Consider the following 288,358-nt stretch of genomic DNA (forward strand, 5'->3'; position numbering starts at 1 on the left):
GAAACCTCTCTCTCTCCACAATCGTCCAAAGCTGTGAGCAACACCAAACGCGTATTGACTGTCGGTAAACACATTCACACGTTTCCCTTTCGCTAACACACACGCTCTAGTAAGAGCAATCAACTCCGCAGCTTGGGCAGAATTCTGATTCAACCTTGCAGTCTCAACAACAGTATTCAATGTTACAACAGCATAAGCAGTAGTCACATCGCCATTCGGCAACTTAAAACATGACCCATCCACATACAAAGTACCATCCGGATCTTCCAATGGGGTGTTTTTAAGGTCCACTCGACCTTTCGTTTCCTCTTCAGTCCTCAAGTAGCAGTCATGTTCTGCTACGTCATCTGACTCTGTGCTAATTGGTAACAAAGTTGCCGGGTTCAGAACATTACAACGTCTTATCTGAATGTGGCTTGCCAAGAGCGTCAACTCGTATCCCGACAACCTCGCACTCGTCAAGTGCTGAGTTTTCGTTCGATTCAAAAGAGTATCGACTGCATGCGGAACCATCACCGTAAGCATATTATCCATGACCAATCCTGCTGATTGTCGGATGGAGACCGCAGCTGCCGCTGTTGCTCGTAAACAACTCGGCAATGCTCTAGCTACTGGGTCCAAGGTCGAGGAAAAATATGCACATGGACGTTGCTTACCACCAAAAGGTTGCGTTAAGACACTCAAAGCACAACCTTCCCTCTCGTGAACATATAATGTAAACGGCTTGCTATAGTCAGGAGTACCTAACACAGGAGCCGAACACAATGAATCACGCAATTCAGAAAAACTTTTCTGGCATTCATCCGTCCATGGTAAAGGAGTCGAAACATCCTTGCACGTAAGAGCCACCAATGGTTTCGCTAGCAATGAAAAATTAGGAATCCATTGCCTGCAGTACGACGTGATACCTAGAAAGGCACGCACATCTCTTTGGGTTCTTGGCACAGTCATTCGCGCAATCGCTGCAATTCTCTCTGGGGTCAATCTCCTTCCCTCCTTTGACAATAAGTGACCTAGATAGGTTACTTCTTGACAACAATATTGGAGTTTAGAAGGTGACACCTTATGATTTAATTCACAGAGATGGTGCAGCAACGACACCGTAGCAATTTTGCAAATGTCCTGAGTATCAGCAGCCACCAATAAGTCATCGACGTATTGGATTAAGGCCGCACCAGCCGGCAACCTAAACGCATCCAGTTGACCCTTCAAGGCTTGACTGTAAATCGATGGACTTTCACAGTAGCCCTGAGGAGCGCGTTTGAAGCGGAAGCTACGTCCACCAAGAGAGAAACCGAAAAGGTCCCTGCTCTCCTCGGCAATCGGGATGCTGAAAAACGCATTTTTCAAGTCAATCACCGAAAACCATGATGCAGAAGCTGGAATCAGAGTCAGTAGCGCCGTGATGTCAGGCACAACAGGAAATTGAGGAACCACAATTTTATTTACCTCCCGTAAATCGATAACAAAACGATAAACAGGCGGTTTTGAAGGATCAGTACGTTTAAGAATGGGCAGCACAGGGCTGTTGCACACGTTTCCCCGAGTCTCTTCAATAACGTCTTTCTCAATCAGATCATAAATGATCGATAACAGTGCTCGTTCACCATCAAGGGAGATACGATATTGGGGAATGCGTGGCAATCGCACATTGGATTTCAACTGAACAACGTAAGGGGAGATATCAAGCAGGCCCACGTCATTTGGACCTGTTGCCCACAAAGACGCAGGAAGAGAACTCAATTCCGGTGGGAGCTTATTGAGGGACAAATACATGGGAGAGACAACCCTCTCTCCTAACGTAAGCTTTACACCCGCAGGAGAACAATACAAAGTTGCGTACAAACGTTTAAGCAAATCCAGGCCCAAAAGATTTTCACCACAACCTGTAGTTAAAATCAACGGAGCTTCTAGTTCACGTGGCCCAATTTTAAGGGGCAAAGGGCGCGAAACCGGATTGCTAACAGGGGCGCCAGAGAATCCAACGGAAACATTTGTTAAGCCAGACAAAGGTGCGCCAGGGAGTTTCGAATACATGATAGAACTTTTCGCTGCACCAGTGTCCAACAGAAAAGGCTCAACGACGCCCGATGTAGCAACTGCGACGTAAGGCCCTCTCTGATCAACCGGAACTGATACCACTCCCTCTCCTTGTCTTCGGCTGTCCTAGTAATTACTGTCGTCAGTTCCCTGATCGACGTAATAATCATCTACATTGTACTGCGCAGATCGTCCTTGCGATGATCCACGTTGATCGAAACAATTATTGGAATTAGATGAGTTGTCTGAGCGATCGTTCTGAGCACCACGGCCTCTACCACGTGATGTCTGCTGCGAACCACCACGACCTCCTCTAGATGAATTACCACTATTACGTTCATTTAGAACAGGACAATTGAATTTAATATGACCTTCTTGTCTACAATAAGCACATTGATTGTACCCTAATGAGGATCTTTGGGAGGAGGAGTCATTACGGGTTTGGGATCTATTCGATTGTGGCTGTGACCTATTCTGTTGCGAATTATTCTGATTTGACCGCAGAGGATACGCTTGTTGCAACAACACTTTAGTTTTGAGCTCTTTCGTCTTTTTATCAGCACGGTCATTTTCTTCTTTCTCTCTATTCTCATAGTATTGTGCCGTAGCCAATATCTGAGCCGAAGTAGAAACGGCCCATGCACTTTCCGAATTTCTCAATTTATTGCTCAAGTCGGGCAATAGATTCGAAACAAATTTATCCACGAACAATCTCTGACCACCCTCGGTGCCCATATCCTGACCACTATGGTCAATGAATGCCTCCTCAAACCTCGTGAAGAAGTCGGAAACACTCTCGTCCTTCTTTTGCTTACAAGCTGTCAATTTATCCCAGTTCACCTTCATAGCTGGCATAAGAGTTTTCATTAGCGTTATAATTCTTTGAGGAAGGTCAAGAATCAACTGGTCGGGTTTGGTAGCAGCCACTTGTCCAGCATCTGCCGCTACAATGGCAGCCCAAGCACCACCTAATTCATTTGGATGGTTCCCGTGGCGAATTTTTGCCCATACCGGTTGCGGTACGACATTGCCGAACAACATATCGATATCAGCAAGATTCATTACCGTAGCATCGACGAGCTGCGATAATTCCTTGTAATACCCTGTAGGATTTTTACGTGGATCAGGCAAAGATTGCTTCACCTGTAACACTTCTGAGCGTTTCCATGGGAGATGTATCCATACTTTCTGAAAATGGGCCAACACCGGAGGATTAGCATTAGCATCAGCTGGTATCCAAACCGGTGGAACTTCTCGCATAGGAAACTGACCAGACTCATCTGGCTGTCTTTCGACATCCTCAACAAACAAGGCTTGGGGTATAGGAGTGGGACGGAAAGATAGCAATCGCTCAACCGCACGTCGAACATTGGAATCCACTATCAGTCCAGCCGAAAACTGAAGCTGTAAAGCAGATAACGCGGTCAGCACCTCGTCAGGTGCGTCGGCCGATATCTGATCACGAAGAACCTTGCACATTTCTTCAAACACAAATCTCTGGGTTGGTATATTGAACTGACAGAATGTGTCGAGTACAATACGGGGTGGATTTCTAAGGGGGTGCGTCATCCAACCCATCGCCATATTGTATAGCGAAGCACGCTCCCTATTACCTGGAAGCTGACTACGTCTCTGAGGACCATCTGAACCAGCGGACCCAAGAACAGGTCCGAGCGAATGAAAGAAACTAGCCGCAAGAGGAGAATTGCGACTACGAGTAGAGGGAGAAGTATACGATACAGGACTAACAAGAGAAGGAGTAGAAACAGTAGCAACAGCAGGGGTTAACAAAACAGGAGCAGAAGCAGAAACAGTAGCGGGAGCAGGAGTATGTGGAAGCGGAGGAGCAGTAGGAATAGAAACAGACAAAGGAGCAGGAATAGTCGGAAGAACGGGTGCAGGTTGAGGAATAGGAATAGGCGGAAGAATAGGTACGGCAGGGACCACAGGAGCTGCGGTACCCTGTACGTACGGAGGTGGCGACTTCATAAGATAAGACATTAAGGGATCCTCAACTGGCTCTTCCTTCTTTTCCGACTCCGTAGGCAGAACGGGATAACATTTATCTACAGTCATATGCTGTAATCGATCAAACACTTCCTTATCCTTAACCTCCTTATCTCGCTGGTATTGCTCTGCTTTCTTCACTATGGTAGCAACATTATCTCGCTGAGTACGTTTAGTCTGTCTGATTTCTTTCTGTCGGGCTTCTTTGCGCCACAACCGAAAGGCATCAAACATGGCCGGCCTGGACTTTCTTTCGAACAATTTAATCTCTAGATTATCTAAGATCGGCGCCTCGAAGCTACCATGAGGTGGCCAACGAAGGTCGCCGTCCTTCTTTGTGTATTTAATCCAATAATCGTTAAAAGTAACTGGGCCTAGCCCATGCTTACTATAGAGCTCATACGTAGGAGTTCCAACCGGAGGTATCGGACACGAGTCCTCCAGTCGGGAATCCATACCACAAGGTCTGAAACAACTAAACAAAGTACTGCGACCAGGCATCTTGCACACTAGCCGAGTTTCACAAACTTCAAGGATTACAGGATTTACCAAGTCCCAGCAAAAACAAAACCCTCGGTTTTTGGCGGCTGCAGTCGTCAAACAACACAACAAAGTACGCTAGCAAAGTGTCACCGACAAAAACACTCACACAGCGTTAACAACAAAAACACTCGCTAAAGTGTCAACAACCAAGAACTATGGGAGCGACCCACAAATACTTAACTCAAAGATCGATGGCGTCACCAGGAAGGCCCGTCAATCGTCTCGCTATACCAAGGTCTACGCCAGGCGCCAAAACAGGTCTACAGTCAGGGCAGCAGTCCGTCGCAGCCGTCAGGAGGCGGGAATCTTCGCGGGAAAAGTCTTCGGGCCACTTATTTCGACAACAGGATCGATGAAGCGGAGTGCACCTTCCCTCGGAGATTTCACACGAAGTTCCTCACGATCGTCGGGCTTGGACCGGTACCACTGATGCAGCCCCACGTTGGGCGCCAACTGAAGGACTGGGTTCTTTAGGACCCAGCGGTGCCAGGGCACAACACCTGAAACCTTCGTGGGTAACCTGCTCCGGCGTACGAATCACAGAGACACGGGACACTTCCTCAGACGTCAAAGATTCAAGGTTTATTTGCTGCAGGGAACACAGATGTCACGACAAGTACACAACGTGCAACTTGGGGAGACTGCTTCAAATTGGTTCTGTGGACCGCTCCTTTTATACAGTTTTTACCCATAGAGTTACATTGAACACAAAAGTTTACAACCCGGTTCCCACCATTATCCCCCAGAGGGGTCGCTTTGGTCACTTGGAAACACATAAGGTCCGGAACATAAGTGCGGAAACATTTGGCGGTTCCCAACTGTAAAAACCATCTTCCCACCATTAGCAAATTCCAATCAGCAGTAAAAGAGATCGAAATAGGAACAAGGACAGGTGTAGAGGAAGACGGAGACAGTGGGGAGATCGGAAAGGGTGTAAAAGGGGAGGTATCAAGAAACACGAGATACAGGAATCAAAGGGACGTGCCTAATGAGATGCACGGCTGAGACAATAAGTCCGTGCGGCAAGATGGGCCTCGAGCGGCGCCATCTGCCTTACAGTAGCAACCCCCTCATCATAAAGACACTCACAAAGAACATGTGTCTTCCGCAAATATCTTGGGAGTCCCAGGGTCGCGAAGCGGACAACGTCCGTTTGCTGGCTACTTGAGGGCAAGAGACAAAATGGATGCCGTATCTAAGATGGAACCCGTGGGTACAGATGAAAAACCCACATAACAAACGAACGGTTTAAGTTAGCACAGCGAAACTGCTCATACTTGCTAAACTCGTCATTTGCGGTTCATAGATACCAGACTCGAATATATTCGTGCGAGTCGAAAACACCACTTACAATTTGTCACGGAACCTCAATCCTGGCCACGGCCCCTGTCCTCAACCCTTCCACGATCACTTCCGCCACCTCTCGCTCCCGTATAACCTCCTCTCGACCTACCACCTCCTCGACCACGTTGGCTACGCTGCTCACGAAGTACCGGACAATCATCAGCCCAATGCCCAAACTCCTTACAGTAGGCACATTGATCCTCCGCTATATCCGTACGACAATACGACGTATTCCCTCCACCTCGTCTACCTCTATCATTCCCTCTACCCTGTGTTCCCCGAACCTGCGCCAACATCACCTTCGTTTTCAATTCTTTCGCCTTTTTATCAACACTTTCTTTAGCCTCCAATTCCTGCCGCTCATAATACTGAGCCATAGTTAACAAAGACGCAGGGGTCGCCGTGGCCCAGGAACTTTCACTCGATTTCAATCGCTTTGCAACCTCCGGTAGGAGATTAGCCACATACTTATCCACGAACAAATGCCGACCCGTATCGTCTGTTAAAGATTGACCACTGTAATCATGGAATGCCTCCTCGAAGCGCGTAAAGAAATCTGAAACCGTTTCATCAGGCTTTTGTTTGCACGAGGCTAACATAGTCCAATCGATCTTTTTAGAAGGAACAAGCGTTTTTAATTTAATCAAAATAGCCGCCGGAAGGTCTAAAATCAACTGACAAGGCTTACATGCCGGTTCCCTATCTAAATCGGCAGCATTTATTTCTTTCCATGTCCCCCCCAGTATTGTTTCATCATTATTTTTACGAATCTGTCTCCACATATCAGGTGGAAGAATTAACCCAAAGAACAGATCTATATCGACAAGAGTCATCACACAAGACGAAATAGCCCCTTCCACCCCTTCATAAAATGCCGCCGGATTTTTCCGAAGATCAGGTAAAGAATTTTTCAATGCCATAACATCTGCTCTATTCCAAGGCGTATATACCCAGTTATATATAAAATATCCTTTCGCATCCTTTGACGATTTATCATCATCTGTACCTTCCCCTTTAGGTGGAACATACAAGGGCGCGGCTTCACGCATAGGCATAACATGCAATGCAGAACTCTTATCTGCACCCCGGAGAGAACACTCCTTAATCTGCTCGTTATTCTCCGGCTCGGACTCCTTTTGCTTCCTTTTCCGCTCCTCCCGCAATCTTGTTGTTTCGTCTCGCAGCTGGATCAGTTGCTTGAAAAGGTCGTCAACATCTGCAAGATCAAATAAACCTTTATCCAAATTCTCACGATGTACTGACAAAGCTTTAGGTTCTAACGTGTCTGAAAGGTCACGATACGCGGCAACAACTTCATCCGCCAAACTAGACAAAAAATACATTAATTCAAGATCCGACCACCTACTCCTCTCCGCAATCACCTCATCCTGAGAAACACATTTCCTATTCACTTTACGAGCCCAACTACGTAAATGTGCGGACCGCTCCGCAGGAAACCTGAGAGCGGATATACCCTTCTTTTCCGACTTATCCTGCCCATCATCTCCCGAATCTTCAGCTGGAGCCGTTGGCAAAACGTATGGAGGCGGTGACCGATCTAGCAATGAAAAATCATCAATTTCATTATTAAGGACAGGATAAAGCGGTCGGCGAATAGGAAATTGACCAGTCGTATGCAATTTACGTTCCCGTTCCTCCCTCTCTCTTTTCTCCTGAGCCTCTTTTTCCTCAAGCTGTAAAGCCTTATCCCGAGCAGCCTTGCACTGCTCTTTGTCCGCCACGGCAACTTCACGTTTCATTCGCTCGCGCACCGCTTTCTCCCACATTCGCACACAATCAAACATGTTTTGTCTAGACCTGCGTTGAAACAAACATTGTTCCACAAACTGTACTTTACGTAAATCGAACGATCCATGTAGAGGCCATTGCAATTCAGGATCGGACTTCGTATATTTATTCCATAATTTGCTGTACATAATAGGGGGAAGGCCAAATTTAATGTACATCTCACGGTTTGGTGTTCCTTCTGGGGGAGCCGGCTGTGCTTCTGCTAACCTAATTGTGGTACCATTTCCAAGACAGCACATCCCTCGGAGTGTGCTGAAAACAGGCATGTTCAAAAAGTATCACGAGAGCGTGACACCGTAAAAAATGGCACTTACAGTACTTCACACAAATGTGCCGCTCAGGAGAAAAAAACAAAGTTAGAGAAACATCTCTACATGCCTGCCTATGTGAAGTGCACTACACATATAAATTCAAAGTTCACAAATTCACAAACGTTAGCTAACTCAAATCAAATCATAGATCGTAGGACTTCGGCAAGCGTCCGAGGACTACCTTACAGATCACAAATCATAGAACTTCAGTAAGCGTCCGAAGACTACCTTACCGAACACAAATCATAGAACTTCAGTAAGCGTCCGAAGACTACCTTACCAAACACAAGTCTTACCCAAATTCTCAAATGTCCAGATTCCAACTGCCAAGGTTCTGTGATCAAATCAGCCAAACGGCACTTTCCCAGCAACGCAGACGATCGAAAACTCAGTCGGAGACCGGCGCCACCTGGAAGGTCAGATCAGAAGGAAAGGAAGAAACACCGTGGGTGCCAAGACTCAGGTCACTCAGTGGCAGCGCGCGTCCATGGCGAGTTTCCAAGCCTTCGTCACGACCTCTCCTTCGGGCATCCGAGTCGCCGATGAGTCCCTTCGTGGTCGCCAATTTGAAGTAATCAGGGTTCCCAAGGCCTACATGCTCCTAAGATAACCCACTTACACTCAAGAACTGTTGGCACGGAAACTGTAAAAGTCAAAGAACAAGTTTATTAAGACCCCATGGGGTGGTGGTACACTCATACAGCACCCTTCGGTAATGCAAGAGGTATCACACCGAACACCGGTGTGACCCCGTCTTTTATACAGTTTGAGGTAATAAAAGATAGGCGGCACAAGTTAGAACACATTCATGTACATATATGGTCATGTTTTGGAACACAGCCAGCTCATTGGAGGGGGCACAACTCCGCTAGTCAGTTTGGTGCACATTCCTAAGGGGTAACTGGTCAGTTGGGACTGCGCATGTGCAAGCTTGACCAGTACTAAAAATAGCCTGTTGCTGGGCAGACTGAAGTGGTCAGTGGTACGGACCACGGACTAAAGGGCACGCCGGCCACGAGGCCGCTTATGGTCTAAGATGGCCGCCACAACATTCAAAATGGCGTTTTCATGTATGGCCAAGTTAAGGAGGAAAACGTGTAGTTTCAGCTAATCGCTAACGCGGCCATGCCAATTACGACACCTGTGGTTCCTCCTGCTCCTGTCCCTGTTCCTGTTCCCCAACCTGTTCCTGCTCCCTTACCTGCTCCCGTCCCCACTGCTCCCCCGCTTGTACTTCCTCATACTCCTGTTCCCGCTACTTCTACTGTTTTGGTTACTCCTGCTGTCCCTTCTGTCACTGACACTTCTCTTGTTACCCCGTTGAGTTACTCTTCTACCCCATCTGCTCGACGTCGCGTCCCTTCTGTTGCTGCTAACTTTTTCACTTCTCTTGGACCGATTCTTGAGTCCGCTGGTTCTGATGCTCCCCAAAGACGAAGTCAGCTTCCTGGTGGTAGGGAACGTGACTCGCTATATAATATGGCGATGAGTTGGATTAGATACCCCCTTAGGAATCCTCCACGTGTGGTGCTTGATACGTTTTCTCAATTCAATGAACCGACACAGAGGTTTGTGTTTGAGGAAATGTGCAAGCTTTTACGTGATCAGATATCAGCTGATGCGACTGACGATGTCCTGGCTGCTCTAACTAATCTTCAGCTTCAGTTTGCGAGCGGAATAATGGTGGGTAGCAATGTTCGACGTGCTGTCGAGCAGTTGCTATCTTTTCGTCCTTCTATAATGCCTCGGGCATTGTTTTTAGAAGACATTGAGGAACCGCCAGTAGCGCCTGGTCAGTATCCCATGCGCGAGGTCCCACCAGTATGGATGCCAGGTAACCCTGGTGGTAATCCTGCAGTCTTGCCGCATTTACAGAGAGTATGGATACATCTTCCGTGGAAACGGTCAGAAGTTTTGCAGGTGAAGCAATCTTTGCCTGACCCTCGCAAAAATCCTGCAGGGTACTATAAAGAATTGTCGCAGTTAGTGGATGCTACGATAATGAATCTTGCTGATATCGATATGTTATTTGGCAATGTCGTACCGCAACCGGTATGGGCAAAGATTCGTCAGGAAGACCATGCGGCGGAATTAGGCGGTGACTGGGCTGCACTTCTTGCTGCGGATGCCTTGCAAGTTGGCGGGGCTAAGCCCGAGCAGCTGATTGCTAATCTCCCTCAGAGAATAATAACTCTTATGAAAACGCTTATGCCAGCTATGAAGGTGAATTGGGACAAGTTGTCCGCTTGCAAACAAAAGAAGGATGAGAGTGTCTCTGATTTCTTTACAAGATTTGAGGAGGCATTCATTGATCATAGTGGTCAAGATATGGGTACCGAGGGAGGTCAGAGATTGTTTGTGGACAAGTTTGTGTCGAATTTGTTGCCGGACCTAAGCAACAAATTAAAGAATTCAGAGAGTGCGTGGGCTGTTTCCACTTCTGCTCAGATATTGGCTACGGCCCAATATTATGAGAATAGAGAGAAAGAAGAAAATGATTGTGCTGATAAAAAGACGAAAGAGCTCAAAACAAAAGTATTGTTGCAACAAGCGTATCCTCCACGTTCGAATCAGAATGACTCGCAACAGCGGAATCGATCGCAGTCTCAGTTGAATAGGCCGCAATCACAAAATGACTCCTCTTCGCAGAGATCTACGTTGGGGTACAATCAGTGTGCCTATTGTAGGGGAGAGGGTCATTTGAAATTCGATTGTCCAGTTTTGCGTGACCGAAATAGTGGTAATTCATCTAGAGGAGGTCGTAGTGGTCCTCAACAGGCCTCGCGTGGTAGAGGTCGCGGTGCTCAAACTGATCGTTCTAATAATTCTTCTGATTCTAATAATTGTTTCGATCAGCGCGGATCGTCGCAAGGCAGATCTGCACAGTACAATGTGGACGATTATTACTTCGATCAGGGCACTGACGACGGTAATTACTTGGACAGCCATAGACAAGGAGAGGGAGTAGTATCAGTTCCGGTTGATCAGAGAGGGCCTTACGTCGCAGTTGTCACCTCGGGCGTCGTTGAGCCTTTTCTGTTGGACACTGGTGCAGCGAAAAGTTCCATCATGCATTCGAAACTCCCTGGCGCACCTTTGTCTGGCTTAAAAAATGTTTCCGTTGGATTCTCTGGCGCCCCTGTTAGCAATCCAGTTTCACGCCCTTTGCCCCTTACAATTGGGCCTTGTGAGCTGCAAGCTCCTTTGATTTTGACTACTGGTTGTGGTGAAAATCTCTTGGGTGGATTTGTTGAAACGTCTGTATGCGACTTTGTATTGTTCTCCTGCGGGAGTGAAGCTTACATTGGGTGAGAGAGTTATCTCTCCTATGTACTTGTCCATCGATAAGCTCCCACCGGAATTGAGTTCTCTTCCTGCATCTTTGTGGGCAACAGGTCCCAATGACGTGGGCCTGCTTGACATCTCCCCTTATGTTGTTCACTTGAAATCTAATGTGCGTTTGCCACGTAATCCCCAGTATCGTATCTCCCTTGATGGTGAGCGAGCGCTGTTAGCGATCATCTACGATTTGATTGAGAAAGATGTTATCGAGGAGACTCAGAGAAACGTGTGCAATAGCCCTGTGTTGCCCATTCTGAAACGCACTGATCCATCAAAGCCTCCTGTTTATCGTTTTGTCATCGATTTACGGGAGGTGAATAAAATTGTGATTCCTCAGTTCCCTGTGGTGCCCGATATAACGGCTCTACTGACTCTGATTCCAGCCTCTGCATCTTGGTTCTCAGTGATCGATCTGAAGAATGCTTTCTTTAGCATCCCGATTGCTGAGGAGAGTAGGGACCTTTTCGGTTTCTCTCTAGGTGGCCGCAGCTTTAGGTTTAAACGCGCTCCTCAGGGCTACTGTGAGAGTCCATCGATATACAGCCAAGCCTTGAAGAGCCAACTCGACGCGTTTGTGTTGCCGGTCGGTGCGGCCTTGATCCAATATGTCGATGACTTATTGGTGGCTGCGGACACTCAGGACATTTGCAAAATTGCTACGGTGTCGTTGTTGCAGCATCTCTGTGACTTACATCACAAGGTGTCACCTTCTAAACTGCAATATTGTTGCCAAGAAGTAACCTATCTAGGTCACTTATTGTCAAAGGAGGGAAGAAGGTTGACCCCAGAGAGAATTGCAGCGATCGCTCGAATGACTGTGCCAACAACTCAGAGAGATGTGCGTGCCTTTCTAGGTATCACTTCATACTGCAGGCAATGGATCCCGAATTTTTCATTGCTAGCGAAACCATTGGTGGCTCTTACGTGTAAGGATGTTCCAACTCCTTTACCATGGACGGAAGAATGTCAGAAAAGTTTTTCTGAATTGCGTGATGCGTTGTGTTCGGCTCCTGTGTTAGGTACCCCTGACTACAGTAAGCCGTTTACACTATACGTTCACGAGAGGGAAGGTTGTGCGTTGAGTGTCTTGACGCAACAATTCGGTGGTAAGCAGCGTCCACGTGCATATTTTTCCTCGACCTTGGACCCAGTAGCTAGAGCATTGCCAAGTTGTTTGAGAGCAACAGCGGCAGCTGCGGTATCCATCCGACAATCTGCAGGATTTGTCATGGATAATATGCTTACGGTGATGGTTCCGCATGCAGTTGACACTCTCTTGAATCGTACGAAAACCCAACACCTGACGAGTGCAAGGTTGTCTGGGTACGAGTTGACGCTTTTGGCAAGTCACATTCAAATAAAGCGCTGTAACGTCCTGAACCCGGCGACTTTGTTGCCAATTAATATGGAATCAGATGAGGTAGTACCCCACGACTGCTACTTACTAACTGAGGAGGAAACAAAAGGTCGTGTGGACCTGAAAAACACTCCATTGGAAGACCCCGATGGTACCTTGTATGTGGATGGTTCGTGTTTTAAGTTGCCGAATGGTGATGTGACGACTGCGTATGCTGTGGTAACGCTGAGTACGGTTGTGGAGACTGCAAGATTGAATCAGAATTCTGCACAGGCGGCAGAGCTGATTGCCTTGACTAGAGCATGTGTGTTGTCAAAAGGGAAACGGGTGAATGTGTATACGGACAGCCAGTATGCGTTTGGTGTTGCTCATAGCTTCAGACGTTTGTGGAGAGAGAGAGGTTTCATGACGTCGCATGGTACAATGATTCAGCATGGACAGCTTGTGAATGATCTTTTAGATGCACTTACATTGCCCGAGCAGGTGGCGATTATTAAATGTAGCGCACACCGTAAGGTGACGGATGATGTTGGTCGTGGCAATGCGTTCGCTGATGAGATTGCTAAGGAGACTGCCAGGAACCTTAGCACTAGAATGTATGTGACGAGTTCGGTAAGGTGGCCTGCAGAAACTGGTATGTGTGAGGATACTATCGAGAGTGTGAAAGCGATTCAGAAAGAGGCCACTGAGTCTGAAAAGACGAAGTGGAAAGAGAGTATGGGAAAGTTGGATGCGAATGGCTGTTGGATCGATTTGTCGGAAAATAAGAGGTGGATGTTGCCGGATGCGTATGTGCTAGCTGTTGTGACGATGGCACACGGCTTGGCACATATTAGTGCAAAAGGTATTTGCAAGTTGTTGTCCCCTGTATGGAAGAATGATGGTATTACTAAGTGTGCTGAGAGATTGGTTAAGAATTGTATGATATGTATGATGTACAATCCTGGTAAGGGAACTCCTACACCCCCTGGCCATTTTGCTCCTCCTTCATGTCCCTTTGAGGTGATTCAGCTAGACTTCATCCATATGGAGCGATGCAATAACTTAAAGTACGTTTTAGTTGTGGTTTGCGCATTCTCCCGATGGATCGAAGCCTACCCTCTTAAAGACAACACTGCCCTGTCCACTGCAAAAATCCTGCTGAAGGAATACTTTCCTCGGTATGGAATGCCACGGATTGTATGGTCCGATAACGGAAGTGAGTTTGTGGGGAGTGTGATGAGAAATGTGTGTAAGGGCCTTGGAATTACACAGAAATTCCACAGCTCCAATCATCCTCAGTCAGCAGGTTTGGTTGAAGGGTATAACGGCACCCTTAAATTGAAACTAGCAAAGATTCAGGCTACGACTGGTCTCTCGTGGCCTGACGCTTTGCCCTTAGCTCTTCTGTCAACCAGGGCGACTGTACACTCCCGAGTAGGGCTCAGTCCCTATGAGATTGTGTTTGGCCGCCCTGCCAATGTTTGGGGGGCCCCTAGACCCAGTGTGTTCTCTGATCTTGAATATCCAATGTTGATCGATTATCTTCATGATCTGACTGCTAAACTGAGGTTAATTCACCAACAGGTCTTTGAAGCACTGCCGACGCAGACGGAGGGTCCAGGCCACCAGCTCCAGCCCGGAGACTGGGTGGTGACGAGGAATTTTGGCCGAAAGCGCAATCTTGAGCCTTGTTTCACCGGACCCTACCAGGTGCTCCTTGCCACGAGGACTGCTGTTCGTTTGGAAGGGCGTAAGCATTGGGTGCACGCCACCCATACCAAAAAGGTACCTATACCTTTACCAGCGGACTCGTGGGTAAGGAAGGGCATTGCCTCGTCTGAAGCTGAGACCGTATCGAACTTTGTTCCATTCAGTGACGCTCAGCCTGTCGGAGATACCTCAGTGCAGCAGAACGATATTGTTGAACATTTGTCACCTCAGAATTCAAGATCTGAACAATTGGCTGGTCAACAGAACTCTGTGTCATCATCGGACCAACTGTTTGACGAACAGACTCCTGGGAGAAGCCGATATTTCCTTCGCTCCAACACCAGAGACTAATAAACAAATATTTTTGCTTTCTCCCCTGACATCCACGTTACCCCATCGCCATTATCCAGTCTGAACACACTTGCATAATTGAGATTTTGTAAATTTTGAGTCTTTTCCCACGTATGTGTTTTTGTTTCCACAGCTAGGAGATTTTGTACATATATATATTGTTGCTTAAAAATACCTTACATCCGGGTAGACCGTAGGGCGGCACCGGTACTTCCTTCTGGTTAGTAGGTCTTGACACTAGGTCAGAGACCGTCCATTCCTAGGAACTCCTGGGGATTGACTACTGCTACACAGAACGAAGTGCGTCAAGAACGTTGCGGACGGTTTTAGAGGATGGCTTTCTCGAAGCTGTCGGAATTGGAAAAAGCTCAAGCCCAAAGATTCGAACTGCGTAGAATTGCACGTACAAAATGCTTCATGTTTCAGGTGTTCCTTTTATTCTTAACTGTTTCTTCGTTATTGGTGGGTGGGGTGTTTTACATGATACAGTCATTGTTGCCTTCTGCCTCACCTACCCCTTCTTCTGAACCTAAATCTACCTCCACTGTCTCTCCTCATTCCTTTCACATCTTACCTCAACACGAGCAGGTTAGACGTGCGGAATTCATGAACAATTCCTTCGTTCAGCTCCTTCATCAGCATCAGTTGGTGATGAACACTACCAATTGTTGGGTGTGTGGGTTAATGCCACATACCACCGATAAGGGAATTCCGTACTTGGTCCTTCCTCACAGTTCCCAGGGTTCAGCTCGAGCATTCCAAACAATGTTTCGAAGCGCACTAGATTCTTACCCCAATCGAGAGCCACGTTCTCCACACTTTGGTCCCGGTCCGTACCATAAGCCTTTGGCAATAGCGATTGCTGATTTAGAATGGGATATCTATGAGCCATCGCTCATCCCAGAGGAAGAGGTGCAAGCCTATAGGGATCTGAGTGAGGTTGAGTATAGTGCGCTCGTGGGCGAAAGACAGCTCAAAAGTTCATCTCCAATATGGATCGTACCCCACCTCGGTAATTTCTGTTTAAAAGGTCGTGGCCGAAGTCCGAGAGCTCACCTTGGGGAGAGTGCTTGCTCCGAGACGTATGTTTTACCAATGCTCTCTTTCCCTGTTCTCCTGACTGCCAAGGGTACGTACTTTGTCTGTTACGACTGTGCATATACATGGTTGCCCCTTGACTTCGCGGGCACCTGTTATATTGCAAACTTGTTGCCACCGACTTTTACAGTCGCCTCTGATTATCACAAGACCAGAGTTGTTAGGGGCGTGATTAGCAAAGAGGACACTGCTGGTCAAGAGGCAGGAGACTTTTTCAAGGGTTTCTTGCCGTTTTGGGGGCCTATGATCAATAGTAGGAACCTGAGACAGTTGACTCGAGTGGTGGAATCGACAGCTAACATCACTGCCAGTGCCCTTGGCAATATCACAGCAGAGCTTCAGGCGGATAGGCTTATGACGTTACAAAATCGTATGGTTTTAGATGTTGTCTTAGCAGATCGAGGTGGAGTATGTAAGGTGATCCATTCGAGCTGTTGTATTTTCATTCCAGACAACGCTCCGACTGTCTATCAAGCCATCTCGAAGTTGCATAAGATCTCCGAGTCCATACACGTGGACGTAGGGGATTGGACGCTACTTGGGTGGTTTTGGGGCCTAATGTCGACTTGGGGTTGGAAGATTCTGATGATCATTGGGGTTGTTGAGGCATTCCTGTTCACGTGTTTCCTTTGTGTGCAGTGTGGTCCTGCCTTATGTGGCCTCTGTGCTACGACGTGTATAAGGCGGCCGCCTGTTACCAAAGGAACTTTGATGGATAGAATTATGTTGCAACAGCATCTAGATGGTCTGATGAATATCGAGATCGATTCTGATTCCTACTAGTGCTTGCCTACATGAGGGCAAAAGGAGCGTCTGAGGTTCAGTGACAATTGTAAGTGGTGTTTTCGACTCGCACGAATATAGTCGAGTCTGGTATCTATGAACCGCAAATGACGAGTTTTGGTGAGTGTACGCGTTTTCGCTGCGCTAGCCTAAACCGTTCGTTTGTTTCATGGGTTTCTTCATCTGAAATCATGGGTTCCATCTTAGATACGGCATCCATTTTGTTTCTTGCCCTCAAGTAGCCAGCGAACGGACGCTGTCCGCTTCGCGACCCTGGGATTCCCAAACTCTTGCGGAAGACACGTGTTCCTTTGAAGGTGTCTTTATGATGAGGGGGATGACACTGTAAGGCAGATGGCCCCGCTCGAGGCTCATCTTGCTGTGCTGATCTATTGTCTTAGTTGTTCATTCATTAGGCACGTTCTCTTTGATGCCTACAACTCGTGTTTTCTGATACCACCCCTTTTACACCCTCTTCGATTTGTTCACTGTTCTCATCTTCCTCTGCATCTGTTTCTGTCTCTTCCTTGATTCGTTTACTGCTGAACGGAATGTTGGGAAGATGTACTTTTACAGTTGGGAACTGCCAAATGCTACTGTAATTATGTTCCGGGCCCTGAATACATGAAAGCGACCCCCTATGACCTTTACGATGGGAACCAGGTTGTAATCCTTTGTGCTCCATGCTATCCTATGTCCAAAAACTGTATAAGAAGAGCGATCCACAGATACAATTTGAAGCAGACTCCTCGAACTTGCACATGTTGTACTTCCTGTGACTTCTGTGTTCCCTGCAGTAATAAACCTCGAATCTTTGACGTCGAAGGAAGTGTGCCGTGTCTCTGTCGTTTTGTACGCCGGAACAGGTTACCCACGAATGTTTTAGGTGTTATCCCTGGCACCGCTGGGTCTTAGGAAAACCCAGTCCTTCAGTACTGTCAACTGTGCATTACCTCCCTTCGTTGCGCTTATCCTTGTTTCTTCCTTCACTTCTTTCCTCCCTTTAATCCTTGTTGCACGCTATGGATTTTCAGCGGCTTGCACAGCTTATCCATACGTCCTGCAGTAAAAGACACTGAAAAGGTACAGACATTTGGAAAGCTTCAAACGGAGATTAATCAGGTAGGGTGGTTCTGAGTGGAGCATTCTTAGCACCCTTCTATTGAATAGGAGAAAGTCTCTAATGTAGGTTATTTCTCTTCAGACAGAATCTCCAAACTCCATACTCATAACATATAGAAGAGAGGTGAAGACTCTGCAGTGAGCTGGTAGGATAAAAGCCAAGTTTGAATATTGAATGTTTAAATGACATAGAGAGTAGTGTTCTCAAAATCCCCTCCCCTCTCTTTATGTGCATTAGACACCCCCCTTAAGATGTCAGGAGTAACAGAAGAAGATTCCAGAATCTGATCGGGGTGCCAGCAACAGAGTCTCTCTTCTTTCTCACTCCACTTCCCCTTTCCCCCTCTTGCTGGTCTAGTAGATAAATTTGCTGCGACACCAGTGAGTAGGAGTTTGGGATTAGCAGCGATTCCGCCTCTGCGAAGCATCTGGAGCCCTTGACAGATTGAAGTGCCCAAGAAGTTTGCTTCACCTGGGCAGAATGGCTGAGGGATTTGATTTAAAGGCCTTGGGAGAGATGTTGGGGGGAATCCAGCAAGAGATAAGAGCAGTCCGTGAGGAAAATAAGATTTTGAAACAGGAGTTAGGGGCTTCCAGGCAGGAGACTCAAGTTTTAGCTCAGAAGGTGGATGGGTTGGTCATGGGGAATCCAGCAGGTGGTTCAGCTTCCACACAGGTTCCTGCTCATAGTACAGACCCTAAGACAGTGGCTCAGGTTATTCATTCAGTCTCTCCTCTTATCCCTTTAGCGGCCCCAGAAACGTTTCAGGGAGATCCTCAAAAGGCTCAGTTATTTTTGACCCAATGTTCTTTACATTTTATGTGTCGCCCAAACTTATTTCCTGATGCAAAATCAAAGGTAGCTTTTGTTCTTTCATATCTGGGCGGAGATGCAGCAAATTGGGCCATGCCTTTAGTTTCCCGTGACGATCCCTTTCTCTATGATTTTGTTCAGTTTGAGAGGGAGTTTTTGAGGATTTTTGACAGGAGACGGGTTTCTCAGGCCACTGACAATGAACTATTGGAGCTGCGTCAAGGATCTAAAGATTTGTTGACCTACCTCACTCAATTTAATAGGCTAATTATTGAGACCAATTGGCCCGAAGAGAAACGAGCAGCGTTGTTCTACAGAGGATTGCGAGATGAGCTCAAAGATATTTTGTCACAGATACCTAATCGACCTAAAGAATTATCTGCCCTAGTGGATCTTGTCTTAGAATTAGATTTTCGAAATTCTGAAAGGAAAGGAGAAAAGAGGAAAGATTGGAGAATGAGTTTTCCTCGATTGGATAGAATGAAGACGGACAGTGGAAAAGGAAGTAATGAAACAGAGCCAATGCAGATTGGAGCCGTCCGTGGTCCCTTGAGTAAAGAAGAAAAAGAGCAAAGATGGCAGAAGAAATTGTGCCTTTATTGTGGAAGCCCGGGGCATTTTGTAAGAGAATGTACCAAGCGACCCAAGACTCCCATGAAGGGAAATGACTTCAGCCATCAGTAGACGGAGTTGCTCTGGTGGTCGAGGAAGTTAAGACGGCTCCTGATGTTCATTTGATCATGAATACTTTGCAGTCCATGTCCCCACACATTGTACTTCATATGACTTTAAAATTTAGAGAACATGAGTTTCCTAGTGTGGCTTTTATGTTGGATTCTGGTGCCACCGGTAATTTTTGTGACTTAAAGTACGCTCAAAGGATGGGAATCCGGGCCATTCGAAAAGAGAAAAGTGAACCAGTACGTGAGGTGGACGGTACTAATTTGTCGTCTGGCCTAATAATAAGTCACACTGAATGTCTGGACTTAATTCAAGCAGACGGGCATCGAGAAATTCTCCAATTTAACCTTATTGATGCTCCGCAATTTCAATTCATCCTAGGGCTGCCTTGGCTATCTCAGCATAATCCCACAATTGATTGGGAAAATCGGACGGTGAAGAAGGAGTCTTCCTTTTGTCAGGAACATTGTTATCAGGATTCAGAGAGGAAGGAGGTTCCTTCGCTAGCCAATCTACTATCTTTTGGAGGGCAGTCCATTGGAGTTATCAATTCTGTTGAGGTTCCAGCGGAATATCAAGAGTTTCTAGGCGTCTTCAGTGAGGAGGAAGCAGATCTCTTACCCCCTCATCGCCCGTATGACTGTACTATTGAACTGGACCCGGGAGCAGTTCTTCCTTGCAGCAGAATCTATGCGTTGACCGAAGCAGAAAATCAACATTTGAAGGAGTATTTAGATCGCTATCTGGCCAACGGATTTATTAGGCCTTCACAGTCTCCGGGGACATGCATTGACTATCGCGCTTTAAATCAGGTAACCATCAAGAATACATATCCTTTACCTTTGATTTCGGTTCTCTTAGATCAGGTAAAGGAGGCACAGATCTTTACAAAGTTGGATTTACGAGGAGCCTATCATCTGGTCTGTATGAAGGAAGGACACCAATGGAAGACAGCTTTTCGCACTAAATTTGGCTTATTTGAATATAACGTGATGCCTTTTGGACTTTGCAACGCTCCGGCTGTGTTCCAACATTTTATCAATGATGTTATGGGAGATCTTCTTGATAAAATCGCCATCATCTATCTGGATGATATATTGGTATTTTCTAAGTATCCCCAAGATCATCCCGAACACGTACGAAGAGTTTTGGAACGTTTACAACAACATCGTCTGTATGTTAGGTTGGAAAAGTGTGTCTTCAATACTACACAAGTTGAGTTCTTGGGTTTTATCTTGTCCCCCTCAGGTGTGGTTATGGATCCCAGGAAGGTGCGTGCTGTGGAAGATTGGCCTTCAGCTCATGATGTGAAAGAAATTGTTATGTTATGTTATGTTATAAAGCTCTTCTATAGCGCGGGGCTACTCCCAAGAGTGTCCCGGCGCTTTGGCAAAGAGGAAAAAAAATCAGTACATAACACAGTGCTCTACGCAGGTGGCAAAAATATTACTGGGTGAAAAGCCACGTCTTCAGCTCTTTTCGAAAGGCGAGCAAATTGGACAATGATCGCACAGCAATTGGGAGCTCATTCCAACAGCAAGGGGCCAGATAACGAAAAGAGCAGCCTCCCGTGCAGGCTCGTTTAATTATAGGGACGATAGCTTTTGCTTGTTGTGCAGACCTCAAGGTTCTCTTTGGAACATAAAAAGCCATCCGTTTCCGGAGATACTTAGGGCCGATGTGATGAAGGGCTTTAAAGGCCAGAGTCAACACTTTAAAAGTGACTCTCTTGGCAATGGGGAGCCAATGCAATTTCTCCAGCAGCTCTGACGCACGTGCCCTTCGCGGCAGTCCAAAGATAGCTCTAGCAGCCGAGTTTTGCACAACCTGCAGGCGAGCTAGGAGATACTTAGGGAGGCCTAGGTAGAGGGCATTTGCATAGTCAAGCCTCGAGCCTATCAAGGCTTGAACTATGATTTTTTTATGTTGAAGAGATATTAGAGGGAGGAATTTCCGCATCATCTTCAACATGCCAAAGCATTTTCCAGTCAATCCTATGACTTGAGGTCTAAAAGAAAGATCTATATCACATAGGATGCCCAGATGTTTGGCTTTTAACGAGGTTTCTCTAGGCGGTGCCATATCCTGTGGCCACCAGGACCTCCACTCAGGATTTGGTGGGCTTCCAAAGAAAAGCAACTCTGACTTATCAGAGTTGCATTTCAAGCTGTGTCTCTGAAACCACTCAAACACGGCTTCAGAACACTCCCCAATCTGATTGCCATCAAAGTCCTCTCCCTTGTTACATGTGAAAAGTAGCTGGGTGTCATCAGCATAGGATATGATCTGGGCACCAAAAGACTCCGCTACCTCCGCCAGAGGAGCCATGTAGATATTAAACAGGCAGGGGCTAAGAATGGACCCTTGCGGGACCCCTACCTCCAGCGGAGGCATTTCAGTGGAAAACGGAGGTGCCCAGACCACTTGTCGGCGGTTGGTAAGAAATGACTTAAACCATTCCAACACCGTCCCCCGCAATCCGATCCCCCATAATCTTGACAGGAGACCGACATGGGGGACGGTGTCGAAAGCAGCCGACAAGTCCAACATGACCAAAATCGCCTTTCCTCCACCATCCAGAGTCTCTCGAATGGCATCAGTTATCTCTAACAAGGCTGTCTCCGTGCTGTGATTCGCACGGAAACCTGATTGAGAATCGTGAAGCAAGTTGTTATTCTCTATAAAGCTGGTAATAGAGGAATGCACGTGTTTCTCAATCACCTTAGCCATGGCTGGGAGAAGGGAGATTGTTCTGTAATTCGCATGCTCAAGGGGATCCACTGTTGTTTTTTTTAGCAGCGGTAGGATTAGGGCGTGCTTCCAGGCCGCAGGTACTTCACCAGATGTAAGGGAGGCATTAAGCAGTGGGTTAAGGAGAGTGTTAATTGCCGGGGCAACTCTTCCCAGGCAGGTAGCAGGACAAGGGTCCAGCGGCGAGCCTGATTTAAGACGGGTTAGTAGTTCAAAGGAGGAGGCCAGAGACATAGCCGGGAAGTCCGAAAGCAACGGTCCTGATTCCGTTAAAAGTGAAGGTGGACAGCTCGGATGACAGGCTCCACTACTAGGACCTAAACGAAGAAAGGAATCCTGGATGAGCTTGATTTTATTAGTGAAGAATTCACTAAGCTGGCAGATCCATGCTCCCGTATGAGAGTGATTTGGAGAGCTTGCAGCAGGGTAAATGAATTCCTGAACAATTCTAAAGATTTCCTTACTCCTGTTATCTGCTCCATCAATTCTATGTTCGAGATAACTTTTTTTTTGCCTCCGAAATGTTCCAATGGTAGAGACAAATTAGTCCCCTGTATTTAGTTTTATCTTCCGAATCGTATCGACGCCTCCAAACTCGTTCCGCCCTCTTGCAATCCTGGCGCAGCTTGCCGAGGAGGGGAGTGAACCAGGGGGCCGAGATTTGTTTGCTCTCCAGTTTGCCTGTTTTACCAGGAGCTAATTCCTCAAATCTAGTTTCAAGCCATTTCTGGACAGTTTCTAAATCTAACTCCAGGTTCCCTGTTAGGGGGCAGGGATATTGATCAAGAGCGGCCGAAATTCAGAGATTCCTGGGGTTTGCTAACTTCTATCGACGTTTCATCCAAGGATTCTCTCAACTCATTGTACCAATCACCCGTCTACTCAAGAAAGGTGTGAGATTCGAATGGACAACTGAGGCTGAGCAAGCCTTTTGTCTGCTAAAGAAAAGATTTACTTCTGCACCCATTCTTCTGCACGCTGACCCTTCTGAACCCTTTTACGTGGAAGCCGATGCTTCGGATCAGGCGATTGGAGGAGTACTTTCTCAAAGACATCGAAGCACGGGGCAACTTCATCCTGTGGCCTACTGCTCACGGAAGTGAAGTCCAGCAGAGTTAAACTATACAATTGCCGAAAAAGAATTGTTGGCGGTGAAGGATTCTTTTGAGGAGTGGAGACATTATCTGTTAGGGGCCAGACACACGGTTACGGTGTATTCTGATCATAAGAATTTGCAATTCCTCAAATCGGCTAAAACTTTGACACCTCGACAGTTACGGTGGTCACTTTATTTTGCTGACTTCGACTTTGTGATCACCTACCGTCCTGGTCCAAAAAATGGAAAAGCGGATGCTTTGTCACGCATTGACACGCAAGAAAGTGAACATCTTGTGGAATCTCAGCCTATCATTCCTGCCACCAAGATAATTTGTACTATTGCCTTAGACAATTTTCAAGAGGAAGTAGGTAAGAGCTTGTCTGTTGAAGAAATTCAGGATTGGGCAGCACAGGATAGTGAACGAAGAGTATGTCAGCAACTGCCGTATTACAAAGAAGCCTTGTATCTTCCGACTACAGCTCTACAATTGAAGGCTCTTCAGAAATGTCACGATCATCCATTGGCTGGTCACAAAGGAATCGCTAAGACTTTGGATTTGGTCACAGCGGTACTTCTGGTGGCCTGGGTTATCCTCTCATGTCAAAAGTTATGTCCTATCCTGTGAGTTATGTGATCGAAGTAAACCTAGCAGACAGGCGCCATCTGGGTTGTTACAACCTTTGCCCACTCCCACTCATCCCTGGCATACTATTTCTATGTATTTTATTGTAAAACTCCCTAAAAGTAAGGGTTATGATACCATTTTGGTTGTAGTGGACACCTTCACTAAGATGAGTCACTTCATTCCTTTGAAAGGCTCTCCTTTTGCCCCAGAGTTAGCCAGAGTGTTTGGAGAGCATATTGTCAAGATGCATGGGATTCCAAGAGTGGTAGTCTCTGATAGGGGCCCTCAATTTGTGTCCCATTTTTGGAAAGCCTTTTTACAGGGGCTGGGGGTGGAGAGGAGATTGACCACTAGTTATCACCCCGAAGCAGATGGTCAGACGGAGCGCATAAATCAGGAACTGGAGCAATATTTGCGCTTGTTTCTGGTTGATGTGGGAGGTGATTGGTCAGACATGCTGTGGATGGCTGAATTTGCTAACAATAATGCGAAGAGGGCTTCTACGGGGTACTCTCCGTTTTATTTGAATTTCGGTCGTCATCCTAACCCATTTTTGCTTAATACTGATTCAGATGTTCCTGCAGTGGGGACTTTAATGAAAGACATGGAAACCTTACATAAATCAGCAGAGACCAATCTAGTCAGAGCTAAACAGTCTTATAAGAAAGGTGCAGATAAACATAGAAAACTAGCTCCACCATATCGAGCAGGAGATCGAGTTTGGTTATCTTCAAAAAATTTACATTTGAAAGGTAACAGGAAATTTCAACCGAGATTTGTAGGTCCTTATGTCATTGATGAGGTATTGGGCCCAGTCACAGTCAGATTAAAATTGCCGGCCAAATTGGGTATTCACCCGGTGTTCCATGTCTCTCTTCTGAAACCAATTGCTCCTAAGCTGCGACTGTCTAAGCCGCCCGACCCTATACTGGTGTCAGGTCATCCGGAACATGTGGTGAAGGATGTTTTGGACTCTAAGTTTCGAAGAGGGAAATTACACTATTTAGTGGACTGGAAGGGTTATGGTCTTGCAGATAGATCATGGGAGCCAGTAGAGAATATTCATGCCCCGTCCTTGATTAAAAGATTTCATGCTCAGAAACCATCCAAGCCAGGACCGATGAATCGGTCATTGAGAGGGGGTACTGTCAGGAGACATGTTGTGGCTGCTGTGGGTAGTTCTAGAAGGGTTGGGCACGCTCGATTCCTAATTAAACCTAGAACTGTCAACATATGGCAGTATCTGTAAGGTTAGTTGCCCTTCCTAAGATGGCCGCCAAAGTCGCCAGGTAGTGGGTAATAGTTGCCTGGCTAGGGGGTTTAGTTTATGTGGAGCGCGCGAGTTCTGTCAGCTGCGCACTTCAATTTGAATCGTATCCTGAGGAGAAGTCTTGTCCGTTCCTCCGCGTTTACTTCCATAGCGGGAGGAATGGAATTGGAAATTCAGAGTACAAGCTCATTCGGAGATTAGAGAAGCCTCTCTTATCTCAATCCTTGAGAAGAAGTCGTCTGAGTAAACTTCGAGTCCGTGAAGGGAAGAACGGACTTCCTGTGACAACTCGTCGAGCATTTTGGTATTGTCAGCTCGAGAGCAGCAGTGATATTTCAGTCAGTGGCAAAGCGGTTTGTTTCCCTGAAGCCTAATTTACCCTGAACTTTGACTATCGTCTGGAAGTAGTTTAAGGCAGCGCCAAGACAGACTTTGGTTCTAGCGGCAGTTCAAAGACTTCACCAGCATTTCAGCCCGAAGGTATTGAACACTTCACAGAACCACCAGAACTAGGAACTGCAGACTATACGACGTAAGGTACTGTCAACTGTGCATTACCTCCCTTCGTTGCGCTTATCCTTGTTTCTTCCTTCCCTTCTTTCCTCCCTTTAATCCTTGTTGCGCGCTACGGATTTTCAGCGGCTTGCACAGCTTATCCATACGTCCTGCAGTAAAAGACACTGAAAAGGTACCGACATTTGGAAAGCTTCAAACGGAGATTAATCAGGTAGGGTGGTTCTGAGTGGAGCATTCTTAGTACCCTTCTATATTGAATAGGAGAAAGTCTCTAATGTAGGTTATTTCTCTTCAGACAGAATCTCCAAACTCCATACTCATAACATATAGAAGAGAGGTGAAGACTCTGCAGTGAGCTGGTAGGATAAAAGCCAAGTTTGAATATTGAATGTTCAAATGACATAGAGAGTAGTGTTCTCAAAATCCCCTCCCCTCTCTTTATGTGCATTACACACCCCCCTTAAGATGTCAGAGTAACAGAAGAAGATTCCAGAATCTGACCGGGGTGCCAGCAACAGAGTCTCTCTTCTTTCTCACTCCACTTCCCCTTTCCCCCTCTTGCTGGTCTAGTAGATAAACTTGCTGCGACACCAGTGAGTGGGAGTTTGGGATTAGCAGCGATTCCGCCTCTGCGAAGCATCTGGAGCCCTTGACAGTTAGTTTCTCATCGCAAGCGGTCGCAAGCATGCGCGACCACTCGCACTGAGAAACCTGACCTCCCCGCATTGAGAATCTCGCCGGGAAGTTTATTTTCCATGCTTGCGAACAAGGAAAAAGTCTCACAAGGATGTCATTTTGCCTGCTCGTGTTTGCCAACTTGACGTTGAGGACCGCGAGTAAGCAAAAAATTACCGCTGCACTACGCTACGCATGTTCACACTGTGCTATGTGCAGTTTGTGTAGTGTGAAGTTCTATACTATACATCCACCACTACACTCACTTCTACAGAAACGTACACATACTTACTCTCTTAAACAATCACTTATATAAACAGATATTTATTTATACAGGAACTCTTCCAATCTCTCACTCTCACATATACTCACTTATGTACAGCAATACTCTCATATACTAGTTTAAAACATATGTAGTTATTCATAAAGACACTATTGAGCCAGTTATTCATTCACTAACACACCAATACAAACACTCATCCACCCATACTGATGAATACAGGCCTCAGCAAGGCCCGCGAGCGAGAAAAGGGTTCGCCCTTCTGTACACAAAGTCCTCAGACTACATGAGAAATTGGCACGGAAACTGGAAATACAAAAACATTGTTCAATAAACCTTTAAAGGTGGTACTACAGCCCACACAACACTCTACAGTATTGTACAAGGTAGCACAAAGAACTCGGACATGCGGTCCCCTTTTATACACAAAGAAGGGGCTCATAAGTGGGCGGTTTACAACTCAAAAGCATGATTTATAGCCATATATGGACATTTCGCAAACATGATCGATACATGGGTGGAGTTAACGGTTCACGAAGCCCACCGAATGCACATTCCAATCCCTTCTAAGCAGAAACAGATGTTACATGTACTGAGCATGCGCTAGGCAAGCTGGAGCTATTTATAGCCTGTTGCTGGGCAAACTCCAGGGGTGACGGTCAGTGAAGTAGGACTTGCCTTGTGGTGAGCACATGGCAGAGTGTAGCATACAAGATGGATGCCAGAAAAAGAAAATGGAGCCCGGCCATATTTTCAAGTATGAGCGGGAAAACTAGAGACACAATAGCATGTCTTCAGCGAATGCTTAACATTATCGCTGTTTTATTTACAACAGACGACCCTTTCAGCATTTGCTGAAGACGTTCGGTTTTCTTGGATAATCTAAATACTCATCGTTTATATCGATGCTCATCATATCCGCTATCTCTCTAGTTATAGTTTTCTTATGGGCAGCATCCGCAACAGCTTGTTTATTAGGCACGCAAAGTGAGACACATAAAGAACATATCATTGGACTGCATTGAATACATACACAATAGGTGAACAACATGGCAACAATTATACATATTTCAGTGAGGACCTTCCTACCCCATGTAGAAATCAAGGTCCAGAACAACCCAGAGAAAGTCCAAGATCCATTTTCTTGATGTATATCAGCTGCAATCTTGTGTAATTTGTTAATGGCTTTCTACACAGAAGGGGTGGGGTCTGGGATAAATACACAACAACTACTCCCAATAATCCTACAAACTCCACCTTTGTCTGCTAACATGACGTCGAGAACCATCCGGTTCTGCAACACATCATCCTAGTAATTTGTAGCTCTTCAGTAAGGTTCCCAAGAGCTGCAGCAGTTTGATTGGTAACAGCTTCTACTATTCTTGTTAATCGTCGTATCTTTCTACTATTTAATGCAGCTCCCACAAAGAAAAACAATCCTAAATTGAAATCTATGTATTGTTGCAAACTAGTGTCCATTTGATCAACATCGTCTATGGATAAAGTCTGTTTGAATCTGTTCACAGTTACATTATTCAACAACTTCAAGTCTTTATGATATGATGCAGGTGCCAAGAATACAGGTGGCAATAAAAACAATACATAACATACTCCCGACAATCCGGCTGGTAATCGATAATAGCCCTTATTCCCACATTCAAAATAGGTGTTATGTGAAGCAAGGAAAGTACTGTTATTCAGGCCATCAATGTTCAATACAACAATACAGTCACTAACACCTACAGGAATGTGGCCTACACTATGTACACATAAATCAGCTTGTGCTTTAGCCACTGAAATCACAAACTTCTCTTGCCCAACAGTGTCTCTAGTGTTCGTGAAGACATAAGGGGTCGATTCATTGTCCGGTCGATACTCTTCCCACTCCCATATAGTTCCGTTGGCTTGTGGATAGCCGTCTTTATCTTGATGACATTCTTTGTTCAGTTTAAAAATCAGTTATCCTACGGTAGGCTTTCTTATAGCAAAAAGCAAAGTGTATCACGCTCTACAAGAGCGATTGTGAGAAAAGGGAAGTGGAATGAACAGTGTCCCCCCTTTCTTTTGATGCGCTGGCATCATCCCACATATCCAGCAATCTGTGGCATTTGTAGCAACGTGGGTATGATGCAACATCTGAATAAAGGTGTTATTCAAATATGACTGTCGATGTTTCAACTCCTGATATGGGAGTGTATAGAAAAGGTGCTCATCAGGGACTGGAGTAGAAACAACATACAGTTCACGGGCAGGAGCCTTCTCCTCAACAAACCACATGACTGTAGCATTGACTGCTATAACGAAAATGAACCCTACAGAACCAAAAATCTTTATTTTATCCATCCCGAGTAAATGTACACAGTATCTTCCTGAAACTAAAGTGTTGTCAGAACTCTTACCCCGTAGGTAGCTGTTGTTTTCTTCACCATTTGGCCAAGACGGGTGTCACTACTCTAATGCATGGCTGATCACACCCCCTTGCCTCATTGGCTCTCCGTTTCACTAACCTAGGGACCGTTCTGACAACTTCTCATACAATTGCAGATTCTTTCCTTGGTTGTAGATTGTATCTTCTCGATGCAGGCGTTGTCTGGTCCGGGAAGAACTCCTCAGAATCGTCAGGTACCACAGCACGGCCTCTCTCCGTAGTCAGGATATCACGATGGTCAGTCAGTACAGCAGGTTCCACCAGATCAGGTTGCACTTTTCGACAGTGAATGGAATGGATCCAATTCCTGCGATTTGTCACTCATACTGCTGTTTTTGTGGCTAAGAGGACTTGTTCAGGGCCACACCATCTCGGCTCTAGACTACTCGACCTCTCAAAGGACTTCACGAGGACGAAATCATCAGGCCGGAGATTGTGACCTTCTCCTGTGGACCGATCAGGGAGTGCTTCTCGAACCTGTTGATGAATGGAAACCAAGCTATCAGTTAATTGTGCCAAATAGTCATTTATTAAAACACAAGGTACATCATACACTGAACTTGGTTTGGGCACCCCCCATATATTCATGGGGCGCCCAAAAACAATCTCGTAGGGCGTTAAGCCCGTCCAAGAGTGTGGTACCAATCTGATAGACAACAACGCCTAAGGCAGAGCATCTGGCCAAGTCAGAGAAGTGGAAGCCTGTATTTTCGCTATTTTCAATTTAATCGTGCCATTGTACTTTTCCACCAATCCTGGCTATTGTGGGTGGAATGCTGCGTGGAACTTCTGCACGATGCCTAATCCTTTCAGGACATATTTAATAACGTCCGCCACAAAATGGGGCCCGTTATCACTCCACAACAATCTGCAAACACCGAAACGAGGAAAGAATTCCTTCAAAAGTACCTTAGCAGTAGTCATTGCGGTATTGTCCTTAGTAGGGTATGCTTCAATCCATTTGCTGAATGCACAAACCACAACTAGGACATAATTTAGATTATTACAGTGTTATAGCTGGATATAATCCATTTGCAATACTTCAAAGGGTGCAGTGGGTGTTGCAAATCCTCCTGCTGGAGTTCGTGCCCCTTTTCCTGGATTATATTTGAGGCAAATCATGCAGGTCTGTACCACTCTCTTAGCCGTGCTAGCAATTTCTGGATGCTCCCAAACTTGCGTAAGCAATTTCACAATTGCCGAAGCTCCAACATGTGCTAGCCCATGTGCCATCTGAACCATAGGTTGTACGAAGGCTGTGGGTAACTTCCACCTATCCATCTGCTTATTCCTCCAACAACCCTCATCGTCCAACTCTCCATCTTTGGACCATTGGTGTCGTTCATTCTCAGTAGCAGTCTTTTGCATCTCTCATACTTTTTCCCTAGCATCGTGCCACCGTTCCGCTTGTGACTTCACGACATACATTGAAGTGGAGCCAGGCTGCATCGCAGTTTCACGCGCCACTCGATCTACAAAAGCGTTTCCTTGTCCCACTTTGTCTGTCACTCTCTTGTGTGCACTACATTTCACTATAGCTATCCTTTTAGGGAGCGTCAGTGCAGTCAAGAGATTTTGTACTAATTCTCCATACATTATCTGAGTTCCATGTGATGTCAAAAAGCCCCTCTCCTTCCAGAGCAGGCCAAAATCATGTGCTACTCCGAAAGCATAACGGCTGTCTGTGTAGACATTCACACATAATCCTGCACTAAGCTCACAAGCTCGTATCAACGCTATCAGTTCTGCTGCCTGAGCTGATTTCTGTGGTATGCGTGCTGTCTCCACTATCGTGTGCAGTGTAGTGATTGCATATGCTGGGGAAGTGGTTCCGTCTGGTAGCTTTAAACAGGACCTATCCACCCATAGCTCTCCATCCACATCTGTAAAGGGCGTATCCTGCAAATCAATACGACCTTTTGTCTGTTCCTCAGTCACAAAGACACAGTCATGTGTCTCTTGCACCTCAGGCTGAGTCGCTGGGAAGGGCAAAAACGTAGCTGCATTCAACATTGCACCTCTCTTCAAAGTTATACGAGGAGCCAACAACGTCAGCTCGTATCCGGTCAGACGAGCACTGGTCAAATGCTGCGTCTTTGTCTGATTCAAAAGGGCATCAACAGCATGGGGGACCAACACCAACAGCTTATGAGATAAGACTATCCCTTCACTCTGACGTATTGACACAGCTGTCACCGCAACTGAGCGAAAAAACCCAGGCAATGCTCTAGCAACAGGATCAAGTACTGCCAAGAAGTATGCACAAGGGCGCTGTTTATCGCCGTGCATCTGCACTAACACTGATAACGCGCATCCATCTCTCTCATGCACGTACAATGTAAAGGGCTTTGTGTAATCAGGGGTGCCTAACACTGGTGCTGAACAAAGGGCCTGACGTAATTGTTGGATAGTATTCTCACATTCATCTGTTTATGGAAGGGGAACTGGGGTATCCTTTGTCAAAAGTGCTAACAGTGGTTTAACTTTGTATGAGAACCCTAATTTCCACTGTCTACAAAAGGAGGTGAGACCCAGAAAAGCTTGAACTTCTTTCTGCGTGGAGGGTGCTGGTGTGTCTAAAATGGCTTGAATACGATCTGGTGTGAGTGCACAGCTCTCCTTAGACAAAAGGTGACCTAAGTAGGTTACCTTTGGTCTACAATATTGCAGTTTCTTTTTCGATACTTTGTGATTGTGGGATGCCAAGAAGGTAAGTAAAGACAAAGTGCATTCTTCACATTGTTCAGGGGTGTCGGCGGCCAACAAGATGTCATCGACATATTGTATAATCGCCACACCGTCGGGTAAAACAAAAGAATCCAATTGGCGTTTCAATGCCTGACTGTCAATGCTGGTTCTCTCAGTATAGCCTTGAGGAACCCTACAGAATCTGTACGATCTATTATTCAAGGTGAAACCGAAAATATATTGGCTGTCAGGATGAATAGGGATTGAAAAGAAGGCGTTCTTCAAGTCTATAACAGAGAACGTTGTCGCAGTAGGCGGGACCAAAGTAAGGAGTGTCGTAATATCAGAAACCACTGGGTATTGAGGTATCACTATCTTGTTAACCTCCCTCAAATCGATAATGAATCGATAAATCCTGATGTCAGTGTCTTTCTTCAAAATCGGTAAAATAGGACTGTTGCACACATTATATGGAACTTCTTCAACCACCCCTACTTTAATCAAGTCCTGCACTATCTGTATGAGCGCCTCCTCCCCCTCCTGTGATATCCGATACTGAGGCAGGGGTGGCAGCACAGCTCCCTCCTTTACACTGATGTGTACCGGAGGGATAATCATCTGTCCCACGTCGGTATCGGACGTGGCCCACAAAGATTCAGGCAAAGAGGCCTGTACACCCTCTCAATTGGTGGATAATTATCATTCACAATAACACGTACTCCCTCAGGGGAGCACCGTATCGTGGCCCGGAAATATTTGAGCATATCTAGGCCCACAATATTATCAGGAGTTTTCGGGGAGAGTAGGAATGGGCATGGTGCAGCAAATTGATCTACATAAAGTGCAAGAGGTTGCGATAGTGGGCTAACAGAAGGTGTTCCATCGAACCCTATTGACGTAATTGTTGAGCCAGACAGGGGAGCCCTCTGAACCAATTTTTTAGACAAAGCGCTATGAGGAGCTCCTGTATCAACCAGGAACCGATCAGTAGAGCCCAAAACATGTGCTGTAACATAAGGACCCCTCTGATCTACTGGCACTTCAACTGGTTCCTTACCCCATCCTACACAATCCTATGCATACTGTGAATCATGCTGTTCAAGAGGTGCATAATCAGACATTTGGTACTGATTTCGTCGATCAAAAACATTGGACCCATCTCGGGGTCGCACATTAGACTCAAACCTAGCTCGATCATTCGTGTTGCCTCCAGGGCCTGAAAAATTTCCTCTACCCCTCATAGACCCCTGCCCATGTTCCTGTCGCTATGCACGCAACAACGACACTCGTTCGTCCAATGGCCTCTCTGTCTACAATACGCACATTGATCCCGGGCCAAATCAGTACGGCCTGAAGGAGAGCTAAAGAAATTCCTGCCGCCCCGATAACTACCTCTACGAGGCGGTCCATATACTTGTGCTAACATAACCTTCGTTTTCAGATCTTTCGATTTCTTTTCCTCACTACCCTTCGCTTCTAGTTCCTGACGCTCGTAATAGTGAGCCATCGTCAGGAGGGATGCTGGTGTCTAGGTCATCCAAGAACTTTCACTCGCTTTTAATCGAGCTGCTATACTTGGTAATAAATTTGAAACATATTTATCAACAAAAAGGTGCCGGCCCCGGTCGTCCGTGAGCGGCTGACCACTAAAATCATGAAAATTTCCTCAAGTCGTGTAAAGAAGTCTGAAACCGATTCATCTACCTTCTGCTTACATGACGCTAGCATAGTCTAATCAAACTTTTTAGGGGGGATAAGCGTTTTCAATTTAACTACAATAGCAGCAGGAAGGTCTAAAATCGACTGCAGCGGCTTCTGTGCTCGTTTTCTCTCCCTGTCCTCATCCTCAAGATCCCTCCATCGAGCTTTGAATGCCTGAAGATCATCAACCTTTCGTATTGATCTCCACATATCTGGGGGTAATATAAGCCCGAAAAATAAATCAACATCAGACAGAGTCATAGTACAGGAATTCAAAGCCCCCTCAACTTCCTCATAAAAGGCTGCAGGATTCTTCCGTGGATCAGGTAATGCTGACTTTAATGCCATAACGTCAGCCCTATTCCAAGGAGTATAAACCCAATTATAGATAAAATACCCTTGAGCATCAGGAGACCCTCTATCCAAACTAGTACCCGCTCCTTTAGGAGGCACATAAAAAGGCGCCGCCTCCCGCATTGGTTTAGCATGCACGGCATTGGTCTTATCTGAATAAAAGATGGATGACTGTTTCCCGCCGCCAGTCGGATTCAATTGCTCCTCGCCATCTTTCCGTTTCCGAGCTTCGTCCCGTAGCAGAAACGTCTCATCCCGCTACGCAAATAGCAGTCGAATCGCAGCAGGCACCTGGGAAGAAGAAAAAAGACCTTTACGCAATTCTTTGGCATCAACTATCACATCAGCTGGTTCAAGAACATCGGAATATTTTCGAAAAGCTAACACTACTTCATTAGAAAGAAAATCAACAAAATATAGTTTCTCCCTATCTTCCCATGCCTCAAGCTCTTTCAATAGATCGGCAAGGGGCATAGTATCTTTGGTGACCCGATAAGCAATCTTACGAAGATCAGCCATGCGGTTGGCCGATAACATAGACCGTGTATCCACTTTCTGTCCGGACGGTTTCGAATCTTGATCTCCTCCTCTCGGGGCAGACGGACCAATGTACAGGGGTGGTGAGCGATCTAGTAACAAAAAATCATCATCCGATTTATTAAGGACAGGATAAAGAGGCTGTCGAACAGGGTACTGGCCAGATATTAGTAACCGACGTTCTTTCTCCATTTTTTCTTCTAATTCCTTTGCTTCACGTTTTTTCACCTCATGTGCTTTCTCACGTTCTCTCTTCCGCTGCTCCTTCTCAATCAGTGCTTGCTCACGCTTCTCACGCTCTCGCACTTCTTTCACCCACATTTGTATACATTCAAACATATCTTGCCTCACTCGCCACATACACATACACTGCTCCACATACTCAATTTTCTTCAAATCAAACGATCCATACATAGGCCATCGCAACTCAGGGTCCTTCTTTGTGTATTTCTGCCACAACGTGCTGTACATTATGGGGGAAAGACCAAATTTCACATACATGTCCCTATTTTGCGTCCCATCTGGGGGAGCCGGCTGTGATTCTTCAAGTACCAACCAGTCATTTCCAAAACAGCAACACCACTTACGGAGTGCGCTAAAAACAGGCATGTTTAAAAATAATGCAGAATATGCAATATTATAATTAAATGGCACTTAAAACGTTGTGCCGCTCAAATTCACAGATCAGGAGAAATCTCTCCACATTGCCCTCCTATATGGGTTGCAACTCATATATAAACTCACTGAACCAATAATATGACTAGTCATCCCAAACAAACAAACAAATTAGTCGGGGCAAGCGTATAAAACTGCCTTGCCAAACAAGACTATCAAAGGCTCGGAGCATGTATCGTACAACGAATTTTACCAATCAAGAGCGTCCAGATTCCAACTGCCAAGTTCCGAATTCGCCCAAACGGCCACTACGCGGCAAACCGACAGAAGAGGTCTCAGTCGATGACCGGCGCCACCCAGATGGTCAGATCAGAAGGGAAGGAAGAATACCTCGGGATGCCAGGACTAAAAACGCCGCTGGCAGTGATCACGTCCCCGGCAAGTTTCCAATCCTTCGTCACGACCAGTCCTTCGAGCATCAGAGTCGTCGATGAGCCCCACGTGACGGGTGACAATTGATGAATACAGGCCTCAGCAAGGCCCGCCAGTGCGAAAAGGGTTCGCCCTTCTGTACGCAAAGTCCTCAGACTACATGAGAAATTGGCACGGAAACTGGAAATACAAAAACATAGTTTAATAAACCTTTAAAGGTGGTACTACAGCCCACACAACACTCTACAGTATTGTAAAAGGTAGCACAAAGAACTCGGACATGCGGTCCCCTTTTATACACAAAGAAGGGGCTCATAAGTGGGCGGTTTACAACTCAAAAGCATGATTTATAGCCATATATGGACATTTCGCAAACATGATCGATACATGGGTGGAGTTAACGGTTCATGAAGCCCACCGAATGCACATTCCAATCCCCTCTAAGCAGAAACAGATGTTACATGTACTGAGCATGCGCTAGGCAAGCTGGAACTATTTATAGCCTGTTGCTGGGCAAACTCCAGGGGGTGACGGTCAGTGAAGTAAGACTTGCCTCGTGGCGAGCACATGGCGGAGTGTAGCATACAAGATGGACGCCAGAAAAAGAAAATGGAGCCCGGCCATATTTTCAAGTATGAGTGGGAAAACTAGAGACACAATAGCATGTCTTCAGCGAATGCTTAACATTATCGCTGTTTTATTTACAACAATACAGTCCTGCATACATGCTGTCTCAGAACATACAAGCAGTGAGTCACTCGTTCATGGAACTATGTACTACGTAAGACCCCCCACTGATCCATACAGACACTCAGACATTCATACAGATACTCAAAAAAAAAACAAATAACTCATATAGAAACTCATGTAGCTATTCACCAACCCATGCAGAAACTTATATACAAAGTGAGAGACTGATACTGATTATTATATATTTAAACATTACTCACTAACTCATATATTCACTAAGATACTCTTAATCAATGCGTTATACAATCAATTAAAAAAAAATCATCCATTTAGACACTTATATGCCCATTTATTCTTCCATCGACCTTTACATATACATATATAAAACATATTTAATTTAAAAAAAACACACATTCACTGGATGATGTCATAAGTGACATCATCAGTGATGTCATTTGAGATGTCATCAGTGGTGTCATGAGTGATGTCCCTGACCATGTCATGAGTGATGTAATATGTGATGTCATCAGCAGTGCATTGCGGGCTGCCGAGTTATAGTTAGGCGAACTAACTATAACGGGGGAATTTCAATGGTTTTGTATGGGAGAAATGACCAGCTAACTATAACACCCCTGAAACCTATGGTTTTTTCAGTGAATTTCTAAGGTTTTTAAAATGCTAATTCCTAACTATAACGTGCCTAAAACCTATGGTTTTTTCAGTGAATTTCTAAGGTTTTTAAAATGATAATTCCTATTTATATTGCTCAATAAGCATATCTGTTTTTTTTCTATCTTTTATAATTATCATCCCATTCTCAACGTAGTAAAAACTGCAAATATTACCACTCTTCAATTCATTCCTACCTCCAAGAAAAGCGCTACATACCAGAACCGCAACGAACGTTAATAATATACAAAGTCGGCGTTCTTGTAGAAAAAAACAAAAAAATCATCACTTCCCAAACTTTCAAAAACAAACCAAATCTACAATGCTATTAAAAAAAAGGCGATCGTTCCATTTACCACTAACAAATTAATATCAACATTTAACTAGTGTAAGGTCGTCGACTATGTACTGTGTAAATTACATCCAACTCACACCCATATCTAAAGACAAATATGTAATAGAGGTACTAATTATACACTTCCAACACCCAACAAAATAACAACACTTAGCGCCACCACCAAAAGAACCACCCCTACTGACCACTCCCTCTCTAATACCTCAGACGCAGCGCAAAACAGGACAACAGACCTTCCCAAAATAATATATCCCCTCAACAGCACACTAGCTCAATGTTCAGGGATGTGGCGATCAACTATGTGTAAGGGAAGATCTCACACATCAACAATAATGTACACACTGCTAATACTACCGATGATATGCTATACACAACACACTATAGAAACCAAAAACTGTTCCGTGTATAGATATTCTCTTGATACGTGTAGTGTACTGCACAGTGGATGCAACCATATTCTCTCAGACACTGGGGAATATTTTGGTCATGTAGCTGTGTTGTCTCCCCCTCCCCTGAAACAGAAGTGGAGCGGGCTGCTCCAACGTACGCAACGTCAGCGTAAGACTATAAATATTTAGCCTACGCCTTGGTCGTGGTTCACTTCTGCAAAGAGAACAGACTCTGCCACAGAGAAGGTCTGCACCCTGCCACGTGGCTGCTGCCATGAACCTGTACCTCCTCGATACAGGCCCATTCTGAACTCAATGCCACAGCACCGCAGACTTATGTGTGTATCAACTACTGCCTTCAATCTCCACTGCGCACAGCAGGGTTCACAATTTGAATTCAGCTTTGCATCTGTACTACGGACAGCATTGAATCCAGCCATGCTTTATCTAAGGTAGAGACAATTGTACTCTATGTCTTCCGATTTTGTAAAAGGATGTGACAAAAAGCATTTGTCTATAACTGTGCTGACTACAGCCTTCGATCTACACTGCGGATAGCAGGGTTCACAACTTTAATTCAGCTTTGCATCAACACTACGGACAACATTGAAATTAGTCTTGATTTATGTAAGACAGAGACAATTTCGTTAAATGATGCAACAAAAAACATGCCTCAATGTCTGTACTGAGTATTGCTTTCAAATGTACACTGCGATCAACAGAGTTCACTACTTGATACCAGAAGCGCAGAAGCACTACAAACCACATTTAACTCAGTCTAGATTTATTTAAGGCAGAGACAATTGTACTGTGTCCTCAGATTCTGTTAACTATGACAAAATAACATTCATCGATGTTTGTGTCGACTACTGCCTTCAATCTACACTGTGGACAGCAGGGTTCACAACTTCAATTCAGCTTTCCTTCTGCACTAGGGACAGCATTCAAATTATCCTTGATTTATGTAAGGCAAAGACTATTTTGTTAAAGGATGCCAAAAAAACATTCCTCAATGACTGTACCGAGTTCTGTTTTCAAATGTACACTGCAATCAAAAGAGTTTACCACTTGATACCAGAGGTGCATAAGCACTACAGACAACATAAAATTCAGTCTCGATTTATTTAATGCAGAAAAATAGTAAGCATGGGCGCAAAATCCGTTCCGCTTGTGGATTTTGCGGATTTTCGGCAAATTCGCGATCTGCGAATTCCCCGAAAATTCGCAAATCCGCGAGCGGAACTGATCCAGGGGGCAAAAGTTCAAGCTCAGTGTTTATAACAATTTTAGAATGGCGCCGGCAAGCTGCCAGCGCCATTCTAAAATAGGTACTAAGTTAGCTTCAACAGGAAGCACTAATAGATAAAATGAAGCAGGTGCTCGAGTTTAACTGAATTTGAGCTCCAACTCGAGCACCTGCTTTATTTTATCTATTAGTGCTTCCTGATGAAGCTAACTTAGTAACTATTTTAGAATGGCACTGGCAGCTTGCCAGCGCCATTCTAAATAAAAGGCAAGGAGTGGGGCAGAGGGCAGAAGGGCACAACAACGAGTGTGGCAGAGGGCAGAAGGGCACAACAACGAGTGCGGCAGCGGGCAGAATGGCACAAAAACGAGTGGTACAGAGGGCAGAAGGGCACAAAAAACGAGAGGGTGGCAGTGATGATTTAGAGGGCGCATCGCGGTCTCGCAAAAAAAAAACCCTACGAACACGCAAAGCGCCCCGCAAACACGCAAATCGCCCCGCGAACACGCAAAACTTAAAAAATCTGCAAATTCACGAATTTTGACGATCGCGAATTCGCAAATCCGCAAATTCGCGGATCGCAAATTCGCAAATTTCGCCTATGCTTAAAAAATAGTACTGTGCCGTCAGATTTTGTTAAAGTATGTGACAAAAAAAGCATTCCCTAATGTGTCTGTCAACTTCAGCCTTCGATGTACTCTGCGGATAGCAGGGTTCACAACTTGAAGTCACCTTTGCATGTATACTACGGACAGTAAGGAATTCAACCTTGATTAATTTAATGCAGAGACAATTGTACTGTATGTGTTCAGATTTTTTTCAGATAGAATGACGATTGTACATGACGCATTCCAGTAGACAAGAGTCATTATACCACTAAGACCCCCCAAACCACGAATCATCACAGGGTACGCACCCGCTGAGTTCTTTCGGTACCACTAACTCGCTTCACCACAAGTCATTTCCCCATAGCCTTATTAAAACAAAATTCACTAGGCAAAAAACATTGCTCCCAGTACAACCCCCCTGCATTACGCATTATCACAGGGTATGTACTAGCTCAGCGCCAAAGAAACTACTAACTCAGCGCATCATAAATCATCGGAAAGAAGAGTGAACAGTTTTATGTCAGCAATGAGGCATACTATCACTTTTGAGTGGAATTCATGCAGAATCCAATTGACAAAAAGACATTACTTCAATTACTGTGCCCCCAGACCACGGATCATCGCAGCATATGTACATGCTAAGCACCAAAGGTACTAGTAACTCAGTGCAACAAAAATGTTCATCATGTGGCCTTACTAAGGCAGCACTCACAACACCAAAAACATTACTATCAGTACGGCCTGCCCGGTCCATGCATCATTGCAGGTTCCACAGAATCTTGTTGTTTTAGATACCATTAACTCAGTGCAAACCAAACTAAGGATAACACCTATCAAACCCTACACAATATCCCTTTATTATGCTTCCTTGAAAAAATTATTTTATATCACTTATAGATTTAGTTCAATAATAAAATGTACGCTGCATATATGTTCTATTTTATACTTCAATCATGATTGCAGATAATACAGTCCACCCTAAGATCTACACTGAGGACAACAGGGATTACAACTTCAATTCAGCTTTGTATCTACACTACAAACAGTAGAGAATGTAGCCCTGATTTATTTAAGGCACACACAAAAAATACTCCTGTGGCACTGCTAGTATACACAAGCATCTTTAAACCCTACATCCTGTGAACTATGGTTACAAATAAAGTACAACACAGCGCCAAAATGTACCTCCACCACCGGTAATACCAAGTACCTCTGGGGTATCACCTTTAATATCGCAACTAGACATACGTCCCCATTTTGAGAAAGTTAGAATGCACTGCGTGAAATGCAATCGTTTAATTTCCTATGGAGAGCAATCAGTAGACATAGTTTGCAGAACAATTGATAACCATTGATGATAGTTTTTTTTAACCTCAAAATTCATGCAGACCAGTATGCAACACTCAATATTTTGAGTACAGACCGCTCGAACCACGCATCATCGCAGGCTGAGCACACACTGAGCAACACACGTACCACTAACTCGAGACACCATAAACAATCGCCATGTGGCCTTATTAAGGCAAAATTCAGTTGCCAAAAGACATTCTTACCAGTCGTTCTGCTTGAACCACGCGTCATCGCAAGCTCTACATAAACCGCCCTTACCTCAGTGTACCACAACTCATGAACACTTTACGATAGAATCTTCTGTCTATTATTTCACATATAGTGCTCCTACCTTAGTACAGCAGAAGTCATAAACGGTTTACGAATGAATATCTGTGTATGATATCATGAGTACTATTCTACTTGTTACCAACAGCAACGTAATAAAATGGAGTCAAGCGCATGTGCTCGTACTCACTTCAACTATCTATCTGTGTCTGTGTATTTATTATGTTTCTACAATGCTGTTCCTGCGCCCTACCACATTATATTGTGCTATAAATAGTGTATGCAACCATCTTACCTCTGACTATTCCTCCTTTTTTATTTTTTTTGCGTATTTATACACCGCAAAATCAACCCAAAACTATATCAGCAATTTACATGAGCACCGTATTTACAGTACATTTTCAGGCACGCGTAGATAACATCATTACTCTACAATATCAGGATGTGGACGCAATTCCAAGCCTCAAACACTATTTTCCAGCGCCAACTTCGACGGTGTACCTGAATGACCACATACGTATATATATTAGCTGCCCTTCATGTGCCAAAAACTGCAACTTAAACCTTTCAAAGCCCTGTATTACTACAGCTATAACACTCCACTGAATGTACAACAAACATTCATAATCACAGAAATGCGTCATGTTCTTTTATGTGTGCAACTATGAATGAATATAAAGTCAGTGATACCCCGTACACATTTATACCAAATGGGAGTTCCATGATGACTCATAGTGACGTGGATGTCGCAGTACAGAAAGGGAAGAAATACAACAGCGCTAATACAACAATTAGGCAATAAGGTAAAGCATATGGGAGAGCAATATAACAGACGGTACAACACAGTGATACCCCGTACCTTTCATATTGGCCATGTTGTGAAAATTTACAGACATAATGATACGTTTGCGTTTAAGACCCGGGTGATGTCAGCACTACAAAACGGACACCCGATTCACTTTATTTTTCATATAACTCACAACGGAACCACGCCCTTAGCTCCGGAATCATGGTTCAGAGCCTCGCGCAGCACTGGGATACGTCACACCAGCCCACTCCGCTTACGCTTCCAGGAAAAAAAGAAATGCAACATTGCCCAGATTTCCATTGTACTGATTTCCTAGTTCCAGGTCTAGTAGTCAAAAGGGCACACACACACTCCCTCATGGCTGGTATACACCTACAACACACCCATCAAGCACATGCGTCGCTACACACATGAACCTACCAATAAAAAATACAGAGCGCACGTGCTATACGCCATTTTAGAGTTGCTCCCATCTCAAGCGCTCTCATGGTCCATCCTGGTGGTTCCGACGCCTCATGTAGGCCCGAACCACCGAGTACAAGGGCCGACCACCACGTGCCTGGCCTCTTTGGTCACTGAGGTAGTGGTACTGCAAGGACTGAGCGAGTGAGGAACCTGTGATGATGATGGGAGCACAAGTATGTCGTTAGCCATACCAATATCAAGACTCTGCACCATATATCAGATTTCTTGGTGACAGAGCGGGACTGCATGATGTAGAAGGTGTCCTGTCCACGAAAAGGTGAGCAGTGAGGCCTCGTGTGCATCGGAGAGAGTTGATGGGGTGCAGCAGACTAGATACAAAAAAGCGACGCAGCAATTTAGGCGTAAGCAGTCCTACATACTGTATTTTATTGCATTAACATTTTTTTTTCCAATAGCAGGAATGTTTTTATAATCAGTCAAATGTCCGGTATATAAACTGACTAAATTGTTGTTTTTAAATGCAAGAGGGAAGGTGTGTGAAACGACGATGTAATTCTACTCCACATTAAGATAGTAACAAATACCAATCATAACATCTTTCTTTTACTTTCTTTTAGATGTAGAGCTTCAGGGTGCATTATGTCACTGCACGTGGTGAAAAACACACCGGTGACAGAAAGGTGAGCTGCAAATATTCTTTGCAGTCACTCTCTCACTTCCTCTCTCCTTTGATAAACAAAAGATACACAATGTTAACTTCCGTTTTAACTTACAGGTTGTGTTTCACAAAATGGCGTTATCCCTCCAAGACCTCCAAAGCTCTACGTTCATGCATTTTGCGAAGATGAGTGGCCATCGTAACAACGTCTGAAAAGGCTGCTTCGACACGTGGTGCACCCTCTTTGAATCACGCCAATAGCACAAGGTGAGCAAATAAGCTTGTTTCCAAAACAACGACAAGTCATCGGTGGACGGAGAGAGTGGGTAGTGTGCAGCAGCTTCACTGTGTAGGAATGTACAATTACCTCTGAGCTGTGAGAATAGATAGGTTACAACGGTATGAGGGGCAGATTTACAAGCCCCTTGCGCCACTTTTGTGTCACTTTTATTAGGAAACAGTGGCGCAAGGAGCTTGTAAATCTGCCTCTGACTCCCCAAGAAAAACACTCACCTCCGTACTCTGCGAGTCAATGGGGTGCAACAGTCTAGGTATGCAATATTGAGAACTAACCGTATATGCAGTGGGAGTGCATGAGATATACTACTTTGGAAGAAAAACAGCGCGCAGACACCTCCTTACAGTGGAACTTGATGAAATTCATTATCCTGACTGTACAAATAAATAAAGCAAAAATATACATGTGCAGTTGAATGTACTATGCTATCATTAACTCTATATACTATCTTTCAGATCACTAAACTGGAGGGTGCACTATGAACCAGCACGTGCTTGGACACACAATGGAGGCAAAAGGTGACCTACAAGTATTTTCTCCAGTATTAACTGTTCCATCTATAACTTTCTCTCTCTCACAGTTTTAATGTCGTTTTTTCTCTATTTCTCTCTCTCTCTCTCACTCTCTCTCACATCGTTTTTCTTTCTCTTTTATAGGTATGGATGCTGCTGTCCACTCTGCTGTGTACAACAAAAGCTGAGTTCAAGTTGTGAACTCTGTTGGTCACAGTGGTTGCACAGGGTAAGCAGAGCGGCCTAGATATAAAATGCCTTGGATTAAATGCATTATAAATAAAAGAGCTTATTTACAAGCCCCTTCCGCCACTTTTGTCTCACTTTCAACATGGGAAAAGTAACACAAAAGTGGTGCAAGAGTCTTGTAAATAAGCCCTAAAGAATATTATCCTGTATAAAGACTTGATCTCTCACCTAATTCTGTCTCATCTCTGAATCATTTTAAAGACCTGTTGGTCCATAGTGTAAATCTGATGCAGTAGGCGCTTCCATACAGACACCTCTTGAACGCGGGCCTATAAGACAGGTGAAATGTATCAGACACTGCAGACGTGCAAATAACCAAATATCGCCAAGTGTTACCTTAACTTGTAATGTTTGACCTCATTTAGTCACATCAATCTAATTTTGAACACTTATTTTCATTTTTGTTTTGCAGATTACCTATCCTACTTCTATTGGAGTCCATATCACATTTTGTTTAATTGTTTTTTTTAAGTTATGTTTCTAGTTATTTATTACATTGTTACTTTTAAGTTACGTTTCCAGTTATTTATTATTGTTTTAATAAAAGTTAATAAAAACAAAGTTTATACATCTTCTTTTTCTGACAACATTACACTATTATTTACTGTGATAATTATATAGTTAGAAAACATTTAAAAATAGAAATGATATTTATAATTTGACGTATAATACTGAGGCTAACTCTTTACCAGATCTTTACCAGAGTCTATAGCTAAGACTAACGGTTCCTATGGAAAAGTTTTAAAACTCCAGCACAGTAACTGCTTCGATTAGCATCATAGTGTGGTGAACTTCTAACCTCTGTGCTCATTTAAGTGTTCCATGAACTTTTACTATTGTAACACGCAGTAAGCCATTTGAGGGTAGGGTTTAAAGGTACTGGCTGTACATAAACCATTATATTTACCCAGGATCCTCTACATTACAGAAAGGAATATCAAAGTAAAACAGAACACTGTGTACCAGATTTACAAACCCCTTGCGCCACTTTCGCGACACTTTTCCCTTCTTAAAAGTGATGCAATAGTATTGCAATTAAATTGTAAATCTACCCCATGCACATTACGAGCACAACAAGTACACAACTCATTCAATTCTTTATAGATCATAATTAGACAGTTTTACTTCACGATTCCCAATGAACTTCAATGGATTGTCGACATTACAAAACTTAGTGGCATATTTACAAAGATTCAGCTAAAATTATTGTCACTTTAACGCCTGCAAACTACAACAAAAATGCCGAAAATGGACTTAAAAATCCTTTGTTATCTTACCGGAAGATTTTCTCAACATTGTTGTGCCCTATAAAAGACTCAAATGTCTCAAATCTCAAATGTTGTAATATCCTGATGTGCACCTGTAGTCTTGTGCTTCCCACATATCTCAGGCCACAGGTGCACGTCAGGATATTACAACATTTGAGAGCTATCCTCCACCATGATACAGCTTACCCCGTGGCACGACATTTTAACAAATGGCACAACAAGGATATAAATTGCCTGTCTTATTTTGTTATTGGGGCAGTACCAGCGAGCAAAAGAGGGGGTAATCGAGATATATATATATATATATATATATATATATATATATATATATATATATATATATATATATATATATATATATATATATATATACATATATATATATATATATATATATGTATATGGGAGCCCGCCATCAAAACCGGGGAGAAAAGAAAGCAGTTTTGGGATTATCAATCCCATGCCGGGTAGAGCACACCGTGGTTCATCCTCTGCTTAACAGACTCTCTGGTCGAGTCGGTTGCGGTGCTTTTGGGGGACCAGAGGAGGGACTGGACAATTGGCACACCAAAGAGGTACTTTCATCAAAGTGTCTGTGGGGTTCACGCTGTTTCCTACCCCCCTGCAATGACATTGTCACCATTCGTGTCCCGCTCCTGCACCGAAAGTCACAGACTCCATTACGCTGTATTCTGGGACATAAGTCCTGTGCTACACTCGGGACTGTTCACAGGTGTTTGGAGTCCACTGCAAGGGGTGGAGCTGGCTTGCATCAGCAAGCGTTCAAATAAGGGAGTGACTTGCAGCATGGGATTTTACTCACAGTTTGCTTTGGGCGCTGAAGAAGGCAGGAAACTGCCGAAATGCATTTGCCGCATCTGTGCTAAATAAACCAGTGTTTCCTACCGTTTCCTCCTGGGTCGCTGTCTCTTTTCTCGGAAGGAGGTTTGGTGCATCAATTACAGCGTCATCCAGGGACGCCTTACAGATGACCCCCACTGAACTTTGGGCAACCGGCTTCACTGGGACTTGGACTCTCGTCGTTCTTCTTAATTTACCAGCGTTGGTTGGAAAGGCTGGGAGCCGGCCATCAAAACCGGGGAGAAAAGAAAGCAGTTTTGGGATTATCAATCCCATGCCGGGTAGAGCACACCGTGGTTCATCCCCTGCTTAACAGTCTCTCTGGTCGAGTTGATTGCGGTGGTTTTGGGGGACCGGAGGAGGCACTGGACAATTGGCACACCAAAGAGGTACTTTCATCATAGTGTCTGTGGGGCTAACGCTGTTCCCTACCCCCTGCAATGACATTGTCACCATTCGTGTCCCGCTCCTGCACCGAAAGTCACAGACTCCATTACGCTGTATTCTGGGACATAAGTCCTGTGCCACACTCGGGACTGTTCACAGGTGTTTGGAGTCCACTGCAAGGGGTGGAGCTGGCTTGCATCAGCAAGCGTTCAAATAAGGGAGTGACTTGCAGCATGGGATTTTACTCACAGTTTGCTTTGGGCGCTGAAGAAGGCAGGAAACTGCCGAAATGCATTCGCCGCATCCGTGCTAAATAAACCAGTGTTTCCTACCGTTTCCTCCTGGGTCGCTGTCTCTTTTCTCGGAAGGAGGTTTGGTGCATATATATATATATATATATATATATATATATATATACTTCACAGTCCTGCTCCGCTGCATCAGAAAAAGGACCAAGATCCAATCTGCATCAACGAAACCCACAGGTACAGACCACTCCACAGCGCAAAAGTGAAATTAAAGTGGTTTATTCACACGAACTCGCCAGCATGACGCGTTTCGGTCACTACACGGTGACCTTGATCACATGGCAGACAAAACAGTATATATATATATATATGTATATCTATATATATCTATATATATATATATATATCTATATATATATATATATATATATATATATATATATATATATATATATATATATATATATATATATATATATATAGATATATATATATATAGATATACATATATATATATATATATATATATATCACACATGTACCATACCACATTCAAAGTACAGACCGGTACTCTGAGCGTTGTTGAATTCTTATTTAGGTAATACTTCGCACAGCAGTAAATACAGTGTCAAAGCCATTTCGTCTTTGACAGCCTCTCTCACTACACTTGTGCAAACAAGAATTGGCTATTTAATAGTTTATTGACATCAACACTAAAAATGATCTGCTAGCTGTGCAGAGAACATGGCTGCCATCTTTGAATGTATTCAATTAATACAATACAAACATATATATTTCCAAATGCATTGTGATGTTAACATTATGGTTTCTAAATCTACATTAATAACATAATTCAAATATAAATCAAATTTTCCTATACCTTATTATATCACATATGCATTATCTGACTACAGCTTACTCAGCAAGTGCCAAGATACCAGGCCAACTGCATACATAATTTAAATCCATCATATAATCTATGTGTTAAATTTCTTAAAATCAGTCCTGGATAGTTAAGCAAATTCAAATAAAAAAGTTTAATACATCATAACAATATACAAGGCAAGTGCCTAATATATATACATATATTGTTATTTTCACTAAAAAGCCAAAGGTTACAGGGATGTTATAGTAAGTCACAGATTTCACTCTTACAAAACCACTGAAATTCAGTAGTTATAGTTACCTGAGCTAACTTACGCCCCACAATGCACTGCTTATGATCTCAAGTATTACATCACTCATGACATGGCCAGTTACATCACTCATAAGATTACAGATGACATCTCAAATGACTTCACTTATGACATCCTCCAGTGAATGTTAGTTTTTCATAAAAGTTTTTGAGACTTAAATATATATGCTAAGTGTTGGACTTCGCCCTTTTGGCAGGTTCAACCCGAAACTTTTTGCGTTCTCCTAGCCTGTTTCTGTAAACTGGTGTTGGTGTTTTTAGGCCTCTGCGCACTTTTTCACTGTGGTCCAGTGTAAAGTGCGTATGCTCTTTGTGTATGTGTGGTGAGACTGGCCTGCCCTTCCATAGGAATGCTTGGGTATTTGTGTGTCCCTGATGTGAGAGGAGTGCAGGGGCGAGTTTGGTATGTGCGGACTCGTGAGAATAAATGCTGCGCCATGGTGTGCGCAGATTGATTGTGGCTAGTGGAGAAGTGCCACTTTTAGAAGTTGGCATGTCTGTGTGCAATGTCTGCCTGCCTGATGTATGCCTGGCCTGTGATTGACAGGGGCTGGCTGATGTGCTTGGCTCCAGGTGCCATGATGGGTTTGCCTTGTGGTAAATAGGGAGATCTGCATGTAGATGGGATGGAGGAGTTGCACCTGGGACCTAAACAGGGCTCTGCCTTCCCTCCACAATGCTGGCTCCACCCCTGTGGTGCATCTAATGTCCCTGGCCTGCCTTGTGAATAGAGGAGAGGAGCTTAGCTAAACAAAGTGCTCAAGTGCTCCTGAATCAGTTATATCTGGTTCTCTCCTAGCCCTGTGCTGTGTGACAATGGGAAAATGGTGTATAAAAGAAGGGGCTGTGACCCAATGTAAATGTTCTGCTTTGGGATCCTGATGGCTGTAGGGTGTGCTGCTGCTGGGGCCTAGGAGGACTTGCCAGGAGGGCTGCCTCCCTGGCCCAGCTATGCCCTGGAACATTTCACCTGTGTTTCCTGGTTTGCAGACTTCTGGGACCTTTGGCTTGGTGCTCTTTACTCCTGGGCTTTTGCTTTGACTAGCGCCTTGGGAGCGCTACATTTGATTTTCATGCCAGGAGGAGCGCGGTGGCGCCGCAGCACTCAGTCCATCTTTTGCCCTAGAGGGAACCCCTCACATAGGGATTCCCCCGTCATGCAGTGATGGCGGGTGCAACCCTGCTTATCTGGATGTAATTGCGCAGGTGCCCACCTCGCGACTTTGCCGGTGTTTCAATTAAGCAGGTGCCCACCCTGCGTCATGACATGTTATGATAATTGATGCGCAGGTGCCCACACTGCGACTTTGCGTAATTAAGCGGGTGCCCACCCCGCTGCACAGTTTTAGCACGGAGGGAGCATATCCCTCATTTCCCCCGAGAGCCAAGATTGCCACTGCCGTCCGCGGCCCGCCTGGTTGTGGGCGGGGCCGCCGGACGGAAGCAGAAGTGATGCCGCGGCAGGAGGGTAAGCTCAGCTGCGTCATGTGGAGGAAGGGGGGCCCCCTGCCACCTCGAGTGCCGGTAGTAAGTCCAGGGGCCTGGCCTCTTTATGCTGGGTGCCCTGCAGGGACCACGGGGGCAGTTTCAATACCCTTAATGTCTGCTCCCCACCTACAGTGGGAGCAGACCTCGATAGAGATAGGGGGCAGCAAAAAATGCTGCCACCTGTGAAGTCAGCTCCTAGTAAATTATAATTATTTTTTTAACAATTTTATATAGCGCAAACTTGACCCAAAGGTATCGGTATCAGAGTGCTTTACATAGCACCAGTTGCGTTACATAAGGACACATTAATTTTTGTTAGACACAGGGAGATTAAGTGATTTGCCCAGAATCACAGGATGTTCAGCATCGTTGCCGAGACTCAAACCCAGTTCCCCAGATTCGAGGTGGACCGCACTAGTCGTTAGGCCAACTCCTCTCCCCAATGAGAGAGGAGCGACGAGTCCCCTCTCCCATTATCCATTTGGCCATGCCCTGGGGAAGTGGTAGTCCCTGTGGCCAAATATGGCCTGGGAAGAGGACCACACATGCCCCCTCCCTTTTTTATATTTCTTCTGTATCCCAGGGAAGTGGGGGTCCCCAGAGCTATTAGGAAGTTGAAACGAGGTCCATGTAGCCTCTGTCTTTTTAAATTAATAAACCCCAGGGCAGTGGTGGTCCCAGGGGCTTTAAAGACCTGATGAGGGGGGCTATGTGCCCCTCTCCTATTTTAAAAAGAAACCCCAGGGTGTGGTGGTCCCTGGGAATACATATATGTAAACAATAACCTAGGCAATCTTAACTGCTTGTCTTAGACAGTATTTTAAGGGCAAAAGACTAATCCCGAAGATGAAATTACAGTTTTTATTGTCAACATAAAAACAATAAATATGCAAAGGAAAAAGGGGAAAACCTAACAGGGTATAAAAGAGAAATATATGTGGCACAATAACAAATAATCTATAAAAGAGAAATATATGTGGCACAATAATAAATAATCACCTCCCCTTGCGGATGGGGGGGGCTGCATGCACCCCCATCTATTTTTCACTACTTAAAGCATGCCTCTGGGACCTGGCTGAAAAAAACAAGTTGGGGATACCACACATGGGTTTTTTTCTCCACAAATGTGTGAATCCATTGGGACTTTCACCATAAACATAACATTGGGGCTCTGGTGGGGTCCCTGTGAGAAACCAGAACGAGGCCTGGGGGTGCATGGTATTCCTACCCTGCCCCCCTTCTCTTTTTTCCCAGCTTTTTGTTTGGTACTTTGCTGAGACCAAGTTCCAAAATGGCTGACAACACTTCCTGGCTGAAATGTTGGCAGCCGGATTAAAGATGGCATGTGAGTAACTGCAGTGGCCTACCATCTACCTCGATGGATCGATGCTGCGACGAGCGACTGGTCTGCTGGGCTTGAGGCCGGATGCGGGTGAGCTGGGTGCTGGACGTATTGCTGCTGGTGTTTGTGAGGCAGCTCACACGATCGTGTACCTGCCACGTAATCTGGAAAGACCGTGATTCCTGAGAATGGTGGTACCGGCGGATATGTGGAACTCAGCAGATGGCGGCGAGAGGATGCAAGACGGGGAAAACCCGAAATGCAGGCACCTCAGGGGGCGGTCCCATACCACCGGTGGGTCCCAATCTGATCGGGGCTAATGGGAACTCAGCAGAAATAAAATGACAAGCCGGCACAGGAAAAGGAAAGAGAGAGGCTGGTATAAAGAAAACAGTACTGAAGCCAGTAAGGCAGGCAGAGGGCGGTCCTATGCAGCTACGCTTAAAACAATGTTTTCTAATCTCTCTGCCTCTGACCTCAATACAAGTAAGATTAAAGCACTTCCTCCACCCAGGGCAGATGGAACCTTGCCACACAGGCAATTGCCTATTGTGATTTGTGGGGACTTCAGTATTAATCTTGCTAGTGGCTAGGATCAGGGCGAACCATATGTTGGAAAGAAACCTAAAGTTTAACAAGCTCTATGCAACATGTGCCAAGAGCATGGTGTGTGTAATGTCTGGGGTAAATTGAGACCTAAAGAACATGGGTTTACATATTACTCTGCCTATCCCCAGAAACATGTGAGGCTGTATTACTTCTTTGTCTCTCAGTCGATTAGACAGAAAAGCACAATTGAAAGTGCTCCCAGTTATCTTTCAAATCACATTCCATTGGTATTTGAGATGGCGGGGGGATCGCTCAGGAGAAACCTTATTCTTCTTGGACATTTGAAAGAGCATTGCTGGTGAATGAGGGTTATGTCGTGTAGAAATGGATTCTGAAATTTCTGGGTAGAAACCCAGAAACAGCTTCTTTGGGCACAATGTGGGACACTTTAAAAGCAGGGACATGGGGGGAAACAACTCACTACGCAATGAGGAAAAATAAAGTGGAAAAGTCAGACATTCACTCCCTGCAATCTAGCTTGGCCCAGGCTGAAGGCAAATTAATTAAGGCCCTGCAACAGAAGGAAATCATAGAGAATGCTTGCAAAGGAGTCGCAGTAAATAAAACAGCTATTGGGGATAAACTACTGAGGAAAGCCATTGACAAAGCAACTGTGCACTGCGAGGATATGTATGAGTGCAGAGAAAGGGTTGGCCATCTTCTTGCGGTCAGGGCAAAGCAAGAAATTATATGGAATGAAATCATGGAAGTAAGGGACCCTCTGGTAGGCTTGGTTTCAGATGCGAATGCTATTCAAGCTGATTTCTGAAACTTTATCAGACTCTATATACACAGGTCCGGGGGGGAGAGCCAGAGGGAAGAACGGATAACGAAATACCTTGAGCAAGCTGCTGAGGCGCCCTTATCAATAGAAGAGAGGGGCCACTTAGACCAACCATTAACCTGGAATGAGATTGCAGTAGCCCTAACTAGTTTACAGAGAGGGAAAGCGACTGGACCCGATTTGATCTCTACAGAATTTTATAAGGTTTTTCAGGAACAATTGAAAGAAATCATGACGATCATGTTCTTGCAAATTACAGAGGGTATGAATCCACTAGCCTCATGGGCTATTCCGAAGATTATTATTTTTGCCCCAAAAATAAACCTACTGAGGAACTGGGGTCCTATACGCCAAAAACCCTCATAAACGGGGACGTGAAAATCTACTCTTGTCACTAGTGATACAAAAATTGTTTCCCCGAGATAACATGGCTTTATCCCGGGTAGAGGCACCATAGAACACATCAGAAAGATTATCACGCTGTTTGATGTGAGGCAAGTGACAGGAGACCCTATGTCCGTAATCTTCTTGGACTCTGAAAAGGTTTTTGACAGGGTCTCCTGGCAGTTTCTATGGGCTTCTATGCAATGGAAAGGGATAGGGTAACAGTTCATTGGGGCAATGAAAGCCTTGTATAAGGAACCTGAGGTGAGAGCATGTGTAAATGGGGAATTGATGGAGGCATTTAAAATAACCAGAGGTACACAACAAGAGTGTCCCGGCTCACCGTTATTGTTTGCAAACTACATAAACCCTTTTTTTAAATACTTAGAGCATTAGGCAGATATCCCCCACTATTTGAATTGGAGGAAGCAGACAAGGTGTTGGCGTTTGCTGACGATGTCACATTAGTCACACCACACCCTGAGACGGGGATGAGAGCAATTAAAAAGGAGGCCCAGAGATTCGGCTTGGTGTCTGGGTATGCCCTAAATTGGGACAAAACACAAATAGTTATTAACGAGTTTGCACCAATTGTGGATAATAGAGTAGTCAAAAAAACACATATCTGGGGTGGTGATAACTGCTGAAATTGATGAGATAATTAAGGAAAATTTAGATTTGTGTGCCTTTGAGAAGTTTTGTACTTTTTAAGAGCAATCCCCTTGATATTTATGAATTCCTGGTTTAAAAAGTTCGAAAGCATATTTGCACAGTTCATATGGGCATACTCAAGACCTAGAAAATAGATTAAATATCTATCACTACCCAAAGAGCGTGATGGCTTGGCCCTACCGAACCTAACATTATACTGGTGGGCAACCTCTATAAAGCAATATATAGCACTTTTGAATGTGAGCCCTGGGATGGAAATAATTAGTGATAGTTCCCCTTATGTTGTTGTATAACATTTTCGGACCATAATGAAATTTTCACGATTCATGCCCTTGTACAGGTATAAATCACCATATCCTTATATAGGCATATAAATCATAACCATATTTAGACATAGCTCATGCAGTCCAAATACGGCAGGGCTACTTCCACTAGTTCCGAAAATCTACAATGATTTCTTGGAAAACTCGTTTTCAGCAGTGAGGGACTTCCCCTTGCTCGAAAACTGACTTGTCCAAGAACTCATGGAGTTTTCAAAGAACTGAGACTCTTTGATGACGTTATTATGTCCACCTTTACGTCAAACTCGGTACCTTCACGGTATAAATATGCCCACACATTCCATAGCAAACACACAGTGTTTTGGAGCAGTTCAACTATCTACTTGCCCGACGCGCCCTGCTACTGCAAGTGTCGAAGGAAGCCGACCCTACAGCAGACGCACTGAGAGAGACGCCGTCTTTTCTCCTGCCAAGAAATCCAGCTCCAGTGTTTCCAAGCTACCCTTGCGGGTTTCTGGAAAATCGAGTCCTGAGCCTGACCTTTTTCATTCCAAATCAAGGTACGGAGCGGATTAGACCCTAAGAGAAATCTTGGACAGATTCTTGGCAAAGAATACTAAATTTATGCCTTTGGTATTTATGTATGTATTTATCTATGGTTTAGGAACCATACAATGCTCTTACAGTATTATTTTATTCTACTCTTTTTCTTGTATGCATTATATTTTGCAACCAGTTTTACGATTGTAGCAGTTAATTTCTTATGCTTGAGAAAGAAGACTGTTCAATAAATCCTTTTATTGCAAACGCCCGTCTCTCTATTTCTCTGCACCTCTGGTGAAACGAAGCATGCACGATTGACTGAGTGAAATATCTATCTATTGTTTCCACGACTCTTTGTTTCCTTGAAACTTGCTCTGCAACTTTCATTAAACAATGTCGCTTAACAGCGACAACAACTTAACCAGTGGAGCTGCAGTAAATGCAAACCAACCGGGCTTTGACGTTACAGGGTTTAATGAAAACGATGATGATGCTATAATCATCCCGGAAAACTTAAGGAAAACCATAGCTATAAAGCTTATAGAAAATGGCCTATCATCGAGAGGTGGTAGGGTAATATTTTTCATAGAGCCACACGAATATCGGCAGACAGAGCTATTCAATTCATGGATTATCTTTCCGCAAGCAAATCCAACAACACATGTGTTCCACTTCTACAAGATAGAGGTACCTCCAGCGGAATACGTTCCTTTCGAGGACGTTGAAATTCCACTAACTTACCAAGAGCATCAGCTCTGGTTTAAAGGCGCCCTACAACATCAAAATCACATTACCAGGCTCGGTTCATTAGGTAGACCAGGAGCAACATGGCCTGTACAAGCAAGCTATACACCATATCCTGCCATTGAACAAATGAAGGATCCAGAACTATTAGCTCAGCTAAAACAATTAATAAAAATACATAGACAATTGGTACAATATGTCATGCGGACGATAACAGTCCATAAGAATTCCACAGCACACCCCTCATCAGGGAAACACAAACAAAATTACATCACAGACTATACAATCAGTTATTGGTAAATTGCCCCCAAAAAGGGAACATATTCCATTCTGGTTAGCTAAAAAAATTACTCAAATAGAGGCAGTATTTCCCGATAGTACACCTGATGAGAAACACAGGATTCTAACAATCTGTTTACGAATGGGGATAGCACCGCACGTGGAGGACTGTGACACTTGGGGAACAGTCTTTGCTTCAATCTACACAAAAACACATGGTGTTCCGTCTATGGCGGTAATACCAGACGTCCTGACACAGTTTCAAAATGAATACGGACCAGAACCTGCATTGAATCTTGGTATGAAATTACTTAAAGATTTCAAACAGGTCTCAGCTATATTATTAACTAACATTAAAGGTGAAGCAACATCCGTGGCAATCCGCCAAAAACGAAAAAGAACTTGATATAAATGAGCAACCATATGAACTTGCCAGAATAATAGAAAAATCCTATGAAGAACTAGGCAGAGATAGTTTGGGAGGGAAACCAGTAAAGCCCGAACTAACAGAAAATCCTGAAAAGGTTTTTATTAAAAACAATCTCACCACTCCTAAAAAGAAGTGGTAAAATACTAGACAGACACTTCCTGAAGATAAGTGTTCCCAATCAAGAGGTAGGTCTCCTCAAAGGGAGCCCTCTGAAAAGAGATATAACTTCAGAAATAGGGATAATTTGAGAAAACCTGATAGATATCAAGATACTGGTACATGTTCCTCTCGTACCTTTCAGACTTCCTTGCAGAAATCCGAAAGAAGAGGACGATCAGAACTCAAGGAAGAACGCGTGAAGTCCAAAGAAGATCAAAACGTTCCGAAAAACAAGAAACTCAATTCACCAAAAAGAAGGTAGCAAGTCTTAAAATCAGACATGCCGAGGATCTTGAGGACACAACTCAAGAACGGGGGGTAGGCCAGACAATGCTGGACAACGCAGCAGAGGCTACCATAGCTCCCAAGATCCTGAAGGATCATCTGTAGACAGTGGAACTGAATGAATGCATTCAGGTTGAAACTGCGGATACCAGGGTTAGTGTACCATATACGTTACATGAAGTCACACTCCGGATAGAGGGGGACATAACTAGGAAAATAAAAGCACTCTTTTGGGAAAAACTACCTAAGGGTTATGACATCCTTCTGGCTGAAAAAGACTGGCCACCTGAATTTGTCAGGGAGGGCCCAGATGGCGAAGAAATCATTATGTCAGCCTTCTCAAATCATATTCAGTTCATAAAAAAATACACCTATGCCAGAAAATGGGCTGTGGCCCAGGCTCCAGCATTATATAAAAATCATGTGGCATGGGATGAGGATTCTCCTCACCACAAAATCCAGTTAAAAAATCAACCAACTGCTCAGAAGCAGTATCCAGTTAAACAAGAATCAAAGAAACAAGTCAGGGAGATCCTAGATCAACTTGAATACCAAGAGGTGATTGAAACATGCACCTCGTCCATGAACAATCCTTTGTTTCCAGTCTCCAAACCAGACAATATATATCGTCTAGTTTTGGACTAGAGACATTTAAATTCCTGTTGTAAAACATTTGCAGTACAAAATGCACACAGGGCAGCACTGATGAATAACATTGTGCGCAAAAAATATAAAACGACATTAGATATTTCAAACGGTTTCTTCTGTCAAAACATTGCACCTGAAAGCAGGTATTTGACCGCTTTCTCAATAATGCGGATACACCAACACTTTTATCGTCTCCCCCAGGGATTCAAGAACATGGGTTATTTTCAGCCAGAGTAACAGAGTTACTACAAACGTACGATGATGAGGCATTATCTTATGTCAATGACATCTATCTTACAGATGATGACTTGGACAGGCACTTGACCAGGGTGAACACCATAATACTTGGATTTGCCTCTGAAGGGTATAAATTCAACTTTAAAAAATCAAGAATTGCCCACCTCAACGTCCTATTCTTAGGATATGAACTTTCAAGTGAAAGTAAAAGCCTGGCAGCAAACGTTTTGGAAAAATATGCGCTGCTACAACCTCCAAAAACACTGAAAAACTTGCAGTCAGATCTAGGATTCCTGAATTTTGGAAGAACTTACATTCTAAATTCCGCAGAAAGGGTTAAACCTCTCTACAAATTAATCAATCCAGATTTCAAGCCTACTAATTGGACTCAAAAACACACAGAAATTTTACATTCAGTTCAAAGAGACATGTTGGCAACAACACATTTACAGACACTCGTAAACTAACGCAACTTTATAATTTGATTCATCCCAGGGAGATGCGGATTCACATACCTAACCTTTAATGAAGGTGAAAAGGCACAATAGCTTACAAATCACACTTGTGTACACAAGCTGAAATGAAATTCACTTCAACAGAAAAAATTCTGACAGTGGTTCAAACTGCGGTAGCAAAAGAGAGAGCCCTCGCACAGGGACAAACGCATAAAAGTTGTTACTCCTTACCTGCCTTAGAGGCAGTGACTAAAGCAAGCATTCCCAATGCAAAAGCTCTACATCCAAGATGGATACAATGGGTTAATTATCTTGCTGCAACAGACGTTGAATACGTTTTTGACCCTTGCTTGAAGACACAAGAATTTCTCCAATACGAACAAGAATGTTCTCTGCGCACTGAGATTCTGCTTCTAGAACATTACGGCTGTATAATATATACAGACGGATCAGCACAACCCGCAATTGGGGGTAAATAAGCTTAAAGTGCTGTGTGCGCGATTGTTAAAGGTCGCTGGCACGATGGTAAATTCAGACCTATGGTCACAAAAACACAATCCCTAGGAGACTGTGCAGCTCAGCGAGCTGAACTACAGGCATTCAAGATGGCGCTTGAAAATACCGATCGTGAATTCCCCACACTCATAGTGTGCGATTCGTATTACTGCGTCCAGTCTTACAATGATTATCTGCAGAACTGGGTTCAAAATGGATTTAAAGACGCAAAAGGTTGGAATAATCAAGCATAAAATGCTTTGGGAACAAGTAGTTCTTTTGCAGAAAGAACTACAAAAGACTCATGTGATCCATACACTGAGTCATCAGCGTGATGGCGTTCACGCTGAAGGGAATTCATTGACTGATGAAGCCGCGAAGGCAGCTGTGCAAACGGCTTCCGTACTGCAATCACTTGTTCAAAAACAAAAATAGACCACTACCAAAAGGTTTTCCACTCAAGTACAGATATAACTGATGCAAATAATGTTCAGTTTGCTCGAATCCCTGGAGTGGGGGATAGTGTAATCCCAAACATGGAACACAGGTTAGGATTAATTTTAGCAGGACATGAAGGGCTTGCCTCTGCACACGCAGGTGTTTCTGCTACAGTATCATTATTAAAACAAAGATACTGGTGGCTACGCATGAGGAAACAAACCAGAAACTATGTTTTGGAATGTGAAATCTGCCAGAAAATGAAAGTTTCAACAGTGAAGTGTCCTGCGCAGACGCCCCTGTAAATTTCTGATAAACCATTAGCATGTGTTAATCTGGACCACTGTGGTCCCCTACAAAGGGATGGTAACTATAAATACATCATGGATGCAGTGGATTAATGCTCAAGATTCATTTGGATGTGGCTTCAGCGCTCGGCTGACGCCCGAACTGTTATAAAAGATTTGCAAATCTTTATCGGCACATACGCAATCGGCACGCTACATTCTGACCAGGGTCCTGCTTTTAGCTCTCTGGCTTATAAGGAGGTCATGGCCAGTTTGGGTGTTGCATTGTAGTTTTCATGTCCATTCCATCCTGAAGGAGATTCGGTTGTGGAGAGAAAAAAAGTGACATAAAGCAATCTATAACAGCTAGGGTATTAGGTTCGGGTGACGGGTGGGTCAAACATCTAATCAGTGTCCAACCTAGTCTTAGTAACCTGCCAAGAAATTCTCTGGGTGAAATCACTCCATATGAAATCGTTTTTGGTACTAGAATGATGGTTGATGACCTAGATCGTCATACTTCAGTGGTAGAACAAAAACCCTTTGATATCAAAGATCATTTGGCTGTTTTACAGGACTTAAATGAAACAAGAAGAAGTCTAAGCAACACCATCCAAAAGCTAACGACCACTGAAGAAAAACCACCTGTCCCAGCAAGACCTGTCTGGATTCCAAAGATTGGGTATCTGGTCAGAGAGAACATAGCGGATAAGAATGAATTTGGGCATTCTTACAGAAAACCAGTACAGGTACTAGCAGTCCACGGATCAAGAACAGTGTTACTGCCGCCCCTTGCTGGAATAAAGGAGAACCGGTCCGGATCAATTGACCTGGTAAAACCACATCTTGTGGCCGATAATAAGTAATAGGCCCAGTGGACTCCCAAGATGTAGCAGATGACCAAATCTTGCTACTATCCAAGAGGTTCAAACTGAAAGACTCATCACGTTTGAAGATTCTGCAGTGAGAAAAGAAGGACTATACAATAAAGCCATGGAACTTGTGATTCTTGAAACCCAAATAACAGTTTGTCAAGAAAATCCCGTCTACAATGATGTAGCATCTGACTATACAAACATGTCAAGGGAACAAGCAGCTCCAGCAATTTCAAATAATCCGGATGCAATACCAACTATTGACAGAACTGCCTCTGGCTATTTCATCAACTTCGATACCTTTTCTGAGGATCTCAGTGAGCCTGAAACAACGCCAACAACCAGCTTGCAAATACATATCTGGTTTCTCCATGTGTTGAATTTTGGATTGGTTTAGGTGTATTTTATCTCCTTCTATGGCTCATTCTTGTTTTATGTTTGGGAAAACTGATAGATGGAAAACTTACTAAAATGGACACAGCAAGTAAGAACATCAACTTGTTCCTGAAGCCGCACAAATCATCTCATCGTGAACAAAGAGACCTGTCATCAGTGAACATCACAGCTGTTTCTCTACCTGGTGGCATAGCTTGGGATAGAACTGATTATGACATTAATGGCCCTGTTGAGCTGCTGAAGATTCTACACCAATTTAAGGTTTCCTTGAGTGATTTTGTTTCACCAAGTACATTCTGATGATTGTGACTTTGAGACTGTTAATAACATGATGGCAGACTTAAAAATGTCAGCAAAATTTGCAAAACATGCATACTTAGAAGGTTCATCAAATTATGAAGAAATATATTGTTTTAATCATTGTGGTCATCATTATTTGCATAAATCCGCAAACCCTAGAAATGTTTTAACTTATAATCAATGGGAACATTGTCCAACACCTCTAAAAGGTAGCTTTAACACATTCTCTAGAAATTGTCCATATTTTACAGGTTTTAATGTCACAAACCCAGAAAGTTTTTACCCTAAAAAAGTTAATAAGACAGGCATGAAAAGTATGTTGACGAATAGTAAACAGATTTATTCTGTGCCCTTTTATGCTCAATTGTCCATATTAGGCTTTGACTTTTGGAAAGACAACATTGAGACAAAAACTGTTTGGGGCACAAAAGACTGGCAGGTACAAGGTTTAGAAGCAAAGGGGCATATTATCAAGGTGGTTTACCTCCGCTTTTTTGGCTTTAAAAGCCAAGAAAGCGGAGATAAAATGATCTCCCTATTACCTAGCTGTCGCTAACACCAGTTAGCGACAGCTAGTAGGAGATAGCGACCATCTTGGGCCCCACTTTGCATGTCAGTGATATTTATTACTAATGACATGCAAAGTGGGCGTGCCAAGATGTTAGCGACTGGAAACAGTCGCTAACATCGCAATCTCCTATTACCAACTTTTGGAGATATTCGCGCTAAGCGCGAATATCTCCAAAAGCTAACACCTGCCCTGAGCAGTTCTTAGCCATGTTATCCAATGGGAGGTGGATAACATGGCTAAGAGCATTAGCTCGGTAATGCAGGAATATCGCGGACTTTTCAGCGATATTCATGCATTATGGCCGATTTTTATCACATTTGCGATAAACCTTGGTAATACCAAGGTTTATCTGCGATAAAAATCGCCGCAGCTCGGCGGTAAATTTTTGTCTCTAACCAAGCAATAGCGATAATTATCGCTATTGCTTGGTAATATGCCCCAATGTTCAGAGCTTGCATCATCCCAGAACAAATACTGTTCTTAAATGAAACTGTTCAACAGACATCTTGTCTTGGCCTGGCTAAGATAAAAGATTTAAACAAACCGTCCATACCTAAGCCCACACCTGATAGTAATAGAACTACAGATGAGGAGGTAGACGTACATTATATTTTACAACAAAACAGAACTAATCCTGATTGGAAAAATGGTTAATCTGGCCAACAGACACGAATAACTGTCAAGATAGATTCCTGAACAAGACACAAGGGTTTACAGTAACTCGGCCAGATCCAAGATATGTCTAGAAACAACATCCAGGGATAATAACAACTTACAGTGTAGGAAAACTGTGCCTTGAATGGATGAAAAAAACAACACTCCCAGATAGAAAACAACACTTAACTTTACTTAAAGATGGCGTTGACATACGAGAATTCTTACTTGGACCTCGCAAACTACGTCATAAACGTTTCATATACGCCGGTATATACGCTGCTTACAATGAAGCTTGGAAAGTCACGCAAATGGAAACAGCTGAACGAATACGAGAAATTGATCGTATTAATTTAGAGAAAGCTTTCTCTTTGGTTGACAATGGGTTAACAAATCTGTCGTCCAGAATGTATTTCTTGGACAGCATCGTATCCTCTGCTATTGACATAATGGAACAGGACCTGCTAATGTTACAACATGGCCAGTCTCAATTACGCTCTATAATGCTGTTAGGCTGGATGTTACAAAACATTCGTTCTCGCTACGTGCCTTGGTGTCTAATCAACACTACGTCATTGTTTTCTGTATTTAACCTTACAGATAAACAAATCTCTTTGGCACAGAGGGGAGCAGACTATACGGTGCTGAGCATAGAAAAACTGGAGTGATTACCATTGACCATTTCTGAGAAACCATCAGTTGAATGGATAATACATGGCACCATCAGGATACCAGTGACGATTTTCCAGTTTCAACATTGCTTAAAACATATACCAGCAGGCCTGTATGAAAGGTTGGGTAAGGAATACATAAAGTCGACCTGGGATTTACCATACACGCACAAATGTTGGAGTGTGGAAAAGGAGGTATTTCTTAGTGGTAGAAACTGCAAAACCACATTAAGCTGTACACTTCTGTGTCAAGGCATTAATTTACATGGAGCCTGTGAGGGTTCTTCAAACAACTTATCATGCCACCTGCAGGGTTCCCTGGCAGCAGTGATAGATCCAATTTTTAGCAGCTTTCCAATGGAAGTTACATAATGCTGAATGATCACAGCTGTTGTGGATTGATGCCAGGGACAGCCTATCTGGTTAGTGTGTCAGCCAGGGTCACTTGCTGTATGCAAGTATTGTTTCCAAAAACTAAGACAGACGGGGAGTCGCCACTATGGCCTTCACTGAACATCTCTTCGATACGAATTGATACTTTAAGCAGAATGAAAGCCATTCTTGTACAAAAAACTGTGCAACTGACCTCGTCCAGAGAGAAGTATGATCTGCAAGTTGCAAGGTCCTCTGTGGAGATACATGCATTATTATCAACAAACTGCCCCATACATTTCACAGAAATGTTAGGTCATATCTTAAACATGTCTGATACCAGCGGTATTGTACCTGTATTTAAGACAATTTTTTCGGGACTGTTAGCACCCTTTAAAGCAGTCCTGGGTATTTGTCCTAATTTCGTGCACTCTGTTTTCGGCGGCCTGCCTCTTATCTTGGGACTCGTAGCAGGGATCCTACTTTTATTCCTCCTGCTCCATTATGGTAAGTCCTGCCATCAGCGATACCCAAATTACCATGGAGAATGCTCTTCTGGCCAAGCAGTATTGTGAACGCATAACACAGATCCTTGGCTTGGCTCATTTGAGAGATCTGAATACCACATGGTTCCTGTCATTCAGACCAATCTGGCAAGATTGCATCTTACCTGTTCTACGACGCCTGCTTTGTGGAGAGAAATGCGTGTTGAATACCTATCTAACACTTCCATCGGCAATGGCAACGGATGTTGACACTTTACTGGGTCCGGTAACGGCTCATGTATTGTGTTGCCCCCAACAGCTACCAATCCTGATGATGGAATTCATTGAGCTTTCACCGGCAATTCCAGCTGAAGGGGAGATATGCGGACCAACAGGCACACAGGTACCATCTGTGTACACTTGACCTTCTTAATGAAGTGGTTCAACTCTCATCTACTGTGGTAGACAATGTCTTTGCTAGCCTAGATGACTTAATGTTTTTCTCCCGACACCGAGAATAACTTTTGAAGTTAGCACACAGCGTTCTTTGAAATCTGAAGTTCGACCTTCACTTTTTTCAAAACATGAAAACCTCTAACTTTGGAAGTCTATTATTTATGTATTTTTTCCTCTCTACTACGATTTGATTTGACTTTTTTCCCAAAACAAAATGAACTTTCGCACAAAAGCAATCTGCTTAAAGTAGAACTATTCTTAGAGAACAAGAATTCTTTGAATACTTCCTAGGAACAATATTGACCTAATACCCATACCAAAACTGAAACAGTTTGTATATTCTACTATGGGATGGTCTCGACTTTTTCTTCTGTAACTAAGAGCCATTTCATAAATGTAATTTTCGTGATTCATTCGGTTAGCATTGCTAATATCATATCCTATGCTTACAATTAAATTATTGCTTTTAAAATGCGTACTGTACAAATGCTCATTTTATGTGTACTACCATTTTCAAATGCATTTTTTGTATTTTTGGGTGCGATTGTAAACACATGCTCTAGATTATGTGTTTTAGTGCTTGAACTTAGTTGAACTTAGTTGAACATGATAACGTGAAGTGGGTGTTGTATAACATTTTAGGACCCTATTGTAATTTTCCCGATTCATGCCCTTATATAGGTATAAATCACCATATCCTTACATAGGCATAGAAATCACAACCATATTTAGACATAGCTCATGCAGTCCAAATACGGCAGGGCTACATCCACTAGTTCCGAAAATCTTCAACGATTTCATGGATGACTCAGCTTCAGCAGTTAGGGACTCTGTGCAAGAACTCATGGAGTTTTCAAAGAACTGAGACTCTTTGCTGACGTTATTATGTCCACCTTTACGTCAAACTCGGTACCTTCAAGGTATAAATATGCCCACACTTGCCATAGCAAACACACTGTGGTTTGGAGCAGTCCGACTATCTACTTGACCGACGCGCCCTGCTACTGCAAGTGCCGAAGGAAGCCGACCCTACAGCAGACGCACTGAGAGAGACGCTGTCTTTTCTCCTGCCGAGAAATCCAGCTCCAGTGTTTCCAAGCTACCCTTGCGAGTTGTTGGGAAATAGAGTCCTGAGCCTGACCTTCTTCATTCCAAATCAAGGTACGGAGCTGATTAGACCCTAAGAGAAGTCTTGGACAGATTCTTGGCAAAGAATACTAAATTTATGCTACACCTCACTTACTTCTTCCCTCGTACTAAGCTCAGGTTAGGTACATCGGGGTAGGCGTATTTTAGAAGCACAAGTTGAGTACTTTTTAGCCTTTGTTATTTATGTATGTATTTTATCTATGGTTTAGGAACCATGCAGTGCTCTTACTGTATAATTTTATTCTACACTTTTTACTATATGCATTATATTTTGCAACCAGTTTTACGATTGTAGCAGTTCATTTCTTATGCTTGAGAAAGAAGACTGTTCAATAAATCCTTTTATTAAAAATGCCTGTCTCTCTATTTCTCTGCACCTCTGGTGAAACGAAGCATGCACAATTGACTGAGTGAAATATCTATCTATTGTTTCCACGACTCTGAAGATCAGTTTTATCTTGAGGAAACAAAGTTGTCATGTTTATGCGGTTGTCAGAAACTAAATTCCTTCTTGTGAACTCGAGAAAGTTTCTAGTGGCCTCTGAGCTAGCTGGCACTCACAATTAAGTCTAATATATTCGATAGCGACCTAGTAGACATAAGTCCTATGACACATTATTCCAATGCGCAGAGCCTATTGGGAATGTAGGAACTACACTACAATGTACATGCGAGTGGCCACGACGTAAGAGGGTGTTTATGGCGCCAACATGATTTTGGATACTACAAAAGTGTACATTTTAAGACACTGCTTATGGCTTTAAAGTATGGTCCTTTGTATGACGCTTGATAGGACTAGGGAAAGTAAATGCCTATACACCCTTCGTGCAAAAAGACCATTCTGGTGTTTTCAAGGATTGCTATTTTGAAAAGTGGATAAAGGCCGGTGTAACGCAGGTTGGATGCCTTTTCCCCTCAGGTGGTTTACTGTCATTTGAAGAACTGATAGGGAAATTTGACGTTACTAATAGAGAGTGTAAAAATATTTACAGGTTATAGATTTCTTGCTAAGAAGAGAGGAGGGAGGAGGGAAGGAGACCTTTGAGAGCTGTGATTTAGTGGATAGATTAATGTGGCCTGAGGCACATAGGATTTGGCTGCTATAAGAATTGCTGGGTTATTATATGAAAGATGATCTGGCAAAATAGAGATTCAAGTGGCAATTGATGCTGTGCATTTCAAATGTAGACTTACAAGGGGCCTTCTCAAATATCTTTTGATTTTAATGCCGGGAAACCTCCAAGCACAGTTCTGCAAAACATGCTTTGAGCTATACTACACCCCGTATCGGATTGCTAAATGGGGGAGGGGAAAGGGGTGTTTTGTCCATGGTGTGCAGTTTACAAAGCAGACCTTATGCATATGTTTGCTACTTTTACTGAGCTTGGTCTGCTTATAAGGGAAATAGAGGTGTTCTTACAAGAGAAGCTGCTGCTACAAGTGAAAGTAACCCCTCCAGCATTTCATCAATGGTAAACTCACCTGTTGAGCACGTATAACCTCGAGAAAGCTATATATAAGCGGAGGGATATAAGGCCAAAAAGAAAGGGGAAGAAATTTGGCAGTACTTTGCCAATTGGAGGGAACAATTGGATGGGTAATCTACACATGTCATAGGAATGGCCTCAAAATTTTGAGTGGCAGCACTGAGAGGTCTTTTATTATATAATATCTGAGGTCTTAGAGTTTCCTGTATGCACTTCAAAATCCTTGCACTTTTTCAAGGGGCAGCTTAAACAGATAATAAGGTATGCACACACACTTATGGATGCCAAATGATCAAGGTCTTGCAAGATAGGTTTTGAAGGTCATTAGCATTGAGTGCACTTTCACTATCTGAAGCGGCTGCTGGAAAACGAAATGTGTTTTAAAGTTTGTTATTGGATATGGGAAATGTATATTATTTATATCTCAGAATATTGTACGAATAAGAAGCGGAAATATTTTTTGATATCCAAAGTTTTAGAGACTCATTATGTGCATTTTAAAAACATTGCACTTTATTTAATTGGCTGCTAAAACAGTTAACAACGTATGCAAATGCACTCAATGGTTGGCTTAGAGAGTCTATGTATGCACTTTCAAAACTTTGCACTTTATTAAGGGGCTGCTTAAACAGTTAGCAATGTATGCACTTGCACTTTATGGATGACCGATGACTAAGGTACTGCAAGAGGGGTTTTGAAGGCTATCAGTGATTATTGCACTTTGATCATTCAAAGTTGCTGCTAGAAAATTTGTTTTAAGATAAATTGAACCAGGAAATGAAATCCGCGTTTATAAGACTTGGTATTGGACAGGGGAAATGTAGTTGATCTATATAATATTGTTCCGTATAAATAGGAAACCCGAAATGTAATAAAACCAACATGAAAATTGGTTGGACAAATTGTGGGAAGGGTGAGGTTTCCTCACTCAATAAAAACATTTAAAAAAAAGGAAATGTTGGCAGTCAATCTAATCTCTGTAGAAGATCAGGAGAGTTTGCGAAGGGCCCGCATCCCTAGATACTTTTTTTGGCCCTCTTTTTAATCACTGGATGATGTCATCAGTGATGTAATGATGTAAATTGAGATATCATCAGTGAAATCATCAGTGATGTCACTGACCATGTCATGTATGATGAAACATGTGAGGTTATAAGAAGTGCATTGTGGGCACAAGTTACAGTTTTGTACGAGTAAAATGTCAGCTTAACTATAGCGTCCCTGTAAGCTTTGTTTTTTTCAGTGAACTTCTAAGGTATTTTAATTCTATTTCCTAAACATAAAATCCCTGTAACCTTTGTTTTTTTCAGTGAATTTGTATGGTTTTTTTTAAATGCTAATTCCAAATTAAAACCTCCCTGTAGCCGTTCATTTTTTCAGCGGATTTCTAATTTTTTTTATTCTATTTCATTACTATAACATTCCTGCAACCTTTCTCTATAATTAGATATTGAACACGACATCTGCATGGTGCATTGTTGTATTTGTCATCTATTTATTTAAAAAGGACATTATGTATATTATTTCAAAATATTTTTGAATTTCAAAATGATATTGAAATTGGTACACACAGTGAATACTGCGTGTTTTTCACAAAGTGTAAAACACAAAAATAGACATATTTTACATAAAGTTGAGTCTAGCTGTTTAGTAAGATATTAATTTAACTTATGCCTTTGCATTCATTTGTCAAAAAATCAAAATCAAAATGCATTATGCTTCTTCACAACAACACCGAGGGTCGTAATGACATCAGTAGTCATGAATACTACCTCAGCATCATCATTGAATTCCCCCGTCACCATGACCCGTCAGATCAACTCCATCGCCTCCACCAGCTTCAACTGCCTATGGATCCTACTCAAGAACTTCAAATGTATACCTCCGAATGCTGAAAAACCATGACCCACGCACTCATAACCAGCAGGCTGGACTTCGGCAACGCACTCTACGCAGGAATCAACAAGACCCTCATACGCAAGCTCCAAACCATCCAGAACGCCGCATCCAGACTCGTCCTCAGAACCCCTCGACACGAACACATGACCCAACACCTACACAACCTGCCCTAGCTACCCGTCGAGAAGAGATTAACCTTCAAACTCCTCACTCACGCCTACAAATCACTCCATAACATCAGACCCAAATACCTAAATGAAAGAGTCTCCTTCCAAGTATCAGAAAGTAACCTCCGCTCCGCTGACCTCGCCCTCACAGAACCCCCTGGATCCACAAAGCCAGAGCGGGTGGCAGAGCATTCTCCTACCTCGCAGCCAAGGCCGGGAACGAGTTACCAGTCACCATCAGTTGCTCTCCCACCCTGCACGACTTCAGGAGAAACCTCAAGACATGGCTCTTCGAAAGAGCCGGAGCTATACCCTCCTCCACCCCAGCGCCTTGGGACCTTCACAGGTGAGTAGCGCGCTTTATAAACGCCCCTCCTGAATACAAATGCCAAAGTATATAACAGATATATAGACATATTTTACACAAAGTTTGAGTCTAGCTGTTTAGTAACATATGGAAAGGGGCGACCACTCGGTCCCCCCGAACGTATGGTTGGGTGCCCCGATCCTCCCGGGAAACCATTTTGGGCGGGGGGCGTGTCTCGGCTGGTATGCCCGAAGCGGCGTAGCCGGGGCGCGCCTTTTCCCGCCCAACAGGGGTTGTCCTAGACACCTACACCGATGACCACGCCCAGTAGGCGTACCGGAGGAGGGTACACGCCCTCCCGCAGAAGAATAAATAGAGCGGAAATCCGAAGAAGCTTCCTCTTGTTCCTGTGCTCTGAAGGCTGCACCCACTCGTTGCTCGTGAGCCCTCGACGGAACAAGCAGCAATTTTGACCCACCCACCAGTCCCTTATGGCAATGTTTGTTTTGTAATAAAGTTTTGCTGAGTTAGGCCCTTTTTTCCTTTGTAGAAAAGTAAAGGAATGTTTTAGTTGAAGATGTGACTTCTGTCTGTAGGATTTTCTTTTAGGGGTAAACAGTCTTGATACAATTAGGTATGCTGAATTTCTTCCTTCCTTAGTAGGTAAACAACTGTCGTATTTATTTTTTGGTCGGGCGGTAAGGTCATGATTGGTGAGCAGTAATTTCAAGGTCCCTAGAGGGGGGCGCCACCCAGAATGGATGGGAGCGCCCGGGGGGAGGCGGCCATCGGCCCCTCCCACGGGGAGGCGGCACCCACTAAGGATGGGTCGCCTAAGGGGAGACGGCCATAGGCCCCTCCCAGGGGAGGAGGCGGCTATATGCCCCTCCTACTAATTTCCCGGGGGCCGGATATCCGCGACGGCGGATAGAGAGTGTGGGGATGGGGGGGAGTCCACGCTGTCCTTCCTACAGATACCTCACACGGGAACTCGGACGACCTTTAAGATGGCGTCGAGTGGAAAGGGGGCCCCCACCACGACAAGGGAAATTACAGTTGGCAATGAGGGTACAGTCCTCTGCGCATGCGCCACTCACACCGTGAGGGCGAGAGTTTTGGTAGTAGGGATCTGACACCGGTTAAGACCTTGCCGTTGGCCCTTAATGCTAGGATGTACAATTTTAATTTAGAATGTATGCATTTGCAGGATGTTAGACTCGGCTAGGAAACCTTTGTATTAGAGATCTGTTAAGGTTAGCCAAAGAACATGTCTTCATCGAAATGTAATAAATGTAAAATTGTACATGATAATGAAACTTTTATTTAATGTTTTAAATTTTGTTTCATATTTTAATAAATACGGCCGGGAGGGTGACTCCCTCCCGCCTTCCAAAAGTTCAAGCCTGCGTCCGTCTTCCCATCCTTGGGGATTGTGTTGGGAGGGCGAGACGGGCATCCCGGCCATATTAGTTTAACTTTATTTTAACAGCACATTTAATAAAAACAAACGTTTCAAAACATAACTTTCAACATTGGAACTTATGAATACAACATTACTACAAACAACGAAATGTCATTGCTTTGCACAAATTCCTTTGTGAAAGGAAGTACACACCCATTTCTACCTTATTGAACTTTCCAGTTACTGGTTAGTTTCTTGTAGGAGCAGCCCCAAACTGTTTCTGAATATTGTGCTGGTTTTAAACTTTTTGTTTGGCTACTTCTTCCTCCAGTCCTTGCTCATGGTGACAAAGTTCCAGATGAAGTGCAGAAACGATGCAGTGAAATGTCACCAGAACTAACATGTTTTCCTACCTGCTGTGTAGGAACTATAACAGCATCATAACAGCTGGGAAGCAGTCTGTGGATCCAATTTTCCACAGTGTGAAAAACCATGGTTATAAATTGTTATTCTTTTTTTATTGCAGTAGTACAAGCACTATGTAAACAATGTAAACAAAGAAAAATGTATTAGGATTTCATTTTGAACATGAGGCAACCACAGCAGGATACAATGGTGAAGTATCCTGCTGGCTGCTGGTATTATAGTACCTCCATTTAGTTTTTATGTGTAGTAACAGAATGTAGTCCTAGAATGTTTTATAATTTCCTTTTTTTACAGTGAAAAAGAGTCTTTTATTTCGGACAATTTGCTGTAGACAATACCCCTAATATGGTGAATAATGTCTCAGAAACTCATTATTCACATACATGTCAACACAATTCCACATTTTGTTATCCTAAATTGCTCCTAGAACTTTAGTTCTAGAAACATCAGATATGAGCTTGTTAACTTTTTGTATAATCTTGATTTGAATGGCATCTCTAAGTCATTGCACTCTGTCCATCCTGTTTGACATCTTTAATATATTGTGCAGTGTGTAGAGGTTATATTAACTCCTTCATGAAATATATTTGCCATAGTTGTGAAACTTCTTTTTGAAATAGAAATTTGTCCAGTTATAAAGTTTGTAATTTCAGTTTCAAATTTACAACCATTCACACTGCATCATAGTAGCATGACTATGACATATTTCCCATACATGTGTAATAACAATGTACACCTAAGTTCTAATCTGCAGTTTGGACAGGCCATATCTTGATGGGCATTTTTCGTAAATTTTTCAAAAGCCACAGCTTTACAATATTTTAAGCTAACATTTTTTAATGTGGTTGTGGTAGCTGAATGTCTGCTTTTGTTTTGCGATTTCGCGAAATGATCGCGGTAGTGTTGATGTTGTGGCAGATTTAAAAAATGCTTAAAAGTATACTTTAAAAGGAACACAATTTTGGGCTCGTGGGGGGCTCTAAATAGATCATTTGTGTTAAGAGTGTGTATAAGACAGATATAGGTAAGACTATATGGAGAGTTTCAGGTTGCTTAGAAACATCCTGTTCCCTTCATCTGTAAAGTGAAATCCATGATTTCTATACATTCCATGCATATCAAAACGTAGTTTGTAGTTGGAGATAGAGCCCATGTTATGGTCTCTGAGGAAAACAGAAACTGTGTTATTAACATGTTTCCTGGCTTTGTCAATCTGTGAACAGAATTGATTTGATTTAATTTCTGTCTTTAGCGTATACTGTCTTTAGCGTCTTTAGAGTATACCAAGACAGTGTGGGGGGAAAGAGACGTCAGTTCTGCAAAGGTATCCTTTGTTAGGATTTCCAGCCTTACCCCAGTGAATGTGTGTCAACTGATGAAACTTAGTGCCTCTCTGCCTGAACTGTCTAATCTCCACATTTGGCAAAACTAAGTCCCTTTCATTACTTCTCTTTTTTGCAGCCTCTTTTGTCCAAAAGACATTGCTGTGGCCCACAATCCACACTCTAAGCATTTTGAAGTGAAGGAATAATAGCAGTCAGAAGAAGACTGGATCTGAATGAGGTAGTTTTCAAAATGAAAAGCAGTTGAAAATGAGTTTTGTTTTAAAAGATATATTTCATTGGAGGCTTTCAGCATGTAAGTGAATAAAATTGGGTAGTGTGCTGGATGCATCAGCAAGAAGTCCTATTATTAGCTGTTGTTTAAAAATAGAAATGCAATACAGACATGGATATGCTTTTAAATCTGTGGAGTAAACCGCATCTGCTGTATCTCTTTTTGAAGTAGCATTTTCCCTCTAGAATCTGCTGTGAACTTGTGACCTACTGGTTCCACTTGGTTGCTAGGTACACTGAGCTAAAAGTGTATTGGGGAAGGCTGTTAAAGAGACAGAACATTTTTCAAAAAGTTAAGGAGTTATGACACAATTTTAGTAAAGGAAAACATTTATTTCCAACTCAGGACTATGTAGTAAACTGTTGTGCAGTATTTAAATAAAATAAAACTGAAGTTAAATATCGGTTTGGACTCTCGTTTCTTTTTTTGCGATTTCTCCGCCATGATCACCAAAATATTGTGAACAAGCAGAGACAGGAAACTTGTTTTGAAAGAGAGGGAAATGGTTAATAGATGCTAACCATTCACAATTGGAGCTACAGTAGACTAAAATGAAAGACATGATTTCATTTGCTGCCTTTCTCGTTATCATAGAGTGGAAAGTTGAAGAGGTTGCCATTTTATAGTTGCTTATCATGAGAGTAGTGTACCATTATTGTGCATAGTTTTTAAAAATTTTAACAGTCTCAAAACTTTCCAGAAAGAGCTAAAACTCAATTTACCTATATTTATTTATTTATTTTATTATTTAAAAGAGTTTTATATAGCGCTGGCTAGACCCGAAGGTATCAGAGCGCTTTAAATGAGAATCAACAATGCAACAGAGAAAGTTCAACAATTACACGATACTTCCCAAAAAATAGGCAATACAATTAGGAGAGGAGAGAAAGGAGAGAGAAAAGTAGTGGAGGGGGCCGGGGAGGTGAGAAAGGGAGGGTAATGGAAGAGACAATAAGGAGAGACAAAAAGAAGTCCGTCTAAAGACCGACTGTTTAGGTGACGATAAAGGAGGGAATCCATGGCCCATCTCCCCTATAGCTAAACCAAGTAGCTCCATCGGGCATCAGACAAAATAGTTCAGTCTCAATACATAGAGAGAGGAGGGAAGGAGAGACATAAATAGAGGGAGGATGCGGGAGGAGACAACAGGAGAGACTAAAGGAAGTGCTACAATGTGGTTCAAGAATATACCAGTAAAAGATCAACAAGTAAACATTATATCAAGCAATCAGCAAAACATTAGGGGAGGAGAGAAAGGAGAGAGAAAGTAGTAGGGGGTAGGGGAGGAGAGAAAGTGAGGATAAGGGAAGAGACAATCGTAAAAGAAGTCTGTCTAAAGACCGACTGGATGGGTGATGACCAAGGAGGGAATCCATGGCCCATCTCCCCTATAGCTAAACCAAGTAGCTCCATCGGGCATCAGACAAAATAGTTCGGTCTCAAGTGGCGAGGGAAGAGGTTCACAGAAAAACAGGGTGGGGACAAAGGGCAAGGGCATATGAGGGAAGAGGACAGAAGCTGGAAAGAGTAGGAGCGGACAGGAGGGAGGGTTGGGGGAAGGGAGAGGGGAAGATAAGGTCAGGAGAGACGCGGGAGTGTTAGCCCGAAGTCCGGCTGGGTAGGTGATAGTCAAAGAAGGGAGCCCAAAGTCAATCTCCCCCATAGCTAGCGAGGTAGCTCCACCGGGCATCATAGAAAAGTAGCTAGTTCTCAGCTTTTCTCCCCAGGGCTGTCATAGTCGCCATCATGGGATGTTTCAGCCTTGATGAGTTTACAGCATTGGATCTCCCAGCAGGGGTGGTGAACACGCAGGGACACATCAAAGCAAGTACAAGCCAGAACAAGCCAGTACAACCTTAAAGTAAAGGCAGGAACGTTAGCTTTTAAAATCCGGGTGCAAGCAGTCAGAGGTAGCTCGAGTCCATTAAAATCCAAGTTTTTATAAGCCACGTAGGGGCAATTTAGAGACCAAAACAGGCCTTAAAAGGTAGAAGTAATCTTTAGAAAAAGGAGCGTCGCCATTTTAAAGTCAGGCAATTTAAAGCTAAGGCAGTGTCCTCATTAAATCAGCCATTTGAAGGTCAGGCGGAGAAATAACAACCAGCAATAGAGTTTAGGAAGTATATTAGAACCTCAGCCAGATGATCATGCCACCACAGAGATTAGCAGGAGCCCCCATGAGGGAGAACAGGGTCTTGCCCACAGCAGAAAGCAGCCCAAATAGTAGCATCAAGCCACTAAAGAATTCATCCCCCAGCAGGACCCCAGCGCCGCCCGGCAGTACAGTGCTCGGTGCCGGTGGACAGAGCGGATCGAGAGGCTGATAAGCACAGGAACGACCGCCTGGCTTCAAGCCTGATAGGATCAGTATCGGATTGTGGCATAAAAAGAACCACAGCGTGTAGTCCAGCAATAGCAAAACAAAATAGCAACAAAACAAAAATGGTGTCACAGAGCTGACACTCCCAGTCCCACAAACTGCTGGATAGGCGGGCTATCCGACAATCAGCATCGGAGGAAAGAAAGCCACTCACCGGGGCGCAACTCCACCTCCTGCCTCCATCTTCCGGGGTCGTCGCTTGCAGCCCGGCATGATGCGCAGCCCATAGGACAATTTGTACATGGGAGTTTGATTGGAAAGAGTATCACAGTGCCTTTGACATTGTTTTAAATGCCTTAGCATCATGTGCAGAACAGACAGATCTATGTTATTTGCATTCTGGGAACTGTAGTACTTTTAGACATATTAATAAATATCAGTAGTATAGTCAATACTAAAACATAAGAAAGTTTGCTGTGTGTCTGTATATTAATTATAAAGTAGTAATATTTGTTAGATATGTATTAGTAAGTGTTTGACAATGTGGTTTTTAACTTATATGACCGGTTTGCATATGTTCAGATGGTGAGATATGTTTTTTCTGGTTGCAGATAGTTATATGTGTGATGAGACTCTTGAGTTTACTTAAAGATGTAGAGAACTATATATAAGTGTATATCTATTATGAAATCACATGTATGTTTACATGGTGACCTATGTTCTTTAAGGCTGTTGGAAATTTCATGTATATGGTGAGGGTGGTGCATTTCGTTAAATATGCTCTGTTTAAAATTGAGGACGTTAATAGTCCAGAATATCTCTTGAGAGTTCTTGTGCTAGCTTCAATTGGTGTGTAACTTTTCTTTGTGAAATTATGAATTTATGTTTTGAAGACACAAGAAAAAATTCATAAAAAATGTAGGTCTGCCATTAAGTAAAGATTTTGTCCTTTGAAAAAGTGAGAATTGTTGTTACCAGTTTTCAAAACTTACAAATGCGTGTGCACACTGAGTAACAGAGAACTGTATGCTCCTACAGAGCTGTGTATCCAATTATATAGCAAGTGTGAAATCTATACTTCACTCAAATATAGCTCAGTAGAAATAGATATATAAACTAAAACAGGTAGTTCCATAATAACAGGAGGACTTAAACAACGAGTCATAGATATAGGCACAACTGTTATGTTTCTAACAACAATAGAGGTACTTTCACAGTAAGCCAGGACTAATCAGGCACTCATCCAATCAGTCAGCCATTACTAAAGCATTCATTGATTCACTTATGCACTATCTACACACTTATTCAATTACCTAGGCACAACATATGCACTCTTGCAATCACACAGACACAATAACTATGTAGTCATTGAACAATGCATCCACCACCCATGCATTCTCTCGATCACAAAGGCACTTATACAATCACCAAGACTGTACCTATACAGTCATTCTAACACCCAAGCACAACATATGCACTCATCCAAACACGCACTTACACCCAATGCACTCATCGAAATCCTGAGAAACAACCTATGCACTCATTCAATTGCACAGGCAGTACCATTTCAGTAAACCTATCACCCATCCAGTACCTATGTACTCATTCAATTACTGAGGTAATACAATTACTACAGTAGTACACTTACAGCCTGATTCATGTACGGGCCGTTTTGCGAGGCTCAAATAGCGAATCATAAGGAATCGCTATTTGAGACTCGCAAAACGGTATTCATGTAGGAATCGCAATAGTAATTGCGATTCCCACTGATTCCTTATTTGCGATTAGCTAATTGCTAATCGCAAATAAAGAATAACTCCCCATGCATTCCTATGGGCCAAAAGGCCCATAGGAATGCATGGGGAGTCATTCCTCATTTGCGATTAGCAATTAGCTAATCGCAAATGAGATTGCGAGTACAAGGGTGCCAGGGGTGTCCAAAGGACACCCTGTAGCACCCCTGCATGGAAAATAACACAGGTGTTGCACACACACATGTCCTTTGGACATGTGTGTGTGTAACGTGCAACTCAGAAAAATGCATTTAAATGCATTTTTCTGAGTTTTCGCAATTTACCGCGAGGTTTGACCTCGCGGTAAAATGCGGCCCGAAATTGCGATTTCGCAATTGTAAAATGGATGATGATTTACATTTAAGGAATCTCAAATAGAGATTCCTTAAATGTAAATCCTCACTAATATGCGAATTAGCAAATAGCGATTTTTGCATTTGGGATGTTGAATCCCAAATGCAAAAATCGCACTCGCAAAGGGCCGGATTCTCAGAATCTGGCCCTTTGCGAGCCGATTCGGCCTTGATGAATAAGGCTGCAACTTTCATGTAATTACTCAAAATGTAATAGTGGACTAATGCAATCATTCAGACACTAGTCATGCACTCATCTTATCAGCCAGGCACGAATGATGCACTAATTCAATTATCATAGCACTACCCATGTACTTATCTAAACACCCAGGCACTACCTGTTCACTCAACCAAAAACACATCTGCAGCAGCCATGCTCCCATATAATCACTGAAATACTACTCATGCACTCATCTAATCTGCCAGGTGCTATGCATGCCTTTAACCATTAAACATATGCAGTTCATAAATAACCTTTGTACTATGCATGCACTCCTGCAATCATCCAGGCACTAGAGGTGCACTCATTTAATCATCCAAACACTTTCTATGATTGTATTGAATTATTGAGGCATTAGTGATTCACTTTTCTAATCATTCAAGTACTACTCATGCACTCATTCAAACTCCCAGATAGTAGTGATATACTTGTGCAATCATCCAGGCAGTAGGCAGTAACTATACAGATATGGAAGGACCCATGGAGTTCTTACATACTCATGGAATCATTCAGGCCCTACCTGTATCCTCAGAGAATCTCCTAGACACTACCTATGCACTCATTTAATCATTCAGGGAATATTCATGTATTCAACCATGAATATATGTATTTACACGTTTTAGTGAGTGATATGTAGTCTTTTAGAACCATCTGGTGAATTATATATGCAACCTGTCACACACTCTTTGCATGTACTCGGAAAAATATGTGAGCTGTATGCTATGATAGAGATAAATGTGTAGATTTTTAATGCACTGTTTTGCAAAATGATAATGTGATACATTTAAGTAGAAAAGTACTGGGATACAAAATACACCAATGGCACAGTGGTAGAGAGGCACTCAAATAGGCCGTATGTTGTGTTTTGGGATTTACAGTGTTGATTCACTGTATATACTTCTATGTTTGATGTTCATTTTAAAATGTACTACAGAAGGGATAAACTGGTCTTTCACCATGTATAAGTGAGAACTGATATATGGTGTAGCTGTGTTGGAAGAATAGGGTGCTATAATGTTAAAAAGTAACTAATACATAAAGTTGTGTGCTTTGCTTTGGGTTTGGTGTATTGAAGAAAGTGCATGTAGTTATATGGCTAGGTTCATCTGCAGATTTAAAACTGCAAAATAACATAAAAACTGTTTTTGTATTATTTGTAAGTCAGTAGTAAAGTAGTTGGGACGCTGGCTAGTGTACAAAATAAATTATGCTTTTTTTATACAGAACAATGTATACACAACTAAAGACAGTTAGAATGCCTACAAACATTCAGAGGAAAAACAATAAAAGCAACTACAGTATCTCTGCAGAACTGACACACAAAAGGGACATAAATGTAGAAAAAGTGGTGAAAGAAAAACAGCTACTGAAAGAGGACAACGTCATTTCTTAACAGTATATCTGGACATCTGCAAAGATGTTAAAATAATGTAAATAAAAACCAAACTCTGGTAAACAATAAGAGTGGAAAACATCTATACTACAAGAACAGGAAAGAATGTAACAAACATGGACACACCTTAACCAGGAGTCGGTAGCAACTTAAGGAAATCAGAGTCTAGATGTTTCGGAGTAGAGTGGGAAATGTATTGAGAAAAATGAAGAAGTATAGAAGAAGGACAGAGGCACTGAAACAGAAAGAACATGCTAAAGGAGTAGTTGATAAGGCCTTTGCTTTGAAGAAAAAGCTTCATATTCAAATAAAATGAAGTCTCTTGACAAAATTGTGTTGTACATAAGGAGATAAAACCAGAAGAAATGATTAGTCAATAGAAGTAGCTTTTTTACAGTTTTTAGTGGAGAATGGATACATACTTCTACTACAGGGCCTTTTGTTAATGAATAAAGTTATCTCCAGGATAACACATTAGTCCATGCAATGAAAGAGGGTGATGTTATGAAATGAAGAATGGCACTCCTATAGTGAAAGAGGTGATGGTATCTAGAAATGTAGAATAAATTATTGCAGAAGAGAGAGGTACAGGGAAGGCATATTCAGGCCCTGTATGCAAATGGTATTGTAGTAGTGTGTGTAGTACTTGACAGTAATCCATTGATATAATAAGAAAATGTCGACATATCTTTCGAAAGTGAAGTTCAAAACACAAAATAAGTACTTTATAAGGATTGGATTCTTGCAAGTTAAGAAAGCATATACATTTGGAAGGACACTCAGTACTTTGTTTATCAAAGATAGAGTGGCAAAAGCACCTTTCATCATTTCAGGATGAAAGCTGTGCACCTCTGAACAATGCGAAGTTTAGTTAGGAAGTTGTATCATGTGAAAATTCCAGCTTTATATTTAGAAGAAATTAATGGAGCACTTGTCTATAGTATTGTGGCAGAGGTAGACAAGTTTTGTGATGAACAGGACTGAATGGAAAATGAAGAGATGATAACAGGAGGAGTTGCAGAAAAGGACACAGGTATTATAGTTGATTGCTTTGAAGAAGAAATTATGAAATTTAACACAGTGGGCTCTGTAAAACCAGAATATGTATGTATATGTTGTCGACACACTCACTACAAGATTGAAACACAGACTGTTGACTTGTATGTAAAAAGTGAAAAAGAAAATAATGATAGCTGGCAAATGTTTGCTGTTTACTCATTTGGTCAGGAACGCTTTGTCTTGTCCACACAGTAAGTGTGGACAAGACAAATGTCTTTGAGCGATCTAGCTTTTCAGAGGTTTATTTGAGTATAATCCTCAATGTATGTTGTCAAACCTGGGTCTTTCTTAAGCACATTCCGGAATTTGTTTAAGCTTTTCCTTAAATGTTTAGACTGTCTATGGAATGTTGTGATGAATCTGATTTTATTACTGTAATCGCTGACCGATATCTCCTTTTGTTTCTGTAATTTGTTCCTCTCTCGCTTCTCTGCCTCGACACAGGCTTTATCAATTGTGGTGCATGTGTATCCTCTCTTCAGAAACCTTTCAGTCATTATGTTTTTTCTTTGTAATACCCTTCATTAGAGCTGCAGTTGTGTTAACTCTTAATAACTCTACCAATAGGATGCTCGGCATCAGATTCTCAGGATGGGAACTCTGAGCATGCAGTAGGCTATTCCCTGCTGTCTCTTTTCTAAATAAAGAGCTGTCTAGGTGTTTGTCATTTACCCTAAGTCTCAAGTCAAGAAAATCAATTGTTGCTCTGTCCATTTGGCTGCTGTATTTAGGATTCAGTGTATTGTTTTTGAGAATATCAATAAAGTCATTGGCCTCGTTCATGCTGCCTTTACAGATACAGAAAATATCATCAATAAACCGTACCCACATTACGACATATTCCTGTAAACAGATCGATTCTGCTTACTACCTGCTCCTCCAACGAATTGAGGTATAGACCTGCAAAGCTGGGGGCGAAGCAGATCCCCATAGCAGTTCAAAGTGTTTGCCTATATATCTTTCTGTCAAAGGTAAAAACGTTTTGAGGTTAGGCAAGTGTACATCATATCTATTAACATTTCAGTATGAAATAAGTAGGATAAAGATCTATTTTGTAGAAAATTATGACATGCCTTAAATCCCGATGGATTTAGGCCCAGACCTCTGTACTGGGGTGAATGTATGACATTGTTCTGCATTCTGTCCATCAATTGTTGTTTTTGCATTTGTCACCCCGAGTGGGATGGGTATGCTCAGGCGTGAGTCCCATGCTCTCCACACCACTGGAGTCAAGCTATCCTGGCTGAAGACGGCTCATAGCCAGAAACCGGTCCTAGGATGCTTGATTACGGTCCAGGAAAGACATGGCTTGGCCGTTCGGGCGGGACTGTTCCCATGATGCACAGGGTCAAGGCTGATTTGCATATGGCCGTGTCTGAACTGGGGTGGTGTGGAGTGCAAAAAAATGATGGATTTAGGCCCAGATATCTGTACTGGGGTGAATGTATGACAATGTTCTGCATTCTGTCCATCAATTGTTGTTTTTCCATATGCCTTAATTCCCAGCTCAATGCAAAGACAACAATTGATGGACATCATCTTGTGTGTTTTGCTGTTCACCCCATGTGGGAAGGGTATACCCAGATGTGGATCCCGTGCTCACTACGCCACTGGAGTCAAGCTATCCTGGCTGAAGATGGCTGATAGCCAGAAACTGGTCCTAGGATGCTTGATTCCGGTCCAGGAAAGACATGGCTTCGCAGTTCGAGCTGGACTGTTTCCATGAGGCACAGGGTCAGGACTGATTTGCATATGGCCATGTCTGAACTGGGGTGGCTTGGTGAGCAAAATAACGATGGATTACACCCAGATCTGTGACTGGGGGTGAATGTTTTGCCATTGTGCAACATTCCATCCATCATCTTGTGCGTTTTGCTGTTCACCCTATGTGGGAAGGCTATGCCCAGATGTGGGAACCCGTACTCACTGCACCACAGGACTCAAGCTATCCTGGCTGAAGACGGCTGATAGTCAGAAACCGGTCCTAGGATGCTTGATTCCGGTCCAGGGAAGACATGGCTTGGCAGTTCGGGCTGCACTGTTCCCAGGAGGCACAGGGTCAAGACTGATTTGCATATGGCCATGTCTGAACTGGGGTTGCTTGGTGAGCAAAATAACGATGGATTACACCCAGATCTGTGACTGGGGGTGAATGTTTTGCCATTGTGTAACATTCCGTCCATCATCTTGTGTGTTTTGCGGTTCACCCTATGTGGGAAGGGTATGCCCAGACGTGGGTCCTGTGCTCACTACGCCACTGGAGTCAAGCTACCCTGGCTGAAGACGGCTGATAGCCAGTAACCGGTCCTAGGATGCTTGATTCCTGTCCAGGGAAGACATGGCTTGGCAGTTCGGGCTGGACTGTTCCCATGAGGCACAGGGTCAAGACTGATTTGCATATGGCCATGTCTGAACTGGGATGGCTTGGTGAGCAAAATAACGATGGATTACACCCAGATCTGTGAGTGGGGGTGGATGTTTTGCCATTGTGCAACATTCCGTCCATCATCTTGTGTGTTTTGCTGTTCACCCTATGTGGGAAGGGTATGCCCAGACGTGGGTCCCGTGCTCACTACGCCACTGGAGTCAAGCTATCCTGGCTGAAGACGGCTGATAGCCAGAAACCGGTCTTAGGATGCTTGATTCCGGTCCAGGGAAGACATGGCTTGGCAGTTTGGGCTCGACTGTTCTCACTAGACACAGGATCAAGACTGATTTGCATATGGCCATGTCTGAACTGGGGTGGCTTGGTGAGCAAAATAACGATGGATTACACCCAGATCTGTGACTGAGGGTGAATGTTTTGCCATTGTGCAACATTCCGTCCATCATCTTGTGTGTTTTGCTGTTCACCCTATCTGGGAAGGGTATGCCCAGACGTGGGTCCCGTGTTCACTACGCCACTGGAGTCAAGCTATCCTGGCTGAAGACGGCTGATTGCCAGAAACCTGTCCTAGGATGCTTGATTCCGGTCCAGGGAAGACATGGCATGGCAGTTCTGGCTGGACTGTTTCCATGAGGCACAGGGTCAAGACTGATTTGCATATGGCCATGTCTAAACTGGGGTGGCTTGGTGAGCAAAATAACGATGGATTACACCCGGATCTGTGACTGGGGGTGAATGTTTTGCCATTGTGCAAAATTCCGTCCATCATCTTGTGTGTTTTGCTGTTCACCCTATGTGGGAAGGGTATGCCCAGATGTGGGTAACGTGCTCACTACGCCACTGGATTCAAGCTATCCTGGCTGAAGACAGCTGATAGCCAGAAACCAGTCCTAGGATGCTTGATTCCGGTCCAGGGAAGACATGGCTTTTCAGTTTGGGCTGGACTGTTCCCATGAGGCACATGGTCAAGACTGATTTGCATATGGCCATGTCTGAACTGGGGTGGCTTGGTGAGCAAAATAACGATGGATTACACCCAGATCTGTGACTGAGGGTGAATGTTTTTCCATTGTGCAACACTCCGTCCATCATCTTGTGTGTTTTGCTGTTCACTCTATGTAGGAAGGGTAAGCCCAGATGTGGGTCCCGTGCTCACTACGCCACTGGAGTCAAGCTATCCTGGCTGAAGACGGCTGATAGCCAGAAACCGGTCCTAGGATGCTTGATTCCAGCCCAGGGAAGACATGGCTTGACAGTTCAGGCTGGACTGTTCCCATGAGGCACAGGGTCAAGACTGATTTGCATATGGCCATGTCTGAACTGGGGTGGCTTGATGAGCAAAATAACGATGGATTACACCCAGATCGGTGACTGGGAGTGAATGTTTTGCCATTGTGCAACATTCCGTCCATCATCTTGTGTGTTTTGCTGTTCACCCTATCTGGGAAGGGTATGCCTAGACGTGGGTCCCATCATCACTATGCCACTGGAGTCAAGCTATCCTGGCTGAAGACGGCTGATAGCCAGAAACCGGTCCTAGGATGCTTGATTCCAGCCCAGGGAAGACATGGCTTGACAGTTCAGGCTGGACTGTTCCCATGAGGCACATGGTCAAGACTGATTTGCATATGGCCATGTCTGAACTGGGGTGGCTTGGTGAGCAAAATAACGATGGATTACACCCAGATCTATGACTGGGGGTGAATGTTTTGCCATTGTGCAACATTCCCTCCATCATCTTGTGTGTTTTGCTGTTTCCCAGCTCAAGCAGGATGCATGTGTCCAGGCTGTTGACGTCCAAACACATGAGAAGATAATTATCATCCCACAACATGTTGTTAACCCATCTCAAAAAATCACCTGTGTCTTTCATAAAGGATGGAAGGCACCTACCAATGGCTGAAGATAGAAATCAACACTCTAAGAGACCTTTATCTTTCCATTCACACAATTGTTCCTGATATACTTTTTTCCCTGTTTCGTATTTCAGTTTGGTCCTTATTTCATAACATTTCCCCCTTTGTCTGATTTTTTGACAACTATATTTTCATATTTTCCTAAAGCATCTATAGCCTGAATGTGGGCATTTGTGATATTATTCACACCATATTGTTTATTTTTAGACAAATTCTTCAACTCCTGGATCATACCCTTCTCAAAAACATCAATAGCCTTGTTGGTTATCAGTGATAAAAAAATAGCCTTTGGTTTAAAACCACTACCATGGCTCATATCTAGTCTAATGTTCTCATTCACCAGATTTATGTAGGAGTCTTGTATAAACCGAGGGTCTACCTCAAGTTCATTCATTAGTCTAAAAATGCAATGTCCCCATTGTTGCTATCGCTGGGCACCTCGTTTACACTGCTCGGTATATATTGGAAGCCCTGGTAGTAAACTATTTTTTGAGGTTGAGTCTGAGCTTGCGTCTAAACTGAAAGAGATCACTGCAACCTGCGTGTGGTGGGACAAAAAGATAACCCCAAAGAAAGAACTTCAATCTCAGCTAAGCTGAGGTTCCAACTTGATAGGCTGATCAGGTTTTGGGATCAATTACTTCATTTTCTTTTGCCCTCTTGTTCTGCTTCCCACTGGGCTTTCCGAATCTTCTCTTAATCAGGCATTTCCTTTTGTATCTCCTCTTCCGCCCTGACCGCGACCTCTGTAGCCTGTGGCATTCTCTTTGTTTTGGGCTAGGAGCCTTCCTTTTGTCATCAAGGTAAACTCGTTTAAAATGTTGGTTTTTACTCTTGCCTGTTCAGACATCACCGAAACATTGCTTTCGCTGTTGTCACTCTCTCCAATATCTCCTTGTTTGTTAGTGGATTCTTGTTCTTTAGAACTTCCTGTGATGGCTTGAACATTACTTCCTTGTCTTGTTGTGCTCTTACTTTGAGCAATACTACATAAGGAACAACGCATCTATGGATATACGCACAAACACATATATATATACACACACATGCATATGTGTGTGTTTGTATATAAACATATTCACTGAAAAAACCATAGGTTTCAGGGACGTCTCAGTGGGTGTATGAGTGTCTGAATGGATGATTTAGTAGGTGTGTGACTGACTGTATCAGTGAGTGATTAAATGTGTCTTACTGAATGAATGGGTTAGAGAGTAAATTGTGTGAAATTCTTTATTAGTCTGTTAGTTGGTGTTGTGTAAGCAGCTGCATGGTTTGGTGAGTAGCTACATGAGTTTCTATATGGGTTATTTATTGGTTGTCTGAGTATGTGTATGGGTGCCTGAGTGTCTTTGTGGGTGGGTGGGGGTATGTGACTCTGTGCATAGATATGTGAGTGGTTCTTTTACTGGGTGTATAGGTTCAAGAGTGCATATGAAAACAGCTGTCTGGGTGGGTGAGTGTGTATATGGGTGTGTTGGTGAGTAAATGGATGTCTCAGTGGTGCATGTGTGAGTAACTACATATGTTTTAAAACAGTTTATATGAGTGTTGGAGTATAAGAATGACTATATGTGAGCGTGAGTGATTGCAAGAGTATCTGTATGGATAAGTGTGTGTTTCTATGAATGATTGTTTGAGAGAGTAAGTATGTGTTAGTATCTGTATAAATAAGTGCGGGGTGAGTGTATGACTGTGTAAGCAAGGAAAGGGGTGTGTTATAGTTTCTTTGCATGACTGACCGGGTGTATGAGTAACTCTTTGGGTGAGTGGCAGTGTGTGAGTGTCTATATGGGTATATGAGTGGATATATAAGTGGCTGAAAAGATGAATGACTGTGTGTATGAGTGACTGTAGGGGTTAGTGGGTGGATGTGTGTATAGATGTATGAATCACTGAGCAGGCATGAACTAACTGCTATTGGTCTGTCTATGGTTTCGATATTAATGGTCTGTATTTTAGAGTGGGTGTATGAAAGGTTGTATTAGGGTATGAGGAGGTGCATCAGATGATCATGAGGATGATGTCATTAGTGATGTCATCAGTGATATCATCTGAGATGTCATCAGTGATGTCATCAGTGATGACACTGAGCATGTCATGATGTCATGAGTGATGTAATATGTGACGTCATCAACAGTGCATTGCAGGGGCGCAAGTTATAGTTAGGTTTACTAACTATAAAGGCCGAATTTCTATTGGTTTGTACGAGTGAAATCTTCAACTAACTATAACGTCCCTGAAACCTATGTTTTTTTCAGTGAACATCTAAGGGTTTTTAAATGCTAATTTCAAACTATAAAGTCCCTGAAACCTATGTTTTTTTCAGTGAATTTCTAAGGTTTTTCAAATGCTAATTTCAAACTATGCCTACAAAGGTAGAACATGTGAAGAAAAAGGAAGAAAAGTGCAGCAAGAAGCAAGCCAAATGCAGAAAGAGGCAACAGAAATTCAGAAAGACAAAGAAAAGTGCAGAAAGAAGAAGAGATGTACAGAAAGAACCATCAGAGGAACAAAAAGTCCTCCTGTGCCCCCCAACTTGTTGCTGATGGGTACTGGTGGTAACTCACTCTGACTAACCAGGCCAAGAGCCAGTGCTATGCTAAAAGACACTTAGAATACAGTGAAAACACCTACATACACAAGGGAACACTATGCGTTGGGGGTACGGCTATGATTAGCATGACCTCCTCTGTATTTGCCATGAGTTAATGCCTGGGTCATTGCATTAGTACTTGAGTAGTGACTGGATGAATTAGAGTTTACATGTAGAGTGCATGGTGATTTTATAAGTGCTTGGGCTGGATTTAGATGCTCTGGGCGCTTTGCCACTGCTAATCAGTGCCACAGCATGAATGCTCCCTGTGTAAAGATGACTGTATGAGTTGGGATAACCATAATGCCTAGGTCTGTGTAGCATGTTCTAATTGCAAATTACCCTCCATTTCACTGTTTACTATTGTGAAGTTATCCATGCTCATAGGCCACAATGGGCAGGCTGAGGATTACCTTCCATAATCCTATCTGACCCCAGGAACCTGATAGGAAATTCGAGTTTGATATGTTTATGCTCAGGACATTGACATGCACCTTTTAGTGAAGGACCCTTTATATATCCCATGTTCGAAAATGCCTCTTCTGGAAATGCGATATTTTCTTGCCTAAGCTTTCCTGTAAGCTTTGCTAGTATGTGTATTGGCCACCTGGTTTTGGAGCAGCAGGTCCAGCTGGGTCAGACCTGGTTGGAGAGAGATCGACATTCAGTGCATGGGGAGGGGTGACTCTTTGATCCAGGGCCATGCTTGGTAAGGTGAATGATGGCTCCACCTCCACCGGGCGTCTGATAGCAGAACCCCTCATTCTGGAAGGGAAGGATGTCGCCTTGTAAACCAAGTGCTCCCCGAACCCACCGAACTGGTTCTGACTGGATTCAGTGATTTGTGACTTTAGAGAACAAAGACTTTTTAGGTATAAAATGCTGTGCTGGAGCCTTGTTCAGGAGTGTTCCTTCTGGATGTCAAGACGAAATTCTGTCCGAGTGAGCAGAGGAAAGGACTTTGAAACTTTCACCAAGCTTGCTGAAGAAACTACTACGAGGGCCTGATTCGAGAGTGCCTCCTGCTGAAGGTTCAGGGACATTAGACTTCACCCAGGCAGCTGTCGGAATCCCTGTGTGAGGAATTCTACTTGCAGGTGAGGCCTCAGTCAAGGAATCCGGAGCCCTAGTTCTACTGCGAGGAGCGCAGACTGGTAACCCTTGTTAACTCTGTGTGTGAACCGGTGCAGTTAGGAGAGAGTTGCCGCCACTGAGAACCCGCCTTAATTTGAACCTTCAGAACCTGCACTGAATCTGTTTGGGCCGCTGCAGCTAAGAGAGAGTTGCAGCCACTGAGAGTCCGCCTTAATTAGAACCTTTGGAACCTTTACTGAATCTGTGTGGGCCGCTGTAGCTAAGAGAGAGTTGCCGCCACTGAGAGCCTGCCTTAATTTGAACCTTCTGAACCTTAGCTGAACCTGTGTGTTCCACAAGCAGCTAAGAGAGAGCTGTAGCCGCTGAGTGTCCACTGTTGTTCCAGCCTGGTCGAGATCATCCTTTGTCCTGTGGGCCGCCGCAGCTAAGAGAGAGCTGTTGCCACTGAGTGCCCGCACTGTTGCCAAATTTCCCTCATCATGATTTGTCCTGTGGGCCGCCGCAGCTAAAAGAGAGCTGCTGCCGCTAAGTGCCCGCACCTTTGCCGACTTTGCATCATCGTGATTTGTCCTGTGGGCTGCCGCAGCTAAGAGAGAGCTGCTGCCACTGAGTGCCCGCACCTTTGACAACTGTGCCTCATCGTAATTTGTCCTGTGGGCCGTCGCGGCTAAGGGAGAGCTGCCGCCGCTGTGTGCCCGCATCTTGTTCACCATTTTCGAAGATTGTCGCTATTGTCTCATGGGCCGCCACAGCTAAGAGAGAGTTGCTGCCGCTGTGAGTCCACCAAGGAGCTGCACAACGAGAGTCATCGCCATCACCAGCCTGGGCCGCCGCAGCTGCGTGCTGCTGCTGCTAAGAGCCTGCCTGTCCCCGAGTGCCCGAATCATTGTGGGTGCACACTGCGGACCACTGCAGCCAAGACTTGTGGTCGCTGGGAGTCCACCTGTCACCGTCTCTGCTTCTTCGAGAAGCTGCGAGCTGAGTCCCCCTCCAACGGCAGGTATCTGGTGTGCAACGGGTCGCGTAGGCCTCGAGCTTGAACTCAATCAGTGCCACGTCCTGGTGAATATGTTATTGCATTTTTAAGTCCCTACTGATTTATGTGCTTTGTAGTTTGTTAAAACACTTTGAGAGTCTTGAGTTGAACTTTAGATACAGATACTATTTTTCCATACCTACTTGAGTTGTGGCCTGTTGTGGTGTTGTTACTGCCTTATTGTGCATGGTCATAAATGCTTCACACACTACCTCTGAGATAGGCCTAACTGCTCGTGCTACGTTACCACAGGGTTGAGCAGGGGTTGTCAATGAGGGTAACCCACTTGCCCTGACTTAGGAAGAAGGGTCCCTATTTGGATATTGGTGCCAGCCATTGCCAACTAGAGACCCCTATTTCTAACATTGGTGGCAGCGGTGGGATCAGGACTTGCATTTATGATCCACGTATAATAACTGGTAGACACCACACAGTTGGGTATTGGCAGAGTGTTTGGATTAGAACATGGTAGTTGCTGGGTGACTGGAAGACAGCACGGGAGTGACAGGGTGATTGCTGGACTGCATGGGTTCTACCAGGGGAATTGAAGGAATTAATGAGAAGTGTGTAGGGGGTTAGATAACTGCATGGGTAGTACAGAGGGGTTGTAGCAGTGCATGTGTTAGTGCCAGGATCATTGCATGACTACATGGGTAGTCACTGGATGATTAGAGTACTATAAGGAGAGTGCGTGGTGAATTTATAAGTGCTTGGGTTTTGGAGCAGTGAATGGATAAGGACATAGGACTGAATGGGTGATTTGGAGGACTGCATAGGTAGTACCAGGGAGATTACTGGACTGCATAGTTAGTCCTCAATAGATTGCAGCAGTGCATGTGTTAGTGACTGGGTCATTGCACAAGTACATGGGTGGTGACTGGATGATTAGAGTGCTGCAAGGAAAGTGCATGGTTATTTTATCACTGCTTGGGTTTTGGCGGAGTGATTGCATAAGTACTGGCTGGGTGATTGGACGAGTGCATGGGTAGTGACAGATGGATTTCTGGAGGTCATGGGTCATGGGTCAGTAGTGTGTAGGTGGTGAGAGCTCTGCATGGGAAGTGCTTAGAGGATTTTAGGTGTGCATGTGTTAGTGCCTGGGCCATTCCATGAGTACATGGGCACTGACTGGAAGATTAGAGTACTGCAAGGATCGTACATGGTAAGTTTATAAGTGCTTGGGTTTTGGTGGTGTGATTGGATAAGTACATGGTGCTGACTGGGTGATTGAAGGAGTGTACTGTTACTGACAGTGCGATGGCTACACTGCATGGGTAGTGCTCGGGGTATTGTAGTAGTGCATGAGTTTGTACATGGGCAATTGCATGAATGCATGGATACTGACTGAATGATTAGAGTACAGCAAGGAGAGTGCATAGTGAATTTATAAGTGCTTGGGTTTTTGCGGAGTTATTGGATATTTACACACATGTGACATCAGTCCCACCCCCTCCCTTCACCACTGTTCAAAAACGCCCCCTGGCAGGTTTTAAGTTGGGGGATTAATTCCCCTTGAATTGTGAGGGTCCCTGGGGGCTAACAAACCCACCCTGTACATCCAGTAAGTGCCACAGAGGTGCTTTGCTGAGAGGTGGTCCAAGCCCACGCCCCATTTTATACCTCTCTGCAACGCAGCTCTGTGGCGCTTACTGGAGGAACCTGGTGGGATAGTTGGACCCAAGGAACAATCAGGATTTAAGTGGACTTAATCCCCCAACTTACAACGCACCAGAGGGCCCATTTGAACAGTGGTGAAGGAAGGGGGTGGGGCCTGATGTGACAAGTGTGGAAACGTGCCCTGTGGCATGTTTAAGTTGGGGTATTAAGTCCCCTTGAATCCTGAGGGTCCCTGGGGCCCAACTAGCCCACCAGGTACCTACAGTAAACACCACATGATTGTATTGCAGAGAGGTGGTCTGAGGCCATGCCCCTTTTTTACCTCTCTGCAACGCAACTCTGTGGCGCTTACTGAAGGTACCTGGTGGGCTAGTTGGAAGCAAGAGCAGGAAACCTGCTCTCGCTTCCAAAATCCGAAGCAGAGTTTGCTATGGTTGGGTGGGAGCCGCATGGCTCCTGACCTACCATAGAAAACAGCAGTGTCCCGGGGTGGGCTATCTGAGACACTGCAGGAGCCAGCCCTAGGGGTGGTAGACCCCAGGGCCATCACTGGCTCCAGGCCCCCCACCATTAAATTAGAAAGGTGGTGGTGGTCCCCAGGGCTTTGGGGGGCCATAGTGCCCCCCGCATACATTATATTAAGGCCAGGGGAGGTGGCGGTCCCTGGAGCTGCAGGGGCACCCGAGGGCCCCCGGGATCTAGCCCACCCGGGGGCCTCATTTAAATGAAACGCGGAAGCCCGCGTTTCATTTTTTTAAATGAAATTGGCGGGATTCACGATCCTAGTGTGAATTCCACAGAATTAAATAAAAAATGTTTTTTTGGGCTCTTGGGGTCCTTGTGGGTCACCCTGAGCAGGCTAGGGGGTCAGGGTTTTACTACACTGCCCCCTTTTAGTGTTTTTCACTTTTTTTTCAGTTTTCTTTCGACTCGGTTCTACCGAGTCGCAAGATGGCTGCCAACACTTCCTGGTTTGGAATGTTGGCAGCCAATTACAATGAAGCTCATGTCCAGGAGGGGTCGCAAATCCACAAGTGCCTAGATATCTAAACTTTTGTTTTTTGAATTTCTCAGCAACTACTGAACGGATTTACACCATTTAAAAAAAAAAGGTTGCTTTCTGAACCAAGCACTACCCTTTTGCCAAATTTGGGGTAATTTCGTTCAGTAGTTTCGGCTGTAGCCTTGCCTAAAGTTTCATATGGGAAATTGGTTTTTTGACTCTTATTTTTTTAATTTCTCAGCAACTACTGAACGGATTTACACCATTTAAAAAGGGGCGCTTTCTGAACCAAGCACTACCGTTTTGCCAAATTTGGGGTAACTCTGTTCAGCAGTTCGGGCTGTAGCCTGTCTCAAAATGTTCTATGGAAATTAACATGGGGAAAATGCGTTTGGGACCCACCTTTTGTCTCAGCCCCTGCTTCACAAATCACCCCCAAACTTTCAGGACAGGAGCTGACCTGGATGGACTTTTTTTTAAAAGAATTTCGCGAAGATTCGTCAAACGACGTCAAAGTTATTACAAAATCAAAAAAAAATTCCTATGGAAACTAGGTTCTAACTATAACTACCTACTAGTGACCGCCAGAAGGCAATATATATATGTGTATAAATATATATATATAAGATGTGGCATGGTTCCTTGCAGCCTCAAAAATAGGACTGCGGACGGAGCAACATTGACCTGCAGACTAAATCGCTCCGGTGAGACAGCAAAAACAAACATTGGCACAGCCCACTGGAGGGTTTTCATTGTGACTGAATTGTAATACCACAAATCCCAACATGCATTGAAAAAACACCCACAAGGGTGTCCACTAGAGGGCCGAACATGTTCAAAAAGGCAATTGTTGTTTGTGGCTCGCAATCGGTTTCCTGCTGCCTGGGCTTACCTCGGAAGAAGTTCAAAGATGAACGAAATGCGTCAGGACTGCCCGTAGCTGCTCAAATAAATGCCTGAAGATTCAGTGTTGCATGTTTGACTCATGTCTTTTCAGCAAAGGGGAGAAAGTGATTGAATATTTAGCGGCTTGGTCCCGCCGCAGAGCTACGCACCGCCAGCAAGTACGCCATCCTTACCCAACCCTGGACCATTTGTGCAAACCTTGTGAAGACGACTGTGGGTAACGGACGCTGCCATACATCAGATATGGCATGGTTCCTTGCATCCTCGAAAATAGGACTGCAGATGAGGCAACATTGACTTGGAGACTAAATCGCTCCGGTGAGACAGCAAAAACAAACATTGGCACAGCCCACTGGAGGGTTTTCATCGTGACTGAATTGTAATACCACAAATCCCAACATGCATTGAAAAAACACCCACAAGGGTGTCCACTAGAGGGCCGAAAATGTTCAAAAAGGCAATTGTTGTTTGTGGCTCGCAATCGGTTTCCTGCTGCCTGGGCTTACCTCGGAAGAAGTTCAAGACTGCCCGTAGCTGCTCAAATAAATGCCTGAAGCATCAGTGTTGCGTGTGCGGCTCATGTCTTCATGTCTTTCCAGCAAGGGGGAGAAAGTGGTTAAATATAAATATGTATTATATATATATATATATATATATATATATATATATATATATATATATATATATATATATATATATATATATATATATATATATATATACCACACCAATTGCTGACCTCGGTAACAAAGTCAGCGGGACACATACTCCGGGCACAAAAAAGGATTTATTCAGGCATAATTCAAAACGCTGTCCTGCAGTCCGTTAAACGCTAAGGCAGACGCGTTTCTGGCCGGAATGGCCGTCATCAGTGCCAGTCCCACAGGCTGTTGATTTCTCGTGGGCTTCAGAGACCACTCACAGGAAAGTAGTCTCTTGACTCCTCCTCCCACAGGCAGGTGTGTTAAGCAAGCCACTTGGGATATCAATTGTGTAATTTTAGCGTGCACACCAAACTCACTCGAGGGATATCACAAAGAGCTAACACTACGAGTACCAAGAGGCTGCTGGGCAGCCACGCCCAATGGGGCAGGTACTATTTGAACGGTGAGCTCATGTTGGTGTGTTTGCTAAGCTCCTCGAAGTCAGCCTGTGACAAAGGGCAGGAGCCCGAAACGCGTCGGCTGAAGACTTTGATTTATTGTGTGCTGGCTGAACTGTACTTTTGCCTGCTGCAGCCTCAATTAAAATTGGTAACAGGAATGATCACTCGTGTGGGCTCCGTCATTGAGGCAACTCTTCGTTTTGGATGTTTAGCGGTGCGCCTAACCGCGACGAGAGCCCCGCTGTGGACAGACCCTTGCGATGCCAATTCGGTAATTGCCGTTTGGGGACGAGTGCTGTGATTGGGACTAATGATGGCAGCTTCAGAGTGTTACAGAACAGAAGCAACCCACTTGGGATATCAATTGTGTAATTTTAACGTGCACACCAAACTCACTTGAGGGATATCACAAAGAGCTAACACTACGAGTACCAAGAGGCTGCTGGGCAGCCACGCCCAATGGGGCAGGTACTATTTGAACGGTGAGCTCATGTTGGTGTGTTTGCTAAGCTCCACGAAGTCAGCCTGTGACAAAGGGTAGGAGCCCGAAACGCGTCGGCTGAAGACTTTGATTTTTTGTTTGCTGGCTGAACTGTACCTTTGCCTGCTGCAGACTCAATTAAAATTGGTAACAGGAATGATCACTCGTGTGGGCTCCGTCATTGAGGCAACTCTTCGTTTTGGATGTTTAGCGGTACGCCTAACCGCGACGAGAGCCCCGCTGTGGACAGACCCTGGCGATGCCAATCCGGTAATTGCCGTTTGGGGACGAGTGCTGTGATTGGGACTAATGATGGCAGCTTCAGAGTGTTACAGAACAGAAGCAACCCACTTGGGATATCAATTGTGTAATTTTAGCGTGCACTCCAAACTCACTTGAGGGATATCGCAAAGAGCTAATACTATGAGTACCAAGAGGCTGCGGGGCAGCCACGCCCAATGGGGCAGGTACTATTTGAACTGTGAGCTCATGGTGGTGTGTTTGCCAAGCTCCTCGAAGTCAGCCTGTGACAAAGGGCAGGAGCCCGAAACACGTCAGCTGAAGACTTTGATTTATTGTGTGCTGGCTGAACTGTACCTTTGCCTGCTGCAGCCTCAATTAAAATTGGTAACAGGAATGATCACTCGTGTGGGCTCCGTCATTGAGGCAACTCTTCGTTTTGGATATATATATATATATGTATATATATATATATAAATATATATATATATATATATATATATATATACCACACCAATTGCTGACCTCAGTAACAAAGTCAGCGGGACACATGCTCCGGGCACAAAAAAGGATTTATTCAGGCATAATTCAAAACACTGTCCTGCAGTCCGTGAAACGCTAAGGCAGACGCGTTTCTGGCCGGAATGGCCGTCATCAGTGCCAGTCCCACAGGCTGTTGATTTCTCGTGGGCTTCAGAGACCACTCACAGGGAAGTTGTCTCTTGAATCCTCCTCCCACAGGCAGGTGTGTTAATTGCGCTAGGAATCCCAGGCCCACTGCATGATGGTAATTGCAGTCCCTACATGGTTGCTCATGCAGTGATGTGGAACGCTGAACAGCGATATGTCCCCAAATTCTTGGCGCTGGGCTGCACTCCACCACAGAAGTCCTGGATGTGTTGATCCCGCTGAAACCTTTTCTTGTGCCGTTATCAGGCAGCACAATGCTGCCTCCTCTCTCCCCTCGCATACATGCACTCCAAATGGAAATACCTTTCCTTGGGAGGGCACCGCGATGTACTCCTCGTATCCACCACTGTTTGCTGATTTTGCGGAGCTCCAGAAAGAGAGTGCATGCCCCCTGCCGGTATCAGTGGAAACCAGCTACACATCACACCAATTGCTGAGCTCAGTAAGAAAGTCAGCGGGACACATGCTCCGGGCACAAAAAAGGATTTATTCAGGTATAATTCAAATCTCTGTCCTGCAGTCCGTGAAACGCTAAGGCAGATGCGTTTCTGGCCAGAATGGCCTTCATCAGTGCCAGTCCCACAAGCTGTTGGTTTATCGTGGGCTTCAAAGACCACTCACAGGGAAGTCGTCTATTAACTCCTCCTCCCCCAGGCAGGTGTGTTAATTGCGCTAGAAATCCCAGGCCCACTGCATGATGGTAATTGCAGTCCCAACATGGTTGCTCATGCAGTGATGTGGAACGCTGAACAGCGATATTGTCCCCAAATTCTTGGCGCTGGGCTGCACTCCACCAAGTCAAGTCAAGTCAAGTCAAATCATTTATATAGCGCGCTACATACCCAGAGGGTCTCAAGGCGCTTGAGGAAGGGTGGGGAATTACTTGTCGAATATCCAGGTTTTAAGTTGCTTTCTGAATGTAAGGTGGTTCTGAGTGAGGCGAAGGTGAGTGGGAAGTGAGTTCCAGGTTTTAGCTGCCAGGTAGGAGAAGGATCTGCCTCCCATGGTGGTTTTGTTGATGCGAGGTACAGTTGCAAGGGCTTGGTTGGAGGATCGTAGGTGGCGGGAGGGGGGTGTAGAAGGAAAGTCGTGAGTTGAGGCAGTCGGGTCCAAGTTCGTAGAGTGCTTTGTGTGCGTGGGTCAGGAGGCGGAAAGTAATCCTCTTGCTAACGGGGAGCCAGTGGAGGTCTTTCAGGTGTCCGGAGATGTGGTCTTTACGCGGGATGTTTAGTATGAGTCTGGCTGAGGCGTTCTGGATGCGTTGGAGTTTTTTCTGGAGTTTTGCGGTGGTACCGGCGTATAGGGTGTTTCCGTAGTCCAGGCGGCTCGTGACCAGTGCGTGGGTGACCGTTTTTCTAGTTTCGGTGGGGATCCAGTGAAATGTTTTTTTGAGCATGCGAAGAATGTTGAAGCAAGAAGATGAGACGGCGTTGACTTGTTTGTTCATAGAGAGTGAGGAGTCCAGGATGACACCTAAGTTCCGTGCGTGGTCCGTCGGGATGGGTGCTTTTCCAAGGGCCTCTGGCCACCAAGAGTCATCCCAGGCGGAGGGGGAGGTACCAAGGATAAGGACTTCAGTTTTGTCAGAGTTCAATTTTAGACAGCTGTGCTTCATCCATTCGGCTACTTCTTTCATTCCTTCATGTAGGTTGGTTTTGGCGGAGTTGGGGTCTTTGGTGAGTGATAGTATCAGTTGAGTGTCATCGGCGTAGGAGATGATGTTGAGGTTGTGTTGGCGTGCGATAGCCGCGAGGGGGCTCATGTATACGTTGAAGAGGGTGGGACTGTGTGACGATCCTTGTGGCACGCCGCAGATGACTTCGGTAGCTTCTGATTTGAATGGTGGAAGGCGGACTCTCTGAGTTCTTCCGGCAAGGAACGAGGTGATCCATTCCAGTGCTTTTCCTTGGATTCCGATGTTTCTGAGGCGTTGTATTAAGGTGCTATGACAAACTGTGTCAAAGGCTGCGGAGAGGTCGAGGAGGATGAGGGCGACTGAGTCTCCGTTGTCTAGCAGAGTTCGAATGTCGTCTGTTGCTGCGATGAGTGCGGTCTCAGTGCTGTGTTTGGCTCGGAAGCCGGACTGTGAAGAGTCGAGGGATTTGTTGGTTTCGAGGAAGGCGGCGAGCTGGTTGTTGACAGCTTTCTCGATGACTTTGGCCGGGAATGGAAGGAGCGAGATGGGGCGGTAGTTTTTGAGTTCCGTGGGGTCGGCTGTGGGTTTCTTGAGCAGGGCGCTGAGTTCGGCATGTTTCCAACTTTCCGGGAAGGTGGCGGAGTTGAGGGAGCAGTTGATGACGTCTCGGAGGTGCGGTGCTATAATGGAGTCTGCTTTGTTAAATATGTGGTGAGGGCATGGGTCTGTGGGGGATCCTGAGTGGATATAGTTCATCAGGCGGATGGTGTCCTCAGTGGAGATTGGGTTCCAGTCATTGAGGATGTTCAAGGGGGGTGGAGGTCCTGCAGAGGGTTGGGTGGGAAGGTCTTCGGGTCGGTTGTCGAAGCTGTTGTGGATGTCTGCAATCTTGTTGTGGAAGAATGAGGCTAGAGAGGGCTTGAGAGGGGGTGATGTCGTTGGAGTTGGCTGAGGGGTTGGTAAATTCCTTGACGATGTTGAATAATTCCTTGCTGTTGTGGGCGTTGCTATCTAGTCGGTACTTGAAGGCGGCTTTCTTGGCATTCCTGATCAGTTGGTGGTGTATACGGGTGACGTTTTTGAAGGCGTCCTTGGTGCTGGTGTTTGGGTCTTTTTTCCAGGCCTTCTCAAGGGATCAACAGAGTTTCTTAGATTTCTTAAGATCATCATTGAACCAGGAGGCCTTCTTGCTGCCTAGTTTGATTTGACGTTTTTTCAATGGTGCTAGGATGTCGGCGCTGTTGGATAGCCATTGGGTGAGGTTAATGGCTGCTTGGTCGGGGTTTGAGGAGTGGGCAGGGGGTTTTGAAGAAGCGATGAGGAGATCTGGTCGATGGTGATTTTGTTCCAGTTTCTACGCAGAGTGGGTTGAGGATGGTTGTTGGTAGGGGTCTTGTTGTAGGTAAAGTGAACGCAGCTGTGGTCCGTCCAATGGAGAGTTGTGGTGTGGCTGAAGGAGACATGTTTGCTGGAGGTGAAGATAGGGTCGAGTGTGTGACCTGCGATGTGGGTGGGGGTAGTGACAAGTTGTTTGAGTCCGAGGTTGGCGAGATTGTCCAGAAGGGTGGTGGCGTTGCGGTCGTTGTTATTTTCAAGGTGAAAGTTGAGGTCTCCCAAAAGAATGTAATCCTCGGAGGGGAGGGTGTGTGGGGTGATGAAGTCCGTGATGTCCTCACTGAATTGTGCACGGGGTTTTGGTGGCCTCTAGAGGAGGGTGCCTCTGAGTGTGGTTTTGGGGTCGATGTGGATCTGGAAGTGAAGGTGTTCAGTGTTGGCGAGATTGACGTCTGAGCTGGTAGAGATGTGGATGGATTTCTTATGGACTATGGCGATGCCTCCTCCTGTTTGGTCGGTACGGTCCTTACGGATGATCTTGTAGCCTTCCGGGATGGCAATGGTGATGTCTGGGGCTGATGAGGCGTTCATCCATGTTTCTGTTAGGAAGGCGACGTCGGGAGAAATGGTGTCTAGTAGATTCCAGAGGTCGATGGCGTGCCTGTGGACTGAGCGGGTGTTGAGCAGGATGCATTTTAGGTGGTTGGTGTCAGGTGTATGTTTTGTGTTCGTGGATGAGAAGTCGATCTTGGTGCCGTCGAACTTGCAGGAGTAGCAGGAGAAGGGTCCATGGAAGTGTCCGGGAGCGGCTTGGACGCAGTTGTGGGGTTGGCCGGGGTTTAGGGCTAAGAGGGTGGAGGCGTCGTATGTAATGCGGGAGGGGTGGGTGGTGCGAGGGCCAGGGGGTCTGGTGCTGGGCGCGGTCCAGGCGCGGACGGGCGTAGACGGGCTTACCTTTGGCGCACCTTCGGCGCGAATGGGGCGCGGTCGCTGCGCGTGAACGCTGCGCGCAAATACTCCTGTCATATATGGTGGTGAGGGGGGAGGGGCGAGGGCGGGTCAGCTGGGAAGGCGGGAGCGGGGTGGAGACTAGGGCAGGGCGACCAACAACAACAACAACAAAATGGCCGGCGGCCTTACAGGATCGATCAGCTGCACTGTACCTGCTGAAATCGATTGTAACCTCAGTGACACACAGCGCAAAGCGGCAAAGGAAATTTGATGCCAGGCAGGCAGCAGCGGCCAGGGCAAGCAGCGGAGCGGCGCTGAATATTTAAATGAATGCAAAGCAGTAATTATAAATAAGCAATGATATACAGATTAGCGCGATGCAGTCAAATCAAGGCAGTGTCAAGCATCAATGCAGTAGCGGCCAAAGCAAGCAGCGGAGTCCTGGATGTGTTGATCCCGCTGAAACCTTTTCTTGTGCCCTTATCAGGCAGCACAATGATGACTCCTCTCTCCCCTCGCATACATGCACTCCAAATGGAAATACCTTTGCTTGGGCGGGGCGCCGCTATGTACTCCTCGTACTCCACCACTGTTTGCTGATTTTGCGGAACTCCAGAACGAGAGGGCGTGCCCCCTGCTGGCATCAGCGGAAACCGGCTACACATCACACCAATTGCTGACCTCAGTAACAAAGTCAGTGGGACACATGCTCCAGGCACAAAAAGGATTTATTCAGGCATAATTAAAAATGCTCCCCTGCAGCCCGTGAAACGCTAAGGCAGATGCGTTTCTGGCCTGAATGGCCGTCATCAGTGCCAATCCCACAGACTGTTGATTTCTTGTGGGCTGTTTTAACAGACATTTTCACCTAACTATAATGTCACTTTAATCTTGTGTTTTTCCAGTGAATTGATGAGGTATTTCTAGTTAAGTTTTTACCATACTTAAATATAATTTGACCCCTTTTTTACAGTGGATTTGTGGAGTATTTTAAATGTAAAGTAAGATAATCTTACTAAACCTGCCAGCTATTCTTGATCGAGGTTGCGCAGCAGTCATGATAATACTGGATCTCATTGTATTCTGTCCCAAAGTCTCGAAAATGCTGGCATTTCTGGCTCAGACCTGGAATGGTTCAAGGCTTTTCTGAACGACTGAAGCTTTCAGGTCTGTGTCAATCCCTGTCTTTCAGCCACCTACTCCATTGAATGCAAAGATCCACAGGGCTCTTCCTTAAGGCCAACTCTCTTTAATGTATATGTCTTCCCGCTGGCAAGTATAGTATAGCTGATGAGTTGGATCTTGTTTTGTATGCTGATGTATTCAATTAATCCTCGTGCTCACCCCTGATTCTCTGCAGGCATTCAGTGTGACTTAAATGTCTGCCTTAAGGAAGCAACAACATGGATGTCAGACAGCAGCCTCAAACTGAAAGGTGGGAAGACTGAGGTGTTGGTTGTCAGTAACAGCATGTCCTGTTGGAGAGAACTGGTCTGGTCTCAATTCCTTGGAGAGCAACCAGCACCCTTCACTGCAGTAAAAAGTCTTGTTTTTGGGCTGGACACTAAACTCGCTTTGGAAACTCAACCCAAAAATCTCTTTGTACCCTGTTTCAGACTATTGCGAGCATTAGGAAAAGTCATGCAGAGGCTGCCACTCTCATCCCTGTTTCTGGGAAACCCTCACTATGTCCAAAGACGCCTTCAAATCATTTAGAATGACACAGCATGCTCACACTTCAAGCTCCCCAAACACCACCCAGTAGCTACAGCATTGGCTGCTTTCCACTGGCTCCCCACACAAAAGAGGATCCAGTTCAAGCTCCTATGTATGGTCAACTGAGCGACACAAGAAAAGGGTCCCATTCTCATTCGAAGCCTGCTCTGCCCGTACACACCTAGAAGATCACTGCGTTCTGAGAACTCCTTTTTGTTGACCATTCCTAAGGTAATGTAGTGGCTGTTTCTTTACCCTTCTGACTGCTAAGCTGTGGAATGCCCTCCCTGCCAATTTAAGGCAGGCCCAGCCAGATATTTCTTTTAGGAAACTCCTAAAGAGACTCATCTATTCTATGAAGCTCATGGTCATGATAATTATGGCATGGATTACCAAGACCATGCAGGTGTGCCAGTTTCAGCGCTGCGGTCCTTTTGAGGTAGCGATGTGTGATACAAGATATCTTCAATGGAGTAGAATAGATATTATTATTGCACTCAACACCCCACAGGTGGCCAACACCCTCTGCGCATAGCCCTTGGGTGTACACGAAAAAGTAATTAAATCAGGAGTAAGGGATGGACACACAGTCATTTCTAAGTCAGTATTAAATACAATAGGTCTATTTGCCAACAGGCAGATGAAGATGTCTGTTGGCAAAACCTAAAAAGTGTAATGAGTAGAAGACAGTCCTAGGTCTTAAATTCAATGTCAGTATAGGACCTATAACCAAGAGAATAGTTGCTCCTATTTTTAGAAAAACGTACATAAAAATGTCAATATGAATAGGGCCAGGTGACCTCTATGAATATGCAAACCATACACCTTTACCGTAGTTAAAATACTTTGATTTAATACTTTTCATAATATAGCTATAGTGTTAACAAATTTTAATCCATATGGATGCACTTTCTTGTGGCAATAATTGTAACTTGTGACCAGTAATTTTACGTCCGGAATTTATTTTTATTTTTTTAATCTACCTTTGTAGGAATAAGTTGGCTCACATAAAAAAATACTTGGAGTGGTTCAAAATCCCACCTACCTCATTATTATTCACGTGGTATGTTGCAAATTGCGACTCAATCAAGTTAGAGAAAATCAGAGATTTGATGGCGTTCTACGGTCAGCAGACCAAGATGTCAGTGACTGGTTCTCAATAAAATCATTTTTTGTTTTTTAAATGAGCCCCAATTTTCTTAAAGGCAATAGATCTGCATTTAAGTGTTTTTTTTATAAAGTTTGGGTTAATATTGTCTGCACTCCCAAAAAAACATTTTTTAAAACATTTACCAAGGGAAAAAGTCCCATAGGGACCCCTTCTTTTTGCAAATGTAGTACCACCCAGCCTAAGGAGTAGGTCATTTTCCAATTTTTTTGCAGCCTGATTTCGGTTGCAAAATATACCTCACATATATGTTTGCAATTTAGAAGGGACTCCTGCATGCCCTTCCATATTGGGTATCTAGACTATTTCTAAAAGTATTTTGCGATTCCATAAGTCTCTAACGAATCTCAAATTGGGGTTATCGAATACCAAAAGTCGCAAACCCTGTAAATTTTGTTATCATATGGGGCGCATGCATCAAGCATTTTACCAGTCACAAAGGGACCGATTCGCAGAATCGGCCCATTGGCAACAGGAAAAATACCTTTTCCGATGCATGTACCTTTTAGCATTCGCAATATAGGTAATCACAATTTTTTGTGATTACCTAAATTGCAAATGCGTTTAAGGAAGCGTAATTTGCTATTCCCAAATTTGAGATGCATGTAGCATTTCCTAAATGCTACATGCATCTCAAATGCATTAGCATTTAGGATATGCTAATTACCATCAACTTCAAGTTGATGGTAAATTGTGCATGCTTGGAAATATGCACAAAAATGCATTTTTCAATGCGCTATGTAGCGCACACTACACATGTGCAAGCGTACCTCTTTTGAGGGGTGTTTCAAGGGGGGCCTTAGGCTCCCAGGCACCCTTGGATTTGCATTTGCAATTCGCAATTACCAATTTGGTAATCGCAAATTGCGAATGCATTCCGATTCATTCCCTAATAGTGATTCACAATTTGCGAATCGGTATTAGGGAATGTTAAGGTTCGCAAAATTATTTGCTAATCCTTCATGCATTGGCATATGAGATTACCAAATAGCGAATCCTTGAAATTTGCTATTTGGTAATCGCAAATGGCTACCTTGATGCATGTGTCCCATGGTTTGTTACTGCAAAATCAACTAGTGCATGTGGAACTTAGGGGCAGATGTATCAAGCCTTTTGCGACTCGCAAAGGCCGAAATTCGCAGAATTTCGGCCTTTGTGACTCGCAAAAGACATTTTAGCATTTTTTCATATGTATAAAAAAATCGCAAAATAAGGAATCGCAGTAATTTGCGATTCCTTATTTTGCTTAAGCATTTAAGGAATCGCAAATTTTGCGATTCCTTAAATGAGATGTATGTAACTTTTTGAAATAGCGAATTTGTGTTAAGAAATCGCAAATTACCACCAACTTGTAGTTGGTGGTAATTTGCGATTTCTTTTAAAAATGCCCTATTTGGCATTTGTGAGGGTGACATTTGTCACACATACATGCCCATAGGGCATGTATTTGCGCCACATGCACACACATGTAAATTTCAGGGGTGCAGCAGGGAATCTTTGAGACACCCCTGCACCCTTGAAATAATTCTCAAATTGCGATTAGCAAATTGCGAAATCGCAATTTGAGAATTATTGCACTATCATTCCCATGGGCCTCCTGGCCCATAGGAATGTATGGGAATTAGTCCTTAATTGCGAATACACAAAATGCGAATTCGCAAATAAGGAAAAATAAGGAATCGCTAATAAATTGCGATTTTGTACATACATTCCATTTTGCGAATTCTAAATAGCGATTCGCTAAAAATCCCTATTTAGAATTCGCAGATTGGAATCTTGATACATCTGCCCCTTAGTGACTTCACACAAGCCACTTTCCAAGTTTTATAACAAATTCACTGAACGTTGTTCCCCCACCTCTAAAGAAAATCAAGGCCCAAACTCAGAAATAGTTTGGCATGTTAGGGAAACATGGCCAACGTATGTCATGATCCAGTAATGGCCAATCCTTCCCACTAAAGTGTTGAATCAATATGATCAAGTCAATGATGCCCTCCAACCGCTATCTTCTGCATCACACAAGCCACAGCCAGGGTGAGTGGGTTGAAAGGAACAGACAGATAGCAATCTGATGTCCTGCTCAATTGAACTTCTAGGCATCTAGCGTTTATGGCTTACTGCTTGGCAGATCCTCTGTACTGCAGTCCGTAAGGGTACGACACAGTTTGTTGGGTCCCATACCTTGGTAATGGAGGAAATAGGGAAAGAAACAAAGCTATTTTGAAATACATTGTTAACTTCTAAAGGGTGAGGCAACAGATGGTGTGTGGGTTTTACTTAACAGGGTTAGGTTAGGCACAGTGACTTTTCAAAATTATTTTTTTTAATAAATTGCCAAGAAATCTCCGAATGGGGTCACCTCCCCGAGGGTAAGATGCTAGGCTTAACAAGCTGGATCTTCTCAGCTAATAGGCACAGGAACATAAACCTCATACATTTTTAAAGTAGATAGATATCTAACAGGAAAAAAAGATGCCGGAAAGAGTCGAGTGTACACAGTATCAGCATTCTCTGCACTTTTCGCCCTTCTAAGCTTTTAATCCTCCTGCTTTTCAGCTTTAATCCGCGTGCTCTCTCTGCCCCACTCCAAATCACATGGAAAACAATATTAACATGCAGAACAATACACTCTGTAATTCGGAGGGCGCCTGGCTCGAGCCAGGCATCTGCCCGGTAGCGGGTTCTCAACTGTGGAAGCCAAGTACCGTATTTATTTTTTATCTCGCCTTATCCAGATGTCATTTCTGAACAAACTGCTGTTTCCGAGATTTGCCTTGCTCGCAGCGTAGATCATGACATACTTTCTGTTTCCACTTCTGAAAAATGTGAAGGTAAACACTCGCAGAAAATCCTCAAAATCGTATAGTGTGTCTCCCGGCAGAGCATGGCGCGCAAAGGATGGAGCTCCCCGGAAGGAAACTAGCTGCGGGAACAGACGCCCAATGGCGTCATGCAGTAAATCAGAGGTCTGGGGGTCATTGGACAGGAAGTGACAGTCATTACTTCAGCGGGTTTGCAATCTGGACAAAATGCCACAGGACTGAGTTCCGCACACTGTGACAGATGCATGATTGGCCGGGTTTAGTTGCCACGTTGGATTACAATATTGAGATGCAACAATACCAATTATGAGGTCTGTGCCAGATGCATTAATCTAACGCAGCTCAACGAGGTCACAAGCAAGCAATCACAGACAGCGTATCTCCTTTATAGTCATGAAGCAGGATGCATGGTTTTAGACCTAGTGATGGAGTTCCGCAAGCGACTGCATAAATTGTGAGCATAACACAAAATGAAGGGGCCCCCATGCAAAATGTGATAGGAGACCCTTGAGTGTCCCATATCTCACAGATATGCAGAGTGCCCCCCCTGGTGAAAGGCAGCCTTTGCCAGAAGTTGAAGTTAAGCAGCACAAGCGTGGTAGTGGCAGCATGCCATGTAGTGATCAGTAGCAGTGAGCCAATCCTTTTTTCCTGTGTCACTGGAATGAGGCCTACAGGCTGACTCATTTAAAGTCAGCGGCTGTGTGTTTAAATCATCCTTGACCTCCATTGGTTTGGTTTGTTATGTAACGCTGAGCTGTGCATGTGTAGAATGCATGTGCTGGGTGGATGTGTGTCTGTGAATAGTACAATACATGTAAAATGCAGTGATGTACAGTGTGTGTATCTTATATGCATGTGTTGGGTATATGTTTGCCTTTAAAGAACTCAGTACAAATTCACACAGCCAGCACTATAAATGACAACTATCAGTGATGTGGATCCAGAGGATGCCTGGTTCCTCCCTATAAGAATTCCACAATACCGAAAAATCCATGAAACATCCACTGACTTCAGGCGGCCCCTTTTTCACTATTTTCTGTATGTATGACAAACTTGAAATTCCATGACACTTCAAAGCCTGCTGCAGAAACCTCTCTCAAACAGCAACTAGGACCTCCATTGAACCATACCCCTGTCTCCCCTTGACTACATAGGGCTCTGAGACTGGCCAATTAATTCCATCACTACCCCCAGCTCCTACATACTGTTACACCTGGCCCTTTTGACAGGTTTATCCCAAACATTTTGCCTTTTGCCTCTTATTTTTCTGCTGAAGAATCGAGAAGCAGTGGTGTCAAGACCAGACACCAGACAACCACTCAGCCCTCAAGATCGCCAGACGCAAGCACCACCAACTCATCCGATCCGCCAAAAGGACCTCCTTCAACGAACGCATCGACAACAACGCACACAACAACAAAGTGCTCTGCAGCATCGTGAAAGAACTTGCCACCCCCAGCTCCAGAACAAATGGCATCCCGCCGTCGCAAGAACTCTGCGACTCCCTGGCCACCTTCTTCCACCGCAAGATCGCAGACATGCACCACAGCTTTGACACCCAGACACCGACGACAGACGAGGACCCCCCCGACCCACCACATCTCTCCAAACATGCTGTTAAAAACTACAAACACAAGCTGCTCAAAGAAAACCAGGAAACACTTATAACAGACATCTATCATAGCACAACACATGGTGACCTCATTTTCTACCCTTAAAAACTTCCCAAATGGAGATCCAATTTCCTACATAACCTACATGTAACCAATGGCACCCATATAGATCTAAACTCACAAGATCGATGGGGAACATCCTTAACCATCTACAAAAATGGAAATATCCTCATTCAAGCCACAGAACACAATCCTTCTATCTTTGACTGTCTCCTCCTCACCCTCCTCAACGCCCTATCCCCTAACGCCAAACCCACCACCCCTATCACCAGTGCTAAATTTTCCCTTCCCTTCTGCCCCTCTTCCCATGCAGCTGAACAAGCTACCCCCATCCCACACCTGCCAATACCCACCTCACCCTACACATGCTTTGCCTACACCCCACATCTGCACCCCCCATTATTGCCATTAAATACCACATTGACATTCTTTTTTTTTTTTTCAATTTTTGGAAAACCTTTATTAGAAGTGAGATCAGTTACAATCGATACAAAGCAGAACATCATAATCAGCCATCGGAACAGGTTCAAACAGAGCAAAGCAATTAGACCATGGCAGTGCAAAGCTCCGTCCCACAAATGCTCGTTTGCAACCCAGGAGAGCAATTTTGTCAGAAAACAACAGGATTAATGAAAGTTTAATTTTAAAATAAAGTATAAGGGGCAGGATCTGTGGCAGTATATGTAGATCAAAGCAAATCAGGGGAAGCTCAAGGGGCAGGATGATCGTAGTCCAGGAGAACTGCCAGTGGGGTGTAATGATTCCACTCAGTACCAGGATAGTCAAAAAAACAAGCAGTCCGCCCACCAACAAGTTCCCGATCGCCATAGCAAAGCAGTCTAAATCCCCTTTAATAATCGAAGTAAGGCAAGTGTGCAGAGAACTACCACCACAAAGATCCCGAATAAAGAAAAGGAGAAAATAGAATTAGCCAGGAACAAAAAGAATAAGAAGGCCATAGAAACAAAGAAAAATAGGAAAACAACAACACCCCTCCCCCATCCCCCCACCCTGCACCCCTGCATGTGGCTACGGCCTACCCCCCCCAGCAGCGTGCCTGTCGCCCATTGTGAACCCGAAATATAGACAAGAGATTAAGAGAAATAAGGAGATAAAAAAGGAAAAAGGAAAGGAAGTAACCAACAGCCCACGATAGGGAAGGGAACATGGGGGAGACTCCCAGTGGGACGTAATGATTCCACTCAGTACCAGGATAGTCAAAAAAACAAGCAGTCCGCCCACCAACAAGTTCCCGATCGCCATAGCAAAGCAGTCTAAATCCCCCTTAATAATCGAAGTAAGGCAAGTGTGCAGAGAACTACCACCACAAAGATCCCGAATAAAGAAAAGGAGAAAATAGAATTAGCCAGGAACAAAAAGAATAAGAAGGCCATAGAAACAAAGAAAAATAGGAAAACAACAACACCCCTCCCCCATCCCCCCACCCTGCACCCCTGCATGTGGCTACGGCCTACCCCCCCAGCAGCGTGCCTGTCGCCCATTGTGAACCCGAAATATAGACAAGAGATTAAGAGAAATAAGGAGATAAAAAAGGAAAAAGGAAAGGAAGTAACCAACAGCCCACGATAGGGAAGGGAACATGGGGGAGACTCCCAGTGCGGGAACCCCAACCTCCCCCCCTCTTCACCCACCTTTAAAATCAATCATAGAGCAAATACACAATATTGGGAGCACCTACTTAAACAGGTTGTATCAATCGCTACGCAGTCCAAGTCCCATGGGGGGGGAATAATGCAACCCCAGCTGCAGAAATGGCGCCCTAAGCACACTCGACTCTCACAGGCAAACAGGATCAATGATGCAGGTCCCACCCGCCCCAAAATGCTGGACCGGGGTAGAAATCACAAAGTGAAACAGTCATGGCAGGAATAACCAAAACCTCTCCAAAGTCACATGAAATGAGCAATCAGCCACCACCGATCGTAGTCCACGGAGTACGCTGTCCTGTAGCCGATCCGCCGTGAGACACCAGAAAGTCTCCCCAGGGAGCAAGTCCGCAGTGTCGCCATCAGTAAGCCACCTCCACGTCGAGCCGCAGCCCCGCCGTGATAGCAGTAACCTTTACCACAATGAAAGTGACGAGCGAAGCTGGTGACGGCCACAATGAAACATCGGTTCAATAAAAATCAGGACTACTTCCCTCCATCACCAGAACGTAGGTCCGCGGCCCATTAGAGAAATACAGTCGCCATCCCCCGGCTTCCAGTACACCCAGCCGCCGCCACAAGGTATAATCCATCTGATCGCCACTGTTCCAACAAGCAGCGCCACGGCGCAGTACAGGCAGGCTTAGGAGTCTTCAGTCCCCTTCCAGTCAAGATGGCGAATTGCCTGTGTATCAGCAATGGGCAACACAGGGTGCCCTTCTCCCCACCACTGAGTATTGTTTGCGGGCCCCCCCAGCCCAAAAAGGCACATTAACATCGTGCTCTCGCCAGCTCCCATGAGCTGGAGATAAAACGTCAGTTCAATTTGCAGGCATGCAAAATGCTCCAGATAGACAGGGAGCAATTCTCAGAGTCCGGCAGCCAACAAAAATCACTAGGGGGGGGGGGAGTAAGGGGGGGGAGAAGCAAGCAGCACAGGAGAATTATGCATTGCACCTGGAAAGGGCTTCGGCGGTGTCGAGGGTATTTTCAGGCTCCTTGGCGGGAGACCGGCGCCCCACAGGTCGATGTGTCCGTTGTTGTTGCATTGGCGGTCGGGTGCAGCGAAACGCGAGGTCCCGGTCGCCGGCATCGGGCAGGCCGCCCTGCGCTGGAGAGCGTATCTCCGTCCCCGGAGCCAGGAATTTCACCAGAATCGGACGCCTCACCTCGGCGTCCCTTCCGACGCACGGAAGCTCCGCGCTCTCACGGGGCAGGCAAGTGGAACAGAAGGTCGGCGGAGCCGGGACTCGGTGCGGCCATCTTGGCCGCCGGCCCGGCTCCGCCCCCCACATTGACATTCTTGATCCACCTCCCCCATTAAAGCACACAACCCCTACACTAACAACCCAATCACCAACCACACAGGCTTCTTCATCCCAAAACATCAGACTAGATCCAACCTCATCCACCACCCTAGCCTATGATGAATACCAGTACACCCGACCATCTCACTGTGAACCAACCACAGCCCAAATGATCACACCAATCGCCAGCCTGGAACTTAAAATGGATGCTACACTAAATAAAATCACAGCATTACGTAAGGACCTCATGTCCAACCCTAGCTCACCTTCTGATTTGCTTACCATACACCCACACTCGATCACCTCTCACTCTACTCCCTGTTTGACTTTCCCTCTCAAACAATACCATCTCAAACTAAGCATGCTGTGTGGAATGTCCCATTATGAAGCGGATGCCCTGATACACTCCTACACCACAGCCACCAGAAAATACTCCTACCCCAAAATCCCAGTCATCTTCAGTAACAGCAGGCTCCCATCCACCAATCACCCTACCAGACCACCAGCCCAACTCACCCCATCCATCTCACTCAATCTGAACTGAAAGCAGCAATCATATTAAACTGCATGCTCATAAACTGCCTGTCAGCATCAAAGCAGGCCACTGAAATAGCAGAAAACATCCTACTTCACAAAATGTACCTATGGTTTCTGATGGAAAATTGGCTAAATAACCATTCATAAGCCATTTTAGATCTCCTCACTCCACCAGGTTTCTCAAATATCCATCATGAACGCAAAGATTGCTCCTGTGGTGGACCAGCGATCATACACCGGAATAACCTCCATCTCGCACATTTCCACACAACCGAATACTTAACCTTTGAATACCTTGGAGTCACCCATCTCTTAAACACCCAAACCCTTTGTAACTTCACATCATCTATCACCCTCCAGGTGATAAAAGTGAATTCCTAGAAGAAATTAAAGGATTTCATAACCCATAACTCTTTAAAAGATTCCACAGTCATCATGCTAGGAGACTTATGCTTACAACTGAATTAGGCCAATTATACTACTGTACAAGCACTAGACTCCCTCCTAGAATTGAAAGATCTCACACAACACTGAAAAAAGCAAACCCACAAGCAAGGTGTGACCCTTAATGCTATCATCTCCAACCACAAAGCTATATCCCTCCACCCTTCCCGTGGACTGACCCAACAATAACCTAATTCTTTTCAACCTTAACATCAATCAACCTAAGCTCCTCGCCCAAACCCACCTGCAGAAACATTAGACAAGAAACTTGCGCCAAGTCCAACAAGCAGCTCCCAAATCATTCCCCCACTTGATCTGTCAATCACAGATGAATTCACTTCTCACTACAACACTAAAATGAACGACTAACTTCTTGACTCCGTTGCCCCCTAAAATAAAAAATCAAGAAGGACCCACTCCAGATCATTGTTCAACACAGACTTTAACAATGAGAGGTTACACCTCAGGATGATGGAAAGAAAATGGAGAAACCAACCCTCTCTAGCTCATCTCTCATTCTTCAGAACAGACTGCCTACAAAATAAAAAGCACATCTACAGAGAAGGATCTGCCTTCTTCAGTGCCCAACTAGACCATTCCATAAACTGTCCAAAAGATCTCATCAAGATCATCACAAATCAACCCTCCTCCATTCCTCAACTTCCTACAGATGCCTTCATTTAACAATGTGAGTTTGCTAAATTCTTCACAGACAAGATAATAAACCTTGATCTCTCGATAGGCCCCCTCCCCCATTCTCCTACCACCAAAGATTCCACCTCCAAAGTTGGCCTCCACTTACCCCCTCACCAACTGATGTCGATCTCCGCAATCCCAACACATCAGAATAGCAGAGCTACAGCACCAACCACCTCCATCCAAAAATGATGCAAAGTGGTCCGAATTCACAACCATATCTGAAAAGGAAGTCAGGGAAATACTATCATCCATAACGCTGACTGCCCACCTCTCTGACCCTCTCCCCTCCCTAGTTGTAAAAAAGCTCAGTCACATCCTCCCTACAACCTTGATGAATATCAACTCCTCCTTATCCTGCGGCTCTATGCTCTATGCCAGGCCTCCCTTAAACTCAGCTAAATCAACCCTCTCATCAAGAGGCCTGATGCCCACCCCCTCACATTGAAAAATTCAACTTACACAACACATTCCAATCTTGATTTAGGAAAGGCTGCTGTACAGGGACTCCTCCAATCCTGAACATCATGGATGATACACACAGATCATTTGACAAGTGGGATGTCTTCTCATTCTCCTTGACCTCAGGCAGTCTTTGATACCGTCAACCACAACATTCCTCTCAACACCCTCACACAATAGGCAGGCATCAGAGGCACTGTCCTACAATGTTTCTCATCATACCTGAATAAAATAACCCAATAAAAAGAAACAAGTCTACTTTGACAGTAACCTTTGTCAACCAAGGAGTCCCCCCAAGAATCAATCCTATGCCTTACCCTCTCCAACATGGACCCTCATGCACTGATCCTAAAAAAAAGCTAGAATTGCTTACCCTCTCTATGCAGATGGCACTTAAATCTATATCAAAATTGCTTTACTCAAAGACATCCAACATCTCAACAACACTCTCTTCTGAGACACACCTAGCTCAACAACAACTACCTAAAAATAAATCCCAATAAAGCAGAACTTCTCATCTAGCCAAAAAACAATCCTTATCCCATATCCCGCTGGTTTGATAGTCTAATACTTTAGAAAATTACAATTCGTCCCCATGGGAATCACTTAAAAACTTTTCATAACTTCTTCATTAGTCACAACAGTGATCTATCATTCAAGAAATGCAAGGAAAATAGTTTTTACTGTTATTTATTCTTTATAGATTGTTTTCTTTATCAAAAGCATATAAATGGCCGCCGGAGTTCTGCTATAATTTCGATACATGATGCCCGAAACCAGTGGGCTTTCACCGAAGTTATATCTGGTAATTTGATCTATAAGTATGGCGCTGTTTTGATAAACATAAGTGTATTTTTAAAATCCATTGAGGATATGAGTGAGGGCTAGTTATACATCTGCCCTTTACTGTATTTTGTACACGAAAGGACCCCGTTCAAAGATGGCTGCCAGAATTATGCAGTAAGCTCGATATATGACACTGGCTTTCATTGCTGCAAAACCTTTGGAATTAGAGCCATAGAGATGTATTTACATGTACCATGTAGGTTTTTATGACTAATACTTTGTATTTAGACGGACCCATAACATACCGATATGGAGCATGCGTCTGATGTCATGACGCTGCTAAGGGCAAAGGTCTATGTATACTGACTGCCGGGTTCGGCATTCTTGCACTAACGAATTGAGAGGAAGTTAGACACTGCTCCGGTAAAATCAAAGTAAGTGTGAGCCAAGCGGCTGGGTTTAATTTAATTAGCGTGTGTACTGTGTAACATCAAGTGAGTGTGAGCTACGTGGTTGGATGTAACTCACATCACAGGTAGTACAGTGCTTTAGTTGGGTAACTCGGCGCGATGGGCTCAAAGTCATAAACTGGCTTTCTTGATTACAGATATCACTTGTACCTGATTTGTTCTGGCTGTGTGTATTTTTCTTACATACTTGAGGGTTGTTGTGCACATCTTTTGGTGTAAAACATCTTTTGGTGTAAAATATTCGGAATGAAGCGGGTAATTGATATTTAACCCTTTTTCGGATAAAGGGCTAATATACATATGGAATAACACACTTAATTGTCTGAAGCTGTTATTGTAAGTATAGTGTTAAAGGGTTCCATTTCATTTTAGACATGGATTTATTGATGTTTTGACACTAGCCTTATGCTGGTATTCATTTCTATTTTGTAGATATTTGGACATTACTGTCCTTTTAGTGCTGAGAGCCTCCGGCTGGAGGTCTCTGGTGAGATAAATCTTTTTCATATCTAGTACAAGTAGTAAGAACCACACAGTGCACTGGTTGCCATGTTTTGGTGTGGTGTTGTTTGTACACTTTTAGTCACAAGTAGGGTGCATGCCCTTGGATTGTTTTCCCTGTGTTCCCCTTTGGGTGACTAGACGATACCATTGAGGCAAGGAGTGTATTATTGATTTTTTATATTTGTTTGTAGATATATTTGTGCAACTTGTCCTGACGATGGTCCTATGGAATTTATAAACCGACGAGGGACCGAAACATCAACGCTTAACACCTTTTTGTTGTCATTCTTACCACTTTTTTGTGTAGTTATAATGAATGGAATTGATTGAGATATATTCCTCTCTACATGGTATTATGTTGTTCCGTGTCTAAAAACAAAAGGTGTTATATACTACTAGAAACGAAATCAGTATATAGAGTAGCATTTATGTTGCCATTTTATATGCTTTTGATAAAGAAAACAATCTATAAATAATAAATAACAGTAAAAACTGTATTTTCCTTGCAATTCTTGAATGATAGATCACTGTTGTGACTTATGAAGAAGTTATGAAAAGTTTTTAAGTGATTCCCATGGGGACGAATTGTAATTTTCTAAAGTATTATACCCAGTCCTCGCGGGATTATTGGGTGGCTCTGTTTTGTCTAACATTGATAGTTTAATGGCACTAAACTGTAAACTATCGACATCTAACTCTGTCAAATCCCTTTGGATTACTTTCAACAAAAGCCTGAATGTGAAAGAACATATCAACGCCTCTGCAAAAAGTGCCTTCTACACATTAAACATTTTTTTTTAAACAATTTATCCACTCTGAAGACGTAAAGACCGTGATCCAATCCTGTGTCCTATTATAGAAGGTTGACTACAGCAACACAGCAATTATGGGCACTCCAAAAATCCAGCTTCTGCCAATGAAGTCCACACTAAATGCAGCAGCTAGACTGATTTTTGGAGGGAGACGATTCAAACACAAGAAAATCAACGGGCTACCAATTGAAGCGAAGAGTTTATATTCAAAACAGCCTGCAAAACACACAAAGCTCTCTACTCTGGAAACCCTACCTACCTCGCTAATAAAGACACAAAAACATGCCACAAAAGACCTCTTAGAGGCTCCCACACCTCTCTCCTCTACCAAATACCCCATCTAACAAGCTCACTGAGCTCTCTGATCTCAGTCGCAGCCCCCTCTCTGGATATCCCACCCCTGCCATATACTGTATTAATATATGCTCCCCACTTGTGTCCATCTCCTGTAAATGTATTGCTTGACCTTTCCTACTTCTGCTTTGCCTAATGTGAACAATGTAAACAATGCACATGTAACACTTTGAAAGACCTATCCAAGAGATATAGCTTAAGGGTGGGCGTAAAATCCGTTTCGCGGGCAAATTTGCAGATTTTCCGCGATTTCGCGATCCGCGAATCTCGCGAAATCGCGGTAAAATACGCGAATCAGCGGGGACGAATTTTCAGCCAAGCAAGGGTTACAGCAGCAGGTGAAAAGTTGAACTTAATTTCTTTGTAACCTTTTACAAAAGGGTTACAAACAAATTAACTTCAACTTGGACACCTGCTGCTAATTGCTTCCTGGCGCCTCGTTGCCTACTTGCAACTATTCTCTGATCCTGCTCTGACCCTTGAAGCAGGGTCAGAGAATAGTTACAAGTAGGCAACGAGGCACCTGTCCAAGGAATTAAACCTCATCAGGAAGCACTTACAGATATAAAAAACAGGAAGAAGGGAGAGGATGGCAAATACACCCATTTTGAGTTGTCAGGAGGGGTTAAACTAAAAGAGACCTTTACAGCATAATTTTCATATGCATTTTGCTAAAATTAAAAAGCTGTATGTTCTGTAGGGGCAACTCAGGAATCTGGCCCTTCAGAGATCCCGCCTCTCTTTCTTTCTCTCGTTCTCTCTCTCCCTCTCTCTTTCCCTCACTTTCTCTCTCTGTCTATCTATCTATCTATCTATCTATCTATCTATCTATCTATCTATCTATCTATCTCTCTCTCCCTCGCCCATAAACAACTGCATGGGTAACTTCGCTATGCAAGCGGCTCGCGAAGACGCAAAAATCCCCGCGAACACGCAAAAAACCCAGCGAACACGCAAAAACCCAGCGAACACGCAAAAAAACAAAAATCCGTAAATTCGCACAAATTCGCGAATTTTGCGGATCGCGAATTCGCAAAATTCGCCCATGCTTAATATAGCTCCTGCAATCATATATATAATTCTAGTAGAGAATTCCCGCTTCCTGCCGTGTATTGTATGATTTTTCTCTCCCACCTCTGCTATGCCTACTGAAGATGATGTCAATGATGCACATATAACTCTCGTAAAGCCATATCCTATTGTTATAGCTCCTGTAATCAATTTATAAGTAATTCTTGTAAAGTGCTCTGATGCCATCAGATCTTATTTGCGCTACCTAAAACTCAAACAATGAATAAATAAATAGAACAATATGGCCTATCCAGGATATTTTGTTATCCAAGTTCGGTAGAACCAGTTCCTAAGTGTACCAGATTGTTTCACTATCTTGTGATTTCTTGATGTTGAACAAGATAAATCCCCCAAGCCACCCTCTCTGGGCATGATAATCTTAGGCTGGATTAGTCAACCAGTGCAATCTTATAGTATGCAGTTATTTATTCAAGCCTCTGTGGGAACTTGATTTAGGGTTTCCCATTCCTGAGGCTAACCATTATGGTGAGTGTGCCTTGTATATTCTCAGAGATTATACTGAGATATGACTGATGAGTAGGATGATCTTGGATACAAGTATGGCACAATGAAAGTGCGACAAAAACAATCTTCCCTTCTGAACCACAAAGTCAGTAAGGTAACTCGGTGCACTAACACATCCACTGCAGGAATTAGTTTATGTCTTGAAGGACATACACTGCAATGCTTATTGGCTGTATCACTCTAGATCTGGACAAAAATGTCTTCATGCACAATGGGTAGTGGTACAAACAAGAACAAGGAGTTGCCATGGGTTCCAAATTTTCGCCGTCCTTTGTGAATCTTTACATGGGATTGTTAGAGAAAGTGCATATTTAGACCTCCTGCCCAATGGAACACATTATCTACTGGGGCAGATACACTGATCATGTGCTTATGTTCTGCGCAAGGAGCATTGTCTCACTGACACTGTTCATAAAACATTTGGACAATAACTCCTACAACATCATGCTTACTTATCAAAACTGTGCCCAACAAATTGAGCATTTGGACATTATCCTTTATGCCAACAACACCAGTATATGATCTAGACTATGCAGAAAACCCACCTTCTGCAAATCCATCCCACATGCAACAAGTGCACATCTATCTTCGCAAATCAAGGTGATACCTTATGGGGAAATTATAAGATTCAGATGCAACTGTAGTGAAGAACAACACTTCATTTTGGTACTTCAACTTCTAGCGGGAATGTTCACCACCTGGGGCTACTCAGAAGAGATCCTTGATAAGTCTATGTAGAAGATTATGAGGGTCAAGCAGGACAATGTCTTAAGTAAAAACAAAAACATACCAAGACCAAACACAACAAGTTTTCCTTCATCACAACTTACAGTGCATACAGTTCTGAAGTATATAAAACAATACATAGACCCTGGTATTTCTTAGAACTGGACAATGTCTTGATTAATTCCATTTCCCCTAAACCATCTTTAACACATAGAAGGGGGAGACCAATGAGAAATCACCTGTGTTTGAGTTTTTCGAAACCTATAACAACAACGGGTAACAGTACATGGTTCCTGGGACAGCCCAATGGTTTCCACAAATGTGGGCAATGTAACGTCTGTTGTTTTAGCCCAAGACAAATTAACATTGTTCTAGTAAATACGAATAGGCAACACTAAATTACACAGTTTATCAACTGTAGTAATAAATACATTGTGTACTGTATAATTTGTGAATGTAAACTCATCTATGTAGGGAGCACAAGCAGACCACTAAAGCAGAGAATCCAGGAGCACCTCATGGCAATAAGGAAAAAGAACATGAACTACCCTCTTGTAATTCATTACAACACCTGCCACACAAGTTCTGAAGGGATTAATATAGCACTTCATGGAATTACAAAACTTGGGACCAACACTAGGGGGATCAACAGAACACTTACCTTTAGGAGGTCTAAAACCAGATGGATCATTCAATTCAGAGCGATTGATAGGGGTCTAAATACTGATAGGGAATTGTATCTTTTTTTGATGGATTAACTTGGATTCCAGGTTAAGGCGTAAAGAGTCTAATACATGCTGTACTGAAGTATCTACTGAACGTTTAAGTTGATGAGGACACAAGTTTCCCCTATAATGTCACATGTGTGCTTAGTTTGACACTGGTGAACAGGACCATATTTGTTAAAAACATAACAATGTCATTCCTGATTGTCTAAATATTCAGTAGGGGCACAAATCACAACCAAGATGTCTCTGGCTATTTGGTAACTTTATTGTTGCAAGCATATTTGTCGTATGTACCAATAGTGTTTAGCAACTTTATTTACTGTTTAATTGTACTACAGGTCTCATTTCAGTTAGGCTGCCTATGACAATTCTTACTGTTTATCTGTACCGAACCTATGCACCCAAACTACTCAGTGTTATATTTTGCGTGAATGATCCTTTAAGATTATAAATAATATTCTTGTTATTAAAAATCCTGTATCACAATAAACCATTTTGAAATATCATGCTATAATTTGAATCTGTCTATACCTATTTGCATACTGATCTTTAAAAAGTGATGGTCTCAGGGGTGTGGCTACACTTCTACATGGACGGATGCAAATTGGTGTAGTGGAGTGGGTATCTGGATAGGTCCTGAGGAAGATGGTCGTAACATCTCAATTATACCGAAACGCGCGTCGACCCTGCGTGGAACCCTGTGGAGCATACTGTGGTTCTAGTTGTGGCAAGGGTTCCCCTTTTCATATATTATACTCAACTGTGTACAGACACTGGATGCATGTGGTTGGTGTGAAAGTGAATGAATTTAAGTGATTGGAGTATGGTTCAAGTCAGAGAGTCAAGTCAGAGAATTTATATAGCGCACTACATACCCAGAGGGTCTCAAGGCGCTAAGGAAGGGGAGGAGGATTACTTGTCAAATATCCACGTCCACGTTTTAAGTTGCTTTCTGAATGCTAGGTGGTTCTGGGTAAGGCGAAGGTAAGTGGGGAGTGAGTTCCATGTTTTAGCAGCCAGGTATGAGAAGGATCTGCCTCCCATGGTGGTCTTGTTGATGCGAGGTACAGTGGCGAGGGCTTGGCTGGAAGAACGTAGTTGGCGGGAGGGGGTGTAGAAGGACAGTCGTGAGTTGAGGCATTCTGGTCCGATGTCGTAGAGTGATTTGTGTGCGTGGGTTAGCAGTCGGAAAGTGATTCTCTTATTGACGGGTAGCCAGTGGAGGTCTTTCAGGTGACCAGAGATGTGTTCATTGCGTGGGATGTCTAATATGATTCTGGCTGAGGCGTTTTGGATTAGTTGGAGTTTCTTCTGGAGTTTAGCGGTAGTACCTGCGTAGAGGGTGTTTCCGTAGTCCAGTCGGCTCGTGACCAGAGCATGGGTGACTGTTTTCCTGGTTTCGGTGGGGATCCAGCGAAATGTTTTTTTGAGCATGCGAAGAATGTTGAAGCAGGATGAGGATACGGCGCTGACTTGTCTGTTCATTGAAAGTGAAGAATCCAGGATAACGCCTAGGTTCCGTGCGTGGTCTGTCGGGATGGGTGCTTTTCCAAGGGCTTCCGGCCACCAAGAGTCGTCCCATGCAGAGGGGGATGTACCTAGGATGAGGACTTCTGTTTTATCTGAGTTCAGTTTCAGACGGCTGTGTTTCATCCATTCAGCAACTTCTTTCATTCCTTCGTGTAGGTTAGTTTTGGCGGTGCTGGGGTCCTTGGTGAGAGAAAGGATTAGTTGAGTGTCATCCGCGTAAGAGATGATGTTGAGGTTGTGTTGGCGGGCGATGGCCGCGAGGGGGCTCATATATACGTTGAAGAGGGTGGGGCTGAGTGAGGATCCTTGTGGTACGCCACAGATGACTTTGGTGGCCTCGGACTTGAATGGTGGAAGGCGGACTCTCTGGGTTCTTCCAGTGAGGAACGAGGTGATCCATTCAAGTGCTTTTCCTTGTATTCCGATGTTGCTGAGGCGTTGTAAAAGGGTGCTGTGGCAGACTGTGTCGAATGCTGCAGAGAGGTCGAGGAGGATGAGGGCGACCGTGTCTCCATTGTCCAGTAGAGTTCGAATGTCGTCTGTTGCTGCGATGAGGGCGGTCTCAGTGTTGTGTTTTGCTCGGAAGCCAGATTGTGAGGAGTCGAGGGATTTGTTGGCTTCGAGGAAAGCGGCGAGCTGGTTGTTGACAGCTTTCTCGATTACTTTGGCCGGGAATGGAAGGAGCGAAATGGGGCGGTAATTTTTGAGTTCGGTGGGGTCCGCTGTGGGTTTTTTCAGAAGGGCGGTGAGTTCAGCGTGTTTCCAGTTTTCCGGGAAGGTGGCGGAGTTGAAGGAGCAGTTGATGACGTCTCGGAGGTGCGGTGCTATGACGGAGTCTGCTTTGTTGAAGATGTGGTGAGGGCATGGGTCTGTGGGGGATCCTGAGTGGATGGAGTTCATCAGGCGGATGGTGTCCTCAGTGGAGATTGGGTTCCAGTCATTAAGGGTGTTCGCGGGGGGAGAGTGTTCAGCATGTGGTTGGGTGGGTTGGACTCCGGGTTGGTTGTCGAAGCTGTTGTGGATGTCTGCAATCTTGTTGTGGAAGAATGAGGCTAGGGAGTCGCAGAGGGCTTGAGAGGGGGTGATGTCGTTGGAGTTGGCCGAGGGATTGGAAAACTCCTTGACGATGTTGAAAAGTTCCTTGCTGTTGTGGGCGTTGTTGTCAAGTCGATCCTTGAATGCTGTTTTCTTGGCCTTTCGGATTAGTTGGTGGTGAGTGCGGGTGGCGTTTTTGAAGGCGTCCTTGGTGCTGGTGGTTGGGTCTTTTTTCCAAGCTTTTTCAAGGGTGCAGCAGAGTTTCTTGGACTTCTTAAGATCATCGTTGAACCATGAGGCCTTCTTGTTGCCAGGTTTGCTTTGACGTTTTTTCAGTGGTGCTAAGGTGTCGGCGGTGTTGGATAACCATAGGGTGAAGTTGGCGGCGGCTAGGTTTGGGTCCGAGGAGTGGGCTGGGGTGTTTAGAAGGAGCGATGAGGAGATCTGGTCGGTGGTGATTTTGTTCCAGTTTCTTTGCAGAGTTGGTTGGAGGTGGTTGGTGGGTTTGGGCTTGTTGTAGGTGAAGTGAACGCAGCTGTGGTCAGTCCAGAGGAGATCCGTAGTGTGGCTGAAGGAGACATGATTGCTGGAGGTGAAGATGGGGTCGAGTGTGTGACCTGCGATGTGGGTGGGGGAAGTGACCAGTTGTTTAAGTCCGAGGTTGGCGAGGTTGTCCAGGAGGGTGGTGGTGTTGCGGTCGTTGATCTTTTCAAGGTGAAAGTTGAGGTTTCCCAGAAGGATGTATTCTTTGGAGGGGAGCGCGTGTGGAGTGATGAAGTCCGTGATGTCTTCACTGAATTTTGCGCGGGGTCCTGGTGGTCTGTAGAGGAGGGTGCCTCTGAGTGTGGTTTTGGGGTCGATGTGGATCTGGAAGTGAAGGTGTTCGGAGTTGGCGAGGTTGGCGTCAGAGCTGGTTGAGATGCGGATTGATTTCTTATGGACGATAGCGGGAACTACTGTCATATATGGATAGTGAAGGGGGAGGGGCGAGGGCGTCTCAGCTGGGAGGCGGGGCGGGCTCCAGGGAATGACAACAACACTCAAAATGGCAGCGTGGGGGTCAGCACAGCAAAGCGCTTGGGGCACAACGCGCAAACAGCGTCAAAGTCACAGTGAACAGTCAAAAGTGCATTAAACGCAAAGCGGCAAGCAGGCAAATGGCAGGCAATGAATGATAGGCAGAATAAACAGCGCAGGCAGCACAACGATACCGAATGTCGTATGTATTTATTGAGTTCTAAACCAGGGGTTTTGTGTGGTTCTCTTCGAAAAACAATTCCTTTTGTTGTGTATTTTTATGAAATCTTTCGATTCAAAGAATTACTGATCAACAAGGAGTGATTTATATATCATGTGAAACTGAGATGAACTATGTACTATATGTTATTATAAAGAATACTGAAAAGAAGAAAAAATATTTTCAAAAAAGAGAAGAAAGCTTTGATAAAATAAAAATCATAATGAGATGATCATATGAGTCACTGTTGTGTGTTGATGTTTAGTCGAATCTATATGAACAATGTTCAAATAAAAATGTGTTATAGGCTATGAGGGAAATATTTAGTATTGTATAGACTTTAATCCCCTCTTTTCCCTGGCCTCAAGTATTGTTAGAGGGGGTCCCCCTTTTTCGTGCTATAGCTCTGCTGGATTCCAAAGCCTGCTGTGTAATAATCCGACCTATTGATCCGTAAGCACTGCAAAGAGTGGACGCCCAGGACTGAGAGTAACTAAAGAAGAAGCTGGAGGCGAGCCGACTGTCTCCGGAGTCCTGAAACCATTGCGCCTCGCAACAGGGCCCAGAGTCCCACGGACACCGCAGACTCGAGTACTCGACTGAGCCGTGCAAGGGTGGTGATGCGCCGGCGACAGTTGGGAACCTCAGGCTACTTCCCTGATCCTGGGAGAATGCCAATCGCCAGACCCGGTGAGGCCCATATCAGCCGAGCCTGACTGCTGATTGAAGTAGGTGAGCCAAGCCCAGACTCTCGCTGTCTGCAGGGAGGTGCCTCAGTGGCGCATGGCGGAGACCCCTGGGGCAGCGGTAGTGTCTAAAGATGTCAAAGGGCTAACTTCCCCATAAGAGGCACATTGAGGAGGGTGAGAGGAGCCATAATCACTGCTAAGTACCAGCAACACCTGTGGGGATTGGAGGGGAAGCACCGGGCCTGCTCGCTTCGAGTATCAAAAAAGGTGCCCCACGCGCGCCAGGGTGGATATGGTTGCCAAAGAAAAGAAGTAAGTGACTCCCTGCGCTGCGTGGGAGGGCCCCGGTGGTGGATTTGATCAGGAGCAAAACATCGTACTGGCAGAGGTCTCCAGATACTGGGCACACAGTGACAATACCACTATAACAAGGAGTGGTGCAGAGACACGCTGTGGTCAGCATGGCGTGATGAACTGTGTTTGATTCTACCGGCCTGAAGTGAGAGCCGCAAATTGAGACCAGGTTGACCAGAAGAGCCATTGGAGGACTAAGAGCCTATACATATGGTGGGGTGGATTCCTGAGAGTGTGTAACAAGCCCGGGGGACCCCCTCTCCTCCGCACCAGTGAGGACTCAACTCAGAGGGATTTTCAGCCTGCAGCAGTCATGCACCTGCAATGCCTTCCCCGTCTTCTGGGTGGGGTGCGTAGCAATAGTGCTCTGCGTCAGGCAGCGGGTAGTAGCCCAGGGGCTAAAGCAGCCACGACAAGTGGCAAACCCCCCAACACCCGGTGGCCCTTTTCCAATGCGTTTGCATCTGATAAGGTCGGTAAGTAAAGGCCAAAAAGCACACACCAAACCAAACCCGACTGCTATACAATGTCGAAGGGCCTGGGCTTGAACGGACCGACTGGAGCAGAGGCCAATGTGGGAACGCAGTAGGACTCGGATGGCCCCTCGCTAAAAGACATCATGGAGGCTATCAAATGAGTGCATACATCACTTGAAACTAGAATGGACTCAATAACCACCGAAGTCACACTGATAAGGGCAGACGGCCCAAAAATGTATGACAGAGTCAAAACAGTGGAAACCGTCACAACTGATCTTAGTCAAGACTCTAAAGTCATGAAGCAGCAAATCAAACAATTGCAAGAAAGGAGCAATGTCCTGGAAAATAGGCTAGAAGACTATGAAGGCAGGTAACGCTGCAATAATATTAGAACAATTGGACTACTAGAACAGGCGGAAAGGCCCACTCCATAGCTCTTCGTAGAAGACCTAATCACCAAGTACCTCCAGCCCAAAAATCTCTCCAACTTCTTTGTGGTGGAAAGGGCACATCGAGTCCCGGGGGAGGGGGGGGGGCAGATCTAAGCCAGGAGCACCACCAAGACCTCTGTTGGCGAGACTGTTTAATTTTAGGGACTGTGATGTAGTCCTACATACTGTATGTATTGCCCCACCGGTCAGATTTGAAAATAACACTGTAAGGGTCTTCCGTGACTACACAGCAAATGTGCAAAGACTAAGGCGCTCGTTCCAAGGGGTCAAGAATTGAGGTATTCAATGCTGTTTCCTGTTAAACTTCGAGTGGAGGCAGAGGGTAAGACCTGGTTCTTCGACACTCCGGAAGCGACCCAAGAATGGCTGGAAGGGTGGAGACCCGTGAAAGGACATGGTACCCAATCAAGAAGAGAAAGGTCCCCCAGACGACGCACAGGGCTGGATGGGCTACAAAGACAACTAGCTGAAGACATTGCTCCGGAAGGATAGACTCTTTGCATAGACATCTGTACCATTTCAGGGAAGCAGACACAGTATTAAGAACACTGTATCCGGATTAACTATACTATTACTAAGTGAATTCTTTACTTTGACCCATTATCATTCTCTTAATATGTCGTATCTGGAAAGCATTAGCGGCGGGCATGGGCGTAGCTCAGTGACCCCGCCACTGCTTCTAACTTAGTTCACAATAGGGCGACAGACACTCTGCATAGTTTGGGACAGGGGCAGTTTTAAGCCCAGAATGCAGGGAGGCAGGGAGGGGGTGTGGGATGTTTATTAAGTTTTAAGATTAGTTTTGATGTCAACACTTTAGAGCAGAGATGGGTACTCCACATCACTACATCGCCTCTCAAGGGCGTACACAGGCCCTCCCCCCCGGAGAGCTGGAAGGAGTGAGAAGGGACACAGGTCGTTTCAACTCATACGTATAGATTGCGAATGACTGAGGAAATTGGGAATGATTTAAATGGCTGACAGAAAGTGGATTAAACTGTTATCCTGGAATGTAAATAGTTTAGGCTATAAACTTAAAAGGGGGATAGTGCTTCAATACATAAGTCTGCATGCCCCGGACATTGTCCTCCTTCAAGAAACACATTTGGCTGGGAACTCTTGTGGGGCCATGACACAGTGGGATTATAGATTGATAGCTCACTCTGCATTCACCACAGGGTCCATGGGAGTCAGAATTATGACAAAGAAAGTTTTCCTAATAACCATAGATCGGATTTTGACAGATAAACTTGGTCAATTTGTGGCAATTACGGGAACTTGGGAGGGCCAACTACTCAAGTTCGTGTCGGCATACATCCCATTGTGGCCTGCAGGCATCGGCCATTAGGGATCTGGGAGATATCCTGCTCACATTCCCAGAGGGGAGGTTGGTCATGGGTGGAGATTTTAACTTGATAGTATCAGGTCAGCTTGACCGTAGTCCGCCAAGGGAGGTGCCACCTTCACTAGCGCAAATACAGTTTCATGGGAGCAATGGGGCTACCAGACACATGGCGAACCTTTCACCCTGATGAGAGACATTTTACTTTTCCTTCTGGGGTGCACAACTCCCTCTCGAGAATTGATTACATCATAGTGCCATCAGATGGGGCACCACCTGGCCAGGGTTATTTTGTATCATTCTCTGATATGGGTTGTATTAGGGACAATGGATCCACAAGCTGGGCGGATTGCTCCAATAAACCTTTGGTACCAGAAAAACCCTGTAATTAAGACGAAGATGAAGCAAGAAATGGATCAGTATTTTCAGGAAAATGTTGACTCGGAAAGCTCGGCATCGACCATTTGAGAAGTTGTCAGGGGACAGGCTATCTCACTGATTGCTGGAGCCTGGAAAGAAAAACATGTGCAGTTCAACAAACTAGAGGCCGAGTTCCTGAAGCTGGAGGGGAGTGTACTAGGTGATAGCTTATAAGAGAACATACACTTACTAAAATTAATAATGAAGGAATAGAAAGACTTAGCCACGGATGCAGCACAGGCTCAATACAGAGCCAAGCGCTGTAGGATATATGAGGCAGGGGCCAAGGCAGGGAAGTTATTGGCTTGGTTGGATCGTAAAGAGCAAGCCAACAGGTTAGTTGTTGAGATAATCAATGAAGCCAAAAGGGAAATCACAGATACCTTCGAAATTGCGAATGAGTTCGCAAATCACTATAATCAAATCTATAGGTCTCATGTGGACTACACGGAGGAGGAGTTGATGTCCCTGTTATCAGATATGGCGTTACTGATTCTGTTGCCAGATAACTTAGAGGCCCTGGATAGTGAAATAAAAGCCACAGAAGTGGAGAGAGCCATTGGAGACCTCCAAGCTGGAAAAACAATGGGCCCCAATGGTCTGCCCATCAAATTGTATACAATTTCCCCTGGTAAAATAGCACAGCATTTCACCAAGATGTACTTAAAAAGTAGAGAACGAGGGAAACTTCCCGTTGCTAAGAGACTTGCATGTCCTGTAGAACAATTTTATTAATCAACGTCGAGGTTAAAATATTGGCGAAGCTGAAGGCCACTTGTCTACTTAAAGTCATAACAAAACCTGTACACCCGGACCAATCAGGTTTAATGCCAGCTAGAAATACCTCACTGAAGGTGGTTACATGGTGTGCTGTGCAGAGCTGATAACCTGTGGGAAGATGCAGTAGTGGTCTCCTTAGACACCGCTATGGCATTCAACACTATAGAATGGCCATACATGTATGTGGTCCTAAAAAAAATTGGTTCTGGCCCCGAATTCCTAAGTGGGATAAAACTTCTATACTCGGAGCCCTTGGCACAGGTGGTAGTCAATAACCGGAAATCACCCAAATTTACTGTTGAGAGGGGAACTAGGCAGGATTGTCCCCTATCCCCCTTGCTCTTTGCTCCCATGTTGGAGCCGTTGGACCTGTGGATACGGAAAGATCCTCTTCTAAGGGGCCTATTGAGGTTCCGTGACAATTGTAAGTGGTGTTTTTGACTCGCACGAATATAGTCGAGTCTGGTATCTATGAACCGCAAATGACGAGTTTAGTGGGTGTACGCAGTTTCGCTGTGCTAACCTAACCCGTTCGTCTGTTACGTGGGTATTTCTATCTGTACCCACGGGTTCCATCTTAGATACGGCATCCATTTTGTCTCTTGCCCTCAAGTAGCCAGCGAACGGACGTTGTCCGCTTCGCGACCCTGGGACTCCCAAGATATTTGCGGAAGACACATGTCCTTTGTAAGTGTCTTTATGATGAGGGGGATGATACTGTAAAGCAGATGGCGCCGCTCGAGGCTCATCTTGCTGCACGGACTTATTGTCTCAGCCGTGCATCTCATTAGGCACGTCCCTTTGATGCCTGTATCTCGTGTTTCCTGATACCTCCCCTTTTACACCCTTTCCGATCTCCCCACTGTTTCCCTCTTCCTCTGCACCTGTCCTTGTTCCTATTTCGATCTGTTTTACCACTGATTGGAATGCGCTAATGGTGGGAAGATGGGTTTTTACAGTTGGGAACCGCCAAATGTTTCCGCACTCATGTCCCGGACCTTGTGCGTTTCCAAGTGACCAAAGCGACCCCTCTAGGGGATAATTATGGGAACCGGGTCATAAACTTTTGTGTTCAATGTAACTCTATGGGAAAATTGTGTATAAAAGGAGCGATTCACAGAACCAATTTGAAGCAGTCTCCCCAAGTTGCACGAGTTGTACTTGTCGTGATTTCTGTGTTCCCTGCAGCAAATAAACCTTGAATCTTTGACGTGGAAGGAAGTGTCCCGTGTCTCTGTGATTCGTACGCCAGAGCAGGTTACCCACGAAGGTTTCAGGTGTTGTGCCCTGGCACCGCTGGGTTCTAAATAACCCAGTCCTTCAGTTGGCGCCCAACGTGGGGCTGCATCAGTGGTACCGGTCCAAGCCCGACGATCGTGAGGAACTTCGTGTGAAATCTCCGAGGGAAGGTGCACCCCGCTTCATCGATCCTGTTGTCGAAACAAGTGGCCCGACGACTTTTCCCGCGAAGATTCCCGCCTCCTGACGGCTGCGACGGACTGCTGCCCTGACTGTAGACCTGTTTTGGCACCTGGCGTAGACCTTGGTAGAGCGAGACGATTGACGGGCCTTCCTGGTGACGCCATCGATCTTTGAGTTAAGTATTTGTGGGTCGCTCCCAGAGTTCTTGGTTGTGGTTGCTTAGTGGTTGCATGGTTCCATTGCATTTGTAGTTCTTGGTATTTTGTTGTGTTGTTTGACGACTGCAGCCGCCAAAAACCGAGGGTTTTGTTCTTTGCTGGGACTTGGTAAATCCCGTAACCCTTGAAGTTTGTGAAACTCGGCTAGTGTGCAAGATGCCTGGTCGCAGTACTTTGTTTAGTTGTTTCAGACCTTGTGGTATGGATTCCCGACTGGAGGACTCGTGTCCGATACCTCCGGTTGGAACTCCCACTTATGAGCTCTACAGTAAACATGGGCTAGGCCCGATTACCTTTAATGATTACTGGATCAAATACACGAAGAAGGACGGTGACCTTCGTTGGCCACCTCATGGTAGCTTCGAGGCCCCGATCTTAGATAATCTAGAGGTTAAATTGTTCGAAAGAAAGTCAAGGCCGGCCATGTTTGATGCCTTTCGGTTGTGGCGTAAAGAAGCCCGACAGAAAGAAATCAGACAGACTAAACAAAATCAGCGAGATAATGTTGCTACCATAGTGAAGAAAGCAGAGCAATTTCAGCGAGACAAGGAGGTTAAGGATAAGGAAGTGTTTGATAGACTACAGCGTATGACCGTAGATAAATGTTATCCCGCTTTGCCTACGGAGTCGGAAAAGAAGGAAGAGGCAGTTGAGGATCCTTTAATGTCTTATCTTATGAAGTCGCCACCTCCGTATGTACAGGGTGCCGCAGCTCCTGTGGTTCCTGCTGTACCTATTCTTCCGCCTATTCTTCCACCGCCTGTTCCTCAACCTGCACCCGTTCTTCCGACTATTCCTGCTCCTTTGCCTACTGCTATCCCTACTGCTCCTCCGCTTCCACATACTCCTGCTCCCGCTACTGCTCCTGTTCTGTTAACTCCTGCTGTTGCTACTGTTTCTACCCCTTCACTTGTTAGTCCTGTGTCCTATACTTCTCCCTCTACTCGTTCTCGTACTTCCCCTCTTGCGGCTAGCTTCTTTCATTCGCTCGGACCTGTTCTTGGGTCCGCTGGTTCCGATGGTCCTCAGAGACGTAGTCAGCTTCCTGGTAACAGAGAACGCGCTTCGCTATATAATATGGCGATGGGTTGGATGGCAAATCCTCTTAGAAATCCACCCCGTATTGTACTCAACACTTTTTGTCAATTCAACATACCAACCCAGAGATATGTGTTCGAGGAAATGTGTAAGGTCCTTCGCGATCAGATATCGGCCGATGCACCTGACGAGGTGCTGACCGCCCTGTCTGATCTTCAGCTTCAGTTCTCGAACGGACTGATAGTGGATACCAACGTTCGACGTGCTGTTGAGCGATTGCTATCTTTCCGTCCCACTCCGATACCCCAAGCCTTGTTTGTTGAGGATATTGAAAGGCAGTCAGATGAGTCTGGTCAATTTCCTATGCGAGAAGTTCCACCAGTGTGGATGCCAGCTGATCCTAATGCTCACCCTCCGACATTGGCGCACTTCCAGAGAGTATGGATACATCTCCCATGGAAACGCTCGGAAGTGTTACAGGTGAAGCAATCTTTGCCTGACCCTCGCAAAAATCCTACAGGGTATTACAAAGAATTATCGCAGCTTGTAGACGCTACGATAATGAATCTTGCCGATATCGATATGTTGTTCGGCAATGTCGTACCGCAACCGGTATGGGCTAAGATTCGGCAGGAAAATCATCCGAATGAATTAGGTGGTGATTGGGCTGCCATTGTAGCGTCGGATAATTTGCAAACTGGTGGAGCTAAACCTGAGCAGATGATTACTGCTCTTCCTCAGAGAATAATAACGTTAATGAAAACTCTTATGCCAGCTATGAGGGTGAACTGGGACAAATTGTCAGCTTGTAAGCAAAAGAAGGACGAGAGTGTTTCCGACTTCTTTACGAGGTTCGAGGAGGCATTCATTGACCATAGTGGACAGGATATGGGTACCGAGGGTGGTCAGCGATTGTTTGTGGATAAATTTGTTTCGAACTTACTGCCCGATTTGAGCAATAAACTAAAGAATTCGGAAAGTGCATGGGCCGTTTCTACCTCAGCTCAGATATTGGCTACAGCGCAATATTATGAGAATAGAGAGAAAGAGGAGAACGACCGTGCTGATAAAAAGACGAAAGAGCTAAAAACTAAAGTGTTGTTGCAACAAGCATATCCTCCGCGTTCAAATCAGAATGCATCCCAACAGAATAGATCGCAGTCGCAATCGAATCGATCGCAGCCGCGTAATGACTCCTCCTCCCAAAGATCATCGTTAGGGTACAATCAATGTGCTTATTGTAGACAGGAGGGACACATTAAATTCAATTGCCCTGTTCTGAATGATCGCAATAGTGGTAATTCGTCCAAAGGAGGTCGTGGTGGTTCGCATCAGGTATCACGTGGTAGGGGTCGTGGTGCTCAGAATGATCGTTCTGATAACTCCTCTAATTCCAATAATTGTTTCGATCAACGTGGCTCTTCGCAAGGACGATCTGCGCAGTACAATGTAGACGATTATTACGTCGATCAGGGAACTGACGACAGTAATTACTAGGACCGCCAAAGACAAGGAGAGGGAGTGGTATCAGTTCCGGTTGATCAGAGAGGGCCTTACGTCGCAGTTGCTACATCGGGCGTCGTTGAGCCTTTTCTGTTGGACACTGGTGCAGCGAAAAGTTCTATTAGGCATTCGAAACTCCCTGGCGCACCTTTGTCTGGCTTAACAAATGTTTCCGTTGGATTCTCTGGTGCCCCCGTTAGCAATCCAGTTTCGCGCCCTTTGCCCCTTACAATTGGGCCACGTGAGCTTCAAGCTCCGTTGATTTTGACTACTGGTTGTGGTGAAAATCTTTTGGGCCTGGATTTGCTTAAACGTTTGTATGCGACTTTGTATTGTTCTCCTGCAGGTGTAAAGCTTACGTTAGGAGAGAGGGTTGTCTCTCCTATATATTTGTCTCTCCATAAGCTTCCACCGGAATTGAGTTCTCTTCCTGCGTCTTTGTGGGCAACAGGTCCCAATGATGTGGGCCTTCTTGACATCTCCCCTTATGTTGTTCAGTTGAAATCTAATGTGCGATTGCCACGTATTCCCCAGTACCGTATCTCTCTCGATGGTGAACGAGCATTGTTAGCGATCATCTATGATTTGATCGAGAAAGATGTCATTGAGGAAACGCGGGGAAACGTGTGCAACAGCCCTGTACTACCCATTCTAAAACGTACTGATCCTTCAAAACCGCCTGTTTATCGCTTTGTTATCGATTTACGGGAGGTGAATAAAATTGTGGTTCCTCAATTTCCCGTTGTGCCTGACATCACGGCGCTACTGACTCTGATTCCAGCTTCTGCATCGTGGTTTTCGGTGATTGACTTGAAGAATGCGTTCTTCAGCATCCCGATTGCCGAGGAGAGCAGAAACCTTTTCGGTTTCTCTCTTGGTGGACGCAGCTTCCGGTTTAAACGCGCTCCTCAGGGCTACTGTGAAAGTCCATCGATTTACAGTCAAGCCTTGAAGGGTCAACTGGATGCGTTTAGGTTGCCGGCCGGTGCGGCCTTAATCCAATACGTCGATGACCTATTGGTGGCTGCTGATACTCAGGACATTTGCAAAATTGCTACGGTGTCGTTGCTGCAACATCTCTGTGAGTTGAATCATAAGGTGTCCCCTTCTAAACTCCAATATTGTTGTCAAGAAGTAACCTATCTAGGTCACTTATTGTCAAAGGAGGGAAGGAGGTTGACCCCGGAGAGGATTGCAGCAATTGCACGAATGGCTGTGCCAAAAACCCAAAGAGATGTGCGTGCCTTTCTAGGTATCACTTCGTACTGCAGGCAATGGATTCCTAATTTTTCATTGCTAGCGAAACCATTGGTGGCTCTTACGTGCAAGGATGTTTCAACTCCTTTACCATGGACGGAAGAATGTCAGAAAAGTTTTTCTGAATTGCGTGATTCATTGTGTTCGGCTCCTGTGTTGGGTACTCCTGACTACAGTAAGCCGTTTACATTATATGTTCACGAGAGGGAAGGTTGTGCTTTGAGTGTTCTAACGCAACCTTTTGGCGGTAAACAACGTCCATGTGCATATTTTTCCTCGACCTTGGACCCAGTAGCTAGAGCATTGCCGAGTTGTTTGAGAGCAACTGTGGCAGCTGCGGTCTCCATCCGACAATCAGCAGGACTGGTCATGGATAATATGCTTACGGTGATGGTTCCGCATGCAGTCGACACTCTTTTGAATCGTACGAAAACCCAGCACTTGACGAGTGCGAGATTGTCTGGGTACGAGCTGACGTTGCTGGCAAGTCATATTCAGATAAAACGTTGCAATGTTCTGAACCCGGCAACTTTGTTACCAATTAGCGCAGAGTCAGATGAAGTAGCAGAACATGATTGTTACTTGAGAACAGAAGAGGAAACAAAAGGTCGAGTGGACTTTAGAAACACCCCATTGGAAGACCCGGATGGTACACTGTATGTGGATGGGTCATGTTTTAAGTTGCCGAATGGCGATGTGACTACTGCTTATGCTGTTGTAACGTTGAATACTGTTGTTGAGACTGCAAGGTTGAATCAGAATTCTGCCCAAGCTGCAGAGTTGATCGCTCTCACTAGAGCGTGTGTGTTAGCAAAAGGGAAACGTGTGAATGTGTTTACCGACAGCCAATATGCATTTGGCGTTGCTCATAGCTTTGGACGATTGTGGAGAGAGAGAGGTTTCTTGACGTCGCATGGTACGAAGATTCAGCATGGACAGCTTGTGAATGATCTTTTGGATGCATTGACGTTGCCTAAGCAGGTAGCGATTGTTAAATGTAGTGCGCATCGTAAGGTGACGGATGATGTTGGTCGTGGTAATGCGTTTGCGGATGAGATTGCTAAGGAGACTGCCCGGAACCTTAGCACTCGAATGTATGTGACGAGTTCGGTTAGGTGGCCTACAGAGTCGAGCATGTGTGAAGACACTATTGAAAGTGTGAAAGAAATTCAGAATGAGGCCACCGAGACTGAAAAAGCGAAGTGGAAAGAAAGCACGGGAAAGTTGGATGCGAATGGTTGTTGGATTGATTTGTCGGATCAGAAAAGATGGTTGTTGCCCGATGCGTATGTGCTGGCCGTTGTGACAATGGCGCATGGGTTAGCACATATTAGCGCGAAAGGTATTTGTAAATTGTTGTCTCCTGTGTGGAAGAACGATGGTATCACGAAATGTGCTGAACGTTTGGTGAAGAATTGTATGGTGTGCATGATGTACAATCCTGGCAAAGGAACCCCAACTCCTCCTGGCAGTTTTGCTCCCCCTTCATGTCCCTTTGAGGTGATCCAATTGGACTTCATCCATATGGAGCGATGCAATAACCTGAAATACGTTTTAGTTGTGGTTTGCGCATTCTCCCGATGGATCGAGGCCTATCCTCTCAAAGACAATACTGCTTTGTCTACTGCGAAAATCGTACTGAAGGAATATTTTCCTCGGTATGGAATGCCTAGAGTCGTGTGGTCAGATAACGGAAGTGAGTTTGTGGGAAGTGTGATGAAGAGTGTGTGTAAGGGCCTTGGAATTAATCAGAAATTCCACAGCGCCAATCATCCCCAGTCAGCTGGTTTGGTTGAGGGGTATAACGGTACCCTTAAACTGAAACTAGCAAAGATTCAGGCTACGACTGGTCTTTCGTGGCCTGACGCTTTACCTTTAGCATTACTGTCAACTAGGGCGACTGTACACTCCCGAGTAGGGCTTAGTCCCTATGAAATAGTGTTCGGCCGTCCTGCGAATGTGTGGGGGGTTCCTAGGCCAGGTGTGTTCTGTGATCTTGAGTACCCAATGTTGATCGATTACCTTCATGACTTGACTGCTAAACTGAGGTTAATTCACCAACAGGTTTACGACGCACTGCCGACGCAGACGGAGGGTCCAGGCCACCAGCTCCAGCCCGGAGATTGGGTGGTGACGCGGAACTTTTCGCGCAAGAACAACTTGGACCCGAGGTTTACTGGACCCTACCAGGTTCTCCTTGCCACGAGGACTGCTGTTCGTCTCGAGGGACGGAAGAATTGGGTGCATGCCACCCATACCAAAAAGGTCCCTATTCCTTTGCCGGCAGACCCGTGGGTGAGGAGAGGCATTGCATCAACTGAAACCGAAGGATTGCCGGCGTTTGTACCCTTCAGCGATGCACAGCCTGTTGGAGAATCCTCAGCGCAGCAGAAAGACACTGTTGAACAATTGTCATCAAAAGACTCAAGACCAGAACACTCAACTGATCAGCAGGACGCTGTCTCTTCAACGGATCCTTTGTTTGACGAGCAGACACGTCCTGGGAAAACCCGATACTTTTTGCGATCTAGCACTAAAGACTAATAAAAGATCCTGCTTTGCTGTATTGACAACTGCATTATCCCGTTTTCCGTGATCAGTTTTGAACATTCATATTAGTGTGATTATTCCTGTGTATATACATTGAGCTTCATTCCTTATACTTTTTGCTTCCACAGCCGAGAGACATTGTTTTTGCATATATATATATATTGTGCATTAAAGGCCGTAGGGCCGCGCGCGTACTTCCTTCTGGATAGTAGGTCTTGACGCTAGGTTAAAGGCCGTCGGTTCCTGGGAACTCCTAGGGATTGACTATTGCTACACAGAACGAAGTGCGTCAAGAAACGTTGCGGACGGTCGTAGGGAATGGCGTTTTCGAAGCTGATGGACTTGGAAGAAGCTCAGATACAAAGATTCAAGCTGCAACAACTTAGTCGTACGAAATGTTTTATATTCCAAGTGTTTGTGTTATTCTTGACTGTTTCTGCATTCTTGGCGGGTGGGGTGTATTATGTGATCTCTGGTTTTCTATCTCCTGTTTTACCTACTCCTACACCTGATCCTAAACTTACTACTGTTGCTTCTCCCCATTCTTTTCATGTCTTACCCGAACACGAGCAGGCTAGACATGCAGAATTCCGCAATAATTCCTTTATTCAGCTCCTTCATCAGCATCAGTTAGTGGTTAACACTACTAATTGTTGGGTGTGTGGGTTGATGCCACATACTACGGATAAGGGAATTCCATATCTGGTGTTACCGTATAGTTCCCAAGGGTCAGCTCGAGCATTTCAAACAATGTTTCGAAGCGCACTAGGTTTCCACCCCATTCGAGAACCACGTTCCCCCTACTCTGGTCCTACCTCGTATCAAAAACCTTTGTCGATAGCAATAGAGGACTTAGACAGCGATATCTATGATCCCTCGCTTATTCCCGAAGAAGAGGTACAAGCTTACAGGGTCCTGAGTAGAGGCGAGTATAGTGTGTTCACTAGTGAAAAGCAGCTTAAAAGCTCACCTCCGATATGGGTCGTACCCCACATTGGTAATTTTTGTCTGATGGGTCGTGGCCGAAGATCGAAAGCCCGACTTGGAGAGAGTGCTTGCACTGAAAATTACATTCTGCCGATGGTCTCGTCCCCTGTGTTCCTGGCTGCCAAGGGTACATACTTTATCTGCCATGATCGTGCATACGCATGGTTGCCCGCTGACTTCATGGGCTCATGCTTCATTGCAAATTTGTTGCCTCCGACGTTCACTGTAGATGCCGATTATCATAAGACTAGAGTTGTGCGAGGCGTAATTAGCGAAGAGGATACTGCCGGTCAAGAGGCAGGAGACTTTTTCAAGGGTTTCCTCCCGTTTTGGGGACCTATGGTTAATAGTAGGAACCTGAGACAATTGACTCGAGTTGTAGAATCGACAGCTAATATTACTGCCAGTGCCCTTGGTAATATCACCACAGAACTTCAGGCGGATAGACTTATGACGTTACAAAACCGTATGGTTTTAGATGTCATCTTAGCAGATCGAGGTGGGGTATGTAAGGTGATCCATTCGAGCTGCTGCATTTTCATTCCAGATAATGCTCCGACTGTCTATCAAGCCATCTCTAAGTTGCATAAGATCTCTGAATCCATACACGTGGATGTAGGGGATTGGACGCTACTTGGATGGTTTTGGGGCCTAATGTCGACTTGGGGTTGGAAGATTCTGATGATTATCGGAGTTGTCGTGGCGTTCCTGTTCACGTGTTGCCTTTGCGTGCAGTGCGGTCCTGCCTTATGTGGCCTGTGTGCTACAACGTGTATGAGACAGCCGCCTGTTACCAATGGAACTCGGTTGGACAGAGCTATGCTACAGCAACATCTAAATGGTCTGATGAATATCGAGTATGATTCCGACTAGTGCTTGCCTACATGAGGGCAAAAGGAGCGTCTGAGGTTCCGTGACAATTGTAAGTGGTGTTTTTGACTCGCACGAATATAGTCGAGTCTGGTATCTATGAACCGCAAATGACGAGTTTAGTGGGTGTACGCAGTTTCGCTGTGCTAACCTAACCCGTTCGTCTGTTACGTGGGTATTTCTATCTGTACCCACGGGTTCCATCTTAGATACGGCATCCATTTTGTCTCTTGCCCTCAAGTAGCCAGCGAACGGACGTTGTCCGCTTCGCGACCCTGGGACTCCCAAGATATTTGCGGAACACACATGTCCTTTGTAAGTGTCTTTATGATGAGGGGGCTGATACTGTAAAGCAGATGGCGCCGCTCGAGGCTCATCTTGCTGCACGGACTTATTGTCTCAGCCGTGCATCTCATTAGGCACGTCCCTTTGATGCCTGTATCTCGTGTTTCCTGATACCTCCCCTTTTACACCCTTTCCGATCTCCCCACTGTTTCCCTCTTCCTCTGCACCTGTCCTTGTTCCTATTTTGATCTGTTTTACCACTGATTGGAATGCGCTAATGGTGGGAAGATGGGTTTTTACAGTTGGGAACCGCCAAATGTTTCCGCACTCATGTCCCGGACCTTGTGCGTTTCCAAGTGACCAAAGCGACCCCTCTAGGGGATAATTATGGGAACCGGGTCATAAACTTTTGTGTTCAATGTAACTCTATGGGAAAATTGTGTATAAAAGGAGCGATTCACAGAACCAATTTGAAGCAGTCTCCCCAAGTTGCACGAGTTGTACTTGTCGTGATTTCTGTGTTCCCTGCAGCAAATAAACCTTGAATCTTTGACGTCGAAGGAAGTGTCCCGTGTCTCTGTGATTCGTACGCCGGAGCAGGTTACCCACGAAGGTTTCAGGTGTTGTGCCCTGGCACCGCTGGGTTCTAAATAACCCAGTCCTTCACTATGATGGTCGGACCGTATTTCTTTGTATGCCGACGACATATTATTATACTTGGCCTCACTGAGAGCTTCAATGAATGGAGCGCTCCATATTTTTACAAATTTAGGGAAATATTCTGGATACACAATGAATTGAAATAAATCTGTCATCTATATATTGAGTGGGATATTCTCCCCATGCCCCAAACTTTGTGATAGCAGAGGCACAAGAAGGTTTCACGTACTTAGGAATATACGTCACCAGAGATCGTATGGTATATTATGCGCGCAAACTTTTGCCCCCGTTGCAGCGACTTGTAAGTGATGTAAGGCACTGGAGATCTCTCCCTATGTCCTTGCTTGGCCGTGCTACATTCTTTAAAACAATGTTGTTGCCTGGTTATTTATTTATATTTTAAACCTCACCAAACCTAGTTCCCACAGATTACCTCAGGGCAATTGAGAGGAAGCAGAGAGATTTCCTTTGTGAGGGAAAACCGCCTTGAATAGAAACCCAAAAGTTAAACAGAGGATGGTATGACGGGTCATTGAACTGCCAGATGTTAGGATGTACTATTGTAGAGAAAAGGACCTTACAGGCGTAAGGTGGAGTTCCTGAGCACTCCTCTGTGCTAGGTATATGCCCGAAATTAAACAAGGGTATTCAGATGTTCAAAGTGTTATTCACTTTGTAATTTCAATCTATTTTGTTCAAACTTCTGAATCAAAGGTATTCCTTGAAATAAGGATGATTCAAGTACAACCATTACTGGATGATTCCATAATCAAAAGATTCAATGCACCATGGTTATATCTGTGGAAACATGTTGTCAATATCCCCGATGCATTTCGAGCTGTGAAGCTCTTCTTCAGGGGGTCAAAGTAATCTAAAGGAAAAGGAGGAGATGTCCGAAATTACTAATAACAGGACCCGAGGTGTTAGATGAAAGGTGATAGTTTAGCGTGAACAAAATATTATAAAAATCGGGTGATGGTGAGAAAGGTACATGCAAGTTATTTGTATGGAAATCACAAGGTGAGAAGGGAACGGAAAGTGGGTTAATGACAAATGGTGAACCCAGGTAACGTAAAAAGAAACATAATCGCGAAGATAGCTTGGATATCACCAATGTGATAGGGGTTTGCAAAGTGGTGAATATGGATAAATAAATTGCGTGGGTGAACTAGAGGATAAGTCGACATCACACAGGCCTAGGGAGCGAGGATATATTATGGACCGCTGGCTTCTCCCAGGACGAGACTATGTCAGAGCATTATATGCTAATCTGACTAAATTGCATTTGACGGGACCCATTAGCTATATCACAAGCAGCTATAAACAAAACACTGAGACTCCATTTTACAGAAGAAAACCCTGGAAAGGTGATGGCGGCGGGCTTTAGTGGGATGGATTTTTTAGCTGGACTGGTATTACTCTGCCTAGGACCAGAGGATAGGGCCACACTTGAGATGGATTGGAGTAGATAGAAGAATCTTGTCTACCAGAAAAACACGAAAAGTCGGCAAAACACAGGGGGCAATGGCCTCCAAGCAGAATTTTATCATACATATGCCGATTTATTTGTTGATAGACTTGTAGAGGTGTACAGTGAGGCATACCAATGAAGGCGCGTCCTGGATACTATGCTTGAGGCACTTGTAGTGTTTGTATCAAACAGGGCAAGGTGGTGAATGACGTGAAGTCTTACAGGCCACTCTCGATCCTGAAGGTTGACCTCAAAATACTGAGGCCTGTTGGCGTTTCGACTGCTTCCCTACTTGCCTACTGTTATACACGAAGATCAGTGTGAGTTCATACCCAAGAGGAGCATCATATTTACCTTTCGTAGATTGTTTTACGTCCTCCACACCCCTGAGCTAAGAGATGTCCCATACACACTAGCATTTCTTGGTATACAACAAGCCTTTGATTCGGTTGTGTGGGATAACATCTGGCGGGTCTGGGAAAAAATGGGTTTTGGATCCAAATTCATTGCGTGGCTTAAGTTACTGTATAGTGTACCATTCGCCAGATTTCAAGCCAGCAGCCTTGTCTCGGAGTCCTTCCCATTGTCCCGGGGCACAAGACATGGTTGCCCTCTATCGCAGCTACTCTTCGGGGTGACGATGGAACCACTGGCAGGGCTGATGCGGTGCAGGCTTGAGCCTTCGGGGATTAGGGTGGGGGCACCATCCACACAGTCTTGCTTTACACAGACGATGCCCTGGTTTATCTATGAGGACCGACTGTGGCACTGCTGATATTATTATCTGTACTATCGCAATCTGTAGAGGTATCTGGCCTCTTGGTGAATGACCAGAAATTGCATCTCCCACCGCTTGGAACACTGGCGGTCAAGGACCCCATGCTGTTCCCAAAGGTTGCACTGCCATGGTGTCTGGAGGGGGTGTGCTACATGGGTATCAGGGTAGCCACTGAGAAACAAAGATTCTTGGCTCTGAATATTGGGAGGGTGCTTACTGGACTACATGCATCTGTAGATTCTGGAGAGACCTCGTTGGGGCTTGATTTTTAATGTTTTGGGGGACCCCTAAAGCCCCCCAAGCCCAGGGGACCGCTACCCCCTGGGGCTTTTCTAAAATATTCACGGAGGCACACGCCCCCCACAGCCCCAGGAACTGACACCACCCTGGGCTATGCAAATTCTACAATGTGGGAGGGCAATCGCCCTCCTGCAGTCCCAGGGACCTCCACCCCCTGGGCCTTCCTTTTTAATGCGAGGGGGCTTCCAAGGCTCACCCAAGCCCCAGGGACTGTCACCCCGGGGCTTTTCTAAAATATTTACGGGGGAACATGGCCCCCCCGCAGCCCTGGGGAATGCCACCTTGCCGAGACACTAATAATGCAAATGCGGGGGTCCGGTATGGACCCCCGAGCCCCATGTACTATCGGAATCTGCAGAGGTATCAGGCCTCTTGGTGAATGACCAGAAATTCCATCTCCCACCGCTTGGAACACTGGCGGTCACGGACCCCATGCTGTTCCCAAAGGTTGCACTGCCATGGTGTCTGGAGGGGGTGTGCTACATGGGTATCTAGGTAGCCACTGAGAAACAAAGATTCTTGGCTCCGAATATTGGGAGGGTGCTTACTGGACTACATGCATCTGTTCGATTCTGGAGAGACCTCCACCCTAATCAAGATGGTGGTACTGCCTCGCTGCTTATATGTCTTGCAGGGCACATTTTATGATATCCCTAGGCGTTATTTTCAAGAGTTGGATGGTATACTGGTTGATTTATTGTGGTCCACGAAGGGAAAAAGAATTGGACTGCACATGTTGCAGCAAACCTGGCAAAGATGGGGCATTGAACCAACCTGGAGTACTATTGCATAGCAGCACGCCTCCAAAATGCAGTACGTTGGTTTGACAAGGGGGACAGTTAGGAAAAGAGGTTGTTAGGTAGCCTGGATAGACACTGAAGACTCCTGGAACTCCTTATGTGTGGCGCACGAATCACAGGCACTTACCCGTACCTGATTAGACAGATGGGCCATGTCTGGGAGCAGATGGTCACGAAAAAACTGTGCAGGACTCCATATGCGTGAGATATACTGATATGGGCGTTCAAACCCCTGCAAATGGAAAGAAGGGGGGTGCAAAGTACTGGGAGATTTATACTTGGGGGAGGGTCAGTTTATTACCCGGGAGGATGCCTCGTACCAATTTGCACTGAGCACAGGACAATACTTGCAGTATAGCAAGATGTCGACCACTGCCCGCGAGCTCTGGTCTAGTTTTCCAGATGAATCTGTACCCACACTGAATAGGTTACTAGATACGCTGAGGGCTGGAGACTCATCTTACACCTGTACAAAGTGATTCTGAAAGATTCCTGAGTGATCACACCGAAGGAACATGCCAGATTGGTGGAATGACTGGGGGAGAACCTGATACCACGAGACCGGCATAAGGTGCACGAAGAGACAGACACGGTTAGCTCCGATGGTTGATTTAAACTTATACTCTACAATTATTTTCATCAATCGTACCTCACCCCCAGGACCCTGCATGCTATTTACCCTGCATGGCAGGATGGGTGCCCATGCAGCAGGACACCCAAGGCTGATTTTTTACACATGGTGTGGCACTCCACTGGTGTTATACCCTTTTGGAGGGAGGTCCTGATGACCCTAAAACAAGTTATCGGCTGGGAGTTTGAGGGTACCCCATGAGGTATTTCTGTACCTTCTCTCCGCTCCTGTAACAAAGAAACTTAGCCGTAGATTCTTTACCCTGGGACTAGTGCATGCCAAAAGGTGGATTGCTCACCCCACCGGGGTGTGAGAATATACTAGATCTACTGCTGAATTAAACATATGCATCTGACAAGGTGGCATCACTTTATACAGCTCGCATTCTTGACTAGCCTCTGAATAGGGAACAGGCTATCATAGCATAGCCGTCTCGACACTGTTGAAAGCGGTCGCTCCCCAGGCTCCCTGCTCGGGCTGGTATCGTTGTGCTGCGCTCCTCAACTAAACCTGCTGCTTCTTAATACTGCCTTATCGCGATCAGCTTTGCACTCATTAATACAGAATCTCAGGGCATTTTGCCATCTTTAGCACAATAATTGTTCCTGACGCTGCTGTAACGCTAATTATTTGAGTTTGCCTCACCTGATCAGCATAAAATTCATAGTAGCGCATTTGCATACATTGTGCCATCGTAGCATTGATCTTTGTGGCTGTGTTCATTTTACTTTCCTATCCGCTGCCATTTTGTTGTTGTTGTTCCTGCAAGCCCGTCCTATAGAGCCCGCCCCGCCTCCCAGCTGAGCCTCCCTCGCCCCTCCCCCCACCACCCATTTATGACAGATGCATTCCCGCGCAGCTTTCACGCGCAGCGGTCGCGCCCCATGCGTGCCAAAGGTGCGCCAAAGGTAAGCCCGTCTGCGCCCGTCCGCGCCTGGACTGCGCCCAGCACCATTCCCCCTGGTTCCCGCCGCTCCCAACCCACTAGATTCACATATGATGCCGCAACTCTCCTCGCTCTCAACCCCGGACGCACACCACAATGCTGCAAAGCCACCCCAGGACGTACCCACGGCCCATTTGCCTACCTCTCCTGCAAGTTCAACTGCTTCAGGGCCCTCACCAAACCCACTTCCTCCACACACAGCTCCGACTCTAACCGCCTGAAGTGCATCCTGCTTAACACCCGCTCAGTCCACAGACACGCAACTGAACTCTGGGACCTACTCGACACTGCGTCACCGGGCATCGCCTTCCTTACAGAAACATGGATGAACACATCATCAGCACCGGACATCGCCATAGCCATACCGGACGCTTACAAGATTATCCGAAAAGACCGCACCAATCAAACAGGAGGAGGCATCGCCATCATCCACAGGAACACCATCAAAATCACGACCAGCTCCGACGATAATCTTGCAACCGCCGAACATCTCCACTTTCAGATCCACACCGACCCTAGGACCACACTTAGAGGCACCCTCATCTACAGGCCTCCAGGTAACCGCACTCAATTCAGCAATGACATCACAGACTTCGTCAGCTCACATGCCCTCGCCTCCGAGAACTACATTCTTTTAGTAGACCTCAACTACCACCTTGAAAACAAACACGACAACAACACCACCACCCTTCTGGACAACCTGGCCAATCTGGGACTCAAACAACTTCTTGACACCCCCACCCATACAGCCGGACACACGCTCGACCCTATCTTCACCTCCAGCAAGCATATCTCCTTCGATCGCACCGCAGCTCTCCATTGGACGGACCACAGCTGTGTTCACTTCAGCTACAAAACCACCCTGAACCACAACCCCCCACAACCTATTCCTCGGAGAAACTGGAACAAAATCACCTCCGACCAACTCCTCACTTCACTCAACCAAAACCCTCCCACCCTCTCATTGGACCCAAACCAAGCGGCCACCAATCTCAAGCAATGGATCACCCACAGTGCTGACGAATTAGCACCCCTGAAAAAGCACCAAATCAAATCAGCCAGCATTAAGGCTCCCTGGTTCAATGATGACCTTAAAAAATCCAAGAAGCTATGCCGCATCCTGGAGAAATCATGGAGTAAAAACCAAACCACCGACAACATGGCCACCCTCAAGGCAGCCACCCGCAAACACCACCAACTGATTCGTTCTGCCAAGAAATCAGCATTCAAGAATCGTCTCGACAACAACACTCACAACAGCAAGGAACTCTTCAACATCGTCAAAGAATTCACCAACCCCACCGCAGCATCTAACAACATCACTCCCTCCCAAGACCTATGCGATGCGTTATCCTCCTTCTTCTACAACAAAATTGCCGACATCCACAACAGCTTCGAGAATACTCCCAGCGATCAACCCTCCCCACCCCCCCAGATCCTACTCCGCCAACTAACAACCTTAGCGCCTGGAACCCAATCACCACTGACGACACCATCCGCCTAATGAACTCAATCCACTCTGGCTCGCCAACCGACCCCTGCCCCCACCACATCTTCAACAAAGCTGACTCCATCATCGCACCCCATCTCCGTGATGTCATCAACTGCTCGTTCAACTCTGCCACCTTTCCAGAAAGCTGGAAACACGCCGAACTCAGCGCCCTTCTGAAGAAACCCACAGCAGACCCCTCTGAACTTAAAAACTACCGACCCATATCCCTCCTCCCATTCCCGGCCAAAGTCATTGAGAAAGCCGTCAACAACCAGCTCGCCGCCTTCCTTGAATCCAACAACTCCCTCGATCCATCTCAATCCGGGTTTAGAGCCAAACACAGCACAGAAACCGCCCTCATTGCAGCGACTGATGATATCCGAACACTACTGGACAACAGAGAAACAGTGGCCCTCATTCTACTCGACCTCTCCGCCGCTTTCGACACAGTCTGCCACAGCACCCTTATACAACGCCTCAGCAACATCGGCATACAAGGAAAAGCCTTGGACTGGATCATCTCATTCCTCGCTGGGAGAACTCAAAGAGTCCGACTTCCCCCATTCAACTCAGAGGCCACTGAAGTCATCTGTGGCGTACCACAAGGATCTTCATTCAGTCCCACCCTCTTCAACGTTTACATGAGTCCACTCGCTTCCATCGCGCATCAACACAACCTCAACATCATCTCGTACGCCGACGACACCCAGTTAATCCTTTCCCTCACCAAAGACCCTAACACCACCAAAACCAATCTTCACGAAGGCATGAAAGAAGTAGCCGAATGGATGAAACAAAGCCGCCTAAAACTCAACTCAGACAAAACGGAGGTGCTCATCCTAGGATCTTCCCCCTCTGCCTGGGACGACTCTTGGTGGCCTTCCGCTCTGGGCACAGCACCTACACCCACAGATCACGCATGCAACCTTGGCTTCATCCTAGACTCCTCTCTCTCGATGTCCAGACAAGTCAACGCAGTCTCATCCTCCTGCTTCAACGTACTTCGCACCCTCAAAAAGATCTTCCGCTGGATCCCCCTCGAGACAAGAAAGACTGTCACCCACGCACTGGTCACGAGTCGACTGGACTATGGTAACACACTATACGCCGGAATCACAGCAAAATTACAGAAAAAACTCCAACGCATCCAAAACGCATCAGCGAGACTCATATTGGACATCCCTCGACAAGATCACATCTCCGGACACCTAAAAGACCTCCACTGGCTTCCCGTCAACAAAAGAATTACGTTCCGTCTTCTCACCCACGCACACAAGGCCCTCTACAATCTAGGACCCGAATGCCTCAACACTCGACTGTCCTTCTACAAACCCACCCATTTCCTCGTCACCTCCTTATCAGATTCAGGTTCAACATTATACAATATTCCCTAGGAAATTTCCCCGTGTGGGGGGTACCTGACACTTTAAACCCATGTAGTTGTGATAATTTCTCAGAACAGCCCCTTATGCATTTTGTTATGTTCTGTGATCACTTTAAGGAGAATAGAAGACGGTTTTTAACCCCAATTCCAAGAGATGCAGGTTTTTTTCAGGTTCGCCCAGCTCTCTTGTACCTACAACTCTTAGGAACCACATGTAATTTTCGGGGTTGCTAGCTTCCTGGTAGCTGCTATTCGTATTAAGTCCAGGAGGCTATCCCCCAATAACCAGGTGGGCTGAACAAACAAACTGAGTCTTTTTACTGTTTTTAAAATTGTCTTTTTACATGTCCACTTTTTATCAATTTGAAAATTAATGAATTGTGATACTGTATTTTTATTGTCTGATTGTGATTTTATGATTTTAACAATCGAATAAAGCTTGTTTGATTTGACTTGACTTGACAAACCCACCCGCCAACTAAGATCGTCCAATCAAGCCCTCGCCGCAATCCCATGCATCCGAAAATCCACCATGGGTGGCAGATACTTCTCCTTCCTGGCTGCCAAGACCTGGAACTCACTCCCCACTCACCTCCGCCTTACTCAAAACCACGTCTCCTTCAGAAAAGAACTTAAAACCTGGCTATTCGACAAATAATGGACCCCTTCCCCAAGCGCCTTGAGACCCTCTGGGTGAGTAGTGCGCTATATAAATGCCCGAACTTGAACTTGAACTTTCGTAACAGTGCATACATCATGTATCTCTACCATTTATCCTGTATCCTCGTTCTCACTAATCGGTGTCCCTTCACCTGTGCATGAATCCAAAAGCATCTGTCTCCACGCCCTAACATCCTCCTCCAGTTTCTCATGCTGCTGAACATGTTTCATTCTGACCTCTTCTGCTATCGCCCATACTGACATAGTTCTCATCCACTCCCCATGGCCCGGAGGGCACACAAGTTTCCATACTGTGCAAAATGTTCCAAAAAGTCAAAACATTATGACATCAGTGATGTCATAATTGATGTCATAGAACATGTCATCAGTGATGTTACATGTGAGGTCATTAGTAGTATATGACGGGAGCGCAAGTTATAGTTACCTCTGCTAGCTATAACTGGGGAATTTCTGTGTTTGTTTTAGTTCAAAACATTATGTTGCAACTGACATACTCACCTAACTATAACGTCACCTTAACCTTTGTGCTTTCTAGTGAATTTCTGTTTTTTTTAATGTAGAGTAAAACAAAACAACAATTCCCAACTATAACACCACTTTAACCTTTGTTTTTTTCAGACAATATTTAGTGTTTTTTTATGTAAAGTAATATTTAATTACCATACGTAAAGCAAATGCAACACTTCACATGGCCTTTGGTTGTTGAGGGAGCGGGGGTTGACTGCAATGCCTGTGGCCAAATCACCCCCAGAGGCAGCAACTCCAGGCTCCCTATGGACTTTAGTCATGCACGGCGTGGATTAGCAGCAGGGCCAGGCTGCGCACTGTTTTTGGTCATGTGCAGCACAGTGTTGGCAACAGGGCCCAACACCTGCAGGTAGTCAACCTCACACTGCACACCGCCTTCAGCATTGGGTTGGCCTTTGGGCTGCAGTATTCCATTCCCAGGGACATTTTTGTTAAAAAGAGGAGGTGGGCTACGCAGTCAACCCCAATCCTTATTAGGCACCGGGGCCCCATCACCAGGAGCCAAGCTATAAGGTGAGGAGGCTTACGGCCCCCGGCCCAAAAGGCTCATGGCCTCAAGAGACCCTATCCCTGCAATCATTTGTTATTTAAAAGGGAAGGGGGCGTGCAGCTCTTCATCCCCAGCATTAGGCCACAGGGGCCCCATCCCTGCGGCAAAATTCCATAAAAAATGGGAGGTGGGCCAAGTGGACTACTCCCCCCTTAGCCTTATTAGGCCCTGGCGGCCTCATCACCTGTGGCCAAATTCATAAAAAAGGACAGGGGGCATCACGGACTCCCACCACAAGCCTTATTAGGTCCTGGGGACCCCATCTGCAGTGCCATATCTTTTTTAAATAGAAAGGTGGGGCAAGCGGTCCCCCTCCCCAAGTCTTCATAGACCCCAGCGACACCAACCCTGGGGCCCAAACACAGTTAGAAAGGGGAGGGAGGAGCTCAGCCACTCTTCCCAAGCTCCCGCCCTGTCATAGCAAACTTGCTTTGGAAAAAAGGGCCTTGGCCTTGGACCACCTCTCTGCAACGCTGCTCTGTGGCACTTACTGGAGGTACCTGGTGGGCTAGTAGGCCCCCAGGGACCCTCAAGATTAAAGGGGAATTAATGCGCCAACTTAAAACCTGCCAGGGTGCGCGTTTGCACAGTGGTGAAGGGAGGGGGCGGGACTGATGTGACATGTGTACACTTATCCAATCACTCCGCCAAAACCCTGGTCAGTGATGTCATCAGTGATGTCACTGACCATGTCATGAGTGATGTAATATGTGACATCATCAGCAGTGCATTGTGGGCACGCAGGTTAAAGTTAGCTCAACTAACTATAACAGGCGAATTTCTCTGGTTTTACATGAGTCAAATGTTCAACTAACTATATGTCCCTGAAGCCTATGTTTTTTTTTTTTTGTGAATTTCAAAGGATTTTTAAATGCTAATTCCTAACTATAACGTCTGTAAAACCTTATTTAAATGTTAATTTCATATTTTAATGTTTATAAAAGCTGTATTTTTTCTATTATATTTTTAAATATTTTGGAACTCTATTATACTTCTTTTTTTTACTTTGAAAATTATGTAATGTTTTATATCTACCCCAAAAAATATGTATATATATTTTTTGGGGGGAGAAAACTGCACTCCCATACCAGTAGCGTACGAAGCTTCATCACCACACAAATCCTATCCGCCATATTGCTAAACTCGTAAATAAGGCGCATTTCGTATCCAACGGGTTTGTGACACCGCGTCCCGCGTAACGTCATATACGCATGAAGTCACCCCAGGTGCTACTTTGGTATCTGACGGGTACGCAGTACTAAGCCACGCGTTACATCATGTACGTATGGGATCGCGCCCGCTGCACTTTGCATATTTTTACGAGTTCACGCTGCCAGGCCCTGTGTTACGTCACAGATGTATAGTATCGTGCCGGGTACGCCATTCCCTTTTTTTTGGTCTCGAGTGTATCTAAATAACTATAAACAGTATATGAGAGCATGCGAATACCAAAATTATTTTAAACATTTATATATTTCTAACTGTAATAAACCTAGATTATGATAAATATATTTTGTTAAAATCGCATTGGGTGCGGCCCCCTTGCACGCTCGGTGCGCGATTGCCATGTGACCTTAAAAAAAAAGCATTTGATTGGTTCATAACATTTGCCATTGTAACAGTTGGACGACCCCACCCATTTTACTCATTCTCTCTACAGTGTTTGATGAGAGACACCTCTTCTGCTTAAAAAGCTTTTTTGAAAAGTGTTTTCCTGTATACACATATCTTATACTACACACTCTGTACATTAGCCTTCCACGAGTGATTGGCATGCATCTCAAACGTTCCATCAAAAAACAAATATGTGTTACAAGATGCCCCTGGTGTGTGTGTGTTGCACAATATTGTGCTACCTTTCGGCCTGGGTATTGGTGGCTCTAAGGAGTATCATCTGCCACGGGCAGACTGCACATCCTAGATCACATGCCATCTCATTAACGATAGTTTTCGCCCTCCCAACACATGCTACACTAATCTAAATTGCACACTCTGCGAGGTCAAAACTACAAAAGAAACCCACATAAGTTCACTTGCTGGCCAGACAGGAACTGAACAACGTCCGGGTCCCCGGAATAATTATTCACAACCCTACGCTAGCCTGGCGTACGCAAGCTCATTCCACTTTGCGTGCGTATAAATAGGATAACCACGACACCACACGTCCCTCTTCTGCCACACTAACTCAAATGATATGCTGCATCCACCTCGTATATCACAATGTGCAATAAAAAAAAGAAATGGATCCAGGAGGTGTACACCATCCTGGCAATCAACACGGGCTCTAAATTGTGAGCCCTACTGCCTGTTTTCTACAAAAGGGATCCATGAGGTGTACACTCTGTTGCAGTCAACACTCCATCTGAATTGTGAGCACTGCTGCCTACAGTGTTTACTCACACAACAATGACAGCAGGTAAGCAGAGCGGCCTGGGTGCACAGGGCCTCCAATTGAGCGTGGTGCAGCGGGAGGGGTGGGGTGCTTCAGGCTGGCTGCATAGGTGCGAATAAATGATATTGCTGTGCATAATGATGTGATCTCTGACCTCATTCAGTCTTATATCTGTCTCATTTTAAAGACCTGATGGTCCGTACTGTAGAAGCCCAGGTTCACACCAGAACCTGGGCTTCAATGGAAATTTACAAGGGCATATTATCAACCCCTTATCGCCGCTTTAGCGGCAGTTTCCTGCTGCTAAAGCGGCGATAATGTTTTCGCCCTTCCTTGATAATATGGCCCATAATCTCTGGCCTAATGTATTTAATTTTAAGGACTTGCTGAACCACACTCTTTCTCGCAGACCCAAGCGTCCTAGACAAACGGGCGACGGGAGGGTAAACAATAAGGGCTGGGTGCAATAGGCCAACGCTCTGTCTCCTCCTCCCTCTCTTCTTTTGACTCTCCCTCACCTTCTCCCTTCCACCCACTCCCCCTCCCTTCCATTCTCACTATGATCCTTTCATTCGGACTACCTTTCTTTACCTCTTCCATGTAGCACACATACTTATGTTTCATTTTTGTCTTGCAGGTTTCTTACGCTGCTTCCACTGGAGTCCAACTCATTTTTTTTATTATTCTGTTTCTTCTATAAAAGTTACGTTTTTATTTATTTGTGTTTTAATAAAGGTTACTTTTTTTCGAATAATTAACTGAGTGTATAGGTCTTCTTTTTCTGACAACACTTGTCTATTATTTATTGTGAAAATCATCTGTTTATAGGAGATTTTAAGGACAAACTTATCTAATATTAGAGTGCACCTACCAAACATAATCTATCTGACTATTAGACAAATGAAGCCTGGGTAATTGTACAACTGCAAGAGTTCTATGCCTGTGTGATTACAGAACAAATAAGGCACTGCCTAGGACCACCGAGGCTTCAGGGACTGCGAGGCCCTCCCTGCATATTTAAATAAAGACCCGGAGTGTGGCGATCCCCGGACTGCAGTTGGCCTCGAACCCCCGAACATTTCGTAAACAATACCCATAGGCTGCAAAACGCCTCTGTGCCCTTCCACACCTAAACTACGGGAAACATCACTTACAACGCATTTATTACAACGCACGACCATTACAACGCAACCATTACAACGCAAACCATTACAACGCATTGCGCTGGGGGGTGCTCTAGGATAGGGAATATATTTAATTTACTATCCAACACCTTCCCTACTATCCACGGGGACTGGAGTTGGAATAGTAAATTAAATAAATCACTATCCAGCACTTAAAAGCACTATGCGTTGTAGTGGTATGTGATGTAAAAACCGCGTTGTAACAGCAGGCGTTGTAATAGCCTGCGTTGTAATGACACCAATCCCTAAATTACATGTGACATTAAGATCCCCAGTCCTACAGAGACCCCGCAATATAATAATTGGATTGGCCACGGAACATTACCCACCAGTGGCCTCATTTAAAATAACGAGTGAGACCCCGCTTTATTTTGTTCTTTACTCTCCATTTTTACCATCTGCATCCCCTCTATTACAGATATACAGGGTTTTCCTCCTCTCACTTCAAGTAGTCAAACAAGTATTGGCTATCACAGGGTGGAAGCCATGCACCATCCTCTAATAGCAAACACAAATGTCCGGCGAATGCACACCCCGGGCATTTTATGAGCTGCGCCTGAGAGGTCGCCCTCCCTAGGACCATGATGCATTTGTTAGTATAAACGCATACTAACACTACTTACACATGTGGAGTACAGCAACCAGAATGTAGTGAAGAAGCAGAGAAAGTGCAAAATCTAAAAATATAAATCCTACCAGAAGTCGGATGACATAGTTCAATGAGCCGACGACCACGGCATGAGTAGAACAGCTACACGAAGAAAACGGGTCTTCAGCACAATGCAAGCAATTTTGAAATATTGGTGAGTGGTGCATTCTTTTTGCCTTCTCCCGCTCAATATTCAAGTACACATTGAAGTCAGAAATGGAACGTATTCTATCAACACACTTTCTAGAACATTCTACAACATGTGGAGGTTAAAATTTCATAAATTCTTTTAACCTAACGAGATTTTTTGCAACATTTTGCAAAATTTTCTCAAACATTTAACGGCACGTGCAGGTTAAAAGTTCACAATTCTTTTAAGTTCGAACAGTGCCTTCCAAATGCAAATAGCAGGTGTGGTTGAGTTGAGCAAATTTTATCCTATAATATGTACTCCACGTGCAAACTACTTTTCTTAACCAATCACAAAGATACTTTTCCACAAAACGAATGTGCACCCTACTTTTAAAAAACATTGCTTTTCATCTCCCAATCAGGTACCGTTTTGTATGCGAAAAGAAACTAGTTCCCCATCTTTAAACATATCTCTAATTCTACGAAGGAACTGCATGAGCTACAGACATCTTGCCATACCTTCCAGCCATACCTTCAAAATGCTAGTGTGGATCGTAGGACATAGCTATGTTTTCTGGGGCAAAAGAGGTTTGCAGAACAGAGACATATTGACTTAGACCTAGGTTTACAAAATGTGGACATTAAATGGTTTGGACAGTGAGGACTGAAGTGGCACCAATTGTTGCCTTTGGATAAAACCTGTTTGCATCTCCAACACCCTGACCTCATGCTTGTGCACTGTTGTGGAAACGACCTAGGCACATTTACTTGGGTTGGTTTGGAAATGCTTATGAAGGACACCTTTGGACAATTGATGGTCCTTTTGCCTCAAACTGTCTTTGTATATTCCAATATATGCCAAAGACAGAAGTGGAAATGGCAATTTTGTCCTCAGATTGAAAGATCTCGGAAAAAAGTCAATTTATTTATTTATTTATTTATTTATGGGCTTATAAAGCGCTATGAATAAACTCCCGAGGGAGTATCTCCGCGCTGTAGCTGCCAGTGCAAAACTGAAAAAGGGAGCGCAAAGTTGAGAGTGCTGTAAACAAGGAACACTTTAAAATGAACCAAACAGAAACGTTTTTAAATGTTTTCTAAATTGACAGTGGTCATTACATTGCCTTAGTGACAACGGAAGTGAGTTCCACAATTTGGGACCCACAACAGATAATGCTCTTCCACCCAACCTGGTTTTCGTGATCTTGGGAACATTTAGTAGCAATTGGTCACTAGATCTAAGGGCACGGATGGGAACATAAGGAATAAATTTGTTCGCCAAATACTCAGGTCCCAATTGGTTGAGGCCCTTGTGTATCGTACAGGAACTGCCTCTTGCATCCTTTGAAAAGGAGAAAGAAGCGCGCAAGGTAAACATTTAAAAAGAGAGTAGACTTTGGTAACCTTACATGCTAAACCAACCACCCTGATAGAAATCTTTTTATGTCCTTCTTTACCAGTGAAACGGACCAATAACGTAGTATATCGCTCAGAATATCTTGCTGCTATATGAATTAACGTATCCTGGGATCCCTTCTCACCTTTTAAAGAAATGTCAAGTAATAGGTGAAAGAAAGAGAAAAAAGGAAGGCCGCTGTTAGACACTATCTGAACAGGTGAGCGGATTAACGGCCAGAAATGTTTATAAGGATATTATATCATTATAATGCCCTAACATATATCTTTTTTAAAAATAGCTACAATACAGACTGAAACGAACAAATAAAAACGAAAGTGCCTTACTTCATCCACACTGAACTACTTTGACCAAAAAGATTTCTTTAGGTAAGCATTTGAGCTGTTAAAAGGTTCATCCAATTTGAATAAAACTAAAGTCCATCCATATATTTAAGAATATAGATAGGTTAGGAAATTTGAATAATTATTAGCCATAAAAAACCACATGAATAGTATAGACATGATTCACTTTTTAGTTTAAATGGTCAGTTTAAAGTTACCTTTCTCCACCCTTGCAATGTAACTAAATGGTCATCTTTAAAAGTCATTCTTGCCCAACCTTTCCATTGGAACTAAATAATCAACTTTCAAGTTATACTGCCCTACCATCTTGTTTTGAGTCCCCTAGATGTTACGCTAATCTCCATCAAACAAATTTTTATTTAGGTCTATGATTGTAAGGTTATATAGGTATAGCTATCTATTGAAATTATGTGCATATTGTATATGTATATTAATGTGTAAGTATGTAGAATATGTTTCTCTCATTCAATGTATTGATTTTCCAACTGTATATCTCTTACTTGCTGTCTATATTACAATATAAGTCTGGCAAATAGAAAGCTCTCTACCAATTTGAGAACACCCTGTGTCTACAAAGGAAACATTTATGCAATGAACTGTTTTTTTAATAGTCACCTAAATACGTTTTTATTCTGTTTAGAGAGAGAGTGGCTGACTATCTACTAGTCCTGATGAAGACAAAAGACTTTGTCGAAACGCGTTGACACACAGCCCTAATCTTCGTAAAAAGGAAAACAACAAATCCCTTTTTTTATGTATCATGATGTGCTTCTAATGTATACTTAAATAATAGCCACATGTTTTTTATGTATTTTATGTGAAGAGTGTATTATCTATTAAATTTCAATTATTTTTGATATCATTTCAGTTCATTGCATTACTTTTTATCCAGTACACATTCATATTTGTGTTTTCTACTATTTAGCCAGCTTTTGTGTTTGAAGTCTGCCTGGGTTTTTGCCATTACAAAAAACCTTGTGTATCGTACAACATGTTTTAAACTTCACTCGTTGACGTATTGGCAACCAGTGAAGCTCATGAAGTAACGGTCTGGAGGGGGATCTAGGGGGTGCATTTAACACCAGCCTAGCTGCCGTGTTTTGCACCACCTGCAAACGGTCCAAAACCTCCTCGTTTGCACCTGCCAGAAGGCCGTTACAGTAGTCAAGCCGACTAATGATCAAAGCCTGGACCAGAGTTTTCCTATGAGAATCAGGGAGGAAAGGAAAGATTTTACGAAGGAGGCCAATCACATGAAAGCATGCTCCTACAGTGATGTTAACATTTTGCTTCATGGTTAGCTCTGGTTCAAGTCTGACACCCAAGTTCTTGACCATAGTTTTTGGCACAGGGACTGGCCCCAATTCAGAGGGCCACCATTCAGGGGACCATTGAATCCTGGCTTCACCAAAGAGCATCACCTCTGTCTTTCCAACATTGCATTGTAAAAAGTTGGATGACATCCACCTTGCAACTGCCTTCATCCCATCGGAAAAAGATTGTAAAATATCCGAGGTGAGAGTTTTAAAAGGGAAGAGCAGTTGCGTATCGTCCGCGTAGGACACTGGACAGAAACCAAAAGCTCTAGTAACATCTGCCAAGGGGGCCACATAGGTGTTAAATAGCGTAGGGCTCAAACAAGAGCCCTGTGGAACCCCCTTGGAAATGCTAACTTCCTCTGATTTAAAATCACCCATGATGACAGATTGGGTGCGATTGGAGAGGAAGCTTCTGATCCAGTCCAGTGCCCTTCCGCCGATTCCACTCGCAGACAGTCGTTCGATCAAGATGGTATGGGAAATCGTATCGAACGCTGCCGATAGATCCAGTAACACCAGGACAACAGAATAACCTCTGTCCTGGTATAACCGTAGATCGTCAGTTACCGACATTAAAGCTGTTTCAGTACTAAATTTAGGTCTGAAACCTGACTGCGAGGGATCGAGACTACCGGAATGTTCTAGGTAGTTAGATAGGTGTTTATTGGTGTGCTTTTCGATGATTTTCCCTAGGAAAGGTAGAAGGGAAATAGGCCTCAAGTTGGACATGTTAGACCAAGGAATAGATGTGTTCTTCCTAATAGGTCTAACTAGGGCTTTTTTCCAGGCCAATGGGACCACTCCAGATGCCAGTGATAGATTTACCAGTCTCTGCACATCAGGTCCTAGTAAACTCCCCAGCGGACCCATAAGTCTGGCTGGAAGTAAGTCTGCCGGACTTCCGCTTTTAATATCAGAAAATAGTTTCTGAACTTCCAGCAGTGATATTTCAGGGAATTCGTTAAAGGCATAAGTATTAGTAGAAGTTGTCAGGAAGGGGGTCCCACTGTCTAGGCTAGTTAAGTCAGGACCTAGTGCTTTTATTTTATCATATATAGCCTCAATTTTCTCTAAGAAAAAACAGGAAATACTGTCACACAGGGGTTGTGAAGCCATGTCAGCACTTTCACAAGCTGTTGGTTTTATGAACGTGTTGACAATTTGATATAAAACTTTAGAATCATTACCAGCAGCATCTAGCTGAGCAGTAATATAGTTTTTCCGTGCTAGCCTTAAGGCTTTGTGATAGATGTTGAGGTTGATTCTATAATGGTTTTTATCTTCCTCCCTGGCAGATTTTCTCCATGTTTTTTCCGACTTTCTAGCCAGGCGTTTGAGATTACGTAATTCCTCTGAATACCAGACCTCCTGTTTTCTGGCAAGTCTAGGTTTAAAAGTTTTTAACGGGGCAGTATGCTGTACAGCCGCATCAACGGCATGCTCCCAATTCAAAAGAGCAGTATCAATATCATCAGAACCATCAATTAAAGATGAGGAGTATTTAGGTGCAAAATTAGCAGCATTAACTTTATGCCACTGTCTACGTTTAGGTTGGATATGGATACAGGGAGTGGGACATGGGTCATTCATTTGCATGGAGAACGCAAGCACAAAATGGTCAGTCCAGGGATGTTGACTAGGAGCATTACATTTTATACCGGGAAAATTAGATATAATCATATCCAAAGTATGTCCTGCTTGATGCGTTGGTCCACCATTACATTGTTGTAATCCTAAAAAAGAAATGTCCGTGAGGAAAGACTGTGTCTCACTATTAAGCTTATCCTCACTATGGAGATTGAAATCACCAAGTAACAGGAATTCTTTATTGTGGCAATAAAGCTGTATCTACATACCTCAGAGACCACAAAATGGGATCCATCTACAACTACAACATCCGTTTTGATATGGCAGATATATACAGAAGTGATGGAGTACACTTCACAGATCAGGGAAACCGAGTTTTCCTGAATAACTTGAAGCTGTGCATCCGCACTTATATGTAGCTACAACTGATGAACATAAGGGCTCTTTTTAGAGCCACCCTATAACTTACAACTTAGGCCCGCTATTTTAAGGCCATATAACTCCAGCTCCCGCACCCTTGCCAAAATGTATTCTCCATACAGCTGTGGTGCAGCGGCCAGACCATCTAACTTTGTAGCACAGACCTTTCACTTTCATCCCCAGCTCTACTAACCTATAGGGGTGAGTAGTTTGTGCTTTACAAATACTGTATTGATTTAACTTCGCACTCCCTATACAACACCACCTGAGCACCATACACAAGCGCCAATGTTCTAAACAAAAGTTCATCCAAGTAGCTATAACTACATGCTGACACTACTTGCACAGATGTGGCACAGTGGCCAGAGCACATGACTTCACAGCATATGACGCACAGTTTGGGCTCACGCTTTAATCCCCGACTTCGGCAGCAGCTCAGTTTAGCAGCATGAGACTCTAGACAATACCTCACATATATTCCGTACCCCAGGACTTTCATACCAGTACGGGTCAGTAGTTCGTCCTAGTAGTTATAAACACATGCTGACTCTACTTCCACAACTGTAGTGCAGCAGCCACGGCACATGACTTCACAGCATAAGGCACACAATTTGGGCTCACGCTTTAATCCCCGAGTCCAGCACCAGCTCACCTTACCCTCATCAGACTCTATGCAATACCTCACCCTAATTTCCGTAGCCCACCACTTACACACCGGTAGGGGTGAATACTTCGCTTTGCACCCCCTCTATAGCACACCCTAAACACCCGACAGAGGTTACAGTGCTCCTACCCTCCTTTTTCCCCCTTTTTTCCCCTTACTTGCTTCAACATGGCGGCCAACACTTCCTAGTTGCAACTGCTTGCACCGCTCGCAGCCAATCAGCAGCAAGCTAATGCTCGTAACACCTCAGCCAATCAGATGGCAGAATTCCCAAATATCGATATCTCTAAATTTCGATATTTCCCAAAAACTACTGAACAAATTTACACCAAATAAATAACAGCATGCTTTCTAGATCAAAACCCTTCTCCCTGCCAAATTTGGGGTAATTCCGTTCACCCGGTCGACCTGTAGCCTTGTCTAAAGTTTCCTAAGGAAATTAACATGGAGAAAACGCGTTTTGGGACCCCCCTTTTTTCTCGCCTCCCCCTTAACGAATCACCCCCAACCTTTCAACATAGGAGCTGATATCAACAAAGAATTTGTTTTGAACATTTCGCGAAGATTAGTCAATTGGCGCCAAAGTTATTGGGAATAGAATGTTGCCATTTTCCTACGGTAACAAGGTCCTAACTATAACTACCTACTGGCGACTGCTAGTAGGTATATATATATATATATATATATATATATATATATATATATATATATATATATATATATATATATATATATATATATATATATATATATATATATATATATATACTAGCAGCCCGCCCCAGCGTTGCCTGGGGCAGAAGGGGGCTGGGGGGTGCATTTTTACCCTGGGTTGTAATAGCAGCTACTAGGTTTTACCTGATTCCAGGGTCGTCTAGACAGTCCATGCGGAAAATGTTTTCAAACGCATTGACGTAATTGCACTTTTATAATGGACTTTAAATAATGTTGGCGTTTCAATAATACTCGTTTCAGTCAGGTTTAAACATAAGTACTTACACCGTTTTGAAAATTGGTAATGTGCGAAGTATTTTGTTTATTTTTGTCCATTTTGTTATCACGTGACATACTTTTTTACTTTATTATACACATTGTAACATGCAAAGTTTGCCCGTGATGAAGGAGTAGGCTTACTCCGAAACGCGTCGGACGTTGTATCTGCATTAAATCTGCATCACTTACTGAGGCCACGGCTCCTGTGTTCTTTACTTTCGGGGACTGCTGAAAGCGAACGCTGGGTGTTTGTGTGTATATATATATATATATATATATATATATATATATATATATATATATATATATATATATATATATATATATATATATATATATATATATATATCTCTCTCGCTGGCCCAGTTGAAGGTGCAGGTGAGTAATTTTATTTAAATTTAGGCATGCCTGCCTGCATATATATATAATTGAGAAAAGAAATCATTTGTCTTTGCCAAAATTGTCTGGAAAATCTGGTCTGCAAAGTAGAAAGGGTTTTTGCAAGAAGGAATATCTATCTTTATATATCACTACATATAGAGCACACACTTCTTGCAAAAACACTTTTTTCGCAGAATATTTTGCAGACTATTTCTGCAAAGACAAATTATTTCTTTTCTCAGTACAGGTTTTATAAATTATGTTATCATCCACTTGTTTCGGAAACATTGCATTGTTGCTACATAGCATCAGAAAATCAACATATGGGCTGAATACATCGAAAAAATAAGATAAAAAATATTAAATTGTTAGATTAAAGAAGTGTGGATTTTTATTCACTGAGAATGTCAAAATTGTTTAGCTGTGCTTACTTCTGACATGACTTGGAAGGTCATTTGTGAAACTTGGTAATGCACCGCTTCATAATATTTAATGTGCTGAATTACTTTAGTGCTTGGTAATTTGCATTCTGGACACCGTTATTAAGACATCGTCTATTTTACATGCATTTATCAGACACATTGGCATAGGAATTATCTTTTTAGGTTGGAACATATTCAAACCTTCCACAAAAAACAATTGCTTTTGACAGATTATGTCTGCCAGGGAGAGTGACAGAGCCTGGATACAAGTATCTAGGGAAAACTGAATCTGCGAGAAGCGTGGCACAAGATGAAAAATACTATTGGTTGTTTGTAGGATGCTAGAAAAACATGTTTGCTTTATTTTTCATTTTAAGGAAGCACGTTGACATTAAAAAAAGAAACGTGACTTATGCATCATGATTGCAGCTTGCAAGAAATGATCAACTCTAATGTACACAAATAAAAAATGCGCAAAACATTGCCGAGGGCTAGGCTGAAGTATCATATGTTGCTGCTGATATATGTAATATGCATACGTGAATTCGCTGCTTTAAAAATAGATCATCCACACACTGCTGTTGCAAAACTATTACATTTATATATTATCGTCTCAAACTGCACTATAATAAATATGTTTTCACCAGAGAACTAGCCCCACCAAGTTCTCTATTGAATTAATTAGGAGAAATTAGGCCACGAGAGATGTTTTGGAATGCAAGAGGGAAGTCTTTATTTCATATCTGATCAACAACAGTTTCTCCGTCCCTTGTGGCCAATGGTGGAAAAGCGTATTCTCCTAAATATGTTTGTTGTAATATATTATTCATTTTTGTATCGTTGTTCTTTCTCCTCTCAGCTGGTTCTCCAAGCCCCTACCAGTTCCCTTTCTGGGAACATTCCCATAGTGGTTATGCATGCTATTGACTGTTCTCTTGTCGATATTGCAACTGTCATTTTGATCCCTGACTGTATTGTGATGGCGAAAGTAAATACGGCTGATATATCCTTGGTAACGATTACAAGCTGTGTGGGGACGGTGCCGTCATCTTCCCCATATGGCATATGGGGAAGATGATGTCACCGTCCCCACACAACTTATATGTGGTTCCCAGGCGAGAGCCAAGAAAATATATATTCTGGACTCCCCTCTTTGGTCAGTATACCATTGAAATTCTCTAGCAATATTACCAGATTGTTTTCCTGCCCACCACTAACTGCCTGCCTACTCTGACTGGAATCACACTCCCTATTTGGGCATGGAGTACAGAGAATTACCAGTCATACCAATTGTTCTTAACACCACCTTTGCAGCATTCTGTACCCTCCTGTCAAGCTGAAACGGTGTGTTTCTCCAGCCATTGGGCCCTGCCGACCTGACACCCTCTCAGCGCACCTTCTGCTTTATGGGCTATCCCCGATGCAACATACCCATTTGTGGCTTTCTCGAGGGGGCAACTCTTTTGTTGGAATTTGTTACGGCCAGCCCTGCCGTGGGAGAGACCAGCCACATAGAAGCGGATTGATGCAGCATCATACAATGGACAGCATTTAGGGAAGGAGGTCGTGTTGGAGGTCATAATGTGCAGCGTTGAGAATATTGGACTCTGTGCACACCCACTTGGGTTTTTATCAACAACCACAATGCTGTGAGCAACTCATCTGAGAATAATGAAGTGAACTACTGATACCATGAGGCTCTGGGAGAGCCGACGCCCACAAGGGCGGATGTTAGAAACTTTAAATACGCCGCTCAGCGCTGTGAGAAATGTATGCCATTGAGAAAATGTGTCTTCACACGAAACCCGTGAGGCAGTGAATTTTGTGCAAGACAACGTGCTACCATGCTGCAGCCTCCACAATAAAGTGGCAATTGCAACCTACCCGTTTGTGGCTTTCCCGAGGGGGCAACTCTTTTGTTGAAATTTGTTACGGCCACACAGGCCTTTTAAGAGCCCAGCCGCATAGAAGCGGATTGATGCGGCATCAAACGATGGACAGCATTTAGGGAAGGAGGTCGTGTTGGAGTTCATAATGTGCAGCGTTGTGAATATTGGACTCTGTGCACACCCATTGGGGTTTTTATTGACAACAGCAACACTGTGCCTCATCTGAGAATAATGAAGTGAACTACTGATACCATGAGGCTCTGGGAGAGCCGACGCCCACAAGGGCGGGTGTTAGAAACTTTAAATACGACACTCAGCGTTGTGAGAAATGTATGCCTTTGAGAAAGTGTGTCTTCACACGAAACGCGTCAGGCAGTGAATTTTGTGCAAGACATCCTGTTACCATGCTGCAGCCTCCACATTAAAGTGGCAATTGCAACATACCCGCTTGTGGCTTTCCTGAGGGGGAAACTCTTTTGTTGGAATTTGTTACTGCCAGCCCGGCCGTGGGAAAGCCCAGCCGCATAGAAGCAGATTGATGCGGCATCAAACGATGGACAGCATTTAGGGAAGGAGGTTGTGTTGGAGGTCATTATGTGCAGCGTTGAGGATATTGGACTCTGTGCACACCCACTGGGGTTTTTATTGACATACACAACGCTGTGAGCAACTCACCTGAGGATAATGAAGTGAACTACTGATACCATGAGGCTCTGGGAGAGCCGACGCCCACAAAGGCAGGTGTTAGAAACTTTAAATACGACGCTCAGCGCTGTGAGAAATGTATGCCTTTGAGAAAGTGTGTCTTCACACGAAATGCGTCAGGCAGTAAATTTTGTGAAAGACATCCTGTTACCATGCTGCAGCCTCCACAATAAAGTGGCAATTGCAACCTACCCGTTTGTGGCTTTCCCGAGGGGGAAACTCTTTTGTTGGAATCTGTCACAGCCAGCCCAGCCGTGAGATAGCCCAGCCGCATAGAAGCGGATTGATGCAGCATCAAATGATGGACAGCATTTAGGGAAGGTGGTCGTGTTGGACATAATGTGCAGCGTTAAGAATATTGGACTCTGTGCACACCCACTGTTTTTTTTTCGACATACACAATGCTGGGAGCAACTCACCAGAGAGTAATGAAGTGAACTACTGATACCATTGGGCTCTGGGAGAGCCGACGCCCATAAGGGGGGGTGTTAGAAACTTTAAATACGACGCTCAGCGCTGTGAGAAATGTATGCCTTTGAGAAAGTGTGTCTTCACACGAAACGCGTCAGGCAGTGAATTTTGTGCAAGACATCCTGTTACCATGCTGCAGCCTCCACAATAAAGCGGCAATTGCAACCTACCCGTTTGTGGCTTTCCCGAGGGGGCTACTCTTTTGTTGAAATATATATATCTATACTACTATTATAAAGAGAGAACAGAAACCTTTTGGCAAGGTAAACTCGGGAACCACAGCACCAATCCACAAACCCAATACATTGTTGTAATCCTCAGGGTGTGTAGATGGACATGGGCTGGGGGGATCTTTGAATTTCGGACGCCTGGACACCTGCACCTACCCGTGGGGAACTGCACCTGGGACGCTGCTCCCTCTGTATCCTGGACAGGAGCCCCTTCGCCACATCTTGCCGCACCCGCTTCGCGGGTGCCGCTGCGCGGTGTGTAACGCCGCCCGGGGCCATCGTTCTATAGACTTGCTGCTCTGCTTGGGGAGAGAGAGGTGTGAGGGAATCAGGGGTGGAGCGCTGCAGGGACTCACATTACCAGGAGTCCCTGCTGGACCTTTGTCAGCTGGTCTGCGCCCCCTGACTGCCCCGCCTCCCGGTTGCCATTTTCCATCTATAATACAAGCTCTTGGCCACGCTGCGCGGGAGCGCCGGGCTAAGCCCGGGCAAAGGGCGGGCCCTCTCTGGCCCTCAGAGGCACAAGGAGGCAGGGCAGGGCCATACCATTTACGTCTCACCTGCTTTCCACTGGATAAAGGAGGTAAATCTTATTGACTCATAACAGTGACTGCCTTGATACCCATTTGGCCTAACAGAATTGGATTCATGACATTGTACACTGGCCCAGCACTGGTGTTTGTTGTTGTTACTATATTGCTGTTATATACAAAAGCAATCAACATTATGGCTGGTAAAGGGGCCATAAATAATACTAACTCCCGTGGGGGGCTTGGAAACGGGAGTTTGGATAATTTAAATTCCAGTCGTGAATCCCCTTTAGTGACAACTAACTACTGCCAATCACTATTCTTATTGGAAGAACTTAATGCGCTTTGTAAAACCAATTACATCTTGTTTCAAAAGGGAAACGAATCAACAGGTGCCCCACTAAATATAAGTCCTAGCCTTAACACACCACCCAATCCCAAAGTAACCCACCTGGGAAACCACTCCCTAATTACAGATAAAGAAAGCACTCTTATAACAAACCCTCAGACACCCCCTACCAAAAGAAAGCAGCATGCAAGTTCCCCCTCGGCCTGTAGTAATTCCCCGCAATCATTCAGGGCATGCTCAACCTCTGATTCTCCCCTACCTTCCACACCAACTGACCCATTGGCCCTGATTGAACATATCGTTAAATCTTTAATATCCCCACTGGTTAAAAATTTATGGTAATCGGGGAAAAAGTTACTTATATAGAAGAGACAATGAAGGCTAACGCTATCCTTTTAGAAAGCCTGGAAAGAGCTAACAAAGTTGAACTCACAGCCACTGCCGATTTACCAATAACTATGACACAAAGCAGTACTCCTTCAACCCAGTCATCTGCACCTAATAAATCTAAAAAGTAATTACCATCCAATACTCGGCAGACTAAACCAAAAATGGTAATACCACTGAGCTCTGATAAAGGAGTAGGGTTATCCAAAGATTCAATGCCCTTAGTGGGGGCTATCTCAAAAAATGGTTATAGGCAAAGATAAATTAATCAAATTGACCTACCGAAGGAGGCAGCTCCATTTGTATGCATTTTATCAGGCGTGCCCGAATTAAGTAATGAAAAGATAGAGGGACAAACTGAGTTGGCAAACAAGGTATCTTTCTGGCTAACAAAGAACAGGCCCCTTCCACCAAACATCGACGGAAAAATATTGAATGTCAGAAGGGTGAAATGGTTGGGTCCTTTAACCAAAGATATAGCGGGAGATCTATTTCTTGTAAATTTTAGGGATCCTCGGGTTGTCCATTATCTACTGGGCTGGCAGCCTCAAAGGGGTGACGGCCCAATAGTTGTAAGGGAACTGAGAGATTTTTACCCCAGAGCCGCATATATGCCCCATGTAAGATTTAAGACAGGAAATAATCGCTGTAGGGGCAACAATGGCCATACACTCAGCAACTAGAAGCTACCCACTAGGAATTACTTTTCGGTTTGATCTGATAATCCGATGCTTGAATGGTCTGACAATAAAACTCTGATGCTTGGGGTTGCTTAGAATTGCAGTGGAGGCGGCACTAAGTGGGGGAAAGCTGCTACGTCTAGACTGGTTACATGTTGATTGAGTGAGGGTTGTATCCCCCCTTTTAATACGAATGAAATTCCTTGTTAACGCACTATGCACTTTTTTCGTATAATCTAAAAACTGTTTGTTATATTGTTGTAAACTTATTGTATGTATGTACTTATTTACTCTTTGGCATGGTATTTCCTTTTATTATGTATAGATATGAATGTATTTTAATAACTGTACTGTGCTTTTATGGTTGCTTTGTTTCAACCAAATAAAGCTTATTGAACTGAACTGAACTGACATAGGCTGCATAAAATAAAAAAAAAACGTAAATTAAAAAATTAAACTTTAAAAACAAGGCAGTCCCCTAAAAGTAGCGCCAGCGGCGACGTAGCTCTGGCCGCGCCCTAGCGATGTTCGCAACGTGCGTGATGACGACAGGCGGGGAGGAGCGGTGACGAGCAGCGAGGAGTGGCGGTGAAGTCCGGAGCTCGGGGAAGAGCGGCGGCTCAGGTAAGGCAAAGGCGGGAGGCGGGAGAGGCGGGAGGCGGTCTGGGCAATGTCGGGGCGGGCGGGGTAAGGCAAAGGCAAAGGCGAGGCGGGAGGCGGGAGGCGGGCGGGAGGCGGTCTGGACAATGTCGGTGCGGGCGGGGGCCGGGGCGGGAGTGCACCCAAGCATGAAATGTTGCCACCATCCCCCTTCTGCCCCGGGCAACTCTGCTACAATCCGGAAATGCTGCCCCCAGCCCCCTTCTGCCCCAGGCAACGCTGGGGCGGGCTGCTAGTATATATATATATATATATATATATATATATGTATATATATATATATATATATATACTTATATAATAAAGAGAGAGCCCAAACCTTTGAGGTGGGTAATCTCAGGAACCACAGCACCAATCACAACACCCAATACAGCGTTGGAAAGGGCAGTTGCAGTAGAAGGACATAGGCTATGCAGACTCCCACCATAGACATTTAAATGGTAAAAGAACTGTGTCAGCAAAGTAGTCCCTTGTGGGCGTGTCTGCGTTGTGCTGTGGGCATGTGCTGGGGGCGTGACAAATGCTGGGGGCGTGTGGTACGTTCCGCCCTTCATGCCATGTCTTATATCATGTGCTACCCCTGTACCCCAAACCCCAAACCTCGCCCTGAACCCTAAAAATGCCCCTGTACCCCAAAACCCAAAGCTAGCCCCGAACCCTTAAAATACCTATGTACCCCAAAACCCAAACCTACCCCTGAACCCTAAAAATACCCCTATACCCCAAAACCCAAACCTAGCCCTGAACCCTAAAAATACCCCTGTACCCCAAAACCCATACCTATCCCTAAACCCTAAACTATCCCTGTACCCCATAACCCAAAACTATATCTGAACCCTTAAAATACTCAAACACCCCAAAACATATACCTCAGTACCCCAAAACATATACCCCTATACCCATACTTACCTTATCCAAACATTTAAAAAAACATGCTTTTACCATTCATGCATTTACAATGAATTTCGTCGTAAATGTATGCGTGGTAAAAGCATATAAAAGGTAATGCCATGCGTTATAATGGCATTGCAGCGTCATGGTACTTTCGTAATGAAAGTATATGGAGTGATGGTATGCGGAAAGAAAGTTGCAGAATAATGGGTGTTTACCCTCCCCCAGTAAGTACATGTGTGGCACGGCGGCCCACATCTCCAGCAACATACTCATATTTTTTCACCACCGATTTGAAAAATGCACAGGTCTCTTTCATTGATGGCCAGCACTGACATACACTTTTAGACACACCTCCCGCCACAAGTTCTAGAATTGCGAACTTTAGAGCTGGGGAGCTACGTTTGAATCTCGGCATCAGCTCAACATCCTGTTATTCCAGGCAAATCGATTTGTCTCCCCGTGCCTACCACAAATGAATGTGTTCTTCTGTAATGTAAATTGTTCTCATGCCATGTTGTCGAGTTCGCGCTATATAATATTGCAAGGAAAAATAAAGTAGGGAAACTCGAGTTCACACACTACTGAATGCGCACTCTTAAGTGCATCAGCAGTGCACTGTGAATCGGAGCGTTTCACAGGCCTGCCACAGATAAGAAATGCTATCAAAACGAAATCCTACAAAACAATATACTACTGGCCGGCAGCAATTCATACCCGGACAATGTCGGGACGGGCTGCTAGTATATGTATATACACACACAGAGTGGCTGATAACATTTATTTATCGCTGTTTTTATGAGCATTATTTAAGGGACTGTTATGTTGTTTCTTAGCAAACTGATTGTGGATTTCTTCTACGTTTATGCCTTGTAATGTAAGAAACCACGTACATGCACTGTCACTTTAAATATTGGGAAGCACTCCACATGCGCAGCATGTTATCAAGGGCACTGTGGTGCCTGAAAAGCGTCATGGCGGTGGTGCAGGGCGCTTACTAAATAAACCAGAAATTGCACCAAATCTGGGGCTGCGTTCGTCAGTTACAGTTAGTTCAGCTAACTATAACTTGGCCCCCGCAATGCACTGCTGATGACATCACATATTACATCACTCATGAAATCACTAAATGGAATCAAGATCTTATCTAAAATCTCATTTAAAAGCAATTAAACTCAATCACAGACATGGATAAAAATCCTCACTCAAATTCAAGCCCCGGGGTATCTTGCTATTTAGCTTCCCGGTTGCCGCCTCGCTTCTGGGGAAGGATCGTATCTATGACAAAGTATTTAAAATTGTCTAACTTACTGTCATGATAGTCCTTAAAATGTCATCAATATTTGTAATTGTTCTCAAGTGCTTGAGTACTCGTGTGTGCACCTGCAATTTTGTTCTCCCTACATATTGCAGGTTGCACGAGCACTCCAGGACTTAAACTGCGTATTCAGTTTTACAAATGAGACTTTTTCTGATCGGTACTGAATTGGGTTGAAAAGGTGTGGTATAGCTTGTTCTATTAACCCCATACTTACATGCTTTGCATGTGTTACAGCGTGTAAAGCCATTTCTGGGGCTCAACCATGTTTTGGCAACCATCACTTCAGGACTACTTTTTACTAAGAATTGCTCATCGACTGAGCCTTCCTGAAAGTTATACAAGGTGATTTAGTGGTCTGGTTGCTCAAAACCGAGTATCTCCTTACCAATGCCCAGTTTTTATTAACACTCTTACGTATGGCTTTGTGTTGCAGGCTGTAAGTTATGATCAGTCTAGTGGCTGGCTCATTATGTATATTGAATGGTTTGTTGCATATTATGAGTGTTTCGGATTGATCAAGGTTAGGAGTCTTATTCATAGCAATCTCTAGCTTTTTTTCTGGATAGCCCCTGTCCAGGAACCTATCCTATTTATTTATTTTATTTATTTATAAAGTTGTATATAGCGCAAACTTGATTACGAAAGATATCAGAGTGCTTTACAGTTAGAATGAGGGGAAGGAATACGATCATAACCAGACTACAATGGGGAAGCTAATGAGCATAAAATCATATAGTGCAAACATAACAGATCCTATATAATTCTGGAGTAACGTAGGGTGGGCTAGTCAATGGTAAAATTACATCAAGGGAGTGATAAAACATAATGATATAAGGGGGGCACATTCAATTGTAACAAACAGAAATTTTACCCAATGCTGTAGTATTTACAGAGCGATTAGGGCTTACAGTAGTCCATTGTGTTAAGGTAAGAACTTATCCATGAGGAATCCTTTTGCTTCCAATTTGAAGGCAACCTTCAGGGAGATTCTACGAATTTCCGGTGGAAGAGAGTTCCAAATTTTTGGTGCAGTGCCAGATAAGGCTCGTTGGCATGTTCTCTTTTTGCTGAAGATCTGAGGTTTCAGGAGGAGAGAGTTAGCACTCCTAGACGGTCTACCCCTTCTGGATAGAACTAGTTTTTGCGCAAGGTAGTTGGGGGTTTTGAAGTGGAGGGCTTTGTGGTTTAGGCAGGCAATCTACAGTTGAATTCTAGCTTCAAAGGGCAGCCAGTTTAGAGCTTTTTAGACTGGGGAGATGTGAGCATTTGGCTTGGTGTTTGTGATCAGTCTGGCTGCCGCGTTTAGTGAAGCCTTTAGGGGGGGGGCAGCGTGTATTTGGGGAGGCCACATAAAGTAGCACTGCCATAGTCCAGCTTCGGAAGTACAAGCGCTTGGACCACTTGCTTGAAGTCAGAATGGGGTAGGAAGGGTTTGAGATTCCTGAGTCTTCGCAACACATGGTTAGCCCCCTTGCACACGTTGCTAATATGGATCTTCTTCATATTCAGATGCTTGTCCAGGGTGATACCAAGAGATTTAGCTGAATCAATAATGCGGGGGGAGCAGTTGAAAGCGGTGAGTTGGTTCATCCAGAGGTTTATTTTATGAGTATGTTTCGGGGGAGAGATGAGGAGGAATTCTGTTTTGGATGTGTTTAATAGGAGGTGGTTCTCAGTTAACTAGTTTTGGGTAGTCAGTAGGGAGGAGTTAAGTGAGGTGATGTCATCAGGGGAGGAGATTTTCAGACAGAGTTGGGTGTCGTCTGCATACATGTGGAAGCGAAAGTCCAAGGATTTTAGAACAATAGCTAAGGGTTCAAGGAACAAGTTGAAAAGAATGGGAGATAAGGAGGAACCTTGGGGAACGCCCATGATGACTGGGGATAGCAGGGAGAGAGAGTGGTTAGCTTTAACTCTTTGTGACCTGTGCTGCAGGAAGGATGAGAACCAAAGTAGCACCTGAACAAAGAGGCCCATCCTACGTTCAAGAATGAACAGGAGGTTGTCATGATTGACACTGTCAAAGGCGGAGGAGAGGTCGGGTAGGATAAGGAGGCAGGATTTGTTTCGATCAAGCATCATTAAGATGTCATCCATCACGTGAGTGAGAGCCGATTCAGTGCTGTGCCCACTCCTAAAACCAGATTGGTGTTGGTCCAGAAGATTGAAATTTTCAATATTCGCACAAAGTTGGGACTAGACGCATTTTTCAAGGAGTTTGGCTAGTATGAGGATACAGGAGATCGGTCGAAAGTTGTTAAGATCTGCACTGTCAGCTGTCAGTTTTTTAAAATAGGTGTTACCTGCGCCTCTTTTCGTGCCTTGTGATAGAGATGCATTGACGATCTTTGTCCAAAAGGGGGAGATTTCTTCCTTAATTACGTTGAAGATGTTGGGCGGTAACGGGTCATTGAAGCGATTAGCTGGGTTAATACTCCGAAGAACCTTTTTGATCTCTGTTTCAGTTAGCGGAGTAAATGAATCCCAGGAAGCGTTGTTCTTGATACCCCAGCTGACTGGTTCTGCCTTGTCTAACAAGGCCAGGGAGGGTGCAGGTTCACTGGGTAGCAATAGAGCCTTCCTGGTCTCCAGATCGATGTTAAGAAGTCTAGATTTCTCCGTAAAGAAGGCAGCCAGATCATCACATGAGGGAGGAATGACTACCGAAACTGACCGGTTAGGGGCTTCCACTGATTGCTGTTTGACCAGTTCATACCATTTTGTTGGGTCGATTAGCCGCTTGGGTAAGTTGAGATCTGAAATATTCTGCTTTAGCTGTCTTGATTTGGTTGTTATAAGAGCTTCCTGCTGATCTCAGGGTTTTTAGCTGGTCCGCAGATGGTCTGGATCTCCAGGAACGTTCGATGGCCCTTAGATTGCGACGTTCAGAATTTAGGTTGGCATCCTAGCTCTGCAATTGTGCTATCCTGCACTCACCATCACTGCTGCATACTCTACGAATGCGGAGCATCTCCCCGTAGGGGATGCTATTGATCAGATGGGCAGGGTGATGGCTCGTAGCATAAAAAATCGTATTGCCCGCAGTTACTTTCCTATGTAATCTGGTTTCCACCTTGTTTCCAACAATGTATACTTCCACATCTAAAAAACACATGGTCTTTCTACTCATTTGTGCTGTAAAACTAAGATGTAGGTTATTACAGTTGATACACTCCACACATTTTGAGCACTCTCTTCAGTCCCCTTCCAGATCATAAGAATGTCATCAATAAATCTGTACCAACATGAAACCAGATTTGTTAAAATCTCTTCGTATTCAATCCTCAGGACCTGTTCCTCCCAGAACCCTATATGGAGACAGGCATAACTGGGAGAAAAAACCCCATGGCTACACCTCTGATTTGATAAAAAATCTGGTTATTGAATAAAAAGAAGTTATTTTCAAGACAGGTTAAAATCTTGGTTTATAACATTTTGCTGTGCATGTTCATGATCTCAGGTCTTGGATTCAGGGAGTATTCTACTGCTCTGATACCGTCACAGTGATTGATACTTGCATATAGTGTTGTAACATCCAGAGAAATCAATCAACAGTCTTCTTATCAGTTAACTCCTCTCCGTTTTCTCAAAAAGTCTCCAGTGTCCTGTATATAAGAGGGTAGACTTTTAACTTGGTTTTGTAGGAAGTAGTCCACATTAAGGGGCTCATTAAGATGGCGTACGGAAGTGCGACCGCCGTCGTGGAGTAGGCGGAAAATGCATTTTCCGTGTCCGCCTGCCGCGGTCACTCCATCCGCCATATTAGGATTGTAAACACTGTCAAAATTCTGTGGACGACGGAAGAGCACGCACCGCCGCCCAACTACACCCGACCCCGCGGCCGACGTAACCAATCCAGAGGCACCGCCGTACGGACTGACGTCACCGACCGTCCCCAAATCACCATGGCGGAAAACACACATAAAACCGCTGCGGAAAAACAACCTGCCTGAACACGGCGGATTCCCCACAGCGAAGAAACCACACATTGCAGAGATACCCACCACAAGCTGCTCGCCGTCATGGACCCAGCGCTACACGCATTTCCGATACTCTTCGCGCTCCACCACCTGCAAGTCATGGACCATCATCGACGACGACGCAGGTACGCAACACACCATTTGCTTTCTGAAGGGGAGTACCTGCCAGGGCCGTGACGTTGGGAGGGGGAGTGTCATGTTTGAGAAACCACATTAGATCGCAAAAAGATATCCACAATTGAAGTACACAAGCAGGAATGACAACGACAAACCACTACACATGATTGACCTGCTTTATTAAACATAATAGGGGTATAATCTCTGAGTATGCAAGAGCATGGGCACTGGGTACAACAGAGTAGGTACCTCATTGGCAACACATTCGAGGGCAGAATGCAGTATCAGAACAGCAACAGGGCAATGTGGCCAACAGAGCAGGTACATCAGAGGCAGCACATGAGAGGGCAGAATGCAGTATCAGAACAGCAACAGGGCATTGTGGCCAACAGAGCAGGTACATCAGAGGCAGCACATGAGAGGGCAGAATGCAGTATCAGAGCAGCAACAGGGCATTGTGGCCAACAGAACAGGTACATCAGAGGCAGCACATGAGATGGGCTAAGTGCATCAACAGTCCATTACACAGAACAGGTACATCAGAGGCAGCACATGAGAGGGGCTAAGTGCATCAAAAGTCCATGGCATCGAACAGGTACATCAGAGGCAGCACATGAGAGGGGCTAAGTGCATCAACAGTCCATGGCATCGAACAGGTACATCAGAGGCAGTACATGAGAGGGCAGAATGCAGTATCAGAACAGCAATAGGGCATTGTGGCCAACAGAGCAGGTACATCAGAGGCAGCACATGGGAGGGCAGAATGCAGTATCAGAGCAGCAACAGTGCATTGTGGCCAACAGAGCAGGTACATCAGAGGCAGTCCTTGAGAGGGCACAATGCAGTATCAGAGCAGCAACAGGGCATTGTGGTCAACAGAGCAGGTACATCAGAGGCAGCACATGAGAGGGGCTAAGTGCATCAACAATCCAGGGCATCGAACATGTACATCAGAGGCAGCACATGAGAGGGGCTAAGTGCATCAACAGTCAATGGCATCGTACAGGAACATCAGAGGCAGCACGTGAGAGGGGCTAAGTCCATCAACAGTCCATGGCATTGAACAGGTACATCAGAGGCAGCATATGAGAGGGGCTAAGTGCATCAACAGTCCATTGCACAGAACAGGTACATCAGAGGCAGCACATGAGAGGGGCTAAGTGCATCAACAGTCCATTGCACAGAACAGGTACATCAGAGGCAGCACATGAGAGGGGCTAAGTGCATCAACAGTCCATGGCATCGAACAGGTACATCAGAGGCAGCACATGAGAGGGCAGAATGCAGTATCAGAGCAGCAACAGGGCATTGTGGCCAACAGAACAGGTACATCAGAGGCAGCACATGAGAGGGGCTAAGTGCATCAACAGTCCATGGCATTGAACAGGTACATCAGAGGCAGCATATGAGAGGGGCTAAGTGCATCAACAGTCCATTACACAGAACAGGTACATCAGAGGCAGCACATGAGAGGGGCTAAGTGCATCAAAAGTCCATGGCATCGAACAGGTACATCAGAGGCAGCACATGAGAGGGGCCAAGTGCATCAACAGTCCATGGCATCGAACAGGTACATCAGAGGCAGTACATGAGAGGGCAGAATGCAGTATCAGAACAGCAATAGGGCATTGTGGCCAACAGAGCAGGTACATCAGAGGCAGCACATGAGAGGGCAGAATGCAGTATCAGAACAGCAATAGGACATTGTGGCCAATAGAGCAGGTACATCAGAGGCAGCACATGGGAGGGCAGAATGCAGTATCAGAGCAGCAACAGTGCATTGTGGCCAACAGAGCAGGTACATCAGAGGCAGTCCATGAGAGGGCACAATGCAGTATCAGAGCAGCAACAGGGCATTGTGGTCAACAGAGCAGGTACATCAGAGGCAGCACATGAGAGGGGCTAAGTGCATCAACAGTCCATGGCATCGAACATGTACATCAGAGGCAGCACATGAGAGGGGCTAAGTGCATCAACAGTCAATGGCATCGAACAGGAACATCAGAGGCAGCACATGAGAGGGGCTAAGTGCATCAACAGTCCATGGCATCGAACAGGTACATCAGAGGCAGCATATGAGAGGGGCTAAGTGCATCAACAGTCCATTGCACAGAACAGGTACATCAGAGGCAGCACATGAGAGGGGCTAGGTGCATCAACAGTCCATGGCATCGAACAGGTACATCAGAGGCAGCACATGAGAGGGCAGAATGCAGTATCAGAACAGCAACAGGGCATTGTGGCCAACAGAGCAGGTACATCAGAGCAGCACATGAGAGGGCAGAATGCCGTATCAGAGCAGCAACAGGGCATTGTGGCCAATAGAGCAGGTACATCAGAGGCAGCACATGAGAGGGCAGAATGCAGTATCAGAGCAGCAACAGGGCATTGTGGCCAACAGAGCAGGTCCATCAGAGGCAGCACATGAGAGGGGCTAAGTGCATCAACAGTCCATGGCATCGAACAGGTACATCAGAGGCAGCACATGAGAGGGGCTAAGTGCATCAACAGTCCATGGCATTGAACAAGTACATCAGAGGCAGCACATGAGAGGGGCTAAGTGAATCAACAGTCCATGGCATCGAACAGGTACATCAGAGGCAGCACATGAGAGGGGCTGAGTGCATCAACAGTCCATTGCACAGAACAGGTACTTCAGAGGCAGCACATGAGTGGGGCTAAGTGCATCAACAGTCCATGGCATCGGACAGGTACATCAGAGGCAGCACATGAGAGGGGCTAAGTGCATCAACAGTCCATGGCATCGAACATGTACATCAAAAGCAGCACACGAGAGGGCAGAATGCAGTATCAGAACAGCAACAGGGCATTGGGGCCAACAGAGCAGGTACATCAGAGGCAGTACATGAGAGGGCAGAATGCAGTATCAGAGCAGCAACAGGGCATTGTGGCCTACAGAACAGGTACATCAGAGGCAGCACGTGAGAAGGGCTAATTGCAACAACAGTCCATTGCACAGAACAGGTACATAAGAGGCAGCACATGAGAGGGGCTAAGTGCCTCAACAGTCCATTGCACAGAACAGGTACATCAGAGGTAGCACATGAGAGGGGCTAAGTGCATCAACAGTCCATGGCATCGAACAGGTACATCAGAGGCAGCACATGAGAGGGGCTAAGTGCATCAACAGTCCATGGCATCGAACAGGTACATCAGAGGCAGCACATGAGAGGGCAGAATGCAGTATCAGAGCAGCAACAGGGCATTGTGGCCAACAGAGTAGGTACACCAGAGGCAGCACATGAGAGGGCAGAATGCAGTATCAGAGCAGCAACAGGGCATTGTGGCCAACAGGTACATCAGAGGCAGCACATGAGAGGGCAGAATGCAGTATCAGAGCAGCAACAGGGCATTGTGGCCAACAGAACAGGTACATCAGAGGCAGCACATGAGAGGGGCTAAGTGCATCAACAGTCCATTGCACTGAACAGGTACATCAGAGGCAGCCCATGAGAGGGGCTAAGTGCATCAACAGTCCATTGACAGAACAGGTACATCAGAGGTAGCACATGAGAGGGGCTAAGTGCATCAACAGTCCATGGCATCGAACAGGTACATCAGAGGCTGCACATGAGAGGGGCTAAGTGCATCAACAGTCCATGGCATTGAACAGGTACATCAGAGGCAGCACATGAGAGGGCAGAATGCAGTATCAGAGCAGCAACAGGGCATTGTGGCCAACAGAGTAGGTACATCAGAGGCAGCACATGAGAGGGCAGAATGCAGTATCAGAGCAGCAACAGGGCATTGTGGCCAACAGGTACATCAGAGGCAGCACATGAGAGGGCAGAATGCAGTTACAGAACAGCAACAGGGCATTGTGGCCAACAGAGCAGGTACATCAGAGGCAGCACAAGTACGTGGTTCAAGGTACCCGTCCCAAGGACAGCAAGGCTGGTTACAATGGACAATCTACACACCAAGTCAAATGACATGTGAGTGAAGGTAAATACACCTCACATCACGGAAGCTGGTGGACTGCCTGAAGTACTTGCCTCTGACACAATGGTAGCACCAGAAACTGGAGTGTGAGACACAGCCACAGCTCTAGTGACTGACACATGAGCCATCGACCCAGACACACTGCCAGCACCAGACATAGGAGTGTGAGACACAGCCACAGCTCTAGTGACTGACACATGAGCCATAGACCCAGACACACTGCCAGCACCAGAACCAGGAGTGTGACACACAGCCACAGCTCTAGTGACTGACACATGAGCCATAGACCCAGACACACTGCCAGCACCAGAACGAGGAGTGTGACACACAACCACAGATGTAGTGAGTGACACATGAGACCTCGTTCCAGTCACACTGCCAGCACCAGAACCAGGAGTGTGACACACAGCCACAGATGTAGTGAATGACACATGAGCCCTCGATCCAGTCACACTGCCAGCACCCGAAACAGGAGTGTGAGACACAGCCACAGCTCTAGTGACTGACACATGAGTCATCGTTCCAGACACACTACCAGCACTGCCAGCACCAGAAATAGGAGTGTGAGACACAGCCACAGCTCTAGTGGCTGACACATGAGCCATAGATCCAGACACACTGCCAGCACCAGAAACAGGAGAGGGCACAACTGAGACAGTGCCACTACATGATGCATGACCGCAAACAACAGACACAGTGCCACTATCTGACAACTGAGAGTGAACCTCTGATGCGCCACTGGGAACACCGAAATGATGAGCCACAGGACTGGCAAGTGGTGCGGACTCAAATGAAATATCACCCACCAAAGGTGGAGCATCTGCTGCTGGGGGTCTGCTCTCTGGGGACGTGCTAGACCCTGCTTGGCGTTTGCTGTGTGCCTGCCTTCTGGCCTCTGCATCATGTATAATGGGGGATGCAACAACAGAGTACTCCTTCCTCTGCTTATGACTGGCCTGGATGGGAGTGGAGGTATGGGGGAACTCCACCGCGGAGATATCTGTTTTCCGTTCCTTCGACAACATCAGCCTCAGTGCAGCCAGGGGTGATGTATGCCTGTCCTTGATGGAGCTAGTGTCTATGGGAGAAGCCTTGTCCCTTGGATGTGCCTTGGCCGTAGGAGGAGTTTTGTCTCTGGACTTTCCCTGTTCCCTGGACGGTGCCCTGTCCCTGGCTGCAGACTTGTCCATTGTAGTGTACCTGTCTCTAGAAGCGACCTTGTGCCTCAGAGTGTCCCTGCCCTTGGGAGATGCCCCTTCCTCTTTAGTGTGCCTGTCCCTGGGAGTGTCCCTGCTCTTGGGAGTCGCCCCTTCCTTAATAGTGTCTAAGCATGGGCGAATTTTGCGAATTCGCAATTTGCGAATTTGCGAATTTGCGAATTCGCAATCCGCAAAATCCGCAAATTTGCAGATTCGCGGATTTTGGGGATTGTGTGGGTAAAGGCCGGGCGGGAAAATGGTGCACATCGCTAGTGTGAGGGGCAGGGCCAAACGGGCGAGGCTTATGTGTGAGTTCACATGCCTCTTGTGTGCATAAAAGGAAAGGCACGGATCAGAGAAGCTCGTGGTCACAGGAACTGCACAGGCATTGAGCTCGTGAAAGTCAATAATGCAAAGGCCTCCATCAAGCATCATAGCTATGTTTCGACGATAGATATTGGGAGAACGCACACCTGCCCAGCCTCGACAAAACTCACATTTTTGGGGGGCTGATTAACTTTGCCATCACACCAAAGAGCGCCGGGGTCCCTCGAGTGAGCTGTCCATCAAGTGGGTAAAGGGCGCGAAGACGGTGCACACCACTAGTGTGTGGGGAGGGGCCAAACGGGCGAGCCTTATATGCGAGTTCACATGCCTCTTGCGTGCATAAAAGGACAGGCACGGATCAGAGAAGCTCGTGGTCACAGGAACTGCACAGGGATTGAGCTTGTGAAAGTCAATAATGCAAAGGCTTCCATCAAGCATCATAGCTATTTTTCACGATAGATATGGGGAGAACGCACACCTGCCCTGCCTCGACAAAACTCACATTTTTGGGGGGCTGATTAACTTTGCCATCGCACCAAAGAGCGCCGTGGTCCCTCGAGTGAGCTGTCCATCAAGTGGGTAAAGGGCGCGAAGACGTGCACACCACTAGTGTGTGGGGAGGGGCAAAAAGGCTGAGCCTTATATGCGAGTTCACATGCCTCTTGTGTGCATAAAAGGACAGGCACGGATCAGAGAAGCTCGTGGTCACAGGAACTACACAGGGATTGAGCTCGTGAAAGTCAATAATGCAAAGGCCTCCATCAAGCATCATAGCAAATTTTCGACGATAGATATGGGGAGAACGCACACCTGCCCAACCTCGACAAAACTTTGTCCTGTAACTATTTTAGGATGGCGCCGGCAAGCTGCCAGCGCCATCCTAAAATAGTTACTAAATTAACTTCATCAGGAAGCACTAATAGATAAAATAAAGCAGGTGCTCGAGCACCTGCTTGATTTTATCTATTACTGCTTCCTGTTGAAGCTAACTTAGTAACTATTTTAGGATGGCGCTGGCAGCTTGCCGGCGCCATCCTAAAATAGTTACAAGTTCAACAGGCTTGAACTTTTGCCCCCCAAATCCGCCGCTCGCGGATTTCGCGGAATTTCAGTAAATTCGCGGGAGTTCGCGGATCGCAGATTTACCGAAAATCCGCGAAATCCGCGAGCGGAACGGATTTTGCGCACACCCTTAATAGTGTCCTTGTCCTTGGGCATGTCCCTGCTCTTTTGAGGTGGCTTAGCCTTTGTAATGTCCTTGTCCCTGCGCTTGGGAGTCGCCCCTTCCTTAGTATTGTTCTTGTCCTTGGGAGTGTCCCTGCTCTTTTGAGGTGGCTTTGCCTTTGTAGTGTCTTTGTTAAGGGTGGGCGTAAAATCCGTTTCGCGGCGAATTTGCGGATTATCCGCGATTTCGCGATCCGCGAATCTCGCGAAATCGCGGTAAAATCCGCAAATCAGCGGGGACAAATTTTCAGCCAAGCAAGGGTTACAGCAGCAGGTGCAAAAGTTGAACCTAATTTCTTTGTAACCTTTTACAAAAGGGTTACAAACAAATTAACTTCAACTTGAACAACTGCTGCTAATTGCTTCCTGGCACCTCGTTGCCTACTTGCAACTATTCTCTGACCCTGCTCTGACCCTTGAAGCAGGGTCAGAGAATAGTTACAAGTAGGCAACGAGGCACCTGTCCAAGGAATTAAACCTCATCAGAAAGCACTTACAGATATAAAAAACAGGAAGAAGGGAGAGGATGGCAAATACACCCATTTTGAGTTGTCAGGAGGGGTTAAACTAAAACAGACCTTTACAGCACAATTTTCATATGCATTTTGCTAAAAATAAAAAGCTGTATGTTCTGTAGGGGCAACTCAGGAATCTGGCCCTTCAGAGATCGGCCTCTCTTTCTTTCTCTCGTTCTCTCTCTCCCTCTCTCTTTCCCTCTCTTTCTCTCTCTTTCTATCTATCTATATATCTATCTCTCTCTGCCTCCCTCTCCCATAAACGACTGCATGGGTAACTTCGCTATGCAAGCGGCTCGCGAAGACGCAAAAAGCCCCGCGAACACGCAAAAAACCCCGTGAACACGCAAAAAAACCCGCGAACACGCAAAAAAACAAAAAAACGCAAATTCGCACAAATTCGCGAATTTTGCGGATCGCGAATTCGCAAATCCGCAAATTCGCGGATCGCGAATTCGCAAAATTTGCCCATGCTTAGTCTTTGTCCCTGCCCTTGGGAGTCGCCCCTTCCTTAGTAGTGCCCTTGTCCTTGGCAGTGTCCCTGCTCCTTTGAGGTGGCTTTGCCTTTGTAGTGTCCTTGTCCAAGGGAGTGTCCCTGGACTTGGGGAGTTTCCCTTGCCTTGGGAGTACCTTTTGTGTGGGATGCCTGTGTAGCATGTGAAGCCATTTCCCCCAACACCCCTTGGGGATCCTGTGTGTGAACTCCAGTGTATCTCACGTCGTCTTTGGTAACAGATTTTCCTATCCTAGGGGATGGTGTCTGTGCCCTCTGTGCCCTGCCATGCTGCCTGTGGCTGCTTCTAGTGCAAAAACCTGTAAAAGAGTCCTGGTCAGAAAATTCACTCCCCCCTGAGACATCAAGTCGTGTAGATGGGGGAACAGAAGTAGCACCCTGTCTATGCGACTGTACAATGGCAGAAGACACAGTGTTTGCCAATGACTGGACTGTTCTGTGTAGACCAGCAACATCGCCATGCATCCCCTCCATGAATGCCACCACCTGCCCCAACTTCCTATCGTGGTTTTGGAATGCATTGATCATTAAGTATGGGCGGAAAATCCGTTTCGCTCGCGGATTTTGCGGATTTTTGGGAAATTCGCAATCCGCGAGATTTGCGAATTTCCCGCAAAATCCGCAAATTCGCACGCAGCGGATTTTTTTTGCGGCGCGCGGCGTTGGTGATACAATTTTTGCGCGCGCGGCGTTTATCATCGTTTGCCGAGTTGTTTTTCTCGATAGTTTGCGAGTGCTGCGCCATTTTGGATCTTGCTGTGTGATCCCGCGGGAATTGGCGAGCGCGATTACGTCATCGCGGCTTGCCAGCGATAGTTTGTCAACGCGAGTACGGCGAGATCACCTCTCGCGGTACTTCGCAATTGCGAGATTTGAGATGCAGCGAGCAGCAAGAATCTCGCACAAGCGAAAATATAAAATTTGCAAATCTGCACAAGAAATCCACCAGCAAGCAGCATAAACCTTCTTGAAATGATGATTTTTATCTGAATAACTCCTTAGGTTGACATTTGCCTGCACTTTTTTTAGCAAGGAGTCCATTTTGGGGAGGGGGGCAGGGGGGTGGGAGGAAGGAAGTGCCCCACAGTCTTCAACTTCCTGTTCCTGTTCAGCAGGCTCCTCCCAGTGCTTTGTCCATCTCCTGGTCACTTTTCATTTGGATCTGGAGCTGGAAGGATTACTTTTTGTGGATGCTGCTGGATCTTTGGATTTGAGGCCTTTTTGACTTTCTTTGGATCACTGTTGGATTAGAAATTTTACAAGTAAGTTTGTTTGGGGCATTACAGTTGCTGCAACTAAAATTTTGGAATTTTCGATTTTTGGGCTGTTTTGGGGCCTTTTGCCCAGGGGTACTCAGTGGTGGGTGGACTGAGTCTTTCTGTGGGTTGTCTTGAACTTAAACATCATGGAGGGCATGGATGGATTGGGATTGTGCTGATATTTCAGTGATTTTCGTTTTTTGGGGCTGTACTTGTGGCCTTTTCACCAGGGGTATTTGAGTCAAGCATGGGCCTAGTCTTTCTGTGGGCTGTCTTGAACTTAAACATCATGGAGGCCATGGATGGAATGGGATTGTGCTGATTTTTCAGTGATTTTCGTTTTTTGGGGCTGTACTTGTGGCCTTTTCACCAGGGGTATTTGAGTCTAGCATGGGCCTAGTCTTTCTGTGGGCTGTCTTGAACTTAATCATCATGGAGGGCATGGATGGAATGGGATTGTGCTGTTTTTGCAGTGTTTTTCGATTTTTGGGGGTGTTCATGGGGAGGGACAGGCCATGTGGCTGGTGGCCCTTTTGAGTGCAGCTACAGGCACTGGCCATGTGCTGGCAGGCAAGTGGCCATTTTGAATGCAGGCTTTGTTGTTAGGCCTGCAACCATTTTGCCTACTTTTCAACCTTTATTTATGCCCAGGGGTAGTGAGTCTTGCATGGGCCTAGTCTTTCTGTGGGTTGTCTTGAATTTAAACATCATGGAGGGCATGAATGGATTGGGATTGTGCTGATTTTGCAGTGTTTTTCGATTTTTGGGGGTGTTCATGGGGAGGGACAGGCCATGTGGCTGGTGGCCATTTTGAGTGCAGCTACAGGCACTGGCCATGTGCTGGCAGGCAAGTGACCATTTTGAATGCAGGCTTTGTTGTTAGGCCTGCAACCATTTTGCCTACTTTTCAACCTTTATTTATGCCCAGGGGTAGTGAGTCTTGCATGGGCCTAGTCTTTCTGTGGTTTGTCTTGAATTTAAACATCATGGAGGGCATGGATGGATTGGGATTGTGCTGATTTTTCAGTGATTTTCGTTTTTTGGGCCTGTACTTGTGGCCTTTTCACCAGGGGTATTTGAGTCTAGCATGGGCCTAGTCTTTCTGTGGGCTGTCTTGAACTTAAACATCATGGAGGCCATGGATGGAATGGGATTGTGCTGATTTTGCAGTGTTTTTCGATTTTTGGGGGTGTTCATTGGGAGGGACAGGCCATGTGGCTGGTGGCCATTTTGAGTGCAGCTACAGGCACTGGCCATGTGCTGGCAGGCAAGTGGCCATTTTGAATGCAGGCTTTGTTGTTAGGCCTGCAACCATTTTGCCTACTTTTCAACCTTTATTTATGCCCAGGGGTAGTGAGTCTTGCATGGGCCTAGTCTTTCTGTGGGTTGTCTTGAATTTAAACATCATGGAGGGCATGGATGGATTGGGATTGTGCTGATTTTGCAGTGTTTTTCGATTTTTAGGGGTGTTCATGGGGAGGGACAGGCCATGTGGCTGGTGGCCATTTTGAGTGCAGCTACAGGCACTGGCCATGTGCTGGCAGGCAAGTGGCCATTTTGAATGCAGGCTTTGTTGTTAGGCCTGCAACCATTTTGCCTACTTTTCAACCTTTATTTATGCCCAGGGGTAGTGAGTCTTGCATGGGCCTAGTCTTTCTGTGGTTTGTATTGAATTTAAACATCATGGAGGGCATGGATGGATTGGGACTGTGCTGATTTTTCAGTGATTTTCGTTCTTTGGGCCTGTACTTGTGGCCTTTTCACCAGGGGTATTTGAGTCTAGCATGGGCCTAGTCTTTCTGTAGGTTGTCTTGAATTTAAACATCACGGAGGGCATGGATGGATTGGGATTGTGCTGATTTTTCAGTGATTTTCGTTTTTTGGGGCTGTACTTGTGGCCTTTTCACCAGGGGTATTTGAGTCTAGCATGGGCCTAGTCTTTCTGTGGGCTGTCTTGAACTTAAACATCATGGAGGCCATGGATGGAATGGGATTGTGCTGATTTTGCAGTGTTTTTCGATTTTTGGGGGTGTTCATGGGGAGGGACAGGCCATGTGGCTGGTGGCCATTTTGAGTGCAGCTACAGGCACTGGCCATGTGCTGGCAGGCAAGTGGCCATTTTGAATGCAGGCTTTGTTGTTAGGCCTGCAACCATTTTGCCTACTTTTCAACCTTTATTTATGCCCAGGGGTAGTGAGTCTTGCATGGGCCTAGTCTTTCTGTGGGTTGTCTTGAATTTAAACATCATGGAGGGCATGGATGGATTGGGATTGTGCTGATTTTTCAGTGATTTTCGTTTTTTGGGCTGTACTTGTGGCCTTTTCACCAGGGGTATTTGAGTCTAGCATGGGCCTAGTCTTTCTGTGGGCTGTCTTGAACTTAAACATCATGGAGGGCATGGATGGATTGGGATTGTGCTCATTTTGCAGTGTTTTTCGATTTTTTTTGTGCTGTATAACTGAACTGATGTTCCTCTGTCTTCCATTGTTTTTAGGTGCACAAGACTCAAGAGAACCACCAGTGCCAGGAAGAAGTCCTGCAGCGGTGTGTGTGTGCAGCATAACGTCACGCGACGTCACGTCTGGCCTCAGACAACTCTACAATTCGTGCAACTGCGGCCTGCTGTCTGACCTGCTCTGAAGAAGATAACCCCAAAAAAAGGTCTCCTTAGCTCCTCTAGCAAGAAAGTTGCTAGTAAGGAGCAGAAGAAGCAAGTTACCAAGGAGGCTGGTGTGCCACCCGCCATGTTTTTTGGGAGCAAAAAAAAAAGTACGCCTGCAGCAGCAGGATCTGCTGGGGACCAAGCTGGGAGCAGCACCCCTGCTCCATTGGGTTCAGTGCCTCCACCACCACGCCAACTTAAGTCAAAGCCCTTGAGTGCTTCAGAGGCAGTCAGTGTACTTCTCCAATCACCATCGACCAGTGATGTTGGCTCATCGCAAGAAAGTAGCAGCAATGTCCCTGAATCAACACAGGTTGTTGTAACTCATCTGACAAGTGTTGAACAACCACAGCCGCAACAACAACACCATGTGCAAGTACACGCCCAAGTACATGTGGAAGGAGAGGCAGCAAAAGGAGATGCGCAAGCAAAGGTGCATGGAGGTTCACAAGTGCCCACAATAGTTGTTCCTCCCGAAGTAGGGGCACATCAGGAAATCGACAATGAAGCCGAGGTATCATTGGAAGCCACTCCTCCTGATGATCATTCACTGTCTTCCATATCCCCAGCAAGGAAAAGATCAAGGGGGGTGTCTACATCTTCTTCAAGCCCACCTCCTACTGATGATCTGGATGACGATTAGGTACCATCACCGCAGCCTGAGAGTGAGGCACACCATGATCTGACAAAGGTACCTAAGCGTAAAAGGAAGGTCGTCGAAAAACTCATAGCTATGGAGTGTGATGAGGCTCAACATGAAGTGACAGATACTGCTGGTGATGAAGCCTCTCACGATGACGACGAGCCAGTCATCACAAAGGTCACTGCAGCCCCACCGGGCATGCAGCAAAGAGACATTTTGACCCTATCCCGAGAAGCTGCTGAGCGTGATGATGATGTCGACGAGGAGGCAATGGAAATGTAATCATTAGATTTGGAGTTAAGTAGTACACCAAAACCTACCGCTTCCATATTTCTTCCTCGCAAGAAGGTACCCACCTCGACCTCAATTCGTGGTGGTGAAAGTGCAAAACGTACTGAAGTTCGGCAATCCACATCCTCCACTTCATCTGGCATTAGCAGCAGGACCACCACCACCAGTATCGCCGCCTCCTCCGGCCCCCAAAGACATTTCAAGTCTCCAGTTTAGGACTTCTTTAGTGTTTGCCCAAAAATGGAAAACGTAGCCATTTATAGCCTTTGTAAGGTTTGAGTTGGTCGTGGTAAGCTTGGTTCTAACTATGGTACCGGAGGCCAGAGAGGTCATCTTAAGAGAGCGCACCCTCTCCAATGGTTTCCGCACCTAGAGGCGTTTAAGCAAGCCGGAATTGCACGTAATGAAAACGTTGATTTTTCATCTGATGATGACGAGGAGGAAGAAGACGATTCAAACACTTCACTTACACCCAGTACCCCTGTCAGCAGCACACCCCATGTGAGGCACACTAAGAGTGTGGGAGAGAGTGAGACATCAATGTGGAAAAGTTCATCAGCGAGCGTAACTGGGTTGAAGATATCATCATCATCCCGTAAATCCTTGGTCCAGGGCAACATTAAAAATATGTTGTTTACAGAAACACAATATGAACGCAACCACCCACTGACGCGTCTGCATAACACTAAGCTGGCTAAAATGCTAGCTCTGGACCTTCTCCCTTTTTCTTTTGTAGAAGGGGTTGGTTTTCTAGAATTAGTGGCAGCGCTCTGCCCTAAATGGAAGGTTCCTAGCCGGTTCTATTTTGCCCGAGTTGCGGTTCCAGCACTACATGAAGATGTTCTGAAGGTGATTGGGGCAGCTTTGCAGAAGAGTGCTGTTCACACTATACATCTGACAACAGACATGTGGACCAGTGGTGCAGGCGCTGATTACATGTGCATCACTGCACACTGGGTCTCTTTTTCAGGGGCTAAAGCAAAGCTAAACACAGGTGTTGACACAGACATTGTTTTTAAAGCTGCTCGGAAACATGCAACACTAGCCATGTTTGGTTTGGAGAAACGTCACACAGCAGAAAACATTTTGGATGTCTTTAAGACAAAGGTCCTTAAGTGGCTGTCCCCACTAAAACGCCAGGTTGGTTATGTTTCCACGGACAATGGCGCCAATATAGTTAAGGCCATGAGGGACGGTGACTATTTCAGAGTGCCGTGTTTGGCGCACTGTATAAACCTGGTTGTCCAAAAATTCTTGGGTAATAAAGGCAGTGCAGCGTACAGTGTATTGGACACCTGCCGAAAAATGTTCAAGCATTTCAGCCATTCTTTTAAGGCCCGGAAGCAGCTGAGGAGCCTGCTATATCAACATCAAATGCCAGTGAAAGCACTCATCCAGGAGGTGGACACACGTTGGAACTCAACCTTCTACATGCTTGAGCGTCTGTATGAGCAGTATAAGGAACTCAATCAATATTTCCTTACAGAGGGTACAGAGGAGCTGAGGATGGGTGCGGCGCAATGGAACATAGTTCAAAGCCTGACACGCATGCTTCGTCCTTTTGAGTTCTTCACGCGTGCAGACAGCAAGGAGGACTCTAATTTGGGAAAAGCTATCCCATTGTTGTACATGCTGGAGGACCAACTGAAGGAGGTGTGTTCTGTGTTTGCAGACGATGACAAAAACCAAGACTCTTTGCTTCTGGCTGAGAAATTATTAGAGCTCCTACAAGGTGATGAACGTCTTAAAAAGATCCACTCAGAAGAGCATTACATTTGTGCTACTATTCTGGATCCACGCTAAAAAAAGGCGCTGGCAGGCCAAGCATTCTTTCCTTTTGATGATGAACATGTTCCAAAGTACAAATGTTGGCTAGCCTTGTCAGCCAAGAGGTTTGAAAGAGAACGGCTGGAAATTGAAGGAAATGGCAGTACATCAGCAGGCCATCCCCAGTCAAAACAATCCACTTCTGCACCTGTGGCTGTGGCACAAGTGACCTCTCAGCGGTTAAAGACACCGGCAACCGGATCATCTGCACGAAACACAACAGAAACATTGGAGGCTGAAGAGGATTGGCTAGCTCTGCGTGGGTTTGGTTCTCAAAAGGTCAGAGGCACAGCAAGAGCTAAGCAAAGTGGAGGAACCTTGGATGAGGGCCTTGAGTCGATGGTGAAGGACTATCTGAATGACTCAACAGAGGTCTATGTTAATTCTGACCCATTGGCGTATTGGCATGGGAAAAAAGAATTGTGGCCACAGCTCACCAACCTGGCTTTAAACTACTTGTCTTGCCCACTCGCAAGCGTGTCTTCTGAACGGGTTTTCAGTGCTGCTGGTGGCATTGTAACTCCCAAACGGAGCCGCCTCTCGCCCAAAAATGTGGAGAGGTTAACAATGATCAAGATGAATCAGCACCTCATACCACCAGATTTCAGAGTACGAGAAAGCGTGCCAGATGAAGAGGAGGTGGCCAGCAACATAGATGAGGGAATTTCTACTCTGTCAGGTGACACTGAGCTCACCCTGCCTGAATTCGCAGAGTATGATGACGAAGCCTTATTCTTATTCCTGGACCGTGATACAGAGCCCTGAAAATGAGACAACGAATCAATAACTTTCTTTTTCGTCCTTATTCACTTTTATTCCTGTGTGTCTGTCTTTCTTTGTTGTGCACAGTTAATATATTTCAAACTTTAATCAGATAATCACAAAATCAAGCCCATCAGCAGAACTGTCTTCACTGGTTTGCTAATTGATTTGAAGTTGCCGCAGTCTGCATTCCTCAGGTTCACAAGTTCAGAAGAACATGCTCCTCTATCCTCCTCCTCCAGACTCCTATTTCCATCAAACCAGAGGGCTGGTTTACGCCCAATGAAGAAAGACTCAGCATTTGTGGGGGTGTTGTTGTACCTCTTTGCAGGTGAGTTGACGGCTCTGGGACCATTGTTGGGAAGCTCTAATACCGGATAAAAGTGTTTTGAATGAATGAATGAATGATTACACATTTCTATAGCGCATGGTTACCCTAAGGCATCCCAGCGCTTATGTGGTCAGGTCATCTCCATTAACTTTAGCAGAATAGGAAGGTTTTCAGCATTTTTCTAAACCTGAGATGGTTCTCCTCCAAGCGGATAGCATCTGGGAGATTGTTCCAGAGTTTTGCAACCTGTAGAGCGAAACGTCTGCCCCCGGTGCGCGATCTCCTGATCCTGGGGATTGCCAGTAGATTCTTATTGCTGGATCTCAGGGTTCTGCATGTTTGATAAGGCATAAACAAGGGTGCAAGAATGTCTGGTCCCGAGTTATGCAGGGCTTTGTGAGCAATAGTCATTGCTTTAAATTGAATTCGTTGTTGCACAGGCAACCAATGCAATTGCCTCAATGCTGGTTTGACAGAGGTTCTGCGTGGGATGTTTAGTAGCAATCGGGCAGCACCGTTTTGGATGGTCTGAAGGATCTTGATTGTCCCTTTGGGGGCCCCTAGATAGACTGCGTTGGCATAGTCTAATCGTGATAGTATAAGGGATTGGACTAGGATCCTTCTAGCCTCAAAGGGAAGTAGTCCTAAAATTTTTCTGAGTGCTCTCATGAGGGCGTAACCAGTCCCCGCTACCTTCCGGGCTTGGACCTGAAAATTAAGGGCTGGGTCGAGCCACACTCCCAAGCTCTTAATTTGCTCCTTAGGGGTTGGAGGCTGCCCCAAAGAGTCCGGCCACCACATATCCACAGAGGTAGGTGGTTTATGTCCTAACATCATGACCTCTGTTTTAGCTCCATTAAGCTTCAAAAAAGAGTCATTCATCCAATCTTGAACTTTACTAAGACAGGAAGATAGGTTGTTATAAGTCGTCTCCTGCCCCGACAGGGAGATGATAAGCTGAGTGTCATCAGCATAAGTTACCAACTGTACTCCCCAGGGTTGCACCACCTCAGCCAAAGGTCTCATGTAAATATTAAATAGAGTAGGGCTGAGGGATGACCCTTGGGGAACACCACATTGGAGCTGTATTGGGGCTGAAACTATGTCATCCTCAAATACTGAAAAGGTCCGATTGGACAGGAAGGAGCTAAGCCAGTTCAGTGCGGTCCCAGTGACACCTATATCACTCAATCTCTGAATGAGAATCGAGTGATTAACGGTATCAAAGGCCGCACTGAGGTCTAATAATAGTATGGCCGCACATTTTCCTTCGTCCAGAATCTTCCTGGTTTCCTCAATTACAGCCACCAGGGACGTTTCAGTACCCTGTTTACATCTAAACCCAGTCTGGGTGTAATGTAGCAGATTATTAGCCTCAATGAATGTGGATAGAAGAGAGTTAACATGTTTTTCCGCAATCTTGCTAACAGTGGGCAACAGGGAAATCGGACGGTAGTTGGAACAATCGTCAGGATTGAGGTTGGGCTTTTTTAATAACGCTCTTACTCTTGCTTGTTTCCACATGGTTGGAACTACCCCTGAGGACAAGGATGTATTAATCACATTCTGCATCACAGGGGCTACTGTGTTTGAGACAAGATTGAGGATGGTTGGTGGAGCTATATCACTGGGTGATCCAGATTTCAAATTGCCCAGAAGCAGTTGGGCCTTATCGATATCCAGAGGGGAGAATTCATTGAGCGTAGGTGGATCTTGTGCTAGAGGGGGATTAGCCCTATTGCAGTCACCTGTGGCAGTCGCTTGAAAAGATGCATAGATATTTGCTACCTTTGCGGCAAAAAAATTTGCCAAGTCCCTGCAACGCGGGAGTGCCATATTTGCGTCCATAACGGGGGTAGGAGGGGTAACCAAGGCTTTAAAAATTTTAAAAATTTCCCTGGAGGAGCTAGCAGCTAAAGAGATTTTTTCCTGATAATAGTTGGACTGGGTCACTTTTATAGCCTGCTTATAATTGCGTAATGCTAGTCTGTAAACTTTTTTATTATCTTCACCATAGTCTTTCCTCCAACTTCTCTCCTTCTGTTTACATATCTGTTTGAGTGTTCTCAACTCAGGTGTGTACCACGTTTTTTTATTCGCCCCTTTCCGATGGGAAAGTTCAGTCTTAGGCAGGGTCACCTCAAGGGATTCCTCTAGCCAATGATTAAAACGCGCATTTGCCTCTGTTGGGTCATTAGTATATTCTGGTTTTGTTTTCCTAAGTTCCAATGTCCATTTGTCCACAGGGAGTTTGGACCAGATCCTACACATTTTTTTAGAGACGTTGGTCTGTATTGGTTGCTTATAGTGGGTCAAGGAGAAGGACAAGAGGTTGTGGTCCGACCAGGGAACCACTATTGAGTTTTCAAACTTCAGCGCGCTCATATTGGTATAACAATGGTCAAGAGTGTGACCTGCTATATGTGTGGAACCAAGAACGATTTGTTTGAGTTCCATCACCTCTAAAGCTGTTGACAGTTTTTGACAGGCATGGGAGTCTCCTTCATCCAGATGAATATTAAAATCTCCCAGCATAGTAAAGTTAGGGGCATTGCAGGAGAGATTAATGGCGCAGCTCACAAGCTCGTCACAAAATTGGCCGAGGGGTCCAGGGGGCCTATACACAAGGAGCCCTGTGCATGTACAGGTCGGGGACAGTGTGATGGAGAAGGACAGACTTTCTGAACCTTCTATAGCGACCTTCTCCTGTCTGCAAATCACTGATGTTTTATAAATTATCGCAATCCCTCCACCCCTTCCATCAGTACGGTCTTGTCTTATGATTGCATAATTAGGCGGTAAAGCTCTTACGATATCTGGGTCGGAGCTCTCGTTAGTCCATGTCTCCGTTAGGAAGAGTACCTCCAGGTCTCGTTCTTCCAGGAGTAATGAAATTTCCAGCGCATGCTTGCGCAGGGATCTGCAATTTATTAGTGCTAATGAGTAGGAGCCTACATCAGGGGTAACAATATCAGCCGTAAACTTAAAATTACATCCATTACATGGGATCTGATCATTGACATATGGAGAGAGAAGATTACAGGTAGACTTGTGCTCACTTCTGATTGCCAGGAGTTGGTCCCTAGTATATATTCTTGGTGGATTATCGGGAGTCCTAGATGTTAGGGGGGTAGCCCCTAGTCCCGTACAGGCCCGGACGGGCCCAGACGGGCTTACCTTTGGCGCACCTTCGGCGCGCCGCCGGCTCGCCCGCTGCGCCCGCCAGCTGCGCTGTCGGGAATCAGTCTCCATTTATTGAGTGGAGGGGAACAGGAGGTGGGACAACAACTAGTCCACTCACCTCAATTCCTCCCCAAGATGTCTGCCGGCCCTGTCTCAGACCGCGTCAGAGCCTAGATCGCTCTGCGCGGGGAGCAGGGTTCGATTCCAGCAAGGGTCAGCAAATTGTTTTAAAAAGGATCCTAAATTAAATGTTTAAACGTCGCAACACAATTCAGTAATTTTTAAAATATGAGCAGCAGCCTAAACCCCCGGCTTCCGCCTCAGGGGAAATAACACACTTCGATAATTTTTTAAAAATGAGCAGCAGCCTAAACCCCCGGCTTCCGCCTCAGGGGAAATAACACGACACACTTAGTATGTGCCGGCGCGTTTCTACAAGCCTTAAATACAGTGGGCAGGAGGTGGGACAACAACTAGTCCATTCACCTCAATTCCTCCCCAAGATGTCTGCCGGCCCTGTCTCAGACCGCGTCAGAGCCTAGATCGCTCTGCGCGGGGAGCAGGGTTCGATTCCAGCAAGGGTCAGCAAATTGTTTTAAAAAGGATCCTAAATTAAATGTTTAAACGTCGCAACACAATTCAGTAATTTTTAAAATATGAGCAGCAGCCTAAACCCCCGGCTTCCGCCTCAGGGGAAATAACACACTTCGATAATTTTTTAAAAATGAGCAGCAGCCTAAACCCCCGGCTTCCGCCTCAGGGGAAATAACACGACACAAATCCCAAGCGGAATTTTTTTTGTGTTTTTGCTGACTTGCTCGCCTTTGAGGTGCTCTTTGGGGGGGTTCCGTCTGTTTCAGGGTGAGTTTCGTGGTCTGGGAGCACTGCTGGGACACTCTAATCTTGATTGCATTTGCTTTTCAGGAAATCCGTCGTGGCAACCCCGACATATGGCCTAGCTACGCAGCGCGTTTGGACCGAAGGCCGAGAAATATTGCAAGTATGAGATTTTGCTTTTGGCCTGTTTGGGGGTGTTATGCTTCTTGGCGGGTGGGTTGGCGGGTCTTGGGGCATTCCTGGGAAGGTCTAATATCGGGTAGAAGTGGTTGGGACAAAATCCAGGCCGATTTCTTTTTGGCTATTTCTGACACTTTGCTCAATGTAGCGTTTTCGGGGGCCTGTTTGGGGGGCTTCCTGGTGTTTGTGGGTGAGTTTCGTGGTCTGGGAGCACTGCTGGGACACTCTAATCTTGATTGCATTTGCTTTTCAGGAACACCGTCGTGGCAACCCCGACTTATGGCCTAGCTACGCAGCGCGTTTGGACCGAAGGCCGAGAAATATTGCAAGTATGAGATTTTGCTTTTGGCCTGTTTGGGGGTGTTATGCTTCTTGGCGGGTGGGTTGGTGGGTCTTGGGGCATTCCTGGGAAGGTCTAATACCGGGTAGAAGTGGTTGGGACAAAATCCAGGCCGATTTCTTTTTGGCTATTTCTGACATTTTGCTCAATGTAGCGTTTTCGGGGGCCTGTTTGGGGGGCTTCCTGGTGTTTGTGGGTGAGTTTCGGGGTCTGGGAGCACTGCTGGGACACTCTAATCTTGATTGCATTTGCTTTTCAGGAAATCCGATGTGGCAACCCCGACTTATGGCCTAGCTACGCAGCGCGTTTGGACCGAAGGCCGAGAAATATTGCAAGTATGAGATTTTGCTTTTGGCCTGTTTGGGGGTGTTATGCTTCTTGCCGGGTGGGTTGGCGGGTCTTGGGGCATTCCTGGGAAGGTCTAATACCAGGTAGAAGTGGTTGGGACAAAATCCAGGCCGATTTCTTTTTGGCTATTTCTGACATTTTGCTCAATGTAGCGTTTTCGGGGGCCTGTTTGGGGGGCTTCCTGGTGTTTGTGGGTGAGTTTCGGGGTCTGGGAGCACTGCTGGGACACTCTAATCTTGATTGCATTTGCTTTTCAGGAAATCCGATGTGGCAACCCCGACTTATGGCCTAGCTACGCAGCGCGTTTGGACCGAAGGCCGAGAAATATTGCAAGCATGAGATTTTGCTTTTGGCCTGTTTGGGGGTGTTATGCTTCTTGGCGGGTGGGTTGGCGGGTCTTGGGGCATTCCTGGGAAGGTCTAATACCGGGTAGAAGTGGTTGGGACAAAATCTAGGCCGATTTCTTTTTGGCTATTTCTGACATTTTGCTCAATGTAGCGTTTTCGGGGGCGTGTTTGGGGGGCTTCCTGGTGTTTGTGGGTGGGTTTCGGGGTCTGGGCGCACTGCTGGCTATATATACTTTACTTTGCAAGAGGTTTGAAGCAAATCCATGGTGGCAGAGGGGAGTTAGGGCCTAGCTGCAGAGCGCGCGCGGAGTGATTTGGGAAATTTGTGAAAAATTGACTAAGTCCCCATTTTTGTACTTTTGCTCTTTGGCTGTTTGGGGGTCTTCTACTCGTTTTCTCCTGGGTTGACGGCTCTGGGGCCATTGCTGGGAAGCTCTAATACCGGATACAAGTGTTTTGGGCCAAATCCCAGGCGTAAATTTTTTTGTGTTTTTGATGACTTGCTTGCCTTTGGGGTGCTCTTAGGGGGGGTTCCGTCTGTTTGTGGGTGAGTTTCGTGGTCTGGGAGCACTGCTGGGACACTCTAATCTTGATTGCATTTGCTTTTCAGGAAATCCGTCGTGGCAACCCCAACTTATGGACTACCTACGCAGCGCGTTTGGACCGAAGGCCGAGAAATATTGCAAGTATGAGATTTTGCTTTTGGCCTGTTTGGGGGTGTTATGCTTCTTGGCGGGTGCGTTGGCGGGTCTTGGGGCATTCCTGGGAAGGTCTAATACCGGGTAGAAGTGGTTGGGACAAAATCCAGGCCGATTTCTTTTTGGCTATTTCTGACATTTTGCTCAATGTAGCGTTTTCGGGGGCCTGTTTGGGGGGCTTCCTGGTGTTTGTGGGTGGATTTCGGGGTCTGGGCGCACTGCTGGCTATATATACTTTACTTTGCAAGAGGTTTGAAGCAAATCCATGGTGGCAGAGGGGAGTTAGGGCCTAGCTGCAGAGCGCGCGCGGAGTGATTTGGGAAATTTGTGAAAAATTGACTAAGTCCCCATTTTTGTACTTTTGCTCTTTGGCTGTTTGGGGGTCTTCTACTCGTTTTCTCCTGGGTTGACGGCTCTGGGGCCATTGCTGGGAAGCTCTAATACCGGATACAAGTGTTTTGGGCCAAATCCCAGGCGGAAAATTTTTTGTGTTTTTGATGACTTGTTTGCCTTTGAGGTGCTCTTAGGGGGGGTTCCGTCTGTTTGTGGGTGAGTTTCGTAGTCTGGGAGCACTGCTGGGACACTCTAATCTTGATTGCATTTGCTTTTCAGGAAATCCGTCGTGGCAACCCCGACTTATGGCCTAGCTACGCAGCGCGTTTGGACCGAAGGCCGAGAAATATTGCAAGTATGAGATTTTGCTTTTGGCCTGTTTGGGGGTGTTATGCTTCTTGGCGGGTGGGTTGGCGGGTCTTGGGGCATTCGTGGGAAGGTCTAATACCGGGTAGAAGTGGTTGGGACAAAATCCTCGCGGAAAAGCCTTTTGGCACTTTTTGTAACTTAGGGTTCGTTAGGGTTAGCCCTAGCAGCAGGATTGCATGTGTTTCGGGGTGTTCTAGATTTTTGCAACTGAGTTCTGGGGTCTTAGAGCACTCGTGAGAATGTGTAATTTTGGTTGCAAGTCATTTGAAGAAAATCCATGGTGGGAAAGGGGGAATTTGGCATAGTTAAAGAAAGTCTTTGCCACTATTCTTAACTTAGGGTTCGTTAGGGTTAGCAGTATTTCTATTGCATGTGTTTGAGAGTGGGGGATTTCGAGTCTTGGAGCGATGCTGGCTATGTCTACTTTTGCTTGCAAGTGGTTTGAATGCAATCCACGGTGGGTAAGGGGTAATTAGGAAGGGGGTACTTCGGCCTACTTTTACTTTCAAAGTACGTTTTGTCACCAGTTTTCTGCTAGGCCTCGTTTTTTGAGATTTGATTGGGGTCTTCTACATTTTTGCGACTGGCTTTAGTAAGGGTCTGGGTGGGAGCACTGCTAGGAAGATCTAATTTTGTTCTAAAACACAGTTTACAGTACACCTAGCTTGAGGGGAAAGATCCGCTACATTAATTTACCCATACTTATTTATCCTTCAAAAGGTGACTCAGACAGAGTACGCACTTTCAAAAATATTGTACTGTCTACTAGGAAAATCAAATTGTGACTTTTTGCACTCCACAGCCTACATACCTTATATTTATTTATCAGTGGTGTTGTAATATTATATCACTTCCTGTTTTTCGTTGAATAATTACAGGCCGGGTTTCAGTCTCTGCAATGGGGAAAAAAGGATGGAGTCAGGCTTCACAGTAGCGAGCCACAATTCAGCATCAGGCAGGCAGTGGACAGGGTGTCTTCCGGTGACCAACATCGATGGACGAAGCGTCGGCTGCAATGGAGGAGTGGCGCTAATAAGAGGATTTTTTTCTGCAGGCAACTTACTTACCACTTCCAACAGGACAACTACAACCACATAGATACAGTATCCCTTGCCTTTTTCTCTGACTGTGACTGCATTTCTTGGATCTCTCTCCGCTTCTAAATTGATCCCTTAACACATCACTTAGTCCACTCCACTATCACATCTGCACCACACATAGTCATTTGTAAGTGCTCCTACGTAATTCGCAAGTGGCAGCACGCCCCAGCCCGTAAAGTACTGGGATGGCCCCAATGATGAAGCATGTCACCAAGGGGCAACCCTGGTGAGTGAGGGGACACCTAGAAAAAAAGCAATTTCTCCTTTTCTATCTACTATACCTTCCAGACCAACCCCATTGAGTGTTGTTGTGAATGGATTTATAGTGACTAGCAAGGCTCTCGGGTATCTGGCTACAGAGACCTTATGTTGAATATCGTTATCAATAATTCCACACAGGCCGTGTACTGTCGCATTCTTTCTTCCACAGTTGTCGAAAGTACTACTTACTTTTCACTGACATGCATGCAGTAGTGCATGCACTTTCAAAGATTGATGGATAGGTTTGTACCCAAAGAATTGTTTATGTTCAATTGTTTGTCTATGCTGTGCTTTTTTTTACAGGGTGTCTTCTGGTGACCAACATCGATGGACGAAGCGTCGGCTGCAATGGAGGAGTGCCGCTAATAAGAGGATTTTTTTTCTGCAGGCAACTTACTTACCACTTCCAACAGGACAACTACAACCACATAGATACAGTATCCCTTGCCTTTTTCTCTGACTGTGACTGCATTTCTTGGATCTCTCTCTGCTTCTAAATTGATCCCTTAACACATCACTTAGTCCACTCCACTATCACATCTGCACCACACATAGTCATTTGTAAGTGCTCCTACGTAATTCGCAAGTCGCAGCACGCCCCAGCCCATAGAGGACTGGGATGGCCCAAATGATGAAGCATGTCACCAAGGGGCAACCCTGGTGAGTGAGGGGACACCTAGAAAAAAAGCAATTTCTCCTTTTCTATCTACTATACCTTCCAGACCAACCCCATTGAGTGTTGTTGTGAATGGATTTATAGTGACCAGCAAGGCTCTCGGGTATCTGGCTCCAGAGACCTTATGTTGAATATCGTTATCAATAATTCCACACAGGCCCTGTACTGTCGCATTCTTTCTTCCACAGTTGTCGAAAGTACTACTTACTTTTCACTGACATGCATGCAGTAGTGCATGCACTTTCAAAGATTGATGGATAGGTTTGTACCCAAAGAATTGTTTATGTTCAATTGTTTGTCTATGCTGTGCTTTTTTTTACAGGGTGTCTTCTGGTGACCAACATCGATGGACGAAGCGTCGGCTGCAATGGAGGAGTGCCGCTAATAAGAGGATTTTTTCTTCTGCAGGCAACTTACTTACCACTTCCAACAGGACAACTACAACCACATAGATACAGTATCCCTTGCCTTTTTCTCTGACTGTGACTGCATTTCTTGGATCTCTCTCTGCTTCTAAATTGATCCCTTAACACATCACTTAGTCCACTCCACTATCACATCTGCACCACACATAGTCATTTGTAAGTGCTCCTACGTAATTCGCAAGTCGCAGCACGCCCCAGCCCGTAGAGGACTGGGATGGCCCCAATGATGAAGCATGTCACCAAGGGGCAACCCTGGTGAGTGAGGGGACACCTAGAAAAAAAGCAATTTCTCCTTTTCTATCTACTATACCTTCCAGACCAACCCCATTGAGTGTTGTTGTGAATGGATTTATAGTGACCAGCAAGGCTCTCGGGTATCTGGCTCCAGAGACCTTATGTTGAATATCGTTATCAATAATTCCACACAGGCCCTGTACTGTCGCATTCTTTCTTCCACAGTTGTCGAAAGTACTACTTACTTTTCACTGACATGCATGCAGTAGTGCATGCACTTTCAAAGATTGATGGATAGGTTTGTACCCAAAGAATTGTTTATGTTCAATTGTTTGTCTATGCTGTGCTTTTTTTTACAGGGTGTCTTCTGGTGACCAACATCGATGGACGAAGCGTCGGCTGCAATGGAGGAGTGCCGCTAATAAGAGGATTTTTTCTTCTGCAGGCAACTTACTTACCACTTCCAACAGGACAACTACAACCACATAGATACAGTATCCCTTGCCTTTTTCTCTGACTGTGACTGCATTTCTTGGATCTCTCTCTGCTTCTAAATTGATCCCTTAACACATCACTTAGTCCACTCCACTATCACATCTGCACCACACATAGTCATTTGTAAGTGCTCCTACGTAATTCGCAAGTCGCAGCACGCCCCAGCCCGTAGAGGACTGGGATGGCCCCAATGATGAAGCATGTCACCAAGGGGCAACCCTGGTGAGTGAGGGGACACCTAGAAAAAAAGCAATTTCTCCTTTTCTATCTACTATACCTTCCAGACCAACCCCATTGAGTGTTGTTGTGAATGGATTTATAGTGACCAGCAAGGCTCTCGGGTATCTGGCTCCAGAGACCTTATGTTGAATATCGTTATCAATAATTCCACACAGGCCCTGTACTGTCGCATTCTTTCTTCCACAGTTGTCGAAAGTACTACTTACTTTTCACTGACATGCATGCAGTAGTGCATGCACTTTCAAAGATTGATGGATAGGTTTGTACCCAAAGAATTGTTTATGTTCAATTGTTTGTCTATGGTGTGCTTTTTTTCTTGTCTCCCAAAACCTTTCCCAAAAACCCCCATACCCATCCATTTTTCAAACCCTAACCCTCTTCCCCCGGGCTGTGTGGTTTTGATTGATGTGTGACTAAATTACAGCAATAAATCCACACACTTGCTGGGGAGGATAAGGTGATAGCAACAGGCTGGTGAAGAAATCCGAGGATATATTCTTACTCTGCTTGACAAAGACCCATGGCTAATGTCAAAGAACTTCAACCAAATTAGTAGTTATACTTTACCATTTGTTAGGCTACAATGTGGCACTGTTCTAGTGTACTTCTGTCACCTGCTATATTCTCGGTTGTACCGTTGAATTGCTCAGGAGGACAAACCAGATTTCATTTTCTTTTCTTTCATAGGCATGCAACTGCCACTGTGTCACACCACTAGTACCACCGCTATGAGGAAATTTTATCCGACCAAGATTGCCAACCTTATTCGCTGTTTCCCGTGGAGCCAGCCCTGGGTCTAGCCCTACTTTCAAACACAAATTACAGGTAAGATAAGCGTTTGGTGGTTTGGGGGTATAATGGAGTATTAGTAGGAGAGACGAGAGACTGACGGTAGTACTACTAAAGTCCTAGGACTCTTGGATTCACTTCACGTACTCTGTGGGAGGCACTTAGTGTTGAAAACATTTGGGCATTTACACTTAAAGGAAGAAAATGGAACTAAACTTTCAGGAAAACAAAGTCAATGTTAAACCCCCACCCACCAGGCAAGCAGTAAGAAACGGGTATGCTCAGATAAAGTTTGAAAAAGTATATTTATATCCCTAACAAAATAATCTCCTGCAAGACCCTCCCTAACCCCAACGATTGTCCTTCAAAAGTCCCCAAATACCCAACTCCCAATTCCCACCCCCCAAAAGTCTCTAAAAAAGGGGCAAGGGACACTATGGGTGGATGCTGTCTACTTTTTGGGCCAGGGCATCATGCTCCTGGCGGAGCAAGGCGTGCTCAACGCGGAGCCCCTCCAACTGGTTGGAAAAGTGGTGGAGCTCCTGCTGGAGGCGGGACACCATCAGGGTACTGCGGCGCAGGTGTGCCTTCAATGCCTTGCAGGTGCAACGGCTGTGAGAGGAAGCTGTTGTCCTTGCTACTCGGCGGTGGCGTTTGGCTTTGGCAGCCCGGCTCAGTCTGGGTGGACCACTGTGCTGGGTGGCACTGGCAGCCCGTGGGGGCACGGAGGCCGATGCAGACGACGTAGTTGTTGTGGTCGACTGCACACTTTCTTCGTCCTCCAGGGCCACCAGCCGCCGATATTCGGCCACAGTGGCATCGATCCTCCGTTGCCGGGCCGCTCTAGCCAGCTCCTTCCTCCTTGTTCGTTTGGAAGGAGAACCTATATGAAGAAAGAAAGACATAGTCTGTAACCAATGCTCTTTAAGATTAACTCAATCATTCAGCAGAAATTTGTGTTGCACTACAACTAGCTAATTGCAAGCGCATTACTTAACTATTGAGGCCAGTATCTATCTAACCTCACACTTCTTCATCCTTTCTCTAACATTAGTGGGAGTTTAAGGAACAAATCCTACGAGCACTATGGACTTCCATTGGAGTCGACTATGAAAGTACACCAGTCTTATTCTTCTTCTTGTCTCTTGTTTAGGAAAATTGGTACGTTATCTTCTGCAAGCCGGCATAATGCCAGCGCAGTAAACTTGCACCCGAGAAAAAGAGACGCACGCCATGAGGAGTGACCTAGACTTGCGTTGCGTTACTGTACCCGTCCAGTACATGCAGGTGGTGAAGCTCTTACTTTTCTATTACGGGTGGCACTGAGAATACTCTGTTACAACTCAAGGGCTACTGCTTAATTAATTTAACTTTCACCCTACAGTGGAAATGAGTACTAGAAATGGAAAATTGAAGAAGATAAATAATCTGATTATCTATCACTTCACATGGGATGTTTTTGCTTATATATGGGATGACTTTAGGTGCTTTGCTTTTTATTGAGTGACCAGTGATACATCCACACATGAATGACTGAGTACTACTAAACTTATTAAGAGAGGTAGGGAGTGGCCACCGTAATAACCGGATCTATGCTGTGCTTGCAATACAAACTACTGCTACTATTGATGGTAGTATTTGGACAAAATTAAAACTTCTTTTCCTTGCCTTTCCTACACTGGAACGGACGTGCGGGTGCAGTGTTACATGCTCTTCAAAGTTACACTTAGTTCATCCACTGACCGTCTACTCTCTCTAGATCATGGGTACTCACAAACTTTCTCTCAGGGACTAAATTTACAGTGTAGTTTGTGGCCGAGGGCTGCACTGGTGGGGGCGGAGTCAGAGGGGGCGGGGCTAAAGCAAAACGAAAACTTGTGACCATGAGGTTGCACACAGGTCCCTGCAGCAGATGCCTTCATCCACTGAGCCACCAGACCCAGCATTTACATACATCTCTCTCCCTCCTGCTCTCCCTCCTGCCCTCCCTCTCCATCTCTCTCTCCCTCCTGCCCTCCCTCTCCCTCCCCCTCTGTCATCTCACTGTGTGTGTGTCTATCTGTGTCAGCCTTCAGCCCGGGTTGAGACCGCTTCCTCAACGCGCACACACAGACAACACCAAAGTACTTAACAGGTCTTTAAAAGACCATTAACATATTATTGAGGCTTTGTTTGTTGTAGCGCCCCTGCATCTCCACCCTGACAATCACTGCTTGCCCGGCCCCACAGAGCAGAGGCTTTGTTCTATTTCACCTCTTTGTGACCTTGCATCTCCACTCTGCTCTGTGGGGGCCGGGGGAGCAGTGATTGTCAGAGTGGAGATGCAGGGGCGCTAACAGGTGAAATACAAAAAAGCCTCTGCTCTGTGGGGGCCGGGGGAGCAGTGATTGTCTGCAAAGTCTGCGCACCACCAAGGAAGGCTTGCCGGGCCACCACCGGCCCGCGGGCCATACTATGAGTACCCCTGCTCTAGATACACATATGCTATCTAAGAGTCAGATAGTAGCATGATCCAGGTATATGGACACTGACAGTTTCTGTGTCACCCACCCAGGCTGTTGTCCTTCCACCCATCATTGCTTCATCATTCACACAGCCATGCATCTCATATTCTTGCCTTCCCAGCTAGTCTTCAATCTCAATAAGTAAGGAATATATAAGAGCTTACCTCTGGCCGCCACCACCACTGTCTCAACTCTCACAGCCGCCGCCTCCTCCCCTGAAGAATCGCCCTCCGCCTCCGTGTCGAGCACCACCACCTCCACGTTGGCCCCGCCACCAGATGTTCCACCTACAAAGTACATTGAAGAATGTTAGAATAAAGCACTCACTAGTCTTTGGTCTAGGAATGAAGACATGTGAAAACAATGTAATTTGTGACTGTCTACTTTAAAGTTAAAAAAAATGTCCCTTTTTCCAGGGAAGGTTGTCTTGCTGCACTTTTTGGCACAACTGATGAAGGCTGGTTTTTTAACACGCACCATTTTTCTCCACACAGACAGAAGATGGACTTCTAGCAACAAGATCAAGTTGAAACCAGGTGAGAGCTCGGCTCGACCACAAGAAATGTCTTCAATTAATTGTCAGCACTAACCACTTTTCCATTATCAGTTACACGTTTAGTTTTATTATGACTTCATTTTAATAAATGTGTTTACTTTTAATAAAGCTTTTAAACTTAAATACAATCTGTGTTTTTTGGTCCAGACTAGAGTGACTGAGCGAAAGGTTTTGCAATTTTTGCAAGCATGAGTCCAGATAGAACACTTCAAAAGACATTATGGACAATCCCAGAGGACTGCACTAAGTTGATAGAGCTATTGCTGACTAGAATCATGGGAGTTTCGCCAACCGTGCAATCTTAGTTAGCTACACAGACAGACTAATAAGAATAATCTAGTAATACCACAGGGTTGTCATAGTAGAGGCAGGATAAGAATTTAGATACAGTCTACAAGAAGATCAAAGACAATTTTGAAAAAAGTCAAATGAGGAACGCTAGGAAAAATAGGTACTAGTCTAAAATGAAAACTTACTGGGGCCAGCAAAGGAGCCCTCGCCTGCCCGATCCTGGCCCTGTTAAACAGCATCCGCCGCCTGCTGCTCCTGTGTCCTCCTCTCGCCCCTGGGGGGAGCTGAGGTACAACATGAAAGAAAGAACAGAAAACATGGATGATTGTTGCTTGTCAATGTCAACTAAATCAAACATTTCAAAAGAATAATAACAAAATATTTCCGCGAAATTATATTAATTAGGGTTAGTTTTCTTTTATTTGCGGACCTGTGACTTCGGAAGTCACGTAACTCACTAAACAAAGTACTGAAAGGTTCACCTAGGACTGGCAGGCAGCAGTCCGCAGGCAAGACGCAAAGTGACAGACAAACTCCATTGTGATTTCAGTCAGATCAGTGACAACACTAACAGTTGCCTGCTACATTACCAGTCATTTAAATAGTCAAACTATCAATCCACCGCCACTATTTTTCTTATTGTCAGGGGTACAAAGGAAGGGGCAGATTTAAGCCCCTTGCAGCTCTTTTGCTCCGTTCTTGCGTGACTTTTGTGACGCAGCAGCTAAACAAAAAAGGGCGCCATGGTGCGGCGTATAATATTATAACAACGTGACGCATTTGAGAGATGCATCCCGTTATAAAGCCCTGCGCCATCAGGGGGCGTTCCGGCGCAAGGGAGGGCATTCCTGCGCTGGAACACATCCTAAAAGTGGCTGAGGGAAATCTACAAAATTTCAATCAGTCACCTTTAGGACAATGATGCGTCACACAAACCCTGCACCTGCTTGAAGCAGACGTACGGCTTGACCCAGCATTGGGGAGATAGGGTACCCCAGAGCATTGCTGGAGCTGCGCCATCGTTGCGACGCAACTCCAGCAGTAAAGCTTCGGTGACGTTTTGGGCCATGGTGCGCCGCATTGCAAATACGGCGCACCATGTTTGGTGGTGGTAGCGGGCCGCACAATTATTGGCGCATCCCTGCTACTTTGCAGGGATGCGACGGAAATTGCAATTCTGCCCCTTAGGGGCATACTTACTTACGCGTTCTGGCGCATCTCCAGAGATGCGCCAGATCAAATGCGTCACGCAAAACTACCCTTGCGACACGGCAGATGCGCCTCATTTACAATGCGGCGCACCCTGGCGCAAGGGTAGGCACTTGCGTGACCCATCTCGTCACGTAAGAGCGGCGCATCGCTGGAGTCACGTCGCCAACGCAATGCAACTCCAGTAATGCTCAGGGCCACCCAATACTTAACATGCTGTGTCAGTCCTTTCGCCTGCTTCAAGCAGGCATAAGGAATTGAATTGACGTAGCAGCGTCGCAGAAGTGCCTGCGTTAAATCTTGTAGATTTCACGCAGGCAATTTTGCGAGGCGCACAGCAGCCGGACCGCCCACCCTGCGTACTAGGAACGCACCCATTGCGGTGCAGGCCCATGGCTTTATAACGTGATGCATTTCCCTAGATGCGTCATGCTGTAAATGACTCGCAGGGATGCGGCACGTTTACGCCGCTGTTGCGTCACGCAAGGCAACGTAAACGTGGCTCAAGGGGCTTGTACATGTAATCTGCCCACTAGTGTCTAGCATTACGCAGTTCTGTAAAGTACACTCATACATAATAGTTACTCAGGCCAATGAGACCACGAAATAGAAAACAAATAAGCATAGTAGCAACGCCACTGAGAAGGAGAGCAGTGCACCTGAAATGCACAGAAGATTTTGAAATATAATTTAACTACAATGTAATCGTCATCAGCGGCATTATTGGCTTGCTCCATGTGAAAAACAAATATTTGCAATACAACAACACAGAGCAGGAGAAAACATCATAGTAGTGAGTGATGAAATGGCTACTACTACTCACCAAGCCCGGGGATCTCCAAGCCGAGCTGGTCCAGCAGGTCGCGCTCCCGGTCCAGGAGGTCCGTCCAGCGATGGGTGACCTGGCTGTAGGTGCGCTGGACCCCGTAGAGGTGGGATATGGCCCAGCACACCTTCTCCCACCGCTTCCGGCGCTCCCGCATGTTGTAGCCGCTGGCCGCGATCCTGCCGCCTCCCGCGATGGTCCTGGGCAGGCGGCGCTGGACGAAGTAGACCAGCGCGCCCACTTCCTCCGGGCAGAATATCTCCCGTCGCGTCACCTGCTCCCCCCTCAATCTCCCGCATGCTGTCCTGGCACTGAGTCCAGTACTACTCCCCGCCGCCGCTGCGGCCCTCAAGTGCCTGGGCAGCTTCACGGCGCCTGGCTTGACCATGGTCTGGGCAGGTAAGGTAGGAAGAAGTAGAAAATTAAGAAAGAATAGGATAAGGAAGAAGAAAAGAAAAGAGTTTAAAAAAGTAGTTTAAAAGTAAAGAAAAATAGCAGAAAAGACAAAAATATACAGCTAGGAAAAGAGAGGGATAGATAAGAAGCAAAATCGTAAAAAAAAAACTGAAAACAAGCAAAGGATGGCAAAGATACTAAGAGGATTAAACACCATGCCCAGACACAGGAAATGAATGAAAAACAAGATGGCCGGCGCCCGTTCACGAGCGCGAAAGTAAGTTCGCGCGAGATTTCCCTCGCGATCTCGTGCAAACCTCTAGATTTCCCTCACGATCTCGTGCGAACCTCTACTCGCAATGCGCTTACTGCGCAAGATTATACATAGCGGGCGGAAACGGAAATACGTCACGCAAACAAAATGGCCGCGCCCGTACTCGACCTTGGGGTAAATTCGCGTGTTGCGCTGCAAGCGGCTCGCGAATACTGCAAAAAACCTCGCAAAACAACAAGCCGCAAAAAAAATAAAAAGCTCATTCGCACGAATTGGCGGCTTCCGCGGTCGGTTTCGCACGACGCCGCGCCCCGCGAATAGCGCGAAAAAAACGAAAAACGATTTTAGCAAAAGCAAAAGCAATGAGCAGGTGCAAAAGGTCAACCTCATGATTTGTAACGATTCCCTGTAGTGCTTCCTGAGGGGGCCCTCCAGAATTCGGTTGCCTGCTTGCAACTATTGTGTGACCCTGCTCTGACCTTAACTGTATGCCACAAAGGTCCTGATTTACAGCTAAAGGAGCAGACAAGCAGGTGCCAGGCTGGAACTTCAAATTCTTTCAGTGACACATTAATTAGCCCCTAATTCATTATTGTCAGTTGGGGCAGGGCAGGTGTTGTTAATAAACTAACCCCAAATTAATTCATGTCAGTTCAAGCAGGGCAGGTGGGCTTGCTTTTCCCCCCCATCTTCTACAGTGATGATGAACCAGAGGGTGGCATTGATGTAACAGAGGGTGGCATGGGTCAAAGAGAGGGTGCCAGTGGTGAAACAGAGGGTGCTGGGAGGCTGTGATGATGAACCAGACGTAGAAACAACATAGTCGCGACCGTTGCGAGCCGACAAGTAAGTTCGCAATTGCGAACTAGTACCAAATCCTCGCAAACTGGCAGAAACACTTGCGAACACAAAAAAAAAATCTGCAAATTCGCGAGAATTCGCGGATTTTGCAGATTGCGAATTCGCAAATCCGCAAAATTCGCGAATGCGAGATTCGCAAAATTCGCCCATGGTTATTGATCATGTTGGTCTGCCCCACACACAGCTGTCGCAGTGGATCAACAGCCTCAGCACAAAGTGCAATTTGGGTCACCGGGGCAGGGGCAGCGGTGCCTGCACCGAAGGCCACTCTGCTCCCCCTACTTCTGCGTGCACGAGCAGCACTTGGTGCAGTTGGCCGCAGTGTGGGACCTGTGTGCTGTGTCCCGACCGAAGGTGCTGTTTGCCCACTCCCTGTCTGTGACAACAGTGCTGACTCACCAACACTGTCGGAACATGAGGACGATGGTGTTTCGACATGCGAGTCCTCAGGGACGGCCCTGTCCCCCTCTCCCAGGCTGTCCTCTTCTGTGTCAGTCTGCGTGTGTGTGATGTCTGATCCGGATGCATTGCCACCACTCATCTCAGTCGTCTGTGGGTCAGCGCCCTCTGCCAAAGCTGAAATTGAGAGAAAAGAGGTGCAAGTAAGTGCCACACTCACGTACTGAAGGACAACAAATCTCTAATTCCATTTCAGACAAAGAACATGTAGCACCCATCCTGCACACGTCCCACCCCTACCAGTCATCCTCACATTAAAGAACCGGTGGTGGCCGTGAAACATGTACATCATACGAACAGGGCAAGTGCATGTAGATCGGCACACATGTCATGCCATGGGACCACAGACCTCTACGGCATGTCCTTGAACCCTCAACTACTAAGCAAGTGGCCTGTCAACCTGGCGGATATGGATGCCAACGCACACTCCGCTAATGGCACCAACATGGTATTTCTGCAAAACATACGCACCACGGAAGTCACTACTGTGTCTGAGCACCAATACATACATTGCACTCCCAAGTAACATACACATACAGTCTGCTTACCGTTAGTTTGCTGTTGATCCCCACTCAGCCGGGCGGACAGGTCAGGATGCGTCACAGCAATGATACGGTGCATAAGAGGGGTCATGGTGCGTCGGGCCGGACGTGAAGATATCATCCCCAGTGTCATCTCCGCAACATTCTTGCTAAGCCTGGACATGTCGTCCCAGCGCTTGTGGTAGTGTGTGTGTCGTCTATTGCACACTCCCACTGCCCGTACATCACGTGCTATGGTCCTCCACACGGCCTTGCGAGGGTGCAGCTTTACCTACCATGATGGGAGACAAGAGGGTAACGTAAGTGGACAGTATGACATGCACAAACTTCGTAGACACACGTATCTACATGCAGCCATGCTCTGCACAACACATGTGAAGGTCCCACAGCACACCGCCAGGCTTGCAGAAGACAGGAGCCACTGACCACCTCATGGCCAACATGCACTTACCACCTGTCCGGGTGCACCTTAGAGCTGTTCATAGTGGCTGAGCACACCGGCCACAAGAACATCTAGTTCCGCTGCGTTGAAGGGACGAGACCGTATCTCTCGCACTCTCTGCATTGCAAGGTCCTGGACTGTGGCACTACAGCAGCAGTCGTTGGTCAGCTCAGCAGCAGCAGGTCGAGGTGATGGTCACAGGCAGCAGTCGTTGGTCAGCTCAGCAGCAGCAGGTCGAGGTGATGGTCACAGGCAGAAGTCGTTGGTCAGCTCAGCAGCAGCAGGTCGAGGTGATGGTCACAGGCAGAAGTCGTTGGTCAGCTCAGCAGCAGCAGGTCGAGGTGATGGTCACAGGCAGAAGTCGGTGGTCAGCTCAGCAGCAGCAGGTCGAGGTGATGGTCACAGGCAGAAGTCGTTGGTCAGCTCAGCAGCAGCAGGTCGAGGTGATGGTCACAGGCAGCAGTCGTTGGTCAGCTCAGCAGCAGCAGGTCGAGGTGATGGTCACAGGCAGCACTGGATCACAGCAGTGAATATGTGCTTGTGGAAATCACACATATATAGGCCCTGAGCCCATGTCAGTGGCACACGTCGGCAGCAATTGGTTCCCCCTGGATGCCTCTTTCAAAAAGGGCCAATGACTGGCCCTGGTGTGGCGGTGCACAGCTTCCGCTATTTTCGATTGGGCATACGCGCCCCGCGTTACCTCTTCCCATTGGCTGCATGTGCACGGAACGTCACGGTCACACATAGGCAACCGCATGTGCGCGCTTCCACGACGGATGCATCTTTTGCAACAATGTTCAATCACTGGAGCCACCATGGCGGTGCACGCATTCCGCGGGGGAGGTGCAGGCCAACACATCCTTGTGATTATGAAATTCGAAATGGCAGTTCATGACCCCCCTTACAGTCACATTGCATCATCCACCGTAGACCGGCCGGCCACGGCCGGTCCACAACCGCTGTGCCAGGCCAGTCACCCACTGCCGGCCCAGCATGGTCCACAACCGCCGTGCCAGGCCAGTCACCCACCGCCATGCCAGGCCAGGCACCCACCACCGGCCCAGCCCGGCCCACAACCGCCGTGCCAGGCCAGTCACCCTCCGCCGTGCCAAGCCAGTCAACACCCGGCGGTGGGTGACTGGCCTGGCACGGCGGTTGTGGACCGTGCTGGGCTGGCGGTGGGTGACTGGCCTGGCACGCCGGTTGTGGACCGGCCGTGGCCGGCCGGTCTACGGTGGATGATGCAATGTGACTGTAAGGGGGGTCATGAACTGCCATTTCGAATTTCATAATCACAAGGATGTGTTGGCCTGCACCTCCCCCGCGGAATGCGTGCACCGCCATGGTGGCGCCACTGATTGAACATTGTTGCAAAAGATGCATCCGTCGCGGAAGCGCGCACATGTGGTTGCCGATGTGTGACCGTGACGGTCCATGCACATGCAGCCAATGGGAAGAGGTAACGCGGGACGCATATGCGCAATTGAAAATAGCAGAAGCCGTGCACCGCCATGGCGACGCCACTGATTGTATATTTTCAAATGCTGCACCGTCGTGGTAGTCCACACATGCATTATGAGGGGTGTGACCGTCATGGCGAAACAGCATATGTCATGCACTATATCATGTGTGTTCATACTATGGCCATTGATGTGCACCCAATTTGCTACACATGTGCATGTCGAGGTGTCGACCTCTTGTTTTTCCGTACACACTTTTCAACTCATACACATCTACACAGTACATCAAGGCTGTCTGGCCACATTCAGAATCTGTTGTCAGTGTGTGGTTTGTGTGTGCAAGTAACAATGGTGGGGGTACACATGCATTCTGTGTATGCGTATGTGTGTTGCCTCTTGTGTGACCATGCATGTAATGTGAGGATGCTCACCATTGTAGGTGTGGTCATTGGTGCATGAAGACATGGAGTGCGTGTAGCATTATCGTATTGTGTGTGCACATGCATGTGTGTCTGTGATGACGCTTGTCCACATTTGGGTCATTAGGCATGTCTTGTTGGCAGTTCTTTTGACATGTGAGTACGTTGCATTGTACATGTTGGCACACATCATGTTTTTAGTGGCTGCACATTGTTTTTATGCTACTCTGTATTGTAGGTAATTTCAGACATGTCACACATATGATAATTGTCGACAACATTTCTCATTTTGATTGTGTTGGCCTACATGTGATAGAGTTGCACAGCTATGTGTTGTTGGTAAATTGACATCTACTACATCTACTCCCACAATGGAGGGCTCCAAATGTGCATCGCCCATACACTGTGCTGGAGGACATGGTTGACGAGGAGGTGATCAGGAAATTCCGGCTTGATCGACGTAGATTGCTGGAGCTTGTAGACCAATTGTCTCCTCATCTGCAGCCACGAAGAACATATCCTGGTTCCATTACACCCAAAGGTGATGGCGGCACTTCACTTCTTTGCAACTGGCACCTTCCAGTACACAGTTGGACATGCCAGGGGGATGTTACAGTCCATGTTCAGCATGGTACTGCGGGATGTTCTCAAAGCCATGATGATTTACAAGGATGATTACATCCATTTTCCATGGGCGGCAGATTTGGCAGCAGTCAAAGCAGACTTCTATGCACTGGGCCAGATACCACACGTAGTGGGTTCCATTGATGGCACCCATATCGGTCTCATTCTACCCCGGGCACGTGAGCCTGTATATCGCAATCGGAAGCACTTTCATTCGCTCAACGTGCAGGTTGTGTGCCTGGCCAACAACATCATATCCCATGTGTGTGCCAGATTTCCAGACTCCGCACATGACTCCCACATCATGCGGAGCAGCATTGTCCCCCAACTGATGGCAAATCTGCATCCAGAACGTGCATGGCTTATTGGTGAGTATGCTGTGGGGACAGTTGTGTTTTCTGTGTGGCATGGGGTACACACCAATCCTGGTTGTGATATTTGTGTCTGTCATTACCCCACATAGGCAACTCTGCGTACCCAAACCGGCCATGGCTGCTGAGTCCCATACGTAATCCAACTACAGCTGGTGAAATGCGATACAATGATGCCCATGGAAGGACACATAGAGTGGTGGAACGTACTTTTGGACTGCTAAAGTCTAGGTTTCGCTGCCTGGATAAAACCGGAGGGGCCCTGCCTTACTCACCAGGCAAAGTATACAGGATCGTGATTGCCTGCTGCATGCTCCACAACTTGGCCTTGCGCAATGACATTGAACTGATCTTGGACCCTGAAGACCAACAAGTTCCTCGGCCTCCCATCCCACCCATGTCGACTGATGAGGATAGTGGTGAGGAAGAAGGTGTGGACCTGAGGCGTCAGCTCATTGATCGCTATTTTCCTTGAATGTGAGTAACTACCTCTTGTGCAGGTTGACAATGCGTGATGTATGTTTGCTGGTGGTGTGTGGATGTGGTGTTTCAAAGCTGGCTGTTCTGGTATATTATGTTTGCATATGTGTGGTGTTTTTTTGTGTACATGCAAAGCTCCATGGTGTGTGTCCTCTCATCCACAGAATTGGTGGTGAGTGTGGTTTGTGGGATGTTGCAGTACAGTGTGTTGTGATGGGTGTGAATCAGTTTCCTGACGTGTGTTTGTTGTCTCTCATTTTCCCTAGGTCACTCCCACAGAGGCATGATTCTCACCGACATAGATACCTGCACCTGGTAACGTCTGATTCTGAGACAATCATGTGATTAAAACATGGAGGCAACACATCATTGAGTGTTTAAGTGAAATTTATTTACAGGTTGTGAAGGGATGCTGGTGGATATTTCCAAGTAAGTGTTGGGTGGGGGAGTGTGAGTTGAAGGTCATGGTAGATGAAAAGACCGTAGTGACACCACATTGGGTGATGTCCAGCTAGTCCAGCAGACCTGTGCCAATACTTGGCGTTGTGGGACATGATAGTTGGCAAGTGAATGGCAGGCTCAGGCAAGGTTAAAGTCATTGGCGGCCCCTCTTTGAGCGGGTAGATGGTGCATCCCCGCTGTTCTCACCTACTTCCAGCCTCGGACGGCCCCTCCGTCTTGGAGCCGGAGCGGAGACAGCTGGGGAGGCAGATTGGTCAGGAGCCACATCCGTGTCCATGGGCTCAGGTGGCGGTGGTGTTGGTGACCGTGGCGGCTGGGCACTTGGGTGAGGGGGGGGTGGTGCGGGATAACCAGTCCCTCCACGGTGCTGTTTGCTGGCCCATGAGGTCCACTATTTGCCCTATGCGGCTGTCAATGGACAGCAACAGGTTACTGTTCTCTACTGAGTCCTGGTGGGCACGATCAGCATGTGCCTGCCCCCGCTCATAGGAGGCCTGGACTCTGGCTAGGGCTTCCGGTGTTTCTGCAGCAGAATGGGGTGGGTGTCCTTCCCCACCTCGCCGGTGAGAAGCACTCCTGTTTGTGAGATGTGCCCTCAGCTCTGTCCTTTCCCGTCCACTCTCCCTGCTTGGCTGGGATGTAGATGGCCCTGCGTCGTTTGATGGGTCAGGCAGGGTGGCACAGGCAGGAGTGGTGGTACTGGTGGTGGTGGAGGTGGTGGTGGCAGTGGCTGCACAGTTCACTATGGCAGGTGTTTCTGGGGGACAAAGGCCAAGGTTGTGGAGGCAGGGATGTCCTGTGAGCCTGATGGCCCTGGGAGTCAGCTGGGGCCCGCTTCGTCCTCCACACCGGAGCTGGCAATGGGATCGTCCCCAGAGAGTCCGTGCTGTGAGTGGGGCGACTGTTGCAGGCGGTTGCTGGTTTCGCCAGTCAAGTTGCGATCACCTGAGGGACAAGATTTTCATGATAAATGCTGTGGACATGACATGTTTTATTTTACCAACATTACATATCACTGACCTCTCACTCACACCACCCACCTCTCAACACACCCCACCACCCTCCCTGTGGACATGGGGGCCTATTGGGAGTCGTAGTGCTGGTCTCTCACACACCCCACCCACCACCACCCTTCCTGTGGACATGGAGGCCTGTTGGGAGTCGTAGTGCTGGTCTCTCACACACCCCACCCACCTCTCAACACACCCCACCACCTTCCCTGTGGACATGGGGGCCTGTTGGTAGTCGTATCAATCAATCAATCAAAGACATTTATATTGCGCACTACTCACCCGGAGGGTCTCAAGGCGCTTGATGAGGGGGGTCCGCTACTGCTCGAACAGCCAGGTCTTGAGCTGCTTCCTGAAGGCGAGGTGGTCTTGGGTCAGGCGGAGGTGCGTCGGGAGGGAGTTCCAGGTCTTGGCGGCCAGGTGGGAGAAGGACCTTCCTCCTGTTGTGGCTCTTCGGATGCGGGGGACGGAGGCCAGGGTGTGGCTGGTCGATCGGAGATGGCGTGTGGGAGCGTAGCAGTTGAGGCGGCTGTTGAGGTAACTCGGGCCTTGGTTGTGTAGGGCTTTGTGTGCGTGGGTGAGGAGCCGGAAGGTGATTCTCTTGTTGACCGGGAGCCAGTGCAGGTCTCTCAGGTGTCCGGAGATGTGGCTGTGTCTGGGGATGTCGAGGATGAGTCTTGTTGAGGCGTTCTGGATACGCTGGAGTCTCTTCTGGAGCTTGGCGGTGGTTCCGGCGTAGAGGGCGTTGCCGTAGTCCAGACGGCTGGTGACGAGGGCCTGGGTGACCGTCTTCCTGGTCTCGGTGGGGATCCACCGGAAGATCTTACGTAGCATGCGCAGGATGTTGAAACAAGACGAGGAGACGGTGTTGACTTGTCTGGTCATGGAGAGGGAGGAGTCCAGGATGAAGCCCAGGTTGCGTGCGTGGTCTGTCGGTTTGGGTGCGGTGCCCAGGGCGGGGGGCCACCAGGAGTCGTCCCAGGCGGAGGGTGAGGAGCCCAGGATGAGGACTTCCATCTTGTCTGAGTTCAGTTTCAGGCGGCTGGTCATCATCCACTCGGCTACGTCTTTCATCCCTTCGTGTAGGTTGGCTCTGGCGGTGGCGGGGTCGTTGGTAAGGGAGATGACTTCGGTGGCTTCTGATCTGAACAGTGGTAGGCGGACTCTCTGTGTCCTTCCAGCGAGGAAGGAGATGATCCACTCTAGTGCCTTCTCCTGGATTCCGACGTTGCTGAGGCGCTGCACTAGGGTGCGGTGGCAGACAGTGTTGAATACTGCGGAGAGGTCTAGGAGGATGAGGGTCGCTGTTTCTCCGTTGTCGAGCAGGGCTCGGATGTCATCGGTGGCAGCGATGAGGGCGGTCTCGGTGCTGTGGTTGGCCCTGAAGCCCGACTGTGAGGGGTCGAGGGATCCATTCGTCTCGAGGAAGGCGGCCAGTTGCTTGTTGACGGTCTTCTCGATGACTTTGGCTGGAAACGGGAGGAGCGAGATGGGGCGGTAGTTTTTGAGTTCGGTGGGGTCCGCTGTTGGTTTCTTTAGTAGAGCGCTGAGTTCGGCGTGCTTCCAGCTCTCAGGGAAGGTGGCGGTGTCGAAGGAGGTGTTGATGATGTCCCGCAGGTGGGGTGCGATGTTGAAGACGTGGTGAGGGCAGGGGTCGGTTGGAGATCCGGAGTGGATGGAGTTCATCGTGCGGATGGTGTCTTCGGTGCTGGTCGGGGTCCAGGCGCTGAGGGTGGTGGTGGGGGCGTTGGTGCGGTCGTGGGGAGCGTTGTTTTTGTGCTGAAGCTGTTGTGTATGTCAGCGATCTTGTTGTGGAAGTAGGAGGCGAGGGAGTTGCAGAGGTCTTGCGATGGGGTGATGTCGTTATTTCCGGTGTTGGGGTTGGAGAGCTCTTTCATGATGTTGAAGAGCTCCTTGCTGTTGTGTGCGTTGTTGTCCAGCCGCTCCTTGAATGCTGTTTTCTTGGTGGCGTGGATCAGTTGATGGTGCTTTCGGGTGGCGAGCTTGAGGGTGGTCATGTTGTCCGGTGTTGGGTCTCTTCTCCAGGCTCTCTCGAGGGCTCAGAAGTTCTTCTTGGAGTCTTGAGTTCGTCGGTGAACCATAGGGCCTTCTTGCTGCCGGGTCTGCTGGGCGGGGTCCTCAGTGGGGCGAGGTCATCTGCGCAGTTGCTGATCCACTTCGTGAGGTTGTCGGCGGCCTGGCTGGGGTTCGCTGAGCTGGCGGGAGGGTACTGGCTCAGGGATGTGGCGAGTTGGTCGGCCGTGATCTTGTTCCAGCTTCTTCGTGCAACCTGTTGCTGGTGGTGGTGGATCGTGGTCCTTCTGAAGCTAAAGTGGACGCAGCTGTGGTCCGTCCAGTGGAGTCCGGTGGCGTTGCTGAAGACGATGTCCTTGCTGGATGAGAAGACGGGGTCGAGTGTGTGTCCGGCGTAGTGGGTGGGGGTGGTCACCAGCTGCTTGAGTCCGAGGTTGGCGAGGTTGTCAAGCAGGGTGGTGGTGTTGCGGTCGTTGTTGTTCTCCAGGTGGAAGTTGAGGTCCCTGAGGAGGATGTAGTTAGCGGAGGGGAGGGCATTCGGGCTGATGAAGTCGGCAATGTCTTCGCTGAATTGTGTGCGTGGTCCCGGGGGTCGGTAGATCAGGGTGCCTCTGAGGGTGGTCTTGGGGTTGGTGTGGATCTGGAAGTGCAGGTGTTCGGCGGTTGTCAGGGTGTCGTCGGTGTTGGTCGTGATGCGGATGGTGCTCCTATTAATGATGGCGATGCCTCCTCCCGTCTGGTTGGCGCGGTCTCTCCGGGTGATCTTGTAGCCCTCCGGGATGGCGATGGCGATGTCGGGCGCTGAGGAGGCGTTCATCCATGTTTCCGTGAGGAAGCCAATGTCTGGAGATGTGGTGTCAAGGAGGTTCCAGAGTTGGACGGCGTGTCTGTGGACGGAGCGGGTGTTGAGCAGGATGCACTTCAGGTGGTTGCTGTTGGTGTTCGGTTTGGTGGGTGCTGGTGCAGTGCAGGTCCGGGTGCAGGTGAACTTGCAGGAGTGGCAGCTGAAGGGTCCGTGGGTGCGTCTCGGGGTGGCTCGGTAGCATCCCGGGATTCGGCCGGTGTTGAGTGCGTTGAGGGTGGCGGCGTCGTAGGTCCGGTGGGTGGGTTGGGGTCTGCGGGGGCCAGGGGTCCTGGCATGGGCGCGGTCCAGGCGCAGACGGGCGCAGACAGGCTTACCATTGGCGCACCTTCGGCACGCTTCGGGCGCGCCCGCTGCGTGTCGACGCTGCGTCGTAGTGCCGGTCTCTCACACATCCCACCCACCACCACCCTCCCTGTGGACATGGGGGCCTGTTGGGAGTCGTAGTGCTGGTCTCTCACACACCCCACCCACCACCACCCTCCCTGTGGACATGGGGGCCTGTTGGGAGTCATAGTGCTGGTCTCTCACACACCCCACCCACCTCTCAACACACCCCACCACCCTCCCTGTGGACATGGCGGACTGTTGGGAGTTGTAGTGCTGGTCTCTCACACACCCCACCTACAACGACCCTCCCTCTGGACATGGGGGCCTGTTGGGAGTAGTAGTGCTGGTCTCTCACACACCCACCCACCTCTCAACACACCCCACCACCCTCCCTGTGGACATGGGGGCCTGTTTGGAGTCATAGTGCTGGTCTCTCACACACGCCACCCACCACCACCCTCCCTGTGGACATGGGGGCCTGTTAGGAGTCGTAGATCTGGTCTCTCACACACCCCACCCACCTCTCAACACACCCCACCACCCTCCCTGTGGACATGGGGGCCTGTTGGGAGTCATAGTGCTGGTCTCTCACACACCCCACCCACCACCACCCTCCCTGTGGACATGGGGGCCTGTTGGGAGTCATAGTGCTGGTCTCTCACACACCCCACCCACCTCTCAACACACCCCACCACCCTCCCTGTGGACATGGGGGCCTGTTGGGAGTCGTAGTGCTGGTCTCTCACACACTCCACCCACCACCACTTTCCCTCTGGACATGGGGGCCTGTTGGGAGTCGTAGTGCTGGTCTCTCACACACCCCACCCACCTCTCAACACACCCCGCCACCCTCCCTGTGGACATGGGGGCCTGTTAGGAGTCATAGTGCTGGTCTCTCACACACCCCAGCCACCTCTCAACACACCCCACCACCCTCCCTGTGGACATTGGGGCCTGTTGGGAGTCGTAGTGCTGGTCTCTCACACACCCCACCCACCACCACCCTCCCTGTGGACATGGGGGCCTGTTGGGAGTCGTAGTGCTTGTCTCTCACACACCCCACCCACCTCTCAACACACCCCACCACCCTCCCTGTGGACAAGGGGACCTGTTGGGAGTCATAGTGCTGGTCTCTCACACACCCCACCCACCACCACCCTCCCTGTGGACATGGGGGCCTGTTGGGGGTCGTAGTGCTGGTCTCCCACATACCCCACCCACCTCTCAACACACCCCACCACCCTCCCTGTGGACATGGGGGCCTGTTGAGAGTCATAGTGCTGGTCTCTCACACACCCCACCCACCTCTCAACACACCCCACCACCCTCACTGTGGACATGGGGGCCTGTTGGGAGTCGTAGTGCTCGTCTCTCACACACCACACCCACCACCACCCTCCCTGTGGACATTGGGGCCTGTTGGGAGTCGTAGTGCTGGTCTCTCACACACCCCACCCCCCATCACCCTCACTGTGGACATGGGGGCCTGTTGGGAGTCGTAGTGCTGGTCTCTCACACACCCAACCCACCTCTCAACACACCCCACCACCCTCCCTGTTGACATGTGGGGGCCTGTTGGGAGTCGTAGTGCTGCTCTCTCACACACCCCACCCACCACCACCATCCCTGAGACATGGGGGCCTGTTGGGAGTCATAGTGCTGGTCTCTCACACACACCACCCACCTCTCAACACACCCCACCACCCTCCCTGTGGACATGGGGGCCTGTTGGGAGTCGTAGTGCTGGTCTCTCACACACCCCACCCACCACCTTCCTCCCTGTGGACATGGGGGCCTGTTGGGATTCGTAGTGCTGGTCTCTCACACACCCCACCTACCACCACCCTCCCTCTGGACATGGGGGCCTGTTGGGAGTCGCAGTGCTGGTCTCTCACACACCCCACCCACGTCTCAACACACCCCACCACCCTCCCTGTGGACATGGGGGCCTGTTGGGAGTCGTAGTGCTGGTCTCTCACACACCCCACCCACCACCCCCCTCCCTGAGACATGGGGGCCTGTTGGAAGTCATAGTGCTGGTCTCTCACACACACCACCCACCTCTGAACACACCCCACCACCCTCCCTGTGGACATGGGGGCCTGTTGGGAGTCATAGTGCTGGTCTCTCACACACCCCACCCACCACCTTCCTCCCTGTAGACATGGGGGCCTGTTGGGAGTCATAGTGCTGGTCTCTCACACACACCACCCACCTCTCAACACACCCCACCACCCTCCCTGTGGACATGGGGACCTGTTGGGAGTCGTAGTGCTGGTCTCTCATACACCCCACCCACCACCACTTTCCCTCCGGACATGGGGGACTGTTGGGAGTCATAGTGCTGGTCTCTCACACACCCGAGCCACCTCTCAACACACCCCACCACCCTCCCTGTGGACATTGGGGCCTGTTGGGAGTCGTAGTGCTGGTCTCTCACACACCCCACCCACCACCACCCTCCCTGTGGACATGGGGGCCTGTTGGGAGTCGTAGTGCTTGTCTCTCACACACCCCACCCACCTCTAAACACACCCCACCACCCTCCCTGTGGACAAGGGGACCTGTTGGGAGTCATAGTGCTGGTCTCTCACACACCCCACCCACCACCACCCTCCCTGTGGACATGGGGGCCTGTTGGGGGTCGTAGTGCTGGTCTCTCACATACCCCACCCACCTCTCAACACACCCCACCACCCTCCCTGTGGACATGGGGGCCTGTTGAGAGTCGTAGTGCTGGTCTCTCACACACCCCACACACCTCTCAACACACCCCACCACCCTCACTGTGGACATGGGGGCCTGTTGGGAGTCGTAGTGCTCGTCTCTCACACACCACACCCACCACCACCCTCCCTGTGGACATTGGGGCCTGTTGGGAGTCGTAGTGCTGGTCTCTCACACCCCCCACCCCCCATCACCCTCACTGTGGACATGGGGGCCTGTTGGGAGTCGTAGTGCTGGTCTCTCACACACCCAACCCACCTCTCAACACACCCCACCACCCTCCCTGTTGACATGTGGGGGCCTGTTGGGAGTCGTAGTGCTGCTCTCTCACACACCCCACCCACCACCACCATCCCTGAGACATGGGGGCCTGTTGGGAGTCATAGTGCTGGTCTCTCACACACACCACCCACCTCTCAACACACCCCACCACCCTCCCTGTGGACATGGGGGCCTGTTGGGAGTCGTAGTGCTGGTCTCTCACACACCCCACCCACCACCTTCCTCCCTGTGGACATGGGGGCCTGTTGGGATTCGTAGTGCTGGTCTCTCACACACCCCACCTACCACCACCCTCCCTCTGGACATGGGGGCCTGTTGGGAGTCGCAGTGCTGGTCTCTCACACACCCCACCCACGTCTCAACACACCCCACCACCCTCCCTGTGGACATGGGGGCCTGTTGGGAGTCGTAGTGCTGGTCTCTCACACACCCCACCCACCACCCCCCTCCCTGAGACCTGGGGGCCTGTTGGGAGTCATAGTGCTGGTCTCTCACACACACCACCCACCTCTGAACACACCCCACCACCCTCCCTGTGGACATGGGGGCCTGTTGGGAGTCATAGTGCTGGTCTCTCACACACCCCACCCACCACCTTCCTCCCTGTAGACATGGGGGCCTGTTGGGAGTCATAGTGATGGTCTCTCACACACACCACCCACCTCTCAACACACCCCACCACCCTCCCTGTGGACATGGGGACCTGTTGGGAGTCGTAGTGCTGGTCTCTCATACACCCCACCCACCACCACTTTCCCTCCGGACATGGGGGACTGTTGGGAGTCGTGGTGCTGGTCTCTCACACACCCCACCCACCTCTCAACACACCCCACCACCCTCCCTGCTGACATGGGGGCCTGTTGGGAGTCGTAGTGCTGGTCTCTCACACACCCCACCCACCTCTCAACACACCCCACCACCCTCCCTGTGGACGTGGGGGCCTGTTGGGAGTTGTAGTGCTGGTCTCTCACACACCCCACCCACCTCTCAACACACCCCACCACCCTCCCTGTGGATATGGGGGCCTGTTGGGAGTCGTAGTGCTGGTCTCTCACACACCCCACCCACCACCACCCTCCCTGTGGACATGGGGGCCTGTTGGGAGTCATAGTGCTGGTCTCTCACACACCCCACCCACCTCTCAACACACCCCACCACCCTCCCTGTGGACAAGGGGGCCTGTTGGGAGTCGTAGTGCTGGTCTCTCACACACCCCACCAACCACCACCCTTTCTGTGGACATGGGAGCCTTTTGGGAGTAGTAGTGCTGGTCTCTCAAACACCCCACCCACTTCTCAACACACCCCACCACCCTCCCTGTGGACATGGGGGCCTGTTGAGAGTCGTAGTGCTGGTCTCTCACACACCCCACCCACCTCTCAACACACCCCACCACCCTCACTGTGGACATGGGGGCCTGTTGGGAGTCGTACTGCTGGTCTCTCACACACCACACCCACCACCACCCTCCCTGTGGACATGGGGGCCTGTTTGGAGTCGTAGTGCTGGTCTCTCACACACCCCACCACCCTCCCTGTGGACATGGGGGCCTGTTGGGAGTCGTAGTGCTGGTCTCTCACACACCCCACCCACCTCTCAACACACCCCACCACCCTCCCTGTGGACATGTGGGGGCCTGTTGGGAGTTGTAGTGCTGGTCTCTCACACACCCCACCCACCACCACCCTCCCTGAGACATGAGGCCCTGTTGGGAGTCATAGTGCTGGTCTCTCACACACACCATCCACCTCTCAACACACCCCACCACCCTCCCTGTGGACATGGGGCCTGATGGGAGTCGTAGTGCTGGTCTCTCACACACACCAACCACCTCTCAACACACCCCACCACCCTCCCTGTGGACATGGGGGCCTGTTGGGAGTCGTAGTGCTGGTCTGTCACACACCCCACCTACCACCACCCTCCCTCTGGACATGGGGGCCTGTTGGGAGTCGTAGTGCTGGTCTCTCGCACACCCCACCCACCTCTCAACACACCCCACCACCCTCCCTGTGGACATGGGTACCTGTTGGGAGTCGTAGTGCTGGTCTCTCACACACCACACCCACCACCACCCTCCCTGTGGACATGTGGGGACTTGGTGGGAGTCGTAGTGCTGGTCTCTCACACACCCCACCCACCACCACCCTCCCTGAGACATGGGGGTCCGTTGGGAGTCATAGTGCTGGTCTCTCACACACACCACCCACCTCTCAACACACCCCACCACCATCCCTGTGGACATGGGGGCCTGTTGGGAGTCGTAGTGCTGGCCTCTCACACACCCCACCCACCACCTTCCTCCCTGTGGACATGGGGGCCTGTTGGGAGTCATAGTGCTGGTCTCTCACACACACCACCCACCTCTCAACACACCCCACCACCCTCCCTGTGGACATGGGGACCTGTTGGGAGTCGTAGTGCTGGTCTCTCATACACCCCACCCACCACCACTTTCCCTCCGGACATGGGGGACTGTTGGGAGTCGTAGTGCTGGTCTCTCACACACCCCACCCACCTCTCAACACACCCCACCACCCTCCCTGTGGACATGGGGGCCTGTTGGGAGTCATAGTGCTGGTCTCTCACACACCCCACCCACCACCACCCTCCCTGTGGACATTGGGGCCTGGTGGGAGTCATAGTGCTGGTCTCTCACACACCCCACCCACCTCTCAACACACCCCACCACCCTCCCTGTGGACAAGGGGGCCTGTTGGGAGTCGTAGTGCTGGTCTCTCACACACCCCACCCACCACCACCCTTCCTGTGGACATGGGGGCCTTTTGGGAGTAGTAGTGCTGGTCTCTCACACACCCCACCCACTTCTCAACACATCCCACCACCCTCCCTGTGGACAAGGGGGCCTGTTGAGAGTCGTAGTGCTGGTCTCTCACACACCCCACCCACCTCTCAACACACCCCACCACCCTCACTGTGGACATGGGGGCCTGTTGGGAGTCGTACTGCTGGTCTCTCACACACCACACCCACCACCACCCTCCCTGTGGACATGGGGGCCTGTTTGGAGTCGTAGTGCTGGTCTCTCACACACCCCACCACCCTCCCTGTGGACATGGGGGCCTGTTGGGAGTCGTAGTGCTGGTCTCTCACACACCCCACCCACCTCTCAACACACCCCACCACCCTCCCTGTGGACATGTGGGGGCCTGTTGGGAGTTGTAGTGCTGGTCTCTCACACACCCCACCCACCACCACCCTCCCTGAGACATGGGCCCTGTTGGGAGTCATAGTGCTGGTCTCTCACACACACCATCCCCCTCTCAACACACCCCACCACCCTCCCTGTGGACATGGGGGCCTGTTGGGAGTTGTAGTGCCGGTCTCTCACACACACCACCCACCTCTCAACACACCCCACCACCCTCCCTGTGGACATGGGGGCCTGTAGGGAGTCGTAGTGCTGGTCTGTCACACACCCCACCTACCACCACCCTCCCTCTGGACATGGGGGCCTGTTGGGAGTCGTAGTGCTGGTCTCTCACACACCCCACCCACTTCTCAACACACCCACCACCCTCCCTGTGGACATGGGGGCCTGTTGAGAGTCGTAGTGCTGGTCTCTCACACACCCCACCCACCTCTCAACACACCCCACCACCCTCACTGTGGACATGGGGGCCTGTTGGGAGTCGTATTGCTGGTCTCTCACACACCCCACCACCCTCCCTGTGGACATGGGGTCCTGTTGGGAGTCGTAGTGCTGGTCTCTCACACACCCCACCCACCACCCCCCTCCCTGAGACATGGGGGCCTGTTGGGAGTCATAGTGCTGGTCTCTCACACACACCACCCACCTCTGAACACACCCCACCACCCTCCCTGTGGACATGGGGGCCTGTTGGGAGTCATAGTGCTGGTCTCTCACACACCCCACCCACCACCTTCCTCCCTGTAGACATGGGGGCCTGTTGGGAGTCATAGTGCTGGTCTCTCACACACACCACCCACCTCTCAACACACCCCACCACCCTCCCTGTGGACATGGGGACCTGTTGGGAGTCGTAGTGCTGGTCTCTCATACACCCCACCCACCACCACTTTCCCTCCGGACATGGGGGACTGTTGGGAGTCATAGTGCTGGTCTCTCACACACCCGAGCCACCTCTCAACACACCCCACCACCCTCCCTGTGGATATTGGGGCCTGTTGGGAGTCGTAGTGCTGGTCTCTCACACACCCCACCCACCACCACCCTCCCTGTGGACATGGGGGCCTGTTGGGAGTCGTAGTGCTTGTCTCTCACACACCCCACCCACCTCTCAACACACCCCACCACCCTCCCTGTGGACAAGGGTACCTGTTGGGAGTCATAGTGCTGGTCTCTCACACACCCCACCCACCACCACCCTCCCTGTGGACATGGGGGCCTGTTGGGGGTCGTAGTGCTGGTCTCTCACATACCCCACCCACCTCTCAACACACCCCACCACCCTCCCTGTGGACATGGGGGCCTGTTGAGAGTCGTAGTGCTGGTCTCTCACACACCCCACACACCTCTCAACACACCCCACCACCCTCACTGTGGACATGGGGGCCTGTTGGGAGTCGTAGTGCTCGTCTCTCACACACCACACCCACCACCACCCTCCCTGTGGACATTGGGGCCTGTTGGGAGTCGTAGTGCTGGTCTCTCACACACCCCACCCCCCATCACCCTCACTGTGGACATGGGGGCCTGTTGGGAGTCGTAGTGCTGGTCTCTCACACACCCAACCCACCTCTCAACACACCCCACCACCCTCCCTGTTGACATGTGGGGGCCTGTTGGGAGTCGTAGTGCTGCTCTCTCACACACCCCACCCACCACTACCATCCCTGAGACATGGGGGCCTGTTGGGAGTCATAGTGCTGGTCTCTCACACACACCACCCACCTCTCAACACACCCCACCACCCTCCCTGTGGACATGGGGGCCTGTTGGGAGTCGTAGTGCTGGTCTCTCACACACCCCACCCACCACCTTCCTCCCTGTGGACATGGGGGCCTGTTGGGATTCGTAGTGCTGGTCTCTCACACACCCCACCTACCACCACCCTCCCTCTGGACATGGGGGCCTGTTGGGAGTCGCAGTGCTGGTCTCTCACACACCCCACCCACGTCTCAACACACCCCACCACCCTCCCTGTGGACATGGGGGCCTGTTGGGAGTCGTAGTGCTGGTCTCTCACACACCCCACCCACCACCCCCCTCCCTGAGACCTGGGGGCCTGTTGGGAGTCATAGTGCTGGTCTCTCACACACACCACCCACCTCTGAACACACCCCACCACCCTCCCTGTGGACATGGGGGCCTGTTGGGAGTCATAGTGCTGGTCTCTCACACACCCCACCCACCACCCCCCTCCCTGAGACCTGGGGGCCTGTTGGGAGTCATAGTGATGGTCTCTCACACACACCACCCACCTCTCAACACACCCCACCACCCTCCCTGTGGACATGGGGACCTGTTGGGAGTCGTAGTGCTGGTCTCTCATACACCCCACCCACCACCACTTTCCTTCCGGACATGGGGGACTGTTGGGAGTCGTGGTGCTGGTCTCACACACACCCCACCCACCTCTCAACACACCCCACCACCCTCCCTGCTGACATGGGGGCCTGTTGGGAGTCGTAGTGCTGGTCTCTCACACACCCCACCCACCTCTCAACACACCCCACCACCCTCCCTGTGGACGTGGGGGCCTGTTGGGAGTTGTAGTGCTGGTCTCTCACACACCCCACCCACCTCTCTACACACCCCACCACCCTCCCTGTGGACATGGGGGCCTGTTGGGAGTCCTAGTGCTGGTCTCTCACACACCCCACCCACCACCACCCTCCCTGTGGACATGGGGGCCTGTTGGGAGTCATAGTGCTGGTCTCTCACACACCCCACCCACCTCTCAACACACCCCACCACCCTCCCTGTGGACAAGGGGGCCTGTTGGGAGTCGTAGTGCTGGTCTCTCACACACCCCACCAACCACCACCCTTCCTGTGGACATGGGAGCCTTTTGGGAGTAGTAGTCCTGGTCTCTCACACACCCCACCCACTTCTCAACACACCCCACCACCCTCCCTGTGGACATGGGGGCCTGTTGAGAGTCGTAGTGCTGGTCTCTCACACACCCCACCCACCTCTCAACACACCCCACCACCCTCACTGTGGACATGGGGGCCTGTTGGGAGTCGTACTGCTGGTCTCTCACACACCACACCCACCACCACCCTCCCTGTGGACATGGGGGCCTGTTTGGAGTCGTAGTGCTGGTCTCTCACACACCCCACCACCCTCCCTGTGGACATGGGGGCCTGTTGGGAGTCGTAGTGCTGGTCTCTCAAACACCCCACCCACCTCTCAACACACCCCACCACCCTCCCTGTGGACATGTGGGGGCCTGTTGGGAGTTGTAGTGCTGGTCTCTCACACACCCCACCCACCACCACCCTCCCTGAGACATGAGGCCCTGTTGGGAGTCATAGTGCTGGTCTCTCACACACACCATCCACCTCTCAACACACCCCACCACCCTCCCTGTGGACATGGGGGCCTGATGGGAGTTGTAGTGCTGGTCTCTCACACACACCAACCACCTCTCAACACACCCCACCACCCTCCCTGTGGACATGGGGGCCTGTTGGGAGTCGTAGTGCTGGTCTGTCACACACCCCACCTACCACCACCCTCCCTCTGGACATGGGGGCCTGTTGGGAGTCGTAGTGCTGGGCTCTCGCACACCCCACCCACCTCTCAACACACCCCACCACCCTCCCTGTGGACATGGGTACCTGTTGGGAGTCGTAGTGCTGGTCTCTCACACACCACACCCACCACCACCCTCCCTGTGGACATGTGGGGGCTTGGTGGGAGTCGTAGTGCTGGTCTCTCACACACCCCACCCACCACCACCCTCCCTGAGACATGGGGGTCCGTTGGGAGTCATAGTGCTGGTCTCTCACACACACCACCCACCTCTCAACACACCCCACCACCATCCCTGTGGACATGGGGGCCTGTTGGGAGTCGTAGTGCTGGCCTCTCACACACCCCACCCACCACCTTCCTCCCTGTGGACATGGGGGCCTGTTGGGAGTCATAGTGCTGGTCTCTCACACACACCACCCACCTCTCAACACACCCCACCACCCTCCCTGTGGACATGGGGACCTGTTGGGAGTCGTAGTGCTGGTCTCTCATACACCCCACCCACCACCACTTTCCCTCCGGACATGGGGGACTGTTGGGAGTCGTAGTGCTGGTCTCTCACACACCCCACCCACCTCTCAACACACCCCACCACCCTCCCTGTGGACATGGGGGCCTGTTGGGAGTCATAGTGCTGGTCTCTCACACACCCCACCCACCTCTCAACACACCCCACCACCCTCCCTGTGGACGTGGGGAGTTGTAGTGCTGGTCTCTCACATACCCCACCCACCTCTCAACACACCCACCACCCTCCCTGTGGACATGGGGGCCTGTTGGGAGTCGTAGTGCTGGTCTCTCACACACCCCACCCACCACCACCCTCCCTGTGGACATTGGGGCCTGTTGGGAGTCATAGTGCTGGTCTCTCACACACCCCACCCACCTCTCAACACACCCCACCACCCTCCCTGTGGACAAGGGGGCCTGTTGGGAGTCGTAGTGCTGGTCTCTCACACACCCCACCCACCACCACCCTTCCTGTGGACATGGGGGCCTTTTGGGAGTAGTAGTGCTGGTCTCTCACACACCCCACCCACTTCTCAACACACCCCACCACCCTCCCTGTGGACAAGGGGGCCTGTTGAGAGTCGTAGTGCTGGTCTCTCACACACCCCACCCACCTCTCAACACACCCCACCACCCTCACTGTGGACATGGGGGCCTGTTGGGAGTCGTACTGCTGGTCTCTCACACACCACACCCACCACCACCCTCCCTGTGGACATGGGGGCCTGTTTGGAGTTGTAGTGCTGGTCTCTCACACACCCCACCACCCTCCCTGTGGACATGGGGGCCTGTTGGGAGTCGTAGTGCTGGTCTCTCACACACCCCACCCACCTCTCAACACACCCCACCACCCTCCCTGTGGACATGTGGGGGCCTGTTGGGAGTTGTAGTGCTGGTCTCTCACACACCCCACCCACCACCACCCTCCCTGAGACATGGGCCCTGTTGGGAGTCATAGTGCTGGTCTCTCACACACACCATCCCCCTCTCAACACACCCCACCACCCTCCCTGTGGACATGGGGGCCTGTTGGGAGTTGTAGTGCCGGTCTCTCACACACACCACCCACCTCTCAACACACCCCACCACCCTCCCTGTGGACATGGGGGCCTGTAGGGAGTCGTAGTGCTGGTCTGTCACACACCCCACCTACCACCACCCTCCCTCTGGACATGGGGTCCTGTTGGGAGTCGTAGTGCTGGTCTCTCACACACCCCACCCACCGCCACCCTTCCTGTGGACATGGGGGCCTTTTGGGAGTAGTAGTGCTGGTCTCTCACACACCCCACCCACTTCTCAACACACCCACCACCCTCCCTGTGGACATGGGGGCCTGTTGAGAGTCGTAGTGCTGGTCTCACACACCCCACCCACCTCTCAACACACCCCACCACCCTCACTGTGGACATGGGGGCCTGTTGGGAGTCGTACTGCTGGTCTCTCACACACCACACCCACCACCACCCTCCCTGTGGACATGGGGGCCTGTTTGGAGTCATAGTGCTGGTCTCTCACACACCCCACCACCCTCCCTGTGGACATGGGGGCCTGTTGGGAGTCGTAGTGCTGGTCTCTCACACACCCCACCCACCTCTCAACACACCCCACCACCCTCCCTGTGGACATATGGGGGCCTGTTGGGAGTTGTAGTGCTGGTCTCTCACACACCCCACCCACCACCACCCTCCCTGAGACATGGGGCCCTGTTGGGAGTCATAGTGCTGGTCTCTCACACACACCATCCCCCTCTCAACACACCCCACCACCCTCCCTGTGGACATGGGGGCCTGTTGGGAGTTGTAGTGCCGGTCTCTCACACACACCACCCACCTCTCAACACACCCCACCACCCTCCCTGTGGACATGGGGGCCTGTAGGGAGTCGTAGTGCTGGTCTGTCACACACCCCACCTACCACCACCCTCCCTCTGGACATGGGGGCCTGTTGGGAGTCGTAGTGCTGGTCTCTCACACACCCCACCCACCTCTCAACACACCCCACCACCCTCCCTGTGGACATGGGTACCTGTTGGGAGTCGTAGTGCTGGTCTCTCACACACCACACCCAACACCACCCTCCCTGTGGACATGGGGGCCTGTTCGGAGTCGTAGTGCTGGTCTCTCACACACCCCACCCCTCACCACCCTCCCTGTGGACATGGGGGCCTGTTGGGAGTCGTAGTGCTGGTCTCTCACACACCCCACCCACCACTCAACACACCCCACCACCCTCCCTGTGGACATGTGGGGGCTTGGTGGGAGTCGTAGTGCTGGTCTCTCACACACCCCACCCACCACCACCCTCCCTGAGACATGGGGGTCCGTTGGGAGTCATAGTGCTGGTCTCTCACACACACCACCCACCTCTCAACACACCCCATCACCCTCCCTGTGGACATGGGGGCCTGTTGCGAGTCGTAGTGCTGGCCTCCCACACACCCCACCCACCACCTTCCTCCCTGTGGACATGGGGGCCTGTTGGGAGTCGTAGTGCTGGTCTCTCACACACACAACCCACCTCTCAACACACCCCACCACCCTCCCTGTGGACATGGGGGCCTGTTGGGAGTCGTAGTACTGGTCTCTCACACACCCCACCCACCACAACCCTCCCTGTGGACATGGGGGCCTGTTGGGAGTCGTTCACATTTTGGTGAGTATGTGGCCCACATGCATGGTTTGGGGCCTGGGACATGTGTCTTCTCAGTTGTGTAAGGCAGACCATATTGGTGTGATAGTGGTGCTTGGTTTGTACTTACCAGCCTCTTCTCCCTCATCGATTCCTTCCAGGCTCTCTGGGTGCAGTATGCCCAGCACCTTTTCCTCCCATTCTGCATATGGTAGGGGCTCCGGGGTGTGCCGCCGCCAGTGTGGTGTGCCCGCAGGTGGTTTTTTGTACGGATGCCTTTGACCCTTGTTTTCAGGTCGTGCCACCGCCTCTGGATGTCCTGGTTTGTTCGTGGCACGGTCCCTGACGCATTCACCCGACTGACTCGCGTACGGGGTGGCCATGGAAAAAAAACTAGAAGTCCGTTTTATTCATAATTAGCCTCCAGGGGAGCCGAATCCCGGGGACAATTGTTTTCCATAATGAGAGGCTTGCAAGGCCCTCCGAGCCCCGGGGAAAACCACCCCCCAGGGTTTTATTTTGAGGTATGTGTGGGGGCTCACGGTCCCCATCGCAGCCCTGGAGACTGCCATCCCCTCGGGGTTACGAGGGGATGGCAGTCCCGGGGCGTGGCGGTCCCCTACACGCCCCGGGGACCGCCACCTTCCTGGCCCAGAAATATTTAAATTAGGGGGGTCCGTGATGGCATGAACCCCCCAGCCCCGGGGACCACCACCTCTTGGGGCTTTTTAATGTTGGGAGGGGGTCGCGCGGTCTCCCTCCTGGAGCCCTTGATGGTCCTGGGGAACACCACCTCCTGCAGTGTCTCGGGGTTCCTACCTCCAGGACACTGCTGTTTGCTATGGTAGGGTGGGAGCGTCAAGGCTCCCACTTTACCACAGCAAACCGCTTTCCTATTTGAAAGAGCGAGGAAGTTAATCTGCTCTCTCTTTCAAGTAGGAAAGCAGATTGCTTTTCGTTAGAGAGAGAGCAGCATATAAGCTGCTCTCTCTGACAAAGTAATGCCAGCTCTCGAAAGACACGGGGAGCTGGCAGGGACCGTGGGGGTTTTGGGGTTTTCCCCACGGTCCCCAATGTTATTTTTGGAGTCCCGGGGATGGGGTCCCTTTGCAGTTCCTTAAACATTCGTACATATAATTTCTGCAAACTTTTTTTTTGTTGGGGAACAGAGTATTACCCCAGTGACTTTGTCATCCATGTATCTTTTTTACTTTTTCTTTATTTGAATTCCGAATTATTTAAAGAATCTTTCTACCTCTCATCACAATGAGTTCCACAGCGTAGCGTCTGTTGCAGTGTTCTTAGCCGTTTTGTTCTTTTGCTGACTTACTAGTTTGTGTTCAAGATTCGCCATCTTATTTGTGTAGCTTTCCTTTGTGTATCTTTTGTGCATCTTCTTTTGTATCTGACTTTGTTTATTCAGTGCTTGATCTAGTGTCCTGAACATAGCAGTACATCTGTACACATGTAGTTTACTCCTTTCCTTTCCCTACCTCCACCCTAATTGACAATGTAATGGGGGAGTCAAAGTGAGGCACTCCTTTCGTCACTTTTAAGTTTGCAACATAGTAGGTAGGACACGGGTTAAGAAACCCAGCCTCCATCACTCTTTGACCCTCCTGGCCCATGTTGCCACCTCGTTTGCTATGTCTTAAGTATTTAATCTTTGCACTTGACCCTGGTCCTCCTACAGTGTATTCTCATCATAGTCCAAGCACATATAATCCATCATTTAATCTGTTCTTGCCCATTCTGTGTGGTGGCTTCGTCAGCACGTATTGCACATTATAGAATACCTTGAGTATAGCACCCTCAAAACGTCTCCACTGGCCATTGTACATGCAGACCCTGGACCACCCTTTTTATTCATTCTTGCATCCTGAGATGTAACCTCTTACCTCTGTTCTTCACCTCCTACTTTACCCTTTTAAATATTCAAATCTTCTTGGAAAGACATTACTAATCCTTATCATCGAAAAAGTAACAGGTTTCAGAAATCATTTTATAAGTGAGTTGTGTATGTTATGTTATGTTATGTTATGTTATGTTATGTTATGTTATGTTATGTTATGTTATAAAAGCTCTTTTATAGCGCACGGCTACTCCATGTAGTGTCCCGGCGCTTTGGCAAAGAGAGACATAGAAGGAAAATACATAACACAGTGCCCTCCACATGGCAGCAGAGAAATTACTGGGCAAAAAGCCACGTCTTCAGGTCCTTTCGAAAAGCAAGCAGGTTAGAGGTAGTTCTCAGAGCAAGCGGAAGTTTGTTCCAACAGCACGGGCCAGATACCGGAAAGAACGGCCTCCAGTACAAGCACGTTTTATGATGGGAACAGCTGCTTTGGCATGCATTGCGGACCTCAAGAACCTCCTAGGAGCGTAGAAAGCCATCCTCTTCCGGAGATAGTTAGGGCCAGTCGAGTGGAGATCTTTAAAGGCCAGAGTCAAGATCTTAAAAGTGACTCTTTTGGCAATCGGAAGCCAATGAAGTCTCTCAAGCAGCTCCAACGCGCAAGCCCTTCGCGGCAGTCCAAAGATGGCTCTAGTGGCCGAATTTTGCACAACCTGCAAATGAGCCAGAAGATATTTCAGGAGGCCTAGATAGAGGGCGTTCACGTAATCAAGACGCAAACCTATCAAGGCCTGAACTATGATTTTTTTATGTTGGAGGGATATTAGAGGAAGGAACTTCCGCAGTATTTTTAAAATGCCGAAGCATTTTCCGGTCAGCCCTACAACCTGGGGTCTAAAAGAGAGATCAACATCACATAAAACACCCAGATTTTTGGCTTTTTGCGAGGTGTCCTCCGGCGGTGACATGTCACGCGGCCACCAAGACTTCCACTCGGCTCCGACTTATCCGAGTTGCATTTCAAACTATGCCTCTGAAACCATTCAAACATGGCTTCCAGACATTCCCTGATCTGACCACTGTCAAAATCTTCACCCTTGTTACACGTAAAAAGTAGCTGAGTGTCATCAGCATAGGATATGATCTGGGCACCAAAAGATTCCGCTACCTCCGCTAGAGGGGCCATATAGATGTTAAAAAGGGTGGGGCTCAAGATGGACCCTTGAGGAACCCCCACCTCCAGCGGAGGCATTTCAGTGGAAAACGGGGGTGCCCAGACCACTTGTCGGCGGTTGGTGAGAAATGACTTAACCCCTTCGCTGCTGATGACGAGCTGAGCTCGTCATCAGCCACGGGTGGCTCGTCATGTAACGCGGAAAATGGAAAACAGCCACACAGCGCAAAAATCACCGCAGCAGCGATGTGGTTAAACCTTTTCCACACCGTCCCCCGAAAACCGATCTCCCAGAGTCTTGAAAGGAGACCGACGTGGGGGACGGTGTCAAACGCCGCCGACAAGTCCAGCATGACCAAGATGGCTTTCCCTCCTCCATCCAAAGTCTCTCGAATGGCATCGGTAATCTCTACAAGGGCAGTCTACGTGCTATGATAAGCTCGGAAACCCGATTGAGAATCTTGCAACAAGTTGTTATTCTCAATGAAGCTGGAAATCGAGAGGTGCACATGTTTCTCAATCACCTTACCCAGAGAGGGAAGGAGGGAAATAGGTCTATAGTTCGCGTGAACAAGGGGGTCTGATGTTGGTTTTTTTAACAGTGGCAGAATCAGGGCATGCTTCCATGCTAAGGGCACCTCTCCAGATGTCAGGGAGGCATTGAGCAGAGGGTTGAGCAAGATGTTAATTGCCGGCGCCACTCTTCCCAGGCAGATAGCGGGACAGGGATCAAGCGGCGAGCCTGATTTAAGTCGAGTTAGGAGGTCGAGAGAGAAGGCATGCGAGATGGACGGGAAGTCCAAAAGCAGAGGACCTATCTCCTTCTAAATTGAAGGCATAGAAATTAGATGACATGCACCTGAGCTAAGGACCACTCTGGGGAAGGAGTCTTGGATAAGCTTGATTTTATTAATAAAAAATTCACTAAGTTGGCTGATCCAAACTTCTGTGTGAGAGTGATTAGGAGAGCTCGAGGCAGGAGAAATAAACTCTTGTACAATTCTAAAAATTTCTTTGCTCCTATTATCTGGTGCGTCAATTCTATGTTCTAAATAAGCTTTTTTTGCATCCAAAATTTGCTTATGGTAGAGACGAATTAGCTCCCTATATTTAGTTTTGTCTTCTGGATCATACAGACGCCTCCAGACTCTTTCCGCCCTCTTGCAGTCCTGACGCATCCTGCCAAGAAGAGGAGTGAACCAGGGGGCCGAGATTTGTTTGCCCACCGAATTATCTGACTTACCAGGGACTAACTCCGCAAACCTAGTTTCAAGCCATTTCTGGACCAATTCTATATCTTGCTCCAGATCCCCTGATAGAAGGCAAGGATATTGGCACAGAGCGGCAGAAAGCATTTCTGCCGTGACTTGATGAAAAGGGCGCGACACTCTTTTGGTCTCTTTCCCTCCTCTAACACTGGGCATGGCCATGATGGAGATGCAAAATTCTATTAAAAAGTGGTCAGACCACAGAACAGGAAGCGGTGGAGAGGTCTCGATAGTCTTAGAGGAAAAGATCTGTTCGATCGTATGGCCTTTGATATGAGTCGGGCTAAAAATGAAAGAGGATAGCCCTAAAGGACAGACTATATCCAGGAGCTTAATGGTGTCGGGGTCGACAGTGTTGTCCATATGGAGATTGAGATCTCCCAGCAGGATACAGTGCTCCGATCTCAGGCAAGGTACAGAGAGTGCCGCCTGTAGGTCTTCAAAAAAGGAACCTAAAGGGCCAGGCGCTCTGTAGATAATAATCCCTTTGCAAGTTTGGAGGGGAGATAGTTTGAGAGTGAAGCCTAAGGCTTCACTCCCCTTGATGTTATCCACAGGGAATGTCGAACACGACAGACTCTTGTCGACAACTATTGCCACCCCACCTCCACGACCCACCTCTCTCTCCTTCCTGTAGATGGTGTAGTTTGGAGGGACAGCAGTGGCAATGTCGGGGCCAGAGCACTCACTAAGCCAAGTCTCTGTGAGGAACAGACACAAGGTTTTGGAGTCAGATATCAAATTCCAGATATCAGTGGAATGCTTACTGAGAGATCTGGTATTAAGCAGATTACAGAGAACATGTGGCGAGGTGGATACAGGCAGTACACCTTCCCGCATCGGCATATTCCAGCCGCAGCCAGCGCAACCCTTTCTAAACAAGCGGCCACCTGGAAAGACATGATGACATGATGTAAAGGATCCCCGTAGCGCTAATAGCTCAGTGGGAGAATAATAGAGCATCAGGACTTCTGAAACATCTAAACCATCAAACTACAGACTGCAGGACAGCCAAATTGTAACACGCCTACCTCGCCGACTTCCGAGACGCGGACGAGCGCAGACGGGCGGGACTCTGTCGCGACTCAGGCGCAGAGAAGGCGCTTCCGCTGCGCGTCACCGCTGCGCGTTGAAAGGAACCCTTTAAATAGGCAGCTCCCAGTGTCCCTGAGCGCAAGAATGCTCAAAGATGGCGCCCAGAGTTCCCCTCCCACACAAAGATGGCACTCCCTGCCCAATGCCTCCCCGGGAACCGGACCCGCTAACCAGCGGTGGGGGACACAATTACAGTGCAGGTGAGTGGCCAGAGACCCTGTATCTAAAACCAGGGGAAAGAAAGCAATATTAAAATGAAATAGAAAACGGGGAGTTTAAAAATAGCATATAACGCTATAAATGCTTAAACAGCACGCACACCCAGCAGCAAGACGCTGCTGCAATACTTAGCTTCCGGTTTCCATTGCCATATGTTATCCTAATACCCAACATTCCAATGACATGCTTTGTACCATTATGTAATGTGCTTTAGTTGCAGTTTTCTATCTTGTTTTGGTTTGTACGTCATTACAATCAAAGGTAACATATTCCTGTATATTCTAAATAAACCACTTGACACAATGCATAGTGACACTGTATTTATTGTATTTATTTTTTGAATGTTTTCGAAATATTATACATTCAAGTACAAAATATTGTTGCTTGATTTCCAAGATAAAATTTTTATTTAATTTATAAGAATCACCACATATGCTGATATTACAGTAACGATAAAATGAAGTGTTTATGTTTTTGTACAAGGACCTACAACATAAGAAATTCAGTATGGAAAATCAACAAAATAATTTGGAAGATGGTTTCGAAATTAGTAACAGTGTCATAGAAGAGCTGAACATACTTTTTACAAGTAGCGGGATTGAAGAGGAAGATATGAATGCTGCAGATATCAGTTGTGATTTCCTAGATGAAATCTTGGATGCTGATTTTGTGGAAGCATGAAGTATGATCATATGACTTTTGAAATTGATAATCAGGAAAATGAAATACATGATGAAAATATTTTAGAAGCTCTATTAAATTATGAGATGTTACAAGAATACATTTATTATTATATAATAATAATGGTTTGAGACACTCTTCTTGCAGAATTGTAATCATTCAGCTAGTACTGAAGTTCTTATGATGCAAAGTGGGCCTTAGGGTATGGACTGCTTCAAACGCCTATAGACTATGTATGCACTCTTCCATGCACCATCAAACTTGTGTTTTATACCTTCAATAACCCAGTCTGTATCTTTACACTTCCAGTAAACACTATCACACTTCTGTTTTAATATTGTAGGGAGCCACACAGCACATTGTATCACATTTATTTTCTGTTACCACCGCAATCACTGATATTACAGTAAAGAATGTTTTAGAATAGTTGAAATGTATCCAAAAATGTTTTATGAAAGCAGTTGAAACACTGATATTATAGTAAACAAGTTTCCAAAATAATTTCAAAGTATCACAAAATATTTTATGTGAGCACCACGAACCTCGATATTACAGTAATAAAGTTGTGAAAATAGTAGCAGTGTAGCTTAAAATATTGAAAGTGAGGAGCAAAAAAACACTGTAACAACAAACAACAGTAACGAAGTTGTGAAAATAGTTTCAATATATCACAAAAACTAATTTCACTTCACTGAGAACATGTTTCTTTTCCATTGACAGATCTTATATCTTACAGATGGAAAATGTCACTTACACTGTAAGCATTTCTTTTTGGCAAGTAGTGCTGTACATTTAGATGCTTTTCATAGTCGTGTTGTTTTTGGCCGGGGTAGTAGCTACAACAAAAAGGCTCGATAAAGGGCCTGCACTTTGAATCAGAATATGAAATTGAACAATAATTGATAACCCCTGTGAAGAAAGGCAGCAAGTGCCCAAATTTTCCACTGCCTTCTGCCGGGGTAGTATCTACATGAAAAAGGCTCAATAAAGGGCCTTGACTTTGAATCAGAATATGAAATTGAAGAGTAATTGATAACCCCACTCAAGAAACACAGCAAGTAAGTGTGTGTATGTGTGGATGATGTGTTTATTGAATGGAAGATGAATAAGGTAAAAAGTTAGAAAGGCTGCAGATGTGCAAAGTAACCACTGCCTTATCAGGGAAGTAGATCTTTGGATACCCAGCTCATTACACAGACTGTGTGTCGCCCACTGTGCGGTAGAAAGGAAGTAAGAAAGGACGCAAGTGTGCAAATTACCCACTGCTATTCACAGGAATTAGTTACCAAGAAGGCTGAATAAAGGGCCTGCACTTTGAATTTGTATTACAAGAAGAATAATTGATGACCCCAGCCAAGAAAGGCAGCAAGTGTGCAAATTTCCTTCTGCATTCGGCCGGGGTAGTAGCTACAACAAAAAGGCTTGATAAAGGGCCTTGACTTTGAATCAGAATATGAAATTCTGAATAATTGATAACCCTAGCCAAAAAAGGCAGCAAGTGCGCTAATTTCCCACTGCCTTTGGCCGGGGTAGTTGTTACAACAAAAAGGCTCGATAAAGGGTCTGCACTTTGAATACAGATAGGAGATAGAAAAATAGTTGATAACCATAGCCAAGAAAGGCAGCAAGTAGGTGTGTGTATATGTAGATGATGTGTTGATTGAGTGGAAGATGAATAATGTAAAAAATAAGAAAGGCTGCAAGTGTGCAAATTACCCACTGCCTGTAGCCGGGGAAATAGTTACGGCAAAAAGGCTCGATAAAGGTCCATGAGTTTGAATCAGAATATGAAATTGAACAATAATTGATAACCCCAGCCAAGAAAGGCAGTAAGTGCGCTAATTTACCACTGCCTTTGGCAGGGGTAGTAGCTACAACAAAAAGGTTATTGCTTGTGTATGTAGAAATGTTCTTTATTTATTTTTATCCATTCTTTAAAATACAGATCACCAGGCACTTTACAAACAGATCAGCCAACGAGTTCACTCCCTTCCAGGGAGTTTCTTCAGGGCGAATAGAAAATTCACCGGAACCATACGGTTGGGTCCTTCAGATTTTTGTTTTAAATTGATATTTCTTATTCCTGTTAGTCGAATGAATCTTTAGATAATCTGATATGAGGGGCAGTGTAGCCTCCCCTGTTTGTGTCAGACATTTCCGGTGTTTAAGAATTTTGACCAAGAAAGTCGGGTCACTTCCTCCTCCTGAACGTATATGGAGGTTCCATCGTCGTGAACCTGAAAAAGTAACTGTGGTCGTTTCACCGTGGTGGCATGGATGGTCCCAGGCTGGGACAAGGCAGCAAGTGTGCAAATTTCTCACTGCCTTTGGCCGGGGTAGTTGTTACAACAAAAAGGCTTGATAAAGGGCCTGCACTTTGAATACGGATATGAAAAAGAAGAATAGTTGATAACCATAGCCAAAAAAGGCAGCAAGTAGTTGTGTGCATGGGTAAATGATGTGTTGATTGAGTGGAAGATGAATAATGTAAAAAAAAAGAAAGGCTGCAAGTGTGCAAATTAACCACTGCCTTTAGCCGGGGAAGTAGTTACCACAAAAAGGCTCGATAAAGGGCCATGAGTTTGAATCAGAATATGAAATTGAACAATAATTGATAACCCCTGCGAAGAAAGGCAGCAAGTGCGCACATTTTCCACTGCCTTCTGCCGGGGTAGTATCTACAACAAAAAGGCTCGATAAAGGGCCTTGACTTTGAATCAGAATATGAAATTGAAGAGTAATTGATAACCCCAGCCAAGAAAGGTAGCAAGTAAGTGTGTGTATGTGTGGATGATGTGTTCATTAAATGGAAGAAGGCTGAATAAAGGGCCTGCACTTTGAATTTGTATTACAAGAAGAATAATTGATAACCCCAGCCAAGAAAGGCAGCAAGTGTGCAAATTTCCTACTGCCTTCGGCCGGGGTAGTAGATACAACAAAAAGGCTCGATAAAGGGCCTTGACTTTGAATCAGAATATGAAATTCAAGAATAATTGATAACCCCAGCCAAGAAAGGCAGCAAGTGCGCTAATTTCCCACTGCCTTTGGCCGGGGTAGTTGTTACAACAAAAAGGCTTAATAAAGGGCCTTGACTTTGAATACGGATATGAAATAGAAGAATAGTTGATAACCATAGCAAAGAAAGGCAGCAAGTAGGTATGTGTATATGTAGATGATGTGTTGATTGAGTGGAAGATGAATAATGCAAAAAATAAGAAAGGCTGCAAGTGTGCAAATTACCCACTGCCTTTCGCTGGGGAAGTAGTTACAACAAAAAGGCTCGATAAAGGGCCATGAGTTTGAATCAAAATATGAAATTGAACAATAATTGATAACCCCAGCCAAGAAAGGCAGCAAGTGTGCTAATTTACCACTGCCTTTGGCCGGGGTAGTAGCAACAACGAAAAGGCTTGATAAAGGGCCATGACTTTGAATCAGAATAAGAAATTTAACAATAATTGATAACCCCTGCGAAGAAAGGCAGCAAGTGCGCACATTTTCCATTGCCTTCTGCTGGGGTAGTGTCTACATGAAAAAGGCTCGATATAGTGCCTTGACTTTCAATAAGAATATGAAATTGAACAGTAATTGATAACCCCAGCCAAGAAAGGTGGCAAGTAAGTGTGTGTATGTGTGGATGATGTGTCCATTGAATGGAAGATGAATAAGGCAAAAAGTAAGAAAGGCTACAGACGCACAAAGTAAGCACTGCCTTATCAGGGAAGTACTTCTTTGGATACCCAGCTCATTACACAGACTGTGCGTCGGAAGAAAGGATGCAAGTGTGGAAATTACCCACAACTATTCACAGGAATTCGTTACCAAGAAGGCTGAGTAAAGGGCCTGCTCTTTAAATTTGTATTACACGAAGAATAATTGATAACCCCAGCCAAGAAAGGCAGCAAGTGAGCAAATTTCGTACAGCCTTCAGCCGGGGTAGTAGCTACAACAAAAAGGCTCGATAAAGGGCCTTGACTTTGAATCAGAATATGAAATTCAACAATAATTGATAACCCCAACCAAGAAACGCAGCAAGTGCGCTAATATACCACTGCCTTTGACCAGGGTGGTTGCTAAAACAAAAAGGCTCGATAAAGGGCCTGCACTTTGAAAACGGATATGTAATAGAAGAATAGTTGATAACCATAGCCAAGGAAGGCAGCAAGTAGGTGTGTGTATGTGTAGATGATGTGTTGATTGAGTGGAAGATGAATAATGTAAAAAAATAAGAAACGCTGCAAGTGTGCAAATTACCCACTGCCTTTCGCTGGGGAAGTAGTTACAACAAAAAGGCGCGATAAAGGGCCATGAGTTTGAATCAAATTATGAAATTGAACAATAATTGATAACCCCAGCCAAGAAAGGCAGCAAGTGTGCTAATTTCCCACTGCCTTTGGCCGGGGTAGTAACAACAACGAAAAGGCTTGATAAAGGGCCATGACTTTGAATCAGAATAAGAAATTTAACAATAATTGATAACCCCTGCGAAGAAAGGCAGCAAGTGCGCACATTTTCCATTGCCTTCTGCTGGGGTAGTGTCTACATGAAAAAGGCTCGATATAGTGCCTTGACTTTCAATAAGAATATGTAATTGAAGAGTAATTGATAACCCCAGCCAAGAAAGGCGGCGAGTAAGTGTGTGTATGTGTGGATGATGTGTCCATTGAATGGAAGATGAATAAGGTAAAAAGTAAGAAAGGCTACAGACGCACAAAGTAAGCACTGCCTTATCAGGGAAGTACTTCTTTGGATACCCAGCTCATTACACAGACTGTGCGTCGGAAGAAAGGATGCAAGTGTGGAAATTACCCACAACTATTCACAGGAATTCGTTACCAAGAAGGCTGAATAAAGGGCCTGCTCTTTAAATTTGTATTACAAGAAGAATAATTGATAACCCCAGCCAAGTAAGGCAGCAAGTGAGCAAATTTCGTACAGCCTTCAGCCGGGGTAGTAGCTACAACAAAAGGCTCGATAAAGGGCCTTGACTTTGAATCAGAATATGAAATTCTACAATAATTGATAACCCCAGCCAAGAAACGCAGCAAGTGCGCTAATATCCCACTGCCTTTGGCCAGGGTGGTTGCTAAAACAAAAAGGCTCGATAAAGGGCCTGCACTTTGAAAACGGATATGAAATAGAAGAATAGTTGATAACCATAGCCAAGGAAGGCAGCAAGTAGGTGTGTGTATGTGAGGATGATGTGTTGATTGAGTGGAAGATGAATAATGTAAAAAAATAAGAAAGGCTGCAAGTGTGCAAATTACCCACTGCCTTTCGCTGGGGAAGTAGTTACAATAAAAAGGCTTGATAAAGGGCCCTGAGTTTGAAACAAAATATGAAAAATAATTGATAACCCCAGCCAAGAAAGGCAGCAAGTGCGCTAATTTCCCACTGCCTTTGGCCGGGGTAGTAGCTACAACAAAAAGGCTCGATAAAGGGCCTGCACTTTGCATAGGAATAGGAAATGTAACAATAATTGATAACCCCTGCGAAGAAAGACAGCAAGTGCGCACATTTTCTACTGCCTTCTGCCGGGGTAGTATCTACATGAAAAAGGCTTGATAAAGGGCCTTGACTTTGAATTAGAATATGAAATTGAAGAGTAATTGATAACCCCAGCCAAAAAAGGCAGCAAGTAAGTGTGTATGTGTTCATTGAATGGAAGATGAATAAGGTAAAAAGTAAGAAAGGCTGCAGATGCGCAAAGTAACCAATGCTTTATCAGGGAAGTAGATCTTTGGATACCCAGCTCATTACACGGACTGTGTGTCGCAAGAAAGGATGCAAGCGTGGAAATTACCCACTGCTATTCACGGGAATGAGTTACCAAGAAGGTTGAATAAAGGGCCTGCACTTTGACTTTGTATTACAAGAAGAATAATTGATAACCCCAGCCAAGAAAGGCAGCAAGTGTGCAAATATCCTACTGCCTTCGGCCGGGGTAGTAGCTAAAACAAAAAGGCTCAATAAAGAGCCTTGACTTTGAATCAGAATATGAAATTCAAGAATAATTGATAACCCCAGCCAAGAAAGACAGCAAGTGTGAACATTTCTCACTGCCTTTAGCCGGGGTAGTATTTACAACAAAAAGGCTCAATAAAGGGCCTGCACTTTGAATACGGATATGAAATAGAAGAATAGTTGATAACCATAGCCAAGAAAGACAGCAAGTAGCTGTGTGTATGTGTAGATGTGTTGATTGAGTGGAAGATGAATAATGTAAAAAAAAAGAAAGGCTGCAAGTGTGCAAATGACTAAGTATGGACGCAATTTGCAAATTCGTGTTATGCGAATTCGCGCGAATGGTACACAAAATCCGCAAATTTGTGTGAATTTGCAGATTATTTTATTTTTGCATGTTCGCGGGGGCGCTTTGCGACCACGAAGTTACCCATGTGGTCGTACATGGGCGCGGCTATCTTATTTTCAGTGTTCGCGTTGCGTATTTCCGTTTCCGGGCGCTGTTTCCGGGCGCCAGTTGCATGCTCGCGTTGTGCATTTCCTATGTGCGGGCCGCAATTACGTGTTCGCGTCCGTTTTTGAGTGCTCACGGGGTAAATGTTGTGCGAACTTACCCACGTGGTCGCAATGGGCGCGGCCATCTTGTTTTTCATTCATTGCTATGGTTCTGGGCATGCTTCTTCAATCCTCCCTTAATCTTTGCAATCCTTTGTTTCTTTGAACTTTGTTTTAATTTTTTTTACTCATTATCTATCTCTTTATTTTCGTACATCTATTTTGTGTTTTTTTCTACTTTTGGTTACTTTAAAACTACTTTTTTAAACTCTTTTCTTTTATTTACATTTTCCCTATTCTTTCTTTCCTATTTTACTTTCCTTTCCTGTCCAGGACAATGGCAAAGGGAGCCGGACATGAAGGGGAAGGGTCCCGCACCCCTTACCCGGCCCCCTTGCGGGCGCTTAAGGGGGAAGGCAGTAGTAGCCCAGGAGTTCTTCAGCGCAGTGGAGGTGGCTGCACTGGTTTTCTTCATCCAGCGCCACCTCCCCAAGACCGTCGCCGCAGGCGGCAGCCCCGGTGCTGGGTACGGGCTCCGGGAGCGTTGCCAGCTATGGAGGAAGGTGTGCCGGGCCATGTATCGGGAGTCTGGGGTCCGGCGCACCTACAACCAGGCGATGCACCGGTGGTCCGACATCCTGGACCGGGAGCAAGACCTGCTCGACCTGCTTGGAGTCGAGATCCCAGGCCTTGGTGAGTAGTAGTAGCTAGTATTTAATCACTACTATGTATTGCAATTTGTTTTTTCCGAAGAGCAAGAATGCTGCCGATTACATTGCAGGTAAATTATGTTTCAAAAGCTTCTGTGAAAGCAGGGGCTCACCTGCTCACTGGCGGTGCTACTATGCTTAATTTCTTTTCAATTCAATTTTGTGCTCATTTGGCCTGAGTGAGTATGTATGAGTGAGTATGTTACATTCTGCCTTATGCTTTTGTCTGCTGTATATATATTATTTAATTATTTCCTGGAACTGGAACATAGAACCCTGGTTCTATGTTCCAGATTCCTGGTTTGACAGTTGTATCCTGCTCTCCTGACTTTTGGATGCGCTGTGCCCTTCTTCCTTAAATAAACCTCTTTTTGGATATTCAGCTGTTCCTGCATTACTTTACAGAGTACTTTACAGTACTTTACAGAACTGCGTAATGCTAGCCACTAGAGACTCAAGTCCAGTCCTTCCTTTGCACTCCTGCCAATAGATAGTGGTGGTAGATTGATAGTTTGAGTATATCATGACTGGTTATTTAGTAGGAAACTTTTTAGTGGTCTGCAATCATGACGGACTGTGTCTGTCACTTCGTGTGCTGCGGAGTGCTGCCTGCCAGTCCTAGTAGAACCTTTTTGTAGTTCGTTTAGTGAGTTACATAACTTTCCAAGTAGACGGTCCGGGAATCAAGCAATACTAATATCCTAGTAGACCACATCAGATAGGTCAATACATTTAGTGCAATTGTTGTTTATTTCCCCAAAATAATTTATTATTGTTTTTTTGAGCTGTTTGATTTGGTTGACAACAATCATCCATGTTTGTGTCTTTCTTTCATGTACATCAGATCCCCCCCGGGGCAAGAGGACACAGGAGGAGCTAGCGGCGCCGGCGGAGCAGGAACAGTAAGGCTAAGGTAGGTCCACCTAGGGCTCCTCTGCTGGCCCCAGTAAGTTTTCTTGTTAATATTATTAATTATACTTCCCTATCCCTAAGACGTACTTGGGGGCTTACCTTGCCCAACAACCAGGTCCCACGCAGCTCCAGCGCTCCCCTCCGCTGCCGCATACACAGACCAGCGGCCGCAGTGCGAGGGGGGCATTTCCTTCAAAGACTACACTACCCAGACGCCCTAGCGGCGGGACACGCCGCCGGACGGGAAGCCCGCGCCAGGAGGCGCTTGTAAAGGGACACCAGGAGCGGGGAGCGGGGGGTCCAGACGTACTTGGGGGCTTACCTTGCCCAACAACCAGGTCCCACGCAGCTCCAGCGCTCCCCTCCGCTGCCGCATACACAGACCAGCGGCCGCAGTGCGAGGGGGGCATTTCCTTCAAAGACTACACTACCCAGACGCCCTAGCGGCGGGACACGCCGCCGGACGGGAAGCCCGCGCCAGGAGGCGCTTGTAAAGGGACACCAGCACCCGCGTCGCGGGACCGCGCGCGGATCGGCGCCGGGCTAAGCCCGGGCAAAGGGCGGGCCCTCTGTGGCCCTCAGAGGACCTGAGGAGGACGGGGCGGGCCACTACCCTTGGCTTTCACACCTGTCATAACACCACGAAGGTAAAGACTATTTCTTATGCATCTGTTGGTATTCCCTGTTCATCATGAATACTAAAGTGGATCACCCAGCTACCGTAGCAGGAACTGGGCAAAAGTTTTCATGGTTGGACGAGCTAAACCTCCTATGTCAAACCACCTATGCACCATCAGAAACCCCCCTTTCGCCCAAAAGCGACATCATACTATCAGTTAAGCCTACTCTTTCGGAGCAGTCCACATTACTCAACAAAACTTGTAGTCCTCATATCGCACCCCCCCAGGTTTCATCGGTGAAAAGGACTCAAACACTGCCTCCAGGTTCACGCATTGTTAATTCCCCAACGATATCATCGACTCCTGAGGCCCAAGATCCTTTAAGCCCTTCTATACACCCGCTTTTAGTACCGCTCATTGAAAAACTGCTTAGCTCTCTGATAGCCCCGTTGTTGGACAAAATTAACATGTTAGGGGATAGGCTTACTAGTTTAGAGTCAGCAATCAAGTCAAATTTGTCGGCCGACAAGCACCGTGACACATTCAACCGTCCAAAGTCACCTCCTACTCACGAAGGCTTTAAACAGGATAAAAGCTGCCAAACACAACTAACTGGCCCTAGTACAGTGGGGCAAAAAGTAATCAAACACTCTCCAAGTGTCTCCTCCCCCCAGTTGACCATACCTAGAGCAGTTCATGATAAGATTAAACCAATCCATCTACCACCAGAAGCGGCCCCATTCGTGTGCATCCTTGCTGGCGTCCCTGCTCTCCCACCTGGAAAAACTGAGAGCCAACATGACTTACTAAACAAAACCAAATTCTGGCTATCAAAAAATAGGCCACTGCCTCGTCACCTATATGGAGCAATAAGGAGCGTCAGGAGGGTGGACTGGCTGGGTTCTCTTCATAAGGATCTTCCTGGGGACCTGGTACTCGTGAGATTCAGAGACACAAACATTGTCCCTTACTTGAAAACCTGGCCGCCACAAGAGACAGACGGCCCAATATCTATATGGGACTTATATGATTTTTATCCCTCAATCCCTGGTTTTCCCCCTTTCTTGAAATCATTCCCTACATCATGATCTATTTGGGAAATACTGGGAGTGGTAATAATTAATTCTAACCCCCAATTTTACCATCTCAACCCGGGGGTGGAAGGGAACTAATTATGTTTGGGACCCTGTCCTACTGTTTTTGGATTACATTGGACTTGGCAATCATGGAGGAATGTTGAACTTTGCAAGGTTATACCTAAATTTACTCCTCTTTTTAGACTTTTAAACCTTTTTAATTTTTTATGTAAGCTGACACTGGTTCTTTTGATTTTTCTTTTTAAATGATGATCATCTTTCCCTTTACCCTTTTATTCGAATGAAATTGTCTAAATGTACTGTATTATTTTTTTCTGTTACTGTATGCTTATATGATATTCTTTTGGTAATATCGAATAAAGCTTATTTTGAACCTTTGAACCTTGAACCTACTTCCCTATCTTTTTAGCACCTATTTATTCCAAACGTTCCTCATAATTCTATTTTTTCCTAAATCGTCTTTGATCTTCTTGTAGACTGTTTCTAACTTCTTATCCTGCCTTTACTATGACTCTCTGTGCTACTACTAGATTATTATTAGTCTGCCTGTGTAGCTAGCTAAGCTTGCATAGTTGGCAAAAGGTGTACTGTTAAACAAAACTCCTATTCAGCAATAGCTCTAGGCACTTAGTGCAGTCGTCTGTGTTGTCCATAATGTCTATTGAAGTCTTCTAAATGTTTATGCTTTGACAATTCCCAACAATAAAATGACAATGGCCACCAAGAATAAGATACTAGTTTACTTTTTGATTGGATAGGAGGACATACTTTGATCTAGATACTTGTATGGTCTGCACAGTTATTTTATTTTATCTTATTCAAGTTTTTCTTTCTCAGGGCTATACTTCATATGTTATACCTCATATATATTTCATATGTTATACCTCATATATTTTTCGTTGCCGTTCACTAATGTCACTTGTTGACTCATATAAGTTATGTGTGCAATGGTATTCTGTCACAGACACCGTACCCTACATATTTACATAGATATTATTACGGCTTGCTCAGGGTTTATTCCAGTATTTGTCAGCATTATACTGCTACTTGTTCAGCACTTGTTTATAACCTACATCGAACTCACCCCTATTCCTAATCGTACTGTCGGATTTCTCTCACATAGTCTTGTCACTGATGTAACCCGCAAACACATTGTCCCTTCCCATATACACTGATTACTATCGCATATATGTTACCTGCTCACTTTATTCTGCTCCCTCATATCCTTAGTGCGCACCCTATACTTGTGCAACTCGCACCCATATCAAGTGTTAATCTCGTATGCACCGAGGACTACCTCAATTACCATGGCAACTCACTAGTGTCAGTTGTTCTTGCACGCACCAACTACTACCTCAAATACCTTGGCAGCTCACTAGTGTCTCTCCCAATTATCTCACTATTTTCGTCGGCTGTACTCTGCACATAGCATTACTGTGAACGCACTAGTATCACCTTAGGCCCTCGCAACTGTCTAGGACAGTGCACCCTCCCTACTACACCCACCTTCCCCTACACCTATCTAGACTGTTCTCCCATTATGGAACCCGTCGGCAAACACACATATAAAATCAACTACCCACCAGCACTCACTAAAAAAGCCGCTAAACGCTTTAAACACAACTTCCTGAGGTCCCACCCTGAAACTCCGTGTGCAGACACCTACTTCTCACCAGTCAATGGTTCACTGAACATTGATATTATCTTCCACACCACACGCAGAGCCCAATGGAGAAACACGTTCCGCACCCTACTCTCCGTCTCCACCTCCAGGAATTTCGCGCATGGCCTAAAACTTACCATCACCCCATCACAACTTTTCCCTGGCAGAACAACCATCACTATATGCAATAACGGGATTATCCTAATTCAATCCACAGACAAGAACCTGGAACTACTAGACAATCTGTTCCCCACGTTCAAACAGCACCTCACCAGTCATCGGACACCCACTCATAGCATCCCCAGGCCCATCACTCCTGAACTCACAGCCCCCAACCACAACCCTCCTAACCTAGCTCAACCACAAAACGGCACGCACCTTCCCTCCACCCCCGGCACCTTAGACATTCACCCACCTAAGGTAGCTATCGCGCACTCCACATTTACAGACATAGATCCCTCACCCACACATTCCAGCGATACCCCCTCCCCCCCCTACAACCTCACCCTGTCACCCTCCCATACCACACCCATTCCCGTCACCCCTGACACCGCAGCCTCAAACCACACCCATTGTAATCCACCCCAACCCCTAAACTACATGCACCTCTCCTTTACTCCCGACACCCCAGTCACTCACCCACCTACCATACCTACCTCACTCCCGTCGAGCACAGACATAGATTACTTACCCTCTTACACCAACCTCACCCCTTCCCCCCACACACCAGCCCTCATCCACTTTCCCACCCCTGATACCACAGCTCCCACCCAAAAAGACATGTACCACCCTCTATTCCCGGCACCTTAGTCATTCCCCCACCTACCATAGCTATCCCACATCCCTCAAGCACAGACATAGATCTCTCTCCCTCTTACAACAACAACCCCACTCCTTCCACCTACACACCAGCCCTCATCCCCGTTCCTCTCACCCCTGATACCACTGCTCCCACCCGCATCCCGCCTATCCTACATCAACATCAGACCGACACACACAAAGGCAAACCCCACCCTTTATCCCCACCCATTCTCAGCCCCCACTACCTCCCACTAACTAATCACACAGAACACTCCACCTCCATCAGCTCAACTCGACCCTCTCTAAATAGAACCATCTACAATCCCACTACCCCCCCCGTCTTACGCCTCATCACCCAACCTCCACCCTCTTCACCACTAATAAACGCCCATCCTCCACCATGCATTCTACGCCCACCACCAATACTCTCATCCACACCACCAACCTCCCCCCTATGTCATCCACACCTGACCCTCCCATCCCCACCTCCAACACATGTCCCTCAGTGGACCACATTACGGCCTCCCTCCTCCAACTCAAAGAAGACATGTACAGCATCAAACAACAACTACTCTGTCTATCACACTCCAGCCACCCCCCGCCCAACACTCTCCAACAGATCAAACAAGACATTCACATCATCAAACATTTACTCAGCACACACCCCAGACACCACTCACGCGTCTCCACCATCACCTCCCCTCCCAACTGGTCCTCCACCCGGGCGGCGAACTCACGCACTCGACTTCCACCACACTGGACCTCAATCCCTGTTCACAATCGTGAAAACCGCCCCCGTCGCTCCTGCAACCCTCTTTCGGACCTAGACACAATCACCCTCCTCCGCTCCTATGACCCAGCTCCCCTCAGCAACACACCCGACACACTCACTGCCATACCTACGATTCACTCCAATCCCCTTAGACCCCCCACACTGAACAACAGAGTCGCTATCCATAGTAACCTGAGTAAAGTCCCCCTCGCCCTAGAGCACCCTTCCACCCTCGACACACCCCGTCTCAAATGCACTCTCCTAAACTGCAGATCAGCCGCTAGACACTCCGCCGCTATCGCCGATCTCATCCTAAAATTGGATCTGGAATTAATCATCATGACTGAAACATGGCTAACAGAGTCTTCTACACCTATAATGGACATTCTGGTTCCCCCCAACTACCTCATCACTAGACTCGACAGGTCTGGCAATAAAAAAGGTGGCGGAATCGCATGTATATACAGGAGCAACCTCTCTGTATTGAAAGTATCTTCACCTTCCCCGCCCTCCCCATCGTCCTGTGAATACATCAACCTAGATATTATCAGTCAGGGCAAACCGATCTGCACTCTTCACGGCGTTTACCACCCACCCGGTGACAACCTCACCTTCTCCCAACAAATCATGGACATGATCTCAACCAACGCCGGGCGGCAACTCACACAAATATACCTTGGGGATTTCAACCTCCACTGGAATGATCATAATGATGCGGTGGTAAAAGGTCTGAAGAATTTCCTCACCGCCCTTGACCTTGCACAAATTTGCAACAGTCCAACACACAAGAAAGGCTCTATCCTCGACCTTATCATCTCCAAAGAGGCCGCTATCCAACTCGAATCTATCCAACCCTGTGACTGGTCGGACCATCATATCATCACGTTCTTCATCAATGAAAAAGTTAAATTTAACCCTATCCAATCCGCCAGGCCCAAAGTCTGGAAAAGAGACATGAAAAAACTAAACTCAAACTCTCTGCCCTCCAACAGATACAACTTACTACTTCCTCCGGCTGGCATGAAGGACGTCCAATCCTTGACTGATCACTATCTTAACAATATGACCGCAATAATTAATGAAGTCGCGCCCTTGCAGCTAAAAAAGGCCACCACAAAAATCTCCAATCCCTGGTATGACGGGAGTCTCAATGACGATAGACGTGCCATGAGATTGGCAGAGCGCTCCTGGAGATCATCCCCCTCTGCACTGAACCTAAAAAACCTGAAGAAAAAGAGAAATGCCTACTTCAGGAAAATAAAACGATCAAAATCAGACTTCTTCAGCCGTCAGCTAGACCAAGCCAAAAACCGTCCGAGAAAGCTGTTTGAGCTTATCCGTTCACAAACCAAAGAACAACCCCAACCTCTCAACACTATGTGCAATGCCCCTTCCTGCGAAGACTTCGCCTCTTTCTTTAACCAAAAAACGGATAACATAAAGAATGATCTCCTCATGGACGCAAGCCTCTATCCCAAACCCCACTACATAACACCCACTAAACCAAAAAACAATGCAACCTGGTCAACCTTTGTCACCTACACGGAAGAAGAAATTGGCAAACTGCTCAGCACCCTGAAACCATCCAATCACCTCACGGACCCCCTTCCTGCTAACGCTGTAAAAGTCCTTACCCCGTCGCTCCTTCCTCTCTGGACCAAAATCATTAACAGCTCACTTCAACAAGGGATCATTCCCGACTCCCTCAAAGTTGGACAAGTAACACCTTTGCTAAAGAAACCTACAGCCGACCCTTCAGACCTAAACAACTACCGTCCCATTACCAACATTACAACTCTTGCCAAACTGCTGGAAAAATGCGCACAAATACAATTGACTAAACATATTAATCAATTTGATCTCCTCAACTCTCACCAATCAGGCTTCAGAGCCAATCACAGTACGGAAACTGCCATGATTCACATAATCGATGACGCCCTCCAAATACTAGATCTTAACGATACCTGCCTCCTCATCCTCCTTGATCTCTCCTCCGCATTTGACACCGTCAAACATGAGAACCTACTCGAACTATTAAACACAAGAATGGGCCTATCTGGAACTGTGCTCAAATGGTTCACTTCTTTTCTGCATAACAGGTCGCAGAAATTCAAGAGCTACAACTTGATGTCCGCACCAAGACCTGTATCGCTAGGCGTACCACAAGGATCCTCCTTATCCCCAACTTTGTTCAACCTAGTTATGGAACCTCTCACCACCTTGTTGCAAGAATCCAATGTACATTTCCACATGTATGCTGATGACACCCAACTCTATCTCAAACTACAATCACCCAAAGACATCACGCTTTTGAACTCAACGATCAGAAGCACCCAATCTTGGCTGGCCGCTAATCATCTCAAACTCAATGCCCTTAAAACAGAGTTCCTCCTGATCGCACCTCCCGCGAAGATCACTACCGCGCAAATGTGGCTTAAAGACCTAACGGCACTCAATGTCCAACCCACCATCGTGGATCAGCGAAATCCTTGGGCATAACACTTGACACCAATCTCAGCATGCAGGAACACATCAACAAAGCAACTAAGGGAGCAAACTACCAAATCAACACCCTCAGGAAACTTAAACCTTTCCTTCCAGCCAAAGACTTCCAAACTGCGGTACATTCACTAGTCATACCTCGAATAGAATATGTCAGCACCGCCCTCTGCGGTCTCCCCCTAGCTACTACGGCACCCATAAGAGCCTCTCTAAACGCCGCAGCGAGACTTATCACTGGATCAAAAAAACACTCACACATTTCCCCTGACTTCAAATCCCTGAACTGGCTGCCGTTTGAAGCCAGAATACACCTGAAAATCGCTTGTTTGACCCACAAGGCTGTACACCTGAGCTCACCTAGATACCTCGCTCAGAAGCTGACGATTTCTGGAGGCTCCAGGAACAATAGAGGTACAGAAAATCTTTTGCTAAAGCCTAAAAGATTCCGCAAGGAAAAAACCTATAAACGCTCTTTCTCAGGAATGGTCCCCAGGATTTGGAACTCGCTCCCCCCTGAAACAAGGCTCATCACCTCTACCATACTGTTCAAGAGAGAAGTAAAAGAAATCCTCATGGCTAAATACACTTGAACGACTATTGGGGAAAACTACAAAGACTCGATACTCATCTGTACTACTTGTTCGAACCCTTGTATCTTATGTTGACTCTGAAATTGATTTACTTGATTGTTTTATGATATCACTTCGATGTACTCCAAACATGATTGATGTATCTGCGTATACATGCTCCCCTCCTCTGTAAAGCGCTCTGATATCTGCGAAGATCTTGTTCGCGCTATATAAAACTTTCAAAATAAATAAAATAAAAATACTGCTACTGTTGCAGGGACTATTCTGCACATACAGAACTATGGACAAGAAATAGGGCATTGGTTTTAAATAATAATAGGCGCAGTTAGACTTTCAGTGAAACACAAGATAAGTGTGATAAGAAAAAACACGAAAGAAAAAAAAAGAAAGTGTCAGGTTGTTCAGGGGCCCCTACCTAATTATGGCAACGTGTAGGATTGGACAAATCCAATCTTAGTAATCAGGAGGTAGCAACCCCGTGGACCGATATGATTGGATCCAACAGGGAAGAACAAATAACCTTTTGTTTAAAAGGACCCTCACTCACCACTAGTTGGTGGGGATGAATCTTTGACGACTCCGACCAAGAAATGATGATGATCTTGCTCTTGTTCGTAGAAGGGAAGCTTCTGTCTGTTATGAGAAAAATGGTGCGTGTTAAAAAGCAAGCATTCATCAGTGTCAAAAAGTGTAGCATCACATGTTATGGCTAAGTATAAATAAAAAACACCTTTCCCTGAAGAAAGGGACATTTTTAGTTTGGACTAAAGAGTCACAAGTTATTTCATTTGTTAATGTAGTACTAGTAACTTTTTTTCATTCCTTATCAAAATAGGGAGTGGTGTATATGGCATCTAAAAATATTGAATGTTTTTTCGAGGCGTAACACCATCGGCACAGCCAACCACCAGTGCTGGGGCCAGCGTGGAGGTGGGCACTCCAGGGTCGGATGTGGTGCCACAGCCAGCAGGAACTGCTTTGGGGGATGCCACAGTAGTGGCAGGCATTGGTAAGCTATTATATTCCTTACTTATTGAGATTGCAGAGTGGACTCTCTGCAGGGATGTATATGTTGTACAGTACAAGTACACTTTACTGTTAAGAATACTTACAAATTTAGAACTAAGTTTTTGTCAACCAGGTAGAAGACAGTCACCCTTGACTTCTCATTAGCAATAGTGGCGGTAGTTGACGAGTAACCAATGGCCTCCTCTAAATTTGACTTCAACTCAGCTGTGAAAGTTTTATCGAGAAGCCAAGTCAGATCAGAGATGAACTTGATGGATGGGATGAACGAAATGGGAAAGAAGGGTGTAAGGAAGGACGAGTGAGTGAAAATTAACACCTGACAAAGAATGATACTTGTTTTTGAATGCTGCCCCAAGTGGCTGGGAATCTGATGCATGGTCTGATGCATGGCCGGTTGAAGGCTGAAGCAAGGATGGGTGGAAGGAGAAAGAAAAGAGGACTGCCTGGGTGGGTGAAACAGAAACTGTATGTGTGATCAATATATCCTTTAGTTCAAATTCAAATGCAAGCCAAGCATGGATGCATGGCTGGTGTTTTACAAAAAAAAAGCAAAAGGTTGTTTTTCAGTGAGAAAAAGTAAGGTTTGTCCAGTTGAGAGTCAGACATTAAGAAGAATGATTTACATTTACTTTGAATGGATAGATGCCTGCTTGCCTGGATGGTATCTTCCTCGTAGTTAGCAGCATAGGTGTATGTAGACAGAGTAGACGGTCACTGGATGAAGAGTGTTACTTTTAAGAGCATGTAACACCGCACGTCCGTGCCAGAGTAGCAAAGCCGAGGAAAGTAGAAGTTGTAAGTTTTTCAGAATACTACCCTGACTAGTAACAGTAGTTTGCAAGCACAGCATATATCTGGCGATTACGGTGACCACTCACTCACTACCTCTTTTAATAATTTTTTTACAACTCTGTCATTCATGTGTGGCCTATCGGTGTTCACTCAATCAAAAACAAAGCACCTAAATGTCATCCCATATGTAAGCAAATATCCTGTGAAGGGATAGATGATCCTATTATTTATCTTCTTAAATTTCCTTTTGTTGTAGTCAGGGGCAGGGGAGGGTGAAAGTTAAATTAATTAAGAAGTAGCCCTTGTAACAGAGTATGGCCAGTGCCACCCGTAATAGAAAAGTAAGAGCTTCACCACCTGCATGTACTAGACTGGTAACAGTAACGCAAGTCTGTGTCATCATGGCTTGCGTCTGTTTTTTTCGGGTGCAAGTTGACTGCGCTGGCATTATGCCGGCTTCCACAAGTTTACATACCAATTTCGCTAGACAAGAGAGAAGAAGACGACTATTGTACTGTCTGAGTCTAATGTAGTGAGGCCCTATAGTGCTAGTAGAATTCCTGAAACTTCCACTAATGTTAGAGCAGAGGGCAACAAAGTGTCTGGTCAGATAGATATGTACCACAAATGTTATGTACTGTGCTTGCAAGTTGCTAGTGCTACTGTGACACAACTTTCTGCTGAAATATTTTGTGTTAATCTTAAAGAGCATTGGTAACAGTATGTTTTTCTTTCTTAATATAGATGCTCCTTCCAAACTAACAAGGAAGGAGTTGGCTAGACGGGCCCGGCAACGGAAGCTGGAGGCAATTGTCGCCGAATATCGGCGGCTGGTGGCCCAGGAGGAGGAGGACACACAGTCGCAGTTGACATCAACATCCACGACAGCTGCATCCTCCTCCGCCCACCCTGGGTCATCAAGTCAGCGCAAGCCTTCAGCGGTACAGAGCTGTGGTCCCGCACCTACCCGCCACCGCCAAGCAGCAAAAAAATCAGCTGCCCCCCACTGCAGGTGCAAGGCTTGTCTGCACCGCTTGACCCTCAGAGTGTCCAACCTTGAGCAGGAGGTGGTGAGGCTGAAAACCCTGCTCAAGGACCTCCGCAGAGAGCATCGTGACCACCTGGCCAAAGGACACCGCCGGCAGAAGTAGAGGAGAGACTGTCTCTTGCCCCTTTTTTAAAGACTTTTGAGGGGGTGGGAATTGGGCATTGGGGGTTTTGGATTTTTGGGAACTGATTTGATTCATGGACATTGGTTGGGGTTAGGGAGGGCGGTGGGTTGGGTCTTCTTGTGGGATAGTTTATTTTTGCTAGGGCTCCAATAATGATTTATTTCTCTACTTAAACATAACATACGCTTTTTTTTACTGTTTGTGGCGGAGGCGGGGGGGTTAACTGTACATTTGTTATCCTGAAACAACTGGCTGGTTGATTCAAATTGTCTAATCGCTCAAATTTGTACAAAAGTGCCACTCACAGAGTTAGTGAATTCAATTGTCCTACTACTTTACTAGTACTACCGTCAGTCTCTCCTCTCCTCCTACTCCATTATTCTTCCTCCCCCAAAATGCTTATCTTACCTGTGATTTGTGTTTGAGAATAGGGCTAGGCACAGGGATGGGTGCATGGCAAATGGTGATTAAGGTTGGCTATGGAATCCTGGACAGATGAAATGTCATTGTTGTGGTGGTGGTAGTAGTAGTGGTACACATTGGCAGTAGCAGCATATGAAAAAAAAGGAAATGAAACATTGAGTGGCCTGAGCGTAGCTTTAGAACAGTACGATAGATAGTACAGTACACAGTAAAAATATATCCTCAGATTCCTTCACCATTCTTGAAATTGAATTTCTGTTGCTTTGACCTTATCCTCCCCAGCAAGTGTGTGGAATTATTGTTGTCATTTAGTCACACCTCAATGAAAACCACACAGCCCAGGGAAAGAGGGTTAGGGTTTGAAAATTGGATGGGAATGGGGGTTTTTGGGAAAGTTTTGTGGAGAGAGGAAAAAAAGCACAGCATGGACGAACAACAAATGAAGAAAAACAAATCTGTGGATACGAAGATATCCATAAATCTTTTAAGGGACATAAAGTAAGTGCACTACTGCATGCATGAAGTTGTTTGCTAAATGGATGGTTAGGTTACTGAAAAGTAGTACTTGCTACAACTTACTAACTATGAAGAAACATTATTTGACAGTACAGGGCTGCAGTAATTACACAATTTCACTTGCCTATATGCCCTCAGAGAGAATAAACACGTATTAGTACATTAAATTAGTTTTAAAAATAGCAAAGCAACTTATCAAATAGCTGGAGGGATGAATTTGAAGCAGAGAGCAAACAAACGCACAGAGTCACACTCATAGAAGTTCACAACAATAACATTATTTAAAAGATACGGAGAAGTGAAGAGGATACTGTAACTGTATGCTGTAGTTGTCCTGTTCAATATGGGAAGTTGCATGCATCCAGCTATTCCTCTTATTCGCAGTACTCCTCCATTCCATCTGAAGCTCTGTCGATCAATCTTGGTGACCAGACAGACACACTGTTCACTGCCTGCCTGGCGGATGCGGAATTGCGGATCGCTAATGGTAAGCCTGAGTTAATCATTTTTCCCATCGCACAGGGTAAAATGCCGGTATGTAATTGTTGAATGAATAACAGGAAGTGATATTAAAAAACACCACAGAGAAAAAAATATAAGGTACGGTGTGTAGTGCAAAAATAACACTCTCAGTTTCAGAGGCGACAGTAGTATTACATACAAGCATCATTTCTTGAAGTGCGTACTCTGAATCTCCTTTTCAAGGATAGTAACTAATTAGCTCACAGCACAGCAGGCCAGGGCCATGCAGACGGTCAAGGCAGGCACCACTGAGTGAAGCAACCTGATGTAGCATACCTCTTTGACACAGACAGACAAAGCATATCTAATTGTATGCAGCAAGCCACATAGCCATAGCCGCATTTTTACATGAAGTGCTGTCTGGACTCTGGCATAACAACACTAACAACACTACACTAGCTTGCCCACTCCATACCACTACGCAGGCATCACTGATTGAAGCAACCTGATGTAGCATACCTCTTTGACAGAGACAGACAAAGCATATCCAATTGTATGCAGCAAGCCACATAGCCATAGCCGCAATTTTACATGAAGTGCTGTCTGGACTCTGGCATAACAACACTACACTAGCTCGCCCACTCCATACCACTACTAGACAGACATGTAGTTCTGCTGTAGTTGTTGTTGACTGGTTTACCTGTTTTCCACTCACTAAATGGCCATAGTTCTTCCGTAAACTGATGATGATGATCCATCCATCACAGTGAGTGACTGTAAAGAAAAAAGATATTATGTAACTTTGACCATCAAGACTCATCATCATCATGGTATATTGGCAAACTCAATGTTGTTCATGCAGTCGCAGTCTACACACACAGTGAATCCAAGGACATTTTGCATATTAAAACATGCAGCGTAGTGGCCCCTGCAGTAGAAGTACAATTTGAATTAAACAAGGTAAAAAAAACAGAGTATACTTGAGTTACATTTAGTGTGTGAAAGATTTTGTTCTTAGAGGGCAGGCCCACAGGGCAGCCTCTCATGTCAATTTCAGAAGTAACTGTCAGCAATAAGCATATAGTCAGTAATTCCAGTCTCACTCCTTTTGAGGGGACTCGTCTACGAAACAACAGTTTCTTCATTCTGCGTAATCCAGCCATCTGCCTTGAGGGAAATAAATAGGGGAAGTCTGGAGGAGAAGGATAGAGGTGCATGACTGAGTTGTGAACTTGTGAACTTCAGGATTGCAGACAGTGGCACCTTCAATAAGGAAATAAGATGAAGACAGTGCTGCTGATGGATTTGTTGTGATTAGAGTTTTGTTATGGTAAAAGTTGCAAAACAAAGAAAGACACACAGGAGTAAAAATGAATAAGGATTCAGGACGAAAAAAAAGGAAGTCAGTTTCAGGCCTAGGTGTCAGGGAAGTAGAGCTCGTCCTCAAAATCTGTGAATTGAGACGGGAGTAGGTCAGCTAACAGAGAAGAACTTCCGTCACTTAAGTCGGTGTCTTCTTCTTCCTGTGAGGATTCACGTATTTTGTGATCTGGTGGTATGAAGTGCTGATTCATCTTGAACATTGTTAAACTCTCCACATTTTTGGGCAAGAGGCGGGTCCTTTTTGTTAGTTACAATGGCACCAGCAGCACTGAAAACACGCTCAAAAGACAAGCTTGCGAGTGGGCAGGACGAATAATTTAAAGCCAGCTTGCTGATCAGTGGCAATTGACCCCTTTTCCCAAACCAATACAGCAATGGGTTGTAATCGATGTAGACCTCTGTTGGGTCATCCAGATAGGCCTGCACCATCCACTCAAGGTCATCCAGGGCTGCTTCACTTTGCGTACCATCTGTGGCCTTCGCATCAGCACTGGAATGAGCAAACCCTTCATGAGTTATCCAATCCGCTTCTGACAATATTATGGCTGGGCCTGGTGCAGGTGAGGATGATGATACGGTTTGCTGGTGTAGATAACGGCTGTGAGGGAAAGTGACTGCCTTCGGCCACAGAAGTGGACCTTGACGCCGGATGGCCTGCTGATTCAGTAGTACCTCTGCCGGTTCCTTCAATTTCCTGCCACTCTTTTTCGAACCGAGTGGCTGACAAAGCTAGACAATGTTTGCACTTTGTAACATCTGCTTCAGTAAAAGGAATGAATGATATGCTGGCCAGTGCCTTTTTGTACCGTGGATCCAGAATAGTGGCACAAATGTAATGTTGTTCTGTATGTATTTTTTTAAGCCTTTCATTGTCAACGAGGCAGGTTAATAAGCTCCCTGCCAACGGATATGCGTCTTGCTTGTCAGTATCATCTTTGAACGTTTAAGAGATCGCCTTCAGTTGGTGCTCTAGCATGCGCAACAACGGGATAGCTTTGCCCAAAGTACAGTCCTCCCTGCTGACTTCACGCCTGAAGACTTCAAAAGGATGAAGCATGTCTGTCAGGATTTTAACTAGGTCCCATTCCTCCAACTCTAGCCTCATGTCTTTCATAGAAGAACCCAGTGCAAATACATACTCATTGATTACTAAGCACTGCCTGCAAGCATGTAGAAGGTTGAGTTCCAACGTGTTACCACCTCCTGGATGAGTCCTCTGACTGGCACTCTACGGTCATGTTGAAGTTTCCTCAGCTGCCTCCAGGCCTTAATGAAATGGCTGAAATGTGTGCAGATTCTTCAGCAGGTGGTCAGTAACTTGCTGTGTTTTCTTTTTTCAAGAAATCTTGAACAACAATGTTAATACTGTGCGCCTAACAAGGCACTCTGAAATAGCCACCATCATTCATGGCCCTAACTATATTGCTGCCATTATCCGTGAAAACATAACCAATCATGCGCTTTCTTGGATGCAGCCATTCAAAGACCTTACTGTTAAACTCCTCCAAAATGTTTACTGCAGTATGAGATTTCTCCATGGCAAACATGGCTACTGTTGCGTGTTTCCGACTAGCTTGAAAAATTGTGGCAGTGTCAACACCTGCAGACAGCTTCTCTGTAACCCCTGCAAAAGAGATCCAGTGTGCAGTCATGCACATGTAATCAAGGGATTGGCAACTGGTCCACATGTCTGTTGTCAGGTGGATAGTGTGAACAGCACTCTTCTGCAAAGCTGCCCCAATCACCTCCAGCATATCTTGATGTAGTGCTGGAAACGCAACTCTGGCAAAATAGGACCGGCTAGGAACCTTCCATTTAGGGCAGACTGTTGCCACAAATTCTCGAAAACCCACCCATTCCACGAAAAAAAAGGAAGAAGGTCCAGCGCTAACATTTTAGCCAGCATTGCATTATAAAGACGTGCCGTTGGGTGGTTGCGTTCTAAGACTGTTAGTGTGCCTCATAGATGTTGCTGGGGTAGAGGGTGTGGGCGCTACCACTGCAGTGCTGCTGCCAGGTGTACTGTGTATACCAGAAAAAATGTCTGTTGCTTCTTCATCTCCCCCTGCACGATCCTCAGCCCCTCGTCTTCATCAGATACAATATCAATGGATACATTTGGATTTGTTGTACTTTTGGCTTCCCGGATCTTACTTCGGTGCGCCTCCCACTGGATAGTGTGGTGTTTTTGGAGATGACCTCTCTGGCCTCCGGTACCATAGTTGGTACCTAGCTTACCCCGACTAACTACAGTTTTACAAATCGAACAAACAACTAGGTTTTCCACCTTTTTGCTAATACTAAAGATGTCCCAAACTGGGGAGTTGAGATTTCTGGTGGTGGTGGTGGAGGTGCTACTTTCAATGCCAGATGAAGTAGAGGATGGGCGTGGCCGAATTTGACTCTGTTGTGCACTTACAGTTACAGCACCACTACTTGAGGTAACAGAGGTCGAACTGGATGGAGGTCCCTGCCGGCCCTTCTGAAGAGAAAATATGGCAGTTGTAGGTCAAGTTGGTTTAGTAGTTACCTGTGTTGGTGGTGGTACCAGTGCCACGCCGCCCACATCCCGCTCAGCAGCAATTCGGAATAGGGTAAAAATGTCTGTCTGCTGCATGCCCGCTGGGGCTGGAGTGACGACTATGATGACTGGTCCAAAGCCGAAGAAGATAAGTCTGCCCTATATATTTTAATTTAAAGGCTCATGAAGAGTCCAACAATAATAATACGCACAACTTTTAGCTCACTGATAATCACGGCCGCCACATTTAAATTCTTCACACAACATTGAAATAAATATATAGTTTTATTTTCATTTTCAGAGTATAAAAGCAGTTTCAAGGATATACAAAAACACCATCATCCAAATATATACAAAACACAATATTTAAATCACAATAGAGATAAATGCGACACCCCTAAGCACCCACTCATCTTTCATTCATCATCACAGAATCATTCCACTAAACTAACATCACACATTCAATCAACTCACTCAGTTAACACAATACACAGACCTCAGTACCCATCGCAAACTAATACACTGAAGTTGTTCTGCGATATCCTCTCAGCGACAGACTGTTCATCAGCAGCAGAATACACCACTTCTTCCACTTCTTGTTCGTCGTCATTACCCATAAGTGAAAGCCTTGCAAGAACCTTCCTTTTAGGCTTAGCTACCTTTGTCGGCTCATGGCTTACCTCCCTCTCAGACTGAATTTTTGGGCTCCAATCAAGATCTAGATCATCAAAAGGAAGGGGGCTTGGAGAAGAACTTGTACTTGCCTCCTTGACCTGTTTCTTGCTGGGGATCTTGAAGAAAATGGATCATCAGGAGGAGTGGCTTGCTCGGATGATACCTCAGCTTGAATCTCCATTACCTGATGTGTCCCTACTTCTGGAGGAACAAGCATTGTGGGCAGTTTTGCCACTCCATGCGCCTCTCCATGTGCCTCTACTTGCACCTCTCCATGCACCTCTACTTGAACCTCTACTTGCGCCACTCCTTGCGCCTCTCCTTGCACCTCTCCTTGTGCCTCTCCTTAAGCCTCTCCTTGCGCCTCTCCTTGCACCTCTCCTTGTTGCACCTGTGGTTGTCATTGCGGCTGTGGTTGGACACTCGTCAGGTGAGTTACACCCTGCGTTGATTGGATGCTACTTTCTTGCGATGAGTCAATGCCAACATCACTGGTCGATGGTGATTCAGCAATTAAAGTGGTTGCCTCTGCCTCTGGTGATCTTCTTTCTATTTGACAGGATTCTCAGAAGAGATGGTTCTTCTTAGAAAGTCAAAGTAGAATGAATAAAATGGGAGGGAGATTTCAACAGTTGGAATAGGATGTGTTATGAACCAATGCACTACAATACATATATACTTTTTGGCTCTTTTTCAGCTAAATATTCAATTTCTTGTACAGATTTAAGTACTTGATTTTGTGTTGCAGCAAGATTCTTCTAGATTTGGAGTAAATACTTGCAGATGATAAGTGATCTGAACATTCATACGCTCCAATTTCTGGATGAGATAACATCTTTAAACTGAAACTGTATAAAAGAGCACAACTCTCCAGGTGTCTTGTATTCAATATTTAGTATATTTGGATTTGCCACTTGAAGAAATTGAAGTAAATCATCACAAGCATTTTCAGCACAGCTTAGAGTAAGGAACTATGTAGGAGTTCCTAAGTTCCTTGGCATACATTTAAGTTCTCCATGACGAGGGTACCAGTACTCATTAGTACCACACTGACATGCCATGAGATTAATTAGCTGAGATTCCAAAACATCTTTCTGCTGTACTTTATCCATGAATTCCTTTGCCAAAACATTTTGCAGATGTACACCTGTTTTCAATATATGATTCACTGCATAAGAAAGTCCAGACAAGTCACTCTCAAACAAAAGATAAAACAAATATGGAATACATTGTCGAAATCTTGGATCTTTTGCATACAAACTTGATGTCTGGTATTCAGATGCAGGAATCTTCAATTCCATGACATAAATGATATTTAAGTTCAACAAAACTCACAGGAACAGATGTATCATGCACCCATGACTAACCCTGGGTCTACTGGATACTGTGCCTACCCATAATATATTTTTTTTAAAGTTGTGAAAAAGTTTAAAAATTGTAGTTGCAGCAACTGCAATGCCCCAAACAACAACACCAACTTACTTGTAAAATCTCAAATCCAAAAGTAATCCAAAAGTGATCCAAACAAAAAGTCCTCAAATACAAATATCCAGCAGCAGCCACAAAAAGTAATCCTTCCAGCTCCAGATCCAAATGAAAAGTAACCAGGACATGGACAAAGCACTGGGAGGAGTCTGCTGGACAGGAAACAGTAGGTTGGAGACTCTGGGGGACTTCCTTCCTCCCACCACCCCCCCCCCCAAAAATGGACTCCTTGCACAAACAAGTGCAGCCAAATGTCAATCTGAGGAGTTATTCCGATCCAAATCATCATTTTCAAAAGGTTTATGCTGCCTGTGGTAGATTTCCTGTGCTGAATTGCAATTTTTGCAAGTTTGGGAAAGCATGCTGGTCAAATCTCCCGCCGGATGTGAGCTGCAAATCGCATCTACGTGTTTGCAATAGTGTACTCCCGCGATGTGTGATCGCGGGCCCTTATGACGGATGTCGCGTTCTCAAACTCTCGCAGTGCAAGATGGCGGGCCGCTATGACGTACTCGGAGTCGAAAAGTCTTGAGCGATCACGCAGCCAGATCCAAAATGTGCAGCGCATGCAAACCGGGAGGAAAAACAACTCGGCAGACTCAGAATCACGGTAAGTCAATGCCGCGCCCACGAGATTGTATTTTTGAAGCGCGACCAAGCAAAAAAATCCGCCAGCATGCGAATTGTGAATTTTTTGACAAGTTTGCGTGATTCGCGGACAGCGAAATTGCCAAAAATTCGCAAATTCTGCGAGCGGAATGGATTTTCAGCCCACACTTACAAATTACCCACTGCCTCTAGCCGGGGAAGTAGTTACAACAAAAATGCTCGATAAAGGCCCATGAGTTTGAATCAGAATATGAAATTGAACAATAATTGATAACCCCAGCCAAGATAGGCAGTAAGTGCGCTAATTTCCCACTGCCTTTGGCCGGGGTAGTAGCTACAACAAAAAGGCTCGATAAAGGGCCATGACTTTGAATCAGAATATGAAATTGAACAATAATTGATAACCCCAGCCAAGAAAGGCCGCAACTGTGCAAATTTACTACTGCTTTTTGCTGTCGTAGTTGATACCAATTACAATATATTGTCAAAAAAACTAATGTCGAGGATAGCGATGCTCTTGCTTCCTGTGTTTTATCAGGTCGATAGACTGTTCCCCGTGACAGACAAGTTAATCACAATAAATGCATAGAATTTTCACTTCACTGAAATAAGGATCAATCTGTGGGGGTGGACTGTTTGCTGAATAGGCTGCTGAAGCAGTCGATGTGCTTGGTGCACCAGCAGGTGGGTTCTCCTGTAACCTCCGTGTTGGAGCTCGAGCAAATTTATTGAGGTTCAAGTTTTTGATATGTTGCACCATACTTGGTGTGCCAAAGGAGTATTTTTTAAGTGGATCACCCTTTGAAAGAGTTGTTTGGCAAATTTTAGAGGTTACTAATGGAGCATTAACCATTTTTTGCCCTTCATGGAAAGTAAATAACTTCCAAATGAGAGCTTCTTTCTTCTTCTTTGGAGGCTCTTCAGGAATTAAATCTCCGTCTGAAGAATAGCTGGATGATGAGTCCATTGCTGTTATTATGGTGATCTTCTTTCTATTTGGCAGGATTCTCAGAAGAGAGGGTTCTTCTTAGAAAGTCAAAGTGGAATGAATAAAATGGGAGGGATCTTTGAACATTTGGAATAGGATGTGTTATTAACCAATGCACTACAATGCATATATACTTTCTGGCTCTTTTTTAGCTAAATATTCAATTTCTTGTACAGATTTAAGTACTTGATTTTGTGTTGCAGCAAGATTCTTCTAGATTTGGAGTAAAGACTTGCAGATGATAAGTGATCTGAACATTCATATGCTCCAATTTCTCAATGAGATAACATCTTTAAACTGAAACTGTATAAAAGAGCACAATTCTCCAGGTGTCTTGTATTCAATATTTAGTATATTTGGATTTGCCTCTCGAAGAAATTGAAGTAAATCATCGCAAGCATTTTCAGCGCAGCTTAGAGTAAGGAATTATGTAGGAGTTCCTAAGTTCCTTAGCATACATTTAAGTTCTCCATGACGAGGGTACCAGTACTCATTAGTACCACACTGACATGCCATGAGATTAATTAGCTGAGATTCCAAAACATCTGTCTGCTGTACTTTATCCATGAATTCCTTTGCCGAAACATTTTGCAGATGTACACCTGTTTTCAATACATGATTCACTGCATAAGAAAGTCCAGACAAGTCACTTTCAAACAAAAGATAAAACAAATATGGAATACATTGTCGAAATCTTGGATCTTTTGCATACAAACTTGATGTCCGGTATTCAGATGCAGGAATCTTCAATTCCATGACATAAATGATATTTAAAGTTCAACAAAACTCACAGGAACAGTTGTATCATGCACCCATGACTAACCCTGGGTCTACTGGATACTGTGCCTACCCACAATATATTTTTTGTAAAGTTGTGAAAAAGTTTAAAAATTGTAGTTGCAGCAACTGCAATGCCCCAAACAACAACACCAACTTACTTGTAAAATCTCAAATCCAAAAGTAATTCAAAAGTGATCCAAATAAAAAGTCCTCAAATACAAATATCCAGCAGCAGCCACAAAAAGTAATCCTTCCAGCTCCAGATCCAAATGAAAAGTGACCAGGACATGGACAAAGCACTGGGAGGAGCCTGCTGGACAAGAAACAGGAGGTTGGAGACTCTGGGGGACTTCCTTCCTCCCACCCCCCACCAAAAATGGACTCCTTGCACAAACAAGTGCAGCCAAATGTCAAAATGGGGAGGTATTCTGATCCAAATCATCATTTTCAGAAGGTTTATCCTGCCTGTGGTAGATTTCTTGTGCTGAATTGCAATCTTTGCAAGTTCAGGAAAGCAAGCTGTTCAAATCTCCCGCCGAATGTGAGCCGCACGGCGCATCTACGTGTTTGCAATAGTTTATTCCCGCGATGCGTGATCGCGGGCCCTTATGACGTAGTCGCGTTCTCAAACTCTCGCAGTGCAAGATGGCGGGCCGCTATGCGTACTCGCGGTCGAAAAGTCTTGCGCGATCACGCAGCCAGATCCAAAATGGTGCAGTGCACGCAAACCGGGAGGAAAAACAACTCGGCAAACTCAGAATCACGGTAAGTCAATGCCGCGCCCGCGAGATTGTATTTTTGAAGCGCGACCAAGCAACAAAATCCGCCAGCATGCGAATTGTGAATTTTTTGACAAGTTTGCGTGATTCGCGGACAGCGAAATTGCCAAAAATTCACAAATTCTGCGAGCGGAATGGATTTTCAGCCCACACTTACAAATTACCCACTGCCTCTAGCAGGGGAAGTAGTTACAACAAAAAGGCTTGATAAAGGCCCATAAGTTTGAATCAGAATATGAAATTGAACAATAATTGATAACCCCAGCCAAGAAAGGCAGCAAGTGCGCTAATTTCCCATTGCCTTTGGCCGGGGTAGTAGCTACAACAAAAAGGATCGATAAAGGGCCATGACTTTGAATCAGAATATGAAATTGAACAATAATTGATAACCCCAGCCAAGAAAGGCAGCAACTGTGCAAATTTACTACTGCTTTTTGCTGTCGTAGTTGATACCAATTACAATATAATGTTAAAAAAACTAATGTCGAGGATAGCGATGCTCTTGCTTCCTGCGTTTTATCAGGTCGATAGACTGATCCCCGTAACAGAAAAGTTAATCGTAATAAATGCATAGAATGTTAACTTCACCGAAATAAGGATCAATCTGTGGGGGTGGACGTTTTGCTGAATAAGCTGTTGCGGCAGTCGATGTGCTTGGTGCACCAGCAGGTGGGTTCTCCTGTAACCTCCGTGTTAGAGCTCGAGCAAAGTTATTGGGGTGCAAGTTCTTGATATGTTGCACCATACTTGGTGTGCCAAAGGAGTATTTTTTAAGTGGATCACCCTTTGAAAGAGTTGGTTGGAAAATTTTACAGGTTACTAATGGAGCATTAACCTTTTTTTGCCCTTCATGGAAAGTAAATACCTTCCAAATTAGAGCTTCTTTCTTCTTCTTTGGAGGCTCTTCAGGAATGAAATCTCCTTCTGAAGAATAGCTGGAAGATGAGTCTATTGCTGTTATTATGGTGATCTTTTTTCTATTTGACAGGATTCTCAGAAGAGATGGTTCTTCTTAGAAAGTCAAAGTAGAATGAATAAAATGGGAGGGATCTTTGAACAGTTGGAATCGGATGTGTTATGAACCAATGCACTACAATACATATATACTTTCTAGCTCTTTTTCAGCTAAATATTCAATTTCTTGTACAGATTTAAGTACTTGATTTTGTGTTGCAGCAAGATTCTTCTAGATTTGGATTAAAGACTTGCATATGATAAGTGATCTGAACATTCATACGCTCCAATTTCTCGATGAGATAACATCTTTAAACTGAAACTTTATAAAAGAGCACAATTCTCCAGGTGTCTTGTATTCAATATTTAGTATATTTGGATTTGCCTCTCGAAGAAATTGAAGTAAATCATCACAAGCATTTTCAGCACAGCTTAGAGTAAGGAATTATGTAGGAGTTCCTAAGTTCCTTAGCATACATTTAAGTTCTCCATGACAACGGTACCAGTACTCATTAGTACCACACTGACATGCCATGAGATTAATTAGCTGAGATTCCAAAACATCTTTCTGCTGTACTTTATCCATGAATTCCTTTGCTGAAACATTTTGCAGATGTACACCTGTTTTCAATATATGATTCACTGCATAAGAAAGTCCAGACAAGTCACTCTCAAACAAAATATAAAACAAATATAGAATACATTGTCGAAATCTTGGATCTTTTGCATACAACCTTGATGTCCGGTATTCAGATGCAGGAATCTGCACAGTTTCGGTCATCATATCGTCCTCCTTTTCCTGTGGGAAACAACTGAGGGAAACAACGAGCTTCCAAGCTTTTTTCCCATACACTAATGGGACTTCTCTTTGCAGAGATGATAAGTGGTGGAACAAGTTAGTGGCACCTGAAGCAACAAAGTTCCGTGGAGTCTGTGATGATGCGTGGTCCAAGCAGGACGCATTGGTAGCAAAGTCTTTTAAATTAAGTTTTCTAATAAATATTGGTTGTCCATTCACAGAAGTAAGTTGAAGTATATCTACAAAAAGTATGATATATTTTTTTCTAAATAAGTCATCTCATTCAATACGGTCACGTGGTGATGATTTCTGGTGCACTGAGTTAGTAATACCTTTGGCGCTGAGCTTCAACGTACTCTGTGATAATATGTGGTCGGGGGAGGCACAGTAATTGAAGTAATTTCTTTTGTCGATTGAATTATGCATCCATTCAATTTAAAAGGGACAGTATCTCTCACTGTGACATAAAACTGTTCACTCTTCTTTTTGATGATGTATGGTGCACTGAGTAAGTAGTATCTTTGGCGCTGAGCTTGTATGTTCTCTGTGCAGTGTAGATTGAAGGCAGTTGTTAACAGACATAGATGAATGCTTTTTTCTCACTTATTTAAACAAAATGTGAAGACATATAGTAGAATTGTTTCTGCATTAAATAAATGAAGGATGAATTTCCTACTGTTCAAACTTCAAGAAAATCTGAGGACAGTGTGCACTTGTCTCTGTTTTAAATAAATCAAGATTGTATTGAGTGCTTTCTGTAGTGCTGGCGCTCATGGTATCTAGTTTTCAACTCTACTGAGCGCAGAATTGATTGAAGGCCGTTCTCAGCACAGATACTGAAGAGAAATGTACATCCAAAGCTGAATTGAAGTTGTGAACCCTACTATCCGAAATGTAGATCGAAGGTAGTACTCGACACAAACATCGATGAATGCTATTTTGTACAGTTAACAGAATCTGAGGACATAGTACAATTGTCTCTGCCTTAAATAGAGACTAAATTCTATTTTGTCTGTAGTACTGATGCGCTCCTGTTATCAAGTGGTAAACCCTGTTGATCGCAGTGTACATTTGAAGGCAGTTCTTAGTACAGACATTGAGGAACGTTTTTTGTGGCATCCATTAAGAAAATTGTCTCTGCATTACATAAATCAAGTTGTGTCAAATTGTCTCTGTCTTAAATAAATTGAGACTGAATTCAATGTTCTCTGTAGTGCTGATGTGCTCCTGGTATCAAGCTGTAAACCGTGTTGATTGCAGTGTACATTTGAAAGCAGTACTTAGTACAGCCATTGAGGAACGTTTTGTGTGGCATCCATTAACAACATTTCCTATGCCTTACATAAATCAAGGCAAACTTGAATGCTGTTCATAGTGTAAATGGAAAACTGAATTCAAGTTGTGAACCCTGCTGTCTACAGTGTAGATTGAAGGCAGTTGTTGACACAGACAGACAAATGCTTTTTGTCACTTATTCAAACAAAATGTGAAGACATATAGTAGAATTGTCTCTGCATTAAATAAATGAAGATTGAATTTCCTACTGTTCAAACTTTAAGTAAATCTGAGGACATTGTGCAATTGTCTCTGTTTTAAATAAATCAAGATTGTATTGAATGTTTTCTGTAGTCCTGGCGCTCTTGGTATCTAGTTGTCAACTCTACTGAGCGCAGAATTGATTGAAGGCCGTTCTCAGCACAGATACTGAAGAGAAATTTACATCCAAAGCTGAATTGAAGTTGTGAACCCTACTGTCCGCAATGTAGTTCGAAGGTACTACTCGACACAAACATCGATGAATGCTATTTTGTACAGTTAACAGAATCTGAGAACATAGTACAATTGTCTCTGTTTTAATTAAATGAAGATTAAATTGAATGTTTTCTGTAGTGCTGGCGCTCTTGATGTCTAGTTGTCAACTCTACTGAGCGCAGAATTGATTGAAGGCAGTTTTCAGCACAGATACTGAAGACAAATTTATATTCTAAGTTGAAATGAAGTTGTGAACCCTGCTGTCCGTAATGTAGATCAAAGGTACTACTCGACACAAACATTGATGAATGCTATTTTGTACAGGTAATAGGATCTGAGGGCACAGTACAATTGTCTCTGCCTTAAAAAAATTGAGACTAAATTTCATGGTGTCTGTAGTACTGATGCGCTTCTGGTATCAAGCATTAAACTCTGTTGATCGCAGTGTACATTTGAAGACAGTACTTAGTACAGCCATTGAGGAATGGTTTTTTTGGCATCCATTAACAAAATTGTCTCTGCTTTACATAAATCAATTTGCAACTTGAATGCTGTCCGTAGTGTAGATGTAAAGCTGAATTCAAGTTGTGAACCCTGCTGTCTGCAGTGCAAATCGAAGGCACTAGTCAATATAGACATAAGTCTGCGATGGTGTGGCATAAGATAATGTCACTTTAGTTGTAGTAGATCTCCAAAAACTATGTTGTGTTTTCCTCTAAATAATACGTCACATCTCTGTTTTAAAAATGTGCTGCATTCTTAAATGCACAAAGGCAAGCATTAAGTTTGATACCATGCTTACCTCATCAATAATGAGAAGTTTTATTTTCTTCAAGACTCTTGAAACTTCACAACAATAGCCTGTGGTATTCCAATTTGTTTTCATGCTCTACTGGTAGCATTAATAGACATTGTAAAGTAGATCCTTTAATATTGTGTGTTGCCAACCGAGTTGGAGCAGTGACAACACAAGACAAATGCGACTCAGTTGTTTTTTGTAGATAAGTTGAAATTACTTTCATTAAAAAATGTATTCCTGTTCCATTCGGATAGGTTGAAATGATGACCATTTAAAAAATACATGCATCATCCCACATACAAATTGAAGCCACCAGTCTTTTTTCTATCATGATTTTACACGTGGGATTGTTAATATTTATTTATTTTCCCCCTAGACCTCAAAATCAGAACAGTACTAATGTCTAATCGCTATTATTAGAACATGCAAATGTATTGCCTTGAAAGTACGTCTATATATACTATATGAACATGTAAGCATAACATTGTCTTTTTCCATGTATATAATTATTGAATTCCACTACAATAACAGAGTAATCCGACTTGCCTGATCTGACGGCATCACATTCATGCTAGGTTAACCTTTAATTGTTGCTCAATATTCCACAAGTCTTTCTTCTATCGTGATGTCACACATGGGATTATTAATATTTAATATTTTTCCTCCTAGACCACAAAAATCATAACAGTACTTTTGTCTAATCGCTATTATTAGAACATGCAAATGTATTGCCTTGAAAGTACGTCTATATTTACCGTATGAACATGTAAGCATAATATTGTCTTATGCCACAATCGTTTTTTCATTATGTCATTATTGAATTCCACTACAAAAACAGAATATTCTGACTTGCCCGATTTGGCTACATCACATTCATGCTAGTTTAAACTCTATATCCCATCTAAATGCAAACTCTTTCATCACATCTAAACCGCGCTGTCAGTTACAACACAATCCCTGACACATTTGACATGGACGCCATCTATCGCGCATGTCAAATAGTGCAGGTTTTAGAGCCTGGATTGCCATTCTTGAAATCGATCCGACCGAATCAGACGTTCCGCCTCTCTGTCCTGAGTCAGTACATCGCCCCCTCGCTAATAGGCAGCATGCAAGTATGGTCCCTTATTCGCACTGGTTTCAGGATCTAAATATAAATTGTAAATACACGCACCGGAATAACTACGGATATATCGGTCAGTGCCACGACCTCAACGTTAGTGATATTATTTGAAGCTCACTGAAACTCCATAGACACGCGATAACAGCACACTTCTCAATGTGATGAAGCATAATTCACTTTCAACACGGGTTTTTTGAGCCAGTAGACCCGCGTGCCGTAAGAAACAGCATAGTCACAGCTCCACTAACCGCTCATGATTAAAAACACGACAATTACAACCTCCATTACCATGCATGCACATGATTTACCCTCCGTATTGGGAATACTGAAATATCATGAGAGAAACTGTGTAAAATAACCAACACAGTCTCTGCCAGCATTTTTCCACTTGTAAAATACCCGACACACATGTACGTTCTGGTCCAATAAATACCACCTCTATAGGAGTGGTGATGCTGGGCCATAACTAGTTAATGATAATTAACCCACACACGGTTTTGAGCACTATTAATACATCCCTAGCACAAAATAACACATGATAAGTTTCAGGCCCATATAACAGTCCTTTCACTTAGACCTGATCCCTTCAGGCTATTCCCGAGGCGGCGCCGCGCCCCATGACCTTCAGACCGGCTGGTGCTGAAGAGATAAAAATAAACAAGGTATGTTCGCAACCGTACATACCATCCAGATTGACCTACCTTTTAGTGAAGCAGAGACTTGAGTTTTCCTTATATATTGATTTTAGAAACATTGCGTCAATCACGTTATGCGAGTTTTTGTTGGCTGACAAATCTCCTCCCAAATTGATGAACAGACGAGTAATACACCCACAAACATCAAGGTGAGCGCTAATTGCCTAAATGGCTCTCCTCCTTACTTTTAATTCTGACATACATGAGAGCCTGACCATATCTCATTACATTAATAGGCTGTCCGAATATATTCCAGTCCTGATGAAGACATGCCTCTGATACACATAAACCAGTGCATCATTTACAGGGTCGAAATGTCACCGTTCTATCTATATATTCATCTGTACAGAGTCCCACAGAACCAAAGAATTAACTCATCTTTCAGAGACTATTGTACTTTACAGATGATATCTCCTGATTTATTGTTTTGTTTATGTTTATGATTTATTTTATGTTTGGTTAATCTTTTGGAACACTCAGTCACCAGTCACGACTCACTCACTGTATGCATTCTTAGTTTATGTTTTGTTTGTTTTTGGACAGCTTAATCAAAGTCATTTTGAATTCAATACATAAAAAGGTTGAATACCAAAAATGTAAGTTTCACCCTATGGTCAGTGTCAGTTCTTCTGATATATCAGCTATTGAATATATTCTTTCTTTGTAAGTATTCAGTACATGTTTCAAAGTAATTGTGTTCCCAACAGAGCCATTGTTGTTGTTTAATTACCCACCCAGGTTCTGAGGGTTACTGGGTTACCCATTACAACGCATTCCATTACAACGCATGCCATTACAACACATTTTTAAAAACTACCTTTTAGGGGTAAAAATTACTATTCTAACTCCAGGGGGGTGCAACAGTAGGGTAAGTGTTGGATAGTATAGGGGTAGAAATTACTATTCTAACTCCAGGGGGTGCAACAGTAGGGTAAGTGTTGGATAGTGTAAGGGTACTATGTGTTGTAATGCTATGCGTTGTAATGGTATGCGTTGTAATGACTGCATTGTAATGACACGCGTTGTAGTGGTATGCGTTGTAGGGTCATGCGTTGTAATGGTAGCGTTGTAAAGGCATGCGTTGTAATGGATGTTGCATTGTAAAAGTTTTGTTGTAATGGCAGTGCGTTGTAAAAGTTGCGTTGTATAGGTTGTTTCCCTTCTCACTGGGCTGCTATAACAGGGGCAGGCCATCCGGATTGTTATTGGGTAGCAAATACTCCCCTTTTGAGGTCTTTCCGCTCCTTGACACCTTAGTTCTTACATCCCCTTTTGACTTCAAGACCTCCAGATATGACATTGGGCTGAGATTCTCCCTATGGCCAGAGGAGGGGGGTTAAGAGACTGAGCGCTGAACGAGCAGTGGGGATGCTGTCCCTCCAACTGCCTCACTGAAACCTTGACAAGAAGAGGACTAGCAAGGATTGAGATGAATGGAGAGGCGTTTTAGTGCCTTGGAACCTTGCAGCCTTTTATTGCTCAAATCTAGATGATGCAGGGAACCTCATTGGTTGCAGCCATTTGGTGGTGGGGAAAGTATTACTAGCTAAGTTGTGGGATCTGTGAGGCCGTGGAGTCAGCTGCCTCCTTTACCTGCTTGGGGGCTGGGTAGTGTAGCTCAGTGGGGGGCCCACTACTGCCCCTCACCACCCCCTCACCACTCCCCCAAATTGTTCCTCACCGCTGCCCATCACTACCGTCCTACAAAGGAGGCTCCCCCGCAATGGTATAGTACCTCCGAGAGATCTTTAGGCATGGGTGTTTTGGGTAAGGCTGGTTGACTGCTGGTTAACTGACGGGTCCCGTCCGATTCGCGGGTCCCAGGGTCCTGAGGGAACCCCCCAGCTTGGACCTCCGGCAGTTTCCTGATGAGTCCGGCATCACCTGGAAATGCACCAAGTAATATAGCAGGCGAGCGAGCAACCCAGTGTGAGTGGAGGCACTCAAAGGGGGAAGCAGGCCGCACCGGTCTGATTGAGCTGCCTCCATGGCTCCTGGGACCAGGGCCGGACTGGCCATAGCAGGCACCGGGCAATCTCCCGGTGTACCGCATTGGTGGGGGCCGGTTTTGGGCCCCTGAGGGCCATTTTTGTTACATGGCCATTTTTGCAGCATAGCTGCAAAATCGGCCCTGTAACAAAAACGGCTGAAAACCGGCCCCGAGAAAGAGCTTGGCGGCACTTCCACCCCCGGAGTGGGGAGGGGCGGCCGGCCGAGCACTTTGCCAGGGCCGGTTGTGGTTCCCAGTCCGGCCAGGCATGGGACCCGCACTTCACAGCAGCAACATCCGGTTGCTGCACTTGCTCTCTTGGGCACTCTCGGGCTCACTTCCAGCGCGCCGCCGTCCGATGGTGAGCCGTAGGTGTAGGTGTTGGGATCGGGCCAGCTATCGGGGGCCAGCGAAGCTGATGGCAGATAGCGGGTGCTGAATTCGCCGGGCTCCTGAGCTCCGAGCTCGGCTGACGTTACGTTGTGTATTGTGCACTGTGCGGTACGCATCTCTCGTCCGCAGTTTCACAGTGTATCTCTCCTGCTCGCTGAAGTTTCTATTGCCATTGAGTGGGTGGCTGCTTCTTGCTGGATCTGGCAGGACACATACTACAAGTGTAATTGGGTTCAGCATGGCTGTATTTTATGGGGGTGTGAAGTTACGTAATTTGCTTTTATGTTATTGCACACAATTTTGAAACAATTATGTGTAATTATGTGAAACCCAATAACAGCATGTTGTGCTATAATTTGGAACAAAAAGTGTCCCTGCATCCATTTTAGACGGAAGAATGCTTTTGGCTTTAAAAAACATAGGGGCATATTATTAAGGGGGTTTATCTCCGTTTTTTTGGCTTTAAAAGCCAAGAAAGCAGAGATAAAATTATCTCCCTATTACCTAGCTGTCGCTAACACCAATTAGCGACAGCTAGTAGGAGATAGCGACCATCTTGGGCCCCACTTTGCATGTCAGTGATATTTATCACTAATGACATGCAAAGTGGGCGTGCCAAGATGTTAGCGACTGGAAACAGTCGCTAACATCGCTATCTCTTATTACTAACTTTTGGAGATATTCGCGCTAAGCGTGAATATCTCCAAAAGCTAACACCTGCCCTGAGCAGTTCTTAGCCATGTTATCCAATGGGAGGTGGATAACATGGCTAAGAGTGGCTAAGAGCATTAGCTCGGTAATGCATGAATATCGCTGACTTTTCAGCGATATTCATGCATTGCGGCGATTTTTATCGCATTTGCGATAAACCTTGGTAATACCAAGGTTTATTTGCGGTAAAAATCGCCGCAGTTCTGCGGTAAATTTTTGTCTCTAACCAAGCAATAGCGATAATTATCGCTATTGCTTGGTAATATGCCCCATATTCATTAAACACATGCTCCGCAAACAGTAGCCTCTCCTGTTCTGGTCACTTGCATTATTTCTGTGCGCTCGAAAATACTTTTTACCATGAATGGGGACATTATTATGCGAAGTGTTATAATAATGCAATTTTGGGAATTTCATGTAGCAAGCATAAAGTGAAATTACAGAAAATATTCAAGATTATGCTCAAGTAATTGAAATTTCACCTGGGTCTTGTGCATTTGTATTACGCAGGTTATGATTGGTGCCTTTTGGTTGGTTGTGGGTAGGTGTTTCCCTTTACCTATTTTTATCCATTCAGATTAATGCTCAGTGTGTATGTACACTGCAATTGAATGTATTACATGAATATTGCTTTTTCAATGTAATGTATGTCACCAGTTTCAAAAACTGGGCAACTATTATGCATACAATTATTAAAACTTCACATACATAATAATCCACTGAGTATAACATTATGATTACATTTATTCAACAGTATTACTTTCATAAAAATTTTACACCAACATCTGTTCACTGCAATTTTTCTTACTGGGATTTACAACACTTTCATCATATATTCACTTCCGGTGGTTCCATTTTGGAGTCATGGCCCTACCTCATTGATTAATTCAAGATATTGCCTATGTCACTACAGCCACCAGCAGGTAAGGCAAGGCAGATAAATATTTGACTACTTAGGCGGAATCTCCATGGAATTTGAGATTAGGTAATATGTCAAAGAACATATGCCATTTCCTGATAGGGGTCTGTCCACAGTCATCTACGACTACAAAAACAAATTCTTCCATTTGTGTTTTTGGGAGGGGAATTGCATGGCAAGTGATACATTTACTCCTCCTTTCCATGCTCGGCCTAGAGATCCTTCTATCCTTAGCCGTGCCATTCCCGCCAGTGGTGATTTAATGAAAAGGCAGAATTTCCACTTGAAACAGCATATAGGCAAGCCTTGTCTCCATGGCTAAATCCAGCATTAAATAAGGCTAGATAATTTTTGTAGCGAGACAAATATACGTGCTGTAAATATGTCAGCTTTGTAAGATCGCGAGAACAGCACAACTAGAATATCTGCTAATATTGGTGAATACCAAAGCTTTAAGTTTGTTCTTGCTTAATCATTTGTTATCAAATGCAATACTCAGCCTCATCATTAAGAGAATTAAATTAAGATCCTAAGTCGTAGTAATGTGAATACAGAATGTAGACATAGCTTGTTTTGTCCTAATCAAGGACAATGGTTTATTATGGGCAACACTGGCCACATCAAACTGTCAATTCAGATACATGGCGAGGATGCTACTCCAAGTAGATCTACTGACAGTTCTAGCTTCATTGCCTTGAATTGAACTGAGGTCAGCACGTCATGCACCCTTTTCCAGGATGAAGATTTTAATGTCTGGAGATTAACTTTACAACTAGGGAACCAAGTCAGTACACAGTAGGTAAGGGTCAGGGTAAGCAGTATCTTACCAGGGAGACATCTTGTATGTCATAGAAGAGCCTACCATGCAGACTACCACACCCAAAGTGCCGCCTGCACCTTCCTGCATGGTGTGGCATACATGCTTCACCATGCAGGAACTGGGGGTGCAAATCGAGGGGGGAATACATGTGCCCACCACATGCACCTCCTGGAACTTGGGATGGCAGGAGGCGCTACTAGGGCCCCCTTAGTTGCCTAACGGATACTCTTTTCATACCAGGCTCCCCACCATGAAAAGGGTGGTCCTGAGACCACTTGAAATATGCTTGACTGTGCCGCTGCCCAAATGCATCCTGGATTTCTGGCAGTCGCAGCGGTCCTGTAGCGGTCCAACTTCCACAGTCATAATGCTGCGGGGGGTCCTGAAGTGGGATGGTAGATCAGACTGCCACCACGGGTTCTGTGGTCCGATGGAACGCCAAATTCGTAATCTGGCCCTTAGTCTTTTTGGCACACTCTTTGGAGGCAGACTCTATGTTGCTTCTCTTACTTAATTATACTTTGGTTCTGGCTGTTACATTGTTTAGAGATGACCTTATGTTTATTGTCTCGCATATTTTGAGTGACTTTTTAATAGTTGATTCTCCATGATTTAAACAATAACTTTTTTGCCTCCATTAATTAACTTAATGAATTTGTATCAATTATTTATTGTAATTTTAAGCACAAGTCGCACAGTAGTGAATACAGTAAACCACAAGAGTTTTACATGAAACATAGGAGAAATATAAGTCATCAACTGTTCGGCCAGAGGAAACAAGTGAAATCCATAGTCATAGTATAAGGCAAATTACAGGTAGAAAAACTGGGCGGAGTGAGACCGCTCTTCAAGTCCCTTGAGTGTCACAGATGTATCCAGGGTCCACTGAGGGGTTCTCCTTCAAATAGTCTCTGCCTCCAGGGGATTGAGACATATAATTTCCTGTCCAGCAGACCACTCCCACATGAATGAACTTAATGTTGAATAAACTTTCATGGTTTTGACTTGAATTTTTTTTTTGTGGAGGTTTAATTTAATGACATTGGACGTACTCAAATGAACACTCTGCCCGATCCTATGCCTTGAACCTCGGAATTGTTTTAATTAGAGCATTGACAACCCTATGGTGCGCACATGTTGCTGCATTGTGCATAGTAGAGATTCCAGCACAAAAATCATCCTTAACCTTAATAATTGTACTGCTGTTGACCTATTCCTGTAACAAGATTCTGTGTGGCAGAGCATAGAGGGAAGAATAATATTGGTTGGTAGATTTACATCATTTTTTGTGGACTTATACTTACAGAAATTCGACCGTATTGTTACTTGGACAAATATTACGGTACAATTCTGAGGTATATCCTCTTCCTCATGTTCGTTTAAGCAAGGGACCTAGTGCTGTACTTTTCCTTTTTAGCAGATATTTCCACTTTTTCATTAGTGAAGTCCATATGTGCTCAAATGTGCACATGGTGGTAGGCATTCTATTCCAGGTGTGTTTTTGTGAACACACATGTATCTTGTTGAATAGGGTCTTTTGCATGTAACCAGATGTACCTAGTGATCATATAAACTCTACACTGACCTCAAACGCTTAGAGCGGGAAGAATTCAATCCCAGTACCCTCGTAATGCTCCTTTATCATGCTAACTTGGTTGGAGTTTACCTACATTTTCGAAACTGTGGTGTGCACCACAACACACCGATTGTCTTCTACCTCTTCAATGGACATGGGTTGTGAGGATGGCAAATGTACACCTCTTTCCTATTTGGAAAACTTATGGGTCAAAATATTTACTCTTGAAGTGATGTGTCTAGTGCAATATGGAACAGACAAACTCATTAATATTAGTGATCCAGTGCCCTGTTCTGAAAAGATTGGTGATCTTAAGGCATCTGTAATATAGGCAGGTGTTTTTTCCATTTTGTACAATGCTGTTAAAATGACTAAAATTATGATGTTTCCATCAGTGCTTTTTCCCTTTTTATTGTTGCTTTTCTGGGTGGCCAAAAGGATCTGTATGTATGTATGTATATTGCATTTCTATAGTGCCAACCTAGCCAAAATGTAGCAGAGCACTGTACATGGACAAAGACAAACATAAAGGGCCAGATATAGGAAGCCTAATTCCAGTCGTAACGGACGAAAGTACCGAATTTCGGCCGTTACCGACCGGAATTAGGCTTTTCATATGTAGGGGCCTAAATTAACCCCTCCCCTGCTGATGACGGAACCGCTCCGTCATCAGCTACAGTTGAGCTGTGCTGATGACCGAGCGGTTCCGTCATGGCCCAGCCGCCGCGCCTGCGCGGCGCTGATTTCGCGCCTGTGCGGGCATTCTAATGAGCGGGCGGGTTATGACGGAACCGCTCCGTCACCAGCATAGCTCAACCGCGGCTGGTGACGGAGCGGCTCCGTCACCAGCATGCGGCCGCCGCACGGCCGCCCCGCCCCTTTAGCGCTGCGGCGGAATAGCCGCAGCAGCGAAGGGGTTAAGGATTCGGTAATTTACTGAATCGGTAATTTAAGGAATCGGTAAATTACCAAATTTAAGATTCGGTAAATTACCGAATCTGTAGGGAGCACTCAAATGAGTGATTTTCCCATTTTAGGATTCGTTATTTACCACCAACTACAAGTTGGGGGTAAATTTCGAAAACCCTAAAAAATGCAAATATATGCAAATAATAACAGTGCCATGTGGCAGACATACATGCCCTTAGGGCATGCATGTGTACCACATCTGCACCCAGACACAATTCAGGGGTGCAACAGGGTGTCAAAGTGACACGCTGCCACCCTTCAATTTTTCCCCCCTTTTACCGAACCGGTATTTACCGATTCGGCAATTCCCATTCATTCCTATGGGCCTTAAGGCCCAAAGGAATGAATATGGAATATCGAATCGGTAAATACCGATTGGGTACTTACCGAATTTTACAGATTCGGTAAAATTTACCGATTGGATACCTACATAGCATTTACAGATTCTAAAATACCGAATCGGTATAATTCGGTATTTTAGAATCGGTAAATGCTGATTATCTACAACTAGCCCAAAGTCACTGACGAAGATGAGAGGAAGCTGAGTTGTGGATGGCTAATTCACTGTGATGTCACATTAATTAAAGATGTGAGTCTTCAACTCTTTCCTAAATTGGAGCAGCTTTGAGGCTGAGACATGCAGCAGCATGTAGCATGCCCCTAATAGTGGCCAGTGTGGAGTCTTGAATGCCATGGAGTAGGGCATTACCACCATCCAGATGCAAAGGTTCAAGAGCTTGGGCATCAGTTCCAAAGCAGCTATCTGGAATAAATTGGTTTTACTTTCTTTAGAGGAGAGAGTTGGTACCAGGCCATTTTTGTGTTTTTTGGTAATGTGTTCTTTGAGGGTGACGTTGGTGTCTAGAGTGAATCCCAGTGACCTGTCATTCAGTTGAAGTTGGGGTAAGAAGTCATCAGGGTTCATGTCATTGAGCCTGGTTTTTAAAGAAGATTGTTTATTGTTCTTGAGAGGTTCCCCACCTAGGGGGGGGTGCCTTTAGTGGAATTTTCATGCAAGAGGCAAGCATGGGGAGTAGGAGGGGTCACCAGGATATTTGAGGACTGAGGGAGGCACCTAGTGTGTCATTAAGATGCGCAAGGCGGCCCCTCCAGAAAAAGAGATAAAAACTCTGGACACGAGGGTGAAGCCCTCTTTGTCCTCTCGCCTCGGCTGCCCAGCATGTGGCAGCCGGTAACGAGTTGCCCACCCACCCAAACCTAATTTTTAAGATAGAGTTGGCAGGGTCCCGGGCAAGAAAATTGCGGGGATTCCTTTTTGGCAGGGACTGTCTGATCCTGGAGCAGGGAAGGCAGTCAATGGGGCTCTGGGCTGGCGAGGAAGGAGGCCGGCCTGCTGGTGGTCCTGGACTCTCTCGCCCTACCCGAGTGGCCAGTGCTTGGTAGGAAGCAAATTGGTGAGAACTGGTGCGCAAGAAAGGCGCAAAGCAGTGTCCTGGTGGCCGTTGCTAGAGGTAGATGACAAGTAGCTACCTCACATTGGAAGCAATGGAAATGGGTTGTGCCTGCTGGTACAACCCGCATCAAGTGTGGCTCTGGAGATCCAGATTTGTAAATACAATGGTAAAATGAATACTGCACAACCCTATGTTTATCGATGTGTGTTGGTTGGGTTGTAATAAAAGTTGGTCTAATAATGTCTATTTATCAGCATAAAGGATGGCGCAATACTTTCATACTTGGGTCGGAATTCAGGTAGGCACTGGACATCCAGGTCTGGATGGTGTGCAAGCAGTGTTTGAGGCATTGGAATCCTGAAGCAGAGGAGACTTTGAAAAGTGGTGTCTATCATTAGCATGTTGTTGAATCTTGATTCTGTCAGCTGTGAGTAGAGAAACAAGTGGCTCCATCTATAGTTTAAAGATGAAAGGAGTGAACCATCATGGATAAGATTGAACAGGAGAGAGGGAGAGAGAGAAGAGTCACAAGAAGAAGGCGTATCTAGAGGGTGGGATGACAACCCCAATGGGAAATGGAAATGGATAAGAGGAAGTGATGGGAAAGGGAAACAATCTTTACAACATAACTTTTACAATGCACTACCATTACAACACATTCATTACATCACATCATCCCTTACATCGCATGCCATTACAGCGCAACCATTACATCGCATGACACTACAATGCATACCATTACAACGCCTGTCATTACAACGCAGTCATTACAATGCATACCATTACAACGCATACCATTACAACGCATAGTACCCTTACACTATCCAAAACAAACCCTACTGTTGCACCCCCTGGAGTTAGAATAGTAATTTGTACCCCTACACTGTCCAACACTTACCCTACTGTTGCACCCCCTGGAGTTAGAATAGTAATTTTTACCCCCATACTATCCAATACTTACCATTCATGCAATGTAATGGTATGCGTTGTAAAGGTAGTATGAGTTGTAATGGAATGCTTTGTAAAGGTAGTTTTAGACAATTCGTTGTAATGGCATGCATTGTAATGGAATGCATTGTAAAGGATGTTGCGATGTGAAAAATGCGTTGTAAAGGCATGTGTTGTAAAAGTATGAGTGGTAACGTCATACAACCATGGGAAACATTGCTGACAGGTGGGAAAAAGAGGGAAGTCATGGGGAGAGGGATATTAAATGTTCAATGTAAAGTGGGTTAGGCAAAAGGCACAGAAATAGGGGCTGATTATGATTTCCATGGTCCATCGGACGGCTAAACCCATTGTAGCGGTCCCTAAACTGCCAGACTGTGGTCCACCCACCCTATTATGATTACAGTGGTGGGACTGCCACAGGAATCATGGATCCCGCAGTGGTAACAAGGTGGTGAGAGGCCCTAATATGCTGGCTGTGCCGCTACAGCACCGCTGAGCATATTAGGAGTTTCCTCATCACAACAGTTTCATGGAGGTGAAGCCACCATGAAAACTGTGGCAGTGTGGAAACAAAAGGGTCCCTACAGGACTCCCTGTTTCCTCAAGGCCATGGGGTGCCAGCTGTGTGCATTCAACCCCTTTCCTGCACAGCAAGGCCACTGGTGCTCCCATTGCGGTTCCTTTTTATTGGGCACTGTCGTGGGACCGCCAAAGCACTGCCTGCCAGACACAAGAAAACTCGTAAACAGGTGGGCAGCGTCAGTAGGGCTTTGGGTGTGTGGGGCACTGATGTGGCGGCCCACTTCCACACCACCAAAGTCGCAATAAACCCTAAGTGTAGAAACAAGGTTAAGTAGAACTCGTTTCCCCATACTGTGATCTGGCATGCTTAGCCCACCCATTGTAGCTGGTGTAGATATTTTACTGTTAAAGTTCATAATTTGTAATAAAGAAGGAAAGCAGGCTCTATTGGGAGGTTTATTGTTATTTTATTTAGTGTGCTGCCCTCCTTAGAGAAGAATGTCTTTGTTGTCTTCTTTCAAATTCATGATCATGTTTCACAATAGCAGCTTCTTCAGGGTAATAATGTCTAACCTAGGACGCAGAATATACTTCAACATTGAGCTATATTTTACACATATTTCATTTTGTACTGAAATATTAAATATCATAATCAATTAAAATTAATATTGAAATGCATGACATTGATCAGTTGGAACAATGCCTAATCAATAAATGCATCCTCTGCGTTGTCGTATGTGCAATGTGAATGCCACAAGTTAAACTCCTTGCGAAATTGAATCAGCATAACATCTTTTTGAGATCAATACGATCCATGCCATGAAGTTAATTACTATGCACTTTTAGTGGACCAACGGGTACTGGTTAACCAATCAGAATGCTCCCCTTGCTGGCAATGTGTAACAGTACAATCCCACAATGGGTACATACAGCCTTATTCATCAAGGCCAAATCGGCTCGCAAAGGGCCAGATTCTGAGAATCTGGCCCTTTGCGAGTGCGATTTTTGCATTTGGGATTCATCATCCCAAATGCAAAAATCGCTGATTGCGATCTCGCAATTTTGCGAGGAATTACATTTAAGGAATCTCTATTTGAGATTCCATAAATGTAATTCATCATCCACATTTCTTTTGCAAATTAGCAATTTCTGGCCGCAATTTACCGCAAGGTCAAACCTCGCGGTAAATTGCGAAAACTCAGAAAAATGCATTTAAATGCATTTTTCTGAGTTGCATGTTACACACACACATGTCCTTTGGACATGTGTGTGTGTAACACCTGTGTCAAATGTCATTTGAGGGGTGCTACAGGGTGTCCTTTGGACACCCCTGGCACCCTTCAAATCGCAATCTTATTTGCGATTAGCAAATTGCTAATCGCAAATAAGGAATACTCCCCATTCATTCCTAGGGGCCTTTTGGCCCATAGGAATGAATGGCAAGTTATTCCTTATTTGCGATTAGCAATTTGCTAATCGCAAATAAGGAATCAGTAGGAATCGCATTTTATTATGCGATTCCTACATGATTACCGTTTTGCGAGTCATTAATAGCGAATCGCTATGATTCGCTATTAGGGGCTCGCAAAACGGCCCGTTGATGAATCAGGCTGTTAATGAGGCTGACAGCTTGCATTGTCCTCGGGTGCGAGGATGGCAATAAGTGAGTGGGGTACGAGCATGAGCAGCATCTTCTTGAATGTTAGGGGAAAAAACGGTTCCATTTTACTGTAGCACTCCTCAAATTATTTTCAAGTACTGCAGGCAGACAGACTGGAAAGGGGCGACCGCTCGGTCCCCCCGAACGTATGGTGGAGTACCCCGATCCCCCCGGGAAGCCATTTTGGGCGGGAGGCGAGTCTCGGCTGGTATGCCCGAAGCGGCGTAGCCGGGGCGCGCCTTTTCCCACCCAAAGAGGGGTTGTCCTAGACACCTACACCGTTGGCCACGCCCTGTAGGCGGATTGGAGGAGGGTCCACGCCCTCCCGAAGGAGGATAAGAGGAGCGACTATCCAAGGAAGCATCCTCTTGTTCCTGTGCTCAGAAGCTGCAACTCCCCGTTGCACGTGAGCTCGAGACAGAACAAGGAGCCAATTTTGAGAATTTGTAATTCTTGTGTTTTCTCTGCTAGCGCTTCGAACATTGGTTCCAGGATCTTTCGGTCGACTATCGTAAGAAAATGCCGGGCAAAAGGGTCGGAAAGAAGGTTAGCACCGACCAAATGCTTTGTATGCTGGTGAAGGACATGGCGAATATGAAGAAGCAGATGGCGGCCATGAACGGTACGGGCCGGCCTAAGAAAGTCATCGGACCAGCATTGCCGGGGATAGTCCCGGCCGGGAGAGGTAAAAGGGCCAGGAACAGGGCGGCAGGGGGTGAGGCTCCGGTTCCCGAGTCACCTCCGGCGAGCCCGGTCAAGCGAGTGAAGGCCCCAGTTCCGATTCCGGATGCAGGACAGCCGATCCCGGTCGTAGTTACACCTGTGAACGAAGGGGATATGCCACCCGAGTTGGCTGCCCAGTTGGCGGCGTGGTTGGGCAGGAATAATGAGGGTGCCATAGCTCCAGGGGATACGGCCGAAGAGGCCAAACTAATAATGAAGCAGTTGCGGCAGTCGCGAGATGCTGCGAAGGCACCTTGTCCTTTTGTTCCGCCTCAAGTTCCCGCGGAACAACCGTCTTCAGGCGTTGGAACAGCGGCAGCAGCGAGTTCAGCTACTAATTCAGGTAAGAAGCCGTTGCCAATGGCTGGGGAGGGGTCGGTACCCTCGAGAAGGGAAAAGGTGGTACAACATATACCGTTGGCCACAAAGGAAATGATATGGTCGGATAAATACGTGAACATATTTTCGCTATTGACTGATCATTATGAAATAGAACACGTTAAAAATCAGAAGGAATTGTTGCATCCAAGTGCATGGCGAGCAAAAATGGCGGGTTTCAGAGTTGATGAGACAATCGCTAATTGGGCCAGGGCTTTTGGGATGTTCACTGCAATCATGGGGGAACGTAGGCCTGAGGTATTGACTGAGTTGGCTTGTTACCAGACATGAATAATGGAGTTTTATGAATCGTACGATGGTGATCAATGGTTGGGTTATGATAACAAATTTCGTAAGGCCAAGGAGCACGACTCATCCCTGACGTGGGATTGTTTCGACTCCATTTCCTGGCAGAAACAGGTCAGGTCAAACTCGACAAAGCTGTCTTCGTTTGGCGGGAATGGGACAGAGCCTTCCCGCCATTCCCCGGCGGTGCCCTTTCGAGCGGGCGCTGGTAGTGACCAGCACGCAAGGAGTAATGGGAACTCTGGCAAGAAAGGGGTCTGTTGGAGCTTCAACAGGGGCAAGTGCACTAGACCGCAGGGGACGTGCAAGTTCAGGCATGAGTGTGCAGGGTGCGGACAGTCTTCACACCCCGAGAGTTCATGCAGAGCCAAGAATGGCGATACAGGGGGCAGAGGCGGCGCTAAACAGGTCTAATGATGGCCGAGGGGCGCTGCTACCTACTCCCATCGACATCATGGCAATGATCCCCTGGCTGAACGAATACCCTGATCATGTCTCCGCTGGGGTGTTGAGGGACGGTTTCTCATTTGGTTTCCGCATCCCGGCGGGGGATTTCGGGGGGAAGCACTGTGTGAAAACCAACTGTCGGTTCGGCAGAATGCGGTGGTAGTACAGGAAAAGATTGCAAAGGAGGTGGCCCGAGGTCGGGTTGCGGGTCCATATGCGAACCCGCCTGTTCATAATTTTGCTTGTTCACCGTTGGGAGTAGTCCCTAAGAAGGACCCAGGTGAGTTTCGGTTAATACATAATTTGTCCGCTCCTAAGGGTCTTTCCGTGAATGATGCGATTGACCCGGGAGTTTGTTCGGTGCGATACGCTTCCTTTGATGAGGCTGTCGCCATGTTGAATCGCCTGGGGCCCGGAGCGCTGATGGCAAAATCGGATATTGAGTCAGCGTTCCGGTTGCTCCCGGTACACCCACAGGATCAGCGTCTGTTAGGTTTTGTGTTCCAGGGACGCTATTACATGGATAAATGTATGCCAATGGGTTGCTCCATCTCTTGTGCGTATTTTGAAAAATTCAGTAGTTTTTTACAATGGGCGTTCACCAGAGCCACAGGCTTTACACTGGTTATGCATTACCTTGATGATTTTCTGTTTCTGGGGGCAGCTGGGGACACGGAATGTGCGCAGGCTTTGAGTAAATTTTGTGATCTCATGAGAATATTTGGCGTGCCACTGGCACCGGGCAAAACAGTGGGGCCGTCTACTTCACTCGAGTTTCTAGGTATTGAGCTCGATTCTGAAGAGGGGTGCTTCCGTTTGCCTAAAGAGAAGGTATGGAAATTTAAGGCCTCACTCGAGGCATGTATTGACGAGACGAAAGTAACATTGCATCAGTTGCAGCAGGCTGTGGGTCAGCTTAATTTTGCCCTTAGAGTGATACCAATGGCTCGCCCCTTTTCACGCTCTATTGCTCAAGCCATGGTTGGCCTGAAGGAAGGGCATCACCGCACAAGACTCTCGGCAGAGGTTCGCCAGGACATGCGCATATGGTTGGCATTCCTGGCGGATTTTAACGGTCGTGTCCTGTGGAACAAACCAGCGGTTTCCTCCGAGGAGCTGGGTTTGTGGACCGACTCGGCAGGGAGTGTGGGTTTTGGCGCCATCTTTGGTAATCATTGGTCGGCACAGACATGGCCGGCATGGTGGCACGAGAGTGGGCTCACAGGTAACATTGGGTTTCTTGAACTGTTCCCTATTCTAGTGGCCTTGAAGACATGGCCGGAGGGTTTTCGTGATCGCACTGTGGTGTTCTGGTCGGATAATATGACCGTGGTAGAATGTATCAATAATCAGACAGCACGCTGCAAATTGATCTTGAGATTGATGAAAGAAATTGTCCTGCTATGTATGAAATTAAACGTCCACTTTAGAGCAAAACATGTGCCTGGGGTACTGAACCAGGCGGCTGATGCACTCTCTCGTTCCCACATGCAGGCCTTCCGGGGCCATCTGCCATCTGCCCTCTGCGGACTTGGTGGCGGCACCATTTCCTGAAGTTCTCTGGTCTCTCGGTGCCCCGGATTACAAAACCTCGTGGGAGAGAGTCTAGCCCCCAGGACAAGGAAGGCATATGAAGGGGCGTTCCGTTCCTATTGGGCATTTTCGGGTCCAGCTAGGGGGGAGCATTGGGGGCAGGAAGAGTATGTCCTGAAATTTCTTGTATCATTGCATCAGGCAGGCCGATCAGTGGCAACAGCCAATAGACACCGAGCCGCCATTGCGTTCATGGCGCAGGCTCATGGCATTCAGGACCCCACAGCGTCCTTCCTAGTAAAGAAGGCGCTGCGCGGGTGGCAACGCCTTGAGGGTCGTAGAGAGGACGAGAGGCGCCCGATAGGGCTAGCAAGGTTGTCCCAGTTAATGTCCGTACTCCCTGCGACTTGTTCATCTCAGTCAGAGACAGTGCTGTTCCGGCCGCCTTTGAATTAGCGTTCCATGGGGCTATGCGGCTAAGCGAACTGGTAGCAAGGAACAAGCAGGATACCGGGGGGTCTGTGTCGAGAACACATCCAGATTAAAGGTGACACGATGGTAGTCACTATAGCCAAGTCCAAAACCGATCAGGGAGCGATCGGAGACAGTGTGGTTGTTCAGCCCATGCTAGGGTCCCACATGTGCCCAGTGAAATGCGTAGAGGAGTACTTAGCGCAAAGGGCGGCATCATGGGGGGGGAGCTTGCTGAGACATACCGACGCCTCCCCACTGACCAGGTTTCAGTTCCAGTGGGTGTTAACAATGGCAATCGCGGCAGCGGGCTTGAACCCGGGCGATTTTGGGACCCACTCATTCCGGATAGGTGCTGCTACAGAGGCTACAGCCAGGGGGTTGAGTGTGGATAAAGTGAAACAGTTGGGGCGTTGGTCCTCGAATTGTTATAAGAGGTATGTGCGGTTGCACATGTTGTGAAGCTAATGTCATGCACTCACGCTTCTTGTTTTCTGTTTGGTTTTCAGTTTCGCAAGCAGGCTTTGCGGGGCGGACTGTGCAGTTGACCCGACACCTGGGGACCAGCGGTCAAAGATCACCGGCTGAGGGAAGAGTGGTGTGGGTCGTCGGCCACTCATACGTGAGGCGTGCCGAAGACGTATTCAAAGCAGGTGACATGATTCACATGGCTGGGGAATACGGGTACAGGGTGACCTTCTACGGAAGGGGCGGGCTCTGTATTGACCAGTTTCAAAATTTTATGGAGGGTTTGTTAGGGCGGACAAGGTCACCGCCATCTGTAATCATAGTGCATCTTGGGGGCAATGATTTGCTGACCACTGGTCGGCGAGTACTTCTCGAATTAATCTTATCCACAGTAAGTTGGTTGGCGAGAAGGGTTCCGGGGTGCACGATTGCATGGTCACACATGATTCCGCGGAAGGTGTGGCGGGGGGCTATTTCTGTGCCAGCTTTAAATCAGTCGGTGAAGAAAGTAAATAACAAACTTGGAAGGTTGTTTCGTACAGGTACATTGCATTGTATTGCTCATGGGTGTATCCGGGGGGACCGTATGTATCTGGAGGATGGGGTCCATTTGTCCCGGGAGGGGAATGCTTTATTCATAGGAGACTTTGTAGCTTGGTTAAAGAGTGTGCAGCCATGACCTTTAAGTAGGAGTTTTTGTGGGGGAGTCCGGATAGCCGGTCAACTATCCGGCCTGTGGCGGTAAGGTCATGATCGGTGAGCAGTAATTGGAAGATCCCTAGAGGTGGGGGCGACACCCATTATGGATGGGAGCGCCCGGGGGGAGGCAGCCATTGGCCCCTCAAAAGGGGAGGCGGTCCCCTCTAAGGATGGGGCCGCCGAAAGGGAAGGCGGTCATAGGCCCCTCCCTGGGGAGGAGGGGCTACGGCCCCCTCCTGGGAATTTCCCGGGGCCAGGACATCTGCGACGGCAGATGTGGTAAGCAGTGTGGGGTGGGAGGGGGGTCTACGCTACCTTCTAGACACCTCACACGAGTCCTCGGACGACCACTAAAGATGGTGTCGAGTAAATATGGGGCCCCCGTTAAGACAAGGGAAATTGGAAGTTGGCACAGAGGGACAGTCCTCTGTGCGCCCGCCCCTCACAAGTGAGGGGGGAGTTCTGGTTTAGGGATCTGACACCGGTTACGACCTTGCCGTTGGCCCGTAATGTTAGGATGTACAATTTGAATTTTGAGAAATGCATTTACAGGATGTTTTAGAATCGGCTAGGAGAACCTTTGTATTAGAGATGTGTTAAGGTTAGCCAAGAAACATCGTAATGTGTAAATGAAATTGTACATGATATGAAACTGTTATTTTAATGTTTTAATTTTGTTTCATATTTTAATAAATACGGCCGGGAGGGTAACTCCCTCCCGCCTTCCAAAAGTTCAAGAACCGTTTCCGTCTTCCCATTCTTGGGGAGTGTGTTGGGAGGGGGTGACGGGTATCCCAACCATATGGAAAGGGGCGACCGCTCGGTCCCCCCGAACGTATGGTGGAGTACCCCGATCCCCCCGGGAAGCCATTTTGGGCGGGAGGCGAGTCTCGGCTGGTATGCCCGAAGCTGTTCCCATGATGCACTGGGCCAGGGACAGACTGATTTGCATATAGCCAGGTTCTGAGCTGGGATGGGGCAGTGAGATAAATAACAGTGATGGATCAAGCCCTGATCTTTGGACTGGGTAAGAGTGGTCTGTTTAACTCAGACACTCTGTTCATCACCACCCCCTTTTCTAAATCGGTATGCCCGAAGCGGCGTAGCCGGGGCGCGCCTTTTCCCGCCCAAAGAGGGGTTGTCCTAGACACCTACACCGTTGGCCACGCCCTGTAGGTGGATTGGAGGAGGGTCCACGCCCGCCCGAAGGAGGATAAGAGGAGCGACGATCCAAGTAAGCATCCTCTTGTTCCTGTGCTCAGAAGCTGCACCTCCCCGTTGCACGTGAGCTCGAGACAGAACAAGGAGCCAATTTTGACCCACCCACCAGCCCCTGATGACAGCGATTTGTTTTGGAATAAAGTCGAGTGACACGATGCTGTTTCTTTTTCAGGTTGTTTTCGAATAAAGTTGGTAATTTTTTGGTATGTAATAAAGTGGTTGCTCTTTCAGCATGTATGTCGTCAAAGCAGTGACAGCAGAGTTAAATGTAGTGCTTAGTAGGAGTGTATACTTTGAATCGCTCAGTATGACTGTTTTTTCCATTCTCTTTAGTTTAAAAAATGTCGTATTTATTTTGGTCGGGCGGTAAGGTCATGATCGGTGAGCAGTAATTGGAAGATCCCTAGAGGTGGGGGCGTCACCCATTATGGATGGGAGCGCCTGGGGGGAGGCGGCCATTGGCCCCTCAAACGGGGAGGCGGTCCCCTCTAAGGATGGGGCCGCCGAAAGGGAAGGCGGTCATAGGCCCCTCCCTGGGGAGGAGGGGCTACGGGCCCCTCCTGGGAATTTCCCGGGGCCAGGACATCTGCGACGGCAGATGTGGTAAGCAGTGTGGGGTGGGAGGGGGGTCTACGCTACCTTCTAGACACCTCACACGAGTCCTCGGACGACCACTAAAGATGGTGTTGAGTAAATATGGGGCCCCCGTTAAGACAAGGGAAATTGGAAGTTGGCACAGAGGGACAGTCCTCTGTGCGCCCGCCCCTCACAAGTGAGGGGGGAGTTCTGGTTTAGGGATCTGACACCGGTTACGACCTTGCCGTTGGCCCGTAATGTTAGGATGTACAATTTGAATTTTGAGAAATGCATTTACAGGATGTTTTAGAATCGGCTAGGAGAACCTTTGTATTAGAGATGTGTTAAGGTTAGCCAAGAAACATCGTAATGTGTAAATGAAATTGTACATGATATGAAACTGTTATTTTCATGTTTTAATTTTGTTTCATATTTTAATAAATACGGCCGGGAGGGTAACTCCCTCCCGCCTTCCAAAAGTTCAAGAACCGTTTCCGTCTTCCCATTCTTGGGGAGTGTGTTGGGAGGGGGTGACGGGTATCCCAACCATATGCTGTATCGGCGTTTACCCTCACATTTGCGGGTGCAAGCCCAATCCGTCAAAGAAAACAGAAAATTCGCAAATTAGCTTTTTGCATCTTTTCTTTGGGTGACTGGGAGAATGGAGCTGAGTTGTTTCGCCTGGTTGATCCTGATTTTGCGTGCTCCCGTTTATGAGTGACATGGGGATGCTAACAGCCATATTACCCAAAAATGCGTGCATTGACGAATAATTAGCAAATGGTACATCAAGCGCTTCCAAATGGCAACATCTGTACAAGCACTCGATATAAAACCACATCCTATTTTGAAGGTGTCCAAAATTCCAATTGATTGCCTTTTTGTGAATAGGTGCAATAGCAGACTGACGTAAGTTTTTGTATACTAAAACAAGTATGTATCAGTTGCGGCTGTATGTTAAAATGCTCTACAAAAAATTAAATGTCATTAGAACAGGCAACGCTCATAAGATTGGAACTATGAAATGAAGGCTAGTGCCATTGATACATTAATAGCACACTTAAGGGCATATTTACTAACATTTCACATAATGCAGCACAGCTAGTGACGTGCTGTATTGCATTGCATAAAAGGGAGAGAGCAGGACTGTGCCATATTTTTAAAAATATGAGGGCATATAACCAACAACTAGCGATAATTATGGCTATGTTGGCTTAGCGGGAATATTCCTATCGCCGCCCTTCACCTGTTTTTATCGCTGAGATACCCTGCTATTATCAAGGTTTATCTCAGAAGCGATAAAAAACGGGCGAAATGCGTGAATATCGCTGTCAATACAGTGATATTCAGGCATTACCGTGACGATGCTCTTAGCCATGTTATCCACCTCTCATTGGATAACATGGCTAAGAACTGGTCAGGGCAGGCGTTAGCTTTTGGAGATATTCGCGCTTAGCGCGAATATTTCCAAAAGTACGCCTTTGTAGGTAAAAGGAGATAGCGATGTTAGCAACTGTTTTCAGTCGCTAACATCTTGGCACGCCCACTTTGCATGTCATTAGCGATAAATATCGCAGACATGCAAAGTGGGCCCCAAGATGATTGCTATCTCTTACTAGCTGTCGCTAACGGTGTTAGGGACAGCTAGGTAATAGGGCGATAAAATTATCGCCGCTTTAGCGGGAAAAATTCCCGCTAAAGCGGTGATAATGCCCTTGGTAATATGCCCCTTGGTGCCTATCTGCTCTCCTTGCGCTGGTACACTTGGTGCTGCCTAGTGCCAATGCAGGCATCCGTGCGACATGTCCCAAGGGTGCCTGCATTGTGGTCAGGATAGTTTTTGAGCAGGATGGTTTGCATTCCTGCAAAAAAGCTATCCTTTGAGGCCATATCCTCTACATGTGAGCTGGAAAATATAGCACCCACGCAAAGGGAAAAAAATTAGGAGAGATAAAAATATTACTCGCAGTAACGCCAGCCTCAGATAGGTGCAGCATTTTGTAACAAAGCCATTTTTACATATGTGGACGCATTAGCACGCCCATGTACCACCCATGAAACTCCTACCTGATGCAACGGAGCGCAAGATGGTTCTATGCCCTGCCCTGCATTACTTTTTTTTTCACTACGCCACGCAAATCAGGGTTTGTGTGACTTTATAAATCCCAAATTAGATTTTGCATTGGGGCAAAAAAGTGACTCAAACCCAATGCAAGATATTTGTAAATCTAGGCCTGGGAGTATATTATTATGCAAAGTCCCATTTTTATTCTGCACACTCCTACACCACCTATTTATAAATAGAAAAGAAAACTGTCCAAACGCATAGCGTGGAGGTAATTACATTCTAATATTTTAAATGAATGCTATTGAGATTAGTTCATTCTAAACAGGAATTCAAAGGAATATGGCAATTGCCAGTGACTAACGTACAGTGCAGTTGTTGATGTACGAAAATGCTCACTGATGTCCTTGTAGTTTGCTTAAGACATCTCAGTAATCTCACTTGTTTCTATAAATGGATGGCGAAAGACAGATGACAAGATTATGAGCTCAAAGCACAGTTAATGCAGTAAGTAAAGCTTTGATTGTGAAGTTTCTGATATCATAATGCCTTCTCAGTATTTACTGCCTCGCAATGGATCAGCCTTGATCTATTCACTGCAGGATGAAAGCTGTAAGCCCTGCACATTTGGTCTCATAAAGGGAAAGATTAGATAGACTTATGAAGCCTAACTAAATTAGACTAACTTACTGTCTCAGTATGAAGAAATCACTTCCAGGATTGTCAAATAATCGGTCTTTGAGCTGATGTTACCAGTAAACCA

Source organism: Lissotriton vulgaris, chromosome 11, assembly GCF_964263255.1.
Source record: "Lissotriton vulgaris chromosome 11, aLisVul1.2, whole genome shotgun sequence".
Classification (NCBI taxonomy): Eukaryota; Metazoa; Chordata; class Amphibia; order Caudata; family Salamandridae; genus Lissotriton; species Lissotriton vulgaris.